The sequence below is a fragment of the Pristis pectinata genome, chromosome 8 (assembly GCF_009764475.1).
Source record: "Pristis pectinata isolate sPriPec2 chromosome 8, sPriPec2.1.pri, whole genome shotgun sequence".
Taxonomy (NCBI): Eukaryota; Metazoa; Chordata; class Chondrichthyes; order Rhinopristiformes; family Pristidae; genus Pristis; species Pristis pectinata.
Window position 1 is genome coordinate 47,429,456 of NC_067412.1, and position 212,238 is coordinate 47,641,693.

The following is a 212,238-nucleotide window of genomic DNA, read 5'->3' on the forward strand; positions in this document are numbered from 1 at the left end:
TATATTGTAGCAGCAAGCTACACACTACGAAATGAAGACACAGAGTCGCTGGTTCGAAATCAGAAGTCGAATGAACGACAGGGGCGTGGAGCGCCTTTAATATCCAAAAACTTCCCGCGCTACAGTTCCCGCACTGACGTCACGCACGGGTCACCTGACCTTCCCACGCGCGGGCTTTCCTAGCCCGACGATGGGGAAGAAGGAGGGCCCCGCACCATCTTGGATCGGGGCCTCCGACGACATTCATGATGTCAGGAGCCGGTTCGATGCCGGTGCAGTGAGTCGCTACATAACCCACCCCTCCCACCCCAGAACCGGCGATACCGTCGCAAAAACCAAAATTAAATAAACTATGACTTGGGTGGCCTGCCCCTGCGCTGCGCTCGCTGGACCACCACTGGTTGGTCCAAGTCTAAATGAGCCGGCTTCAGCCGGTCATTTGTAAAAACCTTCTCGCGCCCCCCAATGTCCAGCACGAACGTAGACCCATGGTTCCTGATGACCCGGAATGGCCCTTCGTACGGCCACTGCAGTGGAGTTCGGTGCGCGCCCCTCCTGACGAAGACAAACTTACAGTCTTGGAGGGAAGTCGGCATACGGGTCGGGGCCTGTCCGTGTCGCAAGGTGGGTATCAGGGCCAGGTTTCCAAGCCGCTCGCCCAGCCGGTCGAGCGCCATGGCAGGTTCTTCCTCTGGCCCCCGAGGGACTGGTCGGAACTTGCCCAGGATGACTAAGGGCGTTCCGTAGACCATCTATGTGGATGAGGCATGCAGGTCCTCTTTTGGCGTGGTGCATATCCCCAGCAGGACCCAGGGGAATTCATCTACCCAGCTGGGCTCCGTAAGGCGGGCCATGAGTGCCAACTTCAGGTGTCGATGGAACCTCTCCACCAGCCCATTGGATTGCAGGTGATAGGCGGTGGTGAGGTGGATCCGGGAACCCCACAAATCGGCGACGGCAGACCACAGGCCGGAGGTGAATTTAGCTCCCCTGTCTGAGGTGATGTGTGCAGGGACACCGAAATGGGCCACCCAAGTTGACAAAAGGGCCCGTGCGCAGGACTGGGTAGAGGCGTCTGCGAGGGGAATGGCTTCAGGCCAGCGAGTAAAACAGTCGACAATCGTGAGGAGGTACCATGCTCCTTGGGAGACTGGGAGGGGGCCAACCAAGTCAACATGGATATGGTCGAACCTCTGGCGGGTAGGTTAAAAATCTTGCAGGGGGACCTTGACATGCTGCTGTACTTTCAAGGTCTGGCAGTGTGTGCAGGACCAGGCTCATTCAGAAACCTGTTTACGCAGCCATGCCAGACGAACTTGTCAGACACCATCCGGACAGTAGTCCGGATGGATGGGTGCGCAAGGCCGTGGATGGCATTAAACACCCGTCAGCGCCAGGCAGCTGCGACAATGGGGTGGGGTCTACCTGTGGAGATATCGCAGAGCAGGGCGCGCTCACGGGGGCCTACCAGTAGGTCTTGCAGTTGCAGGCCTGAGACTGCGGTGCGATAGCTAGGCATCTCCATGTCTGTTTGTTGTGTCTCAACCAAGGTGCCAAAATCCACCCCCGGGACAAAACTTGGATGGTGGGCTGTGACAGTGCATCCGTGACCACGTTCTCTTTCTCAGACAGATGGCGGACATCAGTGGTGAACTCAGAGTTGTATGACAAGTGCCGCTGCTGCCGTGCTGACCAGGGATCTGAGACCTTGTGGAAAGCGAAGGTCAACGGCTTGTGGTCGGTGAAAGCTGTAAACGGCCTGCCCTCCACGAAGTATTGGAAGTGTCTGATGGCCAGGTACAACGCCAACAGCTCGCGGTCGAAGGCGCTATATTTGAGCTCTGGTGGTTCAAAGGTGCCTGCTGAAGAACTCCAGCGGTTGCCAACACCCTTCAATAAGCTGTTCTAGAACGCCTCCGACCGCTGTGCTGGAGGTGTCGACCATGAGGGCAGTTGGGACGTCCGTACGAGGATGCACCAACATGACCGCGTCCGCCATGGCCTGCTTGGTTTCAACGAATGCGGTGTGAGCCTCTTCCGACCAAACAATGTCCTTGTTTCCGCCTGACAGGAGAGCAAACAACGGGCGCATGATGCGGGCCGCGGATGGTATGAACCGGTGATAAAAGTTTACCATACCGAAGAATTCCTGCAGGCCCTTGATGGAGGTGGGTCTGGCGAAATGGCGGATGGCGTCAACCTTCGCAGGCAGGGACGTGGCGCCGTGTTTGTCAATCCAATGGCCCAGGAAATCGATTGTCTCAAGCCCAAATTGGCATTTGGCTGGGTTGATGGTCAGGCCAAAATCCCTCAGGCGAGAAAAGAGTTGGAGGAGGTGCATGAAATGTTCCTAGCAGCTGCTGCTGGCAATCAAGATGTCATCGAGGTATATGAAGGCGAAGTCAAGGTCATACCCGACCGTGTCCATCAGTCCTTGGAAGGACTGAGCAGCGTTCTTGAGACCAAAGGGCATCCGGACGAATTCAAAGAGGCCGAAAGGTGTGATCAGCGCCGTCTTTGGAACGTCGTCTGGATGCACCGGGATCTGGTGATACCCGCGGACGAGGTCGACCTTGGAAAAAATGGACCGCCCGTGCAAGTTGGCAGCGAAGTCCTGAATATGCGGCATGGGGTACCGGTCCGGGGTAGTAATGTCGTTGAGGCGTCGGTAATCGCCACAGGGTCGCCAGCCTCCGGCTGCCTTGGGAACCATGTGCAGCGGAGAGGCCCATGGGCTGTCCGACCTGCGGATGATCCCCAACTCCTCCATTTTTTTGAATTCCTCTTTCGCAAGGCGGAGTTTGTCCGGGGGTAGCCACCGGGCGTGGACGTGGAGGGGAGGGCCCTGGGTGGGGATGTGATGCTGGACGCCATGCTTGGGCAAAGTGATGGAGAACTGGGACGTTAGTACGGACGGGAACTCTGCCAGGACCCTGGCGAACTGGTTGTTCGACGTGGTGATAGAGTCGAGGTGTGGGGCTGGTAGCTTGGCCTCACCCAACGAGAACGTTTGGAAGGTCCTGGCATGTACCAAACGCTTACCCCATAGGTCAACCAGCAGACTGTTGGCACGAAGGAAGTCTGCCCCGAGGAGTGGTTGCGCGATGGCGGCCAGGATGAACCTCCAAGTAAAGTTGCAGGTGCCGAACTGGAGGTGTACCAACCGGGTGCCAAAGGTCCGAATGGCACTGCCGTTGGTGGCTCTTAGGGTGGGTCCTGGTGTGCAGTTGCAAGTCTCGTGGCTGTTGGGAGGCATGACGCTGACTTCAGCTCCAGTGTCCGCTAGGAACTGACATCCGGAACGCCTGTCCCACACATGCAAGAGGCTATCCAGGTGGCCAGCAGCCGTAGCCATCAGTGGCGGCTGGCTCTGGTGTTTCCTGGAAACCTGCATGGTGGCCGGCATCTGCGGGCGTCAGCGCCCCACCGCTGGTGGTAGAAACACCATTGGTGGGTCGGTGTCTCAGACCTGGTGGGATGCTTGGTGCGTGGCGTGGCAACGCGCTTGACGGACGCCCCGTTCTCCTTTTTCACCCGCCAAAGGACATCCGCCCGGGTGGCCACCTTCCGGGAGTCACTGAAATCGGTATCCGCCAGGAGCAGGTGGATGTCGTCGGGTAACTGCTCCAGGAAGGCCTGTTCAAACATCAGACAGGGTTTGTGCCCATCTGCCAGGGCCAACATCTCATTCATGAGTGCTGGGGGAAGGGGGGGGGAGGTTTGGGGGAGGTCTGTCGCCCAACCCATCGAGGTAGAGGAGGCGAGAGGCCCGTTTGTGTCGGGAAAGGCCGAAAGTCTCGAGAAGGAGGGTCTTGAACTTATCATACTTCTCCTCCTCTAGGGGCGCCTGGATGAAGCCCTTGACCTGGGCTGTGGTGTCTTGGTCGAGGGCGCTCACCACGTAATAGTACTTGGTGTCGTCCCTGGTGACCTGGCGAATCTGGAACTGGGCCTCGGCCTGGTCGAACCAGACACGGGGCCTGAGGGTCCAAAAGGTGGGCAGTCTAAGGGCTACTGCCTGTACCTCTTGTTGTGCAGACATCGTGGGTCCAAAAATGTTTGGGCCCGTCGGGGTCACCAATGTAGCGGCCAGCTACATACTATGAAATGAAGACACAGAGTTGCTGGTTCGAAATCTGAAGTCGAATGAACGACAGGGGCGTGGTGCGCCTTTAATATCCAAAAACTTCCCGCTCTACAGTTCCCGTGCTGACGTCACGCGTGGGTCACCTGACCTTCCCGCCCGCGGGCTTTCCTAGCCCGACGATGGGGAAGAAGGAGGGCCCCGCGCCATCTTGGACCGGGGCCTCCGACGACGTTCGCAATGTCGGGAGCCAGTTAAATGCCGGCGCAATGAGTCGCTACAATATAAATAATAAACAACAGAAGTCCCAGCATCAGCCCGTGGCACACCACTAGTCACAGGCCTCCAGTCTGAGAAACGACCTTCAACCATCACTCTCTGCTTCCTATTATCAAACCAATTGTGTATCCAATTAGCCAGATCTACCTGGATTCCATGCAATCCAACCTTCCAGACTAGCCTGCTATGTGGGACCTTGTCAAAGACCTTGCTAAAGTCCATATACACAACATCCACTGCCTTACCGTCATCTATCCTCATCTAAACTAAGTGATTTGTCAGATATGATTTCCCATGCACAATCAGACCTTGTCTGTCCAAATATTGATAGATCCTGTCCCTCAGACTCCCACCCAGTAACTTACCCAGCACTGATATCAAACTCACTGGCCTGTAGTTCCCTGGCTCATCTTTTCTGCCCTTCTTAAATAATATTACAACATTAGCTAGCTTCCAGTCTTCTACACACACACACACACACACACACACACACACACACACACACACTAGAATTCCATCTGTCTGCTTAAGCTATGGTTAAATCTGGCATCCAAGATCTAGTAACCAAGAGGAAATTCACTGGGACCTTGCCTGGGTTGGAATGTTTCTGTTATGAGGACCCACTGGATTTGCTTACTTGGAGGCGGGGAATCTGATAGAGGTATCAAAATACTGCAAAGCTAGGGAAGATAGCAGAAAGATTTCTCCCATAGGAGAGGTGTCTAAAACTAGAGGGCATAGATTTAAGATAATGGGTTATAGTGGGTCAGCAGGGACCTGGTGGGCCAAATGTGCTGATTGTGTGCTGTGTGACTCTAACATCCTTCACAAGAGGTTTTTAACCAAAATGAAACCATGCAGATTTGACAGGAAGTTTATGACATACTTAGCAATCGGTTAGGGGATGGAAGAAATGGTTGGCAACACAATAAATAGTGGCTGTGGCACATTCTATTCAATTTCTGAAATTGAATTCCATTGAAGTTAATAGAATTGAAACTGGAAGACAGTAGAACATGCAACCATTGTCAACTGAGGATGAATTTCTAGGCATTAAATAGCCATCCTATGTTCCAGGAAAATTGATAAGTGAAGAGACACTGGGGCTGTTTAATAACTTGGATGAAAGATTCCAGGATTTCCAGTTTTCATTATGTTTGGGAGCACAGTAATTTGTAAATGTATGTGTGGGAAGTTACTAGGTGACACTTATGGATTAATTGAGCAGCAAAATTGTAGGAAATAAAGTTCTGTGTGGTGGGCTGAATGTCTTTTCCCACCATTTTACCCAACAATTAAGCTGTCGATAGCATCCACGAGTCTGAATCTACAGTGCACTGCACCAAAGCTAATGTGTCCTTCCAGTGGTGCAGTGCTGGTATTGTTCTGACTCATTTTGATTTAAAAACCTATAAATACCTCAATATATTTGATTCATGTGTTTAACTGCTGTATTATTTTTAGTCAGAACTTGAATTTCAGTTTGTTTGTACAGGGCTGATATTCCATTTCAAACCTGAAAAATCCAAACAATTGAAATGTTCACCCTTTATATTCTGTTGCTACTAATGTTTCATTAGCTAACAGGGATAGAAAGATGAAATTGAAAGCTAAATGGATTAAAAAATTGAGTTGTGTGCCTTAATATGCTAATCATGTCAATGGAAGAGATTCTCAATTTAGGGTCAATTTTTTTCTCTTGTTATAAATTTTTAAAATGCAGCTTTAATCAGTTTAAAAATGGCATGAGTAAACAATTCTGAGCTTAACCATGTGGCTGGATATGAGGCAAATAACCTTTGTCACTGTTGGATTTATCTGAGCCGTCTCTCTCAATCGATCAAACTGAAGTTCCATGTGAATGTAATTGTGCAGTGTGAGTGCAATATCCTTCATACTGTCTATGACCTCTCTTCTGGAAGAATATTGCTGTTGGCTCTTAAACTAGTTGAGTAACTGACCCTCCACAGTGAATTGGATTGGCATTATGGCATCAAGGTAAATGTCATTGTTGTTTATCACTAAGCTTTATGGTCAATACAAACAAATTGTTCAAACTTTAGAAAGTTGAATAGCCTACAACTCTGAAACTTTCATAGAACATAGAACAATTATAGCACAATTCAGGCCCTTCAGCCCACAAAGCTGTGCCGAACATGTCCCTAACCTAGAAATTACTAGGCTTACCCATAGCCCTCTATTTTACTCAGCTCCATATACCTATCTAACAGTCTCTTGAAAGACCCTATCATATCAGCCTCCACCACCGTTTCCGGCAGCCCATTCCACGCACTCACCACTCTCTGAGTAAAAAACTTACCCCTGACATCTCCTCTATATCTACTCCCCAGCACCTTAAACCTATGTCCTCTTGTGGCTACCAATTCAGCCCTGGGGAAAAGCCTCTGACTATCTACCCTATCAATACCTCTCATCATCTTATACACCTCTGTCAGGTCCCCCCTCATCCTCTGTCTCTCCAAGGAGAAAAGGCCGAGTTCCCTCAACCTGCTTTCTTAAGGCATGCTCCGCATTCCAGGCAGCATCCTTGTAAATCTCCTTTGTACCCTCTCTATGGCTTCCACATCTTTCCTGTAGTGAGGCGACCAGAACTGAGCACAATACTCCAAGTGCGGTCTGACCAGGGACCTATATAGCTGCAACAATACCTCATGGCTCCTAAATTCAATTCCCCGACTGATGAAGGACAATACACCATATGCCTTCTTAACCACAATTTCAGTTCAATGTTTTATAGAGTCATGGAGAAACAAGTCCTATGGCCCTCAAAATCCATGCTGACCATCAAGAACCCATTTGCACCAATCCCATTTATCAGCACTTGGTCCATGGCCATTTGTGATTTAAGTACTCTTCTTGATACTTGTTAAATGTTGTGAGAGTTACTGCCTCCACTGTGCCCTCAGGCAGTGCGTTCCAGATTCCAACCACCCACTGGATGAAACAATTCTTCTGCAGATCCACAAACACCTGGCCCCTTACCCTACACTTATGCCCTCTGGTTTTAGATGGCTCTGCCATGGGGAAACATTTCCAACTCTCTACCCTGTTGATGTGCCTCAATTTTGCATTCATCTATCAGGTTCCCCCCACTGCACCCATCCCATTCTCCTCTGCTTAAAGGGAGGAAAAAAAACAGCCTATCCAGTCTCCCCTCACAGCTGAAACATTGCATCCCAGGCAACATCCTAGTGAATCTCCTCTGCACCTTCTCCAGCGCAGTCTTATCCTGTAGTGTGATGATAGGAGCTATACACAGTACTCCAGCTGTGGCCAAACTATGTCTCATAAATTTGTACCATAACCTTCCTCCTCTTTTATTCAATGCTAAGGAAAGTTAGTGTCTCCTATGCCTTTTTATTACTTTTACAGAAGGTAAAGGAATGTCACATCAAGTGCATTTAGCATCAAATATGATTTTGCAAGAGTTGTCCAGTAAAATTGGAATCGGTGCCTGTATTATTACACAGTGAACTCGGCTGTTGTAAATGTTCCATCTGTGGTGAACAGCTTTTTCCCAGCAACCGAGGTGTTGCTGTGGAGGAGTCAAGTTCAATGAGGCACCATGCTCATCATCATCATCATCATCACCATCATCATCATCATCATCCTCCTCCTCTTCACCATCTCACTTCTCCATCTGCCGCTTCTCCTCCTGCTCCTCACTCTCCATCTGCCCCTCTTGCTCCGTGTCTATCTGTTGTGATGAGGAGAGAACAAGGGCCTCTCTTCATAACATGCAAAACAGAAGAGACTTGTATGGATAAGCTGTGACCAAAATACCTTAATGCTGATGCAAGAGGGTAACAAGTGATAGAGGAGCATTCTGTTGACCAGTTCAAAGAGAGTATAGTGATTACAGTGGAGCACTTCTGGTGACTGTACACAATGAACTACATAGAGATAATTAACACCTCAGTGTATCCTCTGCTTAGGAGGAGGAGGATGTTCTCTCCAGCCTGTGAAGGATTGTATTTGAGAGGGTCCTCTCCGGGCTGGGTTATCTCCCTCACTTTTGGCGCCTAACTGCATATCAAGACACCTTTTCATTATCCTACATGTGGTGGCTTAACCCATGATGGTTGGAACTGGTAGATTGTCAATGGTAGGATGAAGATCAGACATGGTACAGAGGAGTTTGCCTTTGTAGGGTATCTGGATTGAGGCAGTGTGTGTGTGTGAGTATGTGTGTCAGTGCAATAAAAAGGAGAGACATTCATGAGACACTTGCTTTCCTTAGCATTGAATAAAAGAGCAAGGAGGTTATGGTATAAATTAGTATCACATTGGCTTGGCAACAGCTGGAATGCTGTGTGTAGTTCCTATCGTCACATTTTATGACGTGTCAGTGTGCATTTGTGTGTATGAGTGTATGCAAGAATGAGGGAGATATACCTGTCATGGTCTACAGCTCACCTTGCCACAACTTGTGAGATGGTGATTTCTTCCGACACTGCTCTGTACTTTAGTGGTTGTCACTCTTGGGGGCAGACAGGTCAAGCCAGGCTCCCCTTCTGCACCCCCTCTCCTGACAAGTCTCTTTCTCTCTCCACCCCCTGGGGCAGAGGCACTCCCTTCTTGCCTGTGTCTGCCAGCTCTTCAATGTCCCCTCTGCAGATCATGCTGCTTCTTCCTTCCCTTCTGAATCTCCCTCTGCTCCATGCAGCTGTGTTGTGTATTGCTGTTTTCTGGCTGCTTTGTGAGGTGTGCCACTGAGGCTGACACTCCTCTCAGTTTGCTGTGCCCCAAAGTGTTAGCAGCTGCACTGAATAGTGTTGGGAACTGTGCAGGTTGTAATTTGGAATATCGGAGAGTCACTATAGCACAGAAGCAGGCCCTTTAGCCCATCTGGTCCATGCCGGCCTGGTTTCCTGCTTAGTCCCATCTACCTGCACCCGGACCATAGCCCTCCATACCTCTCCCATCCATGTACCTATCCAAACTTCTCTTAAATGTTACAACTGAACCCACATACACCACTTCCACCAGCAGCTCATTCCACACTCGCACCACCCTCTGAGTGAAGTAGTTCCCCCTCAGATTCTCCTTAAATATTTCACCTTTCACCCTAAACCCATGTTCTCTAGTTCTGGTCTCACCCAACCTGAGGGGAAAAAGTCTACATGCATTCACCCTATCTACACCCCTCATAATTTTGTATACTTCTATAAGATCTCCCCTCATTCTTCTGCACTCCAGGGAATGAAGTCCTAACCTATTCAACCTATCCCTATAGCTCAGGTCGTCAAGTCCTGGCAACATCCATGTAAATTTTCTCTGCACTCTTTCAAGCTTATTGATATCTTTCCTATAGGTAGGTGACCAGCACTGCACACAAACCTCTAAATTTGGCCTCACCAACATCTTATACAGCTTCAACATAACATCCCAACTCCTGTACTCAATGCCTTGATTTATGAAGGCCAATGTGCCAAAAGCTGGGTGGAAAACACACTGTGCTATAGCACTCTGGTCTTTGTCCAATTTCTCAACTGGAAGGGACATGATTTGGTCATCGTGCTAATTGCATCAGTGTTTTTACACCAGCTAAGGTGCAACCCAGTATCTAGACACATGATTGTTATGTGAATGTTTCTATGTACCAGAACAAATGTGGCTCACCTCTGATTAATTCCACAGCCCTGTCAAATCCCATCACCATAAAAAGAAATATCTCTACCTTTCCTGGTCTTGGGGCTTCTGATTTTAAAGTGTAGCCACTGCAGTAATGCACAGGCAACATGCAAAGCAAGATCACATACAATTAAGCAGGATCATAACAAGGTAAATGTTCAGTGCTATTTGTTCAGAGTAAAATAATGAATAAGGACTGTCTCTTCGTTAATTAGTGTGCTGGGATCTTCAACTTACATCCAAGGCCTTGCAGTAACATCTCATCTGAGGGAGGAAGTCGTTGACAGTGCAGCTCTCTTAGTATGGTATTATAATGACTATGCAGATCAATTTCCCATACACCTGCAGTGGAGCTTCAGTTCATAACGTGATGACTCTCCAAGGTTCCCGTCAAAAGCACGAAGCAATATTTACCAGCCGCCAGGATAACAATGATATTCAAATTTATCAACACCACTAAAGGCAAGTTGCCCGACTGGCATTTCTCCTGCCAAGCTCAGTACATACATTCTTCATCACTGGCACACTATAGTTGCAGATTGTACAGGATGCACTGCAACAGCTTAAAATGGATCCTCTGGTAGTACTTTTATGCCTCACTGAGGAGGGCAAAAGGGGAGTTGTTATGAAAATACCTTCACCTTCTAGTTCCCCTTCCGAATCATACCTAATTCTGATCTGGATATATCTCAATGTTCCTTCATTACCACAGGTGAGTTAGAACATAGAACAGTACAGCACAGGAACAAGCCCTTCAACCCACCATGTCTGTACCAAACACAATGCCAAATTAAACTAATCCCTTCTGCCTGTATGTTATCCATGTCCCTTTATTCCCTGCATGCCCATGTGTCTATCTAACAATCTCTTAAGCACTTGTATCTGCTTCCACCATTACCCTGGCAGCCCGTTCCAGACACCTACCACTCTATAAAAAAAAATTTGCCCCTCACATCTCCTTTAAATGTTCCACCTCTCATTTTAATTTCTGTCATCTATTATTTGACATTTCCACCCTGGGGCAAAGACAGACTGTCTACCATATCAATGCTTCTCATAATTTTATAAACTTCTATCAGGTCTCCCCTCAGCCTCTGACACTCAAGAGAAAACACCTCAAGTTTCTATCGAGTTTCTAAAATTTCAAGCCCCATCAATAAATCACAGACGGAAGCCATCCAGCCCATTGGGCAGAGCACTCCCATCAGTCCCATTCTTCCTCTCCTAATTTCCCTGTAGCCTCGCAACTTATTCCCTCTCACACACATACCTGTCAACTGCCCTTTCATTCTTTTGCCACATCCCTAGATTAAGGGGGATATATAGTGGCTAATTTTTTGGGACATGGAAGGAAAGCAGAGCACCGAGGAAACTCACCTGATCACAGAGAGAAGAGGCAAACTCCATACGAACAGTGCCTGAGGTCAGGATTAAACCCAGGTTCCTGGAGCAGTGAGGCGTCAGCACCAACCACTGAACCACCATGACAGCCTAATCTTCACTGGTACAAATGGCTAATGCACCTTTCATTTGTCAATTGGGGAAGGACAATAGTGTTGCTGGTGCCATCCACACTTTGAGAACAAATAAGAATGTAAAACAGAGTCTGATACAGCCAATACATTTGCTATTTACAGGAAGCAGTGAAGGCATTCTGAGTGTTCTTCAGTTAACTACAGGCAGAATTGGTAATTGGTTTATTATTCTCACATGTACCAGAATAAAGTGTAAAGCTTTGTTTTGCATGCCATCTCGACAGATCATTCCAAACATAAGTACATGGAGGTAGTACAAAAGGAAAAACAATAGCAGGATGCAGAATATAGTGTTACAGTTACAGGGAAAGTGCAGTGCAGGTAGATAAATAAAGTGCAAGGGCCATAAGAGGTAGATTGAGACATCAAGAGTTCATCTTCATCATACGAGGTCCATTCAAGAGTCTCGGGTAGTGTATAGGTAGGCACTGTAGTGTAGCGGTTAGCGTAATGCTATTACAGCGCCAGCGACCTGGGTTCAATTCCGGCCACAGGAGTTTGTACGTTCTCCCTGTGTCTGCATGGGTTTCCTCCAGGTGCTCTGGTTTCTTCCCACATTCCAAAGACATATGTGTTAGGAGGTTGTGTGCTGGAAGCGTGGTGACACTTGTGGACTGCCCCCAGAACACTCTACACAAAAGATGTATTTCACTGCGTGTTTCGATGGACGTGTGACTAATAAAGATATCTTGATCTTGATCTTGAAATAGAAGCTCTCCTTGAGCCTGAAAGTGGGTGTTTTCAAGCATTTGTACCTTCTGCCTGATGGGAGGGGGGTAAAGAGAGAATGTCTGGTGTGGGAGAGATCTTTGTGTTGGATGCTTTCCCGAGCCAGTGGGAAGTGTAGACAGAATCAAAGGAGGGGAGGCTTGTTTTCGAGATAGACTGGGCTGCGTTAGGAATGGTCTTCAATTTCTTGTGGTCTGGGAAGAGCAGTTGCCACACTAAGCTGTCATGCATCGAGATAGGATGCTTTCTATGGTTATCTGTGAAAGTGATGAGGGTCAACAGGGACATGCCAAATTTCCTTAGCCTTCTAAGGTGCTGGTGTGCTTTCTCAGCTATAGTGTCTACTTGGTTGGACCAGCACAAGCTATTGGTGGTATTTACACCTAGGTCCAATCCAAACACATACCTGCCTCCACCACCTCCTCTGGCAGCTCATTGCAGATAACCACCACCCTCAGTGTGAAAAACTTACCCTTCAGAACTGTTTTAAATTTCACCCCCTCACCTTAAACCTGTGCCCCCTAGTTCTAGACCTCCCTGCCCTTAGAAAAAGACACTGATTATCTAACCTATCCATGCCCCTCATAGTCTCTCCTTACCCAGAATCTCTTCTACACTACCGTTGCTACCACATCCTAGGGTGCTGATGAGAACTGTACACAATACTCCAAATGTGGTCCCAAACTGCACTACCTCATATTGGATTAAGTTCCATATGCCACTGCTTTATCCAACTTTCTAGCTGATCTATGTACCACTGTATCCTTAGAGATCCTTCTTTGCTTTCTTTGCTATCTGTGACTCCACCAATTTTTGCGTCATCTGCAAACTTACCAATCAGACCACTTACATTTTCATTCAAATTGTTTATTAAATATTACAAACAACAAAGGTTCCAGCACCAATTCTTCCAATGCACCACCTGCTACAGACTTCCGATCAGAAAAACACCCATCCACCACTATTCTCTGCCTCCTGTCACCAAACCAATTTTGGTTCAAGTTTTTCAACATACTTCTGATCCCTCGTGCCCTAATCTTCTGGACCAACCAACTATTCAAGACCTTTTCAAAAGCCTTACTAAACGCTATGTAAACCATGTCTTCCATGTTGCCCTCATCATTTTTTTTTAGTTACCTCTTCAAAAAAACTCAATCAGATTTGTGAGACATGATCTCCCCGCACAAAATCATGCTGACTCCTCCTAATCAGTCCCTGCCTTTCAAATGAACATATATCCTGTCCCTCAGAATCTTCTCCAACAACTTCCCTACCACTGATGTAAGGCTCACTGGTCTGCAGTTTCCGGGTTTATTCCTACTGCCCTTTTTGAACAAGGAGACAACAAGCGATATTCCAGTCCTCTAGTACCTTATTCATGGTTAATGAAGATGCAAAAATCTGTCAGAGCCCCAAAGTCTCTTCCAGTGCTTCCCTTAGCATCCTAGGATAGATCTCGTCAGGTACAGGGGATTTATCCACCCTAATGTGCTCCAGTATTTCTAGCACTTTCTCCTTCCTGATCCAGACATGCTCCAGAATATCAGCATACTTCTCCCTCAACTCTCCAGCCTCTATGATTTTCTACCTGGTAAATACTGATGAGAAATATTCATTTAGGATCTCAATCATATCCCTGTCTCCACACATAAATGACTCCTTTGGTCCCTGAGGGGACCTACTTTTTCCTTAACTAACCTCTTCCTTCTAATAAACTTATAAAAGGTTTTATGATTCTCCTTAATACTACTTGCCAAGGTCATTTCTTGGCCCCTTTTGGTACGCCTAATTTCATAAATTCTCAGATGTTGAACAGTGGTTCCATTTGTTCTCAGTGAATGTAAAAGGTTCTGCAGCCCAGTTTCAATAGTGAGTTGGGTATGATAGTCTGTCAGTTAGATGACTAGTTCAATCTTGAGTTTTTTGAGAAGGAAATGGAGAAGATTGGTGAAGGCAGGGCAATAGACATTGTCTTGGTGGACATTAGTAAGGCATTTGATAAGGTCCCCATGGTAGACTAGTCCAGAAGGTTGAGGAACCTGGGATCCAAGAAATGGTGGCTAATTAGATCCAAAATTAGCTTGGTGATAGGAAGCAGAGGGTGATTGCGGAAGGATATATTTCTGATTGGAAGTCTGTGACTCATGGTATTTCGCAGTTGATTGGTACTGGGATCCTTGTTGTTTGTGACTCGAACGTGAATGTAGGAGGTATGATTATTAAGTTTGTGGATGATATGAAAGCTAGTGATATTGTGGATAATGAGGAAGGTTGACTAAGGCTGCAGCAGGATATAGATCAGATGGAAACTTGGGTGGAGCATTGGCAGATGGAATTTAATCCCAACAAGTGTGAAGAGATGCACTTTGAAAACTCAAATAGGGGTAGGACATATACAATACATTGGAGGGTGCTAAGGAATGGTTATGAACAGACAGACCTTGGGGTTCAAGTCCATAGTTCCCTGAATGTGACAACACAAGTTGATGGGTCAGTGAAGAAGTCATATGGCATGCTTTCCTTCATAGGTCAGGGTGTTGGGACGTTATGTCGCAAGTTTACAAAACACTGGTTACATCACACGTGCATTTCTGGTCGTTGCATTATCGGAAGGACATGGTTGAAACAGGGATAGTGCAGAGGTGATTCACCAGGATGTTGCCTGGATTGGAAGACTTTAGTTATGGGGAGGGATTGGGTAGGCTGGGGGGTGACCTGATAGAGGCGTATAGAATTACAAGAGACATAGACAGGTTAGGTAGTCAGAATCTTTTTCCCAAGATAGGGGTATCAAAAACAAGGGGGCATAGTTTAATATGAGAGGAAGGAATCTGAGAGCGGATTTGAGGGAATGTTTTTTTACACAGAGTGATTGATATCTGGAATTCTCTGTTGGAGGAGGTGGTGGAATCAGATACAATCACTGTGTTTAAGAGACATTTATATTGACAGTTAAATAGGCAAAACATAGAAGGATACGGACAAATGGGATCAGTGTAGATGGGCAAAAAGATTGGCATGGACATGGTGGGCTGAAGGGCCAGTTTTTATGTTTTACAACCATATGACTTTATGACAAACTCCACACAGACGGCACCAAAGGCAAGGATTGAACCCTGGTCTCTGACACTGAGGAAGTGTAATAACTGCTGCTACTGTACCACCTGTGGGCATTTTATTCATCAAGTAATTGAATGTACCAGGAATTTTAAATAATAACTTAATCTCAGTAACATTAGCCACATAAAACTACAAGGTATTTGTAAAAATCACATCTGATTCACTCATGCCCTTTAGAGAAAGAAATATGACATCCTTCCCCAATCCAGCCCATGAGTGACTCCAGACCCACCAATATGGTTGACTTTTCATTGCCTCCTCAGCTCAGGAGCAATTAGAGGTGGACATTAAATGCTGGCATTGACAGTATTCACATTTCCTGAACAAATAATTTCTAAGAATTTTTCCAGCTGCTCAGGCCAAAAGAACTAGGTGACCTGGGCATGATCTCATTTTTGACTGCGGGGCATTACTATGTGCAAGAGGGGTTGTATGTTACATAGAGTCATTGAGTCATACAGCGTGGAAGCATTGGCGCAACTCGTCCATGACAACCAAGTTGCCCAACTAAGTTAGTCCCATTTGCCTGCTTTTGGCCCATATCCTTCTACACCTTTCCTAATGCTCCTTAAATATTGTTTTTGTACCCGCCTCTACCACTTCCTCTGGCAGCTTGTTTCATATTCTAACCACCCTCTGTGTGAAGAAGTTGTCCCTCAGGTCCCTTTTAAATCTTTCCCCTCTCACTTTGGAGTCTCCTACCCTGAGGAAAAGACTTCGGCTATTCACTTTATCTATGCCCCTAATGATTTCATAAACATTGCAGCAATAAGTATTACATGTCTGTAATGTATTTACATGTATGTCTGCAAGATATACGTCAGGCTACTGTTTATCGATTATAGTTCATTGTTCAACACCATCATTCCCTCAGTACTAATAAACAAGCTTCAAAACTTGTGTCTTTGTCTCTTCCTCTGAAACTGGATCTGCGACTTCCTTATCGGGAGACCACAGTCAGTGCAGATTGGTAATAACATCTCTTCCTCATTGACTATCAACGCAGACACACCTCAAGGATATATGATTAGCCCGCTGCCCTACTCTATCTACACTCATGACTGTGTGGCTAAACTCAGCTCAAAAACCATCAATAAATTTGCCAGTGACACCACTGTTGTTGGTAGAATCTCAGATGGCAGTGATGATGCTTACAAGAGTGAAATAGATCAGCTGGTTGAGTGGTGTCACAACAACAACCTCACACCCACTGTCAGCAAGACAAAGGAGTTGATTGTGGACTTCAGGAAGGGGAAGTCAGGAGAACACAAACCAGTCCTCATTGAGGGGTCAGCGGTGGAAAGGGTGAGCAGCTTCAAGTTCATGGGCATTAGCATCTCAGAGAATTTATCTTGGGCCCAACATATTGATTCAATCACAAAGAAGGTATACCAGCGGCTCTACTTAGGAGTTTGTTAGAAATTTGAGTAGATTTGTATGTCACCAAAGACTCTTACAAATTTCGATAGATATACGGTGGAGATTACTTTGACTGGTTGCATCACAGCTTGGCATGGACCCTTCAATGCACAGGATTACAAGATGCTGCAGAAGGTTGTAGACTCAGCCAGCTCCATCACTGGCACAGCCCTCCCCACCATCAAGGACATCTTCAAGAGGCGGTGCCTCAGGAAGGAAGCATCCATCATTAAGGAACCTCACTATCTGGGACAAGCCCTCTTCTCTACACTACCATCAGGGAGGAGTTACAGGAGCCTGAAGATCTAAACTCAATGATTCAGGAACAGCTTCTTCCCCTCTGCCATCAGGTTACCGAACAATCCATGAACCCACCTCATTATTTGTTTTTTTTTTGCACTATTTATTTAGTTTGTAATTTATAGGTTTTTATACCTTTGCACTGTACTGCTGCCACAAAATAACAAATTTCACATCATATGCCAGTGATAATAAATCTGATTCTGATCTGTGTAATCATTACAGCAATGATTGAAATCCAAAAGTTGACTGGAAAACACTTTGAAGACCTCCATTTCGTTCTCTTCTTTTTCATTTTCTAAACTATTCAAGACCTTCATCTCCTCATATTTCAAAGAAGCACAAACCACAATGCCGTTAACAAACAATTCCAATGTCCGCTGTTGCTACAAAAAGACTCAGCCTCAGAACACTTCATACAACCTAATTCTTCCTTGGAATTAACAACAATGAACACGAGAAACTAGGAACAGGAGTAGGCTACCATTCCCCTCAAGCCTGCCCCACCATTCAATATGATCATGGCTGATCTACCCTAGGCCTTAAATCTTCTTCTATGGTAGTTCCCCAAAGACTCAGTTTCCCAATCTTTTCAACATTTTTCTACCTTCACTTTAAATACTTCTAATGAACTAGCCTCCATAACTCTCTGGAGCAGAGAACTCCTGAGATTCCCTACCTTCTGCAAGAAGACACTTCTAGGTACCTTGGTTTTAAATAACCAGCCCCTCGTTTGAGACTCACCCACTAGTAGGCAATTCAATGTTAATTTTTCAATCAATTAACAGTGTTCCGAGTGCAATGTTTATAAATGGAAAATTGTGTTTGACAAACTTAGTACAATTTTGTGAGGACATAACTGCTGGATGAGAACTGGGGGATGAGTGGACATTATTCACTCATTTTTCAAAAGCCTTTCAACATCGTGCCACGGAAAAGATTACTTCCCTGGAAAAGGGCTCATCAGATATTTGCATGGATGGAGGATTGGTTCACTGTAAGAAAACAGAGAGCAGTGTTCTTTTCATGATGAAAAACACAAAGATGCTGGAGGAACCCAGCAGGCCAGGCAGCATCCATGGAGAAAAGCAGGTGGTCAACGTTTTGGGTCAGGACCCTTCTTCAGGACTGAAGATAGGAAAAGGGGAAGCCCAATATATAGTGTAGGAGGGAAAAGCAGAGCAGTGATAGGTGGACAAAAGAGGGGAGGTGGGGTGGGCATAAGGTGGTGGTAGGTAGATGCAGGTAAGAGATAGTGATAGGCAGGTGCAGGGAGGAGGAGAGAGCAGATCCACTGGGGGATGGGTCAAAGAGAAGGAAAGAAAAGTAAAAAAGGGGTAAAAAAAAGGAGAGATTGGCTAGGAAAGGGAAGAAAAGAATAAACATGGTTGGCGGGTGGGGTGGGGAAGGGGTGTGGGAATTACTTAAAGTGGGAGAATTCAATGTTCATCCCGTTAGGCCGCAAGGTTCCAAGATGGAAAATGAGGTACTGTTCCTCCAGTTTGCAGTTTCAATTTTCCTGGCAGTGGAGGAGGCTGAGGACTGACATATCTGTGATAGGGGGAGTTGAAGTGACTGGCAATGGGGAGATGCAGATCGCAGTTACAGAGTGCAGGTGTTCTGCGAAATGGTCACCTAGTCTGCGTTTGGTCTCTCCAATGTAGAGGATGCCACACTTGGAGCACTGAATGCAGTAGATAATATCAAGTGAAGTGCTGGTGAATCTCTGTCTCACCTGAAAGGACTGTTTGGGTCCTGGATGGAAATGATGGAGGTGGTGTAGGGACAGGTGTTGCACATATGGCAGGGGCAGTGGAAAATTCCCTGGGTGGGACCGGGATGTGTGGTGGGGGAGGAGTGAACTAGGGATACATAGGCTGGTAGGATGAAATGTGAGGACAAGGTGGACTCTATCCCTGTTGGGTCTGAGAGGGTTGGGGGTGAGACCAGAGGTGCGTGAAATGGCAGAGATACGGGTGTGAGCTCTCTTGACCACAGTCGGGGGGGAAGCCCCTGTTAGAAAAGAAGTTGGACATCTCGGATGTCCTGGAGTGGAAAGCCTCGTCAGCAGAGGTAGAGAAATTGAGAAAAAGGGATCGCATCCTTGCAAGGTTCTTTTCATGTTGGAAAACTGTCAGTAGTAGGGTGCTGCAGGGATCAGTGTTGAAACCTCCAGAACTTACAATCAATATTAATATTTTAGGCAAAGGTACTGGGTACAATTTGCTGATGATAAAAGCATAGGTGGAATATCAAGTTGTGAAGAGGACACAAAGGGATTTCAACAGGTTCAATGACTGGTCAAAATTATGGCATATGGAGTGAATAAATACAGTGTTATTCACATTGGGAGAAAGAATGCAAAAGCAGAATGTTATTTAAATGGTATGAGACTGAGGGTTCAGAGTAATTTAGTCTCTTTGTTAATGAAACACGAAGGGGGAAATCCAGTCTGATCAATTTGCTTGAATTATTTAAAGACCTAAGAAAATGTATTGATGAGTGTAGTGTGGATGATGTAGTCTGCACGGACTTGAGTAAGGCCTTGGACAGGTCTTAAATGGAAGCCTGGTCCAAAAGGATAGATCCTATGGATCGAACATAAAAAAAAGTAAGATTGAATACAGGAACGAGATAGAGAACCTGGAGGCCCGATGTCAAGACAACAACCTCTGCCTCAATGTCAGCAAAACAAAAGAGCTGGTCATTGGCTACAGGAGGGGGTGGTGAAGTACACACCCCTGTATGTATCAATGGTGCTGAGGTGGATATGGCTGAGAGTTCCAACTTCCTAAGTGTAAATATCAACAACAACTTGTCCTGGTCCAGCCACATAGATGCTTTGGCTGTGAAAGAACACCAGTGCCTCCACTTCCTTCGAAGGCTAAGGAAGTTTGGTCTGTCCTCAATGACACTCACTAATTTTTACGGATGCACCAGAGAAAGCATCCTATCTGGATGCATAACAGGTTGGTATGGCAACTGCTCTACCCAAGACCGTAAGAAATTGCAGAGTTGTAAATGCAGCCCAGTGCATTATGCAAACCAGCCTCCCCTCCATGGACTCTGTCAACACTTCCCATTGACTCGGTAAAGCAGCCAACATAATCAAAGACCCCTCCCATCCCAGTCATTCTTTCATCTCCCCCCTCCCATCAGGCAGAAGATACTAAAGCTTGACAACACGTACCACCAGGCTCAAGGACAGCTTCTATCCCGCTGCCATAAGACTCTTGGATGGACCTCTTATACAATAAAGATGAACTCTTGATCTCTCAATCTACCTCATCACGCCCTTGTACTTTATTTGTGTACCTGCACTGCACTATCTCAGTAAATAGAACACTATATACTGCATTCTGTTATTGTTTTCCTTTTGTACTACCTTGATATGGAGTGATCTGTCTGGATGGCACACAAACAAAAGCTTTTCACTGTATCTCGGTACATGTGACAATAATAAATCAACTAACAATTAAATTGTCAAATTGAAACAAAAATTAGCTTGGTGATAGGAAACAGAGTGTGATGGTGAAGGTTTGTTTTTGTGATTGGAAATCTCTGTCCCACTAGTGTATCAAACAGATTAGTGCTGGAGTCTTTATTGCTTGTCATGTACATTAATGATTTGGATATGAATATACAAGTATGATAAGTAAATTGGCAGATGGCATGGAGATCGATGGTGTTGTTGATGGTGACAAGGACAGTCAGAGGATGCTATTGTTCAGATGATCTCTATGGTAGGGCCTAGGGAAATATTGAGGAACGGAGGGACCTTGAAGTATGATGGAGTATGCTCAAGGGGTCATATGGCCAAATCCATTCTTATGCTTTTATTTCTTAATGTCTGCCTTAAAATTACTACTCCTGTACAAATGTTTAAACCAACCAATCTAACTCGTGATATTGCATGCAATAAGTCAAGACCAAGGTTTGTATTCTTGTCAAGAATGTCAGTAGGTTGAGAGATAATTGAACCAAGGTTAGAAAATTGGAAGGAGGAGAAAGGAAGGGGAATGGTAAATGGACAGAACTGAGAGAGGAGAGAGGAAGAGTTTTATGTCCGTGTGACAGCAGGGAAGAAAAGATTGGATGGGGATACTTCTCTTTCTTTCTTTTTACAATATTTTTATTAATTCTGTAAAGAAAATACAGAGTACATGAATCAAAAGGTAAAAGTACTACTAAATACATTGTGTTAAATCATCCTTGAAATCACATTACTCTATATTGATAATCACACATGATAATTAATTAATAACAAATAAATTGGAATAATTTTATTATAAAAAATATCTAAACCCACTACCAAGACTGATTCTGTTTAATAAAGAAAAAGGACAAGGAAAAACCCTTGACACATGGCAATATCAGCCAATATCTGTATTTTAGCCACCAAATCAAAGGTTTTGAAAATAATTCAAAAAAGGTCCCCACAGCGTCAGAAAATCTAAGTTAGATTCAGAAATTGAACAGAGGATCTTCTCTAAATTTAAGTATGACATAACATCCCCTAACCATTGAGCATGAGTAGGCGGAGTGACTTCCTTCCATTTAAGCAACACAGCCCCCCTGGCTATAAGAGAAATAAAAGCCAGAACATGTGGATCAGAAGCCTCCAAAGTTATATATTTTTCTCCAACAATCCCAAATAATGCAGTCAAAGGATTAAGTGTAAAGTTTATTTTAAAGAGCACAAAAAAAGTTTGGAACACCTCTGTCCAATATTTTTTAAGACTCTGACATGTCCAAAACATGTGAATTAAAGAAGCCTCTCCATTATTGCATTTATCCCAATAAGGAGATACATGCAAATAAAAACGGGATAGCTTGTCTTTAGACAACAGAGTTCTATGGACCACTTTAAATTGAAGGAGAGAGTGACGGGTGCATATTGATGAAGTATTGACCAATTTAAAAATTTCATTTCAAGCGTCCTCAGAAATTGAAATCTGCAAGTCTTGTTCCCAAGTGTTTTTAATTTTACCTAAAGGAGCCTTACTCATTCCTAATAACCTGTCATAAAATTAGATATTGAGCCATCATAAAAAGGGTTCAAATTAAAAATTACATCTAGTAAGTTCTTAACAGGACTCATAGGAAAAGAGTGTAATTGAGATCAAAGAAAGTCTCTAATTTGTAAATATCAGAAGAAATGAGTTTTGGGTAAACTATGTTTGGTTGACAATTGTTCAAACGAAGAAAGGTTTCCTCCAACAAACAGATCCTTAAAACATGTAATACCCGATTTGTCCCACTCTTTAAAAACTACATCAGTCATAGAAAAACAATTAGAAAAAATGGGACTAGACAAAGAAAATCTCAATAAACCAAAATATTTTCTAAATTGTAACCAAATCCTCAAAGCATGTTTAACTATTAGATTATCAGTTAGTTTGTTTAATGATAAAGGAAGTGAAGAGCCAAGCAGAGAAATAATAGAAAATTTTTTAATAGAGTTAGCTTCCAAAGAAACCCATACTGGACAATCCTCATGATTAATGTAATGTAGCCAAAACATAAGATTTCATATATTGACTGCCCAGTAATAAAACCTAAAATTAGGTAAGGCTAAACCTCCATTCTTTTTAACCTTTTGAAGGTGAACTTTATTTAATCTAGGATGTTTATTACTCCATATGTAAGAAGATATAATTGAATCAAGAGTATCAAAAAAGGACTTAGGAATAAAAACAGGTAAGGCCTGAAATAGGTATATAAATTTAGGTAGAATATTCATTTTAATAGAATTAACTCAGCCAATCAATGATATAGAGAGAGGTGACCAACTTGATAAAACCCGTTTCACATAATGCAGTAAGGTAAGAAAATTTCTTTAAATAAATGTTTATAGTTTTTAGTAATCGTTATGCCTAAATAGGTAAAATGATTTCTTACAATTTTAAAAGGAAGGTTAATATCAAGTGATATCAAATTATTCAAAGGAAAAAGTTCACTCTTATGTAAATTCAATTTGTATCCTGAAAACTGACTAAAACAGGGAAGTAGAGAAAGCATAGGAGGTAACGAGGCTCAACATTAGAAATAAAAAGTAATAAATCATCAGTGTATAATGAAACTTTAAGGGTAACGCCTCTAGATTCTCGAAAAGAAATAGCCAAGGGTTCTAAAGCCAAATCAAAGAGCAAAGGGCTCAAAGGGCATCCCTGTCTGGTTCCATGTTGAAGTTTAAAAGGCTTGGAATTTTGAAAGTTAGTAAGAACTCAAGCAGAGGGGGATAAATAAAGTAATTTAATCCATTGAATGAAATCGGCCCCAAAGTTAACTTTCTCTAAAGTTTTAAATAAGTAATTCCATTCAACCCGATCAAAGGCCTTTTCATCATCCAGAGATATCACACATTCTGATATTTCCTTAGAGGGAGAATAGATAATATTCAATAAATGACGAATATTAAAATGAGAATATAGATTTTTAATGAAACCAGTCTGATCATCGGATATAATTAATGGTAAAATGTTTTCCAATCTGCAAGCCAGAACTTTAGATAAAATTTTAACATCCACATTAAGTAACGAAATTGGTCTGTACACAGAACATGTCATTGGCTTCTTATTTTTCTTAAGAGTGAGTGAAATAGATACTTCGTAAAAAGATTGTTGTAACCTACCCAATTTGAAAGAATCCGAAAAAAGAGAACATAAATGAGGTATAAGCAAAGAGGAAAAGGCCTTATAAAATTCTCCAGGAAGTCCATCAGGAGAGACACTTTTCATTAGATTGTGTCTTTGCTTCTTCCCCGAGGAGAACAGGAAGCGTTGGATAGCAAGTAAGGTGGATGCTGACTATTCATATTTCTAATCTGACAGCAGATTTTAGATGAGTCCTCTGTGGATGGGAAGGAGAATTCGGGAATGATGACTGAATCAGGTGTCAGTACTTAATAGTTTGAAGTCCACTTCTATGAGGCATTGCTGCATGAGTTAAAAGCTCAGAAGTTTCCACGGTTTGGTCTGGCCTGGAGCTTACCCCTCCTTTGTTGCTGCAGGTAGCTCGACCTGCTTCCCCCATCAAAGGCAGACCAAGCATTGGGACAAGGATGACAGAGCAGCTCAACATTTCTAATGAGTGGGGAATTCAAGACCGGGTTGTGGAAATAAAAGAAAGAACATTAGAGCATAGAACAGTACAGCACAGGAACAGACCCTTCAGCCTACAATGTCAGTGCTGACCATGATATCGATTTAAACTTATCCCATCTGCCTGCACATGATCTATATCCCTCCATTCCCTGCCTGTTCATGTGGCTCTCTAAATGCCTCTTTAACATTGTTATCATATCAGCTTCCACCACCTTCCATGGCAACGGTTTCCAGGCACCTACCACACTCTGTAAAACAAAAAGCACTAGCCTCACAAATTTCCTTTAAACTCCCCCCCACCCCCCACCCCTCACCTTAAAGCTATGCCCTCTCACATTTGACATTTCCTTCCTGGGGAAAAAGAGACAGAATTAAATTGACACGTAGAGTGTTCTGGACTTGGTCAGTCCACATAGGGTTCTTTTTCACATTTTAAAAATTATCAACTTACTAAAGAATCTCGCTCAATCAGGATGACTCACACTGGCAACCAGTGACTTTACGCAGAAGATGCAGGCTGAGTCAGTTCTGGACTTACTGCTGACATTATGTAACTCTGCAAATGCCTGTTACAGTCATGCCTCCAGGATTAACATTGACATTAATGGGCTTGTAGGAACACTCCAGAGCTGCTTGGTTTACAGCAGCCCCAGGGTGGAAGATGGAAAGGCGTTAAATCCATGAAACATGACCAACTTATTTATTACATCACATAGGAGGCCATTCGGCACATTGGGTTCATGCCAGCTCCTACAGAACAACCCCATCACTCCCATTTCCTATCATTTCCCAGCAGTCCTTAACTTAAAGTCACAGAGTTAAACAGCATGGGAACAGGCCCTTCAGCCCAGCTTATCCATGCCTACCTGAGCTAGTCTCATTTGCATGTGTTTGGCCCATATTCCTCTAAACCTATTCTATCCATGTACCTGTCCAAATGTCTTTCAAACATTGTAATTGTACCTGGCTCTACCACTTCCTCTGATAGCTTCCACACACCCACTAAAAGTTGTCCCTCAAGTGCCTTTAAATCTTTCCCCTCTCACCTTAAACTATGCCTTTTAGTTTTAGACTTCCCTCCCCTGAGAAAAAGACTGACCATTTACCTTATCTATGTTCCTCATGACATCATACACCTCCTTAAGGTCACCCCTCAGCCTTCTACGCTCCAGTGAAAAAAGCCCCAGCCTATCCAGCCTTTCTTTATAAACACAAGCCTTCCAATCAAGGTAACATCCTGGTGAATCTTTTCTTCACCCTTTCCATCTTAATGACATCCTTTCTATAACTGGGCGAACAGAACTAGACACAATACTCTAAATACGGTCTCACCAAAAACTTGTACAGTTGTAATATGACGTCCCAGCTCTTGAACTCAACTTATTCTCTCCCACATGGGATGTGGGAGGAAATTGGAACACTCAGGGGAAGCCTTTATGGTCACAGGGAGAACATGCAAACTTCAGAAAATCAGCACCCTAGGTCATGATTGAACTAGAGTCATTGGAGTTGATGCAGCAGCACTAACTGCTGCATCACTGTGACAGTGTGTCAGGAACATGATGTCATCCATCTAACCTGGATTTTTCCCAGTCCTCAGGCTGTGATCAGGAAACTGTCTCAGGACTGGTAGGTTGGCATTTTAAACATATTAATAATAAAATGGGCAGAAATATTAAAATTTAACTATGGGGTAGCAGTCTCCTGAGCTTCTTGGAGCTCACTAGTGAACAGAAGCTGAGGAGCTGGTAATAAATCTGGCAATTCTACAGCTGTTTTTTGAGTGAGTCTTTGAAAAGTATTTTTCAGAAGAAATTAATTGGATGGTTGTTAATAAAATTACAATGACCTTAGTGAACATCATTTCCACACATCATTTCTGCTACCTTCAGCAGCTCTTCACAACATCATCTGGGCTGCTGTACTGTGGAACATGTAGGAGCACTGTGGCCAACTTCAAGAACCTACTTGAAGTCACACAGAGTTTATGTCAAGTGCATCTCTCCTAGAAATTACACACTGCACGTAGGGTATACTGGATTCTCAATGTTTTTCTTAAAATGAAGCATCAACATCTAAAGAGATGCTTATGTTGTTCAGGTAAGAGTAGGCAGAGCTTCACAACCCCTAGAATTAATTATGCTGCTTGCAGGACCTCTGAGTGCTTAATGTCAATGCCTATTAAGTTTATGTCAATGCCTATGTGCCTCAAATAAAGGCTATAAAAAGGTAAAGGAATATTTAAGAAGTAGGGAGGACCACTCTATAATGAATAGAAAAAAATAATTGTGATGCATTGATTTTTTTTTCTTTTGGAAATAGTGATTGAATTAAGAATGTCAGTACACTAGAGAATGGTGCAGAATAATCCTGCAGTAGAAATGAACTGCGTCTCAAAAAAATGGCAGAGCTCCAAATAGATTCATCACCAATGCATGACAATAAACCACAAGACTTTTGAGAAAAGTTAGCGTGTACAGAGCAGAAGTCTGGCGTCACAATTTTACAAACCTCCTTAAATGAGCAACCAGTGCCTTGGAGGTGATGAGACAGAAATATACACTGGATAACTTCAAATCAATTAATTTGAAGGTGAGGCTAACTTTTAGAATCCATAAGTGAAATACAGACTGCATTATGGCAGTTTGGGTAACAGAAATTCATCCTTACAGAATTCACAAATTTCCACCCAAAAATTTGAGATATGGAATAAAATTTGCTCTTATGGAATTTATGTGGAATAAATAAATTAATAACATAAAGTACAAAAGAAACAATAAGTTTTGTATATTTTTATATTTATTCGCTCAATATTGTGGGGCAATAAGATTTGGACATAACATCACCATGTTGATCCTTTGCTGCACCCTCTCCCAGTCTGAGGACACATGAACAGATGTCTCAGAGTGCAGCACTGCCCTGTTCTTCATCTGTGAGGCATTTTCTGTGTGGGTCCTGAGTTTGTGGTTTCTGAGTTTTTTGTGTTGCTCCAGATTCCAGCATCTGCAGTCTCTTTTGTCACCACACTTGTCAGGTCTGGTCAAATAGTATCGCGTGAACTGAGAGGCCATTGAACATCCCCCAGCTTTATTCAAGCAGCTACTGTTGTATTTTCATTGAAGATATTCACTAAACTTGCCACAGAAAGTTGGTAACACTCAGCAGGTCAGGCAGCATCTGTGGAGGTTTCCTTCCACTGTTTCTCTCTCCACAGATGCTGCCTCACCTGCTGAGTGTTTCTAGCACTTGTGGTTTTTATTTCCAACTTCTAGCACCTGCATTTTGTTTTGGTTTTCTTTTCTCACAAAAATTTGTCTTGTAATTTCACATCTGAGTACACCTTTAATGATGCGATTTACAATAATTACTTCTGTCTGTCACTGTTAGGACGCATCTCAATTTTTCAGGTAGTAATTGTTGCTTAAGATTTTTAAAGTGTTAGATTTAAAAGATTTTAACTAATTTTTACTTTTCCTTCCTGCCTCTTCTTTCTCCTTCTTAATCCATTCATTATTTCCCTCCATTTATTTCATAGACTCATAGAATCAGGGAATCGTATAGTACAGAGGCCCTATGGCCTATCCATGCCATCCATGTTGCCTATCTACAGTGATCCCATTTACCTGCATTTGGCCTGTATCCCTTTACACCTCTCCTATCCAGTACCCAGTCCAACTGCCTTTTAAACACTGTAATTGTACCCACCTCTACCACCTCCTCATTCACCAAACCCTGTGTGAAAAACTTGCCCCTTAGATCACCTTTAAATTTATCCCCTCTCACCTTAAACCTGTACCCACTGGTTCTAGACTCCTCTGCCCAGAAAAAGATCCTTACTCTTTATCTTATCTATGCCCCTCATCATTTTACAAACCTCCAGAAGGTCATCCCTTAGCCTCCTACATTCCAGTCAGAATAAATCCAGCCTATCCAGTCTCTCCTTATAACTACAGCCCTCCATTCTAGATAACATCTCTCTTCACTCTTTGTATTGTCACCACACCATTCCTGTAGTGTGGTGACCAGAACTGTACACAATACTCCAAATACAGTCTAACTAATGTTTTGTGCAGCTGCAACTTGATGCCCCAACTCTTATACTCAATGCCTTGGCCAATGAAGACAAGCAGACCAAATGCCTTTTTCACTCCCTTATCCACCTGTGTCACCACTTTCAGTGAGCTATGGACTGGCACCTCAAGGTCCTCTACCACAATGTGTCTCAAGCCAAGTTCCAAAGAGTAACCAGTGGCACCCAGGCACTGAACTTATTCCATCGTATGATGTCATTCAGCCAATTATGTATGTATCTGCGTTTTTTGTTCTAACAGTCGGTATCAATTTAAACTCTTCCTTTTCAATAACTGTAGAAAGTTTATGGAAAATCCAGAGAAAATTAAACAGAAATTAGGCAGAGCAGACATGAAAAAATGGATAATAAAATCTGAGAAAACCAAAGACGTTTTATAAATGCATGGAAATTTGAAGACGACTGAGGAAAGAGTAAATTTTATCGCAGACCAAAATAGCAACCTGCAGGGACCTTGTAGTTAAGAAGGAGGGGAAGGAAGTATGGCTGAGATAAAGACAGAGAGAGAGAAAGTATTTACCATCTTTCAAAATGTATTAATTGCTAGATCTGATGTGTATTCCAGCAAGTAACAGAAGCAAGTGACGGGTAGCAGATGTTCTGCTCACCATGGGAGTAATTTTCACTTTGAGGAAACGATGCCTGTAAAATATATCAAACCCTGACTGAGCACCCAGTAAACAAAGAATTGGAGAGATAGCAAGATTAAGCTGGATGTTTATGATGAGCAGTTGATCAAATGCAGCCAGTATTCTTTCCCACTGGAAGTGAGAATGGAACCTTTTGAGTTTGTTGTGGGACTAGACATTTCCACCACTTGCCTTTACTTCAGATTTCCAGCACCTGTATTGTTCTGTATCTCACTGTTCCAGCATTGTTTTTTCTATCTCACCTCTTTCCTTATTCATTTCCTATTGATATCCCCTCTGGAGAGATCAGCTGTGATTAACAAGGTTTCAGCTCCCCACCTCCTCAGTCAGTACCACTATCATCAATTTCTCTTAGACTCCAGCCCACCATGTACATTTCTTTTGTTCTCCCCACCCTTCACCCTCCTCTGCAGCTTAAAACACATTTGTTTTAAAGGTTCAGTTTAAACTTTCCATCACATGATCATTACAAGCAAAGTCATTTGCCTCAATTTTATCCATCCATCCAAAACATTCTAGATCTTTTCTGTCTTTTTGCTTTTCAATAGTTGTTACAGAGCCAAGCCTGGAGATACCAAACAATCAGATGGCAGAGTCTCTGAGTTGCATATGTAACATTAAATATCTTCAATCTTTAGAAATGTAATGTGATTATGAATTTCACGTTGAGACTGGCCAATAAATACTCAGTACATCTAAATCCTCAAGAGCAACCATTTATGAAAGTTGCCACCCATTGAGTCATAGAATTATACAGCACAGAAGCAGGACCTTCAGCCCAACTCATCCATGCCCACCAAGACGTCCCTCTCAAGAATCTGTACAAGGGAGGTGGAAGATTTGGGTCTCAGAGCTGAGGCCAGGAAGGAGAAAACTGAGAGTCTGCTGATCTGCCACTACAGTAAGTTGGTTGATGCTCCAGGCATTTACCCAAAGCACCTGTCAGTGTGAGCCAGAGCTGTGATTGTGATGGTGCCAGAGTTCTCTGCGATACCCGTGATGTAGGGAGTGCTTCTCAATGTGTTGGGTTTGATTCTCATTCGAATTGTGATCCTTTATTATGCATGTAGAATCCTCCATAGAGGATGAAGTTGGCAGCACACTTGACTCTGAGTCAGTCGTTTGTGGGTTCAAGTCCCACTGCAGACACTTGAACACGGAAATCTGGGTCAGCGTCCAGCATAATACTGAGAGAATGTTGCACTGTCCATGGTGATTGCTTTCAGATGAGATATTAAGTTGAGACACTCTCTGTCCTCTCAGATGAACAGAGAAGATCACATAGTGCTATTTTGAAGAGAAGTCATAGAATTATAGAGATACACAGCATAGAAGCAGGTCCTTCGGCCTACTGAGTCCATGCCAACCATCAGACACCTATTTCTTCACTAATCCTATCCTAACCCATTTTATTCTCTCCACATTTTCATCAGTTTACCCCAGATGCTACCATTCATCTGCACACCACAGGCAATTGCAATGGCCAATTAGTCTACCAATCCACTCATATTTAGGATGTGGTAGGAAACTGGAATGCCTGCAGGAAATCTATGCATTCACATGAAGAATATGAACACTTCACACAGACAGTGCCCCAAGGTCAGGATTGAACCTGGGTTGCTGGAACTGTGAAGCAACAGCTTTGCTAACTATGCCAATGTGCCACTCTAAAAACAGAGAGTTTCTCTGATATTTTAACAATATTTATCCCTAACCAAAATTAATCAAAACTGTATCATAATTGATGCTTGTATTACTTTGTTTACACGTGCTGACTTCCTTGTCATTACAGAGACCTCGCTTTGACCATCCTGAGGACATGCAATGCTCCTTCTAAATGCAAATGTTTGTTCTTCCTCTTTTTTTTATCCTATTGTCAGTCGCACAGGGATACTCAGTGTTTGAATGAAACCTCATTACAAGTGAAACCTGCCTGATCTTCATGACAACACATACACTTCCTCATCATGGCTCTTCATAATTGATACCAGACTGATTCCTGGAATAGCAGGACTGACATACAAAGAGAGATTGGGTCAGTTAGGATTATATTCACTGGTGTTTTTTGGAAGAAAGAGAGGAACCTCATTAAAACCTGTAAATTTCTATCGGGACTGAACAGATTACCTCTGGCTTCTGTCACACCACTCCTTCTCTCCACTCTATGCTGGCTGTCTCTCCCCTTCACTCTCAGTCCTGATGCAGGGGTTTGACCCAAAATATCAATAATTACTTTCCTCCAACAGATACTGCTCAACCCGCAGAGATCCTCCAGCAGATTGTTTGTTGCTCCAGATTCCAGCATCTGCAGTCTCTTGCAACACACAAAGGCACTGGAGGAACTCAACAGGTCAGGTAGCATCTATGGAGGGAAAGTGACAGTTGATGTTTTGGATCGAGACACTTCATCGGGACTGGAAGAAAAGGTGGGGGGAGATTCCAGCACTTTTTGTGTTGGTCCAGATTCCAGCATCTTCAGTTTCTTGTGTCTCTATTCTGCTGCTCCACTGCAAAGTATCTTCATAGAACCATAGAACACTACAGCACAGAAAACAGGCCATTCGGCCCTTCTAGTCTGTGCCAAAACGTTATTCCACTAGTCCCATTTACCTGTACCCAGTCCATAACCCTCCAGACCTCCCCCGTCCATGTATCTATCCAAGTTATTCTTAAAACTTAAGAGTGAGCCCACATTCACTACATCAGATGGCAGCCAGTTCCATACTCCCACCACTCTTCGAATGAAGAAGTTCCCCCTAATGTTCCCCCTAAACCTTTCCCCTTTCACCCTAAAGCTATATCCTCTCGTACTTATCTCTCCTAATCTAGGTGGAAAGAGCCTACTCACATTAACTCTGTCTATACCCCTCATAATTTTGTAAACCTCTATCAAATTTCCCCTCATTCTTCTGTGCTCCAAGGAATAAAGTCCTAACTTGTTCAATCTTTCCCTGTAACTCAACTCCTGAAGACCCAGCAATGTTCTAGTAAATCTCCTCTGCATTCTTTCAACCTTATTGATATCCTTCCTATGGTTAGGTGACCGGAACTGCAAACAATACTCCAAATTTGGCCTCACCAATGTCTTATACAACCTCACCATAACATCCCAACTCCTATACTCAATACTTTGATTTATGAATGCCAGGATCCCAGAAGTCTTTCTTACAACCCTGTCTACCTGTGACGCCACTTTCAGGGAATTATGTATCTGAACTCCCAGATCCCTTTGTTCCTCTGCACTCCTCAGTGCCCTACCATTTACTGTGTATGTTCTACCTTGATTTGTCCTTCCAAAATGCAACACCTCACACTTGTCTGCATTAAATTCCATCTGCCATTTTCTGGTCCATTCTTCTAGTTGGTAAGGATCCCTCTGCAAGCTTTGAAAGCTTTCCTCGCTGTCCACTATGCCTCCAATCTTAGTGTCATCAGCAAACTTGCTGATCCAATTTACCACATTATCATCTAGGTCATTGATATAGACAACAAACAAAAATGGCCCCAACACAGATCCCTGAGGCACACCACTAGTCACAGGCCTCCAGTCTGAGAAACAATCATCCACTGCCACTCTCTGTCTTCCCCCACACAGCCAATTTCGAAGCCAGTTTACAACCTTTCTATGGATACCTAGTGTCTGAACCTTCTGAACTAACCTCCCATGTGGGACCTTATCAAAAGCCTTATTAAAGTCCATGTAGACAACATCCACAGCCTTTCCTTCATCTACTTTCTCGGTAACCTCCTCGAAAAACTCTACAAGATTCATTAAACACAATCTACCACTCACAAAGCCATGCTGACTATCCTTAATCAGCCAAATACTTGGTTGTCCAAATACTTGTATATCCGATCTCTCAGAACACCTTCCAAAAATTTACCTACTACTGATGTCAGGCTTACTGGTCTGTAATTACCTGGTTTACTTTTAGATCCTTTTTTAAACTACGGAACAACATGAGCTACCCTCCAGTCCTCCGGCACTGCACCCGTGGCTAAGGACATTTTAAATATGTCTGCCAGGGCCCCTGAAATTCCTACGCTAGTCTCTCTCAATGTCCAAGGAAATATCTTATCAGGCCCGGGGGATTTATCTATTTTTATTCACTGTAAGGCAGCAAGCACCTCCTCCTCTTTAATCTCTATATGTTCCATGACACTATTACCTGTTTCCCTTCCTCCCATATCCACTATGCCAGTTTCCTGAGTAAATACTGATGCAAGAAAACTGTTTAAGATCTCCCCCATCTCCTGAGGCTCCACACTGATCTTCTAAGGGACCAATTTTGGCTCTTACTATCCTTTTACTCTTAATATACTTGTAGAAACCCTTCGGGTTTACCTTCGCATTATCTGCCAAAGCAACCTCATGTCTTCTTTTTGCCTTCCTGATTCCTTTTTTTAGTACTTTCTTACTTGGTATTGGTATCGGTTTATTACTGTCACTTGTATCGAGGTACAGTGAAAAGCTTGTCTTACAAACCGATCATACAGGTCAATTCATTACACAGTGCAGTTACATTAAGTTAGTACAAAGTGCATTGATGTAGTACAGGTAAAAACAGTAACAGTACAGAGTAAAGTGTCACAGCTACAGAGAAAGTGCTGTGCAATAAGGTGCAAGGTCACAACAAGGTAGATCATGAGGTCATAGTCCATCTCATTGTATAAGGGAACCGTTCAATAGTCTTATGACAGTGGAGTAGAAGCTGTCCTTAAGTCTGATGGTACGTGCCCTCAGGCACCTGTATCTTCTACCCGATGGAAGAGGAGAGAAGAGAGAATGACCTGGGTGGGTGGAGTCTTTGATTATGCTGGCTGCTACACCAAGACAACGAGAGGTAAAGACAGAGTCCAAGGAGGAGAGGCTGGTGTCCGTGATGCGCTGGGCTGTGTCCACAATTCTCTGCAGCTTCTTGCAGTCCTGGGCAGAGCAGTTGCCATACCAAGCCGTGATACATCCAAATAGAATGTTTTCCGTGGTGCATCGGTAAAAGTTGGTGAGAGTCAAAGGGAACAAACCAAATTTCTTTAGCCTCCTGAGGAAGTAGAGGTGCTGTTGAGCTTTCTTGGCTGTGGCATCTACGTGATTTGACCAGAACAAGCTGTTGGTGCTGTTCACACCCAGGAACTTGAAGCTCTCAACCCTCTCGGCCTCAGCACCATTAATATAGACAGGTGCATGTACACCTGTTGTGAGAAAGGTTCTTTTGGATCTTAAAGATAGAGATATCTGGACACACAGTCTTTGTACTTCAAAAAGGAGATGCAGGAACAGAATGGAAAGGAACAAATGCACACTCGCACACTCTCAAGCAGGAGATCACGAATGTGAAGGGAATCGCAACAGGGGGTGAGGTGCGCGCGCGCGCACACACACACACACACACACACACACACACACACACACACACACACACACACACACACACAATAACTGGTTACAAATGATCAAGGAATAAACAATACAATGTTTGAACACCCTGATTCTGGACAAACATTGGCTCTTTGGTCTCGGGAGGCCTTAACTAACTGCCCTGGAGTAGTGCACAGCTTACCTCAACATCCTCACAGAGACAGAGAGAGAGAGAACCAAACATGCAGCACTTTTATACTGCTGGGGGGCTGGATGGTCCAGCAAGGACAAAGGTACTTAAACAGGCCAATGGTTAGGTGTGCCCAGAAACAAAGGTGCTTTCAAAGACCAATCCGAGTGGTCCAGCAAAGACAAAGGTGTTTACCTAATGGGGTGGAACCAAACCTTGATTGACAGTGGTGTCGCTTTCGGCCATGTGCTCAATGGTGTCATCCCAGCCAGAGGGGTCAGTGTTGTCATGGTCACATGACAGCCATGTCCTTTTACACTACAACATCGCCCCCTTTCCTGAAGTCAATGACCAGCTCTTTCGTTTTGTTGACATTGAGGAAAAGGTTGTTGTCATGACACCATTCCACTAAGCCCTCTATCTCCTTCCTGTACTCCGACTCATTGCTGTTTGAGATACGGCCTACAACGGTGGTATCATCTGCAAACTTGTAGATGGAGTTAGAGCAGAATCTGGCCACACAGTCATGAGTGTATAGGCAGTAGAGTAGAGGGCTGAGGATGTAGCCTTGTAGGGCACCAGTGTTGAGAATAGTTGTGACGGAGGTATTGCTGCCTATCCTCTCTGATTGCGGTCTGTTTGTTAGAAAGTCAAGGATCCAGTTACAGAGGGAGGTGTTGAGTCCTAGGTCTTGGAGATTGGTGACAAGCTTGCTTGGAATTATTGTATTGAAGGCAGAGCTGTAGTCAATAAACAACAGTCTTAGCGTATGTGGCTTTACTGTCCAGATGCTCCAGAGCTGAGTGTAGGGCCAGGGAGATTGCATCTGCTGTAGACCTGTTTCGCTGACTTTTTCTATACTCTTCAAGTACCTCATTTGTTCCTAGTTGCCTATAACTGCTATACACCTCTCTCTTTTTCTTAACCAGATCGCCAATATCCCTTGAAAACCAAGGTTCCCTATGCTTGTTAACTTTGCCTTTAATCCTGGCAGGAACATGCAAACTCTGCACTCTCAAAATTTTGCCTTTGAAGGCCTTCCTCTTACTGAACACATCCTTGCCAGAAAATAACTTATCCCAATCCACCCTACCTAGATCCTTTCTCATTTCCACAAAATTGGCCTTTCTCCAATTTAGAACCTCAACTCGAGGACCAGACCTGTCCTTATCCATAATTAACTTGAAACTGGACCCAAAATGCTCACCTACACATACTTCTGTCACTTGACCTGTCTGGTTCCCTAATAGGAGATCAAGTATTGCATTCTCGTTGGTACCTCTATATATTGATTTAGAAAACTTTCCTGAACACATTTGACAAATTCCAAGCCATCCAGCCCTTTCACAGTGTGGGAGTCCCAGTCAATATGTGGAAAGTTAAAATCCCCTACTATTACAACTTCCTGTTTCTTACATCGGTCTGCTATCTCGCTACAGATTTGTTCCTCCATTTCTCTCTGACTATTGGGTGATCTATAATACAACCCTATTAGCATGGCCACACCTTTCCTGTTCCTCAACTCCACCCATATGGCCTCTGTAGACGAGCCCTCCGGGCTGTCCTGTCTACGCACAGCTGTGATATTTTCCCTGACTAGTAACGCCACTCCTCCCCCTTTCATCCCTCCCCCTCTATCACGTCTGAAACAACGGAACCCCGGGACATTAAGCTGCCAGTCCTGCCCCTCCTGCATCCAAATCTCACTAATAGCAATAATGTCATAATCTCACGTGCCAATCCACACCCTAAGCTCATCTGCTTTACCTACAATACTTTTTGCATTGAAATAGATGCACCTGAGAACATTTCTATCACTTACAAACCTTTGATTTCTGTCTATACCTGCAGTCCTCGCATGACCTTTTTCCTCCTCCACCTCACTATCTGCTCTAACACTCCAGCTCCCCTCCCCCTGCAAATCTAGTTTAAACTCCCCGGAGCAGCACTAGCAAACCTACCCACAAGTATGTTAGTCCCCCTCCAGTTCAGGTGCAAACCGTCCCATCGGAACAGGTCCCACCTTCCCTGGCACAAAGCCCAATTGTCCAGAAACATGAAGACCTCCCTCCTGCACCATCTCCTTAACCATGTATTTAGCTGCACGATCCTCCTATTTCTAGCCTCACTAGCTCGTGGCATGGGTAGCAATCCTGAGATTGCAACCTTGGAGGTCCTGTCCTTCAATTTTGCACCTAATTCTCTAAACAATCTTTGCAGGACCTCCTCCTCCTTCCTGTCCATGTCATTGGTCCCTACGCGGACCACGACATCTGACTGCTCACCCTCCCTCCTGAGAATATCGAGAACTCGGTCCGAGCTATCGTGGACCCTGGCACCAGGGAGGCAACAGACCATCCGGGGTTCCGATCTCTCACACAGAACCTCCTATTTGTCCCCCTAATTATCGAATCCCCCATCACTACTGCTCTCTTGTTTTCCTTCCTTCCTTTTTGGTGCCAGAGACGCAACCACTGCAACTTGTCCCTGGTAGGTCGTCCCCATTTCTACCCCTTCACATTCCTGACAGTCATCCAGCTACCTGCCTCTTGCCTTTTAGGGGTGACTATCTCTCTGAAACTCCTGTCTGTTTCTGCCTCTGCCTCACGAATGATCCAAAGTTCATCCAGCTCCAGCTCCAGTTCCCTAACTCGGTTTGTCAGGAGCTGCAGCTGGATGCACCTTTTACAGGTGTAGTCATCAGGGACAAGTGTGCTGTCCCTGACTTCCCACATACTGCATACGGAGCACACGACTGCCCTAACTGCTGCCTTCATTACCTACTCCTAAGTTAATTAAATTAAAGGAACTTACCGGCCTTACCTCTCTGGGAGAAAGCTCCTCCTCATCCTCTGCTCATCGAAGCATCTCAAGCCAAAGCCTCAGAGCTCCACTCCTACCCAGTGGGGCCAAGGCAAACATCTGGATCAGCGAGGGAGATACCACCAACTTCGGGAACTTCTTGTTTGAAAAAGTTAGCTCGAGCTACACCTACCTTCTCGCCAATGCGTAGACCAAGGACGCCATCGTTATCGACCCAGTGCTCGAAGAAGTCAACAGAGACGCCAAGTTAATTTGGGAACTTGGCTTAAAGCTTCTCTATGCAGTCAACATGCACTGCCATGCGGATCACGTGACAGGGAGCGGCCTCCTCAAGTCTATCATGAAAAACTTGAAAAAGTTTTCCTCCTCTCTTTGACGGGAGTTCTGTGAGACCCTCTCTCACTGCTCCCCCTCTGTGATCTCTGCCCCTCTCCTGCTCTTTGACCCCCCCACTTCTTTCGAGTCCAGATGAAGGATCTCAACCCAAAACGTCGACTGTCCATTTCCCTCCATAGATGCTGCCTGACCTGATGAGTTCCTCCAGCACTTTGTGTTGCTTGAGATTTCAGCATCTGCAGTCTCTTGTTTCTTCCAAACAGAATAGATGCAGGAAGGATGTTCCTGATGGCTAGGCAGTCCTGGACCAGGGGTCATAGTCTATGGATAAGGGGGTTGAGATGGGGAGAAATATCTTTGCTGAAAGAGTGGTGAACCTGTGAAGCCAAGGCACCCAACATATTCAAGAATGAGTTAGATATTTTTCTCTGGGCTGAAACGATCAACGGATATGGTGTGAAAGCAGGAACGAGGTACTGAATTTGGATGATCAGCCATGATTGTATTGAATAGTGGACAGGCTCAAAGGATGGAATGGTTTCCTGCTGCTCCTGTTAACAATGTTTCTGTTTCTCTTTGAAGGATTACTGAACACTGAGGGAATCAAGGTGTATGGGAAACATACTGGAAATGGCACTGAGGTAGAAGATCTTGAGAATGGCAGAGCAGATTTAAGGGGTCAGATGACCTATTCCTGCTCCTATTTCCTATGTTTACAAGGCTATTCCCAAACTGATACCGGTGCCCTGTTCTTACCCCATATTGCCTTTTATCTTCTTCTCCAGGTACTTATTTAATTTTCTCTTAAACTTGTTGCCTCAACCCCTGCTTAATGAAGTATTCCACTTTGCAATAATTCACCACACAAACAACTCATAACACTGTGAGGATTTAAATTAATATCGCTTGTTTCTTGCTTTTCAACAAGACAAAGTAATATTTCTTTATTGACTCTTCATCAATGTCAAAATTACAGTATAACCCTTGTAGCTCTTCCTGTTCCACTGAAAATATCCCCAGAATCTAAGATCTCTTCATTAATTATATGTTTTCTATCTCCTGCATCAACTAATGAATTAATACAGTATGTTTTCATTGGCTTTAATACCGTGTCCCTCATGGAGCATTTAAATCTGCCTTCAGGAAAGGTATTAATAAAACTTTACCCTGTGTTGGAACCGTGTTGCTGGGGAGCAATGTAAAAAACCCTAGATGCTCTTAATCATTTTATCAATTTAAAGTAGAAATGCTTGCACTTATTTTTTTCTAAAAGTATACTTTCTTCGTAAAATATACGGTGATACATTGGAGGCATGTCGTTACCTTCATTCACTGTACCAAACAGTCCAATACTTTTAATATGTCAAAATCACGAATGTTTCATTCCCATACATGGTATCAGTGAAATGTTTGAAGGCTGTTACACAGAACCCAGTCCTTCAGTGCCCAGTGGTAGCAGGACCCTAGACTGTGGCCTCTATCCATGGTGCCCACATTAGGTTTATATGGCTCTTCAAGAGTCTGCATAAATCTCTCTTAAACATAGTGATTGTACCTGACTTCACCACCTTATCTGGCAGCACATTCCAGGTATCTACCACACTCTGTATGAAAAAACTTTCCCTCAAATCCCCTTTAAAATTCTCACCATAAACTTATGCCCTCTTGTTTTTGATACCCCTACCATGGGAAAAAGATTCAGTCTATTTACTCTGTTTATATCTCTTATAATTTTATATACCTCTATTAGGTCACCCCTCAGCCTCATTCACTCCAGGGAAAACAAATCCAGCCTATCTAAAGCAACAAACAAGATATTGGTGGAACTCAACGGGTCAGGCAGCATCTGTGGAGGGAAATGGACAGTCAATGTTTTGGGTCGAGACCCTTCATCTGGACTAGAGAAGATTTTTGCAGATGTCACTAATCTAGGTGGTGGTGTTGACAGTGAAAATGGTTATCAGGATTTACAGAGGGATCTTTATCAGCTGGGTAAGTGGGTCGAGGAATAGCATATGGAGTTTAATTCGGATAAATGCAAGGTGTTATATTTTGGGAAGACAAATCAGGGTAGGACATTCACAGTCAGTGGTAGGACCCTGAGGAATGTTGTAGAATAGAAGGACCTAGGAGTACAAGTACATGGTTCGTTGAAAGTGGCATCGCAGGTAGACAAGGTGGTGAAGAAGGCTTTAGGCACACTGGCTTCTATCAGTTAGGGCACTGAGTATAGAAGTTGGGATGTACGAAATGTTGGTGAGGCTTCATTTCGTATATTGTGTATAGTTGGTCACATTGCTATAGGAAAGATGCCATTAAGCTGGAAAGAGTACAGATTAAATTTACAAGGATGTTGCCGGGACTTGAGTGACTGAGATATGGAGAGAGGTTGAGCAGATTGGGACTTTTTTCAGTAGCGTGTAGGAGAATGAGGGGTGAACTTACAGAGGTGTATAAAATCATGAGGGGCATAGATAGGGTGAATGCGCACAGTCTTTTTCCCAGGGTTGGGGAATAAAGTAGAAGGCATAAGTTTAAGGTGAAAGGGGAGAGATTTAATAGGAACCTAAGGGGCAACTTTTTCACCCAAAGAGTGGTCAGTGTATGGAATGAGCTGCCAGAGGAAGTGGTTAAGGCAGATATATTAACAACATTTAAAAGGTACTTAGACAGGTGCATGGATAGGAAAGGTTTGGAGGAATATGGGCCAAATGTGGGGAAAGGGGACTAGCTCAGATGGGAATCTTGGTTGGCATAAATCAGCTGGGCCAAAGGGCCCTTTTCTGTGCTGTATGACTCTATGACCCGAAACTTTGACTGTCTATTTCCCTCCACAGATTCTGCCTGACCTGCTGAATTCCTGCAGCATCCTGTTTGTTACTTCAGATTCCAGCATCTGTAGTTTCTTGTGTCTCCAGCCTATTGAAGTCTTTTCCAATCCACACAACATAGAACATAGCACAGGAACAGGCCTTTCGGCCCCCAATGTAGTGCCAAACTAGTTAAATTAGTGATTAAATGCCTAACTAAACTGTGGTTCCAATGTCATACGGTTCCAAACTTTGTGTTGTCTAGAGATGAGCAATTACCACACATATATTTTTGGACATTTGTTGTCCAAACCATTTTCTGATAAGTCCGCTCTGAATTCAGGTGCTGATATGCATATCTTCATTGCCGATCTAACGTTGTTTATCCGTTGGAGAGAATTTGAGAGCAAGGACAGTATTTCCCAAGGTGATGCAGAGAAGTGCTTCTCCATAAAAATTACATTGAGATTTTGGAAAATCTTTCCCTAAAAACTTGATGCTGATTCAATGGAAAATTTTAATCTGATCTTGACAGATTTCTGTAAGGTAATGATATTAAGTTGAGCCAAGAATGGTAAATAGGTTTAAGCAAAAGATCAGTATGTTATGATATCAATTAGCAGAGCAGTCTTGAGGGACTAAATATCTTAACCTGTTTTATCTTCCATTCCTGCAATGCTGTGATCCATTATCCTAATTCATACAAAGCATTTGTTGTTCTTGTTCTCTCATGCCAGCCCTTTGCTGGTTAGAGTCCTCTTATTTGTTTCCATGGGGAAGTAGAAGGTGGGAAGTTTGCCAAAGGTGACTTTCTTGTATGCCTTCTTGTGGTAGCTATTTATGATGCAAATTAAAATATTGATTTACCGTGGAAAAAAGTCTCCACATCTTTCTGGTATCCACTCAGATGATACTGGCTCACTCCAGCACATCCTCCCAATCTGCTTCAATGGGTGCTTTAGTGAAGTACAGGTATGTGGACAATTGTATCCCTTATAGTCCATGAATTTGCACAAGTTCTTTTGTCTAATGATACACCTCATCCACTCAGATTCTATAACAAGAACCCCATATACAAGGTCTAAATGGCTGCTTGACATTATACAAAGTGCTGCCATGTACTCTTTTGTCTGACCCATTAGAACACAGTATAGTACAGCACAGGAACAGGCCCTTCAGTCCATGATGTCTATGCCAACCATGATGCCAATTTAAACTAATCCCATCTGCCTGAATATGGTCTAGATCCCTCCATCCCCTACTTGTTCATGTGTTTGTCTAAATGCCTCTTAAATATTGTTTTTGCATCTGTTTCCACCACCTCCCCTGACAACCTGTTCCAGGCACCCACCACTCTGTGTGTAAAAAACCTTGCCTCATACATCTCCTTTCAACTTTCCCTCTCTCACTTTAAACCTATGCCCTCTAGTATTTGACATTTGGTGGTAATTGGTAATTTGGTTATTATTGTCACATGTACCAAGATACAGTGAAAATCTTTTGTTTGCATGCCATCCAGACAGATCATTCCACACATAAGTACAATCGAGGTAGTACAAAAGGAAAACACAATGTAGAATAGAGTGTTATAGTTACAGACCAAGTACAGTGCAGGGAGGCAAATAAGGTTCAAGGGCTATGACAAGGTAGATTGAGAGATCAAGAATTCATCTTTATCACATAAAAGCGGGATTGAAGCTGTCCTTGAGCCTGATGGTGTGTGTTCTCAGGCTTGTGTATCTTCTTGGGGGGGGGGGGGGTAGAAGAAAGAATGACTGGAGTGGAAGGGGTTTTTGATTACGTTGGCTTCTTTCCTGAGGCAGCGAGAAGTGTAGACAGAGTCAATAGAGGGGAGGCTGGTTTTTGTGATAGACTGGGCTGTGTTCACAACTCTCTACAACTTCTTGCGGTCTTGGGCAGAGCAGTTGTCATATCAAGCTCTGATGTATCCCGACAGGATGCTTCTATGGTGCATCTGTAAAAATTGGTGTGGGTCAACAGGGACACATCGAATTTCCTTAGCCTTCTGAGGAAGTAGAGGTGCTGGTGTGCTTCTTTGGCCATAGCGTCTATGTAGCTGGACCAGGATATTTACACCTACGAATTTGAAACTCTCAACCACCTTGACCTCCGCCCTGTTTCCTGAAGTCAGTGACCAGTTCTTTTGTTTTGATGACATTGAGGGAGAAGTTGTTGTCTTGACACCATGCCACAACGCTCTCTATCTCCTTGCTGTACTCTGACTCATCGTTATTTGAGATCTGGCCCACTATGGTGGTGTCACCTGCAAATGTAGCTGGAGTTAGAGCAGAATCTGGCTACACAGTTGTAAGTGTATAGGGAGTAAAATAAGGGTCAGAGGATGCAGCCTTTGTGGGGCACCAGTGTTGAGTATAATCATGGCATTGGTCTATTGTTACTGAGTGCAGTCTGTTTGTCAGGAATTCTAGGATCCAGTTTCATAGTGGGATGCCAAGTCCAAGGTCTAGGAGTTTGTTTGGAATAAGCCCTGGGATAAAAGACACTGACTAGCTACCCTATTTATGCCTCTCATAATTATACATACTTCTATCAGGTCTCTACTCAACCCTCCAATGCTACAGAGAAAACAGTACAAGTTTGTCCAACCTCTCCTTATAGCTAATACCCTCTAATCCAGACAGCATCATGGTGAACCTTTTCTGCATCCTCTCCAAAGCCTCCACATCCTTCCTGTAATCCAACAAGCAGAAACGAACACAATAACTGCGCATTGTATCACAGCAATCCAATCAGGTTCGTATATATGATTAAGTAAGTAGTAAATGACTTAACCTTGATGACATTCAAATATGACTTCATCTGAATTGGAGAGAAGCAAGCAGGCCAGACTGATTGCTGGTCTGTGCTAACGCAACCTGTTCTGACTTGGGGTGGGTAGGTGGGTAGGCTGGAATTATCCATCTTATCACCCCTTTTTGAGGAGGAGAAAGACTTGTATTAGGTCCATCCACATATATGAGGAATTCACTAGATATAACCATTGTTGGCTTCTTATTGCCATTGATTGCTCTTGAAGATGTGGTGGTGAAGCTTCTCCTCGAACTGCTGCCATTCACATGGTGATGTTCTGTTGCAGAGTCTCAGGATAGTGATCCAGCAACCAGGAAGAAATAGCAACAATAGGGTTTAAACTAGATTGCCAGTGGGGTGGGATCCAAGTGAGAAGTGAGGCAGATGGGAGGCTGGAAGTTCAGATGGAATTCAATGACAGTAAGGTCAGTAGACAAGAAAGGCAGCAGCATGGCAGGGAGTGAGGAAAGTCTGTTGGATTAAATTGCATTTATTTCAATGTAAGGCACATGACAGGTAAGGTGGATGAACTCAGGGCGCGGATAGCTACGTGGGACTGCGATATTATAGCCATTATAGAAACATGGCTCAGGGAGGGGCAGGACTGTTGCAAGTCTGATTAAGGAGAATGTCATGGCAGTATCCTGAGATGAAATTACTGAGGGATCGTCCAGTGAGGCTTTATGGGTGGAGCTGAGAAATAAGAAGGGGATGATCACCTTGTTGAGATTGTACTATAAACCCCCTAATAGTCAACGAGAATTAGAAGAACAAATATGGAGGGGGATGGTAGAAAGTTAGAAGAATAATAGGGTCGTCATGGTAGGGGATTTTAACTTTCCTAACATAGACTGGGATTGTCACAGTGCTAAGTGCTTAGATGTGGAGGAATTTGTTAAGTGTATTCATTAAAGTTTCCTTACACAATAGATTGAAGGCGCTACCAGGGAGATGGTAAAGCTTGACCTACTCTTGGGAAATGGGGCAGGACATGACTGAAGTGTCAGTGGGGGAACACTATGACGAGTGACCGTAGTTCTATTAGTCTTAAATTAGTTATGGAAAGGGACAGATCTGGTCCACTATTTAAAGTTCTAAATTGGAGCAAGGCAAATTTTGATGGTATTAGACAGGAACTTGCAAAAGTTTATTGGAGTAAGTTGTTTGCAGGCAAAATGACATCCAACAAGTGGGAGGATTTTAAAAGTGAAATATTGAGAGTTCAACATCTGCATGTTCCAGCTAGAGTGAAAGGCAAGGCTGGTAGGAGTGGGAAACCCTGGATGATGAGGGATATTGAGCTTCTGGACAGGAAAATGGAGGCATGGGTCAGGTACAGGCAGCTGGGATTAAGTGAATCCCTGGAGGAGTATACAGAATGCAGGAATATACTCAAGTAGGAAATCAGAAGGGCAAAAAGAGGGCATGAGATAACTTTGGTAGAGAAGATTAAGGAGAATCCAAAGAGATCTTATGTATAATAAGAGAATAAGAGTAAATAGAGAGAGAATAGGGCCCCTGAAAGACCAAAGTGGATATCTTTGTGAGGAGCCGCAGGAGATGGTTGAGGTCCTCAATGAGTATTTCTCCTTTGTTTTTACCGTGAAAGACATAAAGACTTCGGACCTTGAGATGCTTAATGGGGAGGTCTTGGAGACAGTCTGCATTACAGCAGAGGGGGTATTGGATGTCTTAACATGTATGAAGGTAGATAAATCTACGGGGCCTGATCAGGTCAGAGAGTCATTGAGTCATACAGCACAGAAACAGCCCTTTGGCCCAACTGGTTCATGACAACCAAGATTTCCATCTAAGCTAGTCTCATTTGCCTGCATTTGGCCAATATCCCTTTAAACCTTTCCTATCCCTGTAGCTGTCCAAATACCTTTTAAATGTTGTTAATGTACCTGCCTCAACCACTTCCTCTGGCAGCTCGTTCCATATACTGAACACTCTCTGGGTGAAAAAGTTGCCTCTCATGTTCCTACTAAATCTCTCCCCTATCACCTTAAACCTATGTCCTCCAGTTATTGATTCCCCAACCCTGGGAAAAAGACTGTGAGCATTCCACCCTATCCATGTCCCTCATGATTTTATACAACTCTTTAAAATCATCACTCATTTTCCTATGCTCCAATGAAAAAGGTTCCAACCTACTCATTTTCTCTCCATAACTCAGTCCCTCGAGTCTTGGCAACATCCTTGTAAATCTCCTCTGCATGCTTTCCAGCTTAATGGCATCTTTCCTACAGAAGGGTGACCAAAACTGAACACAGTATTCACAATGTGGTCTCACCAATGTCTTGTACAACTGCAAGATAACATCCCAACTTCTATACTCATTGCCCTGACTGATGAAGGCCAGTGGGCCAAAAGCCTTCTTCACCACCCTGTCTACCAGCAATGCCACTTTCAGGGAACCATGTACTTGTACTCTTGGTCACTCTGTTCTATAACACTCCCCAGGGCTCTACCATTTACTGTGAAAGTCCTACCCTCATTTGTCTTCCCAAAATGCAAAACCTCACACATATCCAAATTAATCTCCATTTGCCATTCTTTGGCCCACTTACCCAGCTGATCAAGATCCCTCTGTAAATCCTGACAACCATCTTCACTGTCAATAACACCACCTATTTTAGTGTCATCTGCAAACTTACTCACTGTGCCTTGTACATTCTCATCCAAATCATTGCTATAGATGACAAATAACAATGGGCCCAGCACCGAGCCCTGGGTAACACCACTGGTCATGGCCTCCAGTCCTAAAAACAACCCTCCAACATCACCATCAAGCCAACTCTGTATCCAATTAGTTAGCTCTCCCTGGATGCCATGCAATCTAACTTTCCAAAGCATCCTAGCATGCAGAACCTTATCAAAGGCCTTATTGAAGTCCATATAGACCACATCTACCGCCCTGCCCTCATTGACCTTCTTAGTTATGTCTTCAAAAATTTCAGTCAAATTTGTGAGACATGATCTCCCATGCGCAAACCTATGCTGACTATCCTTAATCAACCCGTGTCTTTCCAAGTGCTTGTATATCTCATCCCTCAGAATCCCCTCTGGTAATATACCTACCACAAATGTTAAGCTTACTGGTCTATAGTTCCCAGGTTTTTCTCTGCAGCCCTTCTTAATTAAAGGCATAACATTAGCCACCCTCGAGTCTTCTGGCACCTCACCCATTGCTCATGATGATGTATATATCTCAGCCAGCAATTTCTTCTCTAGCTTCCCACAGTGTTCTTGAATATACCAAGATCCAGGAAGAGCCTAGCTAACTGGATACAGAATTGGCTTGATGGTAGGAAGCAGAGGATGATGGTGGAAGGTTGTTTTTTGGACTGGAGACCCGTGACTAGTGGTTGAGGGTGAATGCACTCAGTCTTTTTCCTAGGGTTGGGGAATTAAGGACTAGAGAACATAGGTTTAAGGTGACACGGGAGAGATTTCAGAGGAACCTGAGGGGCAACTTTTTCACCCAGAGAGTGATCAACATGTATGGAATCAGCTGCCAGAGGAAGTGGTTGAGGCAGGTACATTAACAACTTTTAAAAGGAACTTGGGCAGGTACATGGATAGGAAAGGTTTAGAGGGATACAGGCCAAACATGGGCAAATGGGATTAGTTTAGATGGGAATCTTAGTTGGCATGGACCAGTTGGGCTGAAGGGCCTGTTTCTCTGCTGAATGGCTCTATGACTCTCTGAGTCTAACAGGAACATAAGAAATAGGAGCAGAAGTCCTCTACTCATCCCTTATTCGTGTTCCGCAATCAATAATAGCTCATTCTTCACTTCAGTGCAATTTCCCTGTCCTAACCCCACATTCCTTAATTCCCTGAAGAAGGGTATTGGAATCACCAAGGCATGGTCAGCCAAGTGGTGATAAATGGGATTAGTTTAGATGGTTACTTGATGGTCAGCATGCACGTAGTGGGGTAAAGGGCCTGTTTCCGTGCTATATGACTCCAATATCAAAAAATCTATTCACCTCTGTTTTGAATATACTCAGTGACTGAAGCCTCCTCAGCCCTCTTGGGTAGAGAATTCCGAAGATTCCACACCCATTGGCTGAAGAAATTTCTTCTCAGCTCTGCCATGAATGACGCTGGTTTTGAGGGTGTAACCCCTGGTCTAGACACACCAGCAGGGGGGATACATTTCCATGGAGACACAAGAGAGTGCAGATGCTGGAATCTGGATCAACAAACAAACTCAGCAGGTCAGGTGAAAACAAAATCTGTGGGGAGTTGGGGGAGAAATTGTTGACATTTTGTGTTGAAACTCTACATCAGGACAGAGAGTGGAGAGGGGAAATAGCTGGAATCAAGAGGAGAGGGGGAGTGGTGAGACAGAGGGCAGAGGTGATTGGCAGACTGAGAGGTGAGGGAGTGTTGAAGGATGACAGGCAGATAGAGCCTGGTCGGGAGGGAGAGAGATGGAGTTGGGAGACATGATAGATGGAGGCAGACAAAAAGTAGGAGGAAGATTGAGCCAGGTGGGAAAGTGAAGATGGGATACAGCTGCTGGAGGGGGATAAGCAGGAACACAAAGGGCTACCAGTGCTGGACTCTGATAAGTAAAGGAGGTGAGAATGGGAACCATTAGGGGAGAGGTGAAGAGCAGGTGGAACCAGAACCAGATAGGGGGGAGGGAAATGTGTGGGTGGGGGGCTGGAGGAGGGTGTGTGGGTGGGGGGGGGGTTGGAGGAGGGTGTGTGGGGGGCTGGAGGAAGGTGTGTGGGGAAGGGAGGCTGGAGGAGGGTGTGTGGGTGGGGGCTGCAGGTGGGTGTGTGTGTGTGGGGGGCTGGAGGAGGATGTGTGGGGAAGGGGGCTGGAGGACAGTGTGTGGGTGGGGGCTGGAGGAGGGTGTGTGGGGAAGGGGGCTGGAGGAGGGTGTGTGGGTGGGGGGCTGGAGGAGGGTGTGTGGGGGGCTGGAGGAGGGTGTGTGGGTGGGGGGCCGGAGAAGGGTGTGTGGGTGGGGAGCTGGAGGAGGGGGACAGGAGGCAGATTGGAAGGAGACAGAGCAAAGGGGCAGAGGAAACTTTAAACTACATTAATTTAAGTTTCTGTTTAGTTATGTTTGTCACTGGATATGCAGGCCTCTGACAATGAACTTGAAGTGAGGTTACCTGAAATTGGAAAATTCAACGTTCATACCATTGGGTTCTGGACTAGCCAGGTGGAATATGAAGAATGCATTTCGGTGTTGTGACAGTGAGTGAACTGGAGGGAAGCTGGTGCTCCCAGGAGCTGCTTGGTGCTGGAGTGTGAAGGCAGGATCAGGTGCTATACACCAGCTCCTGCCTCCTCCTACAACTGGAGAATCTACATCCCCTCCCAGTGTTTAATATTAACACTGGTAGCATGCAACCTCAGCAAAAAGTCAACACCTTTTGGACAGTGGAACAGGAATAATACTGGTAATTATATAAAAATAAATTGTACCTTTCAAAAAAAAGAGAATTCAGCTTTAAGTGCAGAAGGCTGCCCTCGCCTCTGCAGGGAGCTCAGTCTGAAAGGGTGCGGTGTGGATTGAGGACAAGCTGTTCAATCGCTCCGCTCATCATGTCCCGTTGCAGGCTTTGGGTTGGCATCTTATTGTTCCAACTTTTATCCCGGGCCCCGCTCTTTGCTGAAACTGTACTGGATCCGAAAGCTGCGGCGCAGAACAACGACAGTGGGCACTGGGACTCGATAGCTTCCAGCCAGCCCGAGTCCAAAGCTATGCAGCCGGTGTGGGAACCCGAGGAGAATGAGAGTACAGGCGCCGCCACACTTAAGATCTTCTCCATTGAATATCACCACGTCCAGGTCCCCTTTGAGATAACACTATGGATTATGTTAGCATCGCTGGCAAAAATAGGTAAGGGTATAGGATCGTCCTTTACCCGTTTTTATTGCAACCGGTCGCGTATACATCTGCAGGTTCTGCAATAATTACGTTGCTGCTTTGTGTGGATTCGAGAAGCTACCAGTTTTATTTGACTTTGTGGCTCAATATATAAATGTGCCTGTATTGGGGTTCGGTTTGAGGATGCAAGTCATCAAAAATCTGCTTCTTTAGCTGTTTTGGAAATGGGAGAGACTGCGCTCACATTGCACAGGGATGGTCGCTGGTGCCCGGCGCTACGATCAATACACCGACTGTTTACATTGTTCGCCCGTACTGCAGTTCAGTGCTGGGGAAGAAAACTCACAAACTGTTTGGCCTTAAGCCCTGCACAAAAAGGATGAGGAGCTGCCTGTATATTAAATCCAGTTTATGTTATTCAGTTATTGTTTTAATTCATTTTAGTAATCCCAAGTGAGGGAGCGAACTTGTTCATATTGACAATCGAGCAGATTCAGATCCTTTGATATATTTTCAGGCTGGGGTATCTGGTTCGGGAAAGGAGGTGGACGTAGGGTGTGTGTGGCGGGAAGGGGGGCATGGACGGGTAACCTCTTGTCACTTCTACAGGTCCGTCCACATGATTGACTTTTAATTTTGTATTAATGGGATACAATATTTTTTGTTTGCATTGGAAGAGTTGGCCTTGTCTTTCGGAAGTTAGTACTGGAGGGACATTGAGAATGTGCCATTTTCCCAGGGCTTGTGCAAGTGTGCTAAGATTCCTGGGAGCAATCCCTGGAAGAGACTGATGGGAACACCCGTCTATAAAACATGAGTGTTTCGTGCAAAACTGGTTTCAAACTTGTTGAATTTGGATGAGTTCAAAGAGTGTGGACGAACTTAAATCATCGGGAGGCCATTTTGCCCATCCCAAATGTGCTGGCTTTCTGAGCTGTCCAATTAGCCCCATGCCCCAATTTTTCCCCAGAGCCCTGCACTGATTTTGCTTTTGCACAAATATATTTCCTGATCTCCATGTGGATTACCACTACTTTAGAAAATTAATAACCTATGTAATAATTGCCTAGACTAAGTGGCTTTCACAGTGAAGTTAGTGGAAATGGTTTTATTCCATGAGGGGATGAGAGAATCACTGGCTGTGCCAGCATTTATTACCCATCCCCTCTTCCAAGGAGAAAGTGGTGATGAGCCACCTTAGACTTGTACAGGTCAGGGACAGACCCTTTGGCCCACTGCATCATGCCTATCTATACTAATCCCACTTGCCTGTATTAATTCCATATCTCTCTATGCCTTGCTCATTCAAGTTCCTTTCCTAATGCCTCATAAATGTTGTTACTGTTCCTGCCTCCATCACCTCCTCTGGCAGATCATTCTAGTTACCAACTACCAAATATGCATTGACTGGACTGATCGAAACTGACATTGGTACTCTAGAGGAGGGGCCCGTGGAGGGTGTCAGGATTGTTCCTTCGAGCAGTACATTACAGAACCTACCCAAGAACAGACTATCTTAGATTTGGTCAAGTATAATAGATATGATTAAAAGAAAGAGCTTAAATGAATGAATACCTCTTTCCTTTCCACCATCCAGGGACCCAAACAATAATGTCAAGTGAAGCAGCAATTCACTTCCACTTCTTCCAATCCGGTCCACTGCATTCAGTGCTCATAATGTGGCCTCCTCTACACCGGAGAAACCAAATGCAGATTGCCTAATCGCTTCACCAAGCATCTATGCTCAGTCCGCAGGGGTGATCCTGAGCTTGTGTTACATGCCACTTTAATTCTCAATCCCACTCCCTTTCCAACCTGTCTGTCTACAGCCTCCTCCTCCAAAGTAAACTTTTAGAAAGTGATTAGACAACAGTTTTTCTTCCATCTGTGCACTTTACAACCTTCTGGAATGAAGACTGAATTCCCCAACTTCAGATAAACTGCTCTCATCACTTCCCATTATCATTGCTATGTCCCTTTCTCATCCCGTTTCTTTGAAATGCCTCACTAATGGTCAGTACTAATGCTCCTTATCACCCGATCTGTTTTAATCAATCTCCATATGGCCTTTTGTCTTACACCTCACTCCTACCCCAGCTCTGCTTTGAAAACTGTAAACCCTCCACTTGTCCCTCAGTTCCGAGAAAGGGTCACTGACCCAAAATGTTGACTGATTTCTCTTTCTACAGATGCTGCTTGACTGGCTGACTTCTTCCAACATTTCTGCTTTTGATCAGATTCCAGCATCTGCAATTTTATTTGTTCTCCGTTACAGAAGGATCGAGGTGTTTTTGTGCACAAATCACAAAAAGTTGGCTGGCTGGTACAGCAAGTGGTTCACAAATCAAATGGCATATTGGTTTTTATTGTAAGGGGGTGGAGTTTAGAAATAGGGAAATCTTGCTACACCTTCTTGAACTGCTGCAGTCCTTTTGGTGAAGGATCTCCTGCAGTGGACCTCCAGGATTTAGGGACAGCTATATACTTCCAAGTCAGGATGGTGAGTGTCTTGGAGGGCAACCTGCGGGTGGTGGTGCTCCCATACAGTTCTGCCCTTGTTCTTCTAGATGGAGAGGTCACAGGTTGTAAAGGTGCAGTTGGTGGGTGAGTGACTGCAGTACATTTTTAAGAAGGTATGTGGAATGGGCTGCTAGCAACTGTGGTAGAGGCAGATATGATAGGGTCTTTTAAGAGACTTTTGGATAGGTACATGGAGCTTAGAAAAATAGAGGGCTATGGTTAAGCCTAATAATTTCTAAGGCAGGAACATGTTCGGCACAACTTTGTGGGCCGAAGGGCCTGTATTGTGCTGTAGGTTTTTATGTTTCTGAGATATATACTGCAGCCACTGTGCATCTGTTGTGGGGGAGATTAATTTTTATTGTGCTGAATGGGTGCCAATTAAGCAGGCTGCTTTATCTTGGATGATCAAACTTTAGAGCATTGTTGCATTGGTACTCATCCAAGAAACTGAAGAGTAATCCAATGCATACTTACTGGTCTTTTATGGACGTAACATACAACACCCAGCCTCCTGTAGTCACAATACATACATGGCTGCTCCTGTCAAGTTGCTGGTCAATGGTAATTCCAAGATGTTAGTAGTGGGTGATGATAAGGTAGTTCCTTCAGTTATTCAGCCTGAGTACCTGAACCTTTTAGTTAAATCTCATCTTTGTGACTGGCTAGAGATTCATTGGGCACACATGCACTTGTGATTAGATAGTTGTCTATTTTGGAGATGTCATGTGGTGTTATGATTTAGTGATGAAATTGCTGGGTTGTGTTGTGAATGTGGATTCTGTTTCTGTCACCTTGAGAAGATGTTCTTTTAGTATATGTAAATGACTTATGGTCTCATTTTCTGGTAGTGAGAGTTATAGAGAGATACAGCACAGAAACAGGCCCTTCAGCATGTTGCGTCCTCACCGGCTATCAATCACCCAGTTGAAGTAAAATAGTATGACCCGTTAAGCCTCTACCACTTTGTCAGCTAAAGTGGTTTTTATCTTTTATTAATTAAAAATCCCCAACTCTTTCCACATGTGCAAAAAGCTCTTATTCATTCTGCATCCAAATTCTTCATTTCACTGTTGTTTTGTGTAATGGCATTTTCTTTCTGAGTTAATTTTCAATCTCCTTGATTTCATTGCTATTTATCTGTTTACCTGACTTACAAGCTGGATTTTTTACCTTAGGTTCATTTCCAGCTGATAAAATATTTACTACGTGTTGCCCTGAAGCTGGGATTAGTTCCTTCCCTTCAGTTAATCATTTTGCATCATATGGCTGGTACTGAAATGAATAACCAATATTTGAGGGATGTATAATTCCCATACTTTTGCTGTGATATCTTGAATTTTTGCTTCCATCAAAAAATGAAGTTTCTACAGTCAAATTGTTAAGGAAGCCCTAAGAAATTTTTGGTCAGTTGTAAAATGACACTGTATCCCTTATTTTCTTATGTTACCTGTGGCCTCAGCTGCCAACACTCATTATTGCAGCAAGAAGTTAGTCATAGAATCAGAGTCATATATCATCCAGCATGAAAACAGGCCCTTCAGTCCAGCAAGTCCACACTGACCATCAAGCACCCATTTACACTAAACCCATTTTATTCTCCCCAACTCTCCTAGCTTCTAGCCCCTACCTGTCCTAGGGTAAACTTACAATGGCCTATCAACTTAATGTCTAGAGATGTTGGAGGAAACTGAAACACCCAGAGGAAACTCATGCATTCACAGGGAGAACATGCAAACTCCACACAGACAGCAGCGGAGGCTGGGATTGAACCCAGGTCTCTGGAGCAGTGAGGCAGCAGCTCTACTTGCTGTGGCACTGACATTGTGGTTTAAAGTCCCACTCTAGAGACCTAAAGGGTACAGAATGAAGGGTTATTGGCCCTTGGGTAACAGAATGAAGAATTAAATAGTGGATCCCTCAGCTCTGTGAGCTGGATGTAAAAATATCACCATCCTATTTTGAGGAAGAGCAGTGGTATTATCATACCAAACAGTTAACCATTATCCAATAGCTTACAACATAAAAAGTAGAAGATAAAACATTTGCATCTGCTTTCTTTGTATTTAACATTAAGACAACTGTTTTGCTGTTTTTTGGAGAGTTTGCACCCATTTCCTGTGGGAGCACTGCCCTTTGGCAAAACGAACCGTGCACTTCCTGTCATGATTCACCTTAACACCTGTGTCATTTTCACGTCATTTTTAGCATAAATGACAATGTCATCAATGTGCACTGCACACATTTCTGATATACCAACAGAACCTGGGTCAAGAGGTGGTGATCAATGACCTTTATTGTTCATTCACTGTTAATTGAGGAATAAGTCAGGCTAAAAGTTGGGCGCCATCCGTGAATTATTCCTGCTTAGACATCATCTTCATCTTCAGAGGCTCCCAGCATTGATTTTAACATTTTAATAGTCTGCACTGAGAAGGGGAAGTCAGAAGCTGTGATTATTGGTTAAAGTGAATCCTATAGAGTGGTTTGATCACATGACTGGGCTAATAAAGGCATAAGGGCTGGTCAGCCACTCTTTAGCATATGATCCCACTAAACTACACTAATTAACACCTCCTTATGCCCTACATTCCCTCCTCAATTTTCACCCCTCCATTTTGTACACTCCATCCCCATTTTTGCCCTCCGTTTCCACCTCCCTTACCCTCATGGTAGCCTGTGTGCCTGCCACAGAAGGATCATTTTGACAGGACTGACCCACTTCTCAGCAGGCAGTATGCAAATGGAGTGGCATCTGTGAGCTCAGAGATCTGTGAGGCAAGTGGGAGAACACCACCATCATGATTTCTTAAAGCAACGAGGTCCCAGTTCAGCACTTGCTAGTTGGGGTGAAACACAGCACCCATTTAATGAACTAAAATCCAATTCCCAGGGCATTTCCAGGTCTTTATCATATTGCCGTTTGCGGAACCTTGTTAGAAGCAAACTGGCTGTCACCTTTCCTGAACTACAACAGGGGCTACACTTTAAAGGTGTTGAACTGTGAATGGCACTATATAAATGTCTTTCTTTGCTCTTCTGTGCATTTCCACAGTCATTGGGTCAGACCTTTCTGCAGGAGGCCAACTGTCTGTGGTCAGTGCTGAGACATCTGCAATTAGGAGAATTAGAGAAGTGTTAATAGGCAACTGAGAGTGAATAGGTTACAGGGAAATAAGTGGGAGAATGAAATGGACGGGATTACTCTGAGAGCTGGCATAGACTCGATGGGCTGAATGGTGTCCATCTATGCCATCAGTAATGTGTAGATTCCCAAACATTAACTTGCTGGGAAATAAATTCTTGATTGATCCCACTTAGCAGTGGGGCCTTGTCAACGTACTGCTGTCAGGTTGATGGGCGCATCAAGCCCCACCCACAAAACAGCTGAAAGAAATGTCGGCAGCCCTCCCAATTCTCTCTTGTCAAAAAAGTTCAGAACTGTTGAGTCCTCTTATTGAAATCATTAAATAGCATTGGAAGTGAATGAAAAATTAGAAATATTCTGTCAATCGAAAGCATTTAGAAAAATGTTTAAAGGATTAAAACTTTAAGGAAAACTTAACTAATTAAGAATTGAATTAGGTTATTTGACACGTCTCCCTTGCATTCATTCCTCTCAATTGAAGGGAATTGGTTCACTGTTCTGAGCTTCCCTGTTTTCCTGTGTAAGTGCTGTGGATTTCAGTTGGACTGCACATAGGAGTCCTGATGCTTCAGGGTATAAATGATGACGGTTTATCATGAAAATAGCAGCATTTCCCAGAAGTTCTGGCCCATCGAGAAAAGCAACTTTGTTTTCATCTTCCTTTGTCCCATAATGTCACTACATTGTATTCTAACGTGGCTGTTCTGAACTATCTTGAGAACAATGTTGAAACAGCAAAAGGCAACAAAGTGGTGAGGACTTGGTGCCTCTTGTAAGGCTCCAATTTTCATGGTTTGTCCCTGCTGCATTTTTGGGCCTTGTATCTAAGGAAAGATGTGCTGGCTCTGGAGAGGGTCCAGAGGAAGTTAACAAGAATGATGCCAAGAACGAAAGGCTGAATGTATGAAGAGCATTTGATAGCTTTATGCCTGTACTCAATGGAGTTCAGAAGGTTGGGGGGGGGGGCGGTGGAGAATCCCATTGAAATTTACCATATACCAAAAGGCCTGGATAGGGTGGATGTACAGAGGATGTTTCCATTAGTAGGACAGTCCAGGATTCGAGGGCACAGCCTCAGAATAAAGAACTGTCCCTTTAAAACTGAGATGAGGAGGAATTTCTTCAGCCAGAGGGTGGTGAATCTGTGGAATTTGTTGCCACGGAGGACTGAGGAGGTCAAGTCATTGGATGTATTTAAGACAGTGATTGATAGGTTGTTGACTGGTAAGGAGGTTAAGGGTTACGGGGAGAAGGCGGGACAATGGGGTTGAAAAAACATCAGCCATGATCGAATGGTGAGGCGGACTCAATGGGCTGAATGGCCTAATTCTGCTCCAATATCTTATGGCCTTATGGTTTGCGCCACCCTTCACAAAGCTGTGGTTGGTTTAATCGGTTTCTGGTGGTTCAATCAGCACTGGTTCACAGCTCCTGTTGCTGGCATCAGAAGCAGCCAGCATCTACAAAATTGTACCCACAAACATGTGCCTTAGTACTCACAATGATCCAGGTGCCATCCAAGAAATAGCAGTTCATTTTATTGGCAACCCTTTCCTCCACTTTAAACATCCTCTATACTCAAAACCTTCACACTGTGATAGTAGTGTAACCCATCTACAAGGTGGACTGTATTCAACTTCCCTATGACTCCTTCAGGAGCACTTCCCAAACCTGTGTCCACCACCATGTAGAAGGACAAGGGCACCAAGCGTATGGGAGTATAATACCTTTGAATCACTGACCTGAATTCTTCCATATTCAAGTGTGAAACTCCTTGAATTTCCTACTTAATAGCATTGTCCACGTGGTCTGCAGTGTTTCAAAAAAGCAGCTGATATCACCTCCTCAAGGATAACTGGACACAGACACTAAGTGCTGGTCAAAGTCAAGTCAAAATCAAAGTCGAGTTTGTTATCATGTGCACAGGTGCAATGAAAAACCTATTTGCAGCAGCATCACAGGCACATAGCATCAGATAAGCAGCATTCACAAGAAAAACATAAATTAAATGTAAATAATACACAATTTTACAAGAAAGAACACAATTACAAGAACACAATTAGAACAAAAAAAAGTTAATTTTCGTGCAAAATGATCAAAATAGTCATAATGTTGCTAAACTGTTGTAAATATGGTTGAAGGGAAGTAGTTGTTTTTGAACCGGTCAGCAAAACAAAAGAGCTGGTCATTGACTTCAGGAAGAGAGGCGGTGCACATGCTTCTGTCTACAACAATGGTGCTGAGGTCGAGAGGGTTAAGAACTTCATGTCCCTATGAGTGAACATCAACAACAATCTGTCCTGGTCTAACAACATAGACACCACGGCCAAGAAAGCTCACCGGTGCCTCTACTTTCTCAGGAGGTTAAAGAAATTTGGCATGTCCCCATCGACCCTCACCAATTTTTATCAATGCACCATAGAAAGCATCCTATCAGGATGTATCACGGCTTGGTATGGAAACTGCTCTGCCTGTGACTGCAAGAAATTGCAGAGGGTTGTGGACACAGCTCAGCACATCACGGAAACCAGCCTCCCTCTATGGACTCTGTCTATACTTGTCGCTGCCTTGGTAAAGCAGCCAACATAATCAAAGACCCCATCCACCCCAGACATTCTCTCTTCTCCCCTCTCTCATCGAGCAGAAGATACAAAAGCCTGAAAGCACATACCAGCAGGCTCAAGGGGAGCTTCTATTCCACTGTCATAAGACTATTGAATGGGTCCCTTGTATGATAAGATGGACTCTTGACCTCACAATCTACCTCGTATTGAACTTGCATCTTATTGTCTACCTGCACTGCACTTCCTCTATGGCTGTTACATTTTATTCTGCATTCTGTATTGCTTTACCTTGTACTACCTCAATGTACTGTATAATGAATTGATCTGTATTTTCACTGTACACATGACAATAATAAACCTATTCTAATTCAAGATCCAATTCCAACCTGGTGGTGTGTGACTTGAAGCTTCTGTACCTCCTGCCTGATGGTAGCTGCAGGAAGATGGCATGGATGGATGGTGGGGATTTTTGATGATGGATGTTGCCTTCTTGAGGCAGCAACTCCTGCAGCTACTACCGAGGGTGGGAAGGGATGTGCCTGTGATGTATTGGGCTGAGTCCACTACTCTTTGTAGCTTCTTGCATTCCTGTGCATTCAAATTGCCACCCCAAACCATAATGCAACCAGTCAGGATACTTTCAACATTACATCTGTAGAAATTCGGTGACAAGCCAAACCTCATAAGAAAGTAAAGACGCTGGCGTGCCTTGCTTGTGATTGCATCGATGCCCTGAGGTATATTATACAGGTTATGTATGCATAATATAAGATATATTCTACAGATATAATATACAGGCTGTGTACTAGTTTTGCCAGCAACACCCAAATCCCAAGAAATGGAAAAGAACCTTTACCAGATATTGGGATCTTCTCCTCATTCTATGGTGTATGTAAGTGTGATTATTCTCCAGCAGTTGTACAACTTATTTTCATTAAAAATCCCAATTAGAGAAATATTTAATGGTATTTGAATGCATAATGATATTTGGCATTTCAGGTGTACATACAGTACCGAATAAACCTTAACTCATTTGCATTGAATTACTATTGTTATGCCATGTGTTACAGCCAGAATCCACTTAGCATTACAAGTAGATCATTTCCCAGGGTCAGAAATTGTTGTGGAGGGCAATGCTATCAAATAACAGCAGAGTGTGAAGTAAACCCTTGTGTTATTTTGTGTGGATGTGCAGTTGCTGGTGCATGAAATTATTTCTTATTGTTTTTTTCCTTGGAATGTGATTTTCACTGTTGTTTATTTAAAGTGCAGCATTTTGAATATATTTGGAACCATAATGAAGTTGCAATTATTTAATTATTAATGTCACATGTGCTGAGATGCAGTGAAAAGCTTTTGTTTTGTGTGCCGTCCAGACAGATTGTGCCACACATAAGTACATTGAGGTAGTAAAAAGAAAACAGAATGCAGAATATAGTGTTGCAATTACAGAGAAAGTGCAGTGCATGTAGACAAATAATATACAAGGGCCACAACGAGGCAGATTGGGAGATCAAGAGTTCATCTTTTAGAACCTTGTTAGTAATTCTTATAGTCTTAGAATTGAGATTTAAAAGAATAGAATGATCATAATAAATGTAATGAATGGATCTGCTGAAGCCATTTCACTCCTGTACCAATACATATTTCCTGTAGTAATAGGGTTGGGAAATTTTCCATCGAATAGATCAGTATGTGTGACATCAGAACATAGACCCTTTGGCCCACAATGTTGTGCTGAAATAAGTAACTTAGTAATTAAACACCAAACTAAACTAATGCCTTGTGCCTACACAATGCCCATATCCCTCCATTCTCTGCACATTCATGTGCCTATCTAAGAGCCTCTTAAACACGTCTATTATATTTCCCTCCACCACCACCCCGGCAATGCATTCCAGGCACCCACCACTCTCTGTGTAAGCAAAAAACTTGTCCCGCACATCTCCTTTGGACTTATCCCCTCTCACCCTAAATGCATGCCCTCTAGTGTTAGACATTTTAACCCAGGGAAAAAGATACTAGCTGACTACTCTGTGCCTCTCATAATCATGTAAACTTCTATCGGGTCTCCCCTTCTGCCTCTCCAGAGAAAACAACCCAAGTTTGTCCAACCTCTCCTTATAGCACATGCCCTCTAATCCAGGCAGCATCCTGGTAAAACTCTTCTGCACTCTCTTCAAAGCCTCCACATCCTTCCAATAAGGGGGTGACCAGAATTGAATGCAATACTCCAGATGCCGCCTAATTAAAGTTTTACAAAGCTGCAACATAACTTCCTGACTCTTGAACTCAATGCCTCAATAAGGGTAAGTATGCCATATGCCTTCTTTACCACCCTACCAATCTGTGCAGCCACTTTCAGGGAGCTATGAACTTGGACCCCGAGATCCCTCTGTTCGTCAACACATTAACAGTGTACTGTCCCTTTTGCATTTGATCTCCAATATCTCTGATAATGTTAGTTATGGTAACAGAAATAACCCAGACAAGTCCTTCTTCATTGCAAAAAATGTCTCGTTAGCCACGTTGCTTGTGGAGATAATCCTCTTGTACAAATTTGTACAAGTGATATGAACCAGAGTGCAGTGTGACCACAATTGTTTTCTTTCAGGCTGTAGAACTGGACATTGCCAACTGTGCTCACGCCACATCCCACCTCCTGCTTTATTACTGGAAATACTGGAGGTGACTGCATGCTATGTTGGCGCCGGAAGTGTGGCAACACTTGCGGGCGGCCCCCAGAACACTACACAAAAAGATGTATTTCACTGTGTGTTTCGATGTACATGTGACTAATGAAGAAATCTCATCTTATCCTTTACCATCAGCAGGAGAAATTCAGTGTGCCTGTGTTTAAATATTCATATAAGCACATCACCACTGGGGGTGTTTATTGCCTATTAACTTGTATAGCTTGAATCCAATTATGAAAATAAAGTATCATCAGTACTTATGAGAAGCTTCATTGAAAGCCTGAGACTAATAATGTTGATCACACTCTAATTTCAAACATAGGGATTTATACAGGTGTGGTTTACACATCCTGTGTTTCATTATGGGTGTGCAGTGCACAGTTTGTCTGGATGTCTTGTTTCACACTTCATTGATTCTTCCAATTTACAATTTGGAAATGAAAAATCAACATTCAGTTTATGCTGCATTCAGATGATTTCTTTACTTAAGTGTGTTTTTTTTGGGGTGAGGGATTTTGGATTTACATTGAGCAATAAATATTCTTTTGGCTCCTGCTTCCCAGATTAAAAAATCTCATATTACCATAGAACACACTATGGTGAAGTTTGTTTACGCCAGCACTGTGGTTAGCATTGACGATAGCCAACCAGAATAGAAGGTCAACACACAAAAAGCTGTAAGAACTCAGCAGGTCAGGCGGCATCTATGGAGGGAAATGGACAGTTGACACTTCAGGTTGAGAACCTTCATCTGGACTGAACAATAGAAGGGAGATAGCCAGTAAAAAAGGTGGAGGGGGGAGGTGCAAGAGCTGGGGGGTGGTAAGTGGACCCAGATGAGGGGGAGGTGGTAGGCAAATGGGGGAGGGGAGAGTGGGAATAGTGCCAGAAGCTGGGAGGTGATAGGTGGAAGTGACAAATGGCTGAAGATGATGGAATCTGACAGTCGAGGAAGGTGGAGCATGGAATAGAACAGGAGATCAATTTGCTGGAAGGAAGAGGTGGTGATTTTTGGGAATCATTGGGATGATGGGAGCATTGGACACTGTGGGTCATGGCACACATTTGTGGATGGTGATTGTTGATGTGTTTCATTCACATTAAGGTGTGGGGTTGTTGGCAAGCCCAGCATATTGTCTGTCACTCATTACTCTTGAAGGTGGTGGGGAGTTGCCTCTCGAACAGACTCCATTCTTCTCGGCAGTCTCTCAGGATTGAGGCTCACCAGCATCCATTCTGGTTTTGTGGTTCTGACGTGACTGATGAAGCCAATGTGGGAACCGTAGACACTTCCACAGATGGGTTAAGTGGTGGTTGACAGGACAGGCGGGTGTGTGCTGTATGAAGTGATGCACTTCTTCCTTCGTATACTTCAGAGGCATGGACTTAGTGCCATCATGAATGCTTCTTCTCCACTTTGAGTGGTCGTGGGCAGAGATTCCCAGGTATCAGTGTGAATTTTGCATTTCTTCAAGGAGACTTTGAGCACATCCTTGAATCTTTTTCCTCTGTCTACCTGGTAATCTTTACCCATGACAGAGCTGGGATTAGAGGGTCTGTATCAGGAGTCTGATGTCAGGCTTGTGAACAATGAAGTTTGGCAACATAATTGACTGAGTGTAAGTGGGGTTTCATTACTAGGGATGTTGGCCTGGGAGAGGACACTGACATTGATTCACTTGTCCTTCCCCTGTATTTGGAGGGTTTTGCAGAGACAGTATTAGTGGTATTTTCCCATTGCCTTGAGGTACCTGCTATAGGTAGCCCAGTTCTCAGAGCCTTATAGGAGAGTAGGGATCACTGCTGTCTGGCAGACCATAAGTTTTTCTGCCAAGTCTGAGGTCTTTATCTTCATATACCCTCTCCTCAGTTGGCCAAAGGCTGACGAACTGCCACAGTGCTGTTGAATAGGTAGTTTTTGGGTTTAGATCCATGATCGCTTGAAGGACCGTCTATATATTTCCAACACAGAGTGATGTGACTGGAGCAGAGTATTAACAGGATTGGAAGATAAGGAAGTTGGAAGAAGTAGAAGAAAATTATCACAGTCAAATCAACGCAGGAAATGACCAAGGTGCATAGACATGTCAGACTTTCACATTGAGACCCAGTTAGAAGCATTGATAGATTCAATCCCAGAAGCATACGTGCACCATTAGATACATTTGGTTCATCAAGCTTTCAGCGTCAGCCATGCAGTTAAAGAATTTAGTTGCAATCTGCAGCATAATTGTGGAATTTGATTTGAAGTTTGCAGATAACACTGCACAGGTAAGAAAAGTAGACGAGGGAATTGTGGACGGGATTCTGGGGACTTTGAAGACAATGATTGAGAAGGAGAATAGAAGCCAGGCCCACTGGTACATGATATCTCCTCCAGTACTACGCGAGTTCAGCTCCAACAACATCTAAGAAGCTCTTGTGTTGGAGATTGCCATATGCTAAGAACCAAATTAAACATCCAGATTCAAGAGTTATAATCTCAGGATTATATTACAAACCTCTTGGAAATTGATAGAGGGACAGGCAGATTAAACAAGATTATGTGGTTGAAGAATTGGTATGGGACAGGATTCACCTGTACCTCATTCCCACTGAATTGAGGAGATGGTTAACCACACAGGTGAGCAGGAGTCACATAGAAACCAGACCAACTAAAGATGGCAAATCTCCTTCCATGCAGGACATTAATGAACAAGATATGTTTTTACGAACAATCCAGTGGTTCATTTTACCCACCAATATTATCTCTTTCATGCCATATTCACCTACTTATTTGAATATAAAGTCACCAGATGCTATGTGGAATTTGAACCTATATGTCTGCATTAATAGTCCAGGCCTCTCGTTGCTAGTTCAGTAAATTAACCACTGTATTACCACACTAGTAGCATGGTGAGTTCAGGGGAAAAGGTCATATTCACCCCAGTTCCAAAGTAAATGAACTGGAAAAGATTACTGTAGTCAGGAATATAAGTACCCAAGGATAATTAAAAGATTAAAAGTAATTAAGTTGGGTGCAAGAAATAAGAGATGAGGAAATAAAGCATCAGAGTAGAGGAGAGATTGGGGTGTACGGCCCAAATTGTGTTCTTTATTTGAAGTAGTACAAGAATAAAAAACTGAATGAACTATTTCACATCAAAGTGTATTCATTGCAGCCATCATTGAAATATGACTGAAGATGACTTAGAATAGGAACTAAATTTAACATCTTTTCAAGATCTACAGTACAATTAGGGAAAATAGTCAAGGTGCAGTTGTGGCTATGGTGATGAAGTGTGAGATTACAATTACAGTGATTACTATGATAAAAAACATGTCAACATGTGCCGACCACTTCTGTATGGAACTGCTGGCCAGCTGGCCAGCCATCCAGCCCACTAAAACATTGTAGAGTTACAGAAATTGATCAGCGAATCTCATGGAACATAGGCCTTTGTATCTAGAAGACTCAAATAAAGTGGGTGGAAGGTATGCTTCAGGTACACAGGGCTTTGATTAGACTGATACATGATACATCACACCTTGGAGAGAGCATTTGTAGATTTAACAGAACTGAACCTGGACTCCAAAGGTTAGAGTTATGAGGACAGATTACATAAACTGGTGTTATATTCCTGGAATTCTAAGGTTAATTGGTGCTAAGTTTTCTGAATATTAAAGGAACCTGACAAAACAGATATGACTACTGCTGTTCTGTCCAGATGAAGAGTCTCAACCTGAAACATTGACTGTCCATTTCCCTCCACAGATACTGACTGATGTGCCGAGTTCCTCCAGCAGATTGTGTTGCTCCAAATTCTAACATCTGCAGTATCTTGTATCTCTAGTACTACTGCTGGCTGGTTGGGATGTATAGTATGGGGACACATTCTAAAAACTAGAGTCAGGATTTAAGAGTGAGGTTAGCAAAGGTTTTCTACTTACATTTCTGGCAGAGGATTGGAACCCTCTGATGTTAGGTCATTCCTTCATTTTAAGTCTGAGTTCGATAGTATTCGTGGTTAAAGGGCAAAAGTCACATGGTTACTTGTGAAATGGCAGAACAAGCTCAAGTAGCCATGGTGATGTCTAGGACCAAGCAGCTCTCTTGATGACCCTCATCTTCCATCCTAAACATTTATTTCTTTTGCCACTGGAATACCATGATTGCAGTGTTTGCCTTTTACATGATGCACTGCAACAACTCACCGAAACTTCTTTGCCAACACCTACTGTATCCTTAAGTTCCACCACCTAGCAGGACAACGGGTAACAGGCACCCGGCAGACCGTCCACATATTGTTGGTTCCTTCCCTGGTGCCTGGCCAACAGCATCATCTTGGAGTGCTTCAGCACCATGGCTACAGCAGTTCAAGGCAGCTCGTCATCACCTTTGCAGTACGAGGGGTCGATAATAAGTGCTCAGAGGCAACCTCAACCTGTGAATGAAAATCAAAGCTTACTATTACAGTCTTTCTGCTAAACCAAAATCATGCTGAGTTTTGGACAGTCTTAATCTTCAAAGTCCGCACTGATGAAGGGAACACAAATTCTTAAGGTTCTTTGGACTTTTAGAATCTCCATTGCTATTAACCTCTTTTTCTTGAGTATTTCTGTCTAAGTTGCTGCAGAAACCCTTCTCTCATTGGCCAATGCAGGCTGCAGTTGTAGGACCAGACAGAGGCAGCAGTAATCATGCCTGCTTCATCATTATTTTGTTGTTTATTTTGCATATGTGTAAGCTATGTCTTTTTATGTTAATTTATGTTAACTTGCATTTTGTCCTTCGAGTTGTAATCTACTGTGCTGCTGCTGCAAAAAACTAATTCCATGGCATTTATACCCTGTCTATGAATGCCTCTGACAAACAATAAACTTGAACTTTGAACTCATTTCCGACAACCTCTACAAGCATGGCCTTAGAGTACGTAATAAAAAAGGCCACTGAGATTGTTGCTATTAAACCAGGAAAGAGATTCCATGGACACCAACAGCGATTAAATCCTTCCACAGAGCTGACAATAAAAAATCTTGTTATGACAGAATGAAGGTTGGGCTTTTATCTCCCCCATCTTTTTTGTGGATCTGCTTCACTGGTAGGTGTCTCCCTTTGCTGCCCATCCTCATTTGCCCTGAGAAAGTGGTGAGCAGCCTTCTTGAACTACTGCAGTCCTTCAGTGTTGATGGGAAGAATTCCCAGCGATGATGAAGGACCAGCCATATACTTCCAAATCAGGATGGTGTGTGACTGGAGGGAACCTGCTGGTGGTGGTGCTCCCATGCGCCCACTGCCCTTATCCTTCGTGGTGGTAGAGGTCTCAGGTTTGGGAGGAGCTGAATAAGGAATAGCCTGGGCAAGGAACTGCAGAGCATTTTATGATGGTAGACACTGCAATCACTGGAGGAAGTGAATGTTTAGAGCGGTTGCCAATCATGATGTCCTGGATAGTTTTGAGCTTCTTGAGAGTCATGTCATGGTCAGCTGTTGACAGCAGAATTGTTGTCATGGTGATGATGGCTCCTGTTCTTTCAGAATAGCTGGTACATTGTGCAAGACTTCTCAGCTTCTGCATTATGCATTTTCCAATTACACCCTCAAATCCACCACTCAGCACTTCTGTCAGTTCCTACACTCTAGAATAATGAGGTCTTGGACAGTTTCTAAGCAGCTGTCAGCATGAAGATTTGTCATGTAATTAGTCTTAAGGAGCAGAGGCCACAGATTGCGATCCAGAATGGTTGTGGAATCTATGGTGATATTCATTAGGCACAGTCAGAAATCATTTCAGTGTCAACTGTGGATTTTGTTACAGCTTTCTGTCTGGCTTTTCTTATCTGTCTCTGCACCAACTAACAGCATAAGATAAGGTCAATAATGCTGCAGGAAGATCTGTTCAATTGGATAGGGCTGTATAATTAGATTGCCAGCAATTGAAAAGCAATGTTTTTTGGGAAGAAATTGTACAAATGCAAATTATCCAAGATCGGAGCAGTTCTGGAAATTTGACCTGGCACTTCCAGTTATAACACACACCAGCACACATTACGGAGAGAGTGGTGTCATTCATCTGGAGCGTTGACTGTGAAATGGGGTTATATTTCTTCCTCGCAAAAACCGTTGGCCACTCACAAGGGAGCATGTTTTCATCAGTGTTCCATTCATCGCACTGCACAATTCTGACACTGCCTGCAGTCTGCTACAGAGCTCTGTAGGCTGCCTACTGCTTCGAGAAGTTCCTGCTCTTTACCACAGCGAGCAGCAGCACCATTTCTCAGTCTTACCTTGTTGCCACTGTTGCTTTTATAGAATCATAGAGTTATTCAGCGCAGAAACAGGTCCTTCAATCCAACTTCTCCATGCCAACCTGAACTTAGTCCCACTTGCCTGCATTTAGCCCATATACCTCTAAACCTTTCCTATCCATGCACTTGTCCAAATGTTTTTTAAACATTGTAATTGCACCTGCCTCTACCACTTCCTCTGGCAGTTTGTTCCATAAATCCATCACCTCTGTGTGGGAAAAGTTGCCCCTCGGTCTCTCTTTAAATCTCTCATCTTAAACCTAAGCCCTCTAGTTTTAGACTTCTCTACTCTGAGAAAAAGACTGTGACCTTTCACCTTATCTATGTCCCTCATGATTTTACAAACCTTTATAAGTTCACCCCTCAGTCTCCTACACTCCAGGGAAAAAAGCCCCAGCCAATCCAGGCTCTCCTTATAAATTAAGTCCTCCAATCCCGGCAGCATCCTTGTGAATCCTTTCTGCACCTGCACTAGCTTAATAACATCCTTCCTATAGCTGGGTGAACAGAACTACACATAATACTTCAAGTGCAGTCTCACCAATATCTTGCACAGCTGTAACATGACGTCCCAATTCTTGTACTCAGTTTGTGGTTGTTCCATTGAGTGGAACTGCAAGACAGGCATCAGAAGTAGGACAGATATCCCTGGAGATCTTTTGAAGGAGCAGAAGGCTTTGGATCTTTACAATCAGGAATGCTACCCGTAATCTTCCATTGTATGAGGAGCAGTGTGTCTGGAGGGTTTCTGAGGCAGTGGTGGAAGGTGAAGCAGGGCAGTCCATTGAAACATTTCACCCCTTAGTTGAGGAGTGATTTTACCTAAATGTACAGAATGAGCCTCTGACGTTTAAGTCTTAAGATTTGCATTCAGCATTATTTTAAGCACCATCCAATGGAATGGATCTTCCTACTGCACTATGGACTGTATCTTATGTTGTTAGTTGCTGCAGAGATGGGTGACAAAAGACAGAGATAAAACTGTTAACAAAATTTACTGTTCGTACTGAAAATATTTTTGGCTTTCTGCCTGAAGAAGATAGTTATAAATCGCACTAACATGCCCTAATCATCCAAATGGCTGTGCAACTAGTACACACAGTGGTGTTTTCTTTCTTGACACAGTTTTTGTCTACATGGGCTGAGCTGAGATGAGTACATGCTCCGCCCATATGCACTTCCCTAGTGTTGAATAAAAACATCTGCACCACTTGGAGTCAGGCAGACAGATGCAACAGGACCTCAGTGGTGAGTAGTCCTCAGGTGATACATTGCTGAGGTCCTATCATCATCACACCTTGAGATGTCCTAACGTCTTTCAGCCAGACCCAAGGCAAAGCTTGTCAGTTTTTGTTTGTTTCTGACATTCAAATTCACTTGTATATTAAAACCCCTTCCATCGGGCAGAAGATACAAAAGTTTGAAAATGCGCACTACCAGGCTCAAGGACAGCTTCTATCCTGCTGTTATAAGACTCTTGAACTGACCTCTAGTACAATAAAGATGAATTCTTGACCTCATAATCTACCTTGCATGGCCTTTGCACCTTATTGTCCACCTGCACTTTGCTTTCTCTGTGAACTGTAACACTATATTCTGCATTTTGCTATTGCTTTTCCCTCATACTACCTTGACGTACTTAGTTTTGAAATGATCTGTATGGATGGCATGCAAAACTAAGTTTTTTGTTATATCTCAGTACGTGTGACTATAATAAACCAATTACAATTACCAATTTCCAAAATGCTTTCAATAATTTAAATGAAAATAATTATTGAACCATTAACAAATAAAATAAATTAAAATGCAAAGAAATAATTCAAAATTTTAAAATAAGTAATAGATAGATAATGTAACCTTTTGTCTCTAATCTCCTGGTGGGGAATTCCCATTCAAATAATCATAGTAAAACCTGGCACTGATGAAGTAAACACAAGAAGCTGGATGAGTTGAGGAACTACCAATGCTAAAGTTCTATGACACTAATCATTTTTCACACACATGCCAGATTACTCACGTCAAATGAGAATGCCAAAATTCCCTTGGATTTTGTGAAGAAAGGAACAAAGCAATCTATCCAAGATAATGGAATCTGATTAGTTATCTTAAGGGGCTGTGTTTGTCCCAGTTAAAGAGTAGTGCATGTAAGTGTGTGTGTGAGCTGCAGAGAAGGGAGTGGCATTAAAAGAAGACATGATCGGGATGGATTGTTGACAGTGCAACATGGGTATCTGTGCACAAGACTTGGTGAAGGATATAAGCGAATCAGGAAGACCGTCGCTCCATCTTTCACATTTGGTAAAGCCGACCACCTGGCTGTGTTTCTTCTGCCTGCATACAGACAGAGACTGAAAAGTGCAGGGACTGGTGAAGAGGATGACGAAGAGCTGAACAGCAGATGCGGAGGAGCTAATTTGGGATTTCTTCGAGTAGGTGGACTGGACAATGTTCAAGGATTTGTCAATGGACCTAAATGAATATGCCACAGTCATCACCAACTTCATAAGGACCAGTGTGGATGATGTACCAACAAAAACATTCTAAGGCAGAGCCTCTGACGATGACCTTTGTGTCGTCCATGGAGCCGGGAGAGGTTCCGGAAGATTGGAGGGTTGCGGATGTTGTTCCTTTATTCAAGAAGGGGAGTAGGGATAGCCCAGAAAATTATAGACCGGTGAGTCTTATCTCAGTGGTTGGTAAGCTGAAGGAGAAGATCCTGAAGGGCAGGATTTATGAACATTTGGAGAGGTATAATAAGATTAGGATGAGTCAGCATGGCTTTGTTAAGGGCAGGTCCTGCCTTACAAGCCTGATTGAATTTTTTGAGGATGTGACTAAGCACGTAGATGAAGGGAGAGTAGTAGATGTAGTGTATATGGATTTCAGCAAGGCGTTTGATAAGGTACCCCATGCGAGGCTTATGGATAAGGTGAGGAGACATGGGATCCAAGGGGACATTGCAGTGTGGATCCGGAACTGGCTGGCTCACAGAAGGCAAAGAGTGGTTGTTGAAGGGTCGTATTCTGGGTAGAGGTTGGTGACCAGTGGTGTACCTCAGGGTTCTGTACTGGGACCCTTACTATTTGTGATTTTTATAAATGACCTGGATGAGGAAGTGGAGGGGTGGGTTAGTAAGTTTGTGGATGACATGAAGGTTGGAGGTGTTGTGGATAGTTTGGAGGGCTGCCAGAGGTTACAGAGGGACATAGATAGGATGCAGAGTTGGGCTGAGAAGTGGCAGATGCAATTCAACCCAGATAAGTGTGAAGTGGTTCATTTTGGTAGGTCAAATATGTTGGCGGAATATAGTCTTAATGGTAGGACTCTTGGCAGTGTGGAGGATCAGAGGGATCTTGGGGTCCGAGTCCATAGGATGCTCAAAACGGCTGCGCAGGTTGACTCTGTGGTTAAGAAGGCATATGGTGTATTGTCCTTCATCAATCGGGGAATTGAATTTAGGAGCCGTGAGGTATTGTTGCAGCTATATAGGTCCCTGGTCAGACCCCACTTGGAGTATTGTGCTCAGTTCTGGTTGCCTCACTACAGGAAAGATGTGGAAGCCATAGAGAGGGTGCAGAGGAGTTTTGCAAGGATGTTGCCTGGAATGCGGAGCATGCCTTATGAAAGCAGGTTGAGGGAACTCGGCCTTTTCTCCTTGGAGCGACGGAGGATGAGGGGGGACCTGATAGAGGTGTATAAGATGATGAGAGGTATTGATAGGGTGGATAGTCAGAGGCTTTTCCCCAGGGCTGAATTGATGGCCACAAGAGGACATAGGTTTAAGGTGCTGGGGAGTAGATATAGAGGAGATGTCAGGGGTAAGTTTTTTACTCAGAGAGTGGTGAGTGCGTGGAATGGGCTGCCGGAAATGGTGGTGGAGGCTGATACGATAGGGTCTTTTAAGAGACTGTTAGATAGGTACATGGAGCTGAGTAAAATAGAGGGCTATGGGTAAGCCTAGTAATTTCTAGGGTAGGGACATGTTTGGCACAGCTTTGTGGGCCGAAGGGCCTGAATTGTGCTGTGATTGTTCTATGTTCTATGTTCTAAGTCTTCCCCAACCAGAAGCCCTGGATGAACCAGGAGATTTGTAATAGGGCTAGATCTGTGGCATTCAGGGTTGGCGACACAGAGTAATATAAGAAGTCAAGGTACAACCTCTGGAAGGCCATTGCAAGTGTAAAGAGGCAATTTCAGATTAAACTGGAATCACAGATGGATGCTCGGCAGCTATAGCAGGGCTTGCACTATGTAGGAAGTTATTTGGAAGTTATAAAGGCAAGATCAGGTTGCATAAGTGTCAATGACCCATCATTCCTGGACGAGCTCAATGCCTTTTATGCACGTTTTGATAGGGAGAACTATGACACTCCAGCACAAGCTCCCACATCTCTGGATGACCCTGTAATTTCATTCTCTGAGGCCAATGTCTGGGCATCCTTCAAGAGGGTGAATCCACGAAATGAGTCTGGTCCAGACAGACATACCTGGCTGAATACTAAAGATCTGTGCAGACCAACTGGCTGGAGTATTTTCGGACATATTCAACCTCTTGCTTCTGTGGTTCCCACCTGCTTCCAAAAGACGTCTATTGTACCGGTGCCCAAGAAGAGCGCGGTGAGGTGCCTCAATGACTACTGTCTGGTTACGGTTTACATCGACCATAATGAAGTGCTTCAAGAGGTTGGTTATGGCACAAATCAACTCCTGCCTCAGAGATGACGCGGATCAGCTTCAATTTGCCTACTGCCACAACAGGTCAATAGCAGATGCGATTTCTCTGGCTCTTCACTCTGCTGTGGACCATCTGAACAACAGGCTGCTGTTCATCAACTACAGCTCAGCGTTCAATACAGTTATCCCATCCAAACTCATCACCAAACTTCAAGACCTGGGCCTCTGCACCTCCCTCTGCAACTGGATCCTCTACTTCCTCATTGGCAGACCTCAGTCAGTGAGGATTGGTAACAACATCTCCGCCTCGCTGGTCATCAACACAGGTGAACCTCTGGGCTGTGTGCTGCTCTACTATCTATACACACATGACTGTATGGCTAAGCACAGCTCCAATGCCATCTTCAAATTTACCAATGACTGACACTACTGTTGTTGGACGAATCACAGGTGGCAACGAGTCAGGTTACCGGAGCGAGATAGGACACCTGGTTAAGCGGTGCTGCAACAACAACCTCTTGCTCAACGTCAGCAGCACTAAAGAGCTGATTGTTGACATCAGGAAGGGGAAGGAAGGTAAAGGTGCGCCTGTTTACATTGGGGGATCAGCGGTGGAAAGAGTCAGCAGCTTTAAATTCTTGGGTGTAAACATATTGGATGATGTTCAAGAACAACTACTTCCCTTCAACCATTTGGTTCTTGAACCAACCGGCAAAACCCTAATCACTATGGTTTAGCAACACTATGGCCACTCTGATCACTTTGCACTAAAATGTACTTTTTTTTGTTCTAATTGGGTTCTTTCTTGTAAATATTGTGTATAATTTATGTTTATGTTTTTTCTTGTGAATGCTGCTTATCTGATACTATGTGCCTGTGATTCTGCTGCAAATAAGTTTTTCATTGCACCTGTGCATGCGTACATTTACTTGTGTATACAACAATAAACTCGACTTTGACTTTGACAAGGCCCAAAACCACCTATCTGTACTTTAAAGTCCTCCTGTTGCTGGAATAATTTAAAGAATTTCTTTTAATGAAAAAAAATTCAAATTAATAACCAGAAAGCTTACAACTAACTTCCCATGTTGTGAGATTTTTCCAGGTCAGCTTGCTGCCCCACTATTTTGATGGGCAGCCTTCCCTGGGCTGCTGCTGAGCTGATGGACAGGTTCTCCTTTTCAGCTGGGTGGGATGTAGCTGGCTGTGAGGAATGGATACAGACAGCTCTGGGGCTGGAGAGGGTGGCTGGTAACTGTAGCTTCTCAGGTTGATGGGATGCAGCATCAAGTTGCTGGCCACGGGGTGCAGGCAAGAGAATTGCCTGAAAACTGTTGGTGGGATAGAGATGTAACCATCCTGAGGGAAGGCAGCAATGCCAGTTCCATATCCCATCAGGAGTATCGGGCAAAGTGCGAGCACAGGCAGGACAAACATGGACAGGGCTGCTGCTGGGAGGGATGGATGCACAGTAAATGTGTAGAAATACTTGTATCAGAAGTTTATAAAATTATGAAAAGCATAGTTAGAGGAGACAGCTGGTATCTTTTCCCCAGGTTTGAAATGTCTAATACCAGAGGAAATGCATTTAAAGTGACAGGGGGAAAGTTCAAAGTAGATATGTGGGGCAAGTTTTTACACAGAGAATGGTGGATACCTGGAATTTGCTGTCAGGGGTGGTGGTGGAGGCAAATATGATTGTTTTGTTTAAGAGGGTCTTGGATATACACATGAAAAGGCATATGCAGAGAATGGAGAGATATGGACATTGTGTTGGCAGAAGGGATTAGGTGTCATTAGCTTAATTAGTTCGGCACAACATCGTGGGCCGAAGGGCCTGTTCCTGTGCTGTACTGTTCCATGTTCTATGCTCTGTGTATCAAAGAGGCTTCAGCTATCTCAGGTATCACTGTCAGGACAGGTCCCCCTTCATCCAGCCTGATCAGCCTTTGTGTTTGAAGGGATACCGTCCAGTTTGTCACTCCAGGAAAACAAAAGGGAAAGTTATTTTAAGAGGCTGGTGCTTGTCCTAGTTGAACGATGGTGTGTGTGCATGAGCTGCAGAGAAGGGGATGGACATTAAGGGACGTAATGTTCACTGTTCAGTTTTGTGTTCAGTTCTGGTCGCCTCACTATAGGAAGGATGTGGAAGCTTCAGAGAGGGTGCAGAGGAGATTTACCAGGATGTTGCCTGGATTGAAGAGCATGTCTTATGAGGAGAGGTTGAGTGAGCTAGGGCTTTTCTCTTTGGAGAGAAGGAGGATGAGAGGTGACTTGATAGAGGTGTACAAGATGATAAGAGGCATAGATCGAGTGGACAGTCAGAGACTTTCTCCCAGTGCGACAATGAGGGGACATCATTTTAAGGTAATTGGAAGAAGGTATAAGGGGGATGTCAGGGATTTTTTTTGTTACACAGAGAGTGGTGGGTGTGTGGAACGCACTGCCTATAGAGGTTGTGGGAGCAGATACATTAGGGCCACTTAAGAGGCTCTTAGGTAGACACATGAATGATAGAGAAATGGGGAGCTATGTGGGAGGGAAGGGTTAGATAGATCTTAGAGCAGGATAAAATGTCAGCACAACATTGTGGGCCAAAGGGCCTGTACTATGTTCTATGTAACAGGAGGAGCTGAATGGATTGGTGACAATGCAACATGGGTGTCTGTGCACGAGATGTGGTCATTGCAAGTGACTTGGTCAGGGTAGTTGCAGAGTCTTTTTCCCAGGGTAGAAATGTCAAATACGAGAGGGCATAGCTTTAAGGTGAAAGGGTAAAAGTTTAAAGATGTGCGAGGCAAGTCTTTTACACAGAGAGTGGTGGGTGCATGGAACGCACTCCTAGGAAGAGGGGGTGGAAGCAGATACAACAGCAACATTGAAGAAACATTTAGACAGACACATGAACAGGCAGGGAATGGAGGGATATAGACCATATGCAAGCAGATGGGATTAGTTTAATTTGGCATTGTGATTGGTGAGACATGGTGGGCTGAAGGGCCTGTTCCTGTGCTGTACTGTTCTATGTTCTATGTTCTCTGTTCTATGTAAGCTGCTCCCATGCTTTGACTCCTTCACTGTTATTGGTGCTTTCAACAACACTTTCAATAAAGTTTGGACTAGAACTTGGCGGCACAGTAGCTCACAACTCCAGCGACCTAGTTCAAGTCCGACCTACGGTGCTCTCTGTGTGGAGTTTGCACATTCTCCCAGTGACTGCTTGGGTTTCCTTTGGGAACTCCAGTTTCCTCCCACATCCCAAAGACATTGGTAGAATAATTGACCACTGTAAATTACTCTAATGTGTAGATGGGTAGTAAGATTGGACCGGGGTGTGGAGTTGATTAGGAGGTAAGGAGAAGAAAAATAGGATGAGCATAAATGGTTCTAACTCAGTGGGCCAAAGAGTCTGTTTTTATGCAATATGACTCCATGATATCTCCATATTTTATGATATCTAATTATGTTTTATTTTAAAATCCTATTCAGGTTTTCATCTCTACATCAAACTTCCTTCAATTGTGCCTGAAAGCTGCCTGCTCATAATTGTGGGCCTGATAATGGGAGGAATAATCTATGGAGTGAATGAAAGGTCTGCACCTGTTATGAGCACCGATGTCTTCTTCCTTTACCTGCTGCCACCCATCGTACTGGACGCAGGCTATTTTATGCCAAGTCGGCCTTTTTTTGAGAACATTGGAACGATCCTTTGGTATGCAGTTGTGGGAACCATGTGGAATGTTTTTGGAATTGGCTTGTCCCTCTATGGGATTTGCCAGATTGAATCGTTTGGCCTGAAGGATATTTCCCTTCTCTACAACCTGTTGTTTGGCAGCTTGATTGCGGCAGTGGATCCAGTGGCAGTCCTATCTGTATTTGAAGAGATTCACGTAAACGAGCAGCTGCACATTCTAGTTTTTGGTGAATCACTGCTCAATGATGCTATCACGGTGGTAAGTGATCCCTGTTAGTGACTGCTTACAGAACGGATTTTATGATGGCAGAAAACAGGAGGGTAGTATGATGGTTCAGATAGAGAAAGATCTCCGTTCTAGAAGAATGAAAATATAGTCTCCCTGGATAGTCTACGACCTGCAGCATGAACATTGAATTCTCCAACTTCTGGTAAACTGCTCCTCATCTGTCCCTTTTCTCTCTCTTCCTGATTTACCCAGTTCTTCCTACACTCACCGCAGCCCCCATCACTCTGTTTCTGTCCCCTCCTGCACCCACTCCATCACCCACACATTCCTCCCACTGGTTCGCCTCGCCCACTGTTCTCCTCTACCATCCCCACCTCTCTCACTTGGTTCCACACTCCACTTTCCTCTCCTGTTAGATTCCTTCATCTGCAGCCCTTTGTTGCATCCCCCTATCACCTCCCAGCCTCTGATGTGACTTCCACTCTCCCCTCCTCCATCTGCCGATCATCCCTCCTCACCTGGATCCACCTTGGAGACCTGCTGTGGATACGGCTAAGGCCTAGCACAAGACTTACACCATCTCCCCTGGATTTTCAAGGGCCAGCGAGAGTTCACTGGGTGCCGTCAGAACCACGATGCTTTCCAGGGCACAGGTCCCTCTCCCTATCACCTTCCAGCCCTTGCTCCACCCCTACCCCTAACGTCTTTGTACTGGCTATCTCCTCTCTATCTTTCAGTCCAGATGAAGGGTCTTGACCCAAAACATTGAATGTCCAATTCCCTCCACAGATTCAGCCTTTCTTAAACAATGGAACAACATGAGCTATCCTCCAGTCCTCTGGCACCACACCCGTGGCTAAGGACATTTTAAATATATCTGCCAGGGCCCCTACAATTTCTACACTAGTCTCTCTCAAGGTCCGAGGAAATACCTTGTCAGGCCCTGGGGATTTATCTACCTTTATTTGCTGTAAAGCATCAAGTACCTCCTCCTTTTTCATCTCTATATGTTCCATGGCACTAGTGCTTGTTTCCCTTCCATATCCACGCTGCCAGTTTCCTGAGTAAATACTGATGCAAAAAACTGTTTAAGACCTCCCCCATCTCCTGAGGCTCCACACATATACAACCACTCTGATCTTCTAGGGGACCAATTCTGTCTCTTACTATCTTTTTGCTCTTAATATACCTGTAGAAACCCTTTGGGTTTACCTTCACATTATCTGCCAAAGCAGCCTCATGTCTTCTTTTTGCCTTCCTGATTTCCTTTTTTAGTATTTTCTTACATTTCCTATACTCTTCAATTACCTCACCTGTTCCTAGTTGCCTATACCTGCTATACACCTCTCTCTTTTTCTTAACCAGCTCACCAATAGCCCTTGAAAACCAAGGTTCCCTATGCTTGTTACCCTTGCCTTTAATCCTGACAGGGATATAAAGACTCTGCACTCTCAAAATTTAGTCTTTGAAGGCTTTCCATTTACTGAGCACATACTTGCCAGAAAATAACTTATCCCAATCCACCCCACCTAGATCCTTTCTCATTTCCACAAAATTGGCCTTTCTCCAATTTAGAACCTCCACTCGAGGACCAGACCTATCCTTATCCATAATTATCTTGAAACTAATTGCATTATGGTCACTGGACCCAAAATGCTCACCTACACATACTTCTGTCACCTGACCTGCCTGGTTCCCTAATAAGAGATCAAGTATTGCATTCTCTCTCACTGGTACCTCTATATATTGATTTAGAAAACTTTCCTGAACACATTTGACAAATTCCAAGCCATCCAACCTTTTCGCAGTGTGGGAATCCCAGTCAATATGTGGAAAGTAAAAATCCCCTACTATCACAACTTTCTGTTTCTTACATCGATCTGCTATCTCACTACAGATTTGTTCCTCCAATTCTCTCTGACTATTGGGCAGTCTATAATACAACCCTATTAGTGTGGCCACACCTTTCCTGTTCCTCAACTCCACCCATATGGCCTCTGTAGACCAGCCCTTCGGGTTGTCCTGTCTACGCACAGCCGTGATCTGTTCCCTGACCAGCAATGCCACTCCTCCCCCTTTCATCCCTCCCCCTCTATCACGTCTGAAACAACGGAAGCCCGGAACATTAATCTGCCAGTCCTGCCCCTCCTTCAACCATGTCTCACTAATAGCGATAACATCATAATCCCAGGTGCCAATCCACGCCCTAAGCTCATCCGCCTTACCTACAATACTCCTTGCATTGAAATAGATGCACCTGAGAACATTACTATCATGTACAAACCTTTGATTTCTGTCCATACCTGCAGACCTCACATGATCATTTTCCTCCACACTTTCTTCTCTAACACTCTGATTCCCCTCCCCCTGCAAATCTAGTTTAAACCCACCGGAGCAGCACTAGCAAACCTATCCCAAACAGATCCCACCTTCCCTGGAACAAAGCCCAATTATCCAGAAACCTGAAGCCCTCCCTCCTGCACCAACTCCTTAGCCGCGTACTTAGCTGCATGATCCTCCTATTTCCAGCCTCACTAGCATGTGGCACTGGTAGCAATCCTGAGATTGCAACCTTGGAGGTCCTGTCCTTTAACTTTACACCTAATTCCCTAAACTCTCTTTGCAGGACCTCATCCTTCTTCCTATCCACGTCATTGGTCCCAACATGGACCACGACATCTGGCTGCTCATCCTCCCTCCTGAGAATATCAAGAAATCGATCTGAGATATCACGGACCCTGGCACCAGGGAGGCAACAGACCATCCGGGATTCACGATCTCTCCCACAGAATCTCCTATCTGTCCCCCTAACTATTGAATCCCCTATCACTCTTTACCCTCCCTCCTATCTGAGATGAGGGTCCCGCCTCGGTGCCAGAGACTTGACCACTACAACTTGTCCCTGGTAGGTCATCCCCACCAGCAGTATCCAGAACAGTAAACTTATTGTTGATGGGAACAGCCACAGGGGTGCTCTGCTCCTTCTATCTAATCCCCTTCCCTTTCCTAACAGTCACCCAGCTACCTGCCTCCTGACTTTTAGGTGTAACTATCTCCCTGAAACTCCTATCTATGTCTGCCTCCACCTCCCGAATGATCCGAAGTTCATCCAGCTCCAGCTCCAGTTCCCTAACATGGTTTGCCAGGAGCTGCAGCTGGGTGCACCTTTTACAGGTGTAGTCATCAGGGACAAGCGTGCTGTCCCTGACTTGCCACATAATGCATTCTGAGCACACAACTGCCCGAGCTGCTGCTTTCATTACCCAATCCGACTTTAATTAACTTAAAGGAACTTACCAGCCTTACCTCTCAGGATGCTAGCTCTTCCTCAGCCTCTGCTCGCCGAAGCCTTTTGAGCCAAAGCCTCAAGGCTCCACTCCTACCCTGAGCCACTCACACACTGGCTGCTCCTCTCAGTTACCCCTCCTGATATTCTACTTAAATATTTATCACAGGTAACCTTACCTTTTCCTACTTACCAGCTACTCACCTGCCTTACCCCTTTACGCCGAAGCCCTTTGAGCCAAAGCCCAGAACACTCTGCTCCGTCTCACTCAGCTGCCCGCTCCAATGCTGCCCGCTGGATAGGCGGTTGGCTTTTTAAACTGCCCGTGACGCGCCTGTGCAGTCCAACCCCCACTCGACTGCTAAAAACTTTTAAAACACTTATAAAAAATCCTAACCCTAGTAAATATAACCTTATTAAAAACGAAGCCTTACACTTAAAACTTAATAAAAAGAAAAACTTATCTGCTCTGAAGTGAAGACCACGAAGCCTCCGTTTTTTTTTCTTTTTTTTTCTCCCCCTTTTTAAACTGCCCGCGCCTCGCCTGCGCAGTCCAACCCCCACTCAACCGCTAAAAACTTTTAAAACACTTATAAAAAATCCTAACCCTAGTAAGTAGAGTGCAGAGTTTGTATGTCCCTGTCAAGATTAAAGGCAAGGGTAACAAGCATAGGGAACCTTGGTTTTCAAGGGATATTGGTGAGCTGGTTAAGAAAAAGAGAGAGGTGTATAGCAGGTATAGGCAACTAGGAACGGATGAGGTACTTGAAGAGTATAGGAAATGTAAGAACATACTAAAAAAGGAAATCAGGAAGGCAAAAAGAAGACATGAGGCTGCTTTGGCAGACAATGTGAAGGTAAACCCAAAGGGTTTCTACAGGTATAAGAGCAAAAGGATAGTAAGAGACAGAATTGGTCCCCTAGAAGATCAGCGTGGTCATATATGTGTGGCCCTCAGGAGATGGGGGAGGTTTTAAACAGTTTTTTGCATCAGTATTTACTCAGGAAACTGGCAGTATGGATATGGAAGGAAGGGAAACAAGCACTAGTGCCATGGAACATATAGAGATTAAAAAGGAGGAGGTACTTGATGCTTTACAGCCAATAAAGGTAGATAAGTCCCCATGGCCTGACAAGGTATTTCCTCGGACCTTGAGAGAGACTAATGTAGAAATTGCAGGGGCCCTGGCAGATATACTTAAAATGTCCTTAGCCACGGGTGTGGTGCCAGAGGACTGGAGGGTGGCTCATGTTTTTCCATTGTTTAAGAAAGGCTCGAAGAGTAAACCAGGTAATTACAGGCCAGTGAGCCTGACATCAGTAGTGGGTAAATTATTGGAAGGTGTTCTGAGAGATAGGACATATAAGTATTTGGACAGCCAAGGGTTGATTAAGGATAGTCAGCATGGCTTTATGCGTGGTAGATCGTGTTTAACAAATCTTGTGGAGTTTTTTGAGGACGTCACTAAGAAAGTAGATGAAGGTAAGGCTGTGGATGTTGTCTACATGGACTTTAGTAAGGCCTTTGACAAGGTCCCACATGGGAGGTTAGTTCAGAAGGTTCAGTCAAAGGGTATCCATAGAAAGGTTGTAAACTGGATTTGAAATTGGCTGAATGGGAGAAGACAGAGAGTGGTTGTGGATGGTTATTTCTCAGATTGGAGGCCTGTGACTAGTGGTGTGCCTCAGGGATCTGTGTTGGGGCCATTATTGTTTGTTGTATATATCAATGATCTAGAAGATAATGTGGTAAATTGGATTAGTAAGTTTGCGGATGACACTAAGATTGGAGGTGTAGTGGACAGCGAGGAAGGCTTTCAAAGCTTGCAGAGGGATCTGGACCAAATAGAAAAGTGGTCCAGAAAATGGCAGATGGAATTTAATGCAGACAAGTGTGAGGTGTTGTATTTTGGAAGGACAAATCAAGGGAGGACATACACAGTAAATGGTAGGGCACTGAGGAGTGCAGAGGAACAAAGGGATCTGGGAGTTCAGATACATAATTCCCTGAAAGTAGTGTCACAGGTAGACAGGGTTGTAAAAAAGGCTTTTGGCATCCTGGCATTTATAAATCAAAGTATTGAGTATAGGAGTTGGAATGTTTTGGTGAGGTTGTATAAGTCATTGCTGAGACCAAATTTAGAATATTGCATGCAGTTCTGGTCGCCAAACTACAAGAAGGATGTCAGTAAGATTGAAAGGGTGCAGAGGAGATTTACAAGAATGTTGCCGGGTCTTCAGGAGTTGAGTTACAGGGAAAGACTGAGCATGTTAGGACTTTATTCCTTGGAATGGAGAAGAATGAGGGGAGATATGATAGAGGTTTACAAAATGATGAGGGGCATTGACAGGGTTAATGCAAGTAGGTTCTTTCCACCTAGATTAGGAGAGATAAGTATGAGAGGACATGGCTTTAGGGTGAAAGGGGAAAGGTTTAGGGGGAACATTAGGGGGAACTTCTTCACTCAAAGAGTGGTGGGAGTGTGGAATGTGCTGCCATCTGATGTGGTAAATGCAGGCTCGCTCTTAACTTTTAAGAGTAAATTGGATAGATACATGGACGAGAGAGGTCTGGAGGGGTATGGGCTGGGGGCAGGTAAATGGGACTAGCAGAATAATGTTTCGGCACAGACAAGAAGGGTGAAATGGCCTGTTTTCTGTGCTGTAGTTTTCTATGGTTCTATGGACTTGCTGAGTTCTTCTAACATCTTGTTTGTTGCTCCATGACAGATGAACTGTTGTCCACACTGAAAGACTGATTGAAGTTCTAAAATCACACTTATTTATATGATAACATCGGTGAATACTTTGGGACATTTATCCATTTTGGGACCAGAACAGAGTGCACTCTGAATTGAAAGTAATGGAGATGAATCCATTGTTTGAGGGTACTGGAGATAAACTTATTATCGTAGGTGGCTTTTCAAAGGATGGAACTATGAACAACAACAACCAGAGGAATTTATGTAGAGCACTGAAATGTCCCATCACAAACAAAATTTGACACTGTTATCTAAAGAGACATCAGGAAGGATGACTTAAAGCTTAATTAGGGAGGTAGGGAAGAAAGGTAGAGAGGTCAAGGAAGGAAATTCCTGAGCTTGAGTGCTGATAGAATGACCACCATTAGTAGATCAATAAAAATCACGGACATGAAGATGAAACAAAAACCTGTTGATGTAAGAAATCTGAAATTAGAAGGTGAAAATGGTGGAAACACTCAGCAGGTCAGGCAGCATCTACAGAAAGAGAAACAGGGTAAGCATCTCAGGTCTGAGACCCTCCAGTTCTGATGAAGGTCTTTGACCTGAACCAGAGATATTTTGGAGGTACTGCGGAGTACTGAGATTGGAATGAGGAGGCCTTAAAGAGAGTTGAATAAATGGATGGGAGTTATAAGACAGAGTATGTTCTTGGGGCTGGAGCCATTGTGGAATGATGAAGAGCAGATGAAGCATGGATAAGACCATGCCAATCAGCATGTGCAAAGCACTGAGTGTGCAGCCAATGGCATCTTGCACCTTCAGCAGTCCTCCATTTGCTGCTCTCTATTTGCTCCTCTCTGACAAATGAAAATGGACCATAATTACTTTTAGAGAGCTGCAGTGGCTTCTCATTGTGATTCTGTGGCCTGGGCTGGAAGGAGCTACATGCATAACAGCTCAACCCAGTGTCAAATTGGTGAGCTATTGACAATGTGCTGCCATATACTTATATGAGAAATTCACTGAGAAATTATTGGTGAAGGCAGCTCACTTACACTCAGTCCTTGTTATCCACTGATTTGCTCATGTGGTTAGTCCCTGTTCCCATCTCAATTTTTTAAACAAATATACTTCTAGACATGTACATGTGAAGGATCCAGTTATTGTCTGTATAAATATGGTGATAAGTTTCCAGACCACTTGTGTCAAATGGCTCCCAGCTACACAGTTCTAGTAGAGAGTGGTCTTTGTTTATACAACTGCACCTTGTGATTTCAAAACCCATCACTATTTATACGTTTCAAGACATTCAATGGAAGTAGCTTGTTCAGTAATATAATTTCCTTTTGGGCATTTAAAAATTGTAATGTGTTTACTAATGTGCGTTAATTCTTTTAGAACATTATAGGGCAAATTTATTTGGGGGTGATTGAGTACAGAGGAGAGGGCCATAAAGTAATCCACATTTTTATTATCTGGCGAAGTCATAGTTATACTTTACAGAAACAGGCCCTTCGGCCCCACTCATCCATGCCAACTAAACTAATCTAGCATTAACCTGTATTGCCCGCATTTGGCCCATATCCTTCTAAATCTTTCCTGTCCATGAACCTGTACAAATGTCTTTTAAATGTTGTAATTGTACCAGCCTCTACCACTTTCTCTGGCAGCTCATTTCATGTACCCACCATTCTCTGTGTGAAAAACTTGCCCCTAAGGCCCCCTTCAAATATTTTCCCTCTCACCTAAAACCTCTGCCCTCTAGTTTTACATTCCTCTGTCTTGGGGGAAAAAACTGTGACCATTTGCGTTATTGAAGCCCCTCATGATTTTATAAACTTCTATAAGGTCACCTCTCAGCCTCCTTCACTCCAGGGTAAAAAAGCCCCAGCCTATCCAGCCTCTCCTTGTAACTCAAGCCCTTCAGTCCCAGCAACATCCATGACCCTATCACACATTATCATATATTATCATATATTACTCCTCACTGAGGTCCTAATTGGTCCAGGAACACTTTGAAAAGAGGTGGCTTCCTGCTAAGAGCCCTTCTTGCCTTCTTCCTCCTCCTTTTCCAACAAATTGTTTTTCTCTGTGTGCTCATTCTTCCCGTCATATGGTCAAGGGGAATTCATACTAATGTGCCAATGGATGGAAGGTTTGAGCAAAAGCCACAAAATCAGAAAACCTGCCACACCTTCCCCATTGACCTCTGGAAGCAGCTATTGAAAGTACCAAAAACCTTAGAGTTGTACCAACAGTTAGTAACTCACCCAGGTAAAGTAGCTCATCCTTTGAGAGGGGTCCCTTCACTGTGTTCAACCACTACGGAAGGGCAGTGGTTTGAATGTTGTGCTCCAAAATCTCAATACTGGCATCAAACCAGTGTTGCAGGCTGACTGACGTTAAGTCTAATTTAAATATTGGCGGCAAGAACAATTCACCATCAAAATGCGTCCAATATTGCAGCTGTCATTTCAGATCTCTGAAGTACCATTAAAATAGAGACTAGCAATGCCAATCTCCTATTGATGATTGACAGGTTGCCAAGTAAGCTGTCCTACCTCTCCTGGAGCTTTGCTAGTAGTACCTCGCTTTGATACCTGGTAGTTACGGAGAATAGTGGTTTACAGTCTTTCCCCTCCCCAACACCGGCCTGTGATTCTGCTCACGGAATGTTTGAACAATCATTTTAGACAACTGAAAATCAACATAATTACATTCCCAGTCCCAGTTTTGTGGGCCTGGAGGGGCTGTTTCTGGGTACCAGAGCACAATTCCTTGTTGTAATTTATTGTGTAACCAGCTGCCAATTGTGCTTTGTGGTAAAGAGAGACTGAGAGTAGTTTAGAAAGGATCCACTCCAAACATCAGAGACAGGAGCAAGAGGAGCCCATTCTGTTTCCCAGGCCTTCCTCACCGTTCAACAGTCATCACTGATCACTGACTTCACTGTCCTATTCCTCCCTCCTCCCCATATTCCTTGATCACTTTTGCATTAATAAATTATCTATTTCCTTGGGCTTCACTACCTTCTCTGGTAGAGACTTCTGCAAGTTCACCACCCTCTGGGTGAATAATTTTTTTCTGATGCCAGTTTTAAATGGCACACCTCGATTCTCCAGCCATCCTTCCCGTATCTAGTTGGTCTGGTTCTGATAGAATTGACTCTAAACTCCAGTGGACATGGTCCAAACTGACTCAACCATTCCATTCACAACCTCACTTTGAATATCAAGGTGTCTGGCCCAAGATTAGCCCAATATTCAAATTATTGGAACCTAATTTTTAAAAATGGACTCAAAACTTTGTCAGTGATATTAGCTAACAAGCACATATAGAAGAAAGTTTTCTGCCTGGCATTTTTATATTTCTGTTTTAATTTGCAAATCCCAAACTGCAGTGAGGAATGTTACAGCAGACAGAACATTTGTTATCACCTCTGGTAATTTCCTGCTTCTTGGTATCATTTACTGCTTTTAGGGGGGCTTGAGGTAGACCTTTCCTGGACTATTGTACACAATCTCCCTACCAAAGGAAGATATACTTGTGTTAAATGGAATGTGAAGAAGATTCACCAGCTCAGTACCTCTTTTGGGGGATGTGGAGTTTGTTTAATGCGCAGACTTTAAGTTGACTGGATCTATTCTGTCTTGAGTTGAGAAGAATGAGAGGTGATCTCAGTGAAGCACACAAAATTCTTACAGGCTCTTCAAGGTAAATGATCCTTCTGGCTGGGGTGTCCAGAGCCAAGATAAGGGCTCTGTCATTTAGAACAGGGGTGAGAAGACTCTGAGTGTGGTGTCAGGAGGGCTGTGGAGGCTCAGGCACTGAACAGATTCAAGAAAGAGGTGCATGGAATTCCAGATAGAAAGGGATCTGGGGTACTAGAGGAGAGTGGTACTGAGGCACAGGGTCAGTCATGACACGATTGAGTGGCAGAGCAGGCACCAGGGGCCACGTGGCCTACTCCTGCTTTTATTACTCATGTTTTTATGATCGCTAGGAGTGCACTCCATGTGGCTACACTGGAATATGCGATACCAGTTGGAAACATCTGTGGAATCCAGATCGCTGCTATTTATTATTTCAGGGTCACAGACGTCATGAATCAAAGGGCCCAAAATAATAATGATTATCAAGATATTACCAAGTGGTTGATGCATATGGTCAATCACAGACAGCCAGTAAGTCTCTTAAGGACATAATCAGGATTAGAATCGTGTTTTGAGAGTATTTCTTGTTCATTATGGTGCATCTCTGGAGAGCAATTCTAAGAATTTTCTGGAACAATAGAGCTGTGGAGAAGAAACATTTAGATTTAATTGGTAATGAGCTAGAATTAGTCTCTAGTTTGACGGTTAGGAAACATCTTGGGAATAGTAAAATGATTAAATCTGATATTAGGTTTGGAAGTGAGCAGGAAAAGCCACAGGCTAAGGTATTAAATTTAATTAAAGATGTGTAGTGACCACAATAAACTGGCCAATCTGCAGGCGAACAGAAAAAATGTTGAAAAACCTATTTGGTAATAATGCAAGCTGATTTTGTTTATCAAACACTGTCAACAATTAAGGGAAGAGACAGTATCAAACTGAAGGATAGAAGATAGAACAGTACAGGACACGAACAGGCCCTTCGGCCCTTAATGTCTGTGCCAATCCTGATGCCAATCCAAACTAATCCCATCTGCCTGCACATGATCTATATCCCTCCATTCCCTGCAAGTTCACATGCCTGTCTCAATGTCTCGTGTTGCTATTGTATCTACACCCACCGCTTTCCCTGGCAGTGTGCTCCAGGCACCCACTACTCTCTGTGTTTTTAAAAAAACTAGACTCGTAAATCTCTTTCAAGCTTTCCCCCTCACACCTTAAAGCTATGCCCTCTATAATAGTTTGGATAAATGCAAAGAAAAGTGAAGCAAGACAGTTATAAATATGTAAAAGAAAATAGTAATTGGGAAGGTAGGTTTCTTTATCACACACAAACATCCACTCACATTCACTCATCTGATAATGTAATCAGTCAAATTTAGGCACAGATGAGCCATGATTAATAAAACAGCAGGTGAGGCTGGAGTAGCAGTTTATTCCCCTGACTAACATCACTCACAATGGGTTCTTAGTTCCAGTCCTGGGAAAGCCTGGGATACTATCAGTGTCTTCAGGAAGGAATAAACAATTGGCAGTAAAATTGATCACTGCTGAATACAAAATTTAGAAATGACATCCCAACAGCTTCATTTGATCAACAAAAAAATCGCTTGCTGGATTCTGGTAAATAGTCCATAAATCATCGACCTAGGACACAGAGGGATTTTTAAGAAGAACCTACTCAAGTACACTGATAACACATTAGAAAACCTTTTCATGTTGCAAACTGTAATCACATCTTTAGTATTGGTGCATTTTGTACCCAGTGGAGTGTAGCACTTTGCTGCAGGCAGCAGCTCAATTTGTATTAAAAACAAAGTTTAGAAATCTTGGACTTGTTGGTTCTGTAGTAAATTGTGATGATTGTAGATTAGCTCCTGGCTGCTGTTGACACGCCATCCTGCAGCTCCAGACACCCTGAAATCTAATGGAAAGAGAGTTTAGTTTTAGTAATTGGGCTTGCATACCTCATGTTACGAATTATAGAGTCAAAGACTAATATAGCATAGAAACAGTCCTTGCAGCACATCGTGTCCAGCACTTGGTCTTGGTGACTCAGGTGCTTGTCCCAAGACGTCTTCAATGTTGTGAGAGTCTCTGCGCCCACTACTCACTCAGACAGTGTGTTCCAGATTTTAACTACTGCCTGAGTGGAAAAGTTCTTCCTCAGAACCCCTCTTATCTATGACCTCTAGGTTTAGATACCTCTGCAATGGGGGAATGTTTCCTACTTTCTACCCTATCTCTGTCCTTCATAACGTTGTATACCTCTGTCAGACGCCGCAATAAGACTCCTCTACTGCAAGGAAAACAAACCCAGCCAATCCAGTCTTTCCTCACAACTGAAATGTTCCATCCCTAGAATCTCCTGTGCACCCTCTCTGATGCCACCGCTACTTTCCTATTGTGTGACGACAAGAACTACACACTATATTCCAGCTGTTTTATAAAGTCATACTGTGACCTCCCTGTCTTATATTCTATATTCCACTTGCCTTCTTCCCAGCCTTACCTACCTTCGAATGAAAACCCTTGAGATTCTGCTGTGCCATGTGAGCACATGATATGGCCGTGTGTAGCCACTAATGCCTCATTCTAACCTTTAAGAAGCATGGGAATTGGATCATATTTTGTGCCTGCATAATTCATTTCATTGAAAAGTAAAACAAAAATGAAAAAGAATGGAAAATAGGGCACTTACTGCAGGTTGGCACAAACCTGCAATTTCCCTTCTGGGACTTTGGTTACACAAGCCAGCGCCTCGGTAATGTGCGATGCGATTGACCCTTCAATGACACATCTGTATTCTTTGCTGACATGGGCATCGTCTTGCTGCCATTTGTTAAGAAGCAGGTCTTCAGTGCTTGTGACCCATGGTTCTTTGCTGCTGAAAGGGTTACTACCTGAGGAAGCTCGAGCCTGTGGTCCAGCACCAGCACCCACCTCCGCTAGGTCTCTTTAAGTAACACTTTGATCCAGAACTCCCTCAGTATCCCTGCAATCCCCATTCCCCATCCCATAACAGCATCATCCTTCCTCCACCACCAACAAATGCTGAGCTCCACTCCACCCGATCTCAGCCCCAGCCACTTCAACCCTCACTCCAACCAAACCCCTCCTAACCCTCTTTCCCAGCCTCTCATCTTCTTCATTGAACTAAGTTATGTCAGGTCCAGCCCTGGTCCCTCTCCTGACTGATCCCTACATGTGGAAATCCTTTCCAATCACTGATCCTCCCTCACACCTCCCTTTTGGCTCCTACCTCCCCATCGCCCTCTCCCCACTACATGTGACCTCACTCTGGAGCCGCTCTGATGGCTGTGCACTCTCCACAGGCCCATGTGAGTGACACGCTCTCAAGCAAATTATTCAATATCAAGTGTGAACCTGCTGTTCATTGTGCCTATCCAGATGTTTCTTTTCAGTTTCTTGGGGCATCTGTTTTAAACTTGGGACTTCATCCTGGGAATGATTGCATCTTCTGGGTAAATCGTTAACAGTTACATTTTCACAAGGTCATTATGTACAAGGTCATTGTACAATTGAAAATATTTCAGAATTACCCAAACAGGGAGGCCATTAAGATGCTTAACAAATCTGAAAGGTATATTGTTGTTCTTATCATTCCTGTTAATGGGTTTACATTGTTTGAAATTGAAGCAAAATTCCATATACCTACCATTGAATAGCATCAGAGATTAACACTTAAACTTTGTAAATAACCCTGTGCTCACAAAACACAAGAAATTATCTTGTTGGAAAGGTTCCTATAATCGCTCTTCCCTCAACTGTTTATTCTGCTGCTTCACACATCACAGTTTCCGTGCAGTTTATTCAAAGTTTATAACCTTATTTCCTCCCTTTTTCCAGAAAATAAATTAAATGCCATAATGTAAGATGCACTGACACCAGTGTTCAACTGTTTAAGACAGAGGTGGACCTTGACTCTTGTCGGTTGATCTGAGTAAAAGGATAAAACGTGTGCTTGCATTATAGCACCTACCCATCCCTTAACACAGTTATTGAAGCCCACATCGACTGTGGTCTGCTGGCACTGGGAAGATATTAGTAAAATGCTAAAAGAATTCTGCAAGCACAGACCTCTCATTAAATATACCATTAACATCTCTTTGAAATAAAGTTCTCCTCTTTATAAAATGACTCATTTTTAATAATACTTGAGCCAGAGGGAAAATTTGCAGGATTCCATGTCTATGTGCAGGAGGATTTATATCATTTCACTTCTTGTAATATTTGAGTGACTCTGGCTTAAACAGTGAATCTCCTGTGTGGTGCATCATTCCTGGAGCAGGTGGTGTTGATCTGCTGAGAGCTTGATGTCACAATAGGACGTGAAATGTGTTTGATTTTTAATCACATGAGATACAACAGATTATCAGAATGCAACGCAAGGTAAAAGCCAAAAACTGCAGATGCTGGAAATCTGAAACAAAACCAGAAAATGCTGGAACCACTTAGCAGATGAGATAGGATCTGTGGGGAAAGAAACAGAGCCAATAATTCACTTTGATGACCTTTCTTCAGAACTGGGAAAATAAGAAAAAGAAAACTTGATTTAATTTGTAGAGGAGGGAGGGGGTTAGAGAGGACAAAAGGAGAGTCTGTGAAAGGGTGAAGACAAGATACAAATTGATGTTGCCTCGAAGAGGGTGCTGAAGGCTTGTTAAAGACAGTTAATTGTTCAGTTAACAGAGATCGAGCTTACTGATTGGAGTACCCTGGATGCAGTTCCAGGGGGAATGTGTGGACTCATACACTGGAGGTCAGGATTGAATCCAGGTCTCTGGCGCTGAGAGGCAGTGTCTCCACCAGCTACATGATTGGGCCACCTTTTAAAAAGATAAGCAGCAGGGATAGCATCTGAAATGTTTACATAGTTCATAGATTGTCACATATAAAGCATTATAAGACAGGCTGACTTGCAGACATTTGTATTCACATGATCTTACTTCAGCTGCTATCTCAGTGGAGTTATTAACCTGTATGTTTGCAACACTAAGGGAGAAGTACAAAATGTGTACATCAAATGGGGCTGTTCACAGATTCAGGAATTCCACTACAGGGAGCAAGGGTCACAAAGCAGCACTGTAGTGATGATAGATCCAGCACGGGCTTGTGGAACTATCGACTGAGTTTATTCTTATATTTCCTTACAGTATAGCAGGAAGCCATTCAGCCCATCAGGTCTTTGCTCACAATCCCATCAATCCAATTTTCCCAGTTATTTCTCTGTAACCAATTCCCTCTTTATTGCTGGTCATTCCTCCCTCCCACCCTGCTTAATTTTTCATACCACACTAGGGTTAATTTGCAATAGTCGATTAACTTACCAATCAGCACATCTTTGGAAGGAAACTGGAGCATCCAAGGGAAGCACATGGCCACATACAGACACTATACATATGGCACCAGACCTCAGGATCAAACCTGGGTTACTGGAGCTGTGAAGCAGCAGCACTACCTGCTGTAACCCTACTGTTCATTAGCCAGTATAGTCAGCAGTAATTGGCAGCTTCCATTGTACAGGAACAGTGCTCTGAATTACTGGTCCACTATGAATGTTACTCTCAGGATGATCTTTAACTAATTGCTGCCCAAGCAGTTTCAGATTTTCTCTAAAGAAATACCATACCTTACATAATTGGTGAAAAATAATAATAATCTTCCTTCTGTTTATCTTCTTGCAGGTGTTATACAAATTGTTTAAGACTTTCTGCACCATGCCCTCGATTGGAGTGTCTGATATTTTGATTGGAATTATTAAGTTCTTTCTTGTGGGATTCGGAGGTTTACTTGTGGGCGTTATTTATGGAGTCATTGCAGCCCTTACCACTCGCTTCACAGAGAATATCCGCGTGATTGAACCTCTATTCGTATTCTTGTACAGCTATTTGTCATATTTGACTGCCGAAATGTTGCACTTCTCTGGCATTGTGGCGTAAGTATTGATGTCATCAATGCTCTAATCTCATGGGTAAGCAATGCATCTAATAATCATGTGAAAAAAATAGAACGTAGCTTTATTGGAGGACACTGAAGTGCTTTGTACCAAACTCGAGAGGAGAATGAAATTCCCATGGTTTTAATTGTTGGGTTTCTCAACAATTGTTTGCAATTGCATTCTGTTTTTAAAGAAGACCAAATGTTTCACTAAGGTTTAAGCAAAACTGACTCAGAGCCAAAGGTGTGATTAAGAATGAATGGTGGCCAAACTTCATTCAAGGGTAGTCTTTGCAAGGTTTGTTAAGAGAAGAGTGATTTGAGTGGTTTAGGGTAAATAGGTAGATAGATGGAAATGCCTGAGAGCAAATAGAAATCAGTCAAATCCTTGGGATTCAGAGTGTAAGTGTGAAGTTTGAATGGTTTCTGTCTACACATGAGCTGTAAATTTAAACCAATCCTTAAATGATTTTACACTGCCATACTATGAACAATACATCATATTTTTTTTTGGATTTTATTTACAGTGTGGTAACAGGCCCTTCTGGCCCAACGAGTCTACGCTGCTCATTTTAAACCCAAATTAACCTACCCGTATGTCTTTGCAATGTGGGAGGAAACCGGGGCACCCGGAGGAAACCCACGCAGACACAGGAGAACGTACAAACTCCTTACAGACAGCGACGGGAATCGAACCCCGATCGCTGGCGCTGTAATAGCCATTTATTTATTCTAAATTTATACTAAATTTTCCAAATTTATGCCTTGCTTTGCTTATTTGGTGTTCTGTATTACGTTGGTGCTGCACAGCTCTTATGAATAAGAGATAGATTGACAATTCAAATGCCTTCCAAGGTCACTCACATGAAACATATTTCACTTTAACCATATTGTTAATTTTCAGTCACTTTTTGAAGGCACAAATGTTAGCATTTAGTTAACAGCCTTGATCCTCTTCAAATTGCAAGCAAACAACAGCAAGGCTATAGCATTTCCTCCTTTGAAATACATGGAATTGTGGTCTGTGGTTTGATCTGTTCACTTGAAATCACTTGTATCCTTTGTCACCGTGTAACAGTGTGTGCCTGTATCAGAATCAAATCTCATTATTGATGTTAGGTCATTCAATAGTTTACAAGTCAATTAAACATTAATTATTAAAACAAAGTCATTTTCTCAGGGCTCATCCCTGGATACACCACACACCAAGGCTGTGACTGTGGGGGAGAGGGATGGGGTCATAGAGGTGGATGAGTGTATACAACATTATCAGGAAATCAGAAATTTTGAATGGTCAGCAGTTCCAACAGCTGAAGAGTCGAGTCTGCAACAAGAAACAGTAATGTTGTCAGCACACTGGCCAATGGACAAACACTCCCACCTGCTGCAGTTCTCTCCACAAACCCCATGGACATTCTCATCAACAGCAGCACCAGGCTTCAGAGCAGAGACTCCCAGAGACTGAGTGTAATTTCCCAGGTTTAGGAATGTTGGAAGGGAAGGTGGAATGATTTTTTTTCATTTGTAGTTATTCATCTTACAACTCACACTTGGGAATTTCCTGCAGTCTGTCCATTTGCTGAAACTACAACCCAATGGCACTGATCCTGAACCAAATGTCTTGGTGAACAGGCCAGAAAACTTTGCACATCTTCATCCTTGTCAGAATGGGAATGGGCCTGACAAGGTGAATGCGGACTAATGTGGCAGGTTTCAGTACAATATAAAATAAAAACAGAAAATGCTGGAATCACACAGCAGGACAGTCTGCATCTGTGGAAAGAGAAACAGAGTTAATGCTTCAGGTCAAAGACCCTTTGTCAGAACTGGGAACGAGATAAAAGAAGCTCATTAAGCAGATTGTGAACATGCATTAGCTTGGAAGAAGTGATTCACTCTTCAGCTGGGAACACTGATGGTGGGAAGGGAAGAAGTGAAAGGACAAGTGTTGCACCACCTGCAATTCCAAGGGAAAGTGCTGTAAGAAGGGGGGTGGTTGGTGGGAACAGAAGAGTGGACCAGGGAGTCATGAAGGGACAGGTTGGCAGGTTTCAAGCTGCTGGATAGCTGCCTGACAACAATTGGGTTTTATTGCTTTTGCTGCAGATTTCAGGTAATCACCTGAGGATGAGGGGCAAGATGCAGACATCAGGAAGTCATTGGATCATTGAAAGATCAAAAGCTGATTGGCCTGGAATGGTCTAAGTGCTTATATTGATCATGCCGTGTTTGACAGAGTCATTATAGCACCTGCCAAAGATCGTAGACAAAATGCAATATTATTGATTGATCGATATTGATGATTTGCAATATGTTAATCTATACTAACTGTATTACTAGAGAAACAAAGGACTGCAGATGCTGGAATCTAGATGAACTGTATTACTGCATATATTTACTGTTTATTAACTTCGAGTATTTACTACACATCTGTAAATGCTCTTGAGAAGCTGGTGGTGAACCACATTCATAAACCACTGCAAACTGAGTGAGGGCATTCACACAGTGTCACTGGGTAGAAAGCTGCAGAAATAGACTGATAACACATGAAAATGGCGCTGCAGGTAGACAGGGTGGTGAAGAAGGCTTTTGGCATGCTGGCCTTCATCAGTCAGGGCACTGAGTACAGAAGTTGGGATGTAATGTACAAGACATTGGTGAGGCTGCATTTGGAATATTGTGTTCAGTTTTGGTCACCCTGCGATGGGAAAGACGCCATTAAGCTGAAAAGAGTGCAGATGAGATTTACAAGGATGTTTCCAGGACTTAGGGGACTGAGTTATGGAGAGAGGTTGAGCAGGCTGGGACTTTTCTTAATGGAGCATGAGAGAATGAGTGGTGATCTTATACAGGTGTATAAAATTATGAGGGGCATCGATAGGGTGATTGGTCTTTTTCCCAGGGTTGGGGAATCAAGAACAAGAGGGCACAGGTTTAAGGTGAGAGGGGAGAGATTTAATAGCAACCTGAGGGGCAACCTTTTTACCCACAGAGTGGAATGAGCTGCCAGAGGAAGTGGTTGAGGCAGGTATATTAACAACATTAAGAAGGTACTTGGACAAATACATGGATAGGAAAGGTTTAGAAGATTACGGGTCAAATGCGAGCAAATGGGACTAGCTCAGATGGGAATCTTGGTCAGCATGGACCAGTTGGGCCAAAGGGCCTATTTCTGTGCTGTATGACTCTATGACATGCTGTACATTTAGGATTATCAAATTTCACCAAAAAAATTTGCATTTTAGACCTTAATGGTGGGAAGTGGAGCCAACCAGTTGAAGCCTGCTGTACGTAGCCATGGTGGAAGCTGTAGGGAAAGTTCGTAAGAAAGACCTCATGAGCTATATGTTTATACTTCAAGAATTTCACTCTGTCACCATCTCACAGTGCCTACCGAAGAATTGCATGTTAACTTCACTCTAAAGTCTGACTGATTTGAAGCTCATGACAATACCGTGAAATTCCATGCTCTGCAGGGACAAACTCTTCAATTTTTTAATGAACTATTCCCTACTTATCCGGATGTGTGCTACTTCAACAACATTTAAGAAACTTGATACCATCCAGAACAAAATAACTTGCTTGATTGCCACCTCATCCACCATACAAAGCCAGCAATATCTCCTCCTACAGTTCGTGGGGGGAGGGGGGAATAAATAACATCTACCAAGTGCACTGCAGTTATATAAGAACATAAGAAACAGAGGCAGGAGTAGGGTATTCCCCTCATGCCTGTTTCATTGTTCAATCATGATTAATCTTTCACTTCAGTACAACTTTCCCTTGATTCCCTTAATGCCCAAATATCCAGTACTAACTTAGGCAACTCCAACAGCAAACTCTCAACCTTTACCTCCATAAAAGGACTGGGGCAGCAGACACTTGGGAACACCAACCACCACCTCCATGTCACACACCATTCTGACATGTCCGTACACTGTCACCATTGCTGGGTCTATTTCTGCAGCAACACTGTGGGAATGCCCTCACCCGGTTAGCTGTGGTTTAAGAATGCGGTTCACCACCAACTTCTCAAGGGCACTTAGGGATGGTACAAAAAGTACTTGAAATTAATAAATAGAGTGTAGCGATGGGCTACGCACTGAGCTAGAAATAATGACACGCAGTCTGTAGGTTGCACTCGAGACTGGTTTATTCAGAACTTTGCCGCGCTGGCTTTTAAGCAGTTAAGTTCCCGCCCTCGAAACATGGCAATGACGTCAGAGGTGCGTCAGCCAAACCTCTTCTCGCACGTGGGCTTTCTCCTCTCGCTGTTGAAGAAGAAGGCCAAGTGCCATTTTGTGGCTGGCCTCTCTGCCAACGCGTGCGCCATTTTCGGAGCCGGTTTGCTTGTGTCGAAGGTGGGTCGCCACATAACCTCCCCCTCCCACCCAGAACTGGCGATACACCCCCCAAAGTCCACAGTCTGGATCAGTTACTGTTTGGGCGGTCTACCTCTGCGCTGCGGAGCCTGAACCTTGACCGGCTGCGCCAAGTCCACGTGGGCCGGTTTGAGTCGGTCCACCATGAAAACCTCCTCTTTCCCCCCAATGTCTAGAACGTATGTGGTCCCGTTGTTCCTGAGCACCTTGAACTGCCCCTCGTACAGCCGCTGTAGCGGTGTCCGGTGTGCGCCCCTTCGTACAAATACAAACTTACAGTTCTACAGGCCTTTGGGTACACAGGTCGGGATCTGTCTGTGCCGTGAAGTAGGTACGGGGACAAGGTTGCCGAGTCTCACGCGTAGTCTGTCCAGGACTGCCGCGAGTTCTTCCTCTTGCCCCCTTGGAGCTGGTATGAACTTTCCTGGGACGACCAGAGGTGTGCCGTACACCAGCTCGGCCGACGAGGTGTACAAATCCTCTTTGGGTGCTGTGCTGATTCCAAGCAGGACCCAAGGGAGTTCGTCCATCCAGTTAGGCCCTTTCAGGCGGGCCATGAGAGCCGACTTCAAGTGACGGTGGAAACGTTCCACTAGTCCATTCAACTGTGGGTGGTAGGCTGTTGTGTGGTGTAACCGTGCTCCCAACAGGCTGGCCACAGCTGACCACAAGCTGGAGGTGAACTGGGCGCCTCTGTCGGAGGTAATGTGGGCCAGTTCCCCGAAGCGTGCGACCCAGGTTGCAGTCAGCGCTCGGGTGCAGGAATCGGTGGTGGTGTCAGTGAGCGGATCCGCCTCTGGCCATCTCATGAACCGGTCTACCATAGCTAGGAGGTACCGTGCTCCTCTTGACACTGGCAGGGGCCCCATGATATCCACATGAATGTGGTCGAACCTCTGGCGGGTGGGTTCGAACTGCTATGGCGGGGCTTTGGTGTGCTGCTGCACCTTGGCTGCTTGACACTGCGCGCACGTTTTGGCCCATTCGCTGTCCTGTTTGCGAAGTCCGTGCCACAGGAACTTGCTGGAGACCATCCAGACAGTTGTCCTGATAGATGGGTGCGCCAAACTGTATATGGAGTTGAAAACTCGCTGCCGCCAGGCTGCCAGGACAATGGGGCGAGGTTGGCCGGTAGCCACGTTGCACAGTAGGGTCCTCCCACCTGGGCCTACTAGGAGGTCCTGCAGCTGCAAACCCGAGACTGCGGTCTTGTAGCTGGGCAACTTGTCATCTGCCTGCTGCGCCTCCTCCAGTGCTGCATAGTCCACCCCCTGGGACAGGGCCTGGATAGCTGGTCTGGAGAGTGCGTCCACCACGACGTTGTCCTTTCCCGAGACATGCTGGATGTCCGTCATGTACTCGGGGATGTAGGACAGATGTCACTGCTGGTGGGCCGACCAGGGATCGGACACCTTCGTGAACGTGAAGGTCAACGGTTTGTGGTCCGTGAACGCGGTGAACGGCCTGCCCTCTAAGAAGTACCTGAAATGTTGGATTGCCAGATATAGTGCCAACAGCTGCTGGTCGAAAACCGCAGGTGCCTGCTGAAGAACGCTACGGGTTGCCAGCGCCCCTCGATGAGTTGCTCCAGCACCCCACCGACTGCCGTGTTGGATTCGTCCACTGTGAGGGCGGTTGGAACGTCCGTTCTGGGGTGCAGCAGCATCGTGGCGTCTGCCAAGGCTTCCTTGGTTTTAACGAAAGCGGCCACGGCCTCTTCGTCCCAAGTAATGTCCTTGCCTTTGCCCGGCATCAGGGTGAACAAAGGGTGCATGACACAGGCTGCAGAGGGGAGGAAACAGCAGTAGAAGTTGACCATATCAACAAACTCCTGCAAGCCTTTAACTGTGTTGGGCCAGGTGAAGTAGTGGATCGCGTCTACCTTGGCGGGCAGGGGTGTTGCCCCATCTTTGGTAATCCTGTGGCCCAGGAAGTTGATGGTGTCGAGTCCGAACTGGCATTTGACCGGGTTGATCATAAGGCCAAAATCACTCAGGCGGGAGTAGAGCTGGTGGAGGTGGGACAGATGCTCCTGATGATTACTGCTGGCTATGAGGATGTCATCCAAATAGATGAACGCGAACTCCAGGTCACGTCCCACTGTATCCATTAGCCACTGGAACATCTGTGCAGCATTCTTCAGGCTGAACGGCATTCGGAGGAACTTGAACAGGCTGAACGGGGTGATGAGTGCTGTCTTGGGGATGTCTTCAGGGTGTACCAGGATTTGATGGTATCCCCGGATGAGGTCCACTTTGGAAAAGATGGTTGCCCCGTGCAGGTTTGCTACAAAGTCGTGTATGTGTGGCACGGGGTAGTGGTCTGGGGTTGTAGCCTCGTTCAGTCTACGGTAGTCGCTGCATGCTCTCCAGCCCCCGGCTGCTTTGGGCACCATGTGCAGGGGGGAGGCCCATGGGCTGTCGGACCACTGTACGATCCCCAATTCCTCCATCCTCTTGAACTCCTCCTTTGCCAGGCAGAGCTTGTCCAGGGGAAGCCATCGTGCGCGGGCGTGGAGGGGTGGTCCCTTGGTCAGAATGTGGTGCTGTACTCCATGTCCGGGTATGGCTGCCGTGAACTGCGGTGTCAGAACCGATGGGAAGTCTGCCAGGATTCTGGTGAATTCGTTGTCCGACAGTGTGATGGAGTCCAGGCGTGGGGCCGGCAACTTGGCTTTGCCCAAGGAGAACATCTGGAAAGTCTTGGCATGGACTCGTCTTTTCCCATGCAAGTCGACCAGTAGGCTGTGAGCTCGCAAGAAGTCCGCCCCCAGGAGTGGTTGGGCCACGGCAGCCAGTGTGAAGTCCCATGTGAACCGACTGGCGCCTAACTGCAGCTGCACTGTGCGGGTGCCGTAGGTCCGTATCGTGCTGCTGTTAGCAGCCCTCAGGGTGGGACCCGGCTCCCTGTTGCAAGTGTCATGATTTCCGCTCCGGTGTCGACCAAGAAGCGGCGTCCCGACTGCTTGTCCCAGACGTACAAGAGGCTGTCCTGGTGGCCAGCCGCCGTAGCCATTAGCAGCGGCTGGCCTTGGCGTTTCCCGGGAACTCGCAGGGCGGGCGACACCAGTGGGCTTCTGTGCCCCACTGCTGGTGGTAGAAACACCACTGCACCTTGGCCTCCTCACTCCTGCCTCTGGGTTGTGTGCCCTCCGTTGCCGGGCCTGGTCTAGCCTGCTGTTGGGCACATCGCTTGGTAATCTGTTCGACGGACGCCCCACTTTCCTTCTTGGCTTTCCACAGCACGTCTGCCCAGGCCACCACCTTCGGGGGTCACTGAAATCTGCAGATGTATGTCCTCGGGCAGTTGCTCTTGGAACGCCTGCTTGAACATGAGGCAGGGCTTGTGTCCTCCAGCCAGGGCCAGCATCTCGTTCATTAATGCTGACGGCAGTCTGTCTCCCAAATCGTCCAGGTGCAGCAAGCGGGCACCTCGCTCTCGCCGTGAGAGGCCGAAGGTCCTTATGAGCAGCGCTTTGAATGCCGCATATTTGCCTTCCTCCGGGGGCGACTGTATGAAATCCTCAACCTGGCGGCTGTCTCCTGGTCAAGGGAGCTCACCACGTAATAGTAATGCGTGGAATCAGAAGATATCTGCCGAATCTGGAACTGGGCCTCTGCTTGGTCAAACCACAGGCGTGGTCGCAGCATCCAGAAGGTTGGCAGTTTTAGGGAAACTGCATGAACAGATGAAGAGTCGATCATCTTCGGTCCAAATCCCGTTTGGACCGTCGGGGTCACCAATGTAGCGATGGGCTACGCACTGAGCTAGAAATAACGACATACAGTCTGTAGGTTGCACTTGAGACTGGTTTATTCAGAACTTTGTCACTCTGGCTTTTAAGCAGTTAAGTTCCCGCCCTCGATGCACGGCAATGACGTCAGAGTTGCGTCAACCAAACCTCTTCCCACGTGCGGGCTTTCTCCCCTCGCCGTTGAAGAAGAAGGCCAAGTGCCATTTTGCGGCTGGCCTCTCTGCCGACGCGCGCGCCGTTTTCGGAGCCGGTTCACTTGCGTCGAAGGTGGGTTGCCACAAGAAATTAAATAAATATGCGGTAATACAGTCAGAATGCATTAACATATTGTAAGTCGTCAATATGGGTCAATAAATAATGTAGCATTTTGTCTACTTTATATCCATTGCATTGTCGAAGCCTCTTGTAGACCCTACAGAGTGATGTGGTCAATCTGAGAGCCATAAACTACAATGCAGGTCTAGCCCTCCTTTAGACCAAAATGGCCTCTTGGCACAGGTGTTGAATGATGTCTCCATTATGGCTGCCCAGAGGGACATTAAAGGGCTGATTGAGAATTAAACTGCCCACTGGAGCTCATTAGAGAAGCTGTGCTCCACTCTGTAACAATGAAGGACACCAGCAAGGATAGGAGCAGTGGTTGATGAGAGCTGTGAGTGCTAGGGAAAACCAGGCTTAGCTTTCAATGTTCATTTTGGAGACCGATCACTGAAGGTTGAAGAGAATTCTTAAGGGACAATGGGAGATTTTCTGGGGCACTTTGTCAAGACTTAGAGTCAGAGAATTATTTTTTTATATTTGTTCAAGGGATTTGGGCTTTGTAGGCTGAGCCAGCATTTATTTGCCAATCCATAGTTGCCCTTGATGGTGAGCTGCCTTTTGGAACTGCTGCAGTCCTTGAGGTGTGAGTATCTCCACAATGCTGTTAAGGAGGGAGTTCCAGGATTTTGACCCAGCGATAGTGAAGGAACGGTGATATATTTCCAAGTCAGGATGGTGTGTGGATTGGGGGGCAACTTCCCAGTGGTGGTGTTCCCATGATTTTGCTGCTCATATCCTTCTCACTGGTAGAGGTCGTGGGTTTGGAAGATGCTGTCTAAGGAGACTTGGTGAGTTGCTGCAGTGCATCTTGTAGATGGTACAAACTGCTGCTGCTGTATGTTGGTGGTGGAGTGAGTGAGTGGTCATGGATGGGTGCCTATCAAGCAGGCTGCTATGCTCTGTATGGTATCAAGCTTCTTGAGGGTTGTTGAAACTGCATCATCCAGGCAAGTGGAAAGTATTCCTTCACGCTTCTGACTTGAGTCTTGTAGTTATACAGCACAGAAGCAGGCCCTTCAGCCCAACTCGTCCATGCTGACCAAACTTCATGATCAACAACATTCCTGAATATTCTGAATAAATGCACTTATTATTTATTAAACTCAAACACTGGCCCCTTTCAGGATTCATTACGGAAGTGTTTAGTCACAGACACTTTGCTAGAGATGCCAGGGACTGGAAGGAAACAAAAGCAGGTAGAGGAGTTCCAGCTGCTGGAATAGAGAGGGACAGAGCATGAGGTATTCCAACTACACTTGTCATGCAATATTGCACATTACTTCCACATTCACTTGATTGAAGACCTGTGCATGCATCCCAGGGATTATCCAGACTATTAAGAGTAAAAGGGTGGCTAGGTTACCGTCAAGATCAGCATGGATGAGATTTTTAATGAATATTTCTCATCAGTTTTTTTACTGTGGATAAAATGATGGATGCTTAGGAAATAAGTGATAAGTTGGACTGCATATGAATTACCATGGAGGACTCTCTTGCAGAGATATTTGCTTCATCATTTGCCGCAGGTGAAGTTCTGGAAGACTGGAGGGTGGCTAATATTGTACCGTTATTTAAGAAGGGTAGGAAAGATAAGCCAGGGGTCTGACTGCAGGCCAGTGGGTAAGTTACTGTAGGGGACTCTGAGGGACAGGAACTATCAACTTTTGTATAGGGAAGGACTGATTTGGCATAGCCAGCACAGCTTTGTGTGTGGAAATTGTGTCTGACAAATCTCAGAGTTTTTCAAAGAGGTAACTAAGAGGATAGAAGAAGGTAGAGCAGTGGAGATTGTCCATGTGGACTTTGACAAGGTCCTGCATGACAAGCTAGTTTGGGAGGTTAGATTGCATGGGACACGGGGAGAGATCGCTGAATGGATTTGTAATTGGCTCAATGGCAGGAAGCAGAGGGTAATGGTCATGCGTTGTTTCTCGGACTGGAGACCTGTAACTAGTTGTGTGCCACAGGGGTCAGTTCTGGGACCTTTGTTATTCATTGTTGATATAAACAATTTGGATGTGAATGGACAAGGTCCTGGTTAGTCAGTTTGGAGACAATGAAGAAGGTTATCAACAATTATAAGGTGATCTTGATCAGCTAGGTAAGTGGGCCAAAGATTGGCAAATGGTTTTCAATTCAGATAAGCGTGAGATGTTGCAGTTTGGGAGGTCAAACCAGGGTAGGACTTATACAGTAATTGGCTCGTCATGCCCTGTCTGTGACCAGGGTAGGACATGTACAGTAAATGGCTGGGTTCTGGGGGATGTTGTAGAATGGAGGGACCTAAGAGTACAAGTACATAATTCACTGAAAGTGTTGTCACAGGTAAGATAGGGTGGTGAAGAAGGTGTTTGGCATGCTAGCCTTCACCAATGAGGGCACTGAGTACAGGAATTGGGATGTTACGTTACAGTTATACGAGACATTGTTGAGACCACACTTGGACAATAGCGGACAACTGTGTACAGTTTTGGTTAAATTGGTAAATTGATTTATTATTGTCACATGTACTGAGGTATAGTGAAAAACTTTGTTTTGCATGCCATCCATACAGATCATTTCATTACAATGGTGCATTGAGGTAGTACAAGGGAAAACAATAACAGAATGCAGAGAAAGTTACAGTTACAGAGAAAGTGCAGTGCAGGTAGACAATAAGGTACAAGGCCATAACGAGGTAGATTGTGAGGTCAACAGTCCACCGTATCATCCCAGAGAACTGTTTAATAGTCTTATAACAGTTCGATAGAAGCTGTCCTTGAGCCCGGTTGTACGTGCTTTCAGGCTTTTGTATCTTCTGCTTGATGGAAGGGCCGAAGAAGAGAGAATATCCAGGGTGAGTGGGGTCTTTGATTATGTGGCTGCTTTACTGAGCCAAAGAGAAGTCTATGTTTGCCCTGAGGTCACCCTGTTATAGGAAAGGCATCATCAAACTGGAAAGAGTGCTGAGATGATTTACGAGGATGCTGCCAGGACAAGAGGGCTTGAGTTACAGGGAGAGGTTCACAAGATCACAAGACAAGGGAGCAGAAGCAGGCCATTCGGCCCATCGAGTCTGCTCCAAGGAAAAGGGAAAAAGAAATGGGGTGGGAAAAAAAGAAAAAAGAAAAGAGAAAAAAAAACTATTCTAATCCCATTTTCCAGCCTTATCCCCATATCCCTTGATACCCTGACTATTTAGATATCTGTCTATCTCCTCCTTGAACACCCCCACTGATCTGGCCTCCACTGCTGTGCGTGGCAAGGAGTTCCACAATTTCACCACCCTCTGGGTAAAGAAATTTCTCCTCATCTCTGTCTTGAAACTGTACCCTCTAATTCTAAGATTGTGCCCTCTGGTCCTGGAGTCGCCCACCAAGGGAAACAGCCTAGCCACATCTACTCTATCCTTACCTGTCAACATTTTAAATGTCACTACGAGGTCCCCTCTCATCCTTCTGTACTCCAGCAAGTACAGTCCAAGAGCCGACAAACGCTCATCATACTTAAGCCCTTTCATTCCCGGAATCATTCTCGTAAATCTCCTCTGAACCCTCTCCAACGTCAGCACATCCTTCCTAAGATGTGGGGCCCAAAACTGCGCACAGTATTCCAAATGAGGCCTCACTAGTGCCCCATAGAGCCTCATCAATACTTCCTTACTTTTATACACTATACCTCTCGAGATGAATGCCAACATAGCATTCGCTTTCTTAACCACCGATCCAACCTGGTGGTTAACTTTTAAGGTATCTTGTACGAGTACCCCCAAGTCCCTTTGTACTACCGTACTATCAATCTTCTCTCCTTCTAGATAATAATCTACCCGCTTATTTCTGCTTCCAAAGTGTACAACTGCACATTTCTCAACATTGAATCTCATCTGCCATTTCCTTGCCCATTCTCCTAAACTGTCTAGGTCCCTCTGCATCCTTTCTATTTCCTCTATGCTCCCTACTCCTCCACTTATCTTGGTGTCATCCGCAAACTTAGCCACACAACCATTTATTCCATCATCCGAATCATTGATGTACAAGGTAAAAAGGAGCGGCCCCAACACCGACCCCTGCGGCACACCACTAGTAACCGGTAACCAACCAGAACGAGATCCTTTTATTTCCACCCTTTGTTTCCTGCCAACCAGCCAATGCTCCACCCATTTTGCTACCCTACCCATAATTCCATGACCTCTCATCTTATTAATCAGTCTCTTGTGAGGCACCTTATCGAAGGCCTTTTGAAAGTCTAAACACACAACGTCTACCGCCTCTCCCTTATCCACCCTACCTGTGATTTCTTCAAAAAACTCCAATAGGTTGGTCAGACAGGACCTCCCCTTCACAAAACCATGTTGACTAGGTCCAATCTTGCCTTGTGCCTCTAGGTATTCGGTAACCTCCTCCTTGAGGATAGATTCCAATAATTTTCCCACCACTGACGTCAGACTAATAGGTCTGTAATTGCCTTTGTGCTGCCTCCCACCTTTCTTATACAACGGAACTACATTCGCTACCCTCCAGTCCTCCGGAACCATGCCAGAATCTATCGATTTCTGAAAAATAATCGCCAATGCCTCCGCTATCTCTACAGCCACCTCCTTCAGAACCCGGGGATGCACCTCATCCGGTCCGGGAGACTTATCAGTCTTAAGCCCCTTTAGTTTTCCTAGCACCTTCTCCCTATTAATCTCAACTGAACTCAGTTCCAATTCGTGAGACTCCTGACTAACGGGCACATTGCTTATGTCCTCCACGGTGAAGACCGATGCAAAATATTCATTCAATTCCCTTGCCATCTCACTATTGTCCATTATAATCCCTCCTGCACCGTTATCAATTGGTCCTATGTCAACCCGTGTCTCTCTTTTATTCCTTATGTATTTAAAAAAACTCTTAGAATCCTTCCGAATGTTGTCCGCCAGCTTCCTTTCGTAACTCATCTTTGCTTTCCTAATGACCTTCTTAGTTTCTCTCTGCAGATTTTTAAAAACTTTCCAATCTTCTGTTTTCCCACTAATTTTTGCTACTTTGTACGCCGCCCCTTTTGCTTTTATTTTATCCTTCACCTCCCTCGTTATCCACATCTGTGCCTTTTTTCCATTCAAAACCTTCTTTTTTCTTGGAATATATCTGTCCTGGGCAGGCTAGGACTTTATTCCCTGGAATGTAGGAGATTGAGAGGTGACCTTATGGAGGTGTATAAAACCATGAGGGGTATAGATAGAGTTTGCCTATATTCCTACACAGTAGGCTTCACACAGACCAAAGTGGAGGGGATCTTCACCATTCCTCTTGCCATGACCCATGAGCTTTCAACAGGTTCCCCTGCGCTTTGAGTGATTCTTAGGTAGTGCTCATCAGCCTTCTGTTAATGCTCAATTCTTGAGTGTGCTCACCTGACTCCTCTACAGGAGGGCCAGTTGACAATATCACCTCAGAAAGGTGGCACTGTGTCCCTTCCATCTCACACTGCTGCTGCCCATAATTCCACAAACCAATTTACTATGGGATTCTTATTCTCACCTAGTTGTTCTGGTTACACATGAAGCCAGCGTCTGGGCTTTTGCCTTCACCATTGATGGAATCCATTCTTCCCTGCTTTCTTTTTCTTCTTCTGGGGATTGGGGCTGTGGGTGATGGCCATGTTGCTGGCAGGAAGCTGCAAGGAAAAGTGGGAAAGGTTGAACTGTTCAACAGTGACTGAAGAGCGAATGGAGGAGCCAAGTAATACTGTTTGCAAGTCAGGATGTGGCAGGCAGTTTCCAGCCTAGTCAGTAATTATCATAATGTGAATATGTGTGGAGCTGCTGTAACTGACAATTGCAAGTTCAGCAAACAATCTCATAAGAGACTCTGTTTTCCTGGAACAATCCAGTTAGTTGACCCAGTTAATAAGGTACGAACTCACCCACTTTTGAAAATCAGTTTATTTCCCATTGATTTGTGTCAATTGAACAGCATATGGATCAAGTGATTTGAGACTCCGGATTTAAATGTGCAAGATTATACCTGGAGTAATGTGTACAATTCTGGTCTCCTTATTTAAGGAAAGATGCATTTTATAGAATCATAGAATTGTGTAGCATGGAAACAGGCCATTCAGCCCAAGTTTTCCACACTGACCAGTGGGCATGCTTCTGTATTAGCCCCATTGCCCAACACTTGGTCCACAGCTTGCAATGGAGGTATCCAATGATGGTTTACTGGATTGGTTCGTGGGTTACCTAATGAGGAAAGATTGAGTAGATTGAGCCGATATTCATTGGTGTTTAGAAGAATGAGAGGTGATTTTGTTGAAATAGAAGTTTCTGGAGGGGCTTGATGGAGTAGGTAGTTCCCCTGTGAGGGATTGCCTCAGGATGCATGGACAGAAGTGGGGAGGAGTTTCTTCAGAGGGTTATGAATCTTTGGAATTGTCTACCTGAGAGATCTGTAAATGTTGAGACAATGTTGTGAGACAAGTTCGAGGTCTCGAAGGACGAGAACTCTGGACACAGCCTTAGAGTTCAATGATTTATTTACAAAGGTAAACGTGGGGAAAAGGTACCAGGATGACACACACACACACACACACACACACACACACACACACACACACACACACACACACACACACAAAACGAACTGAGTACAAACAATTAAGGAAAAGCAATACACTACCCGCCCTCCCTTGAATCAGTGTAGGCACGGCTCTATGCTCCCAGGGATATTAACTAATTTCTCTTAAACAGTGCACAGTTTATCAACAAGGCATCCCTCGGAGACAAAAGAGACAGAACTAAGCACGTGGCACTCTTTATAGTGCTGGAGGGCTGGGGGGGTCCAGCCCAGGTAGTTCAAACAGGCCATTGGCCTGAGGCCAAGTACAAAGGTGCTTAAAAGGACCAATGGTTCAGGTGTGCACTGATGAGTGGGGTGGAGCCAAACCTTGATTGACAGTGGTGTGTCTTCCCACCAGGTAGGGGCAGTGCTGTCACATGACAGCCACGACCTCCACAATACAATCCACCCCTCAGAAGTCACCAATCATTACATGGAAATAACTATTTCTAAGCCTAAAACTATATGTCAGTATACAGTACTAGTGAAGGGCAGACGTGCTCTTAATAACCTGGCAAGCATAGCATAATATACAGATAGTGATGACATGAGAATGAGAGCAGTTGCCCACCATCCCCCCAGGGACCCAAACGGCCACCTGTTTCCCCATTAGGTGTCATGCTGGAGGAGCTGGTCCCTCGCTTTTTGAATTTTGGCCACCAAGTCCCGAATGTGAGCAGCCAAGTGAGTGATGTTGCCGGACTCATCAGGGATAAATGTGCAGCACTCCTTATCAATCACTACACAAGTACCACCATCTGCAGTGAGTAGGTAATCCAGGGCCATTTGATTCTGCAGGCGACCATCCTGATGGCCATCAGCTCAGCTGATGTCCACGTCAGGGCGTCTCCGGTAGGTTGCGGTGCCATTGCCGTTACGTTGGCCAGTGTCTCGAGCACACTGGCCATATGGATGACCTCACGGGACAATCGGGCCGTGCCATACGTGGGAAAGGCTATCATCCAGAACCTCTCCGCCTCTGTGATGGCCATCTTGTCCCGATGGCCGCTGTATGCCGGGTGCTCCCCAAGGTCATCTAGGGCGTGGATATAGGCACCACAAACGCTGGAAAGCAGCAACCGTTCCAGCTTGTGGGAAGCCACAGGTAGGCACGGTGGCTGCAAATCCAGTGGGTCCCATTCAAAGTCCAGGGAGCCCCAGCTTAGTGGCACCATCAACAGTGGTCACTGAGGCACCCGGATACCAGTTTTGCTCATGGTCGCTGTGGCCAACTGAAAGGGTGGAACCATACTCATTTGGGGGCCTGCACCAGCTGAGTGGCTGTGGAATGACCCTGAGAGTCGGGACTCGGGTGGAGGTCAAATTGTAGGGAGGGAAATACCAGTTCCTGAAACACCCACCTCATGGGGGTTTGCTGGAAGAGATATTATGTAGTGGTGGGGGAGTGGTGGGGGACTGCCATTCGGCCCTCCCCAAACAGATATCCTGAACCCCACAGGAGTGAAAAGTCTATGTAAACAGTTCATTTGAAAGTCATCCAGTGGGATTGGTGTACGTGGCAGAGCTTCACCAGCGTGTGCTGGGGTTCGGATGCAAATCCAGCAGTCAGATTTATTAGTGGTGCTGGCAAATTCATAAACGACTCTGCGCCCTTGGATCTTCTGCCAGAGGCTCCATTCGGTGACGGTCTCACTGGCCGAGACCTGCAATTCAAAAGGGACACCTGCCTGGCGGGGAGCATATGGCAGTGCTTGTTCAGCAGCTTGCTTTGCTGTTTCAAAAGCAGCCTGTTGTTCAGGTCCCCATAAGAATGTGGCTTCCTTACAGGAGATTAAGACGTGGAAGATAGTGGGGCTATGAATATCTAAATGCACCCCTGCATGCCAAGGCTTGTCCGGGCACCCTGCAATGTCCTCCACTAGGGTGACTATGTTGGGCACGGCAACAGCGAGAAGTGGGACAGACTTGTGGAGGTGTCTGTAGTCCACTGTCATGCGCCACATCCCATTCTTTTTGCTGACAGGCCCGGTAGGACTGTTGAAGGGAGAGGTTGTGGGCCTAATGACGCCCTCCCACAGTAGGACTTGGATAGCCTTAGTGATATCTCAGTGTTCCCCCTGGCACTCTGTACTGTCAGCTACAGATGACCTTGGAGGGAGGGGGAGCAAGAACTGGTTCCCATTTGGCTACCCCAACCACGACTGTAGCCCATGCGACCCCCAACGTAAACTTGCCTCAGTTAGTATGAAGGGACTGTTCCATTAAGACATTGATCCCTATGATGCACTCAGGCGAGTCTGCTATCAACACTGTTACGAGTCGAGGAGGTTGGTTCCCAATGGCCATGCGGATCGTGACTTGCCTCGCAGGTAAAAGGGAACTCCCTAACCCCTCTATTTGCATCTGTGTCCCTTTCCACCCAATGGGGTCGCCCGGGAGGATGGTGTGTTGGGCACCTGTGTCAATGAGTGCCATCCACCTCTGTATGTTCCCCTTTCCCCATGTACAGCAATGGGTATATGTGGCCTTAGATCTCCCGGGCAGGAGAGGGTGATGGAACAAATGCACCGGGACCCCTGGCCTTCATCCTGTGGGAGGGGGGTGGGTGTCTGCCACCCCATGGGTGAAGGTTCCTGCTGGCAGATATGGGCCATTTCCAGTCTCAGCAGGTCCCGGAGCTCAGCCTTGAGGGCAGGAGAGACTGTTTTGAGTGGAGGAGGGGCAGAGGCAGTATTGGCGGGGACAGCCCGTGTGGACCGGAGGTTGGGGGCGCCCCCTGTGATGGGCTTGATCCCATGGTGGTTGTGGGTTTTCCCCTGGCCAAGTGTCCCCCTGCAACGCTCTTTCCAGAGCACGTAAATGGCGGAGGTCAGGATCCATCTATGCTGGCGCGGTCCACCCCTGTGCACAGCAGGTCCAAAATAGCTGTTTGCGCGTAAAATGAGGGGTTGTGTCTCCAGCCCTCATCTTTGCCCCACGGACCTGGGTGGGTACCCCCCACTGCAAGTACTCTAGCCCTTCCTGGAGGGTGATGGCATCCTGCACGGTCTTCCCACTAGCCGGTCCCATGAGGGGCAGGACCACTGGCCTCAAGTCAGGGCGTGCAGTGGTGACCAGGTATCCCATTAGCACGCTGGTCACCCTGGTATTTTCTAAAGAGTTGCGATCATGGGCTCCCTCGTAAATGCGGTCACCAGCGCCCACTCCCTAATGACCCTGGCGCCCTCACTGACCGTACTCCATTGAGGTTGCCCGTATAAATCCCACTCGAGAAGGGTAGGGTACTGGACCCTCATGGCAGTCACTACCCGATCCCACAGGGTAGTGCCGTCTCCAACCTCTTCCTGTAGCGTGCCCATAGGGCATTGTTAACACACTGCTGATCGGACAGGCTCCCCAGGGCGCTCGCTTCCTGGTGAGAGAGGCTCATGTTGGGGGCCCCCTCATCCCACAGTTGGAGCAGCCATGCGGCCAGGTGCTCGCCCGGCTGCTGGCGGTACCAATCCGCCAGCTGGGTCAGCTCCTTGGCTGAGAAATCCTGGGTGTCCGTAGTCTCAGAGGGACCATGGGCACATTTCCCTGCAGGGCCTCATCCTGACTCCCCTCCCCTCTGTGACGGACCTGGGACCGCGTGGTGATGGGTCGAGCATGCAGGGGTTCAGGTGGGTAGGGGGGAAGAGCGGGTGTGATGAGACCCAGGCTCCTCAGCCACCCCTCTTCGTCAGTATCCATCCATATATCCTCCAGCCATACATCCAGCTTGTCGCCATGCTGGACCAGGGCTCGAACTTTGAGTGGGTCCAGCTGCCAGCCAGACCAGCGGGCTGCCTGCACCTGCTGCAGTTGAATCAGTCTGCAGGCGACCTCGGTACCTCTGGCCTCGAGATCATTGGCTGGGCAGCCTGGACTGCTTCCTGTAGCGTGCAGCAGTGCTGCTGGAGCACCTCTATCTCCTTGTCTCTTTGGAGACATGTATTCTGTGTCTGGCCAGTAATCCTGACCTGGCGTCTCAGGAGGGACGCAAACAGCCAGAAGGCACCCCTTTGACTCCCCTTAGCCTTGGGGAACCCTGACCTCTGGAGGAGGGCGACCATGTGGTGCCCCAGTTTCTCACCACGAGGGTCTAACTGCTCGGCCCAGTCCACTAGTTTATCGTGGTCTGCCAGTATGCTGGCTAAACTCCCAAATCCTTCGCTCTCATCAGTCCACCTGGAAATCCTATCCTCGGTGCTTGCACTGGCTTTCTTGCCCCTATCTCAGAACATCCCTCCCCGTGTCTGTGTTCAGCCAAGACCCTCAAGACCCTGCTCGCTGCGCCAAATGTTGTGAGACAAGTTTGAGGTCTCAAAGGATGAGGACTCTGGACACAGCCTTAGAGTTAAATGATTTATTTACAAAGGTAAATGCAGGGAAAAGGTAACGAGGCAACACACACACACACACACACACACACACACACACACACACAGGTGATAGCGAGACTGGGAAAATTGTAACAAGGGTAAAATACACACACACAACGAACTGGGTACAAACAATCAAGGAAAAGCAATACGCTACCCACCACCCCTTGACTCAGTGCAGGCACGGCCCTATGCTCCCAGGGATATTAACTAATTTCTCTTAAACAGTGCACAGCTTACCACAAGGCATTCCTCAGAGACAAAAGAGACAGAACTAAGCATGTGGCACTCTTTATAGTGCTGGAGGGCTGGGGGATCCAGCCCAGGTAGTTCAAGCAGGCCAATGGCCCGAGGCCAAGTACAAAGGTGTTTAAAAGGACCAATGGTTCAGGTGTGCACTGATGAGTGGGGTGGAGCCAAACCTTGATTAACAGTGGTGTGTCTTCCCACCAGGTAGGGGCAGTTTTGTCACATGACAGCCACGACCTCCACAATACAGCCAGTAAATATATTAAAGGCTGAAACTGAGATTTGTGGCCTGAGGGGAGTCTTGGGACCAGGTGGGGCTGAGGTCAATGATCAGACCAGCCATAAATGGCAGAGGAGACATTGGGGTTACGGCATGCCCAAACCCCTGCCCTCATTTCTAACATTCTTATGTACCTAAGTTATCTGATCCAGGCTGCCACTGGTGCTGTCACTGACAGCAGGTTGCAGAGATCCCTTCCCCTGATACAGAGGACTTTTCTGTCATTGACAATGCTCAGGAATTCAGTATCCTGGGACTTGTGGCACGTCAGTCATCTATCACACCAGGTTGTTGTCTAAAGTTACAAAAAGCCTATATTTAATGAAATATTGAAAATATATATATCAAAAATTATTGGAAATGCACCAAAAACATACCTGGCTTTCTGTATTTCTTTCAGGTTTCTTTTCTCTAACATTTTAAACACTATTTACTAATATTCTACATTCCCTTTTCTTAGGGAATAAGGATGGGGAGGTGGTGAATTGTCTGAAAAACAATCTCTGGAAACAGTGTCCATAGTTCAGTAAATTTTAAGGGAGTCATGGAAGAAGATAAGGTTGGTCCCAGAGTTAAGGTGTCAGATTGTGGGAAGGTTGATTTCAACAATATAAGACAGGACCTGCAAAAGTAGATTGGGAGCAGCTGCCAGAGGGAAAATCAACATTTGATAAGTGGAGGGTTTTTAAAGGTGAGCTAGTAAGAGCTCAGACTCATCTTGGAACCTTGATTTACAAAGGAAATTGAAAGTTTGATTAGAAATAAGGATGAAGCATGTGTCAGATATAGGCATTTGGTTTTGAGAGAGTCCTTTGAAGTTTATAAGTGTGATAGCAGAGAATTTAAGAAAGAAATTAGGATGGAGAAAAGTAACATGAGGAGACTTTGGCAAGCAGGATTAAGGAGAATTTCAAAACCTTTTATAAGCATATCAGAAGCAAGAAGGTAGCTAGGGAAAGAGTAGGTCCCCTCAGGAACCAAAATGGAAATCTGTGTATGGAGCCAGGGTTTATGACCAAGAACATAAATTAATACTTTGCACTGGTGTTCACCAGGGAGAAGGACAGGGAGGGGTATGCTGATATTCTGGAACATGTCTATGTCAGGAAAGAGGAAGTATAAGAGACATTGGCACAAATTAAAGTGGATAAATCCCCAGGGCTTGATGGGATCTATCCCAGGATGCTATGGAAAACAAGGGAGAGATTACTAGGGCTCTAATGCAGGTGTTTGCAATTTTGTTATCCATGGGTAAGGTACTAGAACACTGGAGGATAGCCAAAGGTATTCCCTTATTCAAAAGAGGCAAGAGGGACAATCCAGAAAACTACAGATTGGTGATCATTATGTCAATGGTCAGGAAATTATTAGAAAAAAATCATCTGGAAAGGCAGGGACTGATTAGGAGAAAGTCAGCACGGTTTTGTGCAGGGGAGATTCCATTTCAGAAATCTGAGTTTTTTGAGAAGGCAACTAAGAAAATTGAAGAAAGCAGGGCAGTAGATATGGTTCAGATGGACTTTTGCAAGGCTTTTGATGTAGGCTGGTCTAGAAGGTTAGGGCACATGGGATCCAAGCTGTGTTGGTAAACTGGATCCTGAATTGGCTGGGTACAGAATGTAGTTGTCAAGTGTTGCTTTTCTGACTGGAAGTTTATAACCAGTGGTGTACCACAGGGATTGGTGCTGGGACTGTTGTTGTATGCCATGTAATGACACAAAAATTAATAGATAGTGAAGAAGGTTGTGAAAGGCTATAGAGAGTCATAGATCAGCTGGAGTGTTTGGCAGAGTAGTGGCATATGGAAATTCATCCAGCTAAGCATGAGGTAATGCATTTTGAGCCATCAGAAACGAACAGGATATATACAGTAAATGGCAGGTACCTCAGGAGTGTTGATGTACAGAGGGACTTTGGGGTGTGAGTTCATAGCTCCTTGAAAATTATGACTCAGGTGGATAGGGTAGTAAAGAAGGCATTTGGCATGCTTGCTTTCATGGGTTGAGGCATTGAGTGTAAGAGCTGGGACGTCATGTTGCAGCTGTACAAGACATTGATCAGATTGAGGTTGAAGTATATAGTTCTGGTTGCCACACTATAAAAAGGACGTGGTAACATTAGAAAGAGTGCAGAGGAGATTCACCAGGATGTTGCCTGGAACAGAGAGCTTTACTTATAAGGAGAGATTGGATAGGCTGGGTCACTGGAACATAGGAAGCTGAGGGGTGGCCTTATTGACGTTTATAAAATTATGAGGGGCATAGATAAGGTAAATAGTCAGAGTCTTTTTCCTGGGATTGGGGAGGCTAAAACTAGAGGGCATAGATTTAAGGTGAGAGGGGGGAAGTTTTAAATAAGATTTGAGGAGCAAGTTTTTCACACAGAGAATGGTGGATATATGGAATGAGCTACCAGAGCGAGTGGTAGAGGCAGATACAATTACGGCATGTAAAAGGTGTCGGGACAGGTCCTTGAAAAGGATAGGAAATGAGTAGAGAAATATGGGCTACTGCAGGCAAATGGGATTAGCATGGATAGGCATTGTGTTCAGCACGGACGTTGGGCTGAAGCGCCCGTTTCTGTGCCATGACTTTCTAGCTCTATTTATCGCATCTTACATGAAAAATATTTATTTTTTCTTGTTACCTTTGCTGAATTGTTGTTGACCAGACTGGCTCTGAAGACTGCTTTTCACCAATCGGTTGGTCAGGTTGATTGAACTTGTTTTGTATAAGGGAGAGCAGGTCAAATTATTGTTGGACTTACAACAGCAAAAATGTCCAAAAGATATCAGGGATAACTTTGACTTTGGGTGACAATGGCTAGGCTGCCTGGTGTACTGGATCTTAATTCAACTAAACACTGGCAGAGATATGTATCACACTGCCAATTTGCTGTCATCCATTTTGTAAATCACGAAATACTAAATTATCACCGTTATTCCTCATCAGTTTGTCATTGAGTAATTGTAGTCTTCAGCTAAATATATGATTATTTGTATAAATTCTAATATTTCTACTAATCAACTATTTGCATTTTATTGGATAATGTTCAACAATATCAATTGAGACAATATCAGAACTTTGAGAGCTGGGAATCAGTGGGATTACAAATGCAACACAATTGGTTCCCATTGATTTTAAATTTCGAAAACATTTGGATTATGAGATTAAGACAGCAGTTGATTTCCTTTGCTTTCAATTTTCAGTTACAGGTTGACAGTATGGCTGCAAATAGGACTGCTAATCGTAGCTATGGGGCTGATGAAGTTCAGCTTCAATTCCCAGGAGAGGCTCTGACAAGGAATAAAGAAATCTAATCACCTCGCATCACTTCAAATAAACCAACATAGTATAGACTCGGGAGTCACAATTTGTATTCTGAACCACATTTCATTTGCTATTATTTGCAAAAACCAACTATCAATGTTTAACCACAACAGCAGGATTACATAAATGATGTGTGATGTTAAACATGCTGCATAGCAATAGCAGCAGCTAATTTAGTCAGGTAGATTATGTTCCAGGTGGTAGGGATAGAGTAACAACAAATATGCTTTTTCTTCTTAAATTAGTTCCTATATTTTCTTATTCATAGGCAGGCTGTCTGCTGAGACAGGAGATAACCTGTCATTTGTTAGTGTCATTTCCACACCTATTCTTGTTTCCTTGCTTGAACATTGTCACTGCTCCAGAAACAACTCACAATAAATCAGCATGTTTAGACTCTTGAGCTACTTTCACTGTAGCAACACTACCAATACATACAACATCAATTGGGTGTTGTGGCCTAAAGTGACTCTGAATCTCAACCCACTGAGTCTTCATCCTTCAAGGGATCATCCTGTATTTCACTCTGCTGTTGCGATAGGCCCTGACTCTCAATTTGGATTCACTGAATGCTGCAAAGGTGACAAATAAACTCACTTCACATAGATATTTCCTTTCTGCCCAAGTATCTATTTTTTAAACTGTGGTTGAAATATACAAGTAAGATTTAAAACCCAGTAACCTCTTCATTCATTGTGAGGGCATGGATAATGTTGGTCAATATCAGCATTATCTGTACGTCTCAAGTTGCTGGGAGAGTTTGATGACCCTTCTGTTCGATACAATGGAATTTCTTGCAAGATCACTTCATAAGGCAGGGAAGCATCAACCTCTTGCTATGGCACTCCTGTCACATGTAGGCTAAACTGTTAAGAACAGCAAGTTTCCTTCCGAACTTAGTGCAGTTTTAAAAATTTGAATGCAATCGGCATGGTGAGATTTAACTCACATTCTTTGGTCAAGGGTTCTCATTTGATGAATCGGTAACATAGCGATGTTACGCTGTACCCACTTGTGTTTTTTCATCCTGTGCTTACCTCCAAGCTGGGTTGGGCCCTCATGAGTTCAGCTTCAAGTTGCTGGGCATCAACATTTTGGAGGATCTATCCTGGGCCCAACACATTGATGCAATCATGAAGAAGGCATGCCGGCGGCTCTACTTTGTTAAGAGTTTGAGGAGATTTGGTATGTCACCAAAGACTCTTGCAAATCTCTATAGAGGTACGGTGGAGAGCATTCTGACTGGTTGCATCACAGCCTGGTATGGAGCCTCCAATTCACAGCATCGCAAGAGGCTGCAGAGGGTTGTAGACTCAGCCAACTCCATCATGGGCACAACCCTCCCCACTATCGAGGACATCTTCAAGAGGCAATGTCTCAAGAAAGTGGCATCCATCACTAAGGACCATTACCATACAGGACATGCCCTCTTCTTGTTACTACCATCGGGGAGGAGGTACCGGAGCCTGAAGACCCACATTCAGTGATTTAGGAACAGATTCTTCCCCTCCGCCATCAGATTTCTGAATGGTCCATGAACCTATGAACACTACCTCGTTCTTCCTTTTTTTGCACCATTTATTTATTTTGTAACTTATAGTAATTTTTATGTCTTTGCACTGCACTGCTGCCGCAAAGCAACAAATTTCATGTCATATAAGTCAGTGATAGTAAACCTGATGCTGATTCTGATTCTGATTCTGAAGCTGCCAAGCCAATAGTTGGGGTCCATCCATCCATATTAATAGTTATTTCTATAAAGTCACAAAAACTTTTCAGAACCTGCAAATGTCTCTAGGGCCACAGCTTGCCCATCTATCCAAGTCCCTTTCTAAAATATATGCAGACTCTGCTTTGACACAGGCTTAACAAATTCATTAGTTTACACTTTTAGTCCTTTTGTTAATGCTGAATTAACAAATGTAACAAATTATGAATGTGTATGTGTATGCACGTTATATAGTTAAAGCTACAAATCACACTCTGGGACAAAATGATGACTTGATTGAACATGTACATTGAAAGCAGCACTGAAAATGCATTGAAAAGAGATGTTTTCAACATTTCAGAAGCATTTTAAAACAAGAGAAGGGAATTATGCAAACCCAATGCCAAATGTAAAATATTTATTCAGGTCTTAGATACTAGAGGTAGCCAACTTTGGGTTAGGTCGTATGGAATAATGTGGAACAACCCTCCAAAGAAAGGGTGGGGTAGATTATTAATCCTTCCATCCTTCACCATCTGCCTAATCCTCATAATTTTTTATTTCCCTGTAATCCGAAATTCCATTTGTTTCAACCTTGGATGTACTCAATGACTTAGGTTCTACAAATCACTGAGAATTCCAAAGATTAACAAACGTCTGAGAGAAGAAATTCCTCCTCATCTCATTCTAAAATAGCCATCCCCTCATCCTGAGATGGTGCCCCCAACGCTAAACTCCTCCACCAGCGGAAACAACTACCCCTCAAGTTGTACACTTTCATGAGACCCCTTTAAGTCTTCTAAACTTCAGAAAGGACAAATTATTCTGATCTATCTTTACTAAAGAAGCCAACCCCCTCATTCCAGGAATCAATCTATTTAAGCTTTGTTTCAGCACCTCTAAGACAAGGAGATCCTTCCTTAAATAATGAGGATAAAACCATACACAGACAAATGTGACTCCTGTACAGTTTTAGCAAGACTTCTTTATGTTTGTATTTGACCCATCTGATAACAATTGGCATCATTGCAATCCATCTCCTGAATTATTTGCATGTCCACTTTCTATATTTCTTACAGAGGGCACTTAGAACTTCCTAAACACCAATATTTAATCATCTCCATTAAAATAATGTTTTGTTTTTTCTATTTTTATTACCAAATGTATAATTTCATCACATTATCTTCCATCCGCTTTCTTCTCATCCACTTCTTTAACCTTTCTTCATCCCTTCATAGACACTTTGTGTCCTCATAACTTATTTCCCTACGTCCCTTTATATCATCAGAGAAGTTGAATAAGTTACACTTGGTTCCTTCATTAAAGCATCGATATAAATTGTGACTAGTTGAGGGCCCATCACTGATCCCCACTATTTACACCTTGCTAACTTAAGACCATAAGATATAGCAGCAGAATTAGGCCATTTGGCCCATCGAGTCTGCTCCACCATTCAATCATGTTTGGTTTTAATTTCAACTCCATTCACCCACCTTCTCCCTGTAACCCTGAACCCTTTTACCAATCAAGAACGTGTCAGTCTCTGCCTTAAATACACCCAGTGACTGGGACTCCACAACCCTCTGTGGCAATGAATTCCACAGATTCACCACCATCTGGCTGAAGAAATTCATCCTCATCTCAGTTTTAAAGGGACGTCCCTTTATTCTGAAGCTGTGACCTCAGATCCACCTAGAAAATAGTCCACACCTTTATTTTTCCAATCAAAGTGCATAACCCCACACTTCCCTATGCTGTATTCAGAGATTACAAGCGATAATACCAGTCTAAAATTGAGTCCCAGACTAGCCATCAGTTGTGGCAGGGCTTACAAGCCATAACAGGCTACAAAACAAAGTTGGGCAGCATCGATGACAGCGGCGTATACCTTCACGATGAGCTTAATGCATTCTATGCATGCTTTGAACAGAAGGGGATTGATATGTCACCACCTACCCTGACAGCCTCCAGTGAACTTGAACCCATGGTCACCGTTGAGGACATAAGATCAATCTTCTGGAGAGTGAACTCACAAAAAGCATCTGGCCCAGATGGTGTCCCTGGCCATGTCCTCAGATCCTGTGCAGATCAGCTGGCGCAGGTATTTGCAGACATTTTTAACGTCTCCCTGCTTCAATCTGAGTTCCCACCTGCCTTAAGAAACCACTAACATCCTGGTACCTAAGAAAAACAAGGAAACGTGCCTTAATGACTACTGCCTTGTGGCTCTAACATCCACCATCATGAAGTGCTTCCTGAGGCTGGTCATGGCATGCATCAACTCCAGCATCCCAGACAACATTGACCCATTGCAATTCACCTGCCACCAAAATACATCTACAAGGGGTGCCATCTCCCTGGCCCTACACTCATCTCTGGACAGTAAAGACACTTACATTGGACTATTGTTTATTCTGCCTTCAATACTATAGTTACAAGCAAACTCATCTCCAAACTCTTAGACCTGGGACTCAACACCTCCTTTTGCAACTGGATCCTTGACTTCCTGACCAACAGACTGCAATCCATAATGATATTCAGTAACACCTCTGCCACGATTATTCTCAATGCTGGTGCCCCATAAGGCTACGTCCTCAGCGTCCAACTCTACTCACTATGCACTCATGACTGTGTGACCAGATTCTGCTCTAACTCTATCTACAAGTTTGCAGATGATACCACCACAGTGGGCCAGATCTCAAATAACAATGAGTCGGAGTACAAGAAGGAGTGATATGGTGTCAAGACAACAACCTTTCCCTCAATGTCAGCAAAACAAAAGAGCTGGTCATTGACTTCAGGAAGGTGTGCAGTGCACATGTTCCTGTCTACATCAATGATGCTGAGGTCGAGAGAGTTGAGAGCTTCAAGTTCCTAGGAGTGACCATCATCAATAGTCTGTCCAACCACGTAGACACCACGGCCAAGAAAGCTCACGAGCGTCTCTACTTCCTCAAGAGGCTAAAGAAATTTGTCATGTCCCCTTTGACACTAACGTTTATTGATGCACCATAGAAAGCATCCTATCTGGATGCATCACGGCTTGGTATGGCAATTGCTCTACCTGTGACTGCAAGAAACTGTAGAGAGTTGTGGACACAGCTCAGCACATCATGGAAACCAGCCTCCCCTCCATGGACTTTTGTCTCTACTTCTCGTTACCTTGGTAAAGCAGCCAGCATAATCAAAGACCCCACCCACCCCACACATTCTCTCTTCTCCCCCTTCCCATTGGGCACAAGATACAAAAGCCTGAGAGCACACACCACCAGGTTCAAAAACAGCTTCTCTCCCGATGTTATAAGACTATTGAACAGTTCCCTAGTACGATAAGATGGACTCTTGACCTCAAAATCCACCTGGTTATGACCTTGCACCTTATTATCCATCTGTACTGCACTTTCTATGTCGCTGTTACACTTTACTCTACATTCTGTATTGTTTTACCTGTACTACCTCAATGCACTATGTAATGAATTGATCTGTATGAATGGTATGCAAGACAAGTTTTTCACTGTACCTTGATACACGTGACAATAATAAACCATTTCCAATTCCAATCAGCCACTTCTTTGCCTACTCTCCCAACCTGTCCAAGTCCTTCTGCAGACTTCCTGCCTCTGTTTCACTACCTGTTCCTCCACCTATGTTGGTATCATCTGCAAACTTGGCCACAATGCCATCAGTTCCTTCATCCAGATTATTAATGTATACATTGAAAATTGTATAAATATACATAAATGTACATATAAATTGAAAAGTTGCGGTCGCAACACTACCCCCTGTGGAACTCCACTAGTCACAGGCATCCCTCTTCTCTGCCTTCTGCCAGTCAGCCAATCTTCTATCCATGGGTTCTTGCCTTGTTTAGCAGTCTCGTGTGCAGCACCTTGTCAAAGGCCTTCTGAAAATTCAAGTAAGTAACATTCATCGATTTTCCTTTATCTAACCTTCTTGTTACCTCCTCAAAGAATTCTAACAGGCAATATCTCCCTGTAACAAAACCGTGCTAACTTTGCCCTGCTTTATCATGTACTTCCAAGTACTCGGAAATTTAATCCTTAATAATAGACTTTAAAATCTTACCAACACAGTGGAAGCTTTTTATTTTTTTTCTTGTTACTTTACTCTCATATACAATTTTCTACCTCATTATTAATTTTTGAACATCTTTGCTGATTTCCAAAATTTGTCAATTTTGAGGATCTCTGCATTTTTACAATTTTATGAACCTTTTCTTTCATTCCTAAATCCTTTAGATAATCACAGAAGACTTTTTTTCTTTGGAGTCCTAATTTCTCAATGGCATGTATATTTGTATAGAATTATGATTTTTTAAAATTATATGCCTTTAAGCTTAAAGATCCAATCATCCTTCATTAACATCATGTAATTGCTTTGGAAATGAATTTGTCACTCTTGCACGAAATGTGAAATTCTGTCATATTGTAACTACTCTTCCCCTGAGGATTTGTTATGTTGAGATTATTAATTAACCCAATCTCATTACATCTGGCTAAATCTAAATTAGTCAGTTGTCTGGTTGGGTTCACAGCATCTTATTGTTGGAAAACTGTCTTGAATACGTTCCACGCAGGGGGTTGCATAAGGACAGAGTTAACATTCTTAGAAGATGTTAATGGAGTCTTAAATTTGCTTTAAGTTTCAGTCAAAAGTTAGCACTGGTTTCCCAGCCCTCTGGAGAATAAGCAGGGAGACTGAAGGAAGTCCAAGGGGTGGCTGAGGTGGTTAGTTACACACATCTTTGTCCTAATCTACATAAAACTCTCCTATTGGAGCTCTGATGTACACCTCAGGGTGTTTTGGATGTATTTGACAACTCATCTGTGGAGGAAGAACTTTACCTATAACCGGAACAGAGTACTTTAATGGGATTAGTAAATACACAGGAATTAGATTCATTCATAGGGGTCCAATGTGGGGGGTGGATGGGGGGGGTGGGGGGCGAGGTGCACAGTAGGGAGGATCAGAAGGTGGGAGGTACAGAGGAGGGAGGTACAGAAGAGGGAAGGTAGTGGAGAGGGAAGGTAGAGGGGAGGGAGGGTACAGAGGAAGGAGGTAGAGAGGAGGGAGGGACAGGAGAGTGGGAACAGAGGAGAGAGGTAGAGAGGAGGGAGGTACAGAGGAGGGAGGTACACAAAGAAGGAGATCAACCCACAAAGGTAGTTCCAGTGCCACAGGATTGATGGTTCAGCTTCCTTTAACTCTGTAACCGAGACATTTCCCGATGAAACAGATTTGACTGGACTTTGCCAGGGTCAGTGAGGGTACTGATGAATGTTGATTCCTTTGGTTTGTCCTTTCCTAGAGGTCCGCAGGTCTCACATTCTGCTCATGGTTCCCATCCATCCATGGCTGGTCGATACTCCCTCGTCTTACTTGGTGGAAGCAATCATTCATAGGATGTGGGGAGTGAACGCATTTGATTGTCCCATTCCCTCATAGCTTGGGAATAATTATCCTTTTACCTCTCAAGGTCTGGCCACCCTGAGTGCCCAGTTCATCTCTTTTGTAGAAGTACTGCCTGAGAAGCAGTTCCTTCTCACACTGTGTCTCCCCCCCACCCAGTCTGAATCACGAGCTTCAGGCATTGCATTGTCTGGTGATCCCTTCAACCACCTGCATCAACAGCTGAGAGACTGGATCTTGACTTGCCAGGTTAGCTGTCTCAGGCTCAGTAGCACCAGTGTCCCTTGAGTTAGACTCATCTAATCATGTTGGCCATGTGCATGTCCTTGGTAGTACCAACACTTTACCTTCCTCCTCATAATTTTTGAGGCTCTCTGGAGGGGATTAACAGCAATGATCATGAGTGGCTTGTGATCAGTGTCCACATATCCAGTCCACCCTTACTTGTGTATGGGAAACTTATTCAACCCCCACCACCTGCACTATATCCTACACACTAGCTATTTCTTTCTTAGGAGGTTAAGGAGGTTTGGCTTGTCCCCTTTGATTCTCACCAGATAGGATGCTTTCTATGGTACTGATGTACCGTAGAAAGCATCCTATCTGGATGTATCACGGCTTTGTACGGTAACTACTCTGCCCAGGACCGCAAGGAACTGCAGAGAGTTGTGGACACAGCCCAGTGCATCACGGACACCAGCCTCCCCTCCATGGACTCTGTCTTTACCTCTCGCTGTCTTGGTGAAGCAGCCAGCATAATCAAAGACCCCACCCACCCGGGTCATTCTTTCTTCTCTCCTCTTCCATCAGGTAGAATATGCAGGAGCCTGAGGGCACTTACCACCAGACTTAAGGGCAGCTTCTACCCCACTGTGATAAGACTATTGAACGGTTCCCTCATACAATGAGATGGACTCCGACCTCACAATCTACCTTGTTGTGACCTTGCACCTTATTGCACTGCACTTTCTCTGTAGCTGTGACACTTTACTCTGTACTGTTATTGTTTTTACCTGTACTACATCAATGCACTCTGTACTGACTCAATGTAACTGCACTGTGTAACAAATTAACCTGTACGATCGGTATGCAAGACAAGTTTTTCACTGTATCTTGGTACAAATGACAATAATAAACCAATACTAACACCAACGCTCTAACAAACTTCTACAGATATACTGTTGAAAGTATCTGACTGGTTGCATCATGGTCTGGTACAGCAATCTGAATGTGCAGGACATTAGAAGCTGCAGAGAGTAGTGGATTCAGCCCAATACATCATGGGCACATCCCTTCCCACCATTGGTAATATCTACAGGAGGTGCTGCCTCAAGAAGGCAACATCCATCATCAAAGATCCCCACCATCCAGACAATGCCATCTTTTTGCAGCTACCATTGGGCAGGAGGTACAGAAGCTTCAAGTCATACACCACCAGGTTGGAATTGGGCCATGCCACCTTCTCGCAGCTACCTTTCTTGCAGCAGGAGGTACAGAAGCCTGAAGTCCCACACCACCAGGTTCAAGAACAGTTATTTCCCTTCAGCCATTCAGTTCTTGAACCAATTGGCACAACTCTAATCACTACAGTTTAGCAACACCATGACCACTTTGATCACTTTGCACTAAAATGGACTTTGTTATTTTTGTTCTATTTGTTCTTTCTTGTAAAAATTATGTATAATTTATGTTTTTCTTGTGACTGCTCTTATGTGGTGCTATGTGCCTGTGATGATGCTGCAAGTAAGCTTTTCTTTGTATCTGTGCATACATGTACTTGTGCATGTGACAATACACTCGACTTGGACTTTGACTTTCTCCTATAGTTGTTCATGTTGCAATTCACAATGCCTGCAACATCTAAGCCACCTTGCCTTTTACTTTCTGTTGCTGGGCATCCTACATCTCCAGTCTGGATTTGGTAACTCTGTAGATTTGTATGCCTGGAGTAGACTCTGACCCATGTAGCTACCACTTCCTCAGGCTGGTCTTCCAGATTCCACAAATAGTCCAACCTCCAATGAATGAATCCTTCAGATTTGTGAATCTGCAGTTATCCACTAGTACCAAAGAATCTTCTCTGTTCTTTACTGTCTCTAAAACATTAGGACTGGCCAATTGTTTCATTTCTGGGCAGTTGTATTATGCTTGTATTGCACCTAAGGCATTCAACTGCTTCTCATTTGCGGGTTTTATAGCAGGGTTCAATTCTCTCCCTTGTGGCCAATAAAATATTTGCTGTGGTTTATCTGCTGGAGCCAGTTGAAGATGTGGTGTAACCTCTTCCTTCCATTATTTCCATTCCTTACACAGGTTACTTTGATGGAAATCTAATGAACTTGCTTCATCAGGTATTACCATAACTGCATCAAGAGCTTGCTTATAAATCCATGTGAGACACCCCTAGGGAGGATTATGGTCAAAGTTTAGATTGAGGCATGGGGTCTAGAACATAGAGCATAGAAAAACTACAGCACAATTCAGGCCCTTTGGCCCACAAAGCTGTGCCGAACATGTCCCTACCCTAGAAATTACTAGGCTTACCCATAGCCTTTTTTACTCAGCTCCATGTACCTATCCAACAGTCTCTTGAAAGACCCTATCGTATCAGCCTCCACCACCGTTTCCGGCAGCACTTTGCACGCACTCACCACTCTCTGAGTAAGAAACTTACCCCTGATATCTCTGTATCTACTCTCCAGCACCTTAAATTCTGTAATTTTTAGCATTGACATGAAAGCAGTGCAGGTTTTCTTCAGTTCCTGGGTAACATTGGTATCTTTCCACACTGCTCAATGCCAACTATTCCTGTCCCAATAATATCTTCTTGCATCTGGACTATGACTATGGACTATGTATTTTCCATTTATGATGCATCATCAGCAAAGTACCTTATTGTCAATGTTTAGCGGTTTAAAGCTGTGTACTAAAATGAAGGGGTAGTCCTCAAAGTTACCGGTAGCTGTAGCTCAGTGACAGCACCCTTACTTCAGAATCAGTAGGTTGAAGTTTCGAGCCCCACTCAGAGACTTGAATAAAATTATTTTAGTACAGTACTGAGGGCACTTGGTAGTGTTGGAGATGGTGGATATAAACTATTTTCAAGAAGAGCCCTCAATGTCCGATCAATGTTTATCTCCCAACCATCACCTGGTCATTATCGTTTTGTTCTTTGTGTGGACAAATGGCTGCCCTGTTTCCTATGCTGATTCATAGGTTAGACTTCAAAAGGCCTTCACTGGTTTCAATCTTAAAGGGCTTTGGGATATTCTGAGGTTATGAAATCTGCTTTGTAACTGCCAGGTTATTTCTTTTCTCTTGACTGCAATTGCATTGTTTCCTGCACTTGGGTTTCTTTGCAAAGGATTCTTCAACCGGTTTGCTGGAAGAAGCTGGTTAAATCAGTTATCAGTAGGAATGCTGTTTTGATGTGGGCTCCTTCAATATACAGCAATGCTGGTTAAGGATGTAATAAGGTAATTGCAGCCCAGGTATTGTTAAGACTAATTATACTGATAAGCAAGGTTTTGATTTTTTTCACAACTGGTTCAATTAAAAAACATTGTAAATGTCTTTTCCAGAATAATAGCTTGTTCAATGAGTATGAAACGATATGTGGAGGCTAATATTTCTCAGAAGTCTCACACTACAATCAAATACTTCATGAAGATGTGGAGCAGTGTGAGTGAGACCCTCATCTTTATTTTCCTCGGTGTTTCTACTATTGGGGACAAGCACGAGTGGAGCTGGCCCTATGTATGTTTCACAATGCTATTTTGCCTTGTCTGGAGAGCTGTTGGTAATTAACGTTTATTTTCTCTCTTTTCAATAACTTTCTCACTCTTGCCTCCCCTGCCTCTGTGGCAACACACACTCCTGTAATATTTCCCAGCCAAGGATGGTGCAAAGGGATCTTGACAGTGTAACTTGGACACTCCAGGATACCTCTTAAGATTCGGATTGGATACATTCCTGGAGGATCTCCAGCCTCAAAATATGGTGACCTGTCGAAGAGAGATTTTCTCCTGGGTGGCTTGCAGCTAAATCCGGGGTATTAATCTAAAATCTGTAGGAGCGAAGAGCAAAGGATAAGAAAATTGCTGATTTTCCTTTCCTCTGCATGTGGGACTTCATTACTGTAAACTCTGAGTTTCTTCTTGTGGGATTTCCTGGACTGGGCGCTCACAATGGGGATAATCATCGGTTTTCAATCCCAAATCTCACCAGCCTTCAATAATTGCTGTATTATAATACTGAGCCAGTGTATGATCACCAGGACAGTCTCAAGTGCTTTCAGTGATTAAAATATTGTGTTAATTTATACTGTGCTAATTATAATTGTAAAATAATTGGTCTGATGTAACCAGTGCAATATTTTGTTGATATAAATATAACTATAAGAAGCATTTTGTAAAGGAATTGTAAAAGTATGGTAGCCAAGAATATTAACACATGGTCAAAAGAACAAAGCATGATAAATTTTGTCAGGAATTATTGGACAGAGTGGAGTCATACAGTACAGAGACAGGCCCTTCAGAGCACCAAGTCCACATTGACTATCAAGCACTTATTTATAGTAATCAATTTACACTATCCCATTTTATTCTCTCCACATTTCCATCAACTCCCCTCCAGATCCTATCATTCACCTACATACCAGTGACAATTAATTTACCAATCTGCATGGCCTTAGGATGTGGGAGGAAGTTGGTGCACTCCAGGGGAAACCCACACAGTTAAAGGGAGAATGTGCAATCTCCACACAGACAGCACTATGAGGCAGCAGCTCTACTTGCTGCGTCATCGTTCCAATTGCTGTCGATGGAGATCAGGATTCCTCACGCCCAACCTCCAACCTTCCTCTCAGGCAAGACCCAATGCAGAAACTCACAAAGACAGAGTAGCATAGCTAAACTTTTACAAGGCAAAGAATAGAGACTGGGTAAACTGGGACTATTTCTCTTAGAGCGAGGGAGGCTGAAGGGCGAAGTTATAAGGGTATATAAAACCATGAGGGGCATAGGTAAAGTAAATGGTTACAGTCTTTACCCCAGGGTAAGGGAGTATAGAACTCGGGGGCATAGTTTAAGGTGAGAGGGGAAAGACTTAAAGGGGACCCAACGGGCAAGTTTTTTGTACAGAGGGTAGTGGGTATATCAAACGAGCTGCCAGAGGAAGTGGTAAAGGTGGGTACAATTTCAACATTTTAAAGACATCTGGACAGGTTCATAGCTAGGAAAGGTTTAGAAGGACATGGGCCAAATGCAGGCAAATGGGACAAACTTAGGAAGGCACCTTGCTCACATGGATGAGTTGGGCTGAAGGGCCTGTTTCCATGCTGTATAGTTCTAGGACTCTATATACGTTTGATGATGCAGAGGTTTGGAATAATCTTTATGTGACATTTATGCAGATTTTAGGAAAGCAAGACTTCACCTTGTTTGGTTGATGTCAATTATAGACTTTTCCTAATGTCAAATATAATTGAAAAAGCATGTTGAGCAAACTCAAGTTTTCAAGATTCAGAGAGCAAGAGCCTAATCCTGAGAAGATAATCAAAATGCATTTTAGGTACTAATGAAAGAAAACAAGACATTTTCCCCATTCTTATCATCCTCTGAATTTCTGGTTTGACCGATTAGTGCAATGTCTAGTAATGGATTTCTTTGTTTGATTCCAGGAGTCATTTTCCTGACATTTATTGTGAATAAGTTCCGTGTGAATATGGTAACAAGGAAGGACCAGTTCATCATAGCCTATGGTGGATTGCGGGGGGCAATATGTTTCTCCCTTGTTTTCTTACTTCCAAACTTCCCTCAGAAGAAACTTTTCACCACCGCCACAATAGTCGTAATCTTTTTCACAGTCTTTGTTCAGGTAAGCGGGGATTTTTTTGACAAATTAAGCCATTGCATTTATGCAGATCTAAAAATTGCCAATTCTGGATATCTGAAGTAAAAATTGAAAATGCTGGAGACTCTCAGCAGGTCAGGCAGCATCTGTGAAGAGGGAAGCAGAGTGAATGGTTGACCTGCTGAGTGCTTCCAGAGCTTTATGGTAAGTTTATGTCTCTTTGTCACATTGACTTTAGAAATATTTCTGATCTCTTCTGCTGTATTATCATGTCAGGTCTAATCAATCCACTACCACAACAGTGGATATCATTCTCTGTACATCCCTTACTAACAAGCATTCTGGGAGCTGCATGAGGTAACTGCATGCTGGCCAAATGCACACCCTTGTCTTATACACATGGGTGAAAAATGCCCATTGTTACAGCAATCATAAGCAAAGCAAAAAATGAACAAAGTAGCTTATGTCTGGATATAATTAGCAAAGGCTTCCTCAATGCATCTTGGAATTGGTCTTCTGTAGTTAAAGTTTCTAGTTTTCTCTTTATTGACTTACCTAATCGGTGTCAGTTGACCTTTGTATGTTTATGTTAACATTGACTCACTTTCCACTGGATTCATTGCATGCTGCCTTGCCCCACTGTCATTCCTTACTTTTAATAATGTTCCAGATTTATCTTTCATTAGCTATTTTATATTCTTTTTCGTCCTGAAATTTCACTTAAGTTGGAATATGTAAGGATAATGTGGAATTATTTCACATATCCAACATCTGCAGTTTATTTTGCTTTTTTCAAAACTAAGGATAATCTTTGTCACTAGTGCATAGGAAAGTTACTTCTGTTTCTATTGCCTCCTATCATTCCTTCAAGAGAAGGTTGTGCGTTGTTGACAATTCAGATGGCCCATGACAATATGGATACTTCCTTCAAAGACTACCAGAGCCACCTTGTTGATAAAGTTATATTACTGTAAATTATTGCAGATTGGTTTATTATTGTCACATGTACTGAAATACAGTGAAAAATTTGTTTTGCATGCCATCCATACAGATCATTCATCTCATCAGTACTTCGAGGTAGTACAAGGGAAAACTATAACAGAATGCAGAATAAAGTGTTACAGTTACAGAGAAAGTGCAGTGCAGGCAGACAATAAGCTGCAAGGTCATAACAAGGTAGATTGTGAGGTCAAGAGTACATCTTCTCATACTCGTTACCATTCAATAGCCTTATAGCAGCAGGATAGAAGCTGTCTTTGAGGCTGATGGTGCGTGCTTTCAGGCTTTTGTATCTTCTGCCCGATTGGAGGGGGAGAAGAGAGAATGTCCAGGGCAGGTGGAGTCTTTGATTATGTATTTCTGTAATTATTAGATTTTTATGTCTTTGCACTGTACTGCTGCCGCAAAACAACAAATTTCACATCATATGTCAGTGACAATAAATCTGATTCTGATTCTATGTTGGCTGCTTTACCAAATGGTCCATTTATTTTGTGCATCAACCCTATAAAAAGGTACAGCAGCCAATTTATTTACTGAGTGTACTTCTATGAAAATAATGATAGTAACAAACTACAAGAAAAACATCACTATATCAACTACATCAACTTCCCATGAACAGATCAATAAAAAGCTTTAAGAAGCTCCAGTGAGAACTGCAAAGATCTGATTTAACAGGCTGCTTCTTTCTCGATATTTAATATGAATGAAGGAGAACTTTGTATCTCATCTGAGCACTGGGCTGCTATATCAGAAAGGAAAGATGCAAGCTCCAGGTAGAGAAGAAATAAACTGAGTATGAGGAAATAAATCGACAGAAGTAAACTGAGTATGAGGAAATATGGGGAATATGAAGACTTTCGGGTTGGGAGCTTCCATTCAGTTGCACTGATTTAATGATTAGTTCAGTCCAAGTCAGTCCAACAGTGAACAAACTTCATGTGTAAGTTACATCTAGTCCAAATCAAGTTAGTAAAATGTTTTCATTTGCTGGTTGTAAAACTTTGACCTAGAAATAATAATGTCTATTAAGTGTTTTTTTTTCTAAAACAGTGCTGGGTGGGCTGCTTTTCACAAGGTTTCCAGCACCAGTAATCTATGGCACACATGACCCAAGGTGTCACACACATGATAGAACAAGCACAAAAACGGGCAGCATATTGGGAGAGGAGATGAAGAGGGTGATGCGGTGGGGGACTGTAGTCATTTGAAGATGATAAGTGGGGTAAAGATTGAAGGGCCCCAGGTGGGGAGATGATTTAAGTAGGGAGTGAGTTTTGGGGAGATTATTGGGATAGAGAATGAGTATTTGGGAAATTAATGGGGCTGGAAAGATAATTGACATTGGAGTGACAATGCAGAATAGCTCTGATAAGGAGATGATCTCTGAATTTTTGGTTTAGTCATTTTAAAATAAAAATTACTGCCAAATGACAAAGTAGATGACAAAGTCCTTATCTTTGCAATACACCTATGTTTAAATCAAATAAAGTTACCGTTCCTCAGTATATTGAGGAATAATTCTTAATTCTAAAATATTGGTTTGGGGCAGATCTTATTCTCAGTGATGTTTGAATGAGCATGACAACGATCCAGTGCAGTTTGCACCTGGGTTGTAAGTTGCAGCTAAAGCAGGAATTGAATGGCACACTGCTGTTTTTTTCAGTGCTATGTGACTGAACATGGACTTAACTTGGCCTAAATCACACTTGCAGGCAATGGAATCCCACCCTTGCATTCCATGCAATGTCCACACAGGGGTACATAGGATGATGTCCTATCTTGTGCGGTACATCATTTGGTAGGCTGATAAACTTACTGAATCATCAGCATCTACCCCCTGCCACCCCTTTCCTGCTCAAATGACCCTGGTCTGCCTGCCTATCCTAGGACCCCATCCATATTCCCCACCCCAACATTACCAATTACAATGAAAAACACAATGATGCTGGAAGAACACAGCAGGCCAGGCAGCATCCGTGGAGAAAAGCAGGTGGTCAACATTTTGGGTCAGGACTGGTTACCAATTTAGAGTTACCAATTACGATCCCACCCCATCCACCCATTCAAATTCCTGATGTTCCTGTTCCATCCTTTGCCCTTTCCCCCCTTTCAACCATGAATCCAGTTTCTCTGATCTCCCCTCCTTCTGATCCTGATACTGCCCCAGATCTCCCCTCCCACAGTGCTGGCTGTGATTCATGTTGCTGTGATCAGCTGACCAGCCTCCCTCCTGCTATCGCCACAGCCTTCCTGATCCCAATCCATCACTCATGTTCTGTGCTCTAACCCCTATCCTTGTTCTCCATCCAACAACCACAAGTATTGTAGTGGGGGCTTTTATGTTGATCTGAGTTAGTGGACAGGCCCCCTTAACACATCCTCTGAAAGGCAGCCTCTCCAGCAATGCAGCAATGAAGTGTGAATGTAGCATCTCTGATCAATTCTATGGCAGGAATTAAACCAAGAGATATCTGGTACAGAAGCAAGACTGCTTTCAACTCAGCCAAGCCAACGTCAAGGAATGTCAGAACAATATAACAATAGGATATGATTTGAATTTAGTGAAAGGAGTTCTGGATGAAAATAATGATCAGTGCTCCGAATCATTTTCTTAGCAGTGGATATGAAAATCTTAGATTTGTTTAAGAGGAAATTAGTCAATCTGAACTAGGGATTGCAATCTTTTTTCTACAGTTGAACTAAAATGAGCCAATTACTCTTTGTCTGAGTCAACCTTGTGATGATAAGTATGTTACACAGACTTTAATTCAATGACAACTGTTTGTAGTTAAGCTTTGTATTGCAATGATTACTCCCATTGTTCCCCAACTTTAGCCTTATGTTACCTCTGTGGTGTCAGAATGTTTGTCAGACACCTTGTTTTAATTCAATCACAGTGTCCTTCAGTTAGATCTCATGACTGGAGACATTAACGACAGTCCCCATCACATCATAACCATGCCTCGACTCTCTTCCTGCCCTCCATCCCAAACTGAAAAGACAGTTGCCTGTCTCAGTATCCTATTTCCACTCTGAAATAACCTTCTGACTTTATAATCTCTCCATTTCAAAGACCCTGTTCTGCCGATTCTATAACATTTGCACTTCAGCCCAAGCACTGGTGCAACCCTCCCCTGTATCTTCCTCCCCATTAGACTTGGCTGTTCTATCACCTTCTTGCTGGAACATTTTGAGTTTCTCCCTCCTCAAACAGCTTGTCTAAACTCTGCTCCCCTTATTCTATTGCACATTATCTGGGTCAATCCCTACCCCTGTTCTTTCTGGAGGTCTTAGCCCCTCCTAGTTTTCTCAGTTTTAAAATAATCATCTTTTATTGTTTCACCTCAGAGTGAATTCTCCCAATCTACAACAGTTTTTCCTTTAGTTCCACACCTTCCCTTCACACCAGCTTCCTCCACCCACCCCCATCAGTGCCTGCGCCTTCTGGAAACTGCACCACAAGCCCTGGAATTCCCCGTGTTTCTTCCTTCACCTCCCTATCCCCCTTCCCATCTCCCTCTCCTTCCCACTTCCCCCTTCCCATTTCCCAATACTCCTTCTCAAGACACTTGACAGAAAATAATTTGCAGGACTGCGAGGAAAGAGCAGGGGAATGAGAATGTTGAGATTGCTCAACGAGGAGCCAGTACTGACTCAATGGGCCAAATTGCCTCTTTCTCTGCTGCAACAACCCTATGATTCTATGACTCCCACCTCACTCTCCTCCCTCCCACCTCCCTCTCTTGCTTTCCTCCTTTAAGGCCACCCTTATCAATAATCATTTATTTTGTCTATCCACTCATTTTGTCTCATTCTGCAGAATGGTTAACCTTATAATATTTTTCCAGATTGAAGGTGCTACATATCTGAAAACAATTGTGGGATTTAATTCTTTTGATGAGGTCAGGGCTTGATAAAAATCATTAAGTCTTCTTGAATACATGTAACCTCCATACAGTACGCAGCCCAGGGAAAATGAACCTGGGAACTCTCCAATCCATAATTCCATTTCTGAACTTTGCACTTTAATTATTAATATGAAAGTCCTGGATCAATACTACAAAATCATCAGTGTGCAATTCTCAGGTAAGATTCCTTATTTGATTGAATTTTTCCTTTTACTGATGATTGAATTTTGTTTACTAATTAGAATTTGATAACTTACACCTCAGTTTTTGTAACTGCCTCTCGAAGGTTGAATGTGATGTAACTGGAGAGAGTTCAGACTTCCCAGGATACACCTCAGTACATGTAGATAATGTGAAATATTTATGTCAGTGAATATTGCAAATTTCAACAGCCTGTTACATATTAACCCCAGATAATAAATCAGGAGATGCAGAGAGAATCCATGTAAAGAACTCATGGAGCTATAAAACTCATGTATATTGCTAAAGATGCAGAATAATAATTTCAGCCATAACTGCCTTACACTCTTGTTGAATATGTACAGAGATTAATTAGATTATGATGCACATCTGGACTGGAATATATCATTTACTGGACTTTCAGCATTAGTTATTATAAAGCACAATTATTATATTAAGTTACTTACACCTAAATATTCTCATTAGAAAATTTCTCTGTCATGCTGGCCATTAAAGCTTGACAAGAGCAAAATTAGATTGAACATATAAACCAAGCATTTCTAATGTTTCATTCAACAGAGTTTACTCAAAAGATCAAGGAATTTTAAACCTAATTATTATTCACATGAACTGAGCTCCCCCAACATCTTGCAAAAGTGGACATACCACATATTGAACTGGAGACCAAATGAAAGGTCATGATCCAAAACATCGATTGTCCATTTCCCAACACAGTTGCTGCCTGGCCTACTGAGTTCCTCCAGTGCACTATGTGTTGCTCTACATATTGAACTGTTCACTGTTTCCATCTAGCCTGCCTTTATGAGAAGGCTCTTACATTTAAGTTTTCTTCAAAGTTCAGGACAGTTATAGACCCATCTTAGAAGCTTTGTTTTCACTTTACTAAGAAACTGATTACACCAGTAAAACCAAGAAAAGATTATATTTAATGTTCTAAAGTTATTTTTGGTTATTTAGAATGGATTAATCACAGATACATTGTGATTAAGGATGTTTTCTTTCTGAGTGGGGAGTCATCCAATCTTCAGAGACTGCATTAGACTACCACTGTTAACTATATCAGTGAATATTTTTGAAATGTTTTTTAAATTGTTTCAAAATGATACTACCTTTCATTGATGGAAAAATGGCTTTGAGCACAAATTGCTAATGGGAAATAGGACAACTTTGAGCTCAGTCTGACCTTTAATTGCATCCATAGTGGAAATTTGTGGACTTGATATTTGTTACTTCCTCAGTATAATGTAAATAAGGTAAGAATATTGATGTTAATTATATCTTTACTTCCATGGCCATTAACATCAAAGGATTTAAATATTGCAATGGGAATACAGTTGATGCCCATTACTGATGTGACCAAAGATGAAAATCCACCTTCTGCTAAATGCCTTCTTGTATTTGGATACAGCAATACAGCCGAATTCATTAAATCAGACCTTAAGTGGATATTTTCCACAATGATGAATAGTTAATGTGCTGCTGATTCAGAAAGTGAAACCATTTCATTCTTTCTTCCACTGTCACAGGGCATGACAATTAAACCACTGGTTGAGTTACTGGAAGTTAAAAGAACAAGCCAAGCCCCTCCAACTGTCAGTGAGCAGATTCACATCCGGGTAAGTTAAAGTCCTTGAGGAGCAGTCAATCATGGCCTCCATATATTAGTGCAATCCTGTAATTATGGTGCCAGGTTCCACTGTAATATATGCTAATATCCACACTGCATTTCAGTTGATTCATATTTTTTGCACATTGCTTACCGTTCAGTATGATATAATTAGTGTGTGCTCTATATATGTTCTGATGTTGTATCTTGTGATACCTACATATAAAATAATTATGAGAATAACAATTGTTATCAGTGCAAGCCTAAGAGGTCTAAAATTACTGGCTTTACCCTTTGGCAATGTGAAGATTGAAGCCATCTCATTGGATCCAATGTACAACTCATTCTTTGGTTGTGATGTTTACATAAAGAGTTGTAATTAGTTTTTCCCTCACAATCAGCAGGCTACTGATATTTCTGAAGTTTGACACTTCATTCATCAGAACATTGAAGGCAAGACACACAACAGCTAATTCATGTGGGGGAGATTGTGTTTGCCGTGATCTGATCGTTATATCTCCAGAATAAGACTGATAGGTAGAGTCACTGCTCTGTAAACCCTGTCAAAGGGATTAGTGCTATTTAGAAATAAGCTTGCTTGTTTTATAAGGTGAATCTTAGGACTGTGACTTCCACTTTCACTCAAAGACTTCCCAAGCCATGGGACACAGAAATGAAGTATTTGGAATTATACCACTGGTGGGGTAAGGCAAGACAATTTAGATTATATCACTCTGGGAGCACCTCCCTCCCCCATTCCACCCTACCCTCCCTTATTTTCTGTCAACCTTCTGCATCTACAAACTCTTTGCTGGTGGCTGGGCAGAGTTGAGAGACCTTTTCTGAATCTTTCTGTCTCCATCTCAGGAGACAGACTTGCCAATGACATCTTCTGGAAACCCATTGACTCCCATAGCTACCTCGACTGCACCTCCTCCCACCCTGCCTCCTGTAAGAATGCTATTCCTTTTCTTAACTTCTCCATCTCTAACGTGACTGTCCTCAATATGACACATCCTGGTCTCGGACTTCTAAAATGTCCTCCTTCCAGAAACATGGCATAGTTGATGTATCCCTCACACTCATGGGACCTCCTATTGGGAAATGAGGCAGGGCAAGTGACTGAAATGACAGTGGGGGAGCAATTTGGGGCCAGAGACCATAGTTCTATTAGTTTCAAAATAGTTATGGAAAAAAATTGAACTGGTCCACAAATTAAAGTCCTAAATTGGGGTATGACAAATTTTGAAGGTATTAGACAGGAACTTGCAATGGTTGATTGGAAGAGGCTGTTTGCAAGTAAAGGGATGTCTGGCAAGCGGGAGGTTTTTAGCAATGAGATAGGGAAAGTTCTGGGCCAATGTGTTCCTGTTGGAATGAAGGGCAAGGCTAGCAGGATTAGGGAACCCTAGCTGAGGGTTCACTCCTTTGGGAGTATAAGAGAGGTAGGAGTACACTCCAGAGGGGAATCAGGACGGTAAAAAGAGGACATGCAATGGCTTTGGCAGATAAGCTAAAGGAGAATCCTAAGAGATTCTACAAGTACGTTAAGAACAGAAGGGTAGCTAGGGAGAGAATAGGTCCTCTTAAAGAACAATGTGGTCATCTATGTGAAGAGCCACAGGAGATGGGTGAAGTTTTAAATGAATATCTCTCATCTGTATTTACCATGGAGAAGGTCATGGAGGCTAAGGAATTAAGGGAAATGATAAGTGATGTATTGGAACATATCCACATCATAAAAGAGGAGATGCTGCTGGTCTTGAGTCATACTAAGGTGGATAAATCTCTGTTCAAGTGTATCCCAGGGCATTGTGGGAAGCTAGAGGAGAAATTGCAGGGTTCCTGGCAGAAATATTTGCATCATCTTTAGCCACAGGCGAGGTACCAGAGGATTGGAGGGTGGCTAATGTTGTGCCTTTAAATAAGAAGGGATTCAAGGACAAGCCAGGGAACTACAGGCTGGTGAGCCTAACATCAGTGGTGGTAAAGTTACTGGGAGGAGGTTCTGAGAAACAGGATCTACCTGCATTTGGAAAGGCAAGGACTGATTAGGGATAGTCAGCATAGCTTTATGTGTGGAAAATCGTGTCTCACAAATTTGACTGAGTTTTGAGTTGACAAAGAGGATTGATGAGGGCAGGGCAGTAGACATTGTCTACATAGACTTCAGCAAGCCCTTTGACAAGGTAAAACAGAGTAGGCTGGTCTGGAAGATTAGATCATATGGGATCCAGAGTGAGCCAGCCAATTGGATACAAAATTGGCTTGGCAGAAGGAGTCGGAGGGTGGTAGCAGAGAATTGTTTCTCAAATTAGAGGCCTGTGACCAGTGGTGTTTCACGGGAATCAGTGCTGGGTTAACTATATCAGCAATTTAGATGATAATGTTGTTAATGTGATTTGTAAGTTTGTGGATGACACCAAAACTCCTGGTGTAATGGACAGTGAAGAAGGTTATCTAAAATTACAACAGGATCTAGATGAACTGGGGAAGTGGGCCGAAGAATGGCAGATGGAATTTTAACCCAGACAAGTGAAAAATGTTTCATTTGGTCAGATAAACCAGAGTAGGACTTACACAGTAAATGGCAGGGCCCTGAAGAGTGTTGTAGAACAGAGAGACCAAGGGTACAGATACATACTTCACTGAAAGTGGAGACATAGGTAGACAGGGTGGTGAAGAAGGTGTTTGGCATGCTTACCTTCAATAGTCAATATATTGAGTATAGGAGATGGGACATCATGACATTAGTAAGGCCACATTTGGAGTACTGCGTACAGTTCTGGTCACCTTATTATAGAAAGGATGTGATTAAGCCAGAGGATGTAAAAATGATTCACGAGGATGTTACTGGGATTGGAGAGCTTGAGTTAATAGGAAAGACTGGATAGGCTGGGATAGTTTTCCCTGGAGCTAAAGAGACTGAAGGGTGACCTTATGGAGGTTTATAAAATTGTGACGGCCATAGATAAGGTCACAGTCTTTTGTCCCAGTGTAGGGGATTCTAAAACTTGAGGACATTGGTTTAAGGTGACTGGGGAAAGATTTAAGGAGAACATGAGGGACACAGATGGTGAAAAACATGATGATGCTGGAGGAACTCAGCAGGCCAGGCAGCATCCGTGGAGAAAAGCAGGGGGTCAATGTTTCAGGTCAGGACCCTTCTTCAGGACTGAAGATAGGAAAAGGGGAAACCCAATATATAGGAGGGAAAAGTGGAGCAGTGATAGGTGGACAAAAGAGGGGAGGCAGGGTGGGGACAGGGAGGTGATAGGTAGATGCAGGTAAGAGATAAATAATAGGCAGGTGTAGGGGACGAGGGAAGAACAGATCCACCGGGGGATGAGTAAAAGGTAAGGAGAGAGAGGAAAGAAAAGGGCTAGGAAAGGGAAGAAGAGAAGAAGCATGGTGGTGGTGGGGGGGGTAGTTTGTGGGGAAGGGGGGTGGGGATTACCTAAAGTGGGCAAATTCAATATTCATGCCGTTAGGCTGCAAGGTTCCAAAATGGAAAATGAGGTGCTGTTCCTCCAGTATGGGCTTGGAATTCTCCTGGCAGTGATGGGTATATGGAATGAGCTCCATCTGGTCTCCCTTCAGCCTCTAAGAAAGAGGTAGAGGTGGGCACAATTACAACATTTAAAGCACACATAAACAGGTACAGTATATGGATAAAAAAGGACTAGAGGAATATAGGCCAAATGCAAGCAAATTGGATTAGCTCAGACAGACATCTTGATCAGCATGGATGAGTTGGACCGAAGGGCCTGTGTGGCTCCATGACTCTATTTCCTTCATTTCCCGTGCCCACTCCCCAGACAGAACAGGGATAGAATTCCCCTAGCGCCCACACCTTTCACCCCAACAGCCCCTGCATCCAACACATTATCCACTACCATTTATGCCAACTCCAACGTGATCCCACCACCACGCACATCTTCCCCTCTCCCACCCCTTTCTGCTTTCCACAGAGATCACTCTCTCTGTGACTCCTTGGTCCACTCATTCCTCCCCATCCGCTCTCCCTGCCCACTGACATTTTCCCCTGCAGCCGTAGATGGTCCAACACTGTTCCTTCACCACCTCCTTCACCACTATCCAGGGACCTAAACAGCCCTTCCAGGTGAGACAGAGGTTCACCTGCACCCCTTCCAACCTGGTCTACTGCATTCCATCCTTGCAATGTGGCCTCTTCTACATTGGTGAAACCAAGCATAACTAGGCGACCATTTTGCAGAATACCTGTATTCTGTCCACAATGGCCATTTTGAGTTTCTGGTTTCACTCTCCTTCTCAGTCCCACACCAACATGTCCTCAGCCTTCTCAATTGCTACAAAGAGGCAAGACGCAAATTGGAAGAACAACATCTCGTATTCCACTTGGGTAACTTACAACCAAATGATATGAACACTGCATTTTCCAATTTCAGGTAACCCACACCCCCAGTGTTCTCACTCATACTCACTCACCTGCCCATCTAGTTTTTTTTTGCTTTTGTTCACTTTTCTTGTCCTCTTCTCCCTCCTGGTTCCTTCTGCCCATCACCCTATCCCTATCTGGTTCCACCTATCACCTATCAGCCTCTGTCCCTAGTACTGCTATACACTGGCAACCATTCCTCTTCCCTCCCAGTCCTGATGCAGGGTCTCAACCAGAACCATCGGCGTACACCCTTTGCCTCCATAGATGCTGCTTGACCCGCTGGGTTCTTCCAGCATTCTGTTTTTTTTGTTCCAGATTCCAGCATCTGCAGTCTTTTTTTTCTTGAGTGGCTTTTTGCTCTGTAGCAGAGGGCACCTGTTTGGTAACCCACAGTTTGCCAGCCTAATATTAATGAGGCAGGAAACTCACACTCACTTCAACCTTATTGTCATGGGTACCAATTGACACGTTCCACTGCAAACAGTAAACATAGCCAGCATGTTACTCAAACCCAAGCTGGGTTTGAGGTGCAGACGGAACTGGTATTAAAATGATTGAATGTAATGTTTCCACCAAAGCACACTTCTTCACTTGATTATCACTGCTGGCAACGTCAGGCCTTGAGGAGATGGACATTTCATTTTCCATATTGTCTCATTGAGAAAACCATCTCACTGTCCCTGCTCCATCTGAGAACTGCCCCTTCCCACAAATCTCACCAATCCCAGCCACAATCACGCCCCACACACACACTCAAACATGCGCACACCTAAACACACACACACACACACACACACACACACACACACACACACACGGATGCACACGCAGATAGAGACACACACACACACAAACACATGCACACATACACACACACAAACACCGCAAAAACACACACACAGACACAAACACACCACACAGACGCACACAAACACACGCATACACAAACACGTACACACACAGACATACACACAGACACAAACACAGACACACAGACAGATGGACACGAACACAGACACACAGACCCATACAAACACACACAGACAGTCAGACACACACACACACGTGCGTACACAGACATACAAACACGCACACACAGACAGACACACACACACACACACACACACACACACACACACACACACACACACACAGCATGACTTCCTCTGTAATATTTCAGGCCATTGTTATTTTTAGCTCAATGCCCACAGTTTCTGCAGTGAGAGGAAATAGCTGAAAGTGAGCAGTGGGAAGCAGGGAGTAAGGCAGCCAAAGGCAGCAGGTTTTTTGCTCACATCTTCATTTTTGCTTTATTCCAGCTTGAATGGTATTTAGTTAAAACCACAGTTGCAACTAAGTCCAGGAAGAGAAGCTGCCAGTTCATTAATTTTGCAATAGTCATCTCTAACAGCTTGCAGCAGTATGCTGACTCACGGGTCCAAATGCAGGAGATTTTCTGTGTCTCTAACCTTGGAGATTACCTTTGGGGAAATGATGTTCCAGAGAAGTGAGACCAGCTTAATGATAAAAATTTTATAACCACACATTTAAAAGTTTAAAATTGAGGGCCTTAGTTTCTGTTCTTTCTTTGCCCCCAAGCATACCCAGCCTCCATCCATACAAACATACATGGATGATAAAATTGGATCTTAGGGGAAAGTACTAAATTGGTGGAGGGAAAATTATGACAGGATAAGACTGGAATGAAGGGACACTGATTAGGTGCCGTTGCTGTCGGACAAGTCCACGTCTGACATGTGGGAGTTGTTTAAAGACCAGCTGATCAGAGTTCAGGATCGGCATGTTCCGGTAAGGAGTAAGGACAAGGGTGGTAAGGTAAGGGAACCTTGGATGACCTGAGAGGTCCTAAACTTAGTCAGGAAGGAAAAGAAAACATATGTAAGGTTTCAGAAGCTAAAATCAGACTGGGCCCTAGTGCAATTTAAAGATAGCAGGAAAGTGCTCAAGCAGGTGATTAGGAAGGCCAAAAGAGGCCACGAAATGTTCCTGGTGAGCAGGGTCAAGGATAATCCCAAGGCAATTTATTCTTATATTAAGGTAAAGAGGATAACTAAGGAGAGGGTAGGTCCACTCAAGGATAAAGGAGGGAATTTGGGCTTGGAGTCAGAGCAAGTCACTGAGGTAGTAAATGAATACTTTGTGTCAGTACTTACCGAGGAGAAGAAATTGGACGATAGTGAAAAAGGACTGGGGCATTTTTAGATGAAGGCAGAGGTAATGTTGGGTCTTCTGAAAAGCATTAAGGTGGATAAGTCCCCAGGGTCTGATGACATATATCCCAGAATATTGAAAGAAGTAAGTGAAGAGATTGCTGAGGCTTTGACAAGGATCTTTGTGTCCTCACTAGCAACAGGTGAGGTCCTGGAGGACTGTAGTGCCTTTGTTTTGCCTTTGTTCGAGAAGGGAAATAGAGATAATCCAGGTAATTATAGGGCAGTGAGCCTTACGTCAGTGGTAGGGAAGCTATTGAAGAGTGACCTGCATGGTCACTGGGAGGGCATGCACACTCCACACAGACAGCACCAGGGGAGAGGATTGAGCCTGCGTCACTGCAGTTTGAGAGAGATGCAGTACCTGATGTCCCTCTGTGCTGAGTGAATGCCCATCTGCGAATACACACACACACACACACACACACACACACACACACACACACACACACTCACTCACACACACACTGATGAAGACAAGTGTGCATGCATAGGCTCACATCTGTACACTAAACATACATGTATAGAGCACCTAGTCCTGTACACAGATAAGATATCTTTATTAATCACATGTACATCAAAACACACAGTGAAATGTATCTTTTTGCATAGAGTGTTCTGGGGGCAGCCCGCAAGTGTTGCCACCCAGGTTGCTGGCGCTGCAATAGCATTACGCTAACCACTACACTACTGTGGCTGCAGACATGGTCACAGATACACGCAAGTGCACAGCCCCTTGACAGAGAAGAGTTAAGAATCTGATGTTTTATGATGCATTACCTTTTCACAGTGGAGCAATTTCAGCCAAAGAACAGTCTGAATTTTATGTATGTTGTTTACTGAGTTGGCTTCTAAAACGAGCATTTTGAGATTTTAAATTCTCCTTCCCACCCCCTAACTCACCCACCATAGGGACAGTGCAGTGAATGTGCTGGCATCTCCTGTGGGCAGCATTGGCACCTTTCCATCATCAGTGCCTTCTGGCCTCAGCTAATTGTTTTCAAAGGCTGTTCCTAATTCTGGAGAGGATGTAAATGGCAGCTGGTTGAGTTCACTCAACCCACTTGATATCTTTTTGCCCCAGAAGCAAGAACATAGAAGGAGCAGGAGTAGCCCTTTGAGCTATTCATCTTGATCACAGCTGATCTTCCACCTCAGAACCATCTTCCTTTACTCTCCCCTCAATTCCCTTGGTATCCAGAAATCTATCGACCTGTGTCTTGAATGAACAGGATACAGGTCCTCCCCAGGTTACAACAGGGTTCCATTCCTGAGAACTCATTGTAACCTGAACAGTTCATAAACTGGAAATGTGGCTGACCAGCAATTTATTTAAATAAGGCCAACTAAGGGCAACGTGTAGATAAACCAGGACGTTTAACTCCACCATTCAGGTATTGCCACAGACTGAGTTCCCATCCAGCAGAAGATGCCTGCAGTCCCACAGCAGCTGGCAAATCCATCCTACCAGTTTCCCAAATGCTCACTCGCATGTACAGGCTGTACATAAGCTGGGCGTTCGTAACTCACTGAGGACCTGTACTGAGTCTCCACAGCCCTCTAGGGTAGAGAACTCCAAAGGTTCACCATCCTCTTAATAAAGGAATTTCTCCTTGCCTCAGTCCTAAGCATCCTAACCTTTACTGTAAAACTCCACTGCTTGACACTCGACTCCTCAGCCAATGGAAGCATCTTCCTGTATCCAGCCATCAAGACGTTTACCAATTTTATGTGTTCTCATTCTTCTAAATTTTAGAAAATACAGGCCCAGTCTACTCAATCTTCCATCCTACAACAAACCAGCCATCCCTGGAACTAATCTAGTACACCTTATCCACATTTCCTTTGTGGCAAGCATATCCTTCCTTGCACTACATTCCAGATGCAGTCTGACCAAGGCAGGATACAATTTCACATAAACTTCCTTAATCCTGCATTCAACCCTTTGGTAACAAAGGCTAACGTACCATTTGCTCTCCCCATTGCTTGCTTCACCTGCCCAGTCTCCCGCCACTTAAAAAACACTCTGTTCAGCAAAGTGGATAACTGCACATTTTTCTGCATAATGTTCCATCTGCCATGTTCCTGCTCTCTCTCACAGCCTGTCAATCTCCCCTTGAAGCCTCTTTACAGTGTTCTCTGTCCACACAATCCCACCTTGTTTAGTGGACTCTGTAAACATGGAATTATGACACTTGTTCTCCACAGTCAAACTGTTTTTATAGATTGTGAGTGGCTGGTGCCCAAACACCGATCCATGTGGTACTTCACTGCTTGCAGCCCACCAACCTGAGAATGATCTGCATATTCCTGCAGTTTGCCTTCTATCCAATAACCGATCTCTATCAGCATATTATTCCCAGTTCCACATGCTGTAACCATGCTGATCAACCTCTTGTATGGGACCCTATTGATTGCATGCTGAAAATCCAAATACACCACATCTACTGGTATCCCTCTATTCTAATGGTCACATTATCAAAGATCTCCAGCAAATTAGTCAAACATGATTTTCCTTTGATAATTCCATGTTGGCTATTATCAATCCTATTACTCTTGTTAAGGTGTTCAGTTATCACATCATTCATTGTAGATTCCAGCATTTCCCTTGCCACTCATGTTAATCTAACAGGTCACTAGTTTTCTATTTCTTCTCTTTCTTAACTAGTAGGATCACACTTGCTACCCTCCTAACCATAGGAACAATTCCAGAATCTATGGAACTTTGGTAAATAATAATCAGAGGATCCACCATCTCTAAAACCACCTCCTTCAACAATATGGGATGTAAAGCATCAGGTCCTTGGAATTTATATATTTTCACCAACTTCTCCAGTACTAATTTCTGACAAATACTTGGTTCCTTCAGTTTTTCATTCTTACCAAACTCTTCATTCTCTGGTATATCTGGTAAGTTTTGTGTATTTTCTTCCCTCTTCAAGATTGGTCGGGATGAGGTAAAGGGTATCACCCCACAAATCCAGTTGGATTTGTCTGTGATATCAGTATCATTACAGTCTGAATTCCTTCTATCAAGGAAGTGTCTTAATATGTAGGGATCCTCTTGGACTACAGGAAAGTGCAGATACTGGAATCTGGACCAAAAAAAAAACAAACTGCTGGAGGAACTCAGCAGGTCAAACAGCATCTGTAGAGGGAAATGGTCAGCTGATGTTTCAAGTCACAGTCCAAATGAAGTGTCTCGACCCAAAACATTGTCTGTCCATTTCCCTCCAGAGATGATGCCTGATCCACTGAGTTCCTTCAGCACCTTTGTTTTTTATTCTTAATCTACAAAACGGCCATGGTTAATGATTGACAAAATGATTTGTAAACTGTGCTTTCTGCAGTTCTTGGACCATTTGTTGGCAGGAATCGAGGACATCTGTGGACATTGGGGCCAATATTACTGGAAAGACAGGTATAAGATTCTCCAGTCTGTGTGTGTGTGTGTGTGTGTGTGTGTGTGTGTGTGTTTGTGAAGTTTGTCTCTGTGCGTAAGTGTTGGTGAGATATTGAATGCAGTTCCTGTTTCAGTTCAAGGGCAGGCAATGCTTTGAATGCAGATAATAATTTGCAAGTGTGGTATGATAGGAAATAGACTGCACTTAAATATCTCCTTTGTATTCAAAACAAAAGGTATAGGTTGAACTCATAGACCCCAGATATGTTTGCAACTCCAAATGTGTTTTTGTTTAGCCAAAGTATTGGGATTCAGAAACTCAGAGTGACACATTAGAAGCAATTGCAACCATCACACAGATACACAGTTCAGAATACATCCACATTCCTGAGATGCGAAGAATCAACCTCACTGTATGGGATCCAGAAATCACATGGGCCAAACCTGAAGAACACTCATGAACCAGCTGGGTTTTAAAGTCGATCGTAAATTTTGTGATTATCATTGTTGCATGCAGCAATTTGTGCAGGAATGAGGAATTCCACTGCCGGCAACAGGGCTTCAGGAAAGAGCTGGGGTGATTTTGCTCATCCTCCAACTGAAGACTTCAATAGTTTACAATAAGACTGGTTTATTTTCCATTTATGGATTTGATGCCCATACCAGCCCATTAATGTGGCATACCTGTCTTTTTGAGGCAGTTGGTGCAAAATTTGGGTCTTGAATCAAGAGTTTATTTAGGAACCAGACTGCAAATTAACAGATTTATTACTTCCAGTTTCACAGTTTACCATGCCAGGATTAGAGTTCATGGTCTGTGGGTTAATAATTAAATACCACAGCCTTTGCAGTGTTATCACTGCTCAAGCTAATGCAACTCTGAACAGTTAATACAGCCTTACTCCATCGATGCTGCCTGACCCACTGAGTTCCCCCAGCACCTTTGTGTGTTGCTTCAGCTTTGAACTCCACTGGTTCACTTCAGAATCTTTTGTAATTTAAGTAACTGGAGCCTCAGTGACTTGAGAATGACCAACAGGTCACTGCTATTGAAAGGAATCATCCACCCTCATGGTCACCACTCACTGTTCCTATCCAGTGACTCTCCCAGCCAGACAGTCAGCCTCACCATTATCCTGAAGCACCAGCTCATCCCAATTCCTCTACCATGGCAACTGATCCTGAAATGTCTGAAGAGCCAGAATCACCGAAGATATGAAGCCTAATGTGACAGCAATGCATCAAGGGCGAAGAAGAGTATGTTCTCAAGAATAAAATGTGCAGGCGACAGTATGTATCACAGTTTCATTGAACACTCATAAATACCTGCTAATATTATGAACATCTGATCCAAAACCTAGTATACATTTCTTGATATTTACAACTCTACACTGCATCTTATTATTGATGGAAAGTAGAAGCTACCTATTTATCTGACAAATTTATCTGTCAAAGCAACCTATAAAGCTTCTTCACCAGCGTAAGCTCAAGGAACAACACCTCGCTCAGCATGTTGCAAATAGAAATGATTTCAATGGATTCAGACAACCAGATTTTGTGTTAGAACTGACAAGTTCTGATGTAATAGTCATAGAGTCATTGAGCCATACAGCACAGAAACAGACCCTTCAGTCCAGCTGGTCCATGCCTACCAAGATTCCCATCTAAGTTACTCCCATTTGTTTGCATTTGGCCCATATCCCTCTAAACCCCTCCTATTCATTGACTTATCCAAATGTCTTTTAAGTATTACTATTGTACCTGCCTCAACAACTTCTTCTAGCAGCTCATTCCATATACACACCACCCTCTACGTGAAGAAGTTGCAACAAACAATCTGTTGGAGGAACTCAGCAGTTAGAGCAGGATCTGTGGGGGGAGAGGAATTGTCGATGTTTCAGGTATAAACCCTGCATCAGGTCTGATGTAAGGTGGTCCAAAGGTAACATTAACATGAACTCAGTTTTTTCTCCCTCCACAGATCTGCTGAGCATTTCCAGAATTCTCTTGCATTTCAGGTTTCCAGCCTCTGCTACATTCTGCACCTCACAGTTCCAGCATTGCTTTCCCCTCATTCATATCCCTCTATTTACACCGCTAGTCTGGACAGGTCAGCTGTAATTAATAAGCCTTCACCACCCTCTCTGAGACAGCACCAAATGCATTTGTGTAACCCGGACACCCTTTTTTTCTCCATCCTATCACTGATGTTTCCTTTGCTCTCTCCACTCTCCTTTTCTTTGCAACTTTAAATAAACTTGTTTCCCCCCTATTCCAGTTATCAATCTAGAACATTAACCCTTGCTTTGTTGGGTATCTCCAGCATTTTCTGTTTTTACTTCAGGTGTCCAGCATCTGCAGTTTTGTTTTGCTTCCAAGTAATACTTTATGATGCAATATCTTTTGACACAATTGACTTAACCAAATTGCCCCTTGAATAAAAGAACCAGGTCCTGCGTTATTTGGTGATTTCTCTTAATGTTATTTGTCAGACTTTGCCATCATAGTTACTTACATAACCTATCAATTTACCTCAGGTCTTTCATTATCAATTATGTACTTTGAGATGCTTCTGAGATACGATAAGGGTAAAATAACTGCAAGGATTCTACTCTTTTATATTAGTAGTGAAACACACTAGAAAACACTGAACTCAGGGGAAGACAAAGCCACTGACAGATTCAATGTGACAGCCAATGCTAAGGCAGAGGATGGGCACCCCAGCTGATTAACATTTACACAGCAACCAACCAATCCATCCAAGCAAATGCAGATTTGCTGTTGGCTTGGTGGTGGAGATGCAAGCAGGGGACATCACCCGGACTGAGCATGCTGTACTAGCCAGATGGACTGCTGACTCATCTGGTGATCAACTTAAAGCAGATCCAAAGAAATCGCAGGTTAGCCTGTTCCACCTACACCTGTGGTACAAATGAAAAGCTAAACAGCATGCCTCCTCCGACTCACTGTGCAAACCCTAATTATCCCAGAGGGACCCTGGACTTTAAGACAACAGCCACCTTGAGAAGATGCAAAGTAAAGTCTGTGCCCAAAACAAGATTATTGGGAAGCTTGCACACACAGAATAGAGGTTGTACCCATCCGCGATGGGAAGCTCCGCCCTGCCCTGTGTAACTCCACAGCAGAATGTCCTGCCTAGTGTGGGCACTCTGGACCCATTCCAACAAAACCCACCCATCGCTGTCGGATCGTCACTGGCTGCCTTGTGCCAACACACATCAACAACTTGTGTGTTCTCCGCTAGATACTTGGAGAGCTCTGAACACCCAGGGAGAAAGGAAACGGCAGACTGGGTCACACCAAGAGCTTCCTCATGACAACACAGGTATCCAGTGCTGCTGCTGCAGCTGGCCACCATCACTTGTGATAGGTGCCACTAGCACACATTGACACTCAGGTAAGTGTAGGATTTAAGGTGACGAAGAGCTTCCTGCAAGGGCAGAGGAGAAGTGGCAATCCAGAAGATCTTGAGCTACCTCTGTACTCAAGTCAAGAGCTGACATGATAAAACAAGACTACACTACAACACCTGAGACCAACGATTATGGTCAGCAACAGACTAGGCTGAGAGTTGAGACAGGCATAGTTTGGAATCTTGGTGACACCAACTTGTGGACTTTGCATTGTGCCCATCAGTGACTTTGGTGGATGGACACAAGAAGTGCAGAAAATATCTTTATCATAAGTTACAACAATTCATTATATGAGTTTGGTGGATTTATAGTGGGATGAAATGGCCATTCAGATGAGGAAAAGAACATTGAGTATAAGCTATCCATGATGAAAGGGTCATCTTATTTTGTGGGCTGACAAATCCTGATGAAGTTTGCGTGCCTTTTGATGCCTATACTGAGTGTAGCACTGAAGAGTTGTCCCACACAGATCAAACACTAATCTCATCAGCAGAGCAAACAGAAAGTAAAGCTACAGAATGGAAATATATACTCACAAGACATTAAAATAAATATTCTAAGCTTTTGGAAGCGGATTATCTTTGATTCATTGGATAGAGTTCTAACTATACAATAAGAAATCTTGCTGCAAAAATAAAATTGTACAGCTACAGAGGCATGCAATTATATGACACCAACAGTGGTGTCAGGTACTCCTGCAAACACAGATACCCTCCCAGATCTAACTGCTCTCCTAGAAAGCATGAATAAGCAGACACACAATCAAATCAGCAACTGTTGGAAATACTCAACAGATCAGGCAGCATCAGTTGAGAGGGAAAAGCAGAGTTAACATTTCAAGTTGATCAACTTTTATCAGAAAATCTCCAATGAAAGATCATTGACCTGACAAGTTAACTCTTTTTCTTTCTCCATAGATGCTGCCTGACTTGCTGAGTACTTCTAGCATTGACTGTTTCCATTTCAGACTTCCAACACCTGCAGTTTTTTGAGACACAGACCAAAAAACATAGGTGGCTGAATTTTCTACCTGTTCCTGATCAGGGAAGCCAAAACCTATTTATAGTTGCTCTATTCTTCCACAGGTTAAATCAATGATGAGGCATCAGCTCTGAGATGAGATTTCTAGACCCATTAATAAGTAAGCCATTGGAAGGGCTTGAAAAATTTAACATTTTAGGCCAGCAATAACTTTCAATTTATTGTATGAACATATCACACACTCATATTGAACCCTTTTACCTGCTTTATTAACAGATCTATTAGTCAATTAAAATAATGAAGAAAGAAGCTGTTATATGAGAGTGTGAAATGTTCACCCATAACAAATTCTACCATGAGAATGTAGAACATCGAGTACAGCACAGGAACAGGCCCTTCGACCCACTATATTGTGCCAAACTATTGGTATTGGTATTGGTATTGGTATTGGTTTATTATTGTCACTTGTACCGAGGTACAGTGAAAAGCTTGTCTTACAAACCGATCGTACAGGTCAAACTAATTAAGCTAATGACGCCTAATCCCTTCTGTTTACACATGGCCCATATGCCTCCATTCTCTGAATAATTCATGTGCCTATTTAGGAGCCTCTTAAACACTGTTATTGTATCTGCCTCCACCACAACCCCTGGCAGCGCATTCCAGGCACCCACCAGTCTCCATGTAAAAAAAACCTGTCCCACACATCTCCTTTGAACTTGCCCCCTCTCACCTTAAATGCATGCCCTCTAGTATTAGACATTTCAACCCTGGGAAAAAGATACCAGCTATTTACTCTACCTCTGCCTCTCATAATCTTATAAACTTCTATCAGGTCTCTCCTCAGCCTCTGCCACTCCAGAGGATTTTTTAAACATATTTAATATGTTTTAATATGTTTATTAATATGTTATTTAATATATATTTTGGTTAATATTATATAATTGGACTGAGGTACTGGAAAGCACCCATTGCTGTTAAAAAGAAACATACTGATGCCATCTCCCTGGCTGTGCTTAAGGATCCAGTGTAAATCGTGACAGAAGAATAAAAAGGAGTAAAAATAAGAACTAATTATAGATCGTAGGAAACATTCCCCTTCATTATGCCTGATGCACACTCATGTTGGTGTGGTAATGACTACTTTAACTTCCGACTCTGTGAAGCTTTGCTCTGCAAACAACACTTAAGGCAACACTGCAGTGAAGTGGGTGTTCTGATAGCTCATTAGAAACCTAGAAGTGAGTTTAGTGCATTTGTCAGGGACATTTTTGTAGAGCCATACCATTTGTACTTCACTTTGGATTTGGCATAACTGCATGGTGTGAAGGTGAGAATCCTTGGTATGAGCTCCACTCTGACGCTGAGAGAATAGCTCATTGATGCAACTCAGGGGAGGTTGCAAGTTGGAAACAGGAGAAGAGGAACCTGGACAATGTATTTTGGAGGGTCAAAGGCTGTGACCCGCTTTAATCAAGCGTTCCATGTCTTTGAGGAGCAGCAGAGAGGTGCATGAGAAGAAGAAGTCTGGTGTTGCCACAAAGTGGAAGGAGTGCTGGAGGAACGACAGGGGGAACATGGCACTAGCCTCCTGGATTCAGTGGAGCAAGCGTGTTAAATGCTTAAGTAGGTCAGGAAAAGTGAGTTGCCCATATTTCCTTCTGTTTGCGTCATCTATCCCTGCACTCTGTTATTTCGTCATCATGTGCACATACCTGACAAGTACAATAATCATTTTAGCATCCCGTTTATCCACCACCAACACTGTCTCTGATCCTGACACAATTTCATGCTTCCCTCTGATAGTTACCATATTAAGTGCACTCAATCCACTGTGTGAACAATGTACTCACTCATAAAGCTGCACTCTCTCCTACTTCAGGAGATGGAAGAAAAGGGCAGAAAGACAGAAAATTGGAGGGGGCCCTCCGCAGGTTTCCCAGCTCACCACGCAGAGGACAGAGCTTGAGAATCAGTGGCATCTCAATAGCATTAGCTGAGTAAGGTGACACAGTGGCACAGCTGGTAGAGCCGCTGCCTCAAAGTGCCAGAGAGCCAGGTTCAATCCCGACTCCAGGTGCTCTCCGTGTGGAGTTTGCATGTTCTAGGTGTTTCCTCTATAGATGCTCTGGTTTGCTCCTGCATCCCAAAGATGTGTGATTTGGTAGTTTAATTGGCTGTTGTAAATTGTCCCCAGTGCATTGGTGAATGATAGAATCTGGGGGCAGTTGATGGGAATATGGGAAGAATAAAAAATGAGATTTATGTAAATTGGTAGCTGATGACCAGCATAGACTCAGTGGGCCAAAGTGCCTGTTTCTATGCTGCATCAGTATGTGCTAATGATCACTGGAGGTTTGTCACTAGCATTAAGTATAGGTGGCTACTTAGATACAGAACTGATGGGCATGGATCTGTCACTAAATAACACTAGGGTACAGCACCAGTGGCTACAGGCCTGTTGGTAAGAACATAAGAAATCGGAGCGGGATTAGGCCCTTTGAACTTGCTCTGGCGTTCACCAAGATCATGGCTGATCTTCTACCTCAAGTGCCATTTTTTGGCAATATTCCCATATCCCTGGATCCCCTTAATGTCGAGAAGTCTATCGATCCCTCTGTTAAATCACTCAGTGACAGGATCTCCACAGCCCTCCAATGATTCCCAACCCTCTGCATGAAGAAATATTTCCTCAGCTCAGCCCTAAATAGTTTACCCATTGTTCGGAGACTGTGACTCCTGGTTCTACACTCCTCGACCAGGGTAAGGATTGAAAGGGACAGACCCATCACTGTTTAACACTGTGATACAGCACTGGTAGGTACAGGCCTGTTATTGTGTAGCAATGGGGCTCAATACTGGTGTATCCACATCTGTGACTCCATGACACAAAAGAGCACAGGCCTGTCACTGCATAGTACTGAGCCACAATGTGGGAGGAAACACATCAGTCACTATAACGATGAGGTACAGTGTTGGTGGGCGCAGCTCTTTCATTGTAGAACTGTGGGGGAAAGCATTGGCAAGTACTCTATGAATAATAGTCTTAATCTACACAGATCTGTCACTTTATAACATTGGGATACATGGCAGGTTAATACTGGTCTGTCATTGTATAACAATGGGTGGAGTAATGGTGGGGGTGGGTCTGCCTGTATATAACACTGTCGTACAGTAGTGGTGAGTTTACATCTGCCTTTATGTAACATTAGGGTGAAGCAGCAGTAGTTCAATTTGTTGACTCCAACTATAATCTGAAAGAGCTCCTCTAACCAGGTTCAATGGTTGTTGGTTTCTTTAAATTACTCTTCCTTGACATCCTCCCTCCTAGACTTCAGTTTTGTTGAAGTAAAAGTACGGGCCTGAGATAAAGCTGTAAAGTGATTATTACAGGTGGGCAGGGAGGAAATCTGGCCAGCCTCCTGATTTAGGAGAGTGGGAAATGCTTGCTCTCTGAAAAGGTGGAACATTCTTAGCTTTTACATTATTTTCTGCATGACCTGTTGCATTACCTTTTGGGTTTATTTCTGAACATAAAAAGATAAGCTGGGAAGACAGAACTGCTTTCAGAAAAGGGCAAAATTTGAATTATTCATTCAACTATTTGAGGTCACTTCATGTAAACTCCAAACATGTAGGAGATGGTTTAGCTGAGTGAAGCTGTGTTGCTGGAATCTTCGCTCATACTTGGGATTGCGGCCATGCCCACTCTCCGTTCCTTATCATCAGCATACAGTGTATGACCTGAAGACTCCTGCTGGGAGCTGTGCCCTGCTGAGGGTGGATCGCCAATAGGCACAGGCAGATCATGCAGTAGCTGAGAAACTAGCCTCTCAGTGCATCAATTTTGACAGACGGTTGAGTTTTTATTGCCTTGTGACTCACCCTTCACCACTGAGCAAGAGCAGATGGTGGATGCAGGGGACAGCTCTGTAGGGTCCGTGTTGAAGAGTACAGCTCAACTGGACGTAGATGCTGCTCCACAGGAGGCACTGATAAAGTGGAGAACCATGGTGCAGCAGCAAGTAACGTGTACCGACATACTCTGCAAGGATGCTGGCTGCAATTGTGGTGAGAATGAAGGAGAATGCCTCAAACAGGAGTTGATTTGGCAGGACACTGCATTGATATTTTTGTGCATCATAAGGTGGTCAGCCCTAAGGAACATCAACAACAGCTATCAGCTAGACGTGTCCATATCTTGACTGTTGACTTCATGTCTGCTACAGCATTAAGTCTGAAGCACAATTAGCCCATGAGAAGGATAACGGTGAAAGGGCACATGAAAGCTGTATCCACTTCTCACCCATTGCTCCCCTCTCCATCACTACTCGACACACTGCTTGGGGTCCCAAAGAGTGTGTCTGCCATGCTCGTGTACAGAATGAACCTGTCTTTGGCCAGGTCTTGAAAGTCATCCTCTTGAAAATGTTGACACAAGAGACTGCAGATGCTGAGATCTGGAGCAAAGACAAGCCTCCAGCTGATCCAAAATGTTGACTGTCCCTTTGCCTCCACAGATGCTGCCTGACGCACTGGGTTCCTCCAGCAGCTTACTTACTGATCTTGAAAGTGTTCTTTGGCTGTTGACTGTTCTGGCCAGTGAAAGCAGACTTTACTCATTTACCTTTCATGATTTAAAATCTCATCCTAACCTTTGCTCCAACTAGATGTCTGGTATTCCTGATAATTGGTTTACAAGCTCAGTAATGTCACTCACTGGAGCAGTCTGAGAGGTCTGGGGAAATTGTGGAGATTATGGGTATTTGTCCAAACTCAAGTATAATGGAATTTCTTCCAGTCCCACCATTAAACTCTGTTTCCAATGTCTTACAGATTTGAAAATTTCAACAACAAATATCTGAACAAGATCTTTATCAGAGAGGAACACCTTTCCAAATCCAGCATTGTTGTTTTATACCAGAAGCTGGAGAAGAAACACGCCATTGAGCTGGCTGAGGCAGGTCAGCTGGCAGGTGCACCATCCCTGGCCTCTCTCCAGTGAGTACCTGTTGTAGGCTGTGCATTGTTTGATGTTTCGAGTTCCAGATTTATTGTCATGGGCATACATGCCCAGGGTATAAATGCAATGAAAATTAGCTTTTTGCAGCGGCAGCACAGTATGTTACAAATATGACAAATATAAGTTACATGAACTTAAATTGACATAAATTATACATAATTTACATGACAAAATAAACTGAAATAAACATAACACCATTAATCTAAGTTTGGGAAATAGACTCCAAGAGGTAGAATTAGCGTTTTTCAGGTCAGTTCAAGAACCTGATGGCAGTGGGGAAGAAGCTGTCGTTGAACTCTGAGGTGTGGGTCTTCAGGCTCCCGTACCTCCTGCCTGATGATAGCAATGAGAAGAGGGCATGGCCCAGATAGTGGAAGTCACCTTCCTGAGAAATCACCTCCTGTAGTTGTCCTCAATGGTGGGGAGAGATGTACCCGTGATGGAACCGGCTGAGTCCACCACTTTCTGTAACGTCTTGCATTCCTGTGCACTGGAGTTCCCATATCAGGCCGTGATACAATCAGTCAGAATGCTTTCCACTGTACATCTGTAGAAGTTGGTCAGAGTTTTCAATGACATGCTGAATCTCCTTAAACTCCTAAGAAAGTACAGACACTGGTAAACCTTCTTCATGGTTGGAGCTATGAGCTGGCCCTAGGATAGATCCTCCAAGATGTTGACACACAGAAACTTGAAGCTGCTCACCTTTCCACCGCAGACCCTTCAATGAGGACTGGTGCGTGTTGGCCTGACTTCCCCTTCCTAAAGTCCACAATCAGTTCCTTGGCTTTGCTGACGTTGAGTGTGAGGCTGTTGTTACAACGCTACTCAGCCAGCTGACCCATCTCACTCCTATACACCTCCTCGTCACCATCCATTATTCCAACAACAGTGGTGTCATCAGTGAATTTGTTGATGCCATTGGAGCTATGCTTAGCCACACAGTTGTTTGTGCTGTAAGTGGTAACACTCTGATTTTCACTCTTTCTGCAGAGCAATTAGCCCTGTTTAACTTCCCATGAGCCACTCCATGCTGCCAGTGTGAACAGAGAATTCTGCAATGCTCTGTATTAATGTGTCAGAGGGACTTTTGCCACTCTGTAGCATGAGTACATAAGAAATAGTAGCAGCACTAAACCTTTGGCCCATCAGTGCTGCTCTGCCATACAAGATGATCCCAGCTGATCTCCTGCCTCAGCACCATTTCCAGCACTGTCATCATGTAGAGTCATACAGCACAGAAACAGGCCCTTCAGCCCAACACTTCCATGTCAACCAAGTTGCCTTACTGATCTAGTCCCCTTTGCCTGTATTTGGCTCGTATCCCTCCAAACCTTTTCCTGTCCACATAATTGTCCAAATGTCTTTTGAATGCAGTAAATTGTAATTGCCTCCACTAGTTCCTCTGGCAGCTCATTCCATACACGGACCACACCCTGTGTGTAAAAGATCTTCCTCGGGTCCCTTTTAAATCTTTCACCTCTCACTTTAAACCTATGTGTCTTCCCTTACCATTAGGAAAAGACTTTGGCTATTCAGCTTATCTATGGCCTTCATGATTTTATAAATCTCTATAAGGTCACCCCTCAGCCTCCTACATTCCAGAGAAAACAGTTCTATCCTACCCAGCCTCTCTTTATAACCCAAGCCCTCCAGTCCCAGTAACATCCTCATAAATCTTTTTTGCTCCCTCTTCAGTTTAATGACATCCTTCCTATAGAAGGGCAACCAGAACTGTTTGCAGTACACCAAATGTAGCCTTACCAATGTCTTGTACAGCTGTAACATGACATCCCAACTCTTATATGTTCTGTCAGATGAAGGCAAGCATGCCAAATGCCTTCTTCACCACCCTGCCTACCTGTGTCACCACTTTCAGGGAACTGTGTACCTGCACTCCTCAGTCTCTCTGTTTCACAACACTGCCCAGAGCTCTACATTTATCCTGTAAGTCCTGCCCCGGTTTGTCTTATCAAAGTGTAACACCTTGCATTTATCTGAATTAAACTTCATCTGCCATTCCTTGGCCCACTAGCCCAGTTGATCAAGATCCCATTGAAACTCTCGGTTCCTTTAATATCCAGAAGTCTGTCAATCTCTCCTTTGAAAACAATCAGTGGTTAAATGTTCAGGGACCTCTGGGGTAGAGAATTCCCAATATTTACCACTTTTTGATTGGAGAAATCTCTCCACATTTTAATTCTGTTGATATGAGGAGAGATTTAGGAGTATAGGGAAATAATGAGGGAGGAAATGGGACTGATGAAATTACTCTCCTAGGAGCTAGCATGGACCCAATGGGCCAAATGCATACCTTCTATGTCATTATAAAAAGATAAAATGCATATGTTAATAGTTTATAAATATATTTGAATGCCAACACTACTAAATCACTAATGGGTTTCATAACTAGCCCCATCAGTCTCCAGCCTTATCTTCTGTCAACGAACATCAGGGTGGTTCTGAAGTGCAACCCCATACTTGACAACCTGAAGCCGAGACCACACACCTGGAGATCAGGGTGCGGAAGGCTATTGAGGTTTGGCCCAGGTAAGTGTGGGCATGGGCAGACTGTGATCGCCAATTGCAGCCCAGCACAGTCCAGCCCATAGCACCTGACCCAGGGAGAACCAGCCTTTTATTATTAGAGAGCACAGGTGGGGCTCCTGAGATGGTCTGTGTGGAGTACTCCACAGTCAAACAGCCTGCTGAAACCCATCACTGTGGTTTCCACATAGACGATGGGAACTCAGGCAGGGAAGCAAAAGGTCCCTTCTCCAAGGAGAACCCATCCATGCCTGATGGTGAAACTAAGAGTACTCTTGGGCATTATCATAAGACAGATAGTAGCCAATTCACTTCAGTGGAGAAGAAAACTGGACAGAGACGATATGGGCTCCATTTTGGCCCAAGATACAGCTGCCAGAACCTTCACCTGCTGGAGGATCTAACATTTCCTTTCAACTTAGCCCTTTGGTTGATATCATAGATCAAGTTTCTGTTGCATCCTCAAAAGTTTTTGAATTCTTTAACCAGTTTCTTCTTGTGATTCCCTATTCCAAATCGCAAGTTAACATGGGGACATAAATCAGGGTTGTTAACTTAACCAAATCAACAGCCCCCACGCCCTTTCCCCTACAACCTACTCCCACCTCCTCCACCCCAGTGTAACTCCATTCTTAACACTGCCATAGCCAGTTCTTGCCTGGTATATTGAACAGTCAAATCTGGGTCTTAATGTTTGCTTTAAGTGTTAGTTTTTGTTTGCTATCGCTATCTAAAATGGGTCTCCTAATTGTGACAATGAATTCCTCCAGCCAAGGCTTCACTAAACTTAACATGCTGAAATTCAGAAAAGTCAGGAATGTCATTATCATGAAAGCATTACTAATAAGCTAACCCTAGTTACTGACTTACTGTGATAGTGAATCATGTTTTTAATCTTCCGAACACAGCGGTGAGAAAACAATGGAAGTATCCAAAAGCCCAGTGCCTCCAGAAGAACTTGATAACATCCAGGAGCTCTTGATAAGAAACCTTTATCGAATTAGGCAAACGGTATGGAAGCTTATTTGTTCTGTGTAGTAATATTTACCTAAAGTGTGCAGGAAGCCAGATCTTTGTGGGACTCCATCTTTCACTAGTTTGGCCGCCAGGTTTTGTATGGTCCAGTGTCAGATGGATTTGTTTGTGCCAACTTTATTACAGGTTCAAAATCTCTCTCAATGCTTTTTTTTTGTTTAATTTCATATTGAATATTCTGGACGTAATCATTTCTGGAGACAAATTTTAATATTGGATATGTTACTTGAATTCAGCGTTTGTTAAGTGGTGCTTGTCTGTAACAAAACAGATTCAGGTAGCTTTTCATCTTGTTCAAGTGGATTGCAGACCTCTTTTTAACAATTTCACTCATCCTTAAAAAAAAATCATTGTCTTGCGGGTTGTCCAAAATATGCTTGACCCCAGATTGTCTGCTGAAGTGGCCTATTGAGTCATTGAGTTCAAGGGCAGTTGGTGACAGGGAGTGGAAACAGTCATTGCCAGTGACACTGATATCCTGTGAGTGAACAAAAAAATCCATGCGCTTTCAAAACAATATTGAATGACAGATTGCTTCAAATATTTCAGCTTCTATCTATATGCTCCAATCTTTGTTTTATGTTACGTATAATCTTTAAAGTTTTGTTAAAAGTTGTGCTTTTTACTTCCTAGCTGTTGTCTGTGAACACTCATGTGATTGGCTGCACAACACACTTGGTGCATCAGTGTTACTGACTGGCAGAGCTGACTCCTGAGAACAACTGATCCCCGGAATGGGAAACTCCGGGCCACAAGGATTGTTAGATTTTTTGAGACTAGTGGCAAACATTGTTGCCTCTGCATAATCCTTCCCATTGCTCCTGCTTTAGATTCATAGGTATATATTTCAATATTATCATTCAACATTTTCTAATGCCTATCATTTTATTGGAGAAAATATTTTCTATTTCAATTTCCTTTCTATTAGGTTGTTCATTGTGGCTCATACAAGTGGTGAAGTGAGCCAAATGAATAATGGTTGTGTGGAACCTCACTGATGCTATGATCTATTGATTCCATTTGAACAGATGCAGTCCTACAGCAGACACACCTTGCCCCAAGGGAAAAACTCAAACCAGGCGAAAGAGATTTTTCTGCGCCGTCAAGAGAGTTTACTGAAAGATGATGTTATTCTAAATCCTGTAAAGGTACACTGAATTAATCAATCAGGTCGATACTGGCAGACATTTTTTTTAATGGGTGTAATTGTGTTTTCTTTCATACTATATTTTCTAATTGAAATAATGCAGAAATATTACTTCACACATTGATGTACAGAAACCTAGACATACAGCATTTATTTAGAGCACAAGGGAGATTATTTCTTCCACTGTGCCTCTGCTGACTTGGTCTCCATAACTCTGCAGTGAAAAATATTGGATTCTTTTGAACTACCCTGTTTGCCATTTTAGTGACAGCACTACTGGACACAAATGCTTCCATTAAAGCAACCAACAATGATATGATCCCAAACATTTGTTTACAGTCTCACCCATTTAATGCCTGTTCATTTCCAATGATTTTAATCCATTTAATCTCCTTTTAAGATAGAAATTTACCACATTCAGCTTATTGAAAAACACGATGATGCTGGAGGAACTCAGCAGGCCAGGCAGCATCCATGGAGAAAAGCAGGCAGTCAAGGTTTCGGGTCAGGACCCTTATTCAGGACTGAAGATAGGAAAAGGGGAAGCCCAATATATAGGAGGGAAAAGCAGAGCAGTATTGTTCGGCTTCAGCTTATTGTATTCGTGCCCAGCAAAAAAGAGCCTATTTCCCTTTTCCCAACTCTTGGCCTATAACCACATAGGTTATAGCTCTTTCTAGGGGTCATCAGGTACTTGTTAAAAGCATTGGAGGTTTCTACCTTTGAGTTCCAGTCCTCCTTCAGCCTTTGGGTGAAAAGATTTCTTGAACTCCCCTGTAATCTTTCAACCATCTGACGTAAATCCATTCCCATAATTTTTGACCTCTCCAATAAGAAAAATTGGAACCCCTGTTTAACCAGACAAGGTCGCATAATTTTATATGCTTCAACGAAATCTATCCTTCTTTCTTTCCAAAGAAGAAACCCTAGCCTGAACAATGATGATATATGAAGTGTTGCTTTTAGGCGACTGCACATTGGCATGGTTACACCCGCATATGAATCTGCCTGCTGTGATTTTCTTTTCCTTATTAAGATTAGAAGAGAGGTTACCCAGTGTACATGAGCAATGTTTTCTCCCTACCAGGGGCTATCCGGAAGCCAAAACTTCCCATTTATTTTCTAAATAGCTGCCTGAACGTATTTGTCAGTCAGTCAATGAGTCATAATGGGCTGGATTATGTTTGATCTCATCCTTCATTGTGTTTGCCTCTCACGTTATTCCCACAGCCATACTTACCTTTAGTGGCTCTGGGGGTGAAACCCCCTCCAGACCGTGTTGCTGTGGCTACCTACAAAGTGGAGAGGTCCATGAGCAGCAACAAGGGCTCAGGTTGTGGATCCTGAGGCTCTGTCCCCTGAACTCCCCTGATTACCTTCTGAGCTTGCTCTTGGCCATTGAAATGCTGAAAAAGATTTAAATAATTAAAATAATATTTTTTCAAATACATTTACATATAAACTCATGTGATACAAATTAATTAAGACCATTAAGTTTAATTAAGAGAAAAAGAAGACACTTACCTCCACATCAACTATGCTCAGTAAATGAATCCAAGCAACCCATGCCAAGCCAGCCATACCTGGCCTAACACAAGGACACTGGATGTCCTTTGCATCTAGCCACTCAGTTCGCTACAGCCATGTCCCACTCCTGGTCCCAGGACTGAGTCCAGTAGCAGAGCAGGAATTTGGAATGGTCAGCATCTATCTCCCGGCTGATCTCTGCAAGGGTCAGAGAAGCTGACCTGTGAAGACTATTTTGATGATGAACCCTCAGTGAAAGGTAAGATCATTTTGGAGCATTGTGTGCAAGTATTGCTGCTGATGGGGGAAGTTTAATTTGAAGTTAATTGCTTCCCAGTAGCACCAGTAGTAATCTGCCTTGCAGGCTACCTCTGGTTCAGTAAAGAACAACAAATAACAATATTGGATGAACGTCTTCGAAAGGGTTAATCAGCTGTTCCCATAAGCCAATGCTAATGACCACATGGTTGCCTGGCACACTGATTCTCTGGAATAGCTATACAATGAAGCTGCTTAACTGCTTCAGGTAAATGAGACGTAGCGCAACAAACTATGTGCTGGCGGAACTCAGTGGGTTGAGCAGCATCAGATTGGGGAAAGGAATTGTTGACATATCAGGTCGGAACCCTGCATCAGGAATGCAATGAGCCATGGACCTACTCTTTAGTGGGCCAAAATCTCTACTTACAGCTGGTGTAGGTGTGGTGCTGTCTACTGACATGTAGAAAGCTGCTGTACTCACAAACTGATTCATTATTGATGTTGGACAACAGGAACTATTTCCCATCAGTTGCTCTTTATTTCTTTGTACCACAGAGGAGGTCGGTTTGTTTAGCTGATGAGTCACAAAAGAAAGGCAAACTAGCTCGATCCCTTACAGGTAAGGAATATCACCACTGCTATAACTTCCCTATACATAGAATTAGAATTGGTTTCCTCATTTAAATCTGTTGCTTTTTCTCACCATTTGCTATATAGGTGACCCCCACGTTACACCCATTTGGAGAACAGAAATTCGCTCTTACAAAATACACAAATCATTACCTAAATATTTGAGAATAAAATTCACTTGCGGAATTTATGTGAGAAAAAATTAAATAAATAAACACAAAATTTATTTTTTTCCTCTCGCGTTTCTTGACCCATGTGTAGATGACACAGATTCCTGTTACAGAAAATCATGATACGGATCGCTTTCTAAGAATGCAAATCCACCCGTAACGCGGGGATTGCCTGTACATTTTTTCTCAGGACTATGTTGGGGACTCAATGGACCTACTCTTTCTGTTCTTACAACATTTACTGTTTATTCTGTGTCATGTTATTTATAAATGCTATGATATTGTTTTGAAAACTATCCATTTAATTTCCATTTCAATGAATCTATCCCAACAGTGTCCAGCACCTTCCCTGGGAACCTGTTTATAGATAAACTGTTCCCTCCCTAATGTCAAGCCTGGCAGAAACTGGATGGAGGCTGTAGGTGTCAGGAGTGACGTTAGCAGCAGACAACACCTCACCACTCCTTGCCCGATCTGACCAGATCTCAAAAGAGTGGGCTAAGGCTGTAATAATGTTGAAGGGACCAGTCTGACAGTTTGAAATCTGGGTTGCAAAACCTTTAACATGTTTCATATTTTATAGTGAACTAGAAGTGACAAAAGTTCAGCAAGCCTGACTGGAAAACCTCCGAACCTGTCCCACCCTCGATATCACCTTCCCTCCATCTCTTGCCATCGGTGCCACCTTCGACCCAATGGGTGGGTTCCATTCTGCTCCTGGGTGGTAACCTGCTCCCAACCAAATTTTCAGTCCCAATCTCCTGCAAGGACTCAAGACCTGGATGCGAGAGCAAAGCTCTGGTGTACATGGGGAGGTGGGGAAGATGCCAGTGAGGAGATGGCTGGTGGGTACTCAGGAGCACAGGTTTACCTGCCTGATTATCATTTATGGAATCCATACTCTAGTGCAGGCTGCCCAGTGAGAGTCTGGCTGGATGCTGAGTAGGTGGGCATGTGGCATTAAGCCTGTGAAGGATGTAGATCGGAGAGTCAAGGTTGCTAGTGTTTGAGAGGGGGAGTAGAGAGATTGCCAGGGATAATTATCTGAGGGGCAGAGAGATCAAAGTTGGGTTGAAGATTACAGAAGATTCAAACAAAATAATGAAGTAGAATGTATAAAAAGACTGTGTTGGCATTCCACAAAACTGTTGCTGTGGTAATAACTCGAGGAGAATGTACTGTGAGGTGGAGCGGAGAGTCAGGGAGGGATGATGAGATGCAATGAGGAGGTCAAGCTCGAAGGAGTGACATGGACAGAACACCACAGGGCTTGGAACAAAATTGCAGGGGAGCTGAAGGGGAGAAGTGGGAAGGGAAGAGTGACAATAACAAGAGATATGGCCCTAAGGTGCACTGAGAACAGAAGAACCTTGGCATATAAATCCAAGGAACCTTGACTGTGGCAGCACAAGCTGGTAAAGTGGTGAAAAAGTCACATGGGAAACTTACCTTCATTCGCCGGGACATGGGATAAAAGGAGCAAGGAGTAGATCATAGATCATGGAGAGATACAGCACGGAAACAGGCCCTTTGGCCCACCAAGTCCGTACCAACCATTAATCACCCTGTATACACTAATCCTGTATTAATTCCATTTTTTATTCTCCTCACATTCCCATCAAGTCCCCCCCAACCCCCCCCCCCCCCCCCCCCTGATTCTATCACTCACTTACACACTCAGGGCAAATTACAGGGCCAATTAACCTATCAACCCGCATGTCTCGTGGAGGAAACTGGAGTACCCAAAGTAAACCCACGTGGTCACAGGGAGAACATGCATACTCCACACAGACAGCACCCCAGGTCAGGATTGAACCTGGGTCTCTGGTGCTACGAGGCAGCGTCTGTGCTAGCTGCACTACTGTGCTGCCCCAGGTTACAGTACAACTTCATAAAAAATTGATTAGGCCATAGCTGGAGCGCTGCATACAGGTCTGGTCTCTACACAATAGGAAGGATGTGAGGGGACCGGAGAGGGTGCAGAGCAGATACAGCAGAATGTTGCCTGGGATGCAGCAATTCATTTAAGAGGAGACACAGGAGAAACTGTGTTTGTTTTCCTTGGAGCTGAGAAGGCTGAAGGGGGCACCCGATAGAGGTGTACAAAATAAATTATGAGGGGCATAAATAGAGTAGAAAGTGAGAAAAGTTTCCCCACAGCATGTGTCAAAAACTAGAGGGCATAGATTTAGTGTAAGGGGTTAAAAGATTTTGAGGGAATCTGAGAAAGAACTCTATCAGCTAGAAAGTGGTTAGAATGTGGATCACACTGCCTGAGAAAGTAGGAAAGGCAGGGACAATATTTAGGGTAAGGAGCATAGAGGGAATCTGCAGAAGAATTGTTTCACCTAGAGGGTGGTTGGAATCTGGAACGGTCTGCCTGAGGGCGCGGTGGAGGTAGAGACTCTCACGGCATTTAACAAGTATCTAGTCGAGCCTTAAATTGAAGACACAGAAGGCTAGGGATCAAATGTTGGTAAATGGTCAGGGTGGGTTGATGGGGCTGTTTCTGTGCTGTATGATTCTGTGTGTGACTCTAACCCACTGGCCCCTGACATGAAAGCACATACCACCAAACCCAAGGACAGCTTTGATCCCACTCTTATCAGACTCTTGAAAAGACCTCTCCTACGCTAAAGATGAACTCTTGATCTCCTAATCTACCTTGTCGTGGCCCTTGCTCTTTATTTGTTTACCTGCACTGCACTTTCTCTGTAGGTGCTACACTATATTCTGCATTCTGTTTTTCTTTTAAATCCCTCAGTTACTTATATATGGCATGATCTGTCTGGAAGGCAGGCAAATAGAGGTTTTTCACTGTATCTCAGTGCGCGTGACAATAATAAACTAATACCAATACTATTACTGAGTCCTGCACATCAACATCTAGGGGGAATCACCTAGCAACTGAACTGAAGCAGCCACATACATCCTGTGGCTACAAGGGCAGGTCAGGTGCTGGGTATCCTGTAGCTAGTGATCCACCTCTCGACTGTCCAAAGCCTTTCCACCCTCTACATAGGACAAGTCAGGGGTACGATGGAATGCTCTCCACTTGCCTGGATGAGTTCAGTTCCGACAGCTCTCAAGAAGCTTCACACCATCCGGGGCGCAGCAGCTCATTTGCATCTACCCCATTCAACACCTAAACTTTCACTCCCTCCACACTGGCACACAATGTCTGTCTGGCTTCTATGAAACGTGCACCTCAGTTACTCACCCCGGCTACTCTGAAAGCAATTCCCAAACCCACTATCTCTTCACTGAGAAGGGTGAGGGCAGCAAGTGCAAGAGAATACTGCCACCTGCAGATTTCCCACCAGATCACAAACTACTTGACTGGAACTGTCCTGATGAAGGGTCTTGGCCCGAACCGTGCCTGACCCCCTAAATTTCTCCAGCATTTTGTGTGTGTGACTTGGCACTTTATCACCATTCATTCATCGTTGTCGGGTCTACATCTTGGGACTCCCTCCCCTACAAGCACTTTGGGAGCATCTTCACCGCAGTGGTTCAAGGAAGTGGCTCACCCCCTTCTCAAGGTCACTTAGGGATGGGCAGTAAACGATGCCCTTGCCAGCAGTGTCCAGATCTTAAGAGATGAACAAATAAACATAACATAATAGTGTTGATGTGTGGGACTCAGTATTGGTATTGGTATTGGTATTAATGGGAAGGTCGGTGAGGAGGAAAGGGAGAGAGAGGAAGGTATTGGGGTAGCTCTTAGAGATGAAGGTCACTGCCGTGGAGACCATTTGATTACCATGGCAGTGAGGAGTGATGGCAGGGCGTGAGGTGGTTACAGAGTGGTTAACAGGTGAGCTTGTGGGGCTTGCCTGAAGCCCATGAAACCCAGTCAGGCTGATTTGAAGACAGAATCAGGGAAAGGATTCAGAAGTAAGTTATGTAACTGGGCAACCCACCTCCTGGAGCAGGTTCATTATCCTCTTCCCCATTTCTGTTAAAGATGGGTGTAGGTGTATTTGGTTTGAAACTTTTTAAGTTTGCACCCCTGTTGTTCAGGTGCTTGATTCACATTTGTACATTTAGAAATGATCCATGCCTTTGAAGCTTCCTTCCGTGACAGCACACCATCCGCCTGACATTAATCTACGTTAACAGCCCAGCGCCACTTAATGTAATTACCTGTTCTGCAAAACGTGTTGAATTTTATCTAAATGAGGAACCATGCACCACGGACAATGGAAATTCATTTATCTACCATCTGGTGCACCTGAAGAACTTTAAAACCCAGCCTGTAGATGCTATTGTCGCAAGCTCGAGAAATCAGCTTGCAATGCAGTGTATCTCTAGTGCATATGCAACATTACTGACATCATCTTTTATTCACTTACAAAGATTATGACGCATGCATAGATACATTAAAAATAGAACTAGTAAACATTGTGTGAGGCACTTTGTAATTGAGCTTAAACACCCTTAAGAGGGAATGTGAGAAACAATTCTGTCACCCAGAAGGTGCCCTGAGCTGAAATACCATTAAGAGCGTTAATGTACAGAGAGATCTTGGTATGCAAGTCCATAGCTCTCATGCAAGTAGATAGGGTGGTAAAGAAGGTGTATGACATGCTTGCCTTCATTGGTCGGAGCACTGAGTATAAGAGTCAGGAAATATGTTGTAGCTCTATAAAACTTTGGTTAGGCCACATTTGGAGTATTATTTTCAGTTCTGGTCGTCCCATTGCAGGAAGGATGTGGAGGCTTTGGAAAGGGTGCAGAAGAGGTTTGGACAGTATGAGCTATAAGGAGAGGTTGGACAAACTTGGGTTGGTTTCTGTGGAGCGTCGGAGGCTGAGGGGAGACCTGATAGAGGTTTATAAAATTATGAGGGGCATAAATAGAATAGATAGCCAGAATTTTTTTTTCCCAAGGTAGAAATGTTGAATACTAGAGGGCAGAGCTTTTAATGTGAGAGGGGGAAAGTTTAAGGGAGATGTGAAAATCTAGGTTTTTAACACAGAGTTGTAGGTGCCTAGATTGCACTGCTCTGTCTGGTGGGGGAAGCAGATGTGATAGTGGCATTTAAAAGGCATTTAAACAGACACTTGAACATTTTGGAATGGAAGGATATGGATCATATACAGGCATATGGGATTAATTTTATTTGGCATCATGATCAGCATAAACAATGTGGGCCGAAAGGCCTGTACCTGTGCTCTAGTGTTCTATGTTGTATGTTAAATGGCAGTCTACAGAACTGAAGGTTTGCAATGGGCTAATCAAAAGAGAGGTATTTTCTAGTATTATGAGAGAGGTGTAACGGAAGATTGTTTTAATTGCAATTATTGGCAAGAAATGACATATTGGTCTGGCAGGTGAGGTTAACGAGATGGCGCAGTGGTTAATGTTGACAGCCCAGCGCCACTTAATGTAATTACCTGTTCTGCAAAGCATGTTGAATTTTATCTCAGCTCCAGGGACTAAGGTTTGATGTTGACTCCAGTCTGATGCTGTCTGTGTGGAGTTTACGGGTTCTCTCTGTAACAGTGTGAGTTTCCCTGGATGCTCCAGTTTCCTTCCATAACTCAAAGACATGAAGGTTGGTAATTTAATTGGCTACCGTAAATTATCCTTCAGTATAGTTTAATTGCAAAGAGAATAAAAGAGGGAATTTATGGACATGGTGTGAGAGGGAATAAGTGTTAGAGGTACAGGAAAATAAGGAAAGGGGAAATGGGGCTTATGGGATTGTTTCCGTGTCCTCCCGAGTTGTTGTAAGGTTTAGGATGCACTCCTGATGAGTGAAATGTCTAATCAGGCCAGTGGCAGACCATGGGACACTACTGGTGAGCTACTGCCCAAGCCCTTAAACTGGATCACAGGCACTGAACACTGGAACAGTGAATTTCAGATTCACTCCCATCACTTATGTTGACCTTATCAATGGCTAGAAATGTGTTGCAGTGCATCATCGATTAGAGCCACTGGCTCACAGTGTAAGAGACCCGGGTTCAAATCTGACCTCCGGAGCTGCCTGTGTGGAGTTTGCACGTTCTTCCTATGGCTGTGTGTGTTTCCTCCGGGTGCTCCGGTTTCCTCCCACGTTCTGAAGGTGAGCGGGTTGGTAGGTTAATTGGTCACTGTAAATTGCCCCTTGTGTAAGTGAGTGATGGAGGACTTGATGAGATAGTGGAGAGAATTTAAAAAATGGGATTAATGTAGAGTTAGTGTGAATGGGTAGTTAATGGTCAGTGAGGGCTCAGTGGGCTGAAGGGCCTTTTTCCATGCTGTGTTTCTCCATGACTATAGCTTTGTGACAGCCCTGAATGTAAATGAGGTAGAAAGTGCTAGTGGAAATGTCAGATCAGAGAACTGCCTTTATAATCTCCTGATGCAATATGTCACTGTATAAATTGCCGCTTGGCCATCTCTTCCCTCCTATTGATTTAATCTGTTGGGAGGAACAACAGAGTGATCTGTTCATATGGTTTATGTATTGCTGCTCCTCAGCTAACAGACTCTGACTGGAATTACAGGGGATTAGTCCAAGAAGGAGAGCTGGCCAACAGGGTTCTGTGTGGTCAGCAGATATCAGCCATGCAGATTGATAGGGCTCAACTCATTCCTTAGAGTTTTGACACATGGAGAATAGTGTAGGACAAAGAGATCTTACACGATGTACCAAATAATAAAACTTATAGCTTTTTACTATTTCCTAGATCTTGGCCTAAATCAATTATAGACAGATAGAATGGGTGCTCCTCTAACTTAGGGAATAAGATAAGCTTGAGCACCCTCAATGACCTGGACATGTTGATAAATGCCTTCAGTCTGCAGTGAACACTTGGCATTGCCCTCTGTAAACACACACAGTTTTTGAACTTTGGTTCATGCATACATCTGAACTCAATGGTTGCTGACAGGTTCTTGCCAGAGAACTTGTCACTCCATTCTTTGCTGGACTCCAGACAAAATCAAACACAAACTTGCCAGAATTCCCCGGCATTTAGTCCAGGGAATCTGGTCATAGATTGGACTGGACACAATATCCAGGAGCCCATTCACTTCAATTGAGGATTCAAAACATCTGAGAAAAATGATAAAAAGAAAGGTACTTTTTTTAATTGCTTAGTTTTGCAGTAATGTTTTATAATGATTTATATGTTTTTATTGTGCTTTCATTTGTTAACTTTATAAAGTGTTTAGTAATTGTTTATTGCATTTTTAATAGTTTTCGAGTATTTTTGAATATCAGAGATAGCTTTGACATATGGCAAAGTGGGGGTGTGGCTTTACTGTCTATCAAAGATCTTCCCAGTGGCTTTGTGTACAAGGCTTGTTCTGGCCTTGGTCTATCCTTATGTTTCATCTTCACTTTATTCATTTCTGGGATTTGGGTGTTGCTGGTAAGGCTGGCATTTATTGCTCACCTCTGATTGCTCTTGAGAAGGTGACTGTATGCAGAACTCCAAGTGAAAGTCCTCTCACAGCACTATCGGATAGGGAGTTTCAGTGACACTGAAGGACCACAAAATATATTGGACCACAAAGGATAGTGTTTGACTTGGAGAGGAACCTGCAGGAAGTGGTGTTCTCATACACCATGCCCTCCTTGTTGGTAGAGTTGCAAGTTTGAGAGGTGCTGGTGGCATAGCCTGAGTGACTAACTGCTGTACATTTTATAGATGGTACACATTGCAGCCACTGTGTGCTAATGATGGAGGGAATGAACGTTTAAGGTGCCAGATGGGGTGACTATTGGGCTGTTCTGTCCTGGATTGTAGTGTGCTTCTTAGGAGTTTCTGGAGCTGTACTCATCCAAGCAAGTGGACTCTTGACCACACTCTTGACCTGTGCTTTGGAGATGGTGGAAAGGATTTGGGGTGTCAGAAGTTAAGTCCGTTGTTTGAGGAGTGAGGGGGGTAGGAATAGACTGGAAGCAGGGTTGAGGGAATCACCAGGGACTGACATTCCTAAAGTTCAGAAGGAAGAATGCATTGGGATTGGAATTTTGTGGAATGGATTGGAAAGGTTGGAGAGATCAGGGACCAAAATATCAGAAGCTGGATGGAATGGAACTGGAAATTTTTGGGACTGGTTGAACCATAGAACCATAGAACCATACAGCACAAAACAGGCCCTTCGGCCCACCATGTTGTGCCGTCCATCAGACCATTCTCACACTACCTAACCCCTTCCTCCCGCATATCCCTCTATCTCACATTCCTCCATATGCCTATCCAACAAGCTCTTGAACCTGTTCAATGTATCTGCCTCCACCACCACCCCAGGCAGTGCATTCCATGCACCAACCACTCTCTGGGTGAAAAACCTCCCTCTGACATCTCCCCTGAACCTCCCACCCATAACCTTAAAGCAATGACCTCTCGTCTTGAGCATTGGTGCCCTGGGAAGGAGGCGCTGACTGTCTACTCTATCCAGTCCTCTCAATATTTTATATACCTCTATCATGTCTCCTCTCATCCTCCTCCTTTCCAGTGAATAAAGCCCTAGCACCTTAAGCCTCTCCTCATATTCAATACTCTCCAATCCAGGCAGCATCCTGGCAAATCTCCTCTGCACCCTCTCCAATGCCTCCACATCCTTCCTATAATGAGGCGACCAGAACTGAACACAGTACTCTAAGTGTGGCCTAACTAGAGTTTTGTAAAGCTGCATCATCACCTCGCGGCTCTTAAACTCAATCCCGTGACTTATGAAAGCCAACATCCCATTGGCCTTCTTAACTGCTCTTTCCACTTGTGAGGCAACTTTCAATGAACTGTGAATATGAACCCCCAGATCCCTCTGCTCCTCCACACTGCCAAGTACCTTGCTATTCACCTAGTACTCTGCCCTGGAGTTTGTCCTTCCAAAGTGTACCACCTCACACTTCTCCGGATTGAACTCCATCTGCCACTTGTCAGCCCAGCTCTGCATCCTATCAATATCCCTCTGTATCTGCCACTTGTCAGCCCAGCTCTGCATCCTATCAATATCACTCTGTAAGCTCCGACAGCCCTCCACACTATCCACAACACCGCCTATCTTAGTGTCGTCCGCAAACTTACTAACCCAGCCCTCCAGCCCCTCATCTAAGTCATCTATAAATATCACAAAAAGTGGAGGTCCCAGAACCGATCCCTGTGGGACACCACTAGTCACTGCCTTCCAATCCGAGGGCATTCCTTCCACCACAACCCTTGCTTTCTACATGCAAGCCAATTCCTAATCCACACAGCCAAGCTTCCTTGGATCCCTTGGCCTCTGACCTTCTGAAGAAGCCTACCATGAGGAACCTTATCAAATGCCTTACTAAAATCCATGTAAACCACATCCACTGCACTGCCCTCATCAATCTTCCTGGTCACCTCCTCAAAGAACTCTATCAGGCTTGTGAGGCAAGATCTTCCCTTCACAAAGCTATGCTGGCTGTCCCTAATCAGTCCATGATTCTCAAAGTGTTCATAAATCCTATCCCTTAGAATCCTTTCTAACAGCTTACCCACCACAGACGTGAGACTCACCGGTCTATAATTCCCTGGCCTATCCCTATTACCTTCTTTGAACAAGGGGACAACATTCGCAACCCCCCAATCCTCCGGCACCACCCCCATAGACAACGAAGACTCAAAGATCCTTACCAGCGGTTCAGCAATCTCCTCCCTAGCCTCTCGAAGCAGCCTGGGGAAAATCCCCTCAGGCCCCGGAGATTTATCTGTCTTAATATTATTTAACAACTTCAACACATCCTCTCTCTTGATATCAACAACCTCGAGAACATTACCCCTACCAGCACTCCCTTCCGCGTCATCAAGACCCCTCTCCCTGGTGAATACCGAAGAGAAGTACTCATTGAGAACTTCTCCCACTTCCGCCGCCTCCAGGCAAATTCTCCCACCTTTGTCCTTAATCGGACCTACCTTCACCCTAGCCATCCTCCTACCCTTCACGTACTTGAAAAAGGCCTTGGGATTTTCCTTAACCCTACTAGCCAAAGCCTTTTCATGTCCCCTTCTAGCTCTCCTCAGCCCTTTCTTAAGTTCCTTCCTTGCTACCCTATATTCCTCACGGGCCCTGTCTGAACCTTGCGTATGCTACCTTCTTCTCCCTAACAAGTCGTTCCACCTCTCTCGTCACCCACGATTCCTTCACCCTGCCATTCCTTCTCTGCCTCACCGGGACATATTTATCCCTAACATCCTGCATAAGATCCCTGAACATCGACCACATCTCCATGGTGGGTAAGCTGTTAGAAAGGATTCTAAGGGATAGGATTTATGAACACCTTGAGAATCATGGACTGATTAGGGACAGCCAGCATGGCTTTGTGAAGGGAAGATCTTGTCTCACAAGCCTGATAGAGTTCTTTGAGGAGGTGACCAGGAAGATTGATGAGGGCAGTGTGGTGGATGTGGTTTACATGGATTTTAGTAAGGCGTTTGATAAGGTTCCTCATGGTAGGCTTCTTCAGAAGGTCAGAGGCCAAGGGATCCAAGGAAGCTTGGCTGTGTGGATTAGGAATTGGCTTGCATGTAGAAAGCAAGGGTTGTGGTGGAAGGAGTGCCCTCGGATTGGAAGGCAGTGACTGGTGGTGTCCCGCAGGGATCGGTTCTGGGACCTCTACTTTTTGTGATATTTATAGATGACTTAGATGAGGGGGTGGAAGGCTGGGTTAGTAAGTTTGCGGACGACACTAAGATAGGCGGTGTTGTGGATAGTGTGGAGGGCTGTCGGAGCTTACAGAGGGATATCGATAGGATGCAGAGCTGGGCTGACAAGTGGCAGATGGAGTTCAATCCGGAGAAGTGTGAGGTGGTACACTTTGGAAGGACAAACTCCAGGGCAGAGTACAGGGTAAACGGCAAGGTACTTGGCAGTGTGGAGGAGCAGAGGGATCTGGGGGTTCATATTCACAGTTCATTGAAAGTTGCCTCACAGGTGGAAAGAGCAGTTAAGAAGGCCAATGGGATGTTGGTTTTCATAAGTCGTGGGATTGAGTTTAAGTGCCGCGAGGTTATGATGCAGCTTTACAAAACTCTAGTTAGGCCACACTTAGAGTACTGTGTTCAGTTCTGGTCGCCTCATTATAGGAAGGATGTGGAGGTATTGGAGAGGGTGCAGAGGAGATTTGCCAGGATGCTGCCTGGATTGGAGAGTATTGAATATGAGGAGAGGCTTAAGGTGCTAGGGCTTTATTCACTGGAAAGGAGGAGGATGAGAGGAGACATGATAGAGATTTATAAAATATTGAGAGGAATAGATAGAGTAGACAGTCAGCGCCTCCTTCCCAGGGCACCAATGCTCAAGACGAGAGGTCATGGCTTTAAGGTTATGGGTGGGAGGTTCAGGGGAGATGTCAGAGGGAGGTTTTTCACCCAAAGAGTGGTTGGTGCATGGAATGCACTGCCTGGGGTGGTGGTGGAGGCAGATACATTGAACAGGTTCAAGAGCTTGTTGGATAGGCATATGGAGGAATGTGAGATAGAGGGATATGCGGGAGGAAGGGGTTAGGTAGTGTGAGGGTGGTCTGATGGACGGCACGACACGGGCCGAAGGGCCTGTTTTGTGCTGTATGGTTCTATGGTTCTATGGTACATTTTCCTTCAAAAAGGACATCCCAATTTACACTCCCAAGTTCTCTCCTTATAGCCTCATAGTTAGCCCTTCCCCAATTGAAAAACCTCTTGTCCTCTCTGTACCTGTCCCTGTGCATGATAATTTTAAAGGTTATGGAGCAATGGTCACTGTCACCCAAATGCTCACCCACCAATAGATCCTTCACCTGTCCCGGTTCATTTCCTAAAACTAGATCTAACATGGCATTCCCTCTAGTCGGCCTGTCAACATACTGCGTCAGGAATCCCTCCTGGACACAATTAACAAATTCCATCCCATCTAAACCTTTGGCACTAAGCAGGTTCCAGTCTATATTTGGGAAGTTGAAGTCTCCCATTATAACAACCCTGTTATTTCTGCTTCTCTCCAAACACTGCCTGCCAATCTGCTCCTCTATATCTCTACTGCTACCGGGGGCCCTATAGAATACTCCTAGTAGAGTAACTGCTCTTTTCTTGTTCCTTAATTCCACCCATACGGACTCTAGAGATGATCCTTCTACAACATCCACCTTTTCCACAGCCGTAACAGTGTCCCTGACCAGTATCGCCACCCCTCCACCTCTTCTCCCCCCTTCCCTATCCCTCTTAAAACACCAAAGACCAGGAATATTCAATATCCACTCCTCTCCTGACGTCAGCCACGTCTCAGTAATAGCCACGATATCATAGTCCCCCATACTTATCCAAGCCCTTAGTTCATCCCCCTTATTCCTGACACTTCTTGCATTTAAGTAAACACACTTCAGTCCATCTACCTTACTACTTTTACAGCCTGTATTCTGCTTCTCCTTCCCCAAAGCCTCTCTACCTGTTTGATCTAACTTTTGCCCATTCCCTTCTTCCTCTGACCTACTCTTCCGGTTCCCTTCCCCCTCACAAACTAGTTTAAACCCTCCTGAACCACCCTAGCAAATCTCACCGCAAGGATATTGGCCCCCTTCTGGTTCGGGTGTAACCCGTCCTCTCTGTACAGGCCCCACCTTCCCGAGAAGAGATCCCAATGATCCAGAAATCTAAAACCCTCCCTCCTGCACCAGCTTCTGGGAGGAGTTGAAATCAAGGACCAGAAGTTCAGAAGAAGGGGCATCTGGATTAGTCATTCAGAGAAGGGGATTTGTGATCTATGGGTTCAGAAAGAGAGAGAAAGAGGTGTGGGAACAGATTGGGTGGCAGGGAGGTTATTGCAGTAAGCTAAGCCATGATTTCACTAAATGGTGGAGCTGCACTCATGGGCTGAGTGGCCCATTCCTGCTCCTAATTCAAACATTCCATGTGCTCCTGATGTGGAACTCCTGCTGGTGGTGTGACACTGACACATTGTCTTTCAATAGTGGCATAAAACAACCCAGATATGGTCACTATTGCTTCTCATTCCAAAGAAAAAAATAATTTTCAGTCTCATAATGCTGAAGAGAAGCAGCACTGTGCAATTGAATTTCTGGCTGCACATCCTGTAAGGTTATGCTGCCACCCAGGTCTTGCCAATCAAACTGAGGGAGGCTTTCCTGCAGTAAGTTCTGTATCTCCGTGGTTAGTGCACCCAGCAGTTCCACACCCCTGTACTTTCTCATTGTTGTTGTTGTTGAGAGTGTAATGCTATGTAGATGAAACAGACAGATTTATTGAAAGACTAGACTCTGATCCAGGAAGTGGTCTTCAACTGCAACCTTTCATTATTCAGACTGCTTTACATTCTAAGGAAGTGGCAGTAAGTCAAGAGTTAATGCTGGTGATATCACAGAAACTCTTACAACTCAAACTAGCTCCCACTTAGTAATAGCAGCATCACCCACACAATTAATCAGCTCTCATTATGTTTGTCAGAGACTTTGCTGTTCTTGTATTCTGAGGTAAGAAAGTATCTATATTGGATAAGGCGTGGGCAAAATGATTGTTCTTGGATAGTGGGTGGGTTTCTCCATGAGCAGCTGAGTCAAAGGTGATGGAGAAATAGAAAGTTGGAGAAATTGCAGGGACTCACCTCCATCTTGGATCTTTTGTAGAGTCATGAAGAGAAGCCAATTCTGGGTCCGCTGAGTGGTTTTACAACTAGCGTTGGTATTGGTATTGGTTTATTATTGTCACTTGTATCGAGGTACAGTGAAAAACTTGTCTTGCATACCAATTGTACAGGTCAATTCATTACACAGTGCAGTTACATTGAGTTAGTACAGAGTGCATTGAGGTACATAGAACATTACAGTACAGTACAGGCCCTTCGGCCCACAATGTTGTGCCGACAATTTATCCTGCTCTAAGATCTACCTAACCCTTCCCTCCCGCTTAGCCCCCTATTTTTCTATCATTCATGTGTCTATCTAAGAGTATCTTAAATGTTCCTAATGTATCTGCCCCCACAATCTCTGCAGGCAGTGAGTTCCATGCACCCACCACTCTCTGTGGAAAAAACTTACCCCTGACATCCCCCTTATACCTTCCTCCAATTACCTTAAAATCATGTCCCCTTGTGTTAGCCATTGTCACACTGGGAAAAAGTCTCTGACTGTCCACTTGATCTATTCCTCTTATCATCTTGTACACCTCTAGCAAGTCCCCTCTCATCTTCCTTCTCTCCAAAGAGAAAAACCCTAGCTCACTCAACCTATCCTCATAAGACGTGCTCTCCAATCCAGGCAACATCCTGGTAAATCTCCTCTGCACCCTCTCTAAAGCTTCCACATCCTTTCTATAATGAGGCAACCAGAACTGAACACAATACTCCAAGTGTGGTCTGACCAGAGTTCTACAGAGCTGCAATGTCACCTAGCGGCTCTTGAACTCAATACCCCGACTAATGAAGGCTGACACTCCATATACCTTCTTAACAACCCTATCGATCTGCGTGGCAACTTTGAGGGATCAATGGACATGGACCCCAAGATCCCTCTGTTCCTCCATGCTGCTAAGTGTCCTGCCATTAACCTTGTATTCTACCTTCAAATTCAATCTCCCGAAGTGTATCACTTCACCCTTATCTGGGTTGAACAGGTAAAAACAATAACAGTACAGAGTAGAGTGTCACAGCTACGGAGGAAGTACAGTGCAGGTAGACAGTAAGATGTAAGGTCACAACAAGGTAGATTGTGAGGTCAAGAGTCCCTCTTATTGTATAAGGGAACCGTTCAATAGTCTTATCACAGTGGGATAGAAGCTGCCCTTGAGCCTGGTGGCATGTGTACTCAGGCTCCTGTATCTCTGCCTGATGGGAGAGGAGAGAAGAGAGAATGTCTGGGGTGGGTGGGGTCTTTGATTATGCTGGCTGCTTTACCAAGATAATGAGAAGTATAGACAAGAGTCCATGGAGGGGAGGCTGGTTTCCATGATGTGCTGAGCTGTGTCCACAACTCTCTCCAGTTTCTTGTGGTCCTGGGCAGAGCAGTTGCCATACCAAGTTGTAACCTCATTGCAGGGATTGCAGCATGCCAAAGTTTCTATTTGTCTTTTGTCTCTCCTATGTGCAGTTGGTGGATATGGAGGGAGTAAAAACAGTTCAGAGGATCAACGTCTAAAGTTACCCAAGTCCATTTCAGTGACACCTCAGCAGCCCAGCACCACAGAGTGGATCAATGAGGAGGAATCAGAGAACCTACAGAGTTCTGATGAAAAGGAAATAAATCAGATAGGAAGGGATCAGAATGAAATTAACATGGAAAACAAAAAGTCTGGGCTAAAATTAAAGCTCAGATTTGCTCCTCAGACTACAATTGAAAATGGATTGTCACAGAATGAAATCAGCAATGGTAGGAGACTGCCCCATGCACCTCCATTAACCCGACAGTTTTCTGAGCAAATCAGTGACAGAGAGCCAACACAGAATGAATAAAAGAGAATGTAACATTGATTCAAGAGTTGATGTGAGTATTCTACATTCAACCTTACCTTAAAAACAGTCGCTTTTCTATATAGGATTTTCTAGCATTACATTACACTGTTGGCAATTAGTGGACTAGTGTCACTAGCTCTCTCTCTGGAACGGCAAGGCAGAGTCAACTGTACAGTAGCTGGCATATTGGCTCATACAACTGAAACTCATTCAGTGGATAAAATTATTTTAATAATCAAACTAATATCTGTATAACATCATGATGAATATAAGTTTCAAAATGCATGGCCAAAAAGCAGTTAACTGGAAACAACTCTTTATGATACAAATATCTGTAAGACATTACTTTGCATGCTGCTTTAATAAAGATCATAATATAGGGTAACAACATAATTAAAATGAACGTTAAAAGGAAGTCACATTAAGACATTGGCATTGAAATCTATTCTTGGTCACTTGTGCATTATAATCCACTTAGAAAGGTTTATTTAATTGGTTCTAGTCAAACTACATTTCCAAAGTGAAGTGGAAAGGACAGGCATTAAAACATTGCATAGGCAAAGCAGAAGGACTTTCTACCTTTTCAAGTCTTTATGCACAAATACCATCAATTTCCAACTTCCAGGCTAATGGCTCTCCAGTTTTGTAAACTGCCATTTACCGTTTGAAAATCTTATCACCATAAACTTCCAATAGTAAGGGAGAAGTTATATCTCACCACTTTAATCAGTTGGTGTAGCAAATATGCTGTACAATTAGTCATTATTACCTTGTCTGAGCCTGCTTGAAACTTTGTAGAGGCAATTAAATAAATGTGATTGCAAATGGCTTCACTCATCCAGATGTCCAAGGCTTTCATCTATTGACATTATCTCACAAAGAGGATGAATTCTTAAGTTCCTACAGTGAGGCTGTCAGATTCCAAATCAATCTGATGAGCTGCCACACTATGAACATGAAGCATTGTGCACTTTATAAATGTAATGACAAGTCTGGGACAGAGGTAACATCCTCTCTAATATTTGTTGTATATATATCTCGTTCACATTACTGTTCTTGGACTATTGAACACTACAACTCTGATTCAAATATGCCTTCCATCTTGTGGACTTCCCTGCTGAAAAGCATTTTGAAAGTGGAAGGTAGTGCAATATTAAACATTTGTATATCATCTCATGTACTAATGTGTTATAATGTAACTATGTACTGTATATATAACATACCATATGGTATTGTAACTGTATTGTACATATAGCTGATTTATCACAAGCTTTTAATTAATTGTATGTATTGTATATATAGATATCTGATAACTGGCTAGAGATCCATTTTGTTGTTGTGAGAAATAAATACTCGAGTGAATCAACAATAGTCCCTCAGCATCTTTATCTTTACAAGTTGAACAGTTTATTACATTTTTTTATACCGGTCCATCCCCTGCTGAGGGATTTGAAACCAATTTGAGCATTAAAGGTAAATAAGATTAAAAGAAAGGCATACTTTTATCCAGAACCTTCCACATCTAATTCAGAATGTGCCAACATACATTAAAGCCAATTAAGAACTTCTTGAATTGTGGTCATTATAACATAGGAAATGCTGTAGTTTTTTTTACTCAGCAAGCTCCCAATGTCTTAGAACTGTTGATTGAGGGTTATGTACTGGTCAGGATACTAGGGATCTTTGTGACAATGTTATTAAAGATTTTGCATCCAGATGGCAGATTGTACATATGAATACTTTGTGGGGCGTGAATGTGCATATCTTCCAGCTCAGAGGTAGAGTGCTGTCAATTGGACCACAGCCTACACTAGAGAGAGAGAGAGGAGGAAAGGGGAATGCAAGAGAGAGAGGGTTTAGCAGAGAAATATGCTAACCCATGGACCAACACCAATGTGTTGTGGTCACACAGTTATTTTCCTAATAAGATCTAGTCCGGCATTTGAAACACCATACCCCATTTTACAAATCTTGTTTATTTTTTTCTATTAATCCTACAGATAGTTATGCTGTAATGTGTATTTCCATAAAGTGAATTGGTTATAACATGATTGATGGATTAGGGAACACTATTTGCATTACATGGGCCACATTGGTTATTGCACGATCGTGATCTGGAAATCTTGTTTAAATCTGTGCTTTGAAGGCAACTACAGCCTATTCTGCTATAACATGACTTTCTACAATGAAAGGTTTCTCAAGAATGTACTATTGTGTTATAGCAGAACTACCTGTACTTATTTATGACAACCTTTTAAATCAACAATTTTTAAAAAATGCATATGCACTTTACTTGTTTAAGCTTTCCACTTAATTGTTTTTTTCTCTCTTAGTTATTTACATAAAAGAGACATCCTTTCCTTTGTAGTTCTTGCTGGAAAGAAAGACTTGCATATATATGAACCTTTAATAAATCATAAGGTCTTAAAATTGTGTAGCCCCTCAGTTATAAATAGTTTGTAATACAGTCAATTTGTACACAGCAAATTCTCACAAGTAGCTTTGTGACAAACAGATAATGAAATGAGTTGATGGTTGCAAACTAAGTATTGGCAGCACTTCAGGAGAACTACCTAGCTTGTTTTCAGTACAGAGCTTTTGAAGCCTGAGAGGGCATTTGAGCCCTTAAGGCATATTCCCTCTGTACTGCACTGAAGTGTCAGTCTAGATTTTGAGCTTTAGAATCTAGAGTCAGTCTTCAAGCTCAGTTTTATTACACTGGGCAGCCACTGCACCAAGAAAGATTTACCCCATCATTGTGTCTCCAAAAAAAATAGCACAGGCATGCTTTGACTGAAAAATTGACAGTGATTGCAGTGCTGAGATCAAATTACTTAATGAGTAATCTGTTCCATGTTTGGTACATGCAGATCCCCACAGGAACGTGAATAAAATAACTAATTTAAATCTTTAACTTAAAATTTAGTTTGGAGTTTTTGTGATGTTGTGGCTAATATTTTACTTTCACTTAAGACCTAAAAAAATTATCTGATTGTTATCACATTGATCTATATGGGAAATTGATTTCCGGAAATTATAAGTTGAATTTCATCAAGCTTTAATTTCTGTTTGTGTGGTTAACCTTGCCATTCTAGTCTAAGTTGAGTGGAGTTGCTAAAACTGAGACACAAGAGACTGTAGCTGCTGAAATCTGGAGCAATACACAAAGAGCTGGAGGAACTCAGCGAGTCAGGCAGTGTCTGTGGAGACAAATGGACAATTGACGTTTGAGCTGAGACCCGTCACCTGGACTGAAAGATGGAGAGGAGATAGGCAGTATAAAGAGGTGAAGGGAAGGGGTGGAGCAAGAGCTGGCAGGTGATAGGTGGATCCGGGTGAGAGGGGTGATAGGCAGATGGGGGAGTGGGAAGAGTAGGAATGATGTCATAAGATGGCAAGTGATAGGAGGAAGTGACAAAGGGCTGAAAATGATGGAATCTGATAGGAGAGGAAAGTTGTCAGTTCATCCCTCCCCACCCTTCCCCCCTCCCTCCCCAGGCACTCACCCCTATAACCACAAGAAGTGTAACACCTCTCCCTACACCTCCTCCCTCATCACCATCCAGGGCCCTAAACAGCCCTTCCATGTGTGGCGGTTTTTCACATGTGAATCCGTCGGTGTCACTTATTGCATCCAGTGCTCCTGGTTTGGCCTCCTCTACATCGGTGAGACCCGATGCAGATTGAGTGATCACTTCGCCGAACATCTTCATTTCGTCCGCCATGGCTGCCCAGATCTCCTGGTTGCCAGCCATTTTAATTCCTCTCCCCATTCCCACACCGGTATGTCTGTCCTCGGCATCCTCCACTGCCAAGTTGAGGCAAAACACGAACTAGGGGAACAGCACCTCATATTCCGCCTGGGTAGTCTGCAACATGCCAGCACGAACAATGAATTCTCCAACTTCCGGTAACTTCTCCCTCCCTGTTCCTTTTGTCTCTCCTCATGATCCCACCAGCTCCCATCACCCTCTCCATCTGCCCATCACCCACACACTCCTCTCTCTGGTTCCCCTCCCCACCTCCTTCCCTTTATTCCACGCTCCACTGTCCTATCAAATTCTATTACCTTCAGCCTTTTGTCACTTCCACCTATCACCTCCCAGCTTCTGACATCAATCACACTCTTCCCCCGCCCCCCCATTTTGCCTATCACCCCCCTTTCACCTGAATCCACCTATCGCCTCCTACCTCTTGTTCCACACCTTTCCTCTACCTTCTTATACTCTTCCACTCTCTCTTTTCAGTCCAGAGGAAGGATCTCGACCCCAAACATCGACTGTCCATTTCCCTCCGACTGTCCATTTCCCTCCGTAGATGCTGCCTGACCCACTGAGTACCTCCAACATTTTGGGATTTGCTAAAACAGTCCAGCTTATTCACTGTGAGTCCAGACATTCTTACATTAATTGTGAGTCCAGCACAATTGTGCTTCACATGATCTCTATCAATCAGTAAATTACTGTGGGGGAAACAGATTCAGTCAGTTTTCAGAAACTTGGATGATGCTTGAAATGGAAATATTTGTAAGGTGATAGGTGGATCCGGGTGAGAGGGGTGATAAGCAGATGGGGGAGTGGGAAGAGTAGGAATGACGTCATAAGCTGGCAGGCGATAGGAGGAAGTGACAAAGGGCTGAAAATGATGGAATCTGATAGGAGAGGAAAGTTGTCGGTTCATCCCTCCCCACCCTTCCCCCCTCCCGCCTCAGGCAGGTGAAGCAGGAGAAGGGGGGATAGCTGGGATAGCCCTTCTCCAATTAGCTAGTATGAGCATGATGAGCTGTTTCTGTTGTAATTTACATGTTAGAGCCATCATGCAGTTAATACGGTCTAGTTTACACCCAGGAAGATGCATACACACTCTTCTGACTCACTCCCAATCTTGTTTGTTTCTTAGTTTGTTGCTGATAAATTATCATGGCTTAATGGCATTGAAGACTTTCAGGGAATGTCTTTTGTCTGCATGGCCAGGCAACGCAAGCTAACAAGTCACTTCCCCCTGCAGTCATCAGCTCAGACACAGAGTCAGTGTAAATTACCATGGTAGCAAAGAAACCTACAGCCCAGTAGGAGTCAATTTAGTTCATTATGTTAGAACTGCCTCTCTGTCAATTCAATCCAAAATAAATCCCCTTGGCCCAGGCTCAGCTGAAATCCTATACCTTTCTCTGCTTCATTTATTTATCCATTGTTTAGTGGATGCAATTGTCACTGACTTTAATACTCTGTCACCATTGTGTACACCTTTTAAAATACTATTATTTTCTAACAGATGGAATAAAATTACAAAATTTCACTGAATTTCTCGAAAATGACTCACCATTCCACCTGTGGATTCATGCTTGCTTTAGAATGGTGATTAATTGCTGTGTTCACAAGAGGAGATCTGACTGCTGTTACTGATGTTGGAATGACAAGGTCCTTTGTAACAGAGCAGAGGTGAGATCTTCAGTTTGTCCCCTGGGTAAGATCAGTGTTAAGGAATGACCACCCATTGCAGGAAATGCTGCTTACTGAGGAAAATATTAAAGGTAAAAGTAAACATCCCTTATTGAAGGCAGTCTGCTTTCAATTCACAACAGTGTTTGGCATAACAATGTGTCAAATGTCAACCAGCTGGCACACTCAATTTATAAAGATACACTCATGAACTGCACTGCTTTCCTTTAAAAAAAATCCCTCACAAATTTTCAAATTATAGCATCTGTTAACTATTTGCATATACAAAATTAAACAATTGAATAATTATTTACAGAGATACATACATAGTTTTAAATTTAAACAATATGAACTTACTCAGTGTTGTCGGATCCAGTTATTTTCAAATCCACAGGTTCTTTCAGGAGTCCAGGAATGAGTTGAAAACAACGTGGTGCTTCACAAAGTTTTATTAAAAGTTTAAAACAAAGAAACAGTCACAGATCACATGGCACTAGCTTTGATGAGCCAAGACAAAGGAACAAAAGAAAACTCAGGCAAGGGGAGAGGAAGAGCAAGAGAGAGAGATTAACAAAAAGCAACACCTTTTATACCTGAGATAAGAGGTATTCCTTAGCTAACAATAGTCCAATCAGGAAACCTATTAGATACTTGTGGCCAAACCATATTCACCTGATGGATGAACCAATAAACTAGTATGTAGATAACAAAAGATGTATTCCACTGTGTGTTTCAATGTACATGTGACTAATAAAGATTTTATCTTATTTTATCTTATCTTAGTAAGCGGCCATTCCTTGTGCAGCCACTTGAGGTGTATTAAACACTATACATGTTAAAATATAAATTAAAACAGTCGAATCCAGCAATCCCCACTTTGATTCTAAATCACCCACTTAGAATTATTACATCTGAAAATTCAGAGGCAGAAAAGACTTAAAATATGTACAATGATATACCCTTGTCCTTCAAAGCATTTGTAGCCCGATGTCATGGTTAGGCAGATCAGGGGATGCACTTGCACGAGTTTGAATAATTCCGCTAATGATCACCTTTAAACAAGTAATAAAGATGTAAATTATGATAAGACATATAGTATGAGCTTTATGACTAAAAATACAACAACAATAACTAATATTAGAAAAGACTTCCTGATGTCCAGTAGTTGTCGACTTGCTTGAAGTCTTCTGGCTGGTTAGTGATTTGCTCACTGTAGCCCAGCAGCGTAGGCACTGTGACCAAGAGGTTACTAGCACATTAGGCACAACACTTGTTGCTTTCATCAGGCGCCACTTTAGTCCGCTTGCAGTGGCTGGCATGTATCCACTTACTTCTACCTTGACTGCTGAATTGGTGATCAGCGGTACTTGGTAAGGGCCTTCCCACTGAGCTCCCAGTGGTTCCTTGTGTAGTTTCTTGACCAGGACCCACTCGCCAGGAATCAGGGTATGTCCTCCTTCCAGTGGACAGCTCCAAGCACCAGAAACCTGTTGGGAAGCAGACTGAACCGCTTGGGTTAATTTCAGACAATAATCGACCAAACTATCATACAATGTGTGCCACAAGTCCACTGCGTCCAAAGTTGTACTTCGAACCTGCTCCATCTGATCAAAGTGCCCCATTCTTTGCGAGGTAAGGGATTGAACTTGCGGTTGAGGCTGTGGTTGGAATTGTTGTTGTGGAGGTTGTAGTTGGAATTGTTGTTGCTGAGGCTGTGGTTGGAATTGTTGTTGTGGAGGTTGTAGTTGGAATTGTTGTTGCTGAGGCTGTGGTTGGAATTGTTGTTGCTGAGACTGTATATGCCAACACTTTTTGCACTATGTCCCTTCTTACCACAGAACTGACATCTCATTTTATTACCTGGTGGTAGTGGCCCAGACTGATATCACTGTGCATTGCAGTCCCACTTGTCTCGTTGGTTAGCAGGTGTGGACAGTTGGTTCATTTGTACCAATCTTATTTGGAGTTTGGTATCTCACTCCACACGTGTTTGGCAGTTTGCACCAGATACCTGTAGGGAATGGCAGGTTCACTCCAATTTACTCTCGTTAGCCTCACCATTTTGTCAATATCTGGTTTCAAGCCATCCATGAATGCTGACTTGAGGGTGCCATATTTGGATTCCTCTATATTATCTTCAGTTATTCCTTGAACTCCTGAATAACTGATCCAAACTGTCCTATACCAGTCTTCGTATTCAGAAATATCCTCTGAAGCCCTTTGTTTGCAATCGGCCACTTTCCTCCAATCAATCTGCGTTAAGGCCTGTTCTTTCAACCATTTCTTAATTGCATTCCAACCACCTCCGAGGTCCTGTCTGTCATCTCCCATGCTATCATCAATTCTCTCACTCAACTGTCTGATTTGCTGAGAAGACAACATAGTGGCCAAAGTTTGGAGGCCATCATATGGATGCAGTTGGTAATATGTTCTTGATTCGATGAAGTTCAGTCAAAGTCCTTAAGTTTCCTTTTTTAGGATGTGGAATTTCTCTGGACCATTTGTCAATTTTTTCTGGGTCCAGTGGTTGATGGTAAACCTCTCGTCTCCTTTCATAATCTCCATTCTCATTCTTTCGTGCTTTGATTGCCTTCACTTTTATTGGGGCAAGTTGTGACATGGCTGCCAGACCAATTCCCTCATTGTCGTCATCATCACTTGAGTCACCAGAGGTTTCTGTTGAGTCAGTGTTACATCCAAGATAATAACTTGGTTACAAGAGCCTCAAGAGATGAATACCTCTAGAGAAATAAGTATACTCTTTTGGTAATTGAAGTCCAATACTTGGAACACTGCATGGGCATTAAAGGACTACACCTGGTTCAAGAGAAGGTAAAAGCAATTACCAGTGTTCCTGGCCCAACTAATGTAACTAAGCTGAAGGTGTATCTGGAAATATTGCATTAATATAATAAGTTCCTGACAGATCTAGCAACGTTCTTAGTTCTTTTGCACTAATTGTGGTGAAAGAAGGTGAAGTGGAGATTCAACTCTTGATCACTCGGTCTACCTGATTGTACCCTTGCACTTTATTTGTCTACCTGCACTGCACTTCCCCTGTAACCGTAACACTATATTCTGCATTCTGTTTTTTTTTTTCCTTTTGTTCTACCTTGATGTACTTATGTATGGAATGATCTGACTGGATGGTATGCAAACAAAAGCTTTTCACTGTTTCTCGGTACATTTATTTATTTGTCACATGTACATCGAAACACACAGTGAAATGCATCTTTTTGCATTACGAATATGCTGGGGGGCAGCCCACAAGTGTCCCCACGCTCCTGGCACCAACGTAGCATGCCCACAACTTCCCAACCCGTATGTCTTTGGAATGTGGGAAGAAACCAGAGCACCCAGAGGAAACCCACACAGACATGGGGAGAACGTATAAACTCCTTACAGACAGCGACCAGAATTGAACCCATATCGCTGGTGCTGTAATAGCATTACGATAACTGCTACACTACTGTACCACATCAGACTGAAGCTCAGGAAAAGGCTTTGTTCATTCCAAAGAACTGCTGCTGGTTGCTAATGTGCCTATCCACTATTCAACTGTCAGACAGTTAATCTGATCTTGTGAAGATGGTTGTGAAAAACTTATAAGATTTATGTCTAAAACACTGAAAGCAGCACAGAAAAAGTATACTCATCCAGATAAGGAAGGTTCAGCCATCACACTTGGAGTGAAGCAGCTCCATAATTGTTTTTATGGACAACACTTCACCATCTACACTGATCACAAACTCTTGATCTTTTAGTTGCATGAAATGGAGTCAGTTCCCCAGCCAGTTCCCCCAGGAGTTCAAAGCTGGGCTGTGGACTTGAGACCATCTGAATATATTATTGGTTTCAAAGCCCAGAAGTACTAGGACAATGTAGATGCTGTTAGCTGTCTTCCATTTCCAGAGACGCTGCTAATGAAGGATACACAGCCAAGTGCAGGTGATGGACCATGCTTCTTTTGCTCTTTCTGAGCACTTCAACCAATATCCCTTTGAGTGTGCTTTGTACACTTGCTTTATAGTTTAGAGGCAAACAAAAGGACACAAGTCGGATCCCGGTGCAAATGCAGCTTTCGTCACACACTCACACACACAGTTAATCAAACCTGAAAAAACCTGAAAGCGTGTACCACCAGGCTCAAGGATAGCTTCTATCCCGCTGTTTTTATTAGACTATTGAACAGTCCCCAAGTACAATCAGACAGATGCTTGAACTCACAATCTACCTCGTTATGACATTGCACCTTATTGTCTGCCTGCACTTTCTCTGTAACTGTAACACTTTATACTGCATTCTGTTATTGTTTTCCCTAGTACTACCTCAATGCACTCATGTGTTGAAATGATCTGTATGGATAGCATGCAAAACAAAGATTTCATGTGACAATAATAAACCAATTTACCAATCATACAATACTTGGGCATTAACTGGTGATCACAGGTGCCTTTTCCGGGCTCCTGGAGTCCAGGGTTCTCTTCACGAAAGTTGGTTTCCTGCCTGAGATGGTGCTGATGCTGTCTTTGGTTCCTTGGTTGGAGCCCTCAGAGTTGGTCCTCACTGACTGTGTCCTCTTTGGTTTCACTGGCTGCTGTCAAGGTTTGTTCACGTCTGAACACCAGGCAGAGTTATCGCTCACCACCAGATGGGGTTACCCCTGCCCTGGCTTGCTGTGGGGGTTAGTTATACCCCTACTCTGGTCTTCCAGAAACTTCTCTTGGCTTGACCAATTGGATGGCATGGTGGAAGAGCCACTGCTAGTCACTTCCAAGGGCAATGAGCTTGGGGGAAGCTTTGAATGCGACAGGAAACTGAGGCTCCATTCCATCAGTTTCGTTATTGATTCTCTTCCCTTGGACTGATACTGATGCTAAATATTCAATCGCTAATCAACAGACCTGCATATGGTAATAAACATCTCTTCTTGCCATCACTAACCTGTGAGCGCAGACTGAATGTCTGCTCCAACTGGTTTTGTGGATTTGGATCTTCCACTAGTCTAAGGTCAGCTTGGCCAACCTTCCCATGATTCCCAGCTCCCTGTTATGGGAAACGACTTGGCCACAATCAACTAGATATTGCCTGTGGGTGCTGTGCACATCAAACAGTGGGCAGCCAGAGATACTGTGCCTTCTCAAGAGGAACTCAGATGTTCTACCAGAGAGGCATTTCCTGCGTATTTGAAGTAAGTTAAATAATGTGGAATTAGCCTCTGTGTGTATGTTTGTGTGTCTCTTTTGGTGAGGAAGGGGCGGAGAATGTATTAATGTATAAATATACAGGGGTTCCTGGGCTACGAATGACCTGACTTACAGAAATCCAACTTTAAGCAAATTCTCCTATATTTTTTAAAGCATTTTCAAGCCAGTAATAATAATAAAATGTTTCATGCTATTCATTAATGGCTGGTCATATAGTTGGGCAGACACAGTAGTGTAGCGGTTAGTGTAATGCTTTTATAGTGCCAGCGACCCAGGTTCAATTCCGGCCACTGTCTGTAAGGAATTTGTACATTCTCCCCGTGTCTGCGTGGGTTTCCTCCAGGTGCTCTGGTTTCCTCCCACATTCCAAAGATGTACTGGTTACGAAGTTATGGGCATGCTATGTTGGTGTCGGAAGCGTGGTGACACTTGCGGGCTGCCCCCAGAACACTCTATGCAAAAAGATGTACTTCATTCTGTGTTTAAATGTACGTGTGACTAATAAAGAAATATTATCTTAATTATGGGTAGCTTTTGGGTAATTATTCAATGAAATGAAAGAATTACAGCAAGTGTATATAGGGCGATATGATATGGGTTACGAAGGAAAATGATCATTTCTGACATGGAGAAATTGGTTTATGAATAGTTTTCAGGAACAGAACCCTTATACAACCTGGGGACTGCTTGAACATGAGTATTGTTGATAGTTATTCCCTTCCAAGCCAGCCTAGGGTCGTGTAGCTTTTGGGAAGCTTTTTCTGTGTCACTGCTTCATTCTTTGGCAGATACCATTTGAGATGTTCTCTGTATGAACTGTGTTTGCAGACATGTGCACTCAGCAACCTTGAGCAAAATAAGTAAAATTCCTAAAGAGATGAAACTGAACGTCCATTTTTCCTACCTAAAATATAACATAGCCCTTTCACACCCCACATGCCCTCATCCTCAATATCTTCTGCCTCTAGTCATTAACAAACCTCCTTGGTGTCCCGTTTACCTCATGCTTTTTTGTTTCTTGACTCTTCCACCAATATTAAAAGCAACAATCTGTAGATACTGGGAATCTGAAATAAAACAGAAAATGCTGGAAATACTCAGCAGATCAGATAACATCTGTAGAGAGAGAAAAAGAGGAAATATTTCAGGTCAATGACCTTTCATCAGACCATTCTTTTTATTTAATTAATCAAAATAATCATTGATTTTAAACAATACCATCAAATCACCCCTTAACCGTCCTTGCTCCAAAGAGTTTCCTAACATCTAGTAAGGAGTTACATCTCCTTCTATCTGTTTAAGAATGATATCCTTTATTATTGTTATTGTTTCTCTTTCTCCTTCCTACCAAAATGTAACACCACTATTTTCTGCATTGAATTTCTTCTGCCCTGTCTCTGTCCATTCAATCAGCTCTTCCATATCTTCTTGCAGTTAATTTTTTCTTAATTTTTAAAAAAATTTATTTCCAGCGTGGTAACAGGCCCTTCAGGCCCAACGAGTCTGTGCCGCCCATTTTAAACCCAAATTAACCTACCCGTATGTCTTTGCAATGTGGGAGGAAACTGGAGCACCCGGAGGAAACCCACGCAGACATGGGAGAACATACAAACTCCTTACAGACAGCGACGGGAATCGAACCCCGATCGCTGGTGCTATAATAGCGTCGCGCTAACCGCTACGCTACCGTGCCACCCCTCTTCTCTTCTTAATCGCTTCTCTTTTTAACCAGATTTACAAACCTGTATCATCTGAAGATGCTGCAAATGTGTTCTGTACTCATGTCCAAATGATATTGTAGCAAATACCAACCTTAGAAGAATGACACTGTATGCTAAACTCCAGTCAATAAAGCAATCTTTCACTATGATTTTGTTTCCTGTAACTAAGCCAATTTCATATCCACATTGCCACAAGCTCTATCATTCCATTGACTTCGATTTTGCTAACAAACATATTATGTGGCATTTTATCAAACACTTTCTAAGAGTCCATTTACACATCAACCACATTGTACTGTCCTGTCACTTGATCAAAAGTGCTCAATCCAGTTAGTTAGACGTGATTTGCCTTGAACAGATCTAAGCTGGCTTTCCATTATTAATCCATATTTCTCAAAATACTAATTTTATCCCCATTTAACATTTTTAACAGCAAACTCACCATCGGGCTAAACTGACTGATGTCTGGGTTTGCTTTTACACCCCTTTTTGAACAGGATATAATAGTCACCATTCTCCTGACCTCTGTTGCCATCAAGTGTTGAAGAAGGATTGAAGGTTATATCCACTACTCCTGCAATCTTTACTCCCTCCAGAATCTGGCATTCATCCCATCCAGACCGAGTGATGTATCTTCCTTAAAGTTTCTGGTTCCTTCCTTTTGTCGGCTTTTCCCCTATCCAGTATCCAGATGCACTGCTGTGCCTCTAATTACCAGAATAAGAACCAAACAATTCCCTCAGCTCAACCTTTACACCAAGCTGATAAATTTAATTAACTGAGTCACATTCTTGTTAATTTAATTCAATTTCCTTCATTATTGTTATTGGACGTTAAATCTTGTTTTCTTTTTCTCCCTCAGATTCTTTTAGTTAAACATACAGCATTCCTTTAGGACACCAAAAAAAATGTTTTAATAGTCAACAGCCAATCAGCTTCCTGCTGATCTCAATGGCTTTCTTAGTCCAACCTCCTGTATCCATGTTATTGTTGTACACTCCATATCCTTGGCCATTCAGATTGAAGAATCATTAAAAGTGACTTGCAGAGACTGAACCAGGAAGAAAAAGTGAAGATAGCTAATTCAATATCAACTCATACATGGAAAGTTAAACTAGAGAGAGGAAATGTGAGATTGGAATGAAAATGAAGAATTAAAGCAAGAAAAAGGATTTAATAATATATACTTTTAATTCTTTAAAATCTCCAACAATAATGGAATTCTAAAGAAATGAGAGTCCACATTTAAAGAAGCAAATTTTCAGTACTGGGTGCCGTTACCAGCTAATAAGAGCTGCCACACCACCACAAAATCTCTGACACTGGAATGGACAGCCCTGAATATTTTCTAGTGTGTTCCTTTCAAGAAGTAGAGCAGGTTGATAACTGTAATTTGATTTTGATGTAGGGTCCCATGATGAGATGCTGTTACAGTAAAGATTGTGGAGACACAGAACAACTCAGACACGTGCAATTGCCAAGCTGTGACAAAAGTTTCTTTCCATTCATGTTCTTGACACAACTGAAAATTATCATCGCCATTTCTTCATATCCTGTCCTGAGCTACATCAGACACACCACTAATTACAACCTAAATTCACCAAATGTGACAATGGTCTGAATTGAGCCAACATGGTGAAAGTTGGAAGTCTGAGGTGAGCTGGAGGTCAAGTGTCAACACCTGACTCTCCAACCTTCCATTGCAGATTGGTAAATTGGTTTATTATTGTCACATGTACCAAGGTATAGTGAAAAACTTTGATTTGCATGCCATCCATACAGATCATTTCATCACGTCAAAGCAATGACGTAGTACAAGGGAACAGCAATAACAGAATGCAGAATAAAGTGTTACAGTTACAGAAAAAGTGCAGTGCAGCAGACAATAAGATGCAAGGCCATGACAATGTAGATTGTGAGGACAAGATTCCCTCTTATCATACAAGAGGTCCGTTCAATAATCTTCTAACAGTGGGAGTCTTGACTTTACATCAGGGAGGGCTGAACAATAAACACATTCATTGCATGGGAATGCTGATAGACCCTGCAACCTGACCCGAGTCAGACAAGACCTGACAATCTATGCTTCAGTTTGGGTCAGGTCAGGGAATCAAAATAATGAAAAGTCCTAGGACTCAGGTGGGGTTTGGAATGGCCACAGGCTTGTGGGGTTGGGATTGAGTTTGGATGGGGCAAAGCCAAACTGTGTTCAAATTGGACACAGCTGGGTGGGGATGTGATTGGCTGTGATTATATAGGATTGGATTTTAGTTTCATATGTCAGCAAATCTCTCGGTGGTCCTTGTGGATAAAGGAAAGTGTGTGCATGTACTTGAGCCATTTTACTTTATTTTAATATTTTTAATTATTTGCAAATATTCTAATGTGATTTTAAGAGTTATACAGCATGGAAGCAGACCTTTCGGCCCATCTAGTCCATGCCAACCAAAATACCACATCCAAGCTTTTCCCATTTGGCCTATAATCTTCTAAACCTTTCCCATCCATGTAGCTATCAAACTGTCTTTTAAAAGTTGTTATTATTTCTGCCTCAACCACTTCCTCTGGCAGTTCATTCCATATACGTACCACCCTTTGCATAAAAAAGTTGCCCCTTAAGTTCCTATTAAATTTTTCCCCTCTCACCTTAAACCTATGCCCTCTAGTTCTTGATTCCCTAACTCTGGGAAAAAGACTGAGTGCATTCACCCTATCTATGCCCCTCATGATTTTAGACACCACTGTAAGATCAACTCTCAGTCTCTTACATCCCAAGTCCTAGCCTGTCCAACCTCTTCCTATAACTCAATCCCTCAAGTCCTGGCAAAGTCCTTATAGATCTTTTCTGCCTCTTTCCAGTTTAATAACGTCTTTCCTAAAGCAGGACAACCAAAACTAAACACAATACTCCAAGTGCACCCTCAGCAGCATCCTGTACAACTGCACAATGACTCCCAACTTTTTATACTCAATGCCCTGACTTATGAAGTGCTAAAGCCCTTCTTCATCAGCCTACTTTCAGGGAACCATGTACTTGTCCTCCAAGGTCCCTTTGTTCTACAACATCTCCAGAGCCCTGCCGTTCACTGAGAAAGCCCTACTTGGATCTGACTTTCCAAAATGCAGCACTTCACACTTACCTGAATTAAACTCCATTTGCCATTCCTTGGCCCACTTACTCAGCTGATCAAGATCCCCCTTGTAAGTTTTGATAACCTTTTTTATTGTCCACTGTACCACCTATTTTAGTGTCATCTGTAAACTTACTAACCATGCCTTATACATTTTTATTCAAATCGTTGATACAGATGACAAACAAGTTTAATTATATAATGTTTTTAAAAGTATATATTATCTTTTCAATTTATTTGAATTGATTTCAATCATTTGTAAGGGATGTTTAGGACCTACATGAAACCTTTGCATGACCAGTGAGCTGCCAGACCCTCCTCGGGCTGGGCCCAAGTTATGATGCTTGGGCCCACTTGTGTTTCACAGGCTGCTCTGTCCCATGGGTCTTGGCATCAGCCAATATGGGCTTCTGTATCTGGAACAAGTGTGAGTGGGTGGGTGGATGCCAGTGAGTATGGACAGCTGGCTAGTTCCAGGATGATCTGGCTCAATAAGTGAATAAACTGGTAGTACATTAAATTACTGTTAAAAATGCTTCTGTTTTATCCTATGTATTTCCAGCAGTTGGTGCACTGTCTCAATACTGCTCAGAAGCATCAGTCTAGATTATGAACTCCAGTCCTACTCTTGGAATTGAATCAACGAACTTCTAGCTCACAGTAGATGGTCTGGCTAAATAGGAAAAGCTGAAATTTATACTGGGTAGAATGCAGTCATTTGTCAGCTGAATGACTATATAAATATTTGACAGGAAAAAATGTTGGAAGATAAATCTGACCTTTAAACCTGCTTTTACAGTTAAATTAATCTCTTGGCAACTTGACTTGTTTATTTTTCTTGGCTAAGACTTGATTGCAGCTCTTAAACATCAGAGTTCACAAAATGTTGGTTTAATTATCAGAGCGGATTGAATTGCTATTCTGAAACCCACCATATAAATATTTTACCAGTGTTGCTCCCTCCTCTCACTCTCTACTGGATCTTAACAATACCTGTCAGGCTGATTTTACACTACCATTAATTTACTGCAATTCTTTCCATTAATAAAAAGTTTAAACAGTTACCCTGCACTTTTTCAACCTTGTTCAGTTAAGAAATGGCTTGTTAACATGTGATGTTACTTTAAAAGGTAACTCAGTTTTAGTACACTAGATTACAAGGAACTGACAAATGGGAAGAAATGTAATTGGAGGTTATAAAAAGATTATGATTTTAATTATATCATTGATTTATATTTATGTTATTGGATCCAATTACAATGTTCTGCCGAACTAATTATGTTGATGACACCTATTCCCTCTGCCTGCACAAGGTCCATATTTCTGCATATTCATATACCTATCCCAGAGCCTCTTAAATGTCTCTATCGTACCTGCTTTCACCACCACACTTAACAGCACATTCCAGACACCCACCACTCTCTGTATTAAAAGAAAATTTGCCCTGTACATCTCCTTTGAACTTACTCCCTCTCAACTTAAATGCATGCCTTCTCATATTCGGCATTTCGACCCAGGGAAAAAGATATTGGCTGTCTACCCTCTATGCCTCCCATCATTTTATAATCTTCTATCAGGTCTCCCTTCAGCCCCTGCCACTCTGGAGAAAACAACCCTAGCTTCTCCAACTTCTCCTTATAGCACATGCCCTCTAATCCAGTAAACCTCTTCTCATCATTTCTATAATGGGGCGACCAGAATTGAACTCAGTACTCCAGAAGCGGCCTAACCAGAGTTTTATGAAGCTGCAACATCACTTCCTAACTCTTAAACTCAATGCCTCAACTAATAAAGGCAAGCACGCCATACCCCTTCTTAACCAGCCTATCAACTCATGCAGCCACTTTCAGGGAGCTATGGACTTGAATTCCAAGATCCCTCTGTACATCAATGCGGTTAAAGGTAAATTCTTCTGGATTGGATGAAAATACGCAGTTTAGAGAGGGACTGGAACTTGGAATGGAATCCAGATCTATCAATTTTTCATTGCAGAAGTAATGCAGCCCTAATGTAAATGGTTGTCTGTAGAGTTTTCTATCACACTAGAACCACATTGCTCCCTCTCCATTGCTGCATGTGCCCAGGGTTCTGCAATGGCAGATAAAGAGAGGGGAGAGGAGAGGAGCTGAGGTGATGGAAAGGGTGAGCAGCTTCAAGTTTCTCAGCGTCAACATCTCAGAAGATCTATCCTGGGTCCAGCACATAAATGCAATCATGAAAAAGGCATACCAGTGGCTCTACTTCGTTAGGAGTTTGAGGAGATTTAGTATGTCACCAAAGACTATGGCAAACTTCTATAGATGTACAGTGGAGACCATTCTGACTGGTTGCATCAAAGCCTGGTACGGAGGCTCCAATGCACAGGAATGCAAGAGGCTGCAGTGGGTTGTAGACTCAGCCAGCTCCATCAGGGCACAACCCTCCCCACCATTGAGGACATCTTCAAGAGATGGTGCCTCAAGAAGGTGGCATCCATCACGAAGGACCCACACCATCCATGACATGCCCTCTTCTCATTACTGCCATCGGGAAGGAGGTACAGGAGCCTGAAGACCCACACTCAATGACTTAGGAACAGCTTCTTCCCCTCTGCCATCAGATTTCTGAATGGTCCATGAACATTACTTTGTTATTCCTTGTTTTGCACTATTTATTTATTTTATAATTTATAGTAATTTTATGTCTTTGCACTGTACAACAAATTTCACAACATACAGTATATGTCAGTGATAATAAACCTGCTTCTGATTCTGATTCTGAATGTACATCCCAGTCCCTGCTTTACCCAGTCCCCCTGAATGTCCTAGTGGATGAAATCTGGGCCAGGAGCAAGATGCTGAGAACCAGGATGTTCAGGGGACCATAGCTCAATGTGACAGACAGGAAGCTGCTAGAGAGGTAGCATTGTAACCAAAGGAAAATAGAGCAATGCATGAAGAAATAACATGACCTGACAAACAATGTAAAGGTGAGCTCTAACACTTTGGATTGCATCTCAAATGCCCTTGCCTTCAATGACAACACCCTTAGATAAATCCACATACTCACCCACAAGCTTGGCCCCTCTCTCAGAGACACACATTGATATCGCCAGAATGTGCATCAGCTCTCTTCCAGGACATGAGAACACTGAAGGAAGGAAGTACAATCAATGATCCCAGAGTGCCCAGACTGAGCTTCTGTCCAGGGAGGTAAGGCTTTTGAAAATTAAAGCTTTAGCACCTTAAAAGCTGCCAGCCAGAAACAAAGAATAATGGTTCTGGTGCTGGAAATCTGAAGCCAATGTAGAAAACAGTCGAAGCCCCCAGCAGATTAGGACAATCATTTTGGGTGCAGACCTTTTGTCAAAGCAGGAATCTGCAGTTAGATGGAACATTACCTATTCAATCCATTAAATAGACTGAATGAAAGTCTGATCTGACATGACAGTTGCTCTTTGCTTTCTCAATATCCTCCCCAGAGAGGGAGAACATTTGCATGGAGACATAAGAGACTGCAGATGCTGGAATCTGGAGCTACAAACAATCTGCTGGAGGAACTCAGCAGGTTAGGCAGCATCTGTGTGGGGAAAGGAATTGTTCACATTTCAGGTCAAAACCCTGTAGCATGAATTGGTTTCATAACTTGCAACACAGATTGCATGTACATACGTACGTACATATGCATGTACAAAGTATGTACATATGTTCATTCCTACAAATGATAGAACTTGTTTCCTCTCTCTCTCTCTCTAGTAATTGTTCTTTTTTACCAGTCTTATATGCCTTGGATGCCACTCATTACAATACTGTGGAGGTATGATTACTATTTCGAGTGATTTGTGTGTATTTTCCTACTTGTGAACAAAATCAACTTATGGACGTCAATAAAAACAGAACCTGTTCATTACCCAGGGATGGCTCGTAGCCATAAGTTTCATCTCCTCAGGCTTATAATATAAAAATACTTTTCTTTAAGATGTTTTGCTCATTTATAATTGTGCAACACAGGAAACATTGCTCTCTGAGACATACTGCTGTGTCATAGCCCCTTTTTCAGGGAGTCTGTCTCAGTGTATGTAGAATCACAGGCCTGTTCCAGAGGATTACTGCAATATTTATTCTCACCACATGATGGAGACTGTGCTAAATAATTCATTTCAGAGCCAGAAATAAGGAAGTCATCTATCATAAGTATCATCAGACTGTATTCTGTATTTAAATCCTCGTGAAATATTTCGTTTCTGAAAGACTGAAAGAAAAAGATGTATTATGCTGCATCTTTCACTTTCTGTTCAGCATGTTCCTCAGTCTTTCACAGTCAGTGAAGTATTGTTTAAAGAGCAATCATTGCCATAACGTGGGAACATAGTAATTAATTTGTGCACAGCAAGATCCCACAACAATATGATGCTAACCAGGTTGCAATACGGAAAATAACTTGCCCCCTCAGTGGAAGGTTTTATAACAATGCTCTCTCTGTATCGGAACTGGCCCCTTCTGCTGGTGTAATACTTGTAATATTAACTCACTTTTTTCTCTCTGCACCTACAGTGCTTCATGTGCCGGTCTTTTCCAACAACTCTGCATTTCACAGCTGCTTCATCTTCCTCTTTGTGTGTTCTCTCCCCCTCTCTAACCTCCCTCCTTAGTCTATCAACCAGATGCCTTCATCCACAGTTTATCACAACTGCAATCTGGGCCCCACCCTATCAATATACTCCCTTGTCCTATCCATTCCTCTCTGCAACTTAAAGCTGACTTGTTTTGTCCCTTTCCTGGTCTTGACAAAGGGTTTTTGACATGAAACCCAGTCTCTCCTTCCACAGATGCTGCCTGACCTGCTGAGTGTTTCCAGCATTTTCAGTTTTTATTTCAGATTTTGATCTTTCAGACTTGCAGTTTTTTGGCTTTTATTTAAAACAAGGCTCCAAGGTTTACCTGCACTGATGAATGCTAATTTATAATGTAGTTTTCCATCACATTCCAGCACAAAGACCCATGTATGTTTTCACAAGGCACTGCCTCCTAGTAAGGGAAACAGCATGCCTGGTAGTAATTTTCCATTGAATTCCAAAAGCTGCTGACAACTGGGGGCTCCAAACCTTAAAGGGGATGTCAACATAAAGCCACTCTATTGCTGCAAGTTGACAGAGTTCTGTCTACTTGGAATATATTATTGGACTGTATTCCTGGGAACAGCAATGGTTAAATGCTTGCCCAATGAAGAAGCAGCATTACATAACTTAATGTTTAATTATGTTGATTGAGAGAAAAATATTGGTGAGGACACGAGGATAATATCCCAGCTCTTTGAAATGGTGCCACACCTGAAACTGTTATATCCAGGATATTGAGCTACCAATCCTGCCCTTCCCTCCACCACGTTTCCGTGATAGAAACATCGTCATAATTCCATGTGCTGAACACGCTCTGAGCTCATCTGTTCTACCTGTGAGGTTCATTTCATTAAAGTAAATGCAGTTAAGCCTACTGGACCTCTCATGCTTCCCCACCCGTCTCTGCTCTGCCCAATGAACTTGCCTGTTCTATTTTCTACACATGATTCTGACTCCCCACCTGCTGCACTGGCCTTCTGGGCCCCACCCCCTGCCTCACTGGTTTAAATCGTCTGGCAAGGATATTGGTTCCTCTCCAGTTTAGGTGCACTCTGTCTTTCTTGTACAGGTCTCATCCCTGCCTTCAGGAGATCCCAATGATCAAAATACCTGAAACCCTCCCCCCCACACCAGCTCTTTTAGTGACGCATTCATCTGTCGTATTTTCCTATCCCTATACTCGCTAGGATATGGCACAGGGAGAAATCCTGAGATTACAACCTCAGAGGTTCTGCTTTTCAACTTTTGACCTAACTCCTTACATTCTCTTTGCAGGACCTCATTTCTCTTCTTACCTATGTCGTTAGTACTAATATGGACCACGACCTCTGGCTACTCAACCTCCCTTTTCAGACTATACTGTACCATTGGTACAGATCGTCCTGCTGGGCATGTCCCACAGCCTTGCTATTTGCAAGGCTGTATGGTTTTTGCATTATTGCCCTTTATCCCCTCCTCCGTCCACCTTAGCTCACTTGACTAGACAAACTCTACAACTGAGCCCCACATCAACCCTGACCTCTCCCTTTCACATATTCCCTCTGTCCTCTCTATCGCTTACCCCATATTCTCTGCATTCTCATAGAGTTGTACAGCACCAAAATGGGCCCACCACATCCATGCCCACCTCTTTGCTCATCTATGCTAATCCCAGCTGCCTGCATTAGGATCATACCCTTCTATGCCTTGCCTATTTGAGTATCTACCTGAATGCCTCTTAAACATTGTATCTGATTCCACCACCTCCTGTGGAAGTGAGTTCCAGATATCAAGTACTCTGTATAAAAACATTACCCCTCAGATCCCTTTAAAATTCCTTCCTCTCTCCCTAAATCTAAAACCTCTTGGTTTTGACACCCCTACTATGGAAAAAGAGATGTAGATTGTCTACACTATCCACACCTCTCATAATCTTATATACTTCGATCAGGTCACTGTCCAGTCTCCTTCGTCTCAGGGAAAACGAACCCAATCTCTCCCCATAACTAAAGTCCTCCAATCCAGGCAACATCCTGTTGAATCACTGCTGCACTCTCTTCAGCGCAGTCACATTCTTCCGACATATGGTGACCAGAACTGCACACGATGTTTTGTGCAGCCTAACCTAACTTGTTTTTTTCTCTTTGCTGATTCTGACAAAGGGTCTTCAACCTGAAATGTTAACCCTGTTTCTCTCTCCACAGATGCTGCTTGAGTGTTTCAAACATTTTCTTTTTTATTTCAGATTTCCATCTTCTGAAGTCATTTTTGATTTTCACTTGGATGCACAGTGCTGAATCCCTCAGTTTCACAACTGAAGTTTCTGCTTCCTCTAACTTTCACAACTAGCATTAGGGTGATCTGCAATGTTGTTTGAATGCCAATGAGTAAGGTATGGGGGCAAGAAATTCCAAAGCATAGTAGGGGGTAGAACTGGCTTCACAAACATGATCCCACAGGAAGACATCTCCTATGTGATCTCCCTCTGTGACAGACAGTGAAAATTGTGAAGACAGTGGAGGCAGCAGATGGTGACGAATCATCAATGAAGAGAAGTTCATGGGAGGGAGCAGGAGATGATGATCGGGGAAGATGCGAAGGTTTATGTCAGGAGGGCTCGGGAATAAACCACTGGGGGTGGGTGGTGGTGGGGAATAGGGATAAGACCAAGGAGGCAGTGGAAGTGACCATGTAACAGGAACAGATTGGTAGCAGTGAGATGCATAACGAATGCAGAGAACAGAGAGGAGCCAAGGGGGAGGTAGGGCAGGGTGTAGGGGGAGAGAAGGAAGTTGGAGAGAAGATTGGGAGAGCAAACAGGAAGAGAGCCATGAAGAATAGGTAAGGAGTAGAGACTTATTGCTGGATGGTGGGGATCACTCTGGGTGTGCATGTAAACATGGAATGACCTTGGGGACGATTGATACACCCTCAGGTTTCTCAGCAGTTATCCAGAGATGGGCAGACTCTTTAACAAACACACTCAACCCTATGGTTAAAACAAGCTCCGGTGCATGAGACCCCATGCAGTTCATCCTTTGGTTCTATGCAGGGAAAAATAACATTGTGTTGTGTGATGCAAGTCATGCATTGTACACTGATAGCTATCACGGTGGGCAGCCAGTAACCTCTGTGTATAAGATGGAAAAGGATTAGGATCAGATTCATACAATTGCAATGCATGTGTGCCAGATGCACAATCACACTTAGTAATGAGGTGTTAAGCAAAATTCTATTGAGCAGTGGGTAAAATGACTTGAAGCTGGAAACTACACAAGACATATGAACACACTAAAATTGCATTGAAATGTGTCCATTTGTATTATTTATTGGACATGGCTCTCTTCCCTGAACACATGAAAGATTGCATGCACATTTGAACTGTGTAGCACAATTGTTTCTCTGGTAGTGCATATTAAACAATACTCATTTCATTAGTTGCAGCAGCACTACTAGATTCCAACTCAATTGCAGTATGGGTCCAAATGTGGACCAAAGAGCTAAATTCCAGATATGAGGTGAGAGTGACTGTTCTCGTATCAAGGCAACATTTGATGGAATATGACATTATGGAGCACTGACAAAGGGAAAGCACTCCAATGTTTGGAGTCATACCTCGCACAAAGGGATATGTAGTTGTTGGGAGCTGACAACCTAGATCTATGTTCTTTGGAGTTTAGAAGAATGAGAGGTGATCTTGATGGAACATCTAAGAACCTAAGGGGGCATGACAGGGTGGATGTCGAGATGTTTCCACTACTGGGAGAAACTTGAATGAGGGGACATGGTTACAAGATTAGGTGGCACTCATTTAAACTGAGGCATGCAGGAATTTCTCATAGATGGCAGTGAACCTCTGGAATTCTCTCTCCTGAAGGATTGTGGAGGCTCAATCATTGGGGGTATTTAAAGAGGAAATAGGTAAATTTTTGAAAGATTAAGGAAATCAGGGCTACCGGAACTGGCACAGAAGAGGAGATGAGGACTGGGTAGATCAGCCATGATCATATTGAATGGTGGGGCAGGTTTGAAGGGCCAAGTGGCTTCCTCCTGTTTCTATTTTCTAGTATTGTTCTGTAAGCATTCACATTTTCCACTGTCAGCACCACTACCTGAGCTCATGGTTTCACCTGGGGTCTCTGGCAGAACCTCCAAGCACAAACTATAAAACCGAGCTTCTAGCATTGAGGACATCACCTACTGCATGTTTCCCTCCAAGTCACACACCATCCTGGTTTTATATCCTTCATCTTGCTGTGTGAAAACCCTGGAGAGGGGGGCAGGGAAGGTGCAAAATGGGAGGTGTTGAGAGAGAGATGGGAGGAGAAAGAGGGGGAGAGAAGCAAGTCTGATCACTTCTGTGGGGCAAGACATTCGGCATTCTTTCTCTTTCGCTCCCCCCTCTGTCTCCTATCCCTCATTTCCTTTCCTTCACTCTTCTTCAATATCTCACCTCCTCCCTCTCACCCCCACGTTCCCCTCTCCTCCCTTTCTCCCTATCCTCTGCTCCCTTATCTCTCATCTTTTTCTATCCCCTCCTCTATTTCCAGTCTACCTTGCTTTCCCCTCCCTCTCTCCATCCCCTCTCTGTCTCCCTGTCCCTCTCCCTCCATTCCCACCTTTCCTTCTCTCTCTCCTCTCATCTCTCTCCCTTGCCACCTCTCTCCCTCACCTCACTCATACTTTCTCATGTCACCCTCTTTCTTCCTCTTTTACCATCGACCTTTCCCTTTCTTCCCCGTCATTCTCATTAGCTCCTCTCTTATCCACTTTGTCGAGATCCTCTCACACTCAGCTGCCTCTTCCTCCTCATTCTTTCTTCTCACTGTCTCGTTTTCCACTGTCTTATTCTCCCAGCCTTCTCATCTTTCTCCCATTTCTTCCTTTCTCAACCCTTTCTGTATCTTCCCTTCCTTGTTCACCACCCTTCTCCCTCTCTGTATCTACTCCTTGATTCCTTCTCTCATGACTCTTTCTCTCCCTGTCACTTTTCCCTACCCTCCATTCTCCTTCTCTCTGCCATCCCTTTTTATCTCTCTACCGTCCCTCTCTCTCCACCCTCCCTCTCTCTCCAACCCCTCTCTCACCGCACCCTCCTTTCCCCTATCTTTCTCTATTTCTCTTTTTATCCTTCCCCTCCTTCCAACTTTTTTTTAAAATAGGTTTGAGGATATAGTTGTTGCTGGCAAGGCAAGCATTTATTGCTGACTAGACTGTGGGACAGCTGTCTTAACCAATCCCCAAATAATATACTCAAAAAGTGCTGGAAAAACTCTACAGGTCAGTTAGCTATCTCTGGAAAGGGAAAAAACTTATGTTTAAGTTCCTGTACCCTTCAGTGGAACTAAGAAATACTATAGGAAGGATATAATTAAGCTAGAGAGGGTGCAGAAAAGATTCACAAGCATGTTGCTGGGACTGGAAGGCCTGAGTTATAAGGAGAGACTGGATAGGCTGGGACTTTTTTCCCTGGAGTGAAGAAGGCTGAGTGGTGACCCTATAGAGGTTTATAAAATCATGAGAAGCAAAGATAAGATGAATGTCAGTCTTTACTCAGGGTAGGGGAGTCTAAGATTAGAAGGCATAGGTTTAAGGTGAGAGGGGAAAGATTTAAAGGGGACCTGAGGGGCAACTTTTTTCACATTGACAGTGGTGAGTATATGGAATGAGCTGCCAGAGGAAGTGGTAGAAGCAGGTACAGTTACAACATTTAATAACATTTAGACAGGTATATGGATAGGAAAGGTTTAGAGAGATATGGGCCATGTGCAGGCAAATGGGACTAGCTCAGGAGGGCACCTTGGTTGGCATGGATGAGTTGGGCTGAAGGGCTTATTTCCATGCTGTATAAACTCTGACTCTAGAAACAGGTTAGTCAAGGTTGGGGGAGGGCAATTGGTGGACCAAAGGGAATTTGTATGATAGGGTGAAATTAAGATTAAGCTTCTTTGTCTGTAATGTGTTACTAATGTCGTATAGTCTGTGTTATGTTATATGGTCTAACTATATGAAAACAGAAGCTCAAGGCTGTTCCTGCGGACTGAATGCAGATGCTCTGCAAAATGATCACCCAATCTGCGTTTGGTTTCTCCAGTGCAAAAGAGACCATATTGTGAACACTGAATGCAGCAGACCAGATCTGCTTCACATAGAAGTACTGTTCTGGTCTCTCCAAAAAGTGGGGGTGGGTGGCCCCCTCCCACCTTCTCTGCTGCCTTGACTCACTTGTTTCTCTCTTTCTCAGTTATGAAGAAAGACCCTGGAATTGAAACGTTGGATCACTTTGAAGATCACCTGTTTGGGAATGACCCTGAACTTCCTGTTGCCTGGCACTTTAACTTCCCATCCTACTTCCACCCTGACCTATCGGTCTGTGACCTCCTGCACTGTTACAATGAGGCCTCCATCTGTGCATGTTGCAGCCTTCTCCAACTTTAGGTAAAGACGTGGTTACAAGATGTTGATGAGACTGCACTTGGAGTATTGAGTGCAGTTTTAGTCACCTTGCTATAGGAAAGATATTACTAAACTGGAAAGAGTGCAGAAAAGATTTACAAGGATGTTGCCAGGATTCTGAGGGTCTGAGTTATAGGGAGAGGTTACACAGGTTAGGACATTTTTCCTTGGAGTGTAGGAGACAGAAGTGATCTTATGGAGGTGTATAAAATCATGAGGGGTGTGGATAGGGTGAATGCATACTTTTTCTCCCAGGGCTGGGGAATCAAGAACTAGAGAGCATTGGTTTAAGGTAAAAGGGGAAAGATTAAAAGGAATCTGAGGGGCAACTTTTTTTTAAACACAGATACTGGTCAGTATATGGAATGAGGTGCCAGAGGAAGTGGTGGAGGCAGGTACATTAACATTCAAAAGACAGTTTGACAGGTATATGGATAGGAAAGGTTTAGAGGGATAAGGGCCAGACCAGGCAAATAGGACTAGCTTGGATGGAAACTTGGTCAGCATGGACCAGTTGGGCCGAAGGGCCTGCTTCCATGCTGTCTGACTCTATGTAATGTACTATTTTTATTTGTTTCTACAGGTACTGATAATTTTTACCTGCCATCCTTTTTCCTTTCTGTTCTTTTGTACAGTGAAACTATACAACTTTACATAGGCTTTACAACATTAGCAACACACTACATCAACAAAGAAGCTTAATCTTAATTTCATTCCATCAGAGTTTTACCTTTGTTCCACCTTCAAGTTCCTGGGTGCCAACATTTCAGAGGATCTATCGTAGGCCCAACACATTGATGGAGTCATGAAGAAGGCGCACCAGCAGCTGTTTCATTATGTATTTGAGGGGATGTGGTATGTCACCAAAGACTCTTGCAAATTTCTACAGATGTACAATGGAGAGCATTCTGACTGGTTGCATCACCGCCTGGTATGGAGGCGCCAATGTGCAGAATCGAAAGAGGCTGCAGAGGGTTGTAGGCTCAGCCAGGTCCATCACGGACACAACCTTCCCCATCATCGAGGACATCTTCAAGAGGCGATGCCTCAAGAAGGCCGCATCCATCACTAAGGACCCTCACCATCTGGGACATGCCCTCTTCCCATTACTACCAACAGGGATAAGGTACAGGAGCCTGAAGACCCACAGTCAATGTTTCAGGAACAGCTTCTTCCCCTTCGCCATGAGATTTCTGAACAGTCCATGAACCCATGAACACTACCTCATTATTCCTCTTTTGCACTATTTTTTTGTAATTTATAGTAATTTTTATGTCTTGCACTGTACTGCTGCACAACAAATTTCATGACATATGTCAGTGATAATAAACCTGATTCTCATCTATCATCCTCCCCATCTTCTCTGCTATGTAAACAAACTTGTTTCTGTTTCTCATTCTGATGAAGGATCCCAGACCTGAAATATTAACAACTTTCCTTTCCACTCCTTTTCTCTCTATCTCCCCTCTCAGTCTGCTCTCCCATACTCCTTGCTCTCTTATGTTCTCTCTCTTGTCCCACTCTCCCTCTCACACACCCTCATTCTCTCACCACATTTTATTAGTTCCTCTTCTCCTCCCCCTCCCTCTTTCTGCTCTCTCATCTTCCCTTTCTCTCTACCCACTTCCTCTCTCTCCGTCTCACTTTCTGTCCTTCCCTCGCAATTTTGCTTCCTTTAACTAGCCATCCTATCTCTCTTGTCCCTCTGTTCTTTCTCTTTCCTTCCTTTTCTTTGCACTCTTGCTCTCTCTCCTCTCCCTTTCCTTTCTCTCTTTGCCCTACTTCTCTCTCCTCTACTCATTTTGCTTTTCCTCTCTCTCTCCATCTCCACATCTCTCACCTCTCTCCCATATTCTCTTCTTCTTCCCTACTACTCCTCCCTGCTCTTTTTATCACCCTCTGTCCATTTCTTTCCCTCTCCTCTTTCCTCAGCTCATTTCCCCTTTTTAAATCTCCATTGACATTTGTTCCTTTTTTCTCTCTGGATCTCATCCTCTCCGGATCTCATCCTCTCCGCCCTCTTCCATTTCCTCTCTCCCCTCCTGCTTTTTCTCCTCCACCTCCTCTCTCTCCCTCTTTCCTCCATCCTCTTATCTTGCCCCCACACCCTCTCTCTTCCCACCCCTTCCTCCATCCTTCCTTCTCGCAACTTCTCCCTTTTCGTCTCCAACATTCCCTTCTTTTTCCCAGTCTCTCTCCCACAAAGGCAAAGTGTTTTCCTTTTGCACTAATACTCATATGCCCTATTTTAATTCGGGATTCAGATATAGATCAGTTGTACATGTTCTTAAAAAATTGCCTTCTAAATAACTGCATCAACTTTAAATATCTATATAGCACAAACAAATCAAAAATCAGTACAAGTAACAACTACAGGTTTCGTTCAGACCATTCTTCAATTATTTCTTTGACAAAATCTTCATTTCCTTCATGTAATTGTGAACACTAGTTGGTTTTTGACCTATTTCCATTGGAATTTTTTTAATCAGTATCACCCCACTGAGCAGCACATCTCACAAATAAATAGGATTAGTGAGCAGTAAAACAAAATTAATGAAAATTAGGTGGCACAATTAGTCAAATGTTCGTGCGGCTGTCACACATATTTGTGACCCAGCCTCAATCCTGACCTCCGGTGTAGTCTGTGTGGAGTTTGCACGTTCTCCCCATGACTCAGTGGGTTTCCTCAGGGTGCTCCTGTTTCCTCCCTCATCCCAAAGACATGCAGATCAGTAGTTAATTGCAAGGTGAGGCAAGGTAAGGTATCTTTATTAGTCACATGTACATCGAAACACACAGTGAAATGCATCTTTTCGTTGAGTGTTCTGGGGGCGGCCTGCAAGTGTCGCTATGCTTCCAGCGCCAACATAACATGCCCAACTTCCTAACCCACACGTCTCTGGAGAACGTACAAACTCCTTACAGGTAGTGGCCGGAATTGAACCTGGGTTGCTGACGCTGTAAAAGTGTAAATTGCTTAGTGTGTAGGTGGGAGGCTGGAGAATCAGGGAATGTTAATTGGCAAGTGAGAGAGTGAGAGTGAGAGTGAGAGTGAGAGTGAGAGTGAGAGTGAGAGTGAGAGTGAGAGTGAGAGTGAGAGTGAGAGTGAGAGTGAGAGTGAGAGTGAGAGTGAGAGTGAGACGAGGTTGCAGGAAAATATGTGGGTGAATGGGACCCATGGGATTGCTCTGGGAGCTGACATAGACTTGATAGGCCAAATGGCCTCTGTCTGGGTCATAAGAAAATATGAAAATGTGAATGTTGAGATTCATTGCTGAGTTTTATCAGTGAAAAAAAATTCTATATTTTCCAGGCATTAGACATAAAAATTCACGCCTGAGGTCTGAACCTTTCATACTTAAACAGATAAGTAGTATCTGTTCGCATATTTGATAGTGGCATTTATGATGCTTTTAGCTCGACACATGAATATGCAGGCAATGGAGGGATATGGATCATGTACAGGCAGAAAGGATTTAACTGAAATAACTGAGCAGTTTCAGTTATTTGTAATAGTATTTGGCATCTTGTTCAGAACAGACATTGTGGGCTGAAGGGCCTGTTCCTTTGCTGTACAGTTCTATGTTCTTTACATACTGTTTTAATAAAATTCCTTTGCATCTTTCTTTAACTCACGTGGAAAGCAAGCTCTCCTCTATGGACACCTTGCTGAAGTTGTCAATTTGTATAAAGGCAGCAGGGAGGCTTAATTTCAGGCTGCTCATAGACTGACACCTCAATCTGCTGACACTGTGTTTACGGTGGGGGTTATATGTCACAAGCTAACATCTTCAGCAAGATGCATATCATAAGTGTACATGGCACAGCCAACCCTACTTCTGCAGCAGTGAAACAAGAGATACAAAAGCTGAATGTTACGCCCCAATGTCACAAGGCTAAAAAATAATACAGTGAATAATCTCTCACACTGAGTTGGCGTTAAATATATTGAGATCTATAATGTCGCCAATAAGGGGAAAACGCAAGACAACAAATCTATGATTTCAGAGAGGCATAGTTAATAGGAGCCTGTCCTCCCAGGAAAATCAAGAGACAGAAAGAGGGACAGACAAGGAAGTCTTTCAGATCCTAGTTACAGACAGTTCTACGAGTGCATGTGTTTCTGTCCCTCTAACTCGCTAGCAGCTGCATCCGGCATCAAAAGGCAGCATGTTTGTTTGCTTGTGGTGAATAGAGAGCAGGCAGAGAGACCAAGGCCACATTGGCAGGTTAACTGAAGGCTTTAGCTTAGGTATTCACTGAAATTTCAGTATAATGATTCTTATTTCTCAGGTACTAGTTAGAGCTAACTCTCAGCAACTTTCTGCCTGATTATGCCTGTCATTAGCTGGCTCCTATTTAAGTGAAATCCCACTTGTATGATAGAGATCTTCAATTAGCTTTGGCCTTGTTACTTTTCCTCAGCTGTACGTATCTAGGTCAGTCCACAATTCTCTGGTCAAATTAACTGTAACACAGATGTGATTCCCCTTTTCAGAAAAAAATCTGTGTGCTTTTATTGACAGATTTTTCCATCTATTGATTTAAATACATCAAGAGTGAGATTTGGCATTAATATAAGCAAGAAGTTTCAAAGATCAACATTGATATTTATCTGTGACTATTAGCAACAGCAGGCGTATGGACAAGAATCTTTCCAGGCTGTTCTGTGGATGGAGGGTGGGAAGGGTGCAGAGTGTTTGAATCCAGGCGAAGCAAACTTGCACCAAGTGATTGAATTCTCAAACAGGAATTTCACTGTGTTCAAATACAAACCTCATGAAGTAGAAGTTTAATTATAGGCATTATGGGCAGCAAGATAACTCATATAGTGGGTCCACGCACGAGATGGATCTTCACTGCCCATCATCAGGCATCAGAAGAATCATCCAGAATCCACGTCACCGTTTCTAAACAAACAAGAGAGAGGCCCATTTGATGTGTCCGCTGACAGGCTGAGTGGCCATGAGACAGCTGCGACTGCTCCTGCTGAGTGCATGGTGTGCACCCACTCTCACCAGCTGTCCACTGCATGCCTCCAGCATGAGATGGCGATCTGAGTAAGGAGCCACTTGCTGCATGAGTGCCTCTCTTTCTGATAATCATGGTATGTTCAGAACATAACCCTGCTTTACTCAAAGTTAAATTCATCCTGCAATCATAAAAAATGTGGACACCATTCAGCTGATCGTGCTGGTATCAAATAAAGGGCTCTCCAGCCTAGTCCCACTTTCCACATGTCACCATTCATAAAGTGCACATTACAGGTTCAATTTAAATGTGATGAGGGGTTGTGTTTCTCCCAACCTTTCAGCCAGTGAGGGCGAATATTTTTGCCCTCTCATCCTTCTACCACTAATTTTAAATCATTTCCCCTAGTTCTCCACCCTTTTGCAAAGGGAAGTGTCCTTCCTAAATATTCTTTCAAGACTTCACTTAAGTTAATACAATTCAAAAAATCTTCCTTCAGCCTCTTGTTCTTAAAAAAATCTTGCAAGTTTATCCAATATTACATCAAAGCTGGAATGTCTTGGCAACATCCTCGTAAATCTCCTCTGCACCCTCTCTGGTGCAATTACATCCTTCCTGCAATCTGGTGACCAGAACTGTATACAGTGCTCATGCTGTGGTCTGACTAGTGTTGGACACAGTTCCAGCATAACTTCTCTGCTGTTATTTTCTAAGCTGTGTTTAGTACAGAAAAGCATTGTGTCTTTTTTTTAAACAAGAAATTACTTGTTCTGCTTCCTTTAAGGATCCATAGATATAAATGCTAATGTCCATCCAGGGCAATTGATATCCTCCCAATTATTATGTACTCCCTTGTCTTGTTTCCCAGATGCATTTTTCTCTGCATTGACTTCCATTTGCTGCCAATATCACCAACAATTTGTCCTCGTCCAGCCACATGGATGCTATGGCAAAGAAAGCACATCAGTGCCTCTACTGCCTCAGAAGGCCAAGGAAATTTGGCATGTCCCTAATGACCCTCACCAATTTTTATAGCTGCTCCATAGAAAGCATCCTATCTGGGTACATCAGAGCTTGGTATGGCAACTGCTCTGCTCAAGACTGCAAGAAATTGAGAGTTGTGAATGCAGCCCAGTTCATCATGCAAACCAGCCTCCCATACATTGATTCTGTATGCATTTCCCACTGCCTTAGGAAAGCAGCCAAATGTAATCAAAGACCCCTCCCCCCCATGTCATTGACACCATTGGGTAGAAGGCACAAAATCTTGAGAACACATACCTCCAGGCTCAAGGATTGTTTCTCTCCTGCTGTTACAAGACTCTTAAACAGATCTCTTGTACAATAAAGATGAACTCTTGATCTCCCATTCTACCTTGTCATGGCCCTTGCATTTTATTTGTCTACATGCACAGCACTTCCTCTGTAACTTTAACACTACTCTGCATTTTTTTCATCCTTTTGTACTACCTCGATGTACTTATGCATGGAAAGATCTGTCTGGATGACATGCAAACAAAGTTCTTCACTGTATCTCGGCACATGTGACAATAATAAACCCGTTACCAATTACCAAATACCAACTGACCAAATCATCTATATTGTCTTTCATTCAGGTCATTTTTGTATCTGCTGCAGACTTCTTTACCATGTGCCTTGTATTTGGGCAAATTATTAATATATCCATATCCAACAAAAAACCAAGTACTGAACCCTGTTGGATCACACTGGAAACAGCTTTCTCCTCACACCCATCTGCTTGCTTGCTACCATTGAGTGTATTTTGGATCCAATTCACCAGTCTTGCTTGTATCGCATGGGCTTTTCTGACCACTTTTTCTGACCACACATGACCTTGCCAAAAGCCTTTGTAAAATCCATGTAGACCACAGTAAATGCATTGCCCTCATGATTACACCTCAAAAAATATCAGGAGGTTAGTCCATCAAAAAATTTCCTGAAAAAAATCCTTGATTAATGTGCATCTTTGCAAATGGAAGTTTATATGGTCCTTTAGAATTGATTGCAATAATTTATCACTGAAGTTTATTCAGCCTCTAATTACTCATTTCCTCACTTTTTGAGCAATGTTACCATGTTAGCAGTCCTCCAGTACTCTGGCAGCATTCTAGTAACTAGTGGGATTGAAACATGATGGTCAAAGGCTCACAACTTGCTCTCTTGCTTTTCGAACATCTTGAGATCTATTTTATAGAGTCCCACATCACAGGAACAGACTTTTCGGCCCACCATGCCCATGCCAACCATCAAGGTGTAGACAAATTGGCTGAAGAAACTTTTTCTGTGCTGTATTACTCCATCTATACTACTGCCACTTACCAGCACTTGGTCTGTAGCCTTCTATGCCTTGGCAATTCAAGTGCTTATCGTAAAACTTCTTAAATGCTGAGAGAGTCTCTGCCTCCATCGCCCATTCAGACAGTGCATTCCATATTCCAATCATCCTCTGGGGGAAACATTTCTTCCTTAGACCCCCTTAAACCTCTTATTCCTTATCCTAAACTTATACCTTCTGGTTACAGATGCCTCTATTCTGGGGAAAAGTATTCTCTCTATCCTATCCATGTCCCTCATAATTTTGTGTATCTGTATTGGATTCTCCCGGGCCTCCTCAACTCCAAATTTCATCTGTGCCTGATCCATTATCCATCTTCAAAGATGTGAAAACCTTTTATACTTCTTCATTGACCGCATTTATCCCATCCAAAATTTCACCTTCTTCCCCCTCAACTTGAACATCAGCATCACTCCCCTCTTTTGTGAATACAAGTAGAGTGTATTCATTAAGAACCATATCATTCACCTGAACATATTGATTAACTTGCGGATTGCCAAAATATTTCCTTTCCCCTTTATTTTCACACCTGCATTTTCCAGACATCTATGGCCTTCCTTCTGCCTTGCCCCCTTGGTGTCTCACAAAACCTACCCTTCTCTTGTTTTATCCTTCTTTCCATGCACAATGTTATTGGGAGCCCAGCACTCTGTCCCACTCTTTAGGTGGGAACATGTTTATCCTGAAACTCTTGAACCTCCTCCCTCAGTGTTCTGAGACTCATTTATCTTCAAGTTGCTTTTTTCCGCCACTTTCGCTAAATCGCTTTTCAGTCCAGAAGAACTAGCCTTATCCCAGTTTAGAATCTTTGTTCTTTTAAATTTTCCCATTTTCATAACTAGGCTAAATGTGAATGATGATCTCTGCCACAGACATGTTTCCAGCATCTGTTCCTTCTGCCATGCTGGTTTCCTGAGCACCAAACCAAGACTGGAATCACCATACACCCCCTCCTTTTGCCTACAAATTTACTCTTCAGTTTCCCTCTGACATTTTGGAGATCTATGATACACTCCCAACAGTGTGATTACCCTTTTTTAGTTTTTCAGTTCAACCAATATTGTCTCATTTAGTGACCCTGCTAAAACACGGCGTCACACAGCAGAGAAACAGGCCCTTCGGCCTGCCAAGTCCATACTGACCATCAAGCACCCAGTTACATTAATATTATTTTATTCTCCCAACACCCCTTCTGTGTGGTACAAAAATATAACATCCTATTTCTTAATCGCATTTCTACCTCCTTAAAATCTCCCCAAACCCATTTTAGGACATAGGATCTGCCACTCCACAGCACTGAAGAATCCAGGGTTAGATGGGAGAGAAACTCCTGCACAAACAACATTCTTGTGTCTGACCCAATAACACAGCAACTGGGCTTCTACCTGTTGTGAGACACATGGACAACCCTGAGCAGGGCAAGTTGTAGGCTGCGGCCAATTTGGCCACTTAATGCACAACTGACACTTAAGGCTTTGCTGGCTATGACTGCAGAAACCCTGATCAAACCATAGGGCATGTTGTCACATCCTGCCCAACACAACTTTCAAGGTGACATCTTGGAGATACATTTGGTCTCCAACAGGGCAGTGGACTGGTTAGAAGACATGAAATTCAAACTGATGACCAATTCTGCTTCTAAAGTCATACAAAAGAAGCAGAACTCTTCTTTTGCTGGCTTCATTTACCTAACCTTCTGGCCTTGATCTTTGCAAAATTATATGCTTTTTCTTCCTCTGCAATAAAATAAATGGATTGTTCTTTTCTTGGAGTCATTATTCCACAGCAGAATACATCTTTGTTGAACATCATAAAATCTCTCCTTGAAGGTCCACACTGCTTATCTACATTCTTACTTATTCATAAAGACCTAGCTCACTTTCACAAGTTCTGCCTCATACCATTGTAATTAACTGTCTTTATTTAGGTTTAAGACATTAGTTTCAGACCCAAGTACTTCACTCAAATGGAATATGGAATTCTATCATTCTATGATCATTCTTCCCAGAGATGACTCATTAATCCTGTGTCACTACACACATTCTAATTCAAAATTGATAGTTCCTTGGTTGGTTCACCAATTTTTGTTCTAAGGAAAAGTCCGAAATATAGAGTAATACAATCAGAGTACTACAGCACAGAAACTGACCCTTCAGCCCATCTAGTCTATGCCAACCTGATCTCTGCCTCGTCCCATCTACCTGCACCCAGATCTTATCCCTTCAAACCCTTCCCACCCATGTCCCATGTGCCTATCCAAACCTCTGTTAAGTGTTACAATTGAACCCGCATCTACCACTTCCACTGGCAGATCGTTCCACACTCACACCACCCTCTGAAGTAGGTCCCCTTCAGATTCCCCTTAAATATTTCACCTTAAACCCATGTCATCTTGTTCTAGTCTCACCCAAACTTAGGGGAAAAAGCCTGCATACTTTCACCCTATCTATACCCCTCATAATTTTGTATATCTCCACAAGATCTCCCCTCATTCTCCTGAGATCCAGGGATTAAAGTCCTAACCTATTCAACCTATCCCTGTAACTCAGGTCCTCAAGTCCCAGAAACATCCTTGTAAATTTCCTCTGCTCTCTTTCAAGCT

General features: G+C 43.6%; 1 protein-coding gene across 3 annotated transcripts; it reads left to right on the plus strand.

Moving 5' to 3' along the window:
* The first annotated feature begins 48,864 nt into the window (after positions 1 to 48,864).
* LOC127573954 (sodium/hydrogen exchanger 2-like) lies at positions 48,865 to 177,127 on the plus strand. Of its 3 annotated transcripts, none has more exons than XM_052022577.1 (12): positions 48,865 to 49,189; positions 74,557 to 75,020; positions 90,343 to 90,593; positions 124,572 to 124,789; positions 126,671 to 126,867; positions 133,481 to 133,570; positions 143,565 to 143,635; positions 152,869 to 153,033; positions 156,511 to 156,613; positions 157,666 to 157,785; positions 160,128 to 160,191; positions 175,416 to 177,127. In XM_052022577.1, exons 1-12 carry the CDS (start codon positions 48,892 to 48,894, stop codon positions 175,775 to 175,777), a joined length of 2,403 nt encoding a protein of 800 aa, XP_051878537.1. In that variant the 5' UTR covers positions 48,865 to 48,891; the 3' UTR covers positions 175,778 to 177,127. The 3 variants fall into 3 exon arrangements, with proteins under 3 accessions (XP_051878537.1, XP_051878538.1, XP_051878539.1); XM_052022578.1 differs by having other exon boundaries at positions 124,572 to 124,675; XM_052022579.1 differs by lacking the exon at positions 48,865 to 49,189 and adding an exon at positions 51,654 to 51,677.
* The last annotated feature ends 35,111 nt before the right edge of the window (positions 177,128 to 212,238 follow it).

Excerpts from the sequence above, each read along its gene's own strand:
- LOC127573954 (XM_052022577.1), top strand. The coding sequence starts at position 48,892 with ATGTCCCGTTGCAGGCTTTGGGTTGGCATCTTATTGTTCCAACTTTTA. Across the intron at positions 133,571-143,564 it reads GTGAGCAGATTCACATCCGG|TTCTTGGACCATTTGTTGGC; the intron begins GTAAGTTAAAGT and ends TGCTTTCTGCAG. Across the intron at positions 153,034-156,510 it reads CCATCCCTGGCCTCTCTCCA|CGGTGAGAAAACAATGGAAG; the intron begins GTGAGTACCTGT and ends TTCCGAACACAG.